Raw genomic sequence first — 288,358 nt, 5'->3', positions numbered from 1 at the left:
TCATGTTTAGGGTCATGTATTAAAATGCCTAGTGGACCATTATGTTGGTTACCGTGGATAGAAGAAGAGACATCAGTGACTTTTAAAGAGGGGTCTGAAAGGATAATAGGGGGTTTAAAGTGTGTGTGTTCAAAGCAAATGTTATTTGTCACATGATTCGTAAACAACAGGCTCACAGTGAAATGCTTATTTACGGGCCCTTCCCAACAATGCAGAGAGAAAAATATATTCAAAAAAAGAATAACACGAGGAATAAATAAACAATGAATAACGATAACTTGGCTATTTACACACAAGATACAAGTACCGAGTCGATGTGCAGGTGTAAGAAGTAATTGAAGGAGATACAGTGCATTCAGAAAGGATTCAGACCACTTGACTTTTTCCACAATTTGTTACACCTTATTGTAAAATTGATTTAATAAAAAAAATCCTCAGCAGTCTACACACAATGACAAAGTGAAAACAGGTTGTTTTTTGTTTGTTTTAAACATAAATACTATTTACATAAGCATTCGGACACTTCTATGAGACTCGAAATTGAGCTTAGGTGCATCCTGTTTCCATTGATCAACCTTGAGATGTTTCTACAACTTCATTGGAGCCCACCTGTGGTAAATTCAATTGATTGGACATGATTTGGAAAGGCACACACTTGGCTTTTCAAGGTCCCACAGTTGACCAAGCCTTGAGGTTGAAGGAATTGTCCGTAGAGCTCAAAGACAGGATTGTGTCGAGGCACAGATCTGGGGAAGGGTACCCAAAATGTTATGCAGCATTGAAGGTCCCCAAGAACACAGTGGCCTCCATCAATATTAAATGGAAGAAGTTGGGATCCACCAAGACTCTTCCTAGAGCTGGCATCCCGGCCAGGTGAGGTGACCAAGAACCTGATGGTTACTCTGACAGAGCTCCAGACTTCCTCTGTGGAGAAGCCAGAATCTACCAGAAGGAAAACCATCTCTGCAGCACTCTACCAATCAGGCCTTTATGGTAGAGTGGCCAAATGGAAGCCACTCCTCAGAAAAAGGAACATGGCGGCCCACTTGGAGTTTTCCAAAAGAAAGCTAAAGGACTGTCGGATCATGAGAAACAAGATTCTCTGGTCTGATGAAACCAAGGTTGAACTCTTTGGATTGAATGCCAAGCGTCATGTCTGGAGGAAACCTTTCTCCATCCCTACTGTGAAGCATGGTGGTGATAGCATCATGCTGTGGGGATATTTTTCAGTGACTGAGAAACTAGTCAGGATAGGGAAAATGAACGGAGCAAAGTACAGAGAAATCCTTTACATATAACATCTTATTAATCATTACCTCTTATCAAATAATTATTGTAACATTCTTGGATTTGCAAATCTCCTTATTTGATCAGCCTTGTGCATTATTCAGTTCTACACAAATTGGTTGAATCATTTATGTACTAGCTAACTAAATAATAACACAGAATACCCACACACACCGACATGAAACAAGGTTTCTAGTTTACTGTCAAGACATGACGGCTTGTTACCACATAGATGGAGGGGGGGGGGGGTAGAGAGAGAGAGAGAATGAAAAAGGGACACTTTCTATAACTATTCTCCCATTAACCATATACTTTGCACATGAACCGCCGCCCGTTTGGAATAAAAAATCAAGAATGTATTTACATGTGTCTTCGTCGTTTATCTCGGGCCTGATTGTCTGAAAGGGGTCTCCCCTTTCCCGCCCTCTACTGTTGTTCACTCTGGAAGATAACCAGCCATGTTGACGGTTCCCATTGGTGATGAGCGTTGTAGGATAGTCTCACTTAGATTCACTTTTCTCGATATCTGACTTAAGACTGCTAATCAGTTGTACCAGTGATTGTCTGAGGTGAGCTTCTCACGCTTCCTCCTCGTGTTGGTATAGATTCTCTTATCCCTCCTAAAATCACATTCATATCTTAACAAAAATATGTCTATAATTGTTCATATTGTTCAGGGTCTTGTTGGTTCCAGACTTTGTGCTTCGGTAATTCTTTCCATGCGGTAGCAGAGAGAACAGTCTGTGACTTGCATGGCTGGAGTTTTTGACAGTTTTTAGGGCCTTCCTCTAACACTGCATGGTACAGAGATCCTTGATGGCAGGGAGCTCAGCCCCAGTGATGTACTGGGCCGTACACACTACCCTTTCTAGCGACCAGTCAATATACTGGTGCAGCCAGTCAATATACTCAATGGTGCAGCCAGTCAATATACTCTCAATGGTGCAGCCAGTCAATATACTCTCAATGGTGCAGCTTTAGAACTGTATTGAGGGTCCTATATTGACACTTTGCCTGTTTTATGGCTCATCAGAGGTTGTAGCGGGATTTCTTCTAAGCGTCTGGATTCGTGTCCCGCTCCTTGAAAGCGTCAATGTTGCCTGTAATCCATGTTTTCTGGTTGAGATATGTTGGATGGTCACTGTGGAGACGAAGTTGTCGATGCATTTATTAATAAAGCTGGTCACTGTTGTGGTAAACTCCTGAATGTTAAATGTTATCTGATTAATCCCGGAATATATTCCAGTCTGTGTTAGGAAGCAGTCCTGTAGTTTAGCATCCACTTCATCTGACCACTTCCATTTTGAGCATGTCACTGGTACTTCCTGTTTGAGTTTTTCTTGTAAGCAGGAATCAGGAGGATATAGTTTTCCCATAACAGTCTAACAGGACTAAGCTATATGGAATTGTTTTAAGAAGGTCATACCAAGGATCATTTTGCTATTTGAGTTGGATTTTTAAGACACCTTGAAGTATCCCAAAAATATAAAAAGTACTTGATGAAAAATACGTGTGGCCTTACTGCTATTAGCCCATATCAAACACATTGAATAACTGATTCACTACACGGAACAACAGATAGTCTCTCAAAAAATCAGAAGGAAGTTTGTTCTGAAGTGTCTGTTCTATATCTGAGAGATATAAGAAAGATCAGGAATTGTTTAGATAAAAAAATATATATATTTCACTTATTTTTGGCACTAAACAGTCTCCATATACTGTATACAGTACCAGTAAAAGGTTTGTACTCATTCAAGGGTTTTTCCTTATTTTTACTATTGTACATTGTAGAATAATTAGTGAAGAGCAAGGAAAAACTTGACTTAGAAAGAAACACACCTGTCTATATAAGGTCCCACATTTGACAGTGAAAGTCAGAGCAGAAACTATACCATTGAGGAAGATCACCGAAATAGAATAGTGAAGGTTATAAAACTATTTCTAGAGTGTTGAATGTTTCCAAGAGCACAGTGGTCTCCATCATTGGGAAATTACAAAAATATGGAACAACCCAGACTCTGCCTAGAGCTGGCCGTCCAACCAAACTGAGAAGCCGAGCAAGAAGGACCTTGGTCAGGGAGGTGACCAAGAACCCAATGATCACTCTGACAGAACTACAGAGTTCATTGGCTGAGATTGGAGAACGTGACAGAAGGACAACAGTTTCTACAGCACTTCACCGATCTGATCTTTTGGGAGAGTGGCCAGACGGAACAAAGCACGTAACAGCACGTTTGGAGTTTGCAAAAAAGCATGTGAAAGACTGAGAGCATAAGGCAAACATATTCTGTGGTCTGTGAGAGAAGCATTTTACTCTTTGGCTTGAATGCATAGCCCTATGTCTGGAGAAAACCAGGCACAGCTCATCACCTGTCTAACACCCTCCCTATCGTGAACCATGGTGTTGGTAGGATCATGCTATGGGGAGGCTTTTCAGTGGCAAGGACTGGGAGACTGGTAAGAATAGAAGGAACAATGAATGGAACCAAATTACAGGCAAATCCTTGATGACAACCTGCTTCAGAGTGCAAACGACCAACAGAACAATGACTCCAAGCATACAGCCAAAGCTATGAAAGAATGGCTTCAGAACAACAATGTGAAAGTCCTTGAGTGGCCCAGGCAAAGCCCGGACTTGAATCAAATTGAAAATCTGTGCAAAGACTGGAAGATTTGAGTTTGAGAAAATATTGGAGAAAATCCACAAATCCAGATGTGCTAAGCTGATACAGACATACCCAAGATGACTCAAAGATGTAATCGCTGCCAAAGGTGATTTTACAAAGTATTGACTCAGGGGTGTGAATACTTATTTAAATTAGATATTTCTGTATTTAATTGATACATTTGAACATTTTTCAAAAAAACATGTTTTCACTTTGTCATTAAGGGGTATTGTTTAGATGGGTGAGATTTTTTAAAATTTTATCCATTTTGAATTGAGACTAACACAACAAAATGTGAAATAAATCACAGGGTATGACTCATTTCTGAAGGCAGTGTATGTCCAGTCAGTTCATGGTTCTGTTTCATATAGGCTCACCTTGAATTCTCATTGGTCACTGATCGTTTAACATATTAGTTACAATGGAAAAGAGGCTAGGATAGGGAAGGTCTTGAGAAAAAGCCCATGGTAAGAATAAAAGTTAGCTTTATTTCATGACATAGTGTCACAGTATCGTGGCAGTTGTTGAGATTGGGAAGAGAAGGGGAGAGAGAGGGGGAGAGTGAGTGAGAGAGGTTTACTGGAGAAAAATTTGATTAAATGAAAGCAGAGCAAGGAATGTACAAAAGACTAGATGCACTCAGAAACTGTTGCTGTCAGAGACAGAATTTAAGAATGGTAGAAGAGGGAGAGAAGGAGAGGGGATAGTCAGCAAAACACAAGAGAGGGGCACCTTCCAAGCTAATAAAAAAATAAAAAATAACCGTGACAGGAAGGAGAAAAGAGAGATTGTGAGAGAGAAAGAGAGAGAGGCTGCACAAGGTAGGGAAGGAGGGGGGGAGCAAGAGAGGGAGAAGTACAAGGGTGTGTACACACCGGCACCACCCTCTTCCCCTTTCTGCCTGTGTGTCACTAAGCTCTGAAACCCTCTCTCTCACACAGAATATAAAAAAAGTTGGCCAAAGTCTGTCTCAGCTCCAATAGCTACCAGACACCCACAACAACCTCTCTCTCTTTTTATCGCTCTCTCTCTCTCTCTCTCTCTCACACACACACACACACACCACCCCTCACTCCTGGCACAGAGAAGACAGGACCACTGGAGAGACCATACACACCTCCGCCTCCTCCTCCAGTCACTCACCCAGCCATCGCCAGACGCTAAGCCCAGGATGTGGACTTTGCTCTTGGGGGTCACCTTAGGATTACTGGCCTCCTCCAGGTCGGAACCGGCTCAAGGTGAGGGCACTGCACCTCTCTCTGCTCAGCGGATGCCTCTTTGTCTGGGGCTTTTTTTCTCTGGTTTCAGCCTGGAAACACTCTCCTTTGTTGGTGGATTTTATGGCGACACAGTTGATGAGCATGTATATTGTGTATATTTGTGTGTAAGGAGTGAGAACGATAGGCTGAGGCAGTGCCAAATGGATGTGTAGACGCTGGTAAAGGAACGTGCGCTAGGCTACACAAGCTTACCTCTGGCAGTCTGAGACTCATGACAGCACAGACACAAAGGAGACAGTCGCTCGTGCTCTCTCACACACGCACACTCAGACACACACTTACCGGAGAGTGTGTTAGGGAAGAAAACGATGAGCCCATTTCGGGCAGCTGCTCTTTTCTCATGCATTCAGGCAGTTATTTTGGTATTGTTTTGCCACTGTAGCCTTCAGAAAGCATCTATCTGCTCTTCAATCAATGTGAGGGTACGAAAGAGCTCTACTCATTGTCTGACCACAGCTTAGGGATATGTTGACGTGCTTTAATGCTAATTTTCTAACACAAAGGAGGAAACTCATCAAATCCTCTGCCTCTCTCTTTAATTTTCTTTGGCTTTCGCTCCCTCATGCTTTCAGTGAGGGATCTTGATTGGATGTATGTCAAAGGGGCATCTTTTTGAGGAGGGTAAGTTGGTGCTGAATCAAACAGGTCTGGCTTAGTCTCCCTCTCTTTGACTTGGCTGGGTGGGGGAGGGGACGGGACGGGTATCACTGTGCCTCCTCTCTGGCTCTGTGCCAAATCACAGCCAACATACAGCTATAAATATGAACGGTTTAAAGGAAAACAAGAGAGGAGGTATAAGGTCTCTTGTGTGTGTGTGTGTTTAAAGGTTTAGAAACAGAGGGGTGTGTGTTCACATTTCCCCCATGTGTTTCTACTGTATATTTGTTTGCCCAATGGTTTAAGCTTAGGGCATGCAGTGTTGTAAGGAGCTGATAGCTGTGTGTACATGTGTGTCTATGTGCGTGTGTGCGTGTGCGCGCACACGCATGTGTGTTAACAGTAATTGGGTGTCTGGCAAATGCAATCCAGGGGTTGTTACAGCTCGTCCTACCCTGGCCTTGTCTTTGAACCCTAAATGTGCTGCAGTCTTTCCTCCTAAAACACATCATTAACAGCAAGACTCATGGACATGTGTTTCATCCAAACATCCATGTAAACCAAGATCCTATTAATGGAATCTTTTGACAATGGCTCTCGCATTACTGTGGATCCAGTCCACATGTGTTTCTGTAATGTCCAAGGCAATAGAAGGTACCTTGAAATTTGACCTTCAGAAAATGTTTTGCTCTCCTACCCATTCTGGTTAATGAAGCCTCCTATTGGATCCACTTCACTCGCAAACACACACATAAAAACATTCATGCAACATCCATGCATGTCCATGTTATAGAAATATTATGATGGCTAGGTTGTCTGCTCAGGGTGACTTGGCTAATGGCCAGCTTTACTCCGCTCCTCAGAGCATGTTAGACAAGGCCTGATTGATCAGATCCTGGCTAAAGGTATGCACAGGGCCAGATCAGTCTGTGTCTGTCCAGGCTGGACACACACACCATCGAGGCCAGCCGGCCCCCAGTCTGTGTACATGTATTTGCTCCCCTAGCGTAACTACCCCTCCCGTACCTGTGGGTATCACATTTCAAGTTGAGGGTCGGTGAGAGGCCCCTGTGGAGCAGGACTAGGGCCTCACAAAGAGGGCTTCTGCTCATGCAAGCTGGGAGTACTGTCACCTGCCATCTGATCTGCATGGACACGTGCTTGACCCTTGTACTACCCTCCTCTAGCTTTCTCTACCAACCAACCACCCGTAGGTGTCACAGCCTGGCCATCACGAAATTGAGCAATCTCTTCCTCTTTCATTGAGTTTCAGCCTCATCCCCCTCTCCAGTGCTTTTGGTGGCCCATTCTCTCAGTCAGAAGCTGCTCTGCATTTAAACTGTATTTCAGCCCTACTGTATCTCCCAGAGCGTTGTTAAACCTATTAATTACGCTGTAAAGCCTCTCTGTGAGTCTCAGGCTCGCCGGTAGCAAGGCTGTATCCCCGGCCCTACCTTATCTTCCCTGATCATATACACTGAAGTCTTTGTAGCCCAGGCAAAGCTGCTCCAAAGGCCTCTCTCTGTAATGTATACAGATCCTTAATGCATGAGGCAAGCCCAGCCATCTCTAACCCCACCCCCCGAAATCACCAACCAGACTACATTTTGTAATTGGGACCAATACATCAGCTGTAGCTAAGTGTATTTTTCTATGGCATTTCTGTGAGCTTTTACTGCAAGTCGGTAATCATGTAATAACTCAAATGTTTTCTCAATTTGGATGTAAGAGGTGGGAGCTGAAAGTCTTTGAAAGACATAATGGTGAAAATGAACGGGTCACTGAGATTTGAGAAGCAGAACCTCTTCATGCCAAGCCTTCAAAAAAGTAAGCGAAGAAGAAAGGTGGAATAAGGGAGTCAGAGGGAGTCAGAGAAAGGTTGAGGAGGGGGAAGAGAAAAAAGAGAGTCCTTCAGGTGACTTTGCTTTGGTGAGTTTTGTGTGAAGGGATCTCATGTTTCTCCTGTACCACTGGTCTATTGGCTCTGTGGATCTTGTGACCAGCAGAGTGAGGGCTAGCCACAACATACATGCTGACAGCACCGTCTTCTACTGAGAGAGAGATTAACAGAAAGAACATGGTACACAAGATCAATGTCACACTGATATTGCCAGAGTCTGTGAGAAATGTACACTCTTAGAAAAAGGGTTCCAACAGGATTCTTTGCGGAAGGAACAATTTTCATTTGTAGAACCCTTTTTGGAAGATGAGGGTTCTTTGTAAGGCAAAGGGTTATACCTAGAACCTTTTTCATCGTAAGAACCGTTTTTTTTTGTTTGTGAGAAAGGGTTCTTTGATATTCTTTGGGAGGCCAGAATGATTCTTTGGAAGGCAAGGAGGGATCTGCATAGAACCCTTCTGAATCTGAATAAGCTTTTTTATTGTAAATATTTTTCTTTCTTTTAAAATAGTGCCTGAGCATTAGTCAGTGTTTAAACTTTACCATCAGGAGTTTGAATAATCTGATCCATTTAAAAAGATAGGTGTGAGAATGGTTTAAACTGTACCTACTATATATGGGAATATCTTTGCATTTATTTGGTATGTCCTTATTAAATTGTATATATACAGTACTGACATAGTTGATATTTGAGAGAGAGAGATGCATCAGAGAAATTCAGACAGGTGGGAAAGAGCTGTTTGGCTTTCAAGTCTGATAAGACAGCTAGGAGAGCACAAACTGCAAATTGACTAATGTGTGTGGTGGTGGTTGCCAGTGTACAGTGTTTACTAGAGTGTGTGGTGTAATATGCTGTGTATAGCTATAGGAGAGAGAGGAGCCTTTCTCTTCCAGTCAAACCACCTGGAGGTTCTGGCATGCGCTAAAAGCTCCCTTTTCTCCTAGCTAGCAGCCTCTGTATATCCAGACCCTCTGTGGTCTCTGGCCCTTTCAACTCCATTAACTGACAATAGAGCTTTTCTAGAGTCACTGCCTTGGAATAGCAGGATCTTGGAGTGACAAAGCAGCACATGGCCACACTCCCGGCATGCTAATGGTAACACCTCTGAATCATGGGTTCCCTCTCTTTTCAGTCGTCCAAACGCTGTGTTCACTTTGATCCACCCTGGGCAGGTCTGTGATGCCAGGTCTGTGATGTTTTTCTCAAGTTTAGACACATTGTGGGGTGTGTGGGTATGTTTGTGTGGTTGGGGAGGGGTTTGTGGTTGTGAGTGTGTGTGTGTTTGGTGTGTGTGCATGTGTCTCTGTGCCCAACCGTCACTAATGGTAAAGTAACTTCCTGTTCAACTTCCTGCCTCTGCTAGGCCTCTAGTGTACACCAAAGGGCTGGGCCAGGCAGTTAAACTGATGCCCTAAACATTTGTTTACTTTCGAAATGTTACACGTCATCAGTTAACGTATGGGGTTAATAAGGGAATTGCTGTGAGTGCATTGACTCTCCACAACTCTGTGCTGTGGGTGGCAAAGCAAACTGCAGTCAGACAGGTAGAAGATCTAAGTCAACTATTATACGCTCACCCATCCATCCACCCCAACCAACCACCCTACTTTAGTTTTTGCCTTAATTAACCATCTGTCTCATGTAACCATACTAAATGTAAGATATAATAATATACTGAACAAAATATAAACGCAACATGTAAATGTTGTTCCCATGTTTGATGAGCTGAATTAAAAGATCCTAGACATTTTCCATACACACAAAATGCTTATTTCTCTCAAATGTTGTGCACAATTTTGTTTACATCCCTGTTAGTGAGCATTTTTCCTTTGCCAACATAATCCATCCAATTGACAGGTGTGGCATATCAAGAAGCTGATTAAACAGCATGATCATTACACAGGCGCACCTTGTTCTGGGGACAATAAAAGACCACTCACAATGCCACAGATGTTTTGAAGGAGGCACCCTGACTGCAGGAATGTCCACAAGAGCTGTTGCCAGAGAATTGAATTCCCTACCATCACCATTACCTCCAATGTCGTTTTGGAGAATTTGACAGTACTTCCAACCAGCCTCACAACCGCAGACCATGTGTAACCATGCCAGCCCAGGACCTCTACATCTGGCTTCTTCACCTGCGGAATTGTCTGAGACCATCCACTCAGACAGCTGATAAAACTGTGGGTTTGCACAAGCTGTCAGAAACCGTCTCAGGGATACTCAACTGCATACTCGTCGCCCTTGACTTGACCTGACTGCAGTTCGACGACGTAACCGACTTCATTGGGCAAATGGTCACCTTGCTCTTCACGGATGAATCCCGGTTTCAACTGTAACGGGCAGATGGCAGACAGCATGTATGGCGTCGTGTGGGCAAGTGGTTGGCTGATGTCAATGTTGTGAAAAGAGTGCCCCAAGGTGGCGGTGGGGTTATGGTATGGGCAGGTATAAGCTACGGACAGTGTACCAATAGTATTTTATCGATGGTAATTTGAATGCACAGAGATAGCATGATGAGATCCTGAGGCCCATTGTTGTGCCATTCATCCACCGCCATCACCTCATGTTTCAACATAATAATAGACGGCCCCATGTCGCAAGGATCTGTACACAATTCCTGGAAGCTGAAAACATCCCAGTTCTTCCATGGCTTGCATGCTCACCAGACACCTCACCCATTGAGCATGTTTGGGATGCTCTCAATCAACGTGTATGACAGCGTGTTTCAGTTCCCGCCAATATCCAGCAACTTCGCACAGCCATTGAAAAGGAGTGGGAGAACATTCCACAGGCCACAATCAACAGCCTGATCAACTCTATGTGAAGGAGATCTGTTGCGCTGCATGAGGCAGCACTGCATGATCCATACATATCTTTGACCAACAGATGCATATCCATATTCCCGGTCATGTGAAATCCATAGATTAGGGCCAAATTTATTTATTTCAATTGACTGATTTCCTGTAACTAAGTAAAAACTTTTTGTAATTTGAGTGTACCGCATTTATGTTTACTATGTTGCGTGTAGTCTATGAGACCAGGCTGAACTGTCAGATACACAAGTCAAATCATTGAGACATCAAAACAGACAGCTGTAAAATAATGCAGACAGCTAGGTTTCCATCCAATTTACGATAGATTTTCAGGCAAATATTTTTTTATCCACTTAAAAACTATATGCAAATCTTGCCAGCATGTTTCCATAAAAATAACTTTTGCTGTTATATTCCCATTTACTGAATAAAACATACAAGTAAAATTGGTTTCCATCGCATTTTTAACTCTTCTGATCATTTTGTCACAAATATTTTGCTTTATATATTTTGAAATTGCCCACTCCGTTCTATTTTATTTTACCTTTATTTAACTAGGCAAGTCAGTTAAGAACAAATTCTTATTTTCAATGACGGCCTAGGAACAGTGGGTTAACTGCCTGTTCAGGGGCAGAACGACAGATTTGTACCTTGTCAGCTCGGGGGTTTGAATTTGCAACCTTCCGGTTACTAGTCCAACGCTCTAACCACTAGGCTACCCTGCCGCTCTTGGCAGGGGTGCTCTAGCCAACAGCTCGCAGATACAGTTTGGGTAGGCTAACTACATGATGAGATTATTATGGTCAAAAGAGCAATATTATTTTCATTTGTGAAAAGGCAGCTAAGCTGTAACGGGTACGATAGGAGTCGAGAAGTAAGTACAGGGAGTGAATTTAATAATAAATTAAACAAGGAAGAAAACAAGAAACGCGAGTAGGGTACATATAACACAGGAACAGAATCAACAACACCTGGAAAAAGAACCAAAGAGTGACAGATATAGGGGAGGTAATCAGAAAGGTGAGCCCAGGTGAGTCTCATGAGGCACAGGTGCACGTAACGATGGTGTCAGGTGTGCATAATAATGAGTAAACTGGCACCAGAGAGGGAGGGCAGGAGTAGACATGACAGTACTCCCTCCCCGACACGTGGATCCAGCCACAGCTGAGGCGCGGGAACCTGTCGAGCCAGCTGAGGCGAGGGAACCTGTTGAGCCAGCTGATGCGGGGGAACCTGTTGAACCAGGTGAGGCATGGGAACCTGTTGAACCAGATGAGGTGTGGGAGCCTGACAAGCCGGCTGAGGCCTGGGAGCCTGATGAGCCAACCGAGGCTTGAGAACCTGTTTAGCGAGCTGAGGCATGGAAGCCTGTCGAGCTAGTTGAGGCATCCCCAGTAGCTTCGGCAATGGAAGCCTGACGAGCCAACCCAGGCTTGAGAACCTATTGAACAAGCTGAGGCATGGAAGCCTGACGAGCCAGCTGTTATTCTGTAACGGGTACGCTAGGAGTCGAGAAGCAAATACAGGGAGTGAATTTAATAATAAATTAAACATGGAACGAAACACAAGTAGCGTACTGACATAAAACACAGAAACAGAATCAATAACACCTGGGGAAAGAACCAAAGGGAGTGACAGATATAGGGGAGGTAATAAGGAAGGTGATGGAGTCCAGGTGAGTCTCATGAGGCACAGGTGCACGTTACGATGGTGGCAGGTGTACGTAATAATGAGTAAACTGGCGACAATTAGCACCAGAGAGGGGGAGCGGGAGTAGACGTGACATAAGCATCAAGCTCATCACCATGCATTTTCATCAATACTTTCTCCTAATAAACTGCATGCTTTCATAGTGGGAGGTACACAAAACAAATAAACGTGTTAATAATACGTTTACTTAAATAAGTTTACTTCTATATGATGGCTATTATATCAACATTTGTTTATAAAGGTGTTTCCACTAGCATTTCTCGCACAATTAATTTGACAGACACAAAAAGATCCCACCTTATCTAGCGTATTATGTAAAGTTTACCAGAAATGTACAGTTTCCATCAGGCCTGTAGTAAAAAAATAAAAATATGGTACAGTAATTTGTCAGTAAATTAACAACATCAACTCAGCTGATGTTTTATTTTTCTGTGTTATCTTGAGTTCATGGACAAATTCTGTGACATTAGTGCTAGTACGAACTCGGACCCAGGCCAAAACAACAAAGCAAGGGCACACGAGAACACTGAACAAAACATGAGACTTCAGCAACTGGCCCTGTCCACAGAGGATCCTAAATAGTCATCCAGCATGTGATCCCAATAAGCCCAATCAGGGTCACCTGGATACTAGAAGTAACCCAGGGGCAACTTCAGGTAGTACACTCAAGGGAGAAAACCTGACCTGTAACAGGATGTGGAGGTGGGATGAACCCTCATGGACCGGGGAAGATGAAGATGATAGGCCACTGGATTGATGCGCCGTAGAACCTTGAATGGCCCAACGCACTGGGGAGCCAACTTCCTAGATTCCACACGTAGCGGCAGATCCCTACCAAAACCTCCAGACCATCTGGCCTGGACGCGGGAGGGGACTCGGGCGGCGAGGACGGTTGGCCTGTTGTTGAACCCAAGCTGAGGACCTCAGGAGCCCTGACCAAGCCCTCTCCCAGATCCGGTGGCAATGAGAGATGAGGCAATGAGTGGAAGGAACTGTCACTTCAATCTCCTGATCTGGCAACAGGGGGGGGGGGGGGGGGGGGCTGGTAACTGTACAACACCTGGAATGGTGAAAGGCCAGTGGAAGAACACTGGAGAGTGTTGTGTGCAAACTGACTGCAAGTAGTGTGCAAACTGACTGCAAGTAATGGGGTTGGCAGACACACAGCACTGTGAGGCGGTCTCCTGAGCCTGGTTCACCTGCTCAGTTTGACCGTTGGACTGAGGGTGATAACCCGAGGACAGACTGGCTGATGACCCCAGAAGAGTACAGAATGCCCTCCAAAATCTGGAGGCAAACTCGGGGCCACGGTCAGAGACAATGTCCCGAGGAAGTCTGTGAAGGCAGAAAACATGCTGAATAACTAGCTGAGCAGTCTCACGGGCAGATGGAAGCTTAGGCAGCTAAATGAAATGTGCGTCTTGGAAAAGTGGTCCACAATGACCAGGATGACAGTATGTCCCTCGGGATGGAAGGCCTGTGATGAAATCCATAGAGAGATGGGACCAGGGTCAAGAAGGTGTTGGCAGCGGATTAAGAAGCCCCAGAGGTTGCTGATGAGGAGTCTTGTTCCGGGCCCACGTCTGACAGGCAGCCACAAAGTTCCGAGCGTCCGCCTCCGCCGAGGGCCACCAAAGCATCCTCCTCAAATACTCTAGTGTTCGCTACCCTCCCGGATGAGAGTGAGACTCGATGAGTGAGCCCACTGAAGTACCTTGGACGGTGCCTCAAGAGGAACAAAAAGTATGTTAGTTGGACGGGTGTCTGGAATCGCCTCCCTACCTTGTGCCTTCCTCACAACAGTCTCTATACCCCAGGAAACCCGCGCAAGGATGAGCGACATGGGGATGATGGATTCAAGCGGCTGATCCTCACTTCAGCTGGGGAACTGGCGGGAAAGGGCATCTGGCTTCACGTTCTTAGAGCCCTGATGGTAAGACAACGTGAATCTGAACCGAGGGAAGAAGAGAGCCCAATGAGCCTGTCGGGGGTTGAGGCGTTTATCCTCCTGGATGTAGTCCAAGTTCTTATGGTCAGTCTAAACCGTAAAGGGATTGTCCGAGCCCTCCAACCAGTGACGCCACACCTCCAAAGCCAGTTTAACCACAAAAAGCTCCCAATTGCCGACATCATAGTTCCTCTCCACTGGAGTGAGACGCCTGGAGAAGAAGGCACAGGGATGAAGCTTTTGGTCTTTCGCCGAGTGCTGAGACAGAACCGCCCCCACGCCAAAGTCACAGGCATCCACCTCTACCACAAAGGGAAGAGAAGGATCCGCATGAACGAGAGTGGGTGCAGAAAAGAAACAACGTTTCAGGTCCTGGAACACCTTCTCAGCAGCAGGGGTCCAGCATACATGCCCAGCCCAGTCCTTGGTGAGCCTTGTCAATGGTGCCGCCACAGCACTAAAGTCTCTCACAAATCTCCGGTAGAAATGAGTGAAACCCAAAAAATGCTGAACTTGCTTGACCGTGCTGGGTCGCGGCCAGTTGACCACCTCTCCTACCTTTTGGGAGTCCATCAGTACACAGCCCTGAGATACGATGTACAGTGCCTTGCGAAAGTATTCGCCCCCTTGAACTTTGCGACCTTTTGCCACATTTCAGGCTTCAAACATAAAGATATAAAACTGTATTTTTTTGTGAAGAATCAACAACAAGTGGGACACAATCATGAAGTGGAACGACATTTATTGGATATTTCAAACTTTTTTAACAAATCAAAAACTGAAAAATTGGGCGTGCAAAATTATTCAGCCCCCTTAAGTTAATACTTTGTAGCGCCACCTTTGCTGCGATTACAGCTGTAAGTCGCTTGGGGTATGTCTCTATCAGTTTTCCACATCGAGAGACTGACATTTTTTCCCATTCCTCCTTGCAAAACAGCTCGAGCTCAGTGAGGTTGGATGGAGAGCATTTGTGAACAGCAGTTTTCAGTTCTTTCCACAGATTCTCGATTGGATTCAGGTCTGGACTTTGACTTGGCCATTCTAACACCTGGATATGTTTATTTTTGAACCATTCCATTGTAGATTTTGCTTTATGTTTTGGATCATTGTCTTGTTGGAAGACAAATCTCCATCCCAGTCTCAGGTCTTTTGAGTCCATCAGGTTTTCTTCCAGAATGGTCCTGTATTTGGCTCCATCCATCTTCCCATCAATTTTAACCATCTTCCCTGTCCCTGCTGAAGAAAAGCAGGCCCAAACCATGATGCTGCCACCACCATGTTTGACAGTGGGGATGGTGTGTTCAGGGTGATGAGCTGTGTTGCTTTTACAAATGTCCAAGAACCAGGGGAAGCTCAGGAGAGTCCACCAGATATAACTGGATAAGCTCCACATGGTCATCCAGAACTCATAGCTGAATAGGCATGGTGAGTTTCTTCACCTTCCCAGATCCTAGGTGTTGACCATCCAGCGCAGTGACCGACAACAGAGTGTCCAGCTAAGTGAGTGGCAGCCTCTGTTGGCGAGCTAATGTGCGATCCAGAAAACGGCCATTAGCCCCAGAGTCTATGAAAGCAGGAATGTCCAACTGTCCATTGTCCCACCGCAGGTTGGCCGGAAGCAAGGTGTGTACCGTATCGGCAACAGGAAACTGTATCTCATTCTCCAGAGAGGAAAGTCTGGTGCCTCCCAATTGCATCAGCTCCTCTGAAGGATATGAAGGAGAACCATAGTTGAACTGAGAACCCTGATGGTGTACAGGACAAGAATCGACTCCCTCAGCGGGGCCCAAAACACTGGAACCAACTCGGGACCCCTCTGTCCGCTTGTCAATCCGGATGGCCAGAACGATAAGCTCCTCCAGACTATCAGGGTTGTCCCGGGAAGCCAGTTCATCATTGAGAACCTCGCTGAGTACGTTCAGAAAGACTGAGTGAAGTGCCTCTGTTTCAACTGCTCTCAGCGGCGAGTGTCCGAATGTCAATGGCGTAATGAGCTACACTCCGGCTGCCCTGCAGAAGCACAATGAGTCTTTGAGCAGCCACTTATGGAGTGATCAAAACCAATCCTCATCTCCTTGGTAAAGCTTTGCCAATTGAAACACATGTCTGATTGCTGCTCCCAGATGGCCTTGGCCCAGGCCAGAGCCGTCATGAGAGCAAGGAGATGACATATGCCACTTTGGAATGCTCGGTGGAAATTATGATGCCTGCAACTCGAAGACCAGCTAATATTGGAGCAGGAACCCACGACACCTCCCAGGATGCTCCTCATAACGGGAGGCTCCCGAGGGGAGGAAGACGATGAGCTGGTAGGAAGTGGAGAGTTAGAAACCGCCACAGGTGCAGCAGCAGTTGCTTCCGTCTGTCCTGTCTGACAGATTCAGGCCTACATTTCAAAACCAACTATCAAAGTGGCCAAGGCTGCAGTTATTTCTACAAACTCAGCCCTCGCGCTAGCCACTTTCCCCAGGAAATCCCTGTCGAAACCGGATGCAGTTTGATTGTCATCTTAAGTGGAGGTCCAATTCACAAACGTTGCCCCCTCGGCCCTCGATTTAGCTCGAGGGAACGAGTGAAGTACTTTGATCAATTCTGGGGTAGATACAGTATGAGCCACAATTCAATGCAAAATGTAGTCACTTGTCAAACTCTGCTTGTTGCGAAGGGTCAAATTCTATCAACAGGTCTGCATTTTGGGCATGTCAGACAAAATTATGATGATAGCCTGCTATAAAATATATATACAATACCATTCCAAAAGTTTGGGGTCATTTAGACATTTCCTTGTTTTTGAAAGAAAATCACATTTTTTGTCCATTAAAATAACATCAAATTGATCAGAAATACAGTGTAGACATTGTTAATGTTGTAAATGAATATTGTAGCTGGAAACTGCACATTTTTTATGGAATATCTACATAGTTATCAGCAACCATCACTCCTGTGTTCCAATGGCACGTTGTAAGATAATCCAAGTTTATAATTTTAAAAGGCTAATTGATGATTAGAAAACCCTTTTGCAATTATGCTAGCACTGATGATCTTCTTGGCCTGCAACAACTGGTGTTGTAGGTGTCTTGGAGGGAAGGCAGTGTGCACCCAATGGTGTGTTCGGCTGAGCGTACCACCCTCTTTAGAGCCTTGCGGTCCGCGGCGGTGGTGTAGCCGTACCAGGGTGTGATGCAGCCCGACAGTATGCTCTCGATGGTGCTCCTGTAGAACACTGTGAGGGCCCTCGGGGACAGACCACATTTCTTCAGCATCCTGAGTTTGAAGAGTCACTGTCATGCCTTCTTCACCATGGTGTCTGTGTGATTTCACAATTTCAGCTCCTCAGAGATGTGCAAGCCAATAAACTTGTTGACCTTCTCCTCAGCGGCCCAGTTGATAAGGATGGAATGCCCGACCTGGTTCCTCTTGAAGATCACAATCAGCTCCTTTGTTTTGCTGACGTTCAGGTTTTTTACCTGACACCACGCCATCAGAGTGCCTACCTCCTCCCTGTAAGGCCATCACATCATTGTTGCCATTTAGGCCTACTACTGTCATCAGCAAACTTGATGATAGAGTTGGAACTGTGTGAGGCCAAACAGTCGTGGGTATACTGGGAGTACAGGAGGGGACTGAGGATGCACCCTTGTGGTGCCCCTGTGTTGAGAATAGGGTGTCTAGGAGTTAATGTTGCTTATCTTCACCACTTGGGAGGGGGCCCGTCAGGAAGTCCAGGACCCAGTTGCATAAGGAGCAGTTCAGTCCCAGGGCTGTGAGCTTTGTGGTGAGCTTAGAGGGCACTGTGGTATTGAAGGCCAAGCTGTAGTCGATGAAGAGCATTCTCACATATGCATTCCTTTTGTCCAGGTGGGTGGGGGAAGTGTGCAGTGCAATAGAGATTGTGTCATCTCTGGATGTGTCAGGGCGGTAGACGAATTGTAGCACCAAACCCATGAGAAGAGAGAGAGATGGAGAGCGACAGGTTTGGACAGAGATAGATGTAGACAGGTATTGAAGTGGGTGGCTCAGCACTAGGGGGACCCATTGCTTTCATGGTCCTTCTTATCCCAATACACTGATCGTCGTGACCTGTTTCTCTGCCAGTGCCCAACAGTCTGGAGACACAACACAATTCTCGCTCGCACCACACCTTTCGCAACTGATGTTTGTGCCTGTTGCCATTGGTAATCCTATATCAACAAGTACCATGGAGATAGAATATCTGGGGTGAGATATCCTGTGTGTGTGTGTGTGTGTGCACATGATGTTCATGCTTTTACAGTCTGTAGACAATAAGGCCTGACACTCTAAGAATATTGATGTTACAGTATGTGGAGGGAGAACAAACTTTAAACTGAATAACTCAATGTCCATTGATGATCAAAGCTGTGTATAGCCAACCCCATGAGAAGAGTGATAGATGGAGGGAGAGAGGGAGAGGTTCAGACAGAGATAGATGAAGACAGGCATTGAAGCGAGCGGCTCAGTCCAACGGACCTCGCTCTTGACGTCCCTCTTGTCCCTATACACTTATCCTCTTGGCCTGCTATTCTGCCAGTGCCCAACACCCTGGAGACAAAAGACAAAACACAATGATCGCTTGAACCACATCTTTCGCAACTGATGTTTGTCTCTGTCGCTATGGTAATCATGTATCAGCAAGCACCATAGGATAGGATATCTGGGGTGAGATTTCCTATGTGAGTGTGTGTGCGTGCTCATGATGTTCATGCTTTTGCAGTCTATAGACGTTTTGATCTAATATTTCTATCCATTTTATTCTGACTATCTTTACAAACTTCCTCAGAAGATGAATATATGTACTATTCCTAGAGCTCTGAAGGCCCTTTTCTGGAGGTGAAATCACAACTGCACTGTGAAATAACTCTGACAGTCGTTTTTTCTGCTAGCACTGACTTTGCTGATTCAAGAAAATGTATAAGAGCATGTGCTAAATGACTCAAATGTAAATGTAAAAAAAGCTTAGAAAATATCCTTGTTTTTTAAATAAAAACACATTAAAATAACATCAAATGGATCAGAAATACAGTGTAGACATTGTTAATGTTGTAAATGACTATTGTTGCTGGAAACGGCAGATTTTCTATGAAACATCTACATAGCCGTACAGAGGGCCATTTTCAGCAACCATCACTCCTGTGTTCCAATGGTACGTTGTGTTAGCTAATCCAAGATTATAATTTTAAAAGGCTAATTGATCATTAGAAAACCCTCTTGCAATTATGTTAGCACAGCTGAAAACTGTTTTCTTGATTAAAGAAGAAATTAAACTGGCCTTCTTTAGAGTAGTTGAGTATCTGGATTATCAGCATTTATGAGATTGATTACAGGCTCAAAATGGAACTCATCAGTCTATTCTTGTTCTGAGAAATGAAGGCTATTCCATGCGAGAAAATGCCAAGAAACTGAAGATCTCGTACAATGCGGTGTACTACTCCCTTCACAGAACAGGGCAAACTGGCTCTAACCAGAATAGAAAGAGGAGTGGGAGGCCCCGGTGCACAACTGAGAAAGAGACGAGGTAGAGACACGGTAATTCCCACTCGGCTGCCCCAATACTGTAGTTCCCATTTCTTATTTCGTTATGTCACAAGACTGTATGATTGTGTCACAGAATAGATTCTCACCCAGATGCAAATGTGCTGTTCACCATTTTAGCAACTGACTGTGGAAAATCCTCATCTCCTTGGTAAAGCTTTGCCAATTGAAACACATGTCTGATTGCTGCTCCCAGATGGCCTTGGCCCAGGACAGAGCCGTCATGAGAGCAAGGAGATGACATATGCCACTTTGGAATGCTCGGTGGAAATGATGATGCCTGCAACTCGAAGACCAGTGAATATTGGAGCAGGAACCCACGACACCTCCCAGGATGCTCCTCATAACGGGAGGCTCCCGAGGGGAGGAAGACGATGAGCTGGTAGGAAGTGGAGAGTTAGAAACCGCCACAGGTGCAGCAGCAGTTGCTTCCGTCTGTCCTGTCTGACAAATTCAGGCCTACATTTCAAAACCAACTATCAAAGTGGCCATGGCTGCAGTCCAAACATGTTATTTCTACAACCTCAGCCCTCGCGCTAGCCACTTGGGAATCCCAGTCGAAACCGGATGCAGTTTGATTGTCATCTTAAGTGGAGGTCCAATTCACAAACGTTGCCCCCTCGGCCCTCGATTTAGCTCGAGGGAACGAGTGAAGAACTTTGATCACTTCTGGGGTAGATACAGTATGAGCCACAATTCAATGCAAAATGTAGTCACTTGTCAAACTCTGCTTGTTGCGAAGGGTCAAATTCTATCAACAGGTCTGCATTTTGGGCATGTCAGACAAAATTATGATGATAGCCTGCTATAAAATATATATACAATACCATTCCAAAAGTTTGGGGTCATTTAGACATTTCCTTGTTTTTGAAAGAAAATCACATTTTTTGTCCATTAAAATAACATCAAATTGATCAGAAATACAGTGTAGACATTGTTAATGTTGTAAATGAATATTGTAGCTGGAAACTGCACATTTCTTTATGGAATATCTACATAGTTATCAGCAACCATCACTCCTGTGTTCCAATGGCACGTTGTTAGCTAATCCAAGTTTATAATTTTAAAATCAAATCAAATCAAATCAAATTTATTTATATAGCCCTTCGTACATCAGCTGATATCTCAACGTGCTGTACAGAAACCCAGCCTAAAACCGCAAACAGCAAGCAATGCAGGTGTAGAAGCACGGTGGCTAGGAAAAACTCCCTAGAAAGGCCAAAACCTAGGAAGAAACCTAGAGAGGAACCAGGCTATGTGGGGTGGCCAGTCCTCTTCTGGCTGTGCCGGGTGGAGATTATAACAGAACATGGCCAAGATGTTCAAATGTTCATAAATGACCAGCATGGTCCAATAATAATAAGGCAGAACAGTTGAAACTGGAGAGCAGCACGGCCAGGTGGACTGGAGACAGCAAGGAGTCATCATGTCAGGTAATCCTGGGGCATGGTCCTAGGGCTCAGGTCCTCCGAGAGAGAGAAGGAGAGAATTAGAGAACGCACGCTTAGATTCACATAGGACACCGAATAGGACAGGAGAAGTACTCCAGATATAACACACTGACCCTAGCCCCCTGACACATAAACTATTGCAGCACAAATACTGGAGGCTGAGAAAAGGCTAATTGATGATTAGAAAACCCTTTTGCAATTATGCTAGCACTGATGATCTTCTTGGCCTGCAACAACTGGTGTTGTAGGTGTCTTGGAGGGAAGGCAGTGTGCACCCAATGGTGTGTTCGGCTGAGCGTACCACCCTCTTTAGAGCCTTGCGGTCCGCGGCGGTGGTGTAGCCGTACCAGGGTGTGATGCAGCCCGACAGTATGCTCTCGATGGTGCTCCTGTAGAACACTGTGAGGGCCCTCGGGGACAGACCACATTTCTTCAGCATCCTGAGTTTGAAGAGTCACTGTCATGCCTTCTTCACCATGGTGTCTGTGTGATTTCACAATTTCAGCTCCTCAGAGATGTGCAAGCCAATAAACTTGTTGACCTTCTCCTCAGCGGCCCAGTTGATAAGGATGGAATGCCCGACCTGGTTCCTCTTGAAGATCACAATCAGCTCCTTTGTTTTGCTGACGTTCAGGTTTTTTACCTGACACCACGCCATCAGAGTGCCTACCTCCTCCCTGTAAGGCCATCACATCATTGTTGCCATTTAGGCCTACTACTGTCATCAGCAAACTTGATGATAGAGTTGGAACTGTGTGAGGCCAAACAGTCGTGGGTATACTGGGAGTACAGGAGGGGACTGAGGATGCCCCCTTGTGGTGCCCCTGTGTTGAGAATAGGGTGTCTAGGAGTTAATGTTGCTTATCTTCACCACTTGGGAGGGGGCCCGTCAGGAAGTCCAGGACCCAGTTGCATAAGGAGCAGTTCAGTCCCAGGGCTGTGAGCTTTGTGGTGAGCTTAGAGGGCACTGTGGTATTGAAGGCCAAGCTGTAGTCGATGAAGAGCATTCTCACATATGCATTCCTTTTGTCCAGGTGGGTGGGGGAAGTGTGCAGTGCAATAGAGATTGTGTCATCTCTGGATGTGTCAGGGCGGTAGACGAATTGTAGCACCAAACCCATGAGAAGAGAGAGAGATGGAGAGCGACAGGTTTGGACAGAGATAGATGTAGACAGGTATTGAAGCGGGTGGCTCAGCACTAGGGGGACCCATTGCTTTCATGGTCCTTCTTATCCCTATACACTGATCGTCGTGACCTGTTGCTCTGCCAGTGCCCAACAGTCTGGAGACACAACACAATTCTCGCTAGCACCACACCTTTCGCAACTGATGTTTGTGCCTGTTGCCATTGGTAATCCTATATCAACAAGTACCATGGAGATAGAATATCTGGGGTGAGATATCCTGTGTGTGTGTGTGTGTGTGTGTGTGTGTGTGTGTGTGTGTGTGTGTGTGTGTGTGTGTGTGTGTGTGTGTGCACATGATGTTCATGCTTTTGCAGTCTGTAGACAATAAGGCCTGACACTCTAAGAATATTGATGTTACAGTATGTGGAGGGAGAACAAACTTTAAACTGGATAACTCAATGTCCATTGATGATCAAAGCTGTGTATAGCCAAACCCATGAGAAGAGTGATAGATGGAGGGAGAGAGGGAGAGGTTCAAACAGAGATAGATGAAGACAGGCATTGAAGCGAGCGGCTCAACCACATCTTTCGCAACTGATGTTTGTCTCTGTCGCTATGGTAATCATGTATCAGCAAGCACCATAATATAGGATATCTGGGGTGAGATTTCCTACGTGAGTGTGTGTGCGTGCTCATGATGTTCATGCTTTTGCAGTCTATAGACATATTGATCTAATATTTCTATCCATTTTATTCTGACTATCTTTACAAACTTCCTCAGAAGATAAATATATGTACTATTCCTAGAGCTCTGAAGGCCCTTTTCTGGAGGTGAAATCCCAACTGCACTGTGAAATAACTCTTACACTCTTACACTCGTTTTTTCTGCTAGCACTGACTTTGCTGATTCAAGAAAATGTATAAGAGCATGTGCTAAATGACTCAAATGTAAATGTAAAAAAAGCTTAGAAAATATCCTTGTTTTTTAAATAAAAACACATTAAAATAACATCAAATGGATCAGAAATACAGTGTAGACATTGTTAATGTTGTAAATGACTATTGTTGCTGGAAACGGCAGATTTTCTATGAAACATCTACATAGCCGTACATAGGGCCATTATTAGCAACCATCACTCCTGTGTTCCAATGGTACGTTGTGTTAGCTAATCCAAGATTATAATTTTAAAAGGCTAATTGATCATTAGAAAACCCTCTTGCAATTATGTTAGCACAGCTGAAAACTGTGTTCCTGATTAAAGAAGAAATTAAACTGGCCTTCTTTAGAGTAGTTGAGTATCTGGAATATCAGCATTTATGAGATTGATTACAGGCTCAAAATGGAACTCATCAGTCTATTCTTGTTCTGAGAAATGAGGCTATTCCATGCGAGAAAATGCCAAGAAACTGAAGATCTCGTACAATGCTGTGTACTACTCCCTTCACAGAACAGGGCAAACTGGCGCTAACCAGAATAGAAAGAGGAGTGGGAGGCCCCGGTGCACAACTGAGAAAGAGACGAGGTAGAGACACGGTAATTCCCACTCGGCTGCCCCAATACTGTAGTTCCCATTTCTTATTTCGGTATGTCACAAGACTGTATGATTGTGTCACAGAATAGATTCTCACCCAGATGCAAATGTGCTGTTCACCATTTTAGCAACTAACTGTGGAAAAGTGATCGGAAGCCTATACGATAGGCTTGATATGATAATGATTCTGTTTGTTGCTGTGTGTGTGTTTCTGTGTGTGTGGTTCTGTGTGTGGGCGCACCACATCCTGTTCATTTGCAGTTCAGCCCGTTATTTTCTGCCAGAAGATAGTTCCGCAGAACTCTCCCTTTTATCCAATGAGATAGTGTTGTTGTACTATAAAATGAGGGGCACATCACAGAGAAATGTTAGCCATATTGTATTTAAACAATAGGTTACATAATGTCATCTAGTTAAGTGTGTTGTTGTATTTGCAGTTTTTATATTGTGTTTAGGGAAGTTTTAACTCTATGTTTGTGAGGTACAGGCCAAAGAACAGGGCATGTTTGCAAAAGGAGTGAAGTTATGTTTAAATCCTTGACCTTTTATTCTCATGGAAATTGGCCTATATGGATAGGTGTAAGGGATTTCCTCCGCTTCTTCCGAAGAGGAGAGGCGAGAAGGATCAGAGGACCAATATGCGGCGTGGTAAGAGTCCATGGTTCTTTTAATAAGAAATACCACACATGAACATGACTGAAATACAAAAATAATAAACGTGGAACGAACGAAACCCAAAACCGTACCGTGTGGTGAAAAACACAGGCACGGAAACAAACACCCACAAACAAACAGTGAAACAAAGGATAAGTATTCTCAATCAGAGACAACTAATTTTTATTTTTTATTTTTTTAATGTTACCTTTATTTTACTAGGCAAGTCAGTTAAGAACAAATTCTTACTTTCAATGACCAGTGGGTTAATTGCCTGTTCAGGGGAAGAACAACAGCTCAGGGATTTGAACTTGCAACCTTTCGGTTACTAGTCCAACGCTCTAACCACTAGGCTACCCTGCCGCCCCAATAATGACACCTGACTCTGATTGAGAACCATACTAGGCCGAAACATAGAAATCCCCAAATCATAGAAAAACAAACATAGACTGCCCACCCCAACTCACGCCATGACCATACTAAATAATGACAAAACAAAGGAAATAAAGGTCAGATCATGACAATAGGGCTAAATTGAAATGTTTCTTAAAGAAGAATATTAAAAGTATATGCATAAGCATAGTAGAAATTTAAAGGGAACATTTTGGAGATTATGGGAAAACTATTACACCAAAGTTGAGGACACGACAGTTCACCTGACACCGGACTGACACCAGACTGAATCCAAACATTACACTGTTCGTCACATTTGTTGTTAATGAAATCTGAAAATACTCTGGATACATTCAGTAACATGATACAAATATTACTGGAAAATCTGGGATAGATTTTAAATCGCAATCTGGGTCAGGTAGTCATCATTTGAAAGCTTGTTCTATTACCAATATGACTACCTAAGTTATAAAATAGGATCTTACAATGTCAGTCATTCACAAGGCAATTCAGAGAAACAGATGGTCATTTTGGTGCACATACCCACTGGGCACACACTGGTTGAATCAAAGCTGTTTCCACATCATTTCAATTAAATTATGTTGAACCAACATGAAATAGACCTTGAACTTATGTCTGTGCCCAGTGGGTATATTCAAGTACATGATATATTCTGTGGCAAATTTTTGTCACAATAGACAAACATAGGTTCAGAACAACCCAGGGTATGACGCAACGTCATCTTGTAACCCTATCAGACCCCAGCAAAAATTGGCTTTTCATTCAGTAATTCTTTCTTCTACTTGTATATCCAGTGCTTATATTTAGCCTCACTTTGAAGTGTTTCGCCATTTTCTTTTCAGGACGGCCAGAGCTACAAGTATAACACAACACAATTTGACATAAACAGTTGCATTCATAAGTTATATTGACAAATGTCGAAATAAAATTGTCAAGGCAAAAAGGCAAAAACCTGATAAAAAAGGAATTTATATGAATGCTGTAAGTACATAAAATGTTGCTTAGTGGAAAATGAATATCCAACTAGTGATAATTGTTTGTAGTTTGTGACAGCAACTATGTGAACTAAAAGACACGATGTCCTGGGATTTCCTGGGATTTTCTAGGCAGAAGAACCCCTCAACCTTCTAACGACTCTAGTGTAGCTTGTGAGCGTCATTGACCAAAAAACTTTACACGTGCGTGCCCGTTAGAGTCTCAGCTTTTCAATATGTTGTAGCTCAAACCATTCTGACTCTACGACATTTTTGTAAAAAGAACCAGCCCCTGGCCTCTTCGGAATCCTCCATTGTCTCACAAACACCGATCTTGGTCAGCCCCCGTTAATCACACAGACAAATTGTACAACCCAGAAGTCTGTAGATCAAACACACAACGTTTAAACAGGGTTAGAAGTCCTAAGTCACACTGGCGTAACAGTGGGACTAATATAACTTATGACATGAAAGCAGTATGCATTGTTTGGCTTGCTTGTTTGACATCAAAGCGATATTTATAATAATCATCAACATCTCATCTTTCAAAACACATTGAGCCCTCTTAATTTACACCATTTCCCTCCCTCAGACAACAAAAAATGTGCTACATTTGCCCAATTAGAGTGTTCTTCAACAAGGTACTGAGCAAAGAGTCTGAATACTTATGTAAATGTCATATTTCCGTTTTTCATTTTTAACAAATTGCAAAACAATTCTTAAAACCTGTTTCTGCTTTGTCATTATGGGGTATTGTGTGCAGATCTATAAGGGGAAAATCTATTTAATCCATTTTAGAAGAAGGCTGTAACCCCCCAAAAAAGTGGAAAAAGTCAAGGGGTTTAAATACATTCCGAAGGCACTGTATACTATAGTAATCACTGTAGTGTTTTTTTTTTACATTACTGTAGTATTCACTGAGGTTTTTTTGCTGTCTGTATATACCTAAGTAATAATGCCCAAGGGGGTGTGGTATATGGCAAATACACTCTGCCATGGCTATGGGCTATTCTTAGGCATGACACAACGTGGAATAGCCATATACCACAAACCCCCGAGGTGCCTTATTGCTATTATAAACCAACATAATTAGTAAAAATAAAAATGTAAAAATGAATGGTTTGTCAAAACCGTGGTATATGGTTTGAAATACCATGGCTGTCAGCCAATCACGGACAAACTGAAATGGTCCAACCACACAGACAGCATGGTGAAGAAGGCGCAACAGTTCCTCTTCAACCTCAGAAGGCTGAAGAAATTTGGCTTGTCACCAAAAACCCAAAAACACCACAAACTTTTACACATGCATAATCGAGAGCATCCTGTCGGGTTGTATCACCGCCTGGTATGGCAACTGCTTCGCCCACAACCGTAAGGCTCTCCAGAGGGTAGTGAGGTCTGCACAACGCATCACAGGAGGCAAACTACCTACCCTCCAGGACACCTACACCACCCGATGTCACAGAAAGGCCAAAAAGATCATCAAGGACATTCCATTCCATTGAAACATTAATAAAGTACAGTATTTCTCACATGTTGGTATTTTGAGTTTATCTCCATAATTATATAGTTTATATTTTTTTAAGTATTGTTTGTGCATTGCCAGTCAGGGGTGCCAGTAATTTTGGAGCCCACTATATATATACTGTATTCTATACCATCTACAGCATCCTGCCTATGCCGGTCGGCCATCGCTCAACCATATGTACAAATTCTTATTCCTTCCTTTACACTTGTGTATAAGGTAGTTGTTGTGAAATTGTTAGATTACTTGTTCGATATTACTGCATGGTCAGAACTAGAAGCACAAGCATTTCACTACACTCACATTAACATCTGCTAACCATGTGTATGTGACCAATAACATTTGATTTGATTTGATTTAAACTGGATTCAGGGTTTGATCCCTCAGTTTATAGTACACTCCAAGCTCATCATTAAGCTGGAGGCCCTGGGTCTCAACCCCACCCTGTGTAAATTGGGTCCTGTACTTCCTGGCGGGCCACCCCCAGGTGGTGAAGGTAGGGAACAACATCTTCACTTCGCTGATCTTCAACACTGGGGCCCCACAAAGGTGCGTGCTCAGCCCCCTCCTGTACTCCTTGTTCACCCCTGACTGTATGGCCATGCACGCCTCCAACTCGATCATCAAGTTTGTAGACGACGGGCCTTCCGAGTGGCGCAGTGGTCTAAGGCACTGCACTGCATCACAGTGCTAGCTGTGCCACTAGAGATTCTGGCTTCGAGTCCAGGCTCGGTCGCAGCCGGCCACGACCTGGAGACCCATGGGGCGGCACACAATTAGCCCAGCGTTGTCCGGTTTAGGGGTGGGTGGCAGGGATGTCCTTGTCCCATAGCACACTCGCGTCTCCTGTGTGGTGTCAGGAAAATAACCTCATACTCAATGTCATCAAAACAAAGGAGATGATCGTGGACTTCAGGAAACAGTAGAGGGAGCACCCCCCATCCACATCGATGGGACAGCAGTGGAGAAGGTGGAAAGTTTTAAGTTCCTCTGCATACATGTCACGGACAAACTGAAATGGTCCACCCACACAGACAGTGTGGCGAAGAAGGCACAAAAGGAACAGAGCCTTTCAAAGTCAGAAATGTGGCTTTTCACCTAAAACCCTCACAAAATTTTACAGGTGCGCAATTGAGAGCATCCTGTCGGGCTGGATCACCGCCTGGTATGGCAACAGCACCACCCACAACAACAGGGCTCTCCAGACGGTGGTGTATGTACAATGCATCACCGGGGTCAAACTATCTGCCCTCCAGGACAGCTACAGCAGGCCAAAAAGGCCAAAAAGATCATCAAGGACAAGAACCAACCGAGTCACTGCCTGTTCACCCCACTACCATCCAGAAGGCGAGGTCAGTACAGGTGCATCAAAGCTGGGACCGAGAGACTGACAAATAGCTTCATTCTCAAGACCATCAGACTGCTAAACAGCCATCACTAAGACAGAGAGGCTGCTGCCTACAGTGGCTTGCGAAAGTATTCACCCCCTTGGCATTTTTCCTATTTTGTTGCCTTACAACCTGAAATTAAGATTCATTTGGGGGGGGTTTGCATCATTTGATTTACAAAACATGCCTACCACTTTGAAGATGCAAAATTTTTTTTTTTGTGAAACAAACAAGAAATAAGACAGAAAACAGAAAACTTGAGAGAGCGCACATTATTATTCACCCCTCAAAGTCAATACTGTGTAGAGCCACCTTTTGCAGCAATTACAGCTGCAAAGTCTCTTGGGGTGTGTCTCTATAAGCTTGGCACATCTAGCCACTGGGATTTCTGCCCATTCTTCAAAGTAAAACTGCTCCAGCTCCTTCAAGTTTGTTGGGTTCCGCTGGTGTACAGCAATCTTTAAGTCGTACCACAGATTCTCAGTTGGATTGAGGTCTGGCCTTTGACTAGGCCATTCCAAGACATTTAAATGTTTCCCCTTAAACCACTCGAGTGTTGCTTTAGCAGTTTGCTCTGTTGAAACTAGAAGCACAAGCATAAAAGTGTACATATTTATATCCAAAAATCTCAGGTTACGTTCAGTAATGTGTTGCTTCCAAAACATCCCGTGATTTTGCAGAGAGCCACATCCATTTCCAGAAATACTCATAATAAACATTGATAAAAGATACATGTGTTATTCACAGAATTAAAGATAGACTTCTCCTTAATGCAACCGCTGTGTCAGATTTTTTTTTTTACTTTATGGAAAAAGCAAACCATTCAATAATCTGAGTACGGCGCTCAGAGACCAAACCAGCAAAATAAATATCCGCCATGTTGAAGTCAACATTAGTCAGAAATAGCATTATAAATATTCACTTACTTTTGATGATCTTCATCAGAATGCACTCCCAGGAAACACAATTCCACAATAAATGTTTGATTTCTTCGATAAAGTTCATAATTTATGTCCAAATTCCTCCTTGTTGTTAGCGCGTTCAACCCAGTAATCCATCTTCATGAGGCGCGAGCACTAGGTCCAGACAAAGTCCAAAGTTCCGTTACAGTCTGTAGAAACATGTCAAACGGTGATGATGAATAGAATCAATCTTTAGGATGTTTTTAACATAAATCTTCTAGATCCAAAAATATCTTCAACCGGTCCGGTCCGTACCCCTCCAACTCCACGAGGTACTGAAGGCCCCCCACCCGATGCCTCGAATCCAGGATGGAGCGAACGATGTATGCCGGGGCCCCCTCGATGTCCAAAGGGGGAGGAGGGACCTCCCGTACCTCAGATTCCTGGAGCGGACCAGCCACCACCGGCCTGAGGAGAGACACATGGAACGAGGGGTTAATACGATAATAAGGGGGATTTTTTCATCTGTAACATATGTCGTTCACCCTCCTCAGGACTTTAAATGGCCCCACAAACCACGGACCCAGGTTCCGGCAGGGCAGGTGGAGGGGCAGGTTAAGGGTCGAGAGCCAGACCCGGTCCCCCGGTGCGAACACAGGGGTCTCACTGTGGTGACGGTCCACCCTTGTTTTCTGACGACGCGCAGCTCGCTGGAGATGGACACAAGCGGCCTCCCATGTCTCCTCCGCGCACCTAAACCAGTCGTCCACTGCAGGAGTATCGGTCTGACCCTGATGCCATGGTGCCAGAACCGGCTGGTACCCCAATACACACTGAAAGGGAGAGAGGTTAGCGGAGGAATGGCGAAGCGAGTTCTGTGCCATCTCGGCCCAGGGCACTAATGCTGCCCACTCCCCCGGCCGGTCCTGGTAATAGGACCGCAGAAACCTGCCCACATCCTGGTTGACTCTCTCTACCTGCCTGTTACTCTCAGGGTGAAAACCTGAGGTATGGCTGATCGAAACCCCCAGACGTTCCATGAATGCCCTCCAAACTCTGGACGTGAACTGGGGACCCCGATCCGACACTATATCCTCAGGCACCCCGTAGTGCTGGAAGAGATGGGTAAAGAGGGCCTCCGCAGTCTATAGGGCCGTAGGGAGACCAGGCAGAGGGAGGAGACGACTGGACTTAGAAAAACAATCCACAACGACCAGGATCATGGTATTTCCCTGTGAGAGAGGAAGATCTGTTAAGAAATCCACTGACATATCCACTGACAGTTTTCCAATCCTCAGGGAAACAAACAGGCACAAACAGTTGATCAACAGAGGACTCTGGATGAGTGTGGTGCAAACTCACCTGGGTTGATGCCAGAGTGCCCTGCCTGTTGCCTCGACTCCCAGAGGAACCAACAAGGCACCGACTGGCCGTGTGTCCTCTGCGGCCACAGATGGCGCACGTGATGGCCCCTCATCCCGTCTCCCTATGCGCTGCACCTCCTAACTCCATGGGCACCGGAGCAGGGTTGCTGGATGATCGAACCAACAGAGCCCCCTCTGGACATTCACGGTGACCAGCAGGTTATCCAACCGGATGGACAAATCCCATGGAGTTAGGAGGTGGAGTTAGGAGTTGGCTGTGTTTTTCTGTGACCAGGCACTCACCTAACATAATCGTTTGGTTTGCTTTCGTCGTAAAGCCTTTTTGAAATCGGACACTGTGGTGCGATTAACAATAAGTGTATCTTTAAAATGGTGTAACATACTTGTATGTTTGAGGAATTTTAATTATGTGATTTCTGTTGTTTTGAATTTGGCGCCCTGCACTTTCACTGGCTGTTGTCATATCAATCCCGTTAGCGGGATCTCAGCCCAAAGAGGTTTTAAGCGTGCACTGTGTCAAGAAGCAGTGCGGCTTGGCCGGGTCATGTTTCGGAGGACACATGGCTCTCGACCTTCGCCTCTCCCGAGGCCGTACGGGAGTTGCAGCAATGGGACATGTCAATTGGATATGTAAAAACAGGGTAAAAAATAAATAAGTAAATACAATATAAAAATTGTGAATGGGTATAATTTGTATGTATAAAATGTGTATTAGTCATATTTAAAATAACTAAATAGGGTAATTTTGTTTACATTTATTTAAAAACACATTGGGCTGCTTCTGGGGGGATTCTGGTAAGATGCCGGCAAAGTCGGCTGAATTCCGATAGACAGAAACTGCGATGTACTTGGGCCGATTCTGGGCAGTCATTCGCTTTGATTTCTGGCTGAGTCCTTCACCCGATTCCGGGCCGATTCAATCAGTTCTGGCTCCCCGGAACTGATTGATTTGCTAGCTGGGAGACGGCAGGCAAGCTCAGGGTCAGGACAGGCAAAACAGGTTGTAACCAGAAATAGGAACAAACACAGAGAAAGACGCTGGCCCCACTTGATGGACAAGACCATTTGGCAACAGACAAACAGAAAATGCAGGTATAAATACACAGGGGACAATGTGTGAAAAATGGGAGATACTTTGTAGGGGGTGGAGACAAGACAGATGAAACATATCAGGGGGTGACAGTTATACTGCATCTAAAATCAATATGGTGACATCAAAATTATTTTAAAAGTTTTCCATACAAATTATTTGACCCCTTTTGAATGGCATTGTAATTCCAAGCCACTGTAACGCACTTTTGATGAAATATTCATAGGCACTCTGTCAGGGTGTGTATGAAGGTGAAATCGGGTGCAGGAGAGCAGAGTATGCTTAAATAAAGAACACTTTATTATAGTTCCAAACCGAGAGCACAACAAAACAAATGCCCTCAAAAAACGGAACAATAAAGTAAAGCGCTTAACGAACATCACTTGACATGAAATCAATTACACACAAAACATGATGGGAAACAGAGGGTTAAATACAAGTAGATTGATTGGGGAAATGAAAACCAGGTGTGTATGAAAACAAGACAAGACAAATGGATATATGAAAAATGGAGCTGCGATGGCTAGAAAGCCGGTGACGTCGATCGCCGAATGCCTCCCGAACAAGGAGAGGAGCCGACTTCGGCGGAAATCGTGATACACTCATTGATGATGCATTGATCAGAATGCTCAGAACAACACAAACGTCCAAAGCAATATTGTGACGAAACATGCAATCCATGAATAGGGGTACTCCGGTAATGTTAGTCCTGGGTAAATACTAGTATGCCAGAGCTGCAGTGAGGTCCCCACTGATCCCATCTTTGTCAGTTACTGTTGAGTTATAGACTAGAAGAAATAGCTACTGGGTTCATAAGTATTTACCAAGACTATTCAACAAAGTGTAACGAAGTATTCAGTTCCATTACTTTACAAGTAGAAATGTAACCTGTTTTATATAAAAGCAGTATAAAGCAACATCTAAAGTTCCCTGTTAAGAGGACCTGTGTGGTTCTGTAAAATCAGCCAGTGACAAAGTACATACCTACAATCCTTACATTGTAGCGCAGCAGGAGAGAGTGATTTCTACAACATTCAGAGATTGATTCATAGAAAGATTAATATGAAATGAAAGGCGAGTTCCTAACAATTTCAGGAAGCCAAGCTCGAGCTCTGTATGACTCACAGTGGTGGGGGCAGATGTTTCGATCAAGAGAGACCTTTAGAAAATGTGCACATTTTCTCTAACACTAAACATACAAATATGTATTGTACAGTTCTAAGGAAGGCAATCTTATAGTTAGCCATTTTATAATTTGATCATATTTATAAATCATGTAAGTAATTTCAAGCCTTATTCATACAGTTCTGTTGACAGGTGTGCGCCATAACGAGCAGCCTGGTGACCTAGAGGCTAGAGAGGGAGCACACATGACACATAGGTTAATGTGATTAGCATGAGGTTGTAAGTAAGAAAAACATTTCCCATGACATAGACATAGCTGATATGGGCAGAAAGCTTAAATTCTTGTTAATCTAACTGCACTGTCCAATTGACAGTAGCTATTATAGTGAAAATATATCATACTATTGTTTGAGGAGAGTGCACAATTATGAACTTGAAAATGTATTATTAAACCAATTAGGCACATTTGTATTGATGCAACATTTTGAACAGAAATGCAATGATTCATTGGATCAATCTAAAACTTTGCACATACACTGCTGCAGTCTAGTGGCCAAAATCAAATGATGATGGTACAAAAAAAAAGAAGAGAAAAACGCATGCTTTTTCTTTGTATTATCTTTTACCAGATCTAATGTGTTATATTCTCCTACATTAATTTCACAATTCCACAAACATCAACGTGTTTCCTTTTAAATGACATCAAGAATATGCATATCCTTGCTTCAGGTCATGAGATACAGGCAGTTAGATTTGTGTGTGTCATTTTAGATGAAAATTTAAAAAAAGGGTCAGATCCTTAAGAGGTTTTAAATCCTACTGGGCACAGACGTCATTCAAAGTCTATTCCACGTTGGTTCAACATAATTTAATTGAAATTATGTGGAAACAACATTGATTCAACCAGTGTATTGTGTCTATTGTTGTGAAATGATTAGATATTACTTGTTAGATATTTCTGCACTGTTGGAGCTAGAAACACAAGCATTTTGCTACACCCGCAATAACATCTGCAAATACGTGTATGTGACCAATACAATTTGATTTGATTTGTGTGCCCTGTGGTGTGTTTCTCATGTCTGTTATACATTTGTTACCCCAAAATTGTGATTACAATTCTAACTTTATTGCAAATACCACTGGGAAATGAATTTGTTTCACCCATCTATTTTATTTGTCACCAGTTGATCGTGTGTCTAGTACGTTGTGTGAACCTGACCACCTGACCTGCCAAGAGCAAAGGGAAAATTGTGATGGAAACTTGATTGTGAATACCAACTTTATTGCAAATGCCAGTGGGAAATGAATTTGTTTGACCCATCTGTTTTGTTTGTCACCAGTTGGTCTTGTGCCTAGTTAGGTGTGAGAAACTGACCACCTAACCTGACAAGAGCAATGCCTAGTATTTTCAGACATATTGAAAAGTAACCTTTCTTCCACCTTGTGCTCTTTCAGTCTTTTGATGAAGTCGACATATGATAGTTTTCAAATTCATAGTAACAAAATGGCCGCCATGCAGTCACAGTGTCTCACAGGCGAATTTCCTCAAAACTAACCTCTCTCCCACCTTCTCCGCCTTCCCTCGGCTACAGTGAAATCTCGTAGCTGCAGCCATGCCGGAGTGTTCCACGTGGAAGGACCAGATCGCTACTCATTGACCTTGGACCTGGCCAAGAAGCTGTGTGAGAGCCTGGGAATCACCATTGCCAGCAGGGAACAGGTCATCGAGGCTCATGCCCATGGCCTAGAGACCTGCAGGTGAGGTCACACACCTGTCTTCATGACAACTGAGCCTCCGCTTAGGAACCCCAGGACGTGCCTTATCAAAGGGTAAACAACAGCTGATTCAAAGGAAAGAGATCAGCTAGATGTTTCCCTGAGACTATTGGTCCTGTTCCAATATTCACACTAGCATACCATTTAGAATCAAGCTACGTATGTATCGCACATGTGTTTGTGGTATACTAGTATGTTCATTGGAAAATACTTGTGAATCCCTTTTGTAAGTGTTTAAAAAAATGTGTAGGCTTATCACTCATTGAATGACGTTCTCTAAATCAAAAACACCCCTGCTGAAAAAAAGCCTAGACCAGCATATGATGGTAACTAGTGCTGGTTTTGCTGGTAATCAGCTTTCGTTGTGATTTAAAAAAAACACATTTCGGCCATACTTAGCAGCTTAAAGCTGAATTGCAGTACACGGCACATACAAGTATCTCAAAACACTTTAAAAACAAAACAAACATCATTAAAATAATATGAAGGATGTGAGTATGCAGAAGATCTGGACTACTAAGTTCTCAGTACGTTACTTCACACCTCCAACAGATAAAGAGACAGTTAATAGCACAAGGTTTGAGCAGAGGGAGGTGCAGGTGGTCAACAGGAGGAGCTGAGCAGTTAGATCAGGTCGTTCAGGGGCAGGCAGGTAGCTCAAAGAGTCTCCACGTCTGTCTTCTCTGTAGTGGTAGGACACTTGTAGAATGAGATGCAGTTTCTATTTTAGCTCCACATGCAGGATTCAGTCAACACATAACTTCGGAGAAATACTCTTGAGCAATGAATTCCTCACTGCCTACTTGTCACTGTATTGTAGACCCACTCTTGGATCGAGACCGTAGAAACATCCCAATGTACTGAAATCAAAACAGCTTGCATTATTTACTTGCCGACTTTCAAAAGCTGGTTTGCAATTAAATCTTGGGAAGGATGTTTTGTTTGTTTATCCAGACTAAATCTATACTAATGTGGTATTCAAAAACAAAAAGAAAGTAAATTGATAAATAAAAAAACTTAAATATTTCCATATTTACAAAATATACAGGGGCTCTCTGCCTAGGCTGCCAATAGAGTGCCATGGCAACTGTACAACTTATGCTGGTGAAGTTGATATGCTGATAACCAGTACTAGCTGGTCACCAGAAAAACCAACACCAGAGTGCCTAATTATTTAAGACAATATATGATATATCAAAAGGCCTGCAAGTCACATTTTGCTGGCTTACAAAGTGATGTTTCATTCCTATCAGTATCCAGACAGAGTTGGGATATCCAACAATTGAAAGTGTTCAGTATGAATGCCAGGGTTAGGATGATGACTAATTGAGACTATCTAAACTGGACAACCATTTCAGTAACGGTGCAATCAATCAAACTAACAGATTGGATTCGTTTAGAAACAAAAATGTAATTTTTATTTGTGTAGCATACAATTGATGAATCAATCAATGTACATGCAAAAACACAGATATTGAATTTAAAGAAATCTAAAAATCTAACTGCAATAGAGGATGCTGGGAAATTTGATAATGATGGGACATGGTTTTACCATGCTTGGGCGTAGTTTTACCATGCTTGTCAGACCAGCTTGACCAACTAGACCATGCTTGACCAGCATGGACCAGTTTGGTCACCAGCATACCAGCATCACCAGCATACCAGCATCACCAGCATACCAGCATCACCAGCAAACCAGCATGAGCTGGTCACCAGCATCACCAGCTAGATCATGCTAGTCAGACTAGCACTGACCAGCATAGACCAACATGGACCTTTCGGTTTCAGGGGGGTTTTGCAGGGAAAACGGTAATGGTCAATAAATTGTATGATTATGGAGCCTTGTATGGTGTTCCTTATCTCAACTTAAACACTGCTAGCAGTATTGATTTATTGTGTCAATACAAATTATTGTTTAACTTAATTTAGAATTTAATCTCCTATTTAGATCATGTACAAGCACCCACCAAACATAAAAAGTATTGTGTTATCTTGCTTCACCTCTACTTTAACTACATACTTTTTTACATATATTTGACATACATCTTGAGTATTGCTGATAATTCTGTGGTGTAAGCTACAAGCTAATGGCTAACATACTATAGCAATTGGATCTTAAATGCTATTTGCCATTTGATTCTAGATATGGTTGGATCAGCAACGGAAACACCACCATCCTCAGACAAAAGGCTCATGTTAACTGTGCCAACAACACGACTGGGGTCTTCTTCCATCAAGTCTCTCCGGAAAAACCCTTTGATGCCTTCTGTTTCAATGCATCAGGTGAGTTTTTCTTTTTTCATAGCTCATATTGACCAGGACCTGGTTTCCTAAAAGTATGTTAATGCTAAGATAATTGTTAGAACCTTTGTAGGAACATCATTAATTCTCAGAGCTGTTTCTCAAAACTATTGTTACTTAAGTGGAACTTGAAAACACTCATTAATTACCAACTGCCTCAGACCACTTATAGAACAGTGCGTTATTAAATGCTTTTTTGCCCTTCGTTTTATTGTCGTATAAAGCTGGTCTTCTTTTTAAACAATCTTTATTGAGAGTTGTCATTATATTGCGAGGAACTGGAGTTTTATCAGAATTTTTGTTCTGTTTTGTCCTCCGTTATTTGAATGATTTATACACAGAAGATCTCCGCGAAACCTGGAATTGAGATGTTTATCTGTCTCGGTGAATGCTGATAACTTCAGAATGACGTTGACTCGGCCTACAAATATAAAGATGCCAATGTTCTTTGCAATTGTTACAAACAAATAAAGGATAAAAATATGCTTCAAATTAAAACCGAGATGACTGCAATCAAAATATATATATATACATTATTGGATACATAGTACATTGGCCTACATATTTAACTCATATTAAAATCTATTTCATGTTCAACCGAGTTCTATTTTGATAATTGTAGGCTATTGTCTGTAATTGTTCAGTATATGTTTCATGATGTGGAAAAACAAATGTGAACAATGATGTCCCAAATCTGTGATTTAGTGCATTATTAAAGGCAAGCATTAGAAAAAGCATCAATATTAGCAGCCATATAGGTGATAATATTTCTCTAGGAGCTGATCCGTCGTCAGTATTGTGGAATAATTCCAATGTTATGCTAAGATTTGAATGGAGAAAGCTCATCCAAGATTAGCGCTGCCTTTCTCCCGATCCTACCAGTATCGACACATGCTCCAACAATGCACTTAGTGAAAGTTCTCCCTATGTGGTGATTTGGGAAATGTATGTGTCTTCCGAAAACCGGGCCTAGTTTTGGCACAATGATCCCTTAAAACACACATAAATCTTAATGACTCTTCCCATCCTCGCCATTCCTAGAACTTGGACTATAACATGTGCTGAAGATAATTACACATTTGTGCTTTGTTCCTCATCCCTGATCCAAACTTCTGTTTTTGACAGAGTTGGCTGAAAAGAACTGTGATGCGGCCATCAACCCTGATTCAACAGGACCAGAGAGTGTTCAGGTGACAGATGCTGCAGGTCAGTCCTGTCTTTTTCACCAGTCACATCATCAAAATCATAACCTTTTCCATCTCCTCTGTATTTCATACAGTATGCCATTCCGCAGCTACACTTTGATTTATTAGGATCCCCATTAGCGACAGCTACTGTCCGACACGTAACGAAATAATCAAAAGACATTACAATCGAACATGTAGTGTGTATGCGCGTATATCAGTTACACATACTGTACATAAACACAACAAGTAGGTCACATGGGGGAGAGGCATTGTGCCATGAGCTGTTGATTTACTTGTTTTTTGAAACCAGGTTTGCTGTTCACGTCTGTATAATACTGTAGGTTTCCTTGAATGTGTTCTGGACCTGGGGTAAGTGGCTAGTGGGGTAAGTGTGTGTATCAGTGCTGTGTATAAGTTGACTATGCAAACAATTTGGAATTTCCAAACACAGTGATCTTTCTTATAAAAACAAGAAGTGACGCAGTCAGTCTTTCCTCAACTCTTAGCCAAGAGCACCTGGCATGCATAGTATTAATATTAGCCCTCTGATTACAATGAAGAGCTTGACGTGTCACTCTGTTCAGGGCGAGCTGCAGCTTAACTAGGTCTTTCTTTGCAGCACTTGACCATATGACTGGACAATAAAACAGATGAGAGAAAATTAGAGCCTGCAGGACTTTGTCGAGTGTGGTGTCAAAAAAGCGCAGCATCTCTTTAGTACAGACATACCTCTCTCCATCTTTACAACCATTGAACCTAAATGTTTTGACCATGACAGTTTACAATCTAAGGTAACACCAAGTCATTTAGTCTGCTCAACTTGTTCAACAGCCACACCATTCATTACCAGATTCAGCTGAGGTATAGAACTTAGGGAATGATTTGTACCAAATATAATGCTCTTAGTTTTAGAGATGTTCAAGACCAGTTTATTTTGGCCACCCATTCCATAACAAACTGCAACTCTTTGTAAAGGTTTTCAGTGACTTCATTGGATGTGGTTGCATTAGCTGTGGTTACTGATGTGTACATGGTTGAATCATCAGCATACATGGACACACATGCATTGTTTATTGCCAGTGGCAGTTCATTGGTAAAAATAGAAAAGAGTAGAGAGCCTAGAGAACTGCCCTGTGGTACACAACACTTTACATGTTTGACATTAGAGACGCTTCCATTAAAGAAAACCCTCTGAGTTCTATTAGATAGATAGCTCTGAATCCACGATATGGCAGAGGTTGAAAAGCCATAACACATACATTTTCTCAACAACAGGTTATGATCAATAATATCAAAGTATGCACTGCAATCTAACTGTACAACTCCCACAATCTTCTTATCATCAATTTCTTTCAACCAATCATTAGTAATTTGTGTCAGTGCAGTACATGTCGAGTGCCCTTCTCTATAAGCATGCTGAATGTCTGCTGTTCATTTGTTTACAGAGAAATAGCATTGTACTTTTAACAGTTTGCTAAGAGCTGTCAGCAAGCCGATAGGCCTGCGGTTAGAACCAGTAAAGGCCGCTTTACCACTCTTTAGTTGCGGAATGACTGTGGCTTCCCTCCAGGTCTGAGGACAAAGACTTTCCTCTAGGCTCAGATAAAAGACATGACAGATAAGAGTGGCTATAGAGTCAGCTACCATCCTCAGTAGCTTTCCATCTAAGTTGTCAATGCCAGTAGGTTTGTCATTACAGATCGATAACAATACTTTTTCCTCCTCTCCCACACTAACTTTACTAAATTCAAACTTACAATGCTTTTGTTGTTGGCATTTCCCACCTAAGTTTGCCCACTTTGCCAATGAAGTAATCATTAAATTAATTGACAACATCAACATCTGATTAGTTGAAAATGGAGTTGAATTTGTATTTTTGCTCACTATCTAGTAGTAAGTAAGCCTTGGACAAGTAAGCATTATCTAAGCCAGAACGGCCCATTCGGGCAGGAGCCTATGTCCTGATTCTGTAGCATATGGCAGCTTGATGTACAAGTATAGCCCCTGGACAGGGCCTACACTATCTTCCTCTGGAATTTTGGCAGAACTGCCAAAACTGTTACAGACCTATATCCATCCTGCCCTGCCTATCTAAGGTCTTCGAAAGCCAAGTCAACAAACAGGTCACTGACCATCTCGAATCCCACCGTACCTTCTCCACTGTGCAATCTGGTTTCCGAGCCGGTCACGGGTGCACTTCAGCCACGCTCAAGGTACTAAACGATATCATAACCGCCATCGATAAAAGACAGTACTGTGCAGCCGTCTTCATCGACCTTGCCAAGGCTTTCGACTCTGTCAATCACCATATTCTTATTGGCAGACTCAGTAGGTTTTTCGGATGACTGCCTTGCCTGGTTCACCAATTACTTTGCAGACAGAGTTCAGTGTGTCAAATCGGAGGGCATGCTGTCCGGTCCTCTGGCAGTCTCTATGGGGGTGCCACAGGGTTCAATCCTCGGGCCGACTCTTTTCTCTGTATATAACAATGATGTTGCTCTTGCTGCGGGCGATTCCCTGATCCACCTCTACGCAGACGACACCATTCTATATACTTCCGGCCCGTCCTTGGACACTGTGCTATCTAACCTCCAAACGAGCTTCAATGCCATACAACACTCCTTCCGTGGCTTCCAACTGCTCTTAAACCCTAGTAAAAGCAAATGCATGCTTTTCAACCGTTCGCTGCCTGCACCCACACACCCGACTAGCATCACCACCATGGATGGTTCCGACCTAGAATATGTGGACATCTATAAGTACCTAGGTGTCTGGCTAGACTGTAAACTCTCCTTCCAGACTCATATCAAACATCTCCAATCGAAAATCAAATCAAGAGTCGGCTTTCTATTCCGCAACAAAGCCTCCTTCACTCACGCCGCCAAACTTACCCTAGTAAAACTGACTATCCTACCGATCCTCGACTTCGGTGATGTCATCTACAAAATAGCTTCCAACACTCTACTCAGCAAACTGGAGTTTATCACAGTGCCATCCGTTTTGTCACTAAAGCACCTTATACCACCCACCACTGCGACTTGTATGCTCTAGTCGGCTGGCCCTCGCTACATATTCGTCGCCAGACCCACTGGCTCCAGGTCATCTACAAGTCCATGCTAGGTAAAGCTCCGCCTTATCTCAGTTCACTGGTCACGATGGCAACACCCATCCGTAGCACACGCTCCAGCAGGTGTATCTCACTGATCATCCCTAAAGCCAACACCTCATTCGGCCGCCTTTCGTTCCAGTTCTCTGCTGCCTGTGACTGGAACGAATTGCAAAAATCGCTGAAGTTGGAGACTTTTATCTCCCTCACCAACTTCAAACATCTGCTATCTGAGCAGCTAACCGATCGCTGCAGCTGTACATAGTCTATCGGTAAATAGCCCAACCATTTTTACCTACCTCATCCCCATACTGTTTTTATTTATTTACTTTTCTGCTCTTTTGCACACCAATATCTCTACCTGTACATGACCATCTGATCATTTATCACTCCAGTGTTAATCTGCAAAATTGTAATTATTCACCTACCTCCTCATGCCTTTTGCACACAATGTATATAGACTCCCCTTTTTTTCTACTGTGTTATTGACTTGTTAATTGTTTACTCCATGTGTAACTCTGTGTTGTCTGTTCACACTGCTATGCTTTATCTTGCCCAGGTCGCAGTTGCAAATGAGAACTTGTTCTCAACTAGCCTACCTGGTTAAATAAAGGTGAAATAAAAAATATTTAAAAAAGAAAGAACGGATTTCCTCAGATATTCACAACTAGGATGTCTGAGAGAATGCCAAGAGTGTGCAAAGCTGTCATCAAGACAAAAAGTGGCTACTTGAAGAATCTAAAATATGAAATATATTTTGATTTGTTTAACACTTTTTTGGTTAGTACATGATTCCATATGTGTTATTTCATATTTTTGATGTCTTCACTATTATTCTGCAATGTAGAAAATAGTACAAATTAAGTAAAACCCTTGAATGAGTCGGTGTGACTGGTACTGAATATCTTTGGTCTGTTTTTCACAAAGGTAAGGCCACAGGCCCTGAGGATGGAGCCCAGCCGGAGACCACCATCAACTCCGAGCCTGACACCCAGGACACCACCTCCGCCCCTGGAGAAAAGGGAGCAGAGAGCACCACTGAGGTAATGGAAGCATTGGACACAGACCAGCCTGCACCCACTGAGGCCAGCCAAGTAAAGTCAACAGCATGGGCTGAGGGTTATGCTTCAGAGGGGGCAGCCACAGAAAGCCGTGGCATAGGAATGACGGTTGAGGGGAATGGGACCCAGAAAGCCAGCCCCACTGAGCACCCTGGGGTGGTGGTCACTGAGATGGAAGAAACAACTGTGTCTGGAATGTTGCCTTCTGGCTCAGATGAGGAGGGGGCCTCTTCTATGGCACCATCTGTTAAAGAGCCAGGAGAACCACAGGGCCGGGCCAGAGAGGAGGATTTACAGGAGAAGGAGGTGGAGGTAGGAGGTAAGGAATGACTGTTTGTAACATACATAATATTACATACAGAATGCTGCTTTTTGCTTCGTCGTTCAGTTTGGTATCTTGAAGAAAATGATTACAATTTATTTCAATAAAATAGCACCCTTTAAAATACAAATACATCTCAAGTAAATAATCTCATGTCAGAACAGTAAAACATAACATTTATAAAACATGTTTGTCATAGGATGTTTGTCATAGGATTGCTGTGACAGGATGACAGCTCACCACCACAAAGCTTCCCCTGAGCCTAAAAATAATCAGTTTCAATACTCAAGTGCAGAATTTTCAAAGGGTAGAATGTCCTTAGGTACATTAATGCATTGCTTCTGGCAAAATGTTGAACCAGCAACCTTTGTCCAGTCAGTGTTATCACCTGTGAGAGAGCAGTGAGTTTGTGTGAATACCTTATGCTATTTTTAGTGCTACGTTGATATTGGTTACTGCATTGTTGGGTTTAGAGCTAGCAAGAAAGGCATTTCACTGTACTTGTGCACGTGACATTAAAACTGAAATATTTCTATACAGTAAGATGTTCTTCTTTAGACACCTGGTGACACCCCAGAGAGAGAAAAGTGGTGGGCTGTGGATAGGAAGCCTAAACTAAAGACACACTCTAAGACAATTTCAAATATCACATTTAGCCTAATATAAATATATTTTGCTGACTTTTATTCCAACAAAAAAACACCAAATCAGACAAATCTCCACGATGAAACCTTTAATACTATGATATTAATCTATATAAGAAAAAAAATATATCCTAAAAGTTGTACAAGACTTTTACAGATGTATCAACTAAATATCTTCAGTTCTACTGGACGGAACAGTTGTGTTATTCATCAACGCCATGTAAGAACTGGTCTAGCCAGAATCACTAAAACACATCACTATAATGTCACTTCTCTTCTCTGTCCGTACTGTACTTCCCTACTGTTTCCAAGGCAACTCAAACATTTAGTGCTTTGAAGGTGATTCATTTAATCATATGAATCTCTAAATATACTGCACATCTGCAAGTTCGTCATTCTCCTCAAAACTTCTGTCAAGATGTATTATCATGCAATCTCTAATACAGTCTTCTCAGCTGAGATGTTAAAAGTTGATATTAAAAAAGTGAAGAGCAGAACTAACACTATATTTACCTTTTGAAACTGAATGACTTTTTGACATTTAGAACTATCCCTAACATTTTCTTGGAAGTGCTGCCTCTGAGAACTTAGAGAAGGATTCTTATAACAGATAGCCGACCACCCACACACAAGTTTGGTCTGACTCTGGAAAGTTAGAGAACTAAGCTCGCCCCCTGGTGTTGGGGTGTGAAAAGGATTGTGGATTAAAACTCAGAACTCTCACTTCAATATCCACTGTTGTTTGTAGCTCACTATGTTTGGGCATTTAGTGTTATATAAGACAAATGGCAATAGTTATAAAGGCTATAACCCACTTTATAGAAAAATGTTCAAGTGCAAGGAATCATTTGTATTTACATAGTCAGCTCTGGTTGCTGAAATAAGAAGCTAAAATCAAAACGGTAGGGCTGTGTTTTGATTACATATTCCATAGAGACTTGAAAGTTTGTTTTTCTGTGCGTGTCCTCTGAGGAGTTGGTTTGAAGAGGGCTCCCCCGGTTGTGACCAGATAAGGGAGAGGGGGAAAGAGAGGAGCACTGCTAAACTACTGACAGTGCCACAGAATGACTCTTCCTCACAACTCTTTGTCTGCACTGTCTCAAATTCTCAATGCTTTATGTGACCTCTCTCTGCATAAATGCATAAATGGTTTAATGTAAACTATTTATGGTACTGCCGTGCACCACTGAGTTATATATTCATCCTGAATAGTGAAATCCAGGTTGGGTTATAAAATAACATCTGCTGCCTCACTAGCTTTCATTATGTATCACATTATGGTTGGATTCTTATTATTGCATTATTTTCTGTATTTTGAGACAGTTTCTAAGTGGTAGAGAGGAAGACAGTAGGAAGGATGGACATGGGGGTTGATCCGGTAGAGGACATAGGCCTATTTCTATGGGGAATAGCTGCCCATTCAACCAAATCATGCACTACCTTTCCACCAGAGCCCTGTGTGAGGAATAAGGTGACATTGATTTACCCTATGAGAGAGAATCTCAGATCAAAAATCACAACCTGTTCTGTGACTGGTTAAAGTTATGGGCAGTTTATTACATTTCTCTCTTTATTACACTTGGCACAATGTCACTTACTCATCAATAATTCATAAATCACGTTATAATATTCCATGAACAGATTCACACAGGTGACCAAATTACTCAAGATTTTACTTCTGGGTTACATAGACAAATCACTTTTCAAATGAAATGTTGGCATTCACTCTCAGGTTCCAACTCTGCCCCAAAGGAACAGTTCTGCGTTCCTTAGTATGTTCTGTGCACTCCACAGCTAATAAATCAGCCCTGTAGTAGCAAATGATTCCTGGTCATCAAATGATTATATTCATCACATGATTCCACAAGTTGGCATCTATGTGTAAACCATGTGTGAGGCGTTAGAGATGTTTGTTTAACACTGTCTCTCCCTGTTATCCCCATAAAGCCTCCACGCAGCCCATTCCTAATGGGAAGATGAATCCAGGTATGGGAGCAGACCCTACTCCAGCTGGGCAGGAGATCAGTAGCACACCCAGTGAGTGGCCCACTACCCCTAATAACGCTACTACATGGATGGGCATGCGGCCCACCGCCCACCTTTCGAAGGTCCTCATATTGTTTTACTCCGTCGGGGTCTCAACTTCCTGTTGCGAGTTTGATTAGTAGACCACACAAGGTGCAATTTTGAAATGTGCGTTGTGCATCAGCAGTTTTCCTCTTGTTATGTCAGTCACTGATAGTCACTTAATTAGCCCATGTCAGCTAACATTAGTTTAGGGGACAGCAATCTAAACGTGTAGTTATCAAGGTCGGATTACTGCCTGGGGGGCCTCCATTGATTTTGTTAGTTATTCTCACTCTGATATCATATTAAAAACAGCTCACTTTCCTCTCCACCCATGGTAAAATGAGTAATGGGGGATTGGCGGCAGCGGCACAACTGCGGCCCCTCATGATGAGGTCAGATCTTTTGTAACCCTCCCTCTATCAAAGTTACCAATCCCTGCTCTACTAGTAGTAATAATACTTTTATTGTACATGATATTAGTGATCCATGTAGTAATGTTAATGTCATTTTAATGGATTATATGGTTTAATGGATTAATAATGGAGAAAATAATGACATTTATATAGCGCTTTTCAAATCACATTGTATAAGGGTACAAATTAAGAGACATTTGCTACACATCATTCAACTTTTATCATTATGTTCCTCTATGCAGATTGGCTGATCATTGTGGGAGTGCTTGTGGCACTGGTTGCTATTCTCCTCACGTGTTTTGTTGTGGTCAAGTATAAGAGGTAGGTCTCACTTCACCGGTCCGAATTCTGGTCGAAAAATCTCTCTCTCTGTTAGATGGTAACAGCAAACTAATGTGTACACTCTTCCCTCTTTCTGTCTGTTAGCTGGTGCGGTCAGCAGAAGACCCTGATGATCACCAACAAGGATGGGAATGAGGGTAACGGTGCGGCGGCGGCGTCAGTGGCTAGCTCCCGCGCCCAGGAGAGAGAGCAGGAGATGGTGACCCTGATGAATAAAGAGAAGATCCAGGAAAACGGAAACAAGGAGGAGTTCACCGCCATCACACTGGAGGAGTCCCCAGAGAAAGAACAGCTAGCGTGAGAGAGTAGAGGAGACAGGGAGACAGGGAGACAGAGAGTGTGTGAGTGAGTGAGTGAGTGAGTGAGTGAGTGAGTGAGTGAGTGAGTGAGTGAGTGAGTGAGTGAGTGAGTGAGTGAGTGAGTGAGTGAGTGAGTGAGTGAGTGAGTGAGAGAGAGAGAGAGAGAGAGAGAGAGCAAGTGAGAAAGAGAGAGAGAGAGAGAGAGAGAGAGAGAGAGAGAGAGAGAGAGAGAGAGAGAGAGAGAGAGAGAGAAGAATAGCTATGGGGGTCATGACACTGGGGCAGGACTAGAGAGAGGCTGGGTGGGATGGAGACGGACACTTTGGCCTGGGACCAACCAGACGGACACGCTGAACATACCAGCTGGGGTTGGGGTGGGTGCTTTGTAAATGGAAGTGGTGGGTAATGCTGTATTGATTCTGTTTGTTGTTTTATTCTGGTGAGTATGGCTGGTTTGCCCCACCTACTTTTTACTAAGGTACAACATCTGAAACTGGACCGACCCTTTCCCTGTCTGTCAGATGAGCTAGATAGTCCCTTAAAACCAAGAGGAGAAAAATTATGCTTTATAGCTTCCTATGTCACGGTGGTTAGAATGGGATAACTTTCAACAGCAGGGGTGTCAACCCAGGCTTCTGGAAAGACACAGAGATACACACCTGTTGATATTCACCCCTGCCTTTCAATCAGGGTCTAATCTAAATCTGAGAAAATCATACTGGCTTCTCTAGCCAATAGGTAACATTAATAAAACATTTGAGTGCCAGGTTGAAATGAACCCTGCAGACCCTGGATAACTGGAGGTTGACAATGACAACCCTGATCTAAAGCCTGATGTATGTTTTGCTCTAAGTGGAGATGTTGAAGGTGTGTGTGTGTGTGTGTGTGTGTGTGTGTGTGTGTGTGTGTGTGTGTGTGTGTGTGTGTGTGTGTGTGTGTGTGTGTGTTTGTGGGGAGAGATAAAGTGGGTTCATAAAGTCACAGGGATATGGTGTGAGTTTTAAAGGTGGGGGATGGGGGAGCTTGGATGCCCTCCAAGTTCAATAGGGGATTCAGGTTTGAAGGACATTGTTGATACTGTGTCACTCAAATCTTTTGAGGCATTGGGTTGGAAAATAGACACACACACTCACAGAAATGTGAAAACTAAACAGACATGGGTGGATAATTTGGCTCAATGTTCATGGGATTCATATTGTTTCTGATGATGGATAAATGTGAGATGTTGTGGCCCACTGATGTCGTTTCTTTTGATATTAACCTTGTGTATATTTCACTTGTTTCCTGTGGATTGCGGTTTTATTTTGTTTTTACAAGAAAACACAATATTACTATTTAAATTTGTGCAGTTTGGATATTATTATTATTTTTTGCTTCTGTAAATAATGTATGCGTGTTTTCCAAATGGCTTAGAAATAGTGGTCAATCATCATTTTGGCATGCACATGCCCTTTAATGATTAAAGAAAATCTGCTATATTTGAGTTATTTAATCAAATGCAGAATTTAAGGAGGTGTTCAGTTGTGATAGAGCATTTGCAGTAGAGTGGATATTGTATGAATCAACTTCATGTACAGTATTCAAGACTGTGCATTTTAAATACCTTTATTATGATGTCAATTAACATGGTCTGTATACATGATTAAGTCATGTTGGATAGCACACAGGATTGTATAGAACATTTGGATGTTGGGGTTCACATGAATTGTACCATATAATTCACTTCATACTATATTGACGGAAGCGTGCAGTCTACAATGACCTAGCATTGTGTAGTAATGCATTAAACTGTGATGAATATCATCCAATGGCACCTAACAGATAGAGTCCTAGGAGTGCTGGAACACCTGCCCTTTTGCCCTCCTATGAAAAATGTGTCCTTTTGGTTGGTGGTGTTTTTAAAAACTAGTTTATTTTTCTCACTTGTAACTTTAAATGCAATGAATTTAGTTTTAAAAGTAGATAATTTCTCATGAACTCATTAATCTTGAAAAAAAGTCCTCTGCCACCGGAACAGTGCGTTGCTGCGCTTGTCCTCGTCACATGCACAAGCTTCCAACCTGTTATAATATTATATTACAATATGTAATATGCATAAATATTTGCAGTGTACAAACTTATTAACATGAGCAACAGGAATTACATGTATGCTAAATGGTGGCCCAAAATATCTATCTGAAAGCCACTCTTCCAATAAGCCATGCCTCCAATCTGATAGGTTGCCACCTCCACAATATATTATTCAAAAGGTTCATAATTGAACCCCCCCCCCCCCCCCCCCATCATAAAAAGGATCTGGCTTGAACCTTTAACACAAGAGTTCCTTGAATACCCTTTTCAACTGGAACGGTTCCGCCGGTGTGGCAACCCAAATGGTTCTTCCAGGCACCTTTACTTCTAAGAGAGTACATTAGCGTTGATCAGCTGATATAGACTACCCACCACAGGAGTGATTCTAGGCACGCAAAGAAGTAGATTCTTTCTAACTCACTTTCTGGGTTTTTTTGTAAAATGAAAAAAACATTTAGTCTGGCTACAGGAGCAGTAGAAATGTATGAATGGAATTAAGGTTGATTTTTTATTTGACTTTGAACACCTGCTCCATCAAAGGTCTGTGCATTGCCCAGGCACCCAATAACAATTGCCAACATAACAACCAATCTACAACCCTGAGGAGTGACTGCCTCCCTCACTGACTAAACTATTACAAATGACCAGGACACACAGATATTACAGAAATGGCAGTACAGTTAAACTCCAAGAACAGCTCTGGATTTGTAACAAAGGAACAGAGGCCATCTTGTTTCTGTGGCTTTCCCTTTTATGTGCACCAGATGGAGGGATCAAATCAAAACAAATGTTATTCGTCACATGCTTTGTAAACCACAAGTGTATATGAACAGTGAAATGATTACTTACAGGCCCTTCCCAACAAAGCAGTGAAAAAATATTAGAAATAATAGAAAAATAGAAAAATAATAACATGAAAATAAATGCACAATTAGTAAAAATAACTTGTATGATTGTATGTGGGATGGAGGGTAATGAATGCATGTGTCTCTGGCCAGGAGCTCTGTTTCTCCATACTAATCCAGTTCCCAAAGTGCCCATTGCTCCACACATCTGAGTGATTACATATTCATCTTCATGCTGAATTTTTCTTTCGTAGGCAAATCACTTCTATGTGTGGTTTTGTGTGGGTATTGTGACAGTACATTTGTCATGCCTTTTCAGTAAGAGGCAACCGATTTGAATCACTCTTTGTGTCCCAAGATCTTTGAGGGCTTTTTGCCTCCATTTTTGTTGTTTTATTTTGTTGCTTTTATGCGATTCACTTTGAGAAAAATGTGCAAATCATTTAGTGTAGGAGTGTATAATGATGAATTAACAAAACTTTGTTAATGATAAAGATTTGTAAAGTCATGGATGAAATAAATGTGTATAGAGGAAATGATTGATTGTGATGTTCATTCAGTGAAAAAGGGTGAGAGAGGGAGAGGGGGGGAGAGAGAAAGAAATAGAGAGGGAACGGAGAGAAAAGGCCTGGAGCGCTGTTCGGGAGCAGGAGGAAGTATGGTTGCCATGACATCCATGTCATGAGGTAAGAGTATGTTTAACCCAGGCAAGATAGAGAGACAACAAGACGAAGACAGCCATTTTGAAAGCTGGAATGGGCATGTTCTTGAACGTGGCTGTGAGTTTGTGATTTAATCGTGAAAGGCTAAACCAGTCTCATATGGCTACACTTAAGATAAGCCATCCAATATTCTAAAATAGGTAGGCTAAGTATTCTTGGTGACAATACAACACAAAAAATTGTGAAAGTCTACACAACCCTTGCACAATTTAAAATTAAATCTTCAAAGGAATTAAAGATGAAATGCAGCCTCAGAATATGAGGTCTCCAGTTTGCACATAGTCCAGTGTATTGTTTTTTATGTGTTATTTAACAACTTACATTGTTACCCCAGGTAATCTTAGGATTTATTACATACAGTCGGGAGGAACTATTGGAAATAAGAGCAACGTCAACACACCAACATTATGACCAGGAATACGACTTTCCCGAAGCGGATCCTCTGTTTTGCCCACCACCCAGGACAATGGATCGGATCCCAGCCATCGATCCAAAACAACGACGCTGTAGAAGGGGCAGACGGAGCGGTCATCTGGTCAGACTCTGATGACGGAAACATCGCACACTGCTCCCGAGCATACTACTCGCCAATGTCCAGTCTCTTGACAACAAAGGTAGACGAAATCCGTGCAAGGGTAGCCTTCCAGAGAGACATCGGAGACTGTAACGTTCTTTGTTTCACGGAAACATGGCTCACTTGAGACACGCTATCGGAGTCGGAACAGGCAGCTGGTTTCTTCACGCATCACGCCGACAGAAACAAGCATATTTCTAGTAAGAAGAAGGGCGGGGGTGTATGCCTTATGATTAACGAGAGGTGGTGTGATCATAACAACATACAGGAACTCAAGTCCTTCTGTTCACCTGACTTAGAATTCCTCACAATCAAATGCCTACAGCATTATCTACCTAGAGAAATCTCTTTGATTATAATCACAGCCGCATATATCCCCCCCAAGTAGACACATCGATGGCCCTGAACGAACTTCATTTAACTCTATGTAAACTGAAAACAACATATCCTGAGGCTGCATTCATCGTAGCTGGGGATTTTAACAAGGCTAATCTGAAAACAAGGCTCCCTAAATTCTATCAGCATATCGATTGCGCAACCAGGGCTGGCAAAACCCTAGATCACTGTAATTTCAAATTCCGTGACGCATATAAGGCCCTCCCCTGCCCTCCTTTCGGAAAAGCTGACAAACAACTCCATTTGGTTGCTTCCAGCCTATAGACATAAACTAAAACCGGAAGCTCCCTCGCTCAGGTCTGTTCAACGCTGGTCCGACCAATCTGATTCCACGCTTCAAGATTGCTTCGATCACGTGGACTGGGATATGTTCCGCATTGCGGCGAACAACAACGATGATGAATACACTGATTCGGTGAGCGGGTTTATTAGCAAGTGCATTGGCGATGTCGTACCCAGAGCATCTATTAAAAAGATTCCCAAACCAGAAACCGTGGATTGATGGCAGCAATCGCGCAAAACTGAACACGCAAACCACTGCTTTTAATCTGGGCAAGGTGACCGGAAACATGACCGAATACAAAGAGTGTAGCTATTCCCTCCGCAAGGCAATCAAACAAGCTAAGCGTCAGTATAGAGACAAAGTAGAGTCACAATTCAACGGCTCAGACACGAGAGGTATGTTGCAGGGTCTACAGTCAATCACGAACTATAAAAGGAAAACCACCCCCGTCGCGGAACAGGATGTCTTACTCCCAGAGAGACTAAACAACTTCTTTGCTCGCTTGAAGGTTCTTTGCCACTGACATGGCCCGCTACCAAAACCTGTGTGCTCTCCTTCACTGCAGCCGACGTGAGCAAAACATTTAAAGGTGTCAACCCTCGCAAGGCTGCAGGCCCAGACGACATCCCCAGCCGCGCCCTCAGAGCATGCGCAGACCAGCTGGCTTGTGTGTTTATGGACATATTCAATCAATCCTTACCCCAGTCTGCTGTCCCCACATGCTTCAAGAGGGCCACCATTGTTCCTGTTCACAAGAAAGCTAAGGTAACTGAGCTAAATGTCTATTGCCCCCTAGCACTCATTTCCGTCATCATGAAGTGTCTTGAGAGACTAGTCAAGGACCTCCATCCAACCTGACACCCTAGGCCCACTCCAATGTGCTTACTGCCCCAATAGGTCCACAGACGATGCAATCACAATCACACCGCACACTGCCCTAACCCATCTGGACAAGAGGAGTACCTATGTGACAATGCTGTTCACCGACTACAGCTCAGTATTTAACACCATAGTACCCTCCAACCTCGTCATCAAGCTCGAGACCCTGGGTCTCGACTCTACCCTGTGCAACTGGGTCCTTGACTTCCTGACGGGCCGCCCGCAGGTGGTGAGGGCAGGTAACAACATCTCCACCCCGCTGATCTTCAATACTGGGGCCCCACGCGTTCTCAGCCCTCTCCTGGACTCCCTGTTCACCCACGACTATGTGGCCATGCACTCCTCCAACTCAATCATCAAGTTTGCAGACGACACTACAGTGGTAAGCTTGATTACCAACAACAACGAGGGAGGAGGTGAGAGCCCTCAGAGTGTGGTGTCAGGAAAATAACCTCACACTCAATGTCAACAAAACAAAGGAGATGATCATGGACTTCAGGAAACAGCAGAGGGAGCACCCCCCCTATCCACATCAACAGGACAGAGAGGGAGAGGGTAGAAAGTTTTAAGTTCCTCAGCGTACGCATCACGGACAAACTGTAATGGTCCACCCACACAGACAGCGTGGTGAAGAAGGCACAGCAGCGCCTCTTCAAACTCAGGAGGCTGAAGAAATTCGTCTTGTCACCAAAAACACTCACAAACTTTTACAGAGGCACAATCAAGAGCATCCAGTCGGGCTGTATCACCGCCTGGTATGGCAACTGCTCTGCCCATAACCGTAAGGCTCTCCAGAGGGTAGTGAGGTCTGCACAACGCATCACCGGTGGAAAACTACCTGCCCTCCAGGACACCTACACCACAATGATGTGACAGGAAGGCCAAAAAGAGCATCAAGGACAACAACCACCCGAGCCACTGCCTGTTCACCCCGCTATCATCCAGAAGGTGAGGTCAGTACAGGTGCATCAAAGCAGGGACCGAGAGACTGAAAAACAGCCATCACTAACATTGAGTGGCTGCTGCCAACATACTGACTCAACTCCAGCCACTTTAATATTGGAAGAATTGATGTAATAAATGTATCACCTGCCACTTTAAACAATGCCATTTCATATAATGTTTACATACCCTACATTACTCATCTGTTCTGAAAGAGCTGCAAAACCTGGACAAATCAGCTGGGCTTGACAATCTGGACCCTCTATTTCTGCAACTATCTGCCGCCATTGTCGCAACACCTATTACCAGCCTGTTCAACCTCTCTTTCATATCGTCTGAGATCCCCAAGGTTTGGAAAGCTGCCGCAGTCATCCCCCTCTTCAAAGGGGGAGACACCCTGGACCCAAACTGTTACAGACCTATATTCATCCTGCCCTGCCTATCTAAGGTCTTCGAAAGCCAAGTCAACAAACAGGTCACTGACCATCTCGAATCCCACCATCCCTTCTCCGCTGTGCAATCTGGTTTCCGAGCCGGTCACGCTCAAGGTACTAAACGATATCATAACCGCGATCGATAAAAGACAGTACTGTGCAGCCGTCTTCATCGACCTTGCCAAGGCTTTCGAATCTGTCAATGACCATATTCTTATCGGCAGACTCAGTAGCTTCGGTTTTTCTGATGACTGCCTTGCCTGGTTCACCAACTACTTTGCAGACAGAGTTCAGTGTGTCAAATCGGAGAGCATGCTGTCCGGTCCTCTGGCAGTCTCTATGGGGGTGCCACAGGGTTCAATTCTCGGGCCGACTCTTTTCTCTGTATATATCAATGATGTTGCTCTTGCTGTGGGCGATTCCCTGATCCACCTCTACGCAGACGACACCATTCTGTATACTTCCGGCCCGTCCTTGGACACTGTGCTATCTAACCTCCAAACGAGCTTCAATGCCATACAACACTCCTTCCGTGGCCTCCAACTGCTCTTAAACGCTAGTAAAACCAAATGCATGCTTTTCAACCGTTCGCTGCCTGCACCCGCATGCCCGACTAGCATCACCACCCTGGATGGTTCCGACCTAGAATATGTGGACATGTATAAGTACCTAGGTGTCTGGCTAGACTGTAAACTCTCCTTCCAGACTCATTTCAAACATCTCCAATCTAAAATCAAATCTAGAGTCGGCTTTCTATTCCGCAACAAAGCCTCCTTCACTCACGCCGCCAAACTTACCCTTGTAAAACTGACTATCCTACCGATCCTCGACTTCTGGGATGTCATCTACAAAATAGCTTCCAACACTCTACTCAGCAAACTGGATGCAGTTTATCACAGTGCCATCCGTTTTGTTACTAAAGCACCTTATACCACCCACCACTGCGACCTGTATGCTCTAGTCGGCTGGCCCTCGCTACATATTCATCGCCAGACCCACTGGCTCCAGGTCATCTACAAGTCCATGCTAGGTAAAGCTCCGCCTTATCTCAGTTCACTGGTCACGATGGCAACACCCACCCTTAGCACGCGCTCCAGCAGGTGTATCTCACTGATCATCCCTAAAGCCAACACCTCATTTGGCTGACTTTTGTTCCAGTTCTCTGCTGCCTGTGACTGGAACGAATTGCAAAAATCGCTGAAGTTGGAGACTTTTATCTCCCTCACCAACTTCAAACATCTGCTATCTGAGCAGCTAACCGATCGCTGCAACTGTACATAGCTCATCTGTAAATAAGCAACCAATGTACCTATCTCATCCCCATATTGTTTTTATTTACTTTTCTGCTCTTTTGCACACCAGTATTTCTACTTGCACATCTATCATTACATTGTCAATTTGCTAAATTGTAATTACTTGCTACTATGGCCTATGTATTGCCTTGCCTCCTCACGCCATTTGCACACACTGTATATAGACGTTCTTTTTTTTATTATTGACTGTACGCGTGTTAATTCCATGTGTAACTCTGTGTTGTTGTTTGTCTCGCACTGCTTTGCTTTATTTTGGCCAGGTCGCAGTTGTAAATGAGAACTTGTTCTCAACTAACCTACCTCGTTAAATAAAGGTGAAATTAAATCTTTTTTAAATACGCAACAGCAGGGATTTTCTCTCTGTAGAGATTTTCTCTATACATCTGTCACACCCTGACCATAGAAACATACAAAGCAAACTATGTTTTGGTTGGTCAGGGTGTGATCTGAGTGGGCATTCTATGTTGGATGTCTTGTTTGTCTATTTCTATGTCTGGCCTGATATGGTTCTCAATCAGAGGCAGGTGTTAGTCATTGTCTCTGATTGGGAACCATATTTAGGTAGCCTGGGTTTCACTGTGTGTTTGTGGGTGATTGTTCCTGTCTCTGTGTTTTGCACCAGATAGGACTGTTTTAGGTTTTCGCACGTTTGTTGTTTTGTTAGTTTATTCGTGTACAGTTTCTTTATTAAAGTACAATGAATAACAACCACGCTGCATTTTGGTTCGCCTCTACTTCACCTAAAGAAAACCGTTACAGCATCACCTACTTTAAACTAAGTATTATGTGCATCATGATGGTGGTTTGTCTTCTGTTTGCACTGTGGTTTTAGGTTTAAACTTTAACCTGGTTTAGGTGTGAGGCAGGTGTATTGAATTATAGAGAAGTGTCATAGAGAAGTGTCAATCAGTTTACACCAAGTGTGCTCGCCTATCATTCAGTTGATATTATTACTCCTGTGTATCCATGTTTTCTGTTTGTCCTCCAGTTGTATGTTTGGCTTGTCTTTAATGGTAGAAATGCAGAGCAATACAGTAAATTAAGTAAATGTGTCCATACTACTTATTCATTTTCATCAATACAATAATAATTCATCACCTTTGTCTAAATGAATCTGTCTGTCTCTTTCTCTGTCTCAGAGGAGATGTGGGGGAAGGACACTCATAATTACTGAGCTTTAATTGGAGAAGCACCACAGAGACAGGAGTCCAGTAGAGCCAGAGCAAAAGGCTGCAGTGAATTATTCATAACTTGTCAGTAAAAAACTTGTGTGTGTGCGTGTCAATCAACTGACAGTCAACCCTCAGAGTACAGTATGCCATGAAAAGTCATGACTTTATAGTTGGGAGAATGTATGAAGGTAGCATATATACAATACGATATTCCATTTTTGTCTCAGTCTTGTAAGTTGTGTTCATCAAAAAATATAAAAGGACAGACCACGTTTAGTTATGAATCAACATTTATTAGTTATCATAATCATATGTACACCAAAGGTACAACACTTATTGATATGAACATACTTTTATACCACAGAGCTGGTAAAGAAAATAATTCATATATGTTTTGCCTTTATTTTTTAATATTCTATTTCCCCCCACATAAGCTCTCCCTTTACATCAATATTACAACAACAACATTTCAAATAGATAGGTTATCAGGATACTCCGGATGATCCTATCAGAAAGACAGAGACTTCTGTAGAATACAGACTTATAGATATAAAGATCTACTGGCTACTCTTAGAAATACTGTGCCAATCAATTTCCATTTTGACATCCTTTACTTAATATATTGGATTTGTTGGTGCATGCAGACAATTGTGATGACAATTAGGAAAAGCAAAAAGGCAAAATGATCAATATGTGTCTGGAGGGTTTATTGAAATGGTGCTGGTGGTTTGAAAGTGCTGGTTCGACAGAGGCTAGTGCATGGATATGACACTTGGGCTCACTACTGTTACAGTTTAACTCTTAGGCAGAATCTAAACATGAACCTTGACTGTTTGGTATAGATATCCATGTCTTGTAATTGCCACAGCATAGTGCATACTGCACAAAACAAGATGGTGGACACTAAAGGTGTGTTTGTGTTCTCTGGTAGAAAGTCTAGAATGAATTTTTGACCAGGATCTGGGCGATCATCTTAGGAGATATATTTTGGCAAACTACACCTGACATTCTGATCAGATTTGCTATTTCAGTCGTAATGAACTAAACTAACAGCTCGGCTGTGCTTGTTTCATTAGTTAATAGTACGTACAGCGTAGCCTAGCCTAGTAGCCTAGTGGTTAGAGCGTTGGACTAGTAACCGGAAGGTTGCAAGTTCAAACCCCCGAGCTGACAAGGTACAAATCTGTCGTTCTGCCCCTGAACAGGCAGTTAACCCACTGTTCCTAGGCCGTCATTGAAAATAAGAATTTGTTCTTAACTGACTTGCCTAGTAAAATAAAGGAAAAATAAAAAAATTGGGATCTTTTTGTCTTCTGCAAACCTGGTCATGATTACATCCACATCTCACCAAATTAGAAAGAGCCCACCACCCCATGTGGACTCCCTTCTTTAATCAGATACTTTCCTTCCTCTTTCGCTTTGTCTTTCCAGTTCAACATGTTTGCTTCAAAATCATTGTATCCTCTGGAACGTTCTGCAGTGCCATTGAACAGAGTAATTATATATATATATATTTATGTACAGTGAAAAGGAATGCACGCGACATATCTCCTTGGAACAAACATTCAAGACGCTTACATTAGATACAAAACAATATATTTATACATTGATGTGTGACAGCTAAGTGAGACAACTAGCTAACAGCAACAATTTCTTGCACATTATTTTCTATACATTTTGACTAATCTATTTTTATTCAGAACATAGATTATATTTTTCTAGAGGATTACAAAAAATGTCACAGCAATTCATTTCTATTTCTACATACCATGTCAACACCCCCCCCAAATAAAACCAAAAAATATCTGTTACCTACAATATATACACAAAGTGCAAGGAGGCACTTCAATATCATGCTTTTAAGATAGTGGTGTATAAAAATTATACTCATCTTTTACTTCATGCAAACAGTGAGTTTGAACATAATAATGGTCCAACACTCAATCCCCATGATGAATCACTGGTCTGCATCCTCTCTCTACTGGAGGACTTATTACTGAAGGTCACATGGTCAAAGGTTAGGCCCTAGGGCCATCGGGGGTTTCAATGCTGTGCTCTTCAGCTCACTCATTGCATGTAAGAATGTGTGTGGTGACCTTCCAGGTTTAAGTGTGTAAGTGTGTGTGCGTGTGTGTGTGTCCGCAAGTGTGCATGCATGTGTGTGTATTTGTGTCTGTGTGTGATGGCAGTTATACAAGCTCAAAAGCAACATGGCGTAGATCTTCTGACTGAGAAAGTGTTTAAGGTAACTAAAGGACTGTGTACTGCACTATGAATGTGAGTGTTCATTTTTCTACTGTTACTTTAATCAGCATTGTCCTGACAGTCAAACTGACTGCACAGTTTAGAGTTAACATCTTCAAGGCAAGGTTGTCATTGAGCAAAATGATCAAAACAAGACAAGAGAGCAGGACACGACACGGATAAAGAAATTACATCCACACCTGCAGAACGCCTCACCTGCACAAAACATCTCTCATACAATCACATACGCGCATTAAATATTAGCAGCCGGTGATCTAACTTTGTGTGTTTCTCTTTTTAGACATTTAGGTTCCATTAGGGGGATAGAATTCTCCTACCTAATAGTTGGGAAGTCTGCAGTGAACATTCCATGCATCCAGATGACTGCTCTACAGTAGTAACCATATGAGACCAATGATACACATAGCTGCAGCATTCAGGGTTTCTGAGAACAGTTGTCAGCATCTGTGGTAAGAGGTTAGAGTTGTTTAATCACTAAGAAGACCCCTCTAAGGGTCTGGAAAAAAAATAGTAAGGATGTAATACCTCCACCTGGACACTAGTTGTGCAGGGAGTTATCAACCTGTTGAAACTTGCACTTTAATGTAAGCTCTGTGGTTGTTCTGTACCATCTTTGATCAAATATGTGTTTGTGCTTTCATGCAAAAAGGGAACCCAAGAAAGTTTGAGTCACTGGAATGTTAATGTTGGAAAATTTGGCAAGTTTTTGTGTGCTGTTCCTAACAAGAATCCCTTAATAAAAGTAGCTTACTTATGAATAGTTGTAAAGGGAAACTTTATCTCTGTCATATAGGTTCAAGTATACAAAACATCTCTTTAAAAAATATCAAGGTGGTAAACAGTCCACGTGTTCAAAGTCAAGCATCCATATCCAACTTGTGCTATACAAGGCAATTGTCAATGGCCTATTTTCTTTAATGAGCAGCTAAACGTGTTGAGGACTTTGTGAAAGTGTCTCTTTCAAATCCAAGGAGTTTGTGCTAAAGCCTGAGTATAGTTTCCCTTATTGGGTTCCTCAAAGTATGAATGATGAATGTGAAAAGACATCAGTGTCAAAAAGGGATTTAAAAAAATCATACATACCTAGTTTATACTCTAAGCTGCAATTGTGCTATATGGACTCAGTATTCAATTTATATTCTGTTTTTGTATTCTGTTTTAAAACAACTTAATTTGTGCTTTATATTTTCGTACTAATCACGGTTCTAGATATATTTCTTGGTACTTCCCAATTAACTCTTGGTTCTCAACATCATGAAATTGATAGCTTCAGAATATCTGGGATGGGTATAATAAATACTTCCTAGTACTTTGAACTAATTCATATGAAATACAGTCCTGAACTGAAGATATTGATATATTTGTATTTGGAGACAAATTTTACCTTTACTTTTGATTTTCATGTGTTGCAGTAATTGCGGGGCAGAGAGCTTCATCAATTTCTTAATAGCTAATTTGGAAGTTTAAATGAGTGAGAAACTTTCTACCTGGAGTTAGCTACAAATGGATTGTGTGCAGAGTAAGAAACCCCAAAAGACGATATCAATGACTGTAAGTGTCATGGAGGCGTTTCGAAGGCTTCTGGCTTGATTTATCATATGCCTGTTTGGTCCTTTCAGTAATGGGGAGATATGTCATGTTCTCACTCCCATCCCACACACACGCACACACACGCACACACACGCACACACACGCACACACACACACACACGCACACACGCACACACACGCACACACACACGCACACACACGCACACACACGCACACACACACACACACACACACACACACACACACACACACACACACACACACACACGCACACACACACGCACACACACGCACACACAGATACAGTAAATAATCTCACACTAGAGGCGACATTGAAAAAGTCCCTCTCCCTTACAGTAGTCAACAAAATGTATAAGAATTAAAAAGGGAGTAGAGGTTCCATGTTTCTTCTGTATTTTGTGCTTTTCAGAGAACATGTGCTTGTGGAGTAAGACTCAGTCTGCAGACCCTGCCTTATCTCTACATTCTACATTATCACCAACGGGGTTCCCCCATGGGATTGTGGGTAATAGCAGGTAGCAAAGACACTCAGAGAGGTTACAGGGGCTCTGTCAGGTATAGGTAAAAGGTTATCTTGTGCGGTAAAAGGGGCCAGGGGTCAAATAACAGCTGTCTACTGTGGTATCATTGATAATAGTAATGATACGCTGCTAAAAATGTAATGTGGAGTTTGATACAGGCATACCTTATGTTTAGCATGATTATGTCCCACACTCCGTCTGTTGTTAGACTTCCAGATTGCCAGTGTCAAACTCACAGCTACCATCACACTCTGAAGGACTGTTGTTCCAGTGTTACTCCCCCACACACTGACCCTCCCCCTGTTTTGAATGCAGTGCTCTCATAGAAACAATTCTAGGAATAATTTAACAGTTTGTTTTGCTCTTCCCACCCTCCCTTCCAAGCCTTGATGTCCGTTGTTCAAGTGTTTTCTATGATGCACACATTAGTGTTCTAACAGGTAAAACATACCTCTGTTATCGTTTCACTGATAAGTTAATTAGTATTATTCATCTGTCAGTCAGATGGTTAGAAACACTGTAAAGGGACTAATACAAATGCAAAATAAAGATACATAAGAAAAACAATTAGTAGTTCTGTTCGCATGACTTTTTTTTTGTTCACATTTTTTTTTCACCAGATAAGAAAGCCTGTGGAGCTGGGGTTCTGTGTGCTGGCTTTATTCACTTTTCCGGGGTTCCTCCTCAACAAGTGTGCGCTCCGCCACAGCTGCCGCAGCAGTAGAGCCGTTAGTGGCCAAGGTTACCTGAAAGCAATCACCATGGAGATCTAAACAGCAGGTTCACACATTTGCGTGAACAGGCACAGTGCATGCTTCATGTTCTGGACTTAATGCTTTTGAGCACAGACACCAGAAGAACTGTAAAACAACTTTGATCTTTTGGTTTGCATTTGATTGCACATGCAAGTATATACTTAAAGCCTTTTACTTTAAAATGGTAAATCATTTGCAATGGTTTTATTTTATAAAAGAAACTATCATTAGAAAAAATAGGTTCTGTGCTCCAATGATAGCATGTAAGATAATATAGAAGACACGTGTATTCTGAAGGTATCAGGAAGCCCTGGACAACCACTGAGGATCATGCTAATGGAAGCATGGAAGTCTTAACAACGAGCACCAACCCTTTCTACTGACCTGAGAACAATCAACATATAATCACAACTTTAGCATGCAGTGACATATATAACATTTCTTAAATACAAAGAAAAAGATACAAAGAAAACAAGGTACAAAATACAACAAAATGAGTGCAATGTTATGTTTTAGTCTGTACACGTTATTTTGCAAAGCGTTCTACAATTGTTTGCGTCTTTGGATAAATGTTATTTGAGGTCATTTATATACAGCCAAGACACACAAGAAAATAAAGAGAGAACATTGGAAGAAAACAGCCTTTGTGCCATGTTTCGCTCGTTTAATGGATGGATACAAAAATGTCAGAATATATTGTCTTGGTCTGACCATTGGAGTGCAAGGGCCTCGGTGTTGCTAAGCAACACCCTTGATCCTGTAATAAATGAATGGGTTCATCAGTAGGCCCTTTGATAGTAAGGCCTGCTGCACTAGAAAACAAGCAGCCCAAATTCCTCCACATTATAATAGCAGCCAACACTTTCCTTGATCTATTCAAACAGTGGATTCAAAGTGTTACTGTTTCAGATTCTGCATGAGCTACTTTGCATCTTCCAATTTTGCAAGACAGATTTCTCACAACGAGCAAGAATAGCTAGTGTGTAAATGCAAAGGCATCTCAACTCTAAAGACTGAGAATCACTCAGTCCCAGTCTGGAGGGTGCCAGGGCTCAGTCAATATATGCAATGATAATGAAGGACTATATCGCATTCTCTGAATATTTATATCCCAACACAAATTACATTCTCTTTAAAATTACACATTTAGACAGATGACTTTAAGTCATTTTAAGGGATATGACAGAGTATGAAGAGAATGCACTGCTACAGCATCTTTCTCATAAACCTCACAAAAGCTAATTTGATCACAAATTGATAAATGATGCCCCGAAGCAGCAGGAGGAATCCAGCACAGACTCTGAAGCAGCCCGGGGAAAGACCTTAAGCCCCATCATTTGACAAGGGATTTGGGGCCAGAGATGTGGGGGTGAAACCTGCATGTGTAGTGAAGGGGGTGGAGGTTTGCTGGGGCTCATCATGTAATGTCCTGAGGTCCTAGCTTAGATTGTTTTTCCTCTCTCTCAGATCCATTAGGGCAGAGCTAAGGGGGGCATTAGGGCAGAGCTAAGGGGGGCATTAGGGCAGAGCTAAGATTGCATTGCTTTTATTTGACATTATGAAAAAAGCATTTACATTTGTTCAGTTTTGGTTAGCACACGGATTTGGATTTGCACTTGTACTTGTGAATGATGCTGTCTCACTTTGTGGGTTGCCTCTTTTCTGTCTTGCAATTTTTCACAAGAGGTGTTTGTGGCATTTACATGAACAGAAATACCTTCTGCAAGTTTGGAATGTATTCTTAGTCAGAAAAATGACACAAAAGCTGCTACTCCAAGCGAATGCACACTGAAATATATACAGTACATTTGTATTTTTTTTGGTCTTTTTCAGATTTTCTTCTTAAAATAACGCTGTGAGTATTTACAGTGGCATCATACAAACATGAAAAATGAAAAAACATGAAAAAAGAGAGAAAAGAAAAGGTGCAGTTCAAGCATGCAGCATGTTAGGCGTCTATATACAAGTATCTATGTGCGTAAGCGTGAATTGTACCTTGCACTCATCTACTACGACTGAATTGTGAGCGGCATACTGGACGCACTGGTTGGAGTTGTTTTCGTGGTGGTTCTTGAGGTCATCATAGTAGGACGAGGTCTTGTTCATCATCTCGATGTCGCCTGACTTGCCATGTGTAGCGTCCAGCTCATCCAGCTCAGCCTTGGACAGGTGGTACACGATACCCGCGCCATACGAGTCTCCCACCACATTCACCGAGGTACGGAACCGGTCCCTGGGATAGGAAATAGGAATGGTTGGGAATACACCAGTGTTGTGTGGAGATAAAAACTAAATGGTTTGGATAGGGGTAGAACAAATGTAAATAACAATCATTGAAAGCATGGTGTACATACACTGACTGTACCAAACATTAAGGACACCTTCCTAGTATTGTGTTGTTCCCCCTCCTCCCTTCAACCCTCCCTCGCCCTCAGAACAGCATACATTTGTCGGGGAATGGGCTCTTCAAGGTGTCGGAAGCGGTCCACAGGGATTCTGGCCCATGTTGACTCCAATGCTTCCCACAGTTGTGTCAAGTTGGCTGAATGTCCTTTGGGTAGTGGAACATTCTTCATACACACGAGAAACTGTGAAAAACCCAGCAGCATTGCAGTTCTTGACACAAATGGGTGTGTCTGGCACCCACTACCATACCCCGTTCAAAGGCACTTAAATATTGTGTCTTGCTTATTCACCCTCTGAATGGCAGACATACGCAATCCATGTCTCAATTGTCTCACAGCTTAAAAATCATTCTTTAACCTGTCTCCTCCCCTTCATCTACACGGATTGAAGAGGATTTAGTGACATCAATAAGTGATCATAACTTTCGCCTGGATTCACCTGGTCATATGTCAGGGAAAGAGCAGATGTCCTTGATGTTTTGTATGCAGTACTCAGTGTATACAATAAGCTCATTTGACCTTGAATGCATATGACTAAATGCACTTGGTTCTGAGTCACTAGCAATGCAGATCAACTTACAGGAGCCAGTCAACAGCAACCAGCAGACTGATGTCCTGAGTTGGCAGGCCGACTGCAGTGAGGATTAGAAGCATAGTCACCAGTCCAGCACTGGGAATACTGGCCGCACCAACACTGGCCAGGGTAGCTGTCAGACTGCATGGGGAGAAAGAGAGACAAGAGAGAAACAACTTAATTGTTTAAAATTGCTCTACAGATTAAGTTCAAAGCCAAGGACTGTCTTAATTAATTACAGAGCTAATGGGTACAGCTACTTCATGAAACACTTTCAGACTGAGTTGGTGTGACTGTAATAATAATATAGTGACTTAGGATATTGGGACTGGCATCACAGATTGTGCGCTCAGTTCCTGCATGATCCATTAACACATAACTATGTATGCTAAATGTACGTGTCTTTGAATAATAGTGTCCGCTAAATGTAATGTCATGTTTATGTCATTACTTACATTAAGAAGGTAGGCAGTGAAACTCCCACCCTGATCAGAAAATATGTTCAATGGCAGTCCCTACCTGACAGTGACGATCTGACCAGCATCCAGGTAGATGTTGTTCATCTGGGCGATAAAGATGGCTGCCACGGCCTCGTAGAGGGCGGTTCCGTCCATGTTGATGGTAGCGCCGACAGGGAGCACGAAACGGGTGACTCTCTTATCGATGCCCAAGTTTTCCTCCAGGCAACGGAAGGTGACAGGCAGTGTACCAGCACTGACAGAGACAAACACAGGTACAGAAGGAGAGAGTAATGCTGTTGCATACAGTATATTCCACAACATTCAGCACAGATATGAAAGATTTGACAGATTTAATACTTTTCTATAGAAGGTTATCTGTACATTTACAGTGACAGCAGTTAGATAGCGTAAATAGTGAGGCATCCATGTTTGTGGCCCTTGCCTGGAGGCTGTCCCCAAGGCAGTGATCCAGGCCTGGAAGATGCCCATGAAGAAGGTGTAGGGGTTTTTCCTGACAATGGCAAAGTAGATGGCAGGCAGGAAGATGGCTCCGTGGATGATCAAGCCCACAATCACGGTCACCATGTACATCCCCAGCTGCCTAGCAACCACCTCCAGGTCATCAATGGAGATTATCTTACCACAGATCAGGCAGCAGATACCGAAGGGAGAGTACCTAGGGGCAGAGGAGAGGTTTAACAATATATACATTCTGATGAGAAAGACGTATCCATCTCAGTCAACGTCTACAATATGTGCCAGATTATCAAATGTAGATGTACAAACACTCCTGAAGTGGACGCACATGTCTATGACTAGCATAAGTTCATACAGAATGTGCTTGAAAGGCTCAAGCTCTTTTACCACATGATCATGATAACCAGGTTCATAACAATCTCGTTGAGGATGTTGAAGAACTCCAGCATGAGCTTGGCCCTCTCTCCCATCTTCCCCATGCAGATGCCGAAGGCAATGAAGAAGCCAATCACTCCTGCATCACACAATCAGGAGAGAGAATCACAGCTGGGAATGAGTAGAGTAAATGGGCTCACAGAGAGATATGGAGAGAGAGGATCCTAGTGAATGGAGAATCTATTTTTATGACGAAGAACAAAAATATGACAGTTAGTGAGGCAGAATGGGCTGCACCCTGGGTTCCATTGAGGTGTGATATGATGCGATGCACTGGGTTTATTCTCAGACAAAGAAGTAAAGACAATTTAAAAGTGCTGTTTCTTTCAGTTGGGCGGTTGTAGAAACAATTGCGACCTGGTCCAAAAGAGAAGCCGCCATACCTAACACGTTCATGCCACTCTTGAACTGGAGGGACTTCTTGATGATGAACTCAGGCTCCTTGGTGGCGTTGGACAGGAGGCCCTCCAAGGTGGTGGTGGCATTGATGTCTTCCTCAATCACCTTCTCCACCTTCTTAGTTACCGTTTGGATCTGAGGTTGGACAAGAGAAGACAGACAAGTCTTTAATATCTTATATCTCAATCCATCTTAACTTTTGGTAACTAGCGTTAAGGAAGCAAAGATAAAATGTGTTCTTCATATAACTGAATCGTTCTGAGAGTGCCTCACCCAGGCCATTATTGACTCGCCTGGTTAAATATTTCTGGGTGTTTTAGTGTACTGTACCTGCTGGAAGCAGGCCTGCACCAGGTTCTCAGGGAACAGGTTCCTGATGAGGTCAAAGAAGGCATCCAGGCTGGACACATCATCGTGCTTTTGGCCATCTCCCAGCTGCTCCTTCATCTTGGGGTTTCCAGGGTGTATGACCAGCACTAGGATGACTCCCAGCACTGCAGCAATCACCGTGGTGGACATGTAGTAGACCATTGCCCTGGTGCCCAGGCGACCGCTAGACTTGGCATCTAGCCCAGCCAGACCTGCAGCCAAAACAAGCATTTTTAGGCCTTGCATTTTTCCTCTATTGTATCTAATATGTGTTGATATAGAAGTGTGAAATAAGTGTACTAAGTTACTTTGAAGTGCTAATAGTGAAAGACGATGATTGATACTGTGGCAATTAATAAATAATAAACTGTATTTTAAAAAATGAATGTTTTATATCGGCAATAAAATATCGGTCTATAGTTACTGTATATATTAGCAGAAACAGCAATTCTCTCTCTTCTGTTGAACACATGACTCTACCATACTGTACCTGTGATTAAGCTGGAGATGATGAGAGGCAGGATCAACATCTTCAGCATCCTCATCAGGATGTCTCCAGGGAACGCAATCACCATGACGATGTCTGGGTGGATGGGAGAGGCATAACGAAGCAGCATCCCAGACACAGCCCCCAGAATCACACCTGGAGAACGAGAGGGGGAAGAGGGGGTCAGTTGCTATGAAGAGGTGTGAAAAAAATGCTGTGTCTGGGAATGAGAGAAACACCATAAGATGAGAGGGGAACCAATGCTAAAGAGAGACCAGAGACAGAGCAGTTCAGAGAGAGAGAGCAGTGTTCATAACAAACATAGAGCAGGGAAGGCAATAGGTCCCTAACTCAGAGGCCAGCCAAGGAGTTGAGAGCAGGTGGGATTGGAAAGTGACCCTAGAGTGGTCTGGTCTGGGATAACATGGGGACTTTCTCCATTTAGAAAACGTTTTGTAATTCTGTGCGGAGAGAGTTTGGAAATAACAAGAATGATTTCCAAATGGGTCTTGCTTATGATAAAAAGCGATCTATAAGAAGATTGACAGTGTCACGACTTCCACCGAAGTCGGCTCCTCTCCTTGTTCGGGCTTTCAAGCCATCGCCGCTCCATTTTTCATATATCCATTTGTCTTGTTTGGTTTTCATGCACACCTGGTTTTCATTTCCCCAATCAATCTAATTGTATTTAACCCTCTGTTTTCCATAATGTTTTATGTGTAATTATTTTCATTTCATACAATGTTCTTTAGCGCTTTACTTTATTGTTCCGTGTTTTTGAGCTCGTTTGTTTTGTTGTGCTCCCATTTTGGAACTTTAATAAAGTGCACTTTATTTATCATACTCTGCTCTCCTGCACCTGACTTCGCCTTTAGACACACCTTGACAGAATTATACACCGTGAATATGGATTCAGCAGGAACAGGTATCGCGGTTAGAGGAGTCCAGGAACGCGTCCAGGAACATTCGGCCATGCTACATCATCTTGGTGCCATGATGGATCGCGTTCACCAGACCATGGACCGCTGGGAGAGACAGGAGGTCTCTCTAGTGCCTCGCCCAGCAAAACCGGGGTTGTCTCCACCCGTTCCATCTGGAGGTAATTCCGGGGGGAAGCGTCTCTCCCTTCCCAGGGAGTATGATGGTACGGCAGCACAGTGCCAGGGATTCTTACTACAACTGGACCTCTACCTGGCCACTCTGCACCCAGCTCCCTTGGGAGGGAGGGGGTGGCCGCTCTCATCTCCTTCCTCACAGGAAGAGCGCTGGAGTGGGCAAACAATGTTTAGAGAGGAGAGACGGCTCCAGACCACTTCGAGGATTTCACCCGTCGCTTCAGAGCCGTCTTCGACCATCCACCTGAGCGCAGAGCTGCGGGGGAGAGGCTCTTTCATTTGAGGCAGGGGACGAGGAGTGCTCAGGGCTTCGTCCTTGAATATTGAACATTGGCTGCCGGAGCGGGCTGCAACGACAGAGCCCTCATCGACCACTATAGATGCAGCCTACGAGAGGACGTCCGACGTGAGCTGGCCTGCAGGGATGCCAACATTACCTTTGACCAACTGGTGGATTTGTCCATCCGGTTGGATAACCTGCTGGTCAACCGCAAACGTCCAGAGGGGGCTCTGTTGGTTCCATCATCCAGCAACCCCGCTCATGGAGTTAGGAGGTGCGGCGCATAGGGAGACGGGAGGAGGAGCCATCACGTGCGCCATCTGTGGTCGCAGATAACACACTGCCGGTCGGTGCTGTGTTGGTTCCTCTGGGAGTTGAGGCAACAGACAGGGCACTCTGGCATCACCCCAGGTGAGTTTGCACCACACTCATCCTGAGTCCTCTGTTGATCAACTGTTTGTGCCTGTTTGTTTCCCTGAGTTTCCCCACATTCCCAGCATAAGGCACATGTCGATTCAGGCACAGCTGGGAATTTTATTGACAGAGCATTAGCCATTCGGTTAGGGATCCCCATTTTTCCTATAGTAAGACCTTTCCCTTTACACACTCTAGATAGTCGACCATTAGGGTCTGAGCTAATCAGGGAGGCCACCATCTCCTTGGCCCTGGTTATGCAGGGCAATCATGAGGAGAGAATCAGTCTCTTTCTCATTGACTCACCTGCATTTCCTGTGGTACTAGGCCTTCCCTGGTTGGCTCTGCATAACCCCACTATTTCCTGGCAACAGAGGGCTCTCACGGGTGGTCGCGGGAGTACTCAGGAAGGCGTGTAGTGGTTTCCGTTGGTGCTACTACGATGGAAAGTCCAGATCAGTGCTGGCCCATCCGGATCCCTCTTTGGCATTTATAGTGGAGGTGGACGCGTCCGAGGCTGGCATAGGAGCTGTGCTCTCACAGTGCTCGGGCACGACACCAAAACTCTGCCCCTGTGCTTTCTTCTCGAAGAAGCTCAGTCCAGCGGACCAGAACTATGATGTGGGGGACCGGGAGTTGTTGGCTATGGTTAAAGCGTTGAAAGCAGGGAGAAATTGGCTTGAGGGGGCTAAACACTCTTTCCTCATCTGGACTGACCACCGCAACCTGGAGTACATCCGGGCAGAGAGGAGACTGAATCCTCGTCAGGCATGTTGGGCCATGGTTTTTTAACTCGTTTTGTGTTTGCCTTTATCCTATAGACCAGGTTCCCAGAATAAGAAGGCATACATACTGTCCAGACTGTATGACACAGAGGAGCGGCCCATGGATCAAAATCCCATACTCACGGCCTTCTCCCTGGTAGCGCCGGTCGTGTGGGCCCTGGATGAGGACATTCAGCAGGCGCTGCGTACGGAGCCCGCTCCCCTTCAGTGTCCCATTGGGCGTAAGTACATTCCGTCTGCTGTCCATGACCAGTTGATCTCTTGGGCCAACACGTCTCCCTCCTCTGGTCATCCGGGGATTGGTCGGACGGTGCGCTGTCTGACTGGGAAGAACTGGTGGCCCACTTTGGCAAAAGAAGTGAGGGTTTATGTTTCCTCCTGCTCGGTGTGTGCCCAGTGTAAGGCTCCGAGACACCTGCCCAGAGGTAAGTTACATCCCTTACCCGTTCCACAACGACCTTGGTCACATTTGTCAGTGGATTCTTAACATACGTTCCTCTCTCACAGGGGAATACTACGATGCTGGTTGTTGTGGATCGTTTTTCTAAGTCCTGTCGTCTCCTCCCTCTACCTGGTCTCCCTACGGCCCTACAGACTGCGGAGGCCCTGTTTACACGTCTTCCGGCACTACGGGGCGCCTGAGGATATAGTGTCGGATCGGGGTCCCCAGTTCAGGTCCAGAGATTGGAGGGCGTTTATGGAACGTCTGGGGGTCTCGATTAGCCTTTCCTCTGGTTTTCACCCTGAATGTAACGGGCAGGTAGAGAGAGTCAACCAGGATGTGGGCAGGTTTCTGGGGTCCTATTGTCAGGACCGGCCGGGGGAGTGGGCAGCATTCATGCCCTGGGCCGAGATGGCACAGAACTCGCTTCGCCACTCCTCCACTAACCTCTCCCCCTTTCAGTGTGTATTGGTGTACCAACCGGCTCTGGCACCATGGCATCAGGGTCAGACCGATACTCCTGTGGAGGACGACTGGTTTAGGCGTGCGGAGGAGACATGGGAGGCCGCTTGTGTCCATCTCCAGCAAGCCGCACGTTGTAAGAAATTCAGCTAGGACCATCATAGCAGTAAGACCCCTGTGTTCACACTGGGGAACCGCATCTGGCTCTCGACCTGTAACCTGCCCCTCCACCTGCCCTGCCTGGAAACTGGGTCCGTGGTTTGTGGGGCCATTTCAAGTCCTGAGGAGGGTGAACGAGGTATGTTACAGATTACAACTTACCCCTCGTTCCAAGTGTCTCTCCTCAGGCCGTTGGTGGCTGGTCCACTCCAGGAATCTGAGGTGTGGGAGGTCCCTCCGCCCCCTTTGGACATCGAGGGGCTCCCGGCGTACATCGTTCATTCCATCCTGGATTCAAGGCGTCGGGTGGGGGGCCTTCAGTATCTCGTGGAGTTGGAGGGGTACGGACCAGAGGAGAGGTGATTGGTTCCGGTTGCAGATATTTTGGATCTACTGCGGGGGATTCACTGTCGCCGGCCGGATCGCCCTGCGCCTCGTCATCTGGGTCATGCTCGAGGCCGGTGTCGGCACGCGGCCGGAGCCGCGCGTCAAGGGGGGGTACTGTCACGACTTCCACCGAAGTCGACTCCTCTCCTTGTTCGGGCGGCGTTCGGCGATCAACGTTACCAGCTTTCTAGCCATCGCCGCTCCATTTTTCATATATCCATTTGTGTTTTTGAGCGCATTTGTTTTGTTGTGCTCCCATTTTGGGATTTAAATAAAGTGTGCTTTATTTATCATACTCTGCTCTCCTGCACCTGACTTTGCCTTTGGACACACCTTGACAGACAGATCATAACAATATTTCATTTCCATAGTTCTGCCTTAAATCACTGCTTCTTGTTGCATATTAATTAATCAGTCTGGAACTGGTTATGAGTGGATGTGGATTATATGCCATGTATAGGGGCCATTGGGTAGTGGTGGATGGGGGACATAAAACAGTCTCAGTGTGAAAGAGGTGGATTTAGTCTGATCAGGGATTAAGAGGAGATCACTTTGAAGGGAGAGGAGCTTCAGACAGAGATAGGTTCCTACAGTGCTTGGAGGAGCATCTATATTCCCTCTGGAGATGGCAGATTCTCTAGGAAACAGTCAGTTAGCATCAGAGTTGGATAGTAACTCTAGGTCTATAACCAAGGGGAATTCTGAGGGAAAAAATGACACTCTCCTCTAATCCTATCCTGGCCCTGACTCGTCTGAGATCCCCAAGGATTGGAAAGCTGCCGCAGTCATCCCCCTCTTCAAAGGGGGAGACACCCTGGACCCAAACTGTTACAGACCTATATCCATCCTGCCCTGCCTATCTAAGGTCTTCGAAAGCCAAGTCAACAAACAGGTCACTGACCATCTCGAATCCCACCGTACCTTCTCCGCTGTGCAATCTGGTTTCCGAGCCGGTCATGGGTGCACCTCAGCCACACTCAAGGTACTAAACGACATCATAACCGCCATCGATAAAAGACAGTACTGTGCAGCCGTCTTCATCGACCTTGCCAAGGCTTTCGACTCTGTCAATCACCATATTCTTATCGGCAGACTCAGTAGCCTCGGTTTTTCGGATGACTGCCTTGCCTGGTTCACCAATTACTTTGCAGACAGAGTTCAGTGTGTCAAATCGGAGGGCATGCTGTCCGGTCCTCTGGCAGTCTCTATGGGGGTGCCACAGGGTTCAATTCTCGGGCCGACTCTTTTCTCTGTGTATATCAATGATGTTGCTCTTGCTGCGGGCGATTCCCTGATCCACCTCTACGCAGACGACACCATTCTATATACTTTCGGCCCGTCTTTGGACACTGTGCTATCTAACCTCCAAACAAGCTTCAATGCCATACAACACTCCTTCCGTGGCCTCCAACTGCTCTTAAACGCTAGTAAAACCAAATGCATGCTTTTCAACCGGTCGCTGCCTGCACCTGCATGCCCGACTAGCATCACCACCCTGGATGGTTCCGACCTAGAATATGTGGACGTCTATAAGTACCTAGGTGTCTGGCTAGACTGCAAACTCTCCTTCCAGACTCATATCAAACATCTCCAATCGAAAATCAAATCAAGAGTCGGCTTTCTATTCCGCAACAAAGCCTCCTTCACTCAAGCCGCCAAGCTTACCCTAGTAAAACTGACTATCCTACCGATCCTCGACTTCGGCGATGTCATCTACAAAATGGCTTCCAACACTCTACTCAGCAAACTGGATGCAGTCTATCACAGTGCCATCCGTTTTGTCACTAAAGCACCTTATACCACCCACCACTGCGACTTGTATGCTCTAGTCGGCTGGCCCTCGCTACATATTCGTCGCCAGACCCACTGGCTCCAGGTCATCTACAAGTCTATGCTAGGTAAAGCTCCGCCTTATCTCAGCTCACTGGTCACGATGGCAACACCCATCCGTAGCACGCGCTCCAGCAGGTGTATCTCACTGATCATCCCTAAAGCCAACACCTCATTTGGCCGCCTTTCGTTCCAGTACTCTGCTGCCTGTGACTGGAACGAATTGCAAAAATCGCTGAAGTTGGAGACTTTTATCTCCCTCACCAACTTCAAACATCAGCTATCTGAGCAGCTAACCGATCGCTGCAGCTGTACATAGTCTATTGGTAAATAGCCCACCCTTTTCACCTACCTCATCCCCATACTGTTTTTATTTATTTACTTTTCTGCTCTTCTGCACACCAATATCTCTACCTGTACATGACCATCTGATCTTTTATCACTCCAGTGTTAATCTGAAAAATTGTAATTATTTGCCTACCTCCTCATGCCTTTTGCACACATTGTATATAGACCCCCCCTTTGTTTTCTACTGTGTTATTGACTTGTTAATTGTTTACTCCATGTGTAACTCTTTGTTGTATGCTCACACTGCTATGCTTTATCTTGGCCAGGTCGCAGTTGCAAATGAGAACTTGTTCTCAACTAGCCTACCTGGTTAAATAAAGGTGAAATAAAAAAAAAAAAAAAAAAAAAAACTATGTGCCCTAAACCCCACCTGACCTCAAATGCTTCCCATAGCTCAACCTTGATTAACATCCCTAACCCACTCTCCAAATCCCATCTACATGTACACCACCGTTCAAAAGATGGGGTCACTTAGAAATGTCCTTGTTTTCCATGAAAACATACATGAAATTGGTTACAAAATGAAAAGGAAATATAGTCAAGACGTTGACAAGGTTATATAATAATGATTTTTAATTGAAATAATATTTGTGTCCTTCAAACTTTGCTTTTGTAACGGCTGTTGGAAGGAGAAGGTGTGGACCAAAGCGCAGCGTGGGAAGTGTTCGTGATTATTTATTTAAAAAACTGAACACTGAGACAAAATAACTAAATGTAACAACACGAAACAGTTCCATTCTGGTGAAGACACAAAAACAGAAAACAACTACCCACAAGACACAGGCTACCTAAGTATGGTTCTCAATCAGAGACAACGAAAGACAGCTGCTTCTGATTGAGAACCACACCTGGCCAAACACACAGAAATAGAAAACATAGAACACAAACATAGAATGCCCACCCCAACTCACACTCTGGCCAAACCAAAATAGAGACATAAAAAGGATCTCTAAGGTCAGGGCGTGACAGCTTTTGTCAAAGAATCGTCCATTTGCAGCAATTACAGCCTTGCAGACCTTTTGCATTCTAGTTGTGAATTTGTTGAGGTAATCAGAAGCACCTCCCACAAGTTGGATTGGCTTGACACTACTTATGTAGCATATGGTCAAGCTGTTCCCACAACAGCTCAATAGGGTTGAGATCCGTTTACTGTGCTGGCCACTCCATTATAGACATATTACCAGCTGACTGCTTCTTCCCTAAATAGTTATTGCATAGTTTGGAGCTGTGCTTTGGGTCATTGTCCTGTTGTAGGAGGAAATTGGCTCCAATTAAGCTCTGTCAACAGGGTATGGCATGGCATTGGAAAATGGAGTGAAAGCTTTCCTTCTTCAAGATCCCTTTTACCCTGTACAAATCTCCCACTTTACCACCACTAAAGCACCCCCAGACCATCACATTGCCTCCACCATGCTTGACAGATGGCGTCAAGCACTCCTCCAGCATCTTTTAATTTGTCTGCGTCTCATGAATGTTCTTCTTTGTGATCCGAACACCTCAAACTTAGATTTGTCTGTCCATAACACTTTTTTCCAATATTCCTCTGTCCAGTGTCTGTGTTCTTTTGTCTATCCTATTCTTTTATTCTTATTGGCCAGTCTGAGATATGGCTTAACCTTTGCAACTCTGCCTAGAAGGCCAGCATCCCGGAGTCGCCTCTTCACTGTTTATTTATTTATTTATTTATTTTTATTTCACCTTTATTTAACCAGGTAGGCAAGTTGAGAACAGGTTCTCATTTACAATTGTGACCTGGCCAACATAAAGCAAAGCATTTCGACACATACAACGACACAGAGTTACACATGGAGTAAAACAAACATACAGTCAATAATACAGTATAAACATGTGAGCAAATGAGGTGAGATAAGGGAGGTAAAGGCAAAAAAAGGCCATGTTGGCAAAGTAAATACAGTTGTAAAACACTGGAATGGTAGATTTGCAGTGGAAGAATGTGCAAAGTAGAAATAATGGGGTGCAAAGGAGCAAAATAAATAAATAAAATAAATACAGTTGGGAAAGAGGTAGTTGTTTGGGCTAAATTATAGGTGGGCTATGTACAGGTGCAGTAATCTGTGAGCTGCTCTGACAGCTGGTGCTTAAAGCTAGTGAGGGAGATAAGTGTTTCCAGTTTCAGAGATTTTTGTAGTTCGTTCCAGTCATTGGCAGCAGAGAACTGGAAGGAGAGGCGGCCAAAGAAAGAATTGGTTTTGGGGGTGACCAGAGAGATATACCTGCTGGAGCGTGTGCTACAGGTGGGTGATGCTATGGTGACCAGCGAGCTGAGATAAGGGGGGACTTTACCTAGCAGGGTCTTGTAGATGACATGGAGCCAGTGGGTTTGGCGACGAGTATGAAGCGAGGGCCAGCCAACGAGAGCGTACAGGTCGCAATGGTGGGTGACAAAACGGATTGCACTGTGATAGACTGCATCCAATTTGTTGAGTAGGGTATTGGAGGCTATTTTGTAAATGACATCGCAGTCAAGGATTGGTAGGATGCAGAACGCCATAGGATGTTTTTGCGTTGGTTAAGGGCAGTCAGGTCTGGGGAGAACCAAGGGCTATATCTGTTCCTGGTTCTAAATTTCTTGAATGGGGCATGCTTATTTAAGATGGTTAGGAAGGCATAAAAAAAACAGGCATCCTCTACTGATGGGATGAGATCAATATCCTTCCAGGATACCACGGCAAGGTTGATTAGAAAGGCCTGCTCGCTGAAGTGTTTCAGGGAGCGTTTGACAGTGATGAGTGGAGGTCGTTTGACCGCTGACCCATTACGGATGCAGGCAATGAGGCAGTGATCGCTGAGATCTTGGTTGAAGACAGCAGAGGTGTATTTAGAGGGCAAGTTGGTTAGGATGATATCTATGAGGATGCCCGTGTTTAAGGCTTTGGGGAGGTACCTGGTAGGTTCATTGATAATTTGTGTGAGATTGAGGGCACCAAGCTTAGATTGTAGGATGGCTGAGGTGTTAAGCATGTTCCAGTTTAGGTCACCTAGCAGCACGAGCTCTGATAGATGGGGGGCAATCAGTTCACATATGGTGTCCAGAGCACAGCTGGGGGCAGAGGGTGGTCTATATCAGGCGGCAACGGTGAGAGACTTGTTTTTAGAGAGGTGGATTTTAAAAGTAGAAGTTCAAATTGTTTGGGTACAGACCTGGATAGTAGGACAGAACTCTGCAGGCTATGTTTGCAGTAGATTGCAACACTGCCCCCTTTGGCAGTTCTATCTTGTCTGAAAATGTTGTAGTTTGGGATGAAAATGTCAGAATTTTTGGTGGTCTTCTTAAGCCAGGATTCACACACAGCTAGAACATCCGGGTTATCAGAGTGTGCTAAAGCAGTGAATAAAACAAACTTAGGGAGGAGGCTTGTAATGTTAACATGCATGAAACCAAGGCTATTACGGTTACAGAAGTCATCAAAAGAGAGCGCCTGGGCAATAGGAGTGGAGCTAGGCACTGCATGGTCTGGATTCACCTCTACATCGCCAGAGGAACAGAGGAGGAGTAGGATAAGGGTACGGCTAAAAGCAATCAGAATTGGTCGTCTAGAACGTCTGGAACAGAGAGTAAAAGGAGGTTTCTGGGGGCGAAAAATAGCTTCAAGGTATAATGTACAGACAAAGGTATGGTAGGATGTGAATACAGTGGCGGTAAACCTAGGTATTAAGTGACGATGAGAGAGATATTGTCTCTAGAAACATCATTGAAACCAGGAGATGTCATCGCATGTGTGGGTGGTGGAACTAATAGGTTGGATAAGGTATAGTGAGCAGGCCTAGAGGCTCTACAGTGAAATAAGCCAATAAACACTAACCAGAACAGCAATGGACAAGGCATATTGACATTAAGGTGAGGCATGCTTAGTCGAGTGAGCAAAAGGGTCAAGTGAGTAGTGAGGTTGGTTGGGGTCACGGCGATTCAGACAGCTAGCCGGGCCATCGGTAGCAAGCTAGCATAGGATGGAAGTCTGTTTTTAGCCACCTCGTGCGTTTCCGTCGGTAGGATTAGTGGGGTTCCGTGTGGTAGAGGGGATCAATCCAATTCGCAAAACAACCCCAATAGAGATAGTTATAGGAGGCCCAAGAAAAAAAAAATAGAATAATATATTTTTTTAAATTGTCCGATAGGTCTATTCAGATAGCAGCCGATAAGACAGCTAACGATTATCGGACCGCAGATGGGCATTCAGGTAACGTCGCTACGGAGGAGCCAGCCGGATAACTCCCTCGGGTAGATAACGTCGGTAGTCCAGTTGTGAAGGCCCAGTGGGGCTCTGCTTTGGCAGTAAAACGGGTCCGTATAGGTGATTATAGCCCAGGAGTGACTGATGGAACTCTTCAGCTGGCTAGCTCCGGAATAATTGATGTTTGCTCCGGAATCGACGTAAGCCGATAGTCACATGGATAGCAGCTAGCTAGCTGCGAGATCCAGGTACAAATGTCCAGAGTTAGCGGTTGAAATCCGGGGACATGGAGAGAAAAATAGGTCCAGTATGTTCCGGTCCGAGCCGCGCCATACAAAACTGGCGATAGATTTTCGAGCTAAAGGATAGCTGATGACCACAAACCGTGGTTAGCTGAATACTAACGATTTTCTCAAACTAGACACTCTAATGTACTTGTCCTCTTGCTCAGTTGTGCACCAGTGTCTCCCATTCCTCTTTCTATTCTGGCTAGAGCCAGTTGCACTGTTCTGTCAAGGGAGTAATACACAGCGTTGTACGAGATCTTCAGTTTCTTGGCAATTTCTCGCATGGAACAGCCTTCATTTCTCAGAACAAGAATAGACTGACGAGTTTCAGAAGAAAGTTATTTGTTTCTGGCCATTTTGAGGCTGTAATCAAACACAGAAATGCTTATGCTCCAGACACTCAACTAGTCTAAACAAATACTTTTTTTTGCTTCTTTAATCAGGACAACAGTTTTCAGCAGTGCTAACATAATTGCAAAAGGGTTTTCTAATGATCAAATAGCCTTTTAAAATTATACATTTGGATTAGCTAACACAATGTGCCATTAGAACACAGGAGTGATGGTTGCTGTACGCATATTTAGATATTCCATAAAAAAAGTGTTTCCAGCTAGAACATTAGCAACCCTCACTGTATTTCTGATCAATGTTATGTTATTTTAATGGACAAAAAATATAGTTTCTTTCAAAAACAAGGACATTTCTAAGTGACCCCAAACCTTTCAACGGTAGTGTATCCTAAACTATCCCCCAAAACCCCAACCTCTCCAGCCATGTCCTTCCACTCCCAACCCCTCCTACCCCTATTCTCCAGAGAGCTGGCATCTGAGTGCTCCTGCCCCCTGTAGCTGTGTCTGCACACTGGCCCTGTGGTCAGTCTCTGTTCCTGTCCCTGGCTCTGTCTCCCTCTGTCCTGCTCAGGCCAGACAAAACTAGGCCCAGACCCCAAACTACCTCTCTAGTAGGCAGCACTTTCTCTGCTACTAGATCCCTGCCAAATATCACAGGCCCTGGGAGGCTGTTTCACAACACAGTCTGCAATACAAACCTTTTAAGCTCACTGATATCTGTAAGCTGTTTTAGATTCAAGCACAGCTTCAGAAACGTAACCTAACCCCGTTGATGCTGTACACCTGCTGGATGAGGAGGGCACTTGTTTTCCTGTGCAGGGAGCATCCTACATCTCTAACCCTCTCTGTGATCGCTAATGATCAATGCCGCTATGGGAGCCGCTATGAGAGTGTTCTGCCAAGTGGTCTGTGATGTACATATTACACATGCTCACACACACAGGAAAGAAGGTTGGGAGAAAGGAAGGAGGGGAAAGAGATAGAGAGAGAGATTGTGATATTGTGCTTGGTAAAACAGCTGATGATTGTACTGACCGAGTACAGTGAGCGTGAGCAGCAGGTTCTTGAAGAGAGAAGAGAAGCAGCTGATACACTTGTTCCTGGGCCTGGCCTCGATGGGCTCCAGGTGACTTTCGTGCATCCTCACCTCCACTTGCTTAGGCATGATGCTGGCACTGTGTCAGAGAGAAAGAGGGAGACAGAGAGATAAAGACGGAGCCAGAGAGAGAGAGAAAGTTATTTAAACATGCATAATCTGCATTTGACAGGCCCCCAGTTTGATACATCAGTCACATGTATGGCGAAACTACAGATGTACATTATATGATCATAACGCATGTCCTTGTGACTATCCTCATATTGTGAGCGTGAAGAAGGAGGTTAGATTGGGTCTTCACAGTAAAATAGATGAACCATCCCCAATCCAACTCAGCCTTTGTTTTGGATGTTCAGGGTTGAATAACCTGCCTATCGATTGGTCCAGCGTGTACCACCTACTGTACATGTGTAACGGATGTGAAACGGCTAGCTTAGTTAGCGGCTCGCGCTAAATAGCGTTTCAATCGGTGACGTCACTTGCTCTGAGACCTTGAAGTAGTGGTTCCCCTTGCTCTGCAAGGGCCGCGGCTTTTGTGGAGTGATGGGTAACGATGCTTCGAGGGTGACTGTTGTTGATGTGTGCAGAGGGTCCCTGGTTCATGCCCGGGTATAGGCGAGGGTGACTGTTGTTGATGTGTGCAGAGGGTCCCTGGTTCGCGCCCGGGTATGGGCGAGGGTGACTGTTGTTGATGTGTGCAGAGGGTCCCTGGTTCGCGCCCGGGTATGGGCGAGGGTGACTGTTGTTGATGTGTGCAGAGGGTCCCTGGTTCGCGCCCGGGTATGGGCGAGGGTGACTGTTGTTGATGTGTGCAGACGGTCCCTGGTTCGTGCCCGGTATGGGCGAGGGGACGCTATGAAGTTATACTGTTACACATGCAACCCTATTTTTACAGCGATAAAATGGACATGTCATAAAATCAAATGCTCTGTATACAAACATCATAGAAACAATGACGGGTTTATATCGTCACTCTTGATGACGGGATCACCCTTCACTCTTCTTCAATAGTCTCTAAGGAGCTATGAAATGAACCCCTACTTTCAGTGTGAAGAAAATGTATCCTAAACATCAACCAGTCAAATGTAGACAAATATTCTAAGACACAGCCAAAATCAGCCAGGGAAACACCAACTTGAGAACTATCTCTCCAGCGTGGTCCCCGCTGAGTTAATGGGAGGGGGACTTTAACCATGAACTGATTTCAGCTGAAGTATCCAGTAGCCCAGAGGACAACACAGGTTCCCCTAGGGGTGGGCCACGGTCCCCCTCTGAGCCTTCACTGAGAGAAGTAGAGGAAGAGAGAGAGTGATGGAGGGAGGAAGGGAAAGAGGGGATGTAGAGAGGTGGAGGAGGCAGTCTATAACAAGGCCTATTGGAGATGATGGGGAATGGTACAAGAGTAACAGACAGACTGACTGACAGTTTGAACTTATCTGGACAATATATCTCTCTTCCTTTCTTTTTCTCACATGTTCCTTCTCTACCTCTTATTTTCTCAATTTCTCCATTATCGTATGTCCGGAGGTTCCACTCAGTATGGCTGGCCTACAGGAACTGAAATGGGGCTTTTGACCAGTAATTATCTGTCTGTAATAATGGTATGGGAACAATAATGCATTTTATTTTGTGAAGTGGTTTCTTGCATCAAACAACACAACATTTTCAGTCACCTCTTTGTCTGAAGCACAAGTGGATAAACAGGTCAATGTCAAGCCCTACATGTTTTTTTTCCAAACATCTCATGGAATATAGGCCTACATTGAGCACCAAACATTGGCTGCTACTGTAGGCTGAATGACACAACAGCTATTTCCAAGTTAAAATGTGAAAAACATTATGATCAAATAGCCACTGTCTGAAACTGTAACTCAAAGTGGATACAACCTCAGTGTTCGCCGTAAACGCACTGGAAGTATTTCACAAAGTTCAAGTTCGTGCTCAGCAGACCTGAAATTTGCTCAGTGCCGGAAAAATGTTGGGCGTCAACTAGACTTTTAAAGTAGCTTTACAAATTGAAGTGTTTGCTCATTAGAGCAGTCTAAATAAGAGACTATTTGTGTTAATTGGAGAAATGAGAGGAGGGACAGCTGTGGCTGTCATACAACACTCACACAAGTGTGAAGGAAGATGACGATGACATGTTGGGAAGGAGAGGGAATGGTTTACTAGAGAGACGGACACATCTTTGTTTCTCAATTCATACATCTCTGTTATGTCATTCACAATCCACTGTCCCAGCAATTTTTTGAAAAACATCTTTAGAATTTCACTTTAAAACATCAGTCAACTATCTCACAGAGATGATTGTTTAATTTGTCAGTCACCATGCGCACACTGACCCTATTCATGAAGCATGACAGTTAATAGATTACAGAGAAGGACGAAGAGGAAATATACTGAATCAGTGATTCTGAACTTTGACCGTACCCCTGGGGTTAGCAGTACCACAGTCACAAATACACAGAGGGTGTCCAGTCTCCTCAATAGACCTCTGTTGCTCACATCCTTACCCTCATGGACACTAATGGCTAAACGGAATTGAGAGACTTCAACCTAGTCATCATTCATCAAGGATTTTTTTTTTTACAGTGGTAGAGCAAAAGACGGCCAGAACACAGTTAGAGAGCAACGTAGCTAAGATTCTGTATTTTGTTTTGGGAAGAAGCCAAAGTATTGACACAGAAGATGTAAGAAAGGGGTTCTCAGCCTCTATAACGATGTGTATAAGCCTTGGCTATAGGATAGAACAGCTGGCCTGTTCCTAGGCACACAGACGGAGCAAAGACTCCCACTTATTCACTTCCTATTTCATACGTGTGAAAAGCAGAAAGGACATGTAAACACCATGCACAGGCACACATCAGTCATCATCACACTATCATCGCAGCTGTTATTATTGCTTTGGGTTGTCGGAGGAGAAGCCATATTAATTTGAAGGAAACGTAATACAAAACAATCAATTCGTAGTATGGAGAGATCTACTGCATGACTGCTGTTAATTGAATCCTTTTCCCTCTCTTTTCATTATAGTTAGACCGAGGGCGAGTGGGGAGGGTTGTGACATTATGATTAACTATGAATGGCACTCGCATTAGTTCTCCTGTCACAGTACTAGCCGATACAAGATCTGTCCAGACAAGAGCCATCCGATTCAACAGAATAACTAGCAAATTAGAGCAAGCACAATAATAGTTACAGGAACTCAGTTCCTTTCTTTCTCCGACATTTACATTTTAGTCATTCGGCAGACACTCCTATGCAGAGAAATTAGGGTTACTTGCCTTGCTCAAGGGCACATCAACAGTTTTTTCACCTAGTCAGCTTGGGGATTCAAACCAGCAACCTTTCAGTCACAGGCCCAACGCTCTTCACCACTAGGCTACCTGCCTGCTACCTCCCATTCATCCCTACTCTATTGTTCACTCCTCCTCTGTCTGATGGGATAGTCAGATAAACCAGATACTGAGCTCGGTCAGAGTAATTGAGTTACAGAACAGTAGCACGCGGCTGCTGGCCCAGGTGTCATGAACGTTTCAGTCACTAAACTAGGGCATGGATTCACTCCCTGTGACCTCAGGTAACATACATTAGGACATGGGGGATGTCTATATAGTAGTGAACCCCTCCCATCACTATCACCCCTATTACCATGACAATCATCTCACCCTGGAGATGTCAGGTTTAATGGCATTTCCATTCTCCTGCATTGTTGGCAATTTCATTTTTCAGCTGAAAACACCCAGTCTATATCACATATCCATATTTTTTGGCACATCTAACTTCAAGTTTGTATCATCAGATCAGATAGGATAAGAAAATGCCATTTCAGTATATGCCACATACGATATGTGTGCATTGTCACACATACTATACATTAGTACTGTATTACATAGTACAGCATATCTTATTGTAATGTTACTACTGTACTTTGTATCAAGCTACAATGTTTATACACACCACATATTTATTTATATACTGGATTCTTGACATAGCTCACTTCAATATATCTACGGCTGCACACATCATTCTTTGTATTTCTTGTGTAAATGATTCCAGTGTACATACGTGTTGATTTCATTTTGATTACTGTTACAGTGCTATTTGAGATTTTAATTGGATTCGTCACAACGTTCTTGATTATTATTCTTGTTTTTATATTTGTATTATTTTACTGCATTGTTAGGAGCTAGTAACATTTTGCTGCACCCGCTGAAACATCTGCTAAACTGTGTATGCAACCAATAAACCTTGATGTGATTTGATGTATTCTTAATCATGGAAAGATCATTGGGTTCCCTAATATCACAAAAGGTAGGTGCACTTCTCACTAGGCCACCAAAGGCTTGATGCACACTAGGTGAGAACTGAGAGGTGACATGGGGATAGTAGAAAACCTGAACATCCATTTTCTGTTTCTGTTTAGTTCCTCTATAATGAAATTGATTTCAAATCACCATGGCCAGACATGCCATCTGTGATCATATCACTTGAACACACCTTCAGGCCTATAGTCTCTTTCTAGGCACAGACGGTACCTTCACATTGTGCATAGTGATTTAAAACACTACGTCACAGGTCTGATCTTCCCATGCAAAAAGATTTCTCTGGGTTTCCTGGCTCGACTTTTTTCCCACTTAGTATCAACTGTTATGACAATAACCCTGTCTGTGAGTATAAGCTGCCTGTAGAAAATGCACTAGACACGTTCAAACATCTCCATGTTCCAAAAGTGCAGGTTTTCTCTGCTCATTAGCGACACCAGCAGACCACAGATGCCCTTCCATCAATCAACAATAGGATCTCTGTGCCAGAGATTAAAAGATATGAGCAGAGTATTGCAGGAATGCACTTACTTCATCTCTGGTGCGGTCGAGATGAGTGCTGTGTACATTGACCAAAGTTAGATAATCTTCAGCCTCAGGCTAGGCTCTATAGAAGGAGTCAGACAGCCAATAGAAAGACAAGGTGGAATCCCGTCTGCTTCATCAGACACTGTCATATGTATGTCAGAAGATATAACACCCCAGCACATTAACCTGAGGGCTACGAATGGATCTTCCCAAAAACTCAGCTACAGTTCACTGTAGGCCAGCAACTCCTCTTTAGCATCCAGCAAGACAAGAGCATCCAGCCACACTGACCAGAGCTGCCCAGTCAGTCCTGATGTCTGTCACTACCATTGAAGTGGACCAGACTAGTGTCCAAAGGATGCACATTCTAACACACAGATTCACACACACCATACAGATGGCTAGAGGGAGGAGTCAACAGCCTAGTTTCAAAGTGAAAATCCCTTAGGGGGTTCCTCAATCCATTCCCTACTGGATCTTCCTAGCCAGAAAGCACTCTCTAATCAGGGCTTAATAACCTCTAGATGGTCCTAGCCAGGAAGCACTCTCTAATCTGGGCTTCATAACCTCTGGATGGTCCTAGCCAGCAAGCACTCTCTAATCTGGGCTTCATAACCTCTGGATGGTCCTAGCCAGGAAGCACTCTCTAATCTGGGCTTCATAACCTCTGGATGGTCCTAGCCAGCAAGCACTCTCTAATCTGGGCTTCATAACCTCTGGATGGGCCAGCGGAAGAGTCTGAGAGACCTTCTGCTGGAGAGATGAGCTAGTTTATGGCACGGGATGGTCAGTGCTTCTGTAAGCCTGTCCCTTTATGGATGGAAACAATGTTTAACATTGTCGTGTAGCAGTGTCCAGCTATGTCATCAGACAATATACTGTATACTTCACCCAGCATCCCCGATACTGGTTCAGGGTGAAATGTTGCATCAGAAAACCTCTGGTTCCTGGTAATGTGGAGGTCACAAGTGGTTAACTTTATGTATGGATATCAGGGTCAATACACAACATAGAGGGATTAAGTCCCATCACCACGGTTCCTGATCAGGAATCCTAATCCTATATATCATGTATTTATGTATATATCATATGTCAGTATGCTTCTAAAATATAATATAATAGTTGCCATGTACAGTACCAGTCAAACATTTTGACACACCTACTCATTCAAGCGTTTTTCTTTATTTGTCATCAAGGCAAAGGGTGGCTACTTTGAAGAATCTCAAATATAAAATGTATTTTGATTTATTTAACTGTAAAGTAGTGCATAACTAACTGCAGGGAAGTCAGGCGGAGGAGAGCAGAAATAGGTAGCAAATGGAGCCCTTTATTGAGGCGAACAAAACACGCCACTCAGAAAACTAAACACACGCGGGTTACAATAATCCGGCGCAAACCAGCCTGGAGTACACATACACATACATTTACACGTAACAATTCCACACACAGACATGGGGGGAAACAGAGGGTTATATGCAAGATGAGTAATGAGGGAATGAAACCAGGTGTGCGGGAAAACAAGACAAAACAAATGGAAAATGAAATGTGGATTGGCGATGGCTAGAAGACCGGTGACGTCGACCGCCGAACGCCGCCCGAACAAGGAGAGGGACCGACCTCGGCGGAAGTCGTGACATTAACACTTTTTGGGTTAGTAAATGATTCCACGTGATATTTCCTAGTTTTGTTGTCTATACTATTATTATACAATGTAGAAAATAATAAAAATAAAGAAAAACCCTTGAATGAGTAGGTGTGTTCAAACTTTTGGCTGGTACTGTATGTGTCAGTAAGTACTGAATAGTAATCCTTTTTTTATTCTAGCACTATATCAAGAACACTATATCCATCCAAGCGGAATCAACATTTTCATACGTGATGAAGTCATAAATACATTTAGGTAACGTTAAGACAATATCTAAAACAATCTCAATCTATGAAAAAACAGATATCACTGCATTCAGACTTAAAGTTGACTTCACAGATGAAGGAGAATACCTCTAGGGTTGTCATCATACTGGTTTGTCCCCTGTCTCCCAGCAGCACTGGATTTCACAACCTACAGTATAGAGTACTATTACATCATTCTAACCTAGGAAATGTGTTGGAAAGCTATTTCCTCTCACAGACAAATGACCATCAGCCCAACAAAAGCCAGAGGAATGGCGTCACTGCCAACAGAGGTTGTGGCATGAGATATCACTCATCCCAAATTCCTTGACTTGTCATACTCTTTCAGACATTTCTAGCTCGGAGAGGAAAGAGACCATTTTGGGGAGGGGGATTCGCAGATACGGGGGTCACACCACCACCACCAAGCCAAAATTGGGGCCTATAAGGGGTAGGGCAGAGGGAGGGAGGCAGCAATCCCTGCTCTTGGCTGGGACCATGTGAAGCTCTCCGCTTCCCCTCTTCTCCCTCTGAGGGGCTTTTGTCTCGCCTGCAAACAGTGGTGTTGGCCCCAAGTCGCCCGGCCAAGCGCTGAGTCCAAGCTGGCAGTGGCGAGAAAGGGAGAGATGGAGGGAGGCGGTATGGAGGGTAAGAGTGGTGGGAGGGGGGCAGTGGGCATGTCAAGAATGCCAGTCCCATTGAGGGCCGTTGATGTCATGCCTATGCCCACCGTGGGAGAGCAGAGAAGAGGAGTGGAGGGGGGTGAGGCCCCCTTTTCTCTCCCCCCCACCCCTCCCTCCACAGTTCTCTTTTTCCGGAATGAATGAATCTTTCAGGAGCGGCAGGCCATTGTGTCCCATAATCGAAGGCGTTTATCCCAATTTTATGCTGCTTTCCCGGGGTGAGGAGGTTCCCCGAGCTCTGGCTTTCAGAGGTCCGTTGTGGTGCAGTCAGCACCCAGAGGAGTTGTCATAGCAACGCACCGCGCACCAGAGAGAAAGGGAAGAGAGGAGGTTCGATGGCTGCTGTGCACACGCAGTCTCTTTCTCTCTGTCTCTCACACACACACACACACACACTTGATAGATTAATGGAGGTAGCAGGCACCTTAGATTGTCATTTCAACTAAAGAAAGTAAGACCTCAAGGAACAGTGTGTAAAAAAAACATCAAATACACCCAGACACTATGGCAACAGCTTTAAAACCACAGCAGCTTAACTAGGCTTTTCCCACACTACCTCGCTCACATACCAAAGAACTATCCCAATTAAAATCAGCACAATACAGTACAACAGTACTCCACACAGGACAATGCACTGACATTTCTGTATAGCACGTAAGGCAAGGCACTGGTGTGAATCTAACTACATTGTGACTCCAGAGTTTTTGCTTTCGAACACTTGTCTTGAAACTCTCCAGTGTGCTGGTTATAATGTGTGTGATGCCAGAGCTGGAGGGCCAGGGAGATGTAAATGACCTGCATTTTCCCAGTGGACTCGGGCATGAGGGGCCCCATGCCCGTTCTCATGACTGTAGCATCACAATGTGGCTGTGAGGTAGAGATAGCTGGAGGTGGGCCAGGCAGGCCCCGGATATCTGTTGACCCCTTTGGGGCCTCCCAGCCACTTCCCATGCAGTGGGAGATGGGATCACACACTAGCCTGGATGGCTGTGAAAGATGATGCTTAAATGAACCTCTTAGCAAACACGTAAGGTTATGCCATGCGTAAAAAGAAGGAGATACATTCTTCAAAGTGAAGGAAAGGCGAAAGTTGTTAGCAAGTCTTCATTACTTATTCCACGAGGATGGATAGGGTGAATGGATTCCAAGACATGTAGATGGTTGGACATGTATAGACACTGTCACTGTTGAGGAAACAACTGAATGGTTGTGTCAGAGGTGCTCAGAGACATCTGATAACTATGTGGTGTAGAGAATATCTGATATTGCCTACATAATGGTCTCCAGTTGCCAATCAGACCAAATTGCACACTCGGCTGCTGAACATTTCTCCCTGTTTGTGCCCCCCGGCCTCTTCATATTAACAGAGCCAGAGCAGGACTGTGTGTGTGTGTGTGTGTGTGTGTGTGTGTGTGTGTGTGTGTGTGTGTGTGTGTGTGTGTGTGTGTGTGTGTGTGTGTGTGTGTGTGTGTGTGTGTGTGTGTGTGTGTGTGTGTGTGTGTGTGTGTGTGTGTGTGTGTCACAACCTGGCTCGGGGTCGATGTTGGTCAAGCTGTTCTACTGCAGTGGACCAAGAGGACTGTCCACTTTAGCCCCTCAGAGGGAGAAGAGGGGAAGCAGTGAGCTTCACAAGATCCTAGCCAAGAACAGGGATAGCTGCTTGCCCCTCTCCCTCCCCCTCTTCTCTCCCCCTTGCAGGCATGGTGTGACCCCTGTACCCATATTCCCCTTTCCCCCTCCCTCCTTCATGCCAAGGCTACACACACACACACACACACACTATTTAGAGAAAACATATCACCCTCATTGTAATTATCCTGGATCTGCACACATGGGATGCCACTTCAACATTGAGTTATTTCAGTCAATATGGCTCTTTCAGGTCATGTGACATGGCCTGTGAAATGTGACACGTCTAAGTCATGTAAAAAAGCTTTGCCATGGCACTTCCATTTTATAACGAGAGAGAGAGAGAGAGCTGGCAGAGCTGGCTGAATCCGATTCGTCTGTGCCATATTAATAGAGTGAGTAAGAAAAACAAAGACAGTGATTAAGGGTGAGTAAGAGTGAATGAGTTAGTGAGTGAATGAGTGAGCGAGAGGGAGAGTAAATAAATTAGTGAATGAATGAATCTCTCAGTTTTTCTCTCTGTCCCTCTCCTCCTCTATTCTTGTATCCCTTTTCCTATTCGCTCCCTCCAACTGCTATTCAGTCTCTCTCCACCTCTTACTCTCTCTCCTATGCTCCCCCCCTGCTTTCTCTCTTTCTCTCTCTTCCATACTCATAGATCGTAATAAACAATACATTCTCTCAATTTCCATCTCTCACGCTTCTCTCCCTTACAGTCTTTTATGGTCTGATGCTGCTGTCAGCTTGTGGTTTTGTTGGCTCTCACAAAGACACCCCAGGGATTTGGTTTCTGGGCTGTCCATCTCCCTCCACCGCTCTCCACCTCTCCCCCAACCACCCCTCACTTCCTCACCTTTCTCCATCTCTTCCCAGACATCCCTCCAACTCTCCACCTCCCTCCACCTCTCTCCATCTCTCCCCAACTTCCTCCCTTGGATGAAAATGCTGCAGAATGAAAGGCCAGCAGCGAATCTAGGAGATTTCCCTCATCGCACATTCCTTTTCTCCCGCTCCATCTATCCCTCGTTCCCTCCGCCTATTCAGAGAGGGGCTATGTTCCTACACTAGAGCGTCTCTCCACCTCTATTCTCGCCTCTCTCTGTCCTCTCGTTTCTCTACTTTTCTCCATCCCTGTGTTCACGCTTGCATGAGGCAGTGCTGCTATCATTAGTGCTGGCGCATCTGTTTAACAGAGCTGGCTGTAGAGCACAGAAGAGAAGAGCGCAGCTTTTGATGGCTTCAGTCCGATCCCCACAGGAGCTCATTAAATCCGGAAGGCAGGCCCACCACACCCCCTCCTACACCGCTACACTGCACTGATCTATTAGAATGACAGGGTGGGAGGGAGGGAGGGAGCGAAGGGGGGTGAAGGAGGGAGCAAAGGAGGGAGGGATAGATAGATGGATGGATGGAGGAAGAGAGGGGGCAGGAGATAGAGATGGGAGGAGGAGGAGAACATGAGGGAAGGTGTGGGTGTTGGAAGAGGGAGGGAGACAAAGAAAGGGGGTGAGAAAGAGAGAAAGTAAGCGATAATGGAAAGAGAGTGAAGGGGAAAATGGGAGTGGATGGTTCAAGTGTAACATAGAGAGGCCAGATTAAAGCAACCAATTGAAGTGGAGATGGAGTATGTACTGTAAGTGTATTTGTATCTGAGAGGGATCCAGTCTGAGGGTTACAGGAGAGGCTGAAATCTGTGTTGGAAGGCTCACCCTGTGAAATTAGATTTTTGCATCTACAAAATCATTTCTGTTTCATACATCACTAGGGCCACACTCTCAAATACATGTGTGCAGATACACATGCATACACACACACATACACACACACACACACACACACACACACACACACACACACACACACACACACACACACACACACACACACACACACACACACACACACACACACACACACACACACACACACACACACAGAAAGTAAGAGGACTAGGGAGGATGAATGTGTTTTTACTAATTAAAAACTCCAGTCTGAGGACAACCCTTCAGACCCAGCATAGCTCTCCTCTCCTCTACTCTCCTCACCCCACGGTATTGTTCTACACTTAGAAAAGAGTGTTCCAAAAGGGTTTTTCAGCTGTTAGGAGAGTCACACTCTTAGAAAACAAGGTGCTATATATAACCTAAAAGGGTTATTTTGCTGTCCCCACAGGAGAACCCTTTGAACAACCCTTTTTGGTTCTAGATAAAACTATTTGGGGTTCCATGTAAAACCCTCTGTAGAAATGGTTCTACATTGAACCCAAAGGGTTCTACCTGGAACCAAAAGGGTTTTACCTGCAACCAAAAAGGGTTCTTCAAAGGGTTCTCCTATGGGGACAGCTGAAGAACCCTCTAAGGTTCTATATACTGTAGCACCTTTGTTTCTAAGAGTGTGACTCTCCTTTCTTGTCTTCACACCACCCCAGACAGCCAGCATTCCTCCACACTGACATACAGACACACGTAAGTGCAGGCACACACATAGACAGGCACATTACACCATATACTGGCAGCCCTATATGCTAATACCTAGTGCACAGTCAATACATCCAGCTCCATGCTGAACTGTTCATATCACAGAAGGTTGGTGGCACCTTAATTGGGGAGGATGGGTTGTAATAATGGCTGGAGGGTATAAGTGGAATGGTTTTAAGTACATCAAACATAGGATTTCCATGCGTTTGATGCCATTCCATTCGCTCCGTTCCAACCATTATTATGAGCCGTCCTCCCCTCAGCAGCCTCCTGAGGTTCATATACAGGCTTGACAATAACCCAGAGACATCCAGAGATATCCACTATACACGCGATGTCTATACAAACCTTATATGGAATGTGCTTCATTAGTGCAGACAGTCTCTGTCATCTACCAGCTGCTCTGTATCCAAAGACTCTATTATAGATTCCTCAAGACACAACATATCATACTGCTACCGTTACTCTAGAGATACATACCTACAGAAGCACTATATGGCATCTATCGACAAGAAAAAATGTAAAGCTCACTAAACAGCAAGTACCACAGTAGTTGTACAACACTATATGGAAAGAGTGCATTGAACATTCATACTGTTCTGTGACATACTTAAATCCTTGGTAAACACGTGTAAACTCTAATAGAACCAGGCTAATAGATGTTGACAGTGAGGGCATCAAGTATTAATTTTGTATTTTGTCTCTAATTGTCTCTAATTGTGACACTGTGTCTGTGTTGGATAATACATTTAAACCAGGATGCAGATCAATACCAGCTAGCACCGTGGGGAGGGAGGGAGAGGAGCAAGTGAGAGGATGGAGGGAGATGAGGGAGGGAGAGGAGCGAGGGAGAGGAGCGAGGGAGAGGAGCGAGGGAGAGGAGGGAGGGAGAGGATGGAGAGGAGGGAGGGAGAGGAGGGAGGGAGAGGAGCGAGGGAGAGGAGGGAGGGAGATGAGGTAGGGAGAGGAGGGAGAGGAGCAAGGGAGAGGATGGAGAGGAGGGAGGGAGGGAGAGGAGGGCTGGTATCAGGGATGCAGCAGAGTGTGACAGAGTTGTCAGTGGAGTAGCAAGATTTTGCTCAGAAGACTCATCTCCTCTCTTTCTTCCTTCCTTTCTCATTCTCTAATCTATACATCTCTTTATACAATGTATTTTATCTGCATCTCTGTAATAAGCACTAGTTATGCTGCTGATCATTGCCTTGCTTGTCCTGATGTGTCTGAACAAATAGCCCTGGGTAAGAAATACATTTCTTAGCCAAGATCCTGTTGCCAAAAAATCTGGATTCTGAGCAAACAAGTGCAGAGCATACTAATAAACCTATTGCATTGATGGGAAAAAGTCTAGCTGGACCAGATCAGCTTTCCTAATGACTAGCCTAGCACTGTGCCTTCCACTCAATTCAAACAAACGTTGGGGACATACAGTACATAACTCAATGACAATTTATATACCAAATGTCTTTTGAAGTAGGACCCTAGGGCTTGCAGGTAAGCACGATTTGCTTGGCATTTAAAAGCCTGTGCATTATGACTACTTTTTTTCAGTGCATACTTTGGCACGCCAAGTTTGCTGTCCTTTCAGAACCACGTTGAGCGGGACGACTGCCTGCTGTTCTTTCAGAACCCCATCCGACTCTGGCTGCACAAAACCTCCAGTGAAAACAGAGGATTTTTACATGAAAAACAATGATGGCAAACACCATACAGGATTTTATAGCGTACAGTAGGCACTAGGCCCGAAGACTCACTGTATAGGAATAGGCATATCATCTACAGTCTACTGGCATATTGAATGTGTTGGAGACTGAGTAGCCTATTGCCGCCTGCTGAACATGTGAAATGCCCTTGGGGGCTGGTCCCTGGTTCATTGTTTTTCTTTCCACGTCATGATTCGCTGCATGTTTTGTCAAACTGTGTAGATATTTCTACAGCCTCACGCAGTTATGGAATGCTGTTGGGAGGGAGGGAGGACTGGGGGTGGACAGCTTTTTCCCTCTCATTTATGTCAACTAGCCTACTACCAGTGGGAGTCCATTATAATTACATTTACCAACATGTATTTCTCCCATCAAGTGTCTGATACTCACACATGTAATCTCCAAATGCACGCCCAGGGAATCCTCTAAGGGTGTGTTATATCCTTGAATCGAGGTCTGAGCCACAAAACTAAAATTCCCCTAAATACCCCAGCCTAAAAATCCCCTTTTGTGTGATTCCCTGCGCTGTTCTCTCAACTGCCAGACTCTCAGTGAGTTAAAGACAGCAACCTTCTATGGAAAGTTTGAGTTGTTCTGCAACAAAACAGTGTGTAATTGATTTCAAACAACATCTATGACATCTGAATCAGAAAGACCCGAGTGATTTCCTGCCGACGAGTTGGTCTTGTCTCTTCATTCACCATCATTACGGGCCTGCTTGTGCGTTCGACACAGCTACACTTATCTCACAGTGTTAGTTCAGTGTTTTTAACACAGACAGATATATTAGTAAAGGCCCAAGCCCAGGGAGGGGAGTTGTTGCCAAATACGATATGATTACAATAGATTAATATCGAAGGACGTCAACGTTATTTGCTTCCCACTAATTACAGAAGCCACAAAACCCAGGCAACAGCAGACCCACACAAGTTTTGAAAGGTCCTTAACTGCGAGAGACATGTCAAGTACAGTAAGGCAAAAAAGTATTTAGTCAGCCACCAATTGTGCAAGTTCTCCCACTTAAAAAGATGAGAGAGGCCTGTAATTTTCATCATAGGTACACTTCAACTATGACAGACAAAATTTGATTTAAAAAAATCTGAAAATCACATTGTAGGATTTTTTATCAATTTATTTGCAAATTATGGTGGAAAATACGCATTTGGTCAATAACAAGTTTATCGCAATACTTTGTTATATACCCTTCGTTGGCATTGACAGAGGACAAACGTTTTCTGTAAGTCTTCACAAGTTTTTCACACACTGTTGCTGGTATTTTGGCCCATTCCTCCATGCAGATCTCCTATAGAGCAGTGATGTTTTGGGGCTGTTGCTGGGCAACACGGACTTTCAACTCCCTCCAAAGATTTTCTATGGGGTTGAGATCTGGAGACTGGCTAGGCCACTCCAGGACCTTGAAATGCTTCTTATGAAGCCACTCCTTCGTTGCCCAGGTGGTGTGTTTGGGATCATTGTCATGCTGAAAGACCCAAACCATTTTTCATCATCAATGCCCTTGCTGATGGAAGGAGGTTTTCATTCAAAATCTCACAATACATGGCCCCATTCATTCTTTCCTTTACACAGATCAGTCGTCCTGGTCGCTTTGCAGAAAAACAGCCCCAAAGCATGATGTTTCCACCCCCATGCTTCACAGTAGGTATGGTGTTCTTTGGATGCAACTCAGCATTCTTTGTCCTCCAAACACGAGTTGAGTTTTTACCAAAAAGTTATATTTTGGTTTCATCTGACATTCTCCCAATCTTCTTCTGGATCATCCAAATGCTTTCTAGCAAACTTCAGATGGGCCTGGACATGTACTGGCTTAAGTAGGGGGACACGTCTGGCACTGCAGAATTTGAGTCCCTGGCGGCGTAGTGTGTTACCGATGGTAGGCTTTGTTACTTTGGTCCCAGCTCTCTGCAGGTAATTCACTAGGTCCCCCCGTGTTGTTCTGGGATTTTTGCTCACCGTTCTTGTGATCATTTTGACCCAACAGGGTGAGATCTTGCGTGGAGCCCCAGATTGAGGGAGATTATCAGTGGTCTTGTATGTCTTCCATTTCCTAATAATTGCTCCCACAGTTGATTTCTTCAAACCAAGCTGCTTACCTATTGCAGATTCAGTCTTCCCAGCCTGGTGCAGGTCTACAATTTTGTTTCTAGTGTCCTTTGACAGCTCTTTGGTGTTGGCCATAGTGGAGTTTGGAGTATGACTGTTTGAGGTTGTGGACAGGTGTCTTTTATACTGATAACAAGTTCAAACAGGTGCCATTAATACAGGTAACGAGTGGAGGACAGACGAGCCTCTTAAAGAGGAAGTTACAGGTCTGTGAGAGCCAGAAATCTTGCTTGTTTGTAGGTGACCAAATACTTATTTTCCACCATAATTTGCAAATAAATTCATAAGAAATCCTACAATGTGATTTTCTGGATTTTTTTTCTCATTTTGTCTGTCATAGTTGAAGTGTACCTATGATGACAATTACAGGCCTCTCTCATCTTTTTAAGTGGGAGAACTTGCACAATTGGTGGCTGACTAAATACTTTTTTGCCCCAATGTATGTGGTTGCCTGGTGGTTGCTACTACACTCCATACATGCTGTTGAAAGGATTGGTAAGAAATCAGTCAATCAATCAATAAAATGACATGGATAGCATCTATTTTTACTGCTGCCATGTCAACTCTCAGAGCTTATAACGGACAGATCAGGAAGATAACCTTTACATCTGCACATTATAGCCGATTCTGAGAGATCCATTCACACCCCAACTACACTCAAACCATCCAACTAACATAAGAAGGCCAATAGCTTATAACGTAGAAAACTGTGCATTCCTCTCATCAAGCACTAACTGCTGTTGTACCAGCATAAGCCAACCGTTCTCACCTCCTGTGGAACACATAAACAAAGGAGAATATACATCACAGAAGGCTAATACTTGTCCTGGAGGGCCCCGCACAACTCAACAGTTGTTGGGAGAAGGGAGACACATTTAACTCCTCCCAGTGCCGCTCCCTACTCTGATGTACAGTAGACGCTATGTGCTCACAGCAGCACACAATGATACACTTGTCAATTCCAAATGTGTCTAATAATCGATTGAATAATGACAGGTGAAATGTGCACGATTTGGGCAGAGAGGGAGTAACGACGCCTACTGAAGGTGGACAGATGGAGAGGTACACAGATAGATGGATAGATAGATACATGAATGCAGGTCCTAATTAACCAGTGCATGGTGTGGTGAGCCAAGAAGCCAGGAACAAAACCCCATCTGTGTTGGTCAGCCATTGAGGCCTGGCGCTCTTGGAACACGCCACCCTTGCTGGAATAATGGGCCACTTTAGAGTCCTCCAAGTTAGTTCACAGGCCCAGGGCTGGGAAACCGCTATATTGCAGGGTTCACAAGAGGTTTGTAATTGTTTCCTCTTTTTTTCATTTTTTTTTCACTCTCTCTCCTCTTTTAGTTCTGAAAGGGGGGCTGACAAACAGGCGATGAAGGGGATTGCTGTGTGTTCCACTGGACAAGCGGTGAGGTAAACAAAACATGGCTGTATGCTCCATCGGCTCGGCTTGAGGATAGGCTGAGGGATGGGGGGCGGGGGGCGGGGAGGGGAGGAGGGGCAGGAGAGGAAGGTTGAGGGCTGAGGGGTAGGGATGATAGGGGAGTATTAGGGGTTCGGGAAGCGAGGTGCGAGGGGAGAGGGGTATGGGTGAAAAGAGGGAAAGGGGGGTCCTCCGGAAGGAGAGGGAAGTGGGCGCAGGTCGTTGAGGTTACTCTTCAGAGTGAGACCATTGTCCTTGGTGCTGAAGTTCTCATGCATGTCCCCCTTTTGGCTCCCGGAGTGTCTGAAAGTGATGGAGCTCTCTGCGATTAAGCAGCGGCAGTTCAGCTCTGCGCTCCCACAGCCCGGGCTATTTACATAGTCAAGAGGGACATTAATGCCCACCGATCCCCCTGGGCTGCACAAAGCAGCACACAAACCTGCCTCACAGGCCCATTAAGGCTCTAAATTGAGGATTTGGGGGGAGAGAAAAGGGAGGAAAGGAAGAGAAATAAGGGGAGAGATGGAGAGGGGGTGATGGAGGAGGAGAAGGGTGTGTATTTTCACTGTCCGTTTGCTACCGACTTGGACCACAGCGGTGGAGAAAAGTCTCAGCGATATTGCTTGGCAGGTTTTTTTACAGCTCCCAAGTGGCTGTGGAGACACCGCCATTGTTCCCTGCGAAGGAGTGGAGTGGATTCACTGGAGAGAGAGAGGATGGCCAAGAGGGACTGGGTTCCTACTGTCTACAATGAAATCCACTCACTCTACTGAACATCACCAGGAGGCCTCATGCAAACATGTAAATGTTGAAAAGTATCCGTTTTTAGACAGATACTTGGCTTTGGATTTATGACATTAAACTCCAACCAATTTTCTGTAATTCCCAACAACATCTGGTACTCACCAACAAAAATGCTGACATGCTTGTTTTGTGAGTGTGTGACTGTATGTTTAGGAGTATGCTGATGTGTAAAAGAGTATGAGTGCCAAAACAATGCACACTCTCAATGTTGTGTACATCTGATGGCTGCTCGGAGCCTGACGTGGTGCATATTGGGACAATTGTTTGGATGAGGTCTTCCATTTGTTTTAATGATTCCTTAATTCTGCTTTAATTATGATTATTATTTTGTTGCCCCACAATGGGGGATTGTTCTCAGTGGCATGGGCATTGGTGCCAAGAGAGGGAACAAAAAGTGTACCCCTCCCCTCCATTACCCCATTCCAGCACCCCTACTTCACCAACCCCTCCGTGGGCCCTTTCGTGACTCTCCCCCCCCCCCCCCCCGCTGACCTGAATTCCGCTGGAGCGGCTGCCAAGGGGATTGTGGGTGGTTTAGGGTTTGGAGAGAGCGCTTGGGAAAGTGGGGGGAATGCTGACCACCATAACACTTCCCTGGCCTGTACTAGCCCCCAGCACACCCCCGCCACCCCTCCATACAAATACTAATCTTGGACTTCCGTCGTTGAGATGATGGTTATCTAAGTCAGACGACAGGATGCCTTTCAAAAGAAGCACACTTGAAATCTTGAAAACATTTAGAGTGCAGTGAGATTCCTCTAAAACAGAAATATTGACCAATACACAGGTACAATACAAAGTTGGGTCTGACGCAAATAATCTATGTGAGGAAAATGTATACATTTTGTCCATCTTGTACAGTTTGATCTGAAAGAGTTTGTTGGAACTCCATAAACAGATTAATTTAGCTAGCTATCTCAGTTTTTGTACGTGACATGACAGACTGACATTGAACTCTTAGTTTGGCTTGGGCCGTTATCAGCTATCCTACAAACTGTAAATAGGAAACCATGTTGGACTGAATTCAAGGGGCAGCCTTTCAATTTGACTAAACATTACTATCATGTTCAGCTAAGGCAGACTACCGTAAAATACACTGAGTGTATAAACATTAATAAGAACACCAGCTCTTTCCATGACATAGACTGACCAGGTGAATCCAGGTGAAAGCTATGATCCCTTATTGATGACACTTGTTAAATCCACTTCAATCAGTGTAGATGAAGGGGAGGAGACAGGTTAAAGAAGCTATTTTAAGCCTTGATGCAATTGCATGGATTGTGTTAGTGTGCCATTCAGAGGGTGAATGGGCAAGACAAAAGATACAAGTGCCTTTGAACGGGTATGGTAGTAGGTTCCAGACGCATCCATTTTGTGTCTGCAACGCTGCCGAGTTTTTCACGCTCAACAGTTTCCAGTGTGTATCAAGCATGGTCCACCACCCAAAGGACATCCAGCCAACTTGACACAACCGCAGTAAGCATTGGAGTCAACATAGGTCAGCATCGTAGTGGAATGCTTGTGGAGTCCATGCCTCGACAAAATGAGGCTGTTCTGAGGGCGGGGGGGGGGGGGGTGCATGCACTCGGTGTACATGCCCAAGGAAAACGTGTGTATTTTTCTGTCGAAGTGAAGGAAATACACCATGTCCATGTAACAGCTGTCCACCTGTGTACTTTGCCCCTCTCCTGAGCACCAAACCAGGGAAGATAAAACCCAAATAGCTTGTTAATGCGATAGATCACGTTATCAGAATATATTTAGAGTTGTGAGCTGTAATGCCATTCATCTTTCCTAGAAGCACAGTTTATAACAATCTAGCAAATACTTGAAAGCAAGCCTAAGGAAATTGATTATTCAAGACAGCCTCCAACTGCCGAGAGAAGGCGAGGAAAAGCAAACAGCAAACAGTCATGAAAACACACCCAGGACTATATTATTTTCCCTTGCAACTGCAACTAACTACACTACACAGGGACCCAAAGGTTATTCTAAATTAGAGGAAAATGTTTTCGCTGTGACCAGCGGAGCTCTATGGGCATGCAGGCAGGCGGGTAGGCAGGCGGGTAGGCAGGCTGGTGAATGCCTGTGTGTCTGTTCTGGTGCAGTCAAACAGAAAGGAAGGGAGCAAGGAAGGAGGCTTTTGTTTGTCCTATCCATGGGAATCGGCTCTCATTCTCTCTCAGCTCACTGATGACTGAAACACTGGAGTTACAGGGAGGACTACAGTGGCGGAGAGAGGAAGTATCCTTTAGAAAAGGGAGTGTCATATGAAGCAGATAGGAATACAGATGTAGGATCTTAATTTGAGTCAGTTTGCTTCTGAAGGAAAATAATCCTGCAGCAACAGGAAATGTGAATTATTATGTGGATTATAATTAATGTACATTTGTGTAGGGGGTGATACATTTTTCGTAAAAGGAAAAACAAGTCTGAAATGTCAAATTTCAGAACCTTTTTAAATCTCAAATACACTACACGTTTTACATTTCCTGCATTGGAAATGTATCTTGCAACAGGGTGGACCAAATTAAGATCCTACATCTGTAGTAGCATAGAGTTCTAGAGATAAGGATAAGTAAAGTGGTAGTGAAGGCAAAAGGAAGAGAGAGTAAAAGGGAGGGAGAAAAAGGAAAAAGCAATTGATTGATGAAATTGAAGGACCAGGGGAAAGAGTGAGACAGACAGGGAAGGAGATGAGAAGAGAGGGAGCGAGAGGAGCATAAACAGATGGGTAGATGAAGCAAAAAGACAGGAGACAAGAGAGTAGAGGAAAAGACAGACCAATAGACAGGGGCTAGAAAAGGGAGAGACAGAGAGTAAGGCAGGGATGAGGATTGGAAGAAACAGAGAAATAGACAGGGGAAAGTAGAGGAAGAGACAGCAAGATAGACAGGGGAGAGGGGTGGAAGAAACAGAGAGCTAGACAGGGGATAGTAGAGGGAGAGACGGATAGAAGAGGGTTGTGAACAGTTTGAGAAGGATCTGGATGGTACTTTGGCAGCTTCTGTATGTTCCCAGGGGGATTACTCAAGTGCTAGATGCTACAGAATGGCAGCGAGCCCACAGTGAAGCCCTATGAATGGAGCCACACAAAGACACACACGCATGCACACACATGCACACACACACAAACACACACACACACACACACACACACACACACACACACACACACACACACACACACACACACACACACACACACACACACACACACACACACACACACACACACACACACACACACACACACACTCTCTCTCATCTTCGCTTTCCGTCCTTCGCTCCTCTGACCCTATTCTGCATATTTAACTGTCTCTTTTTTTTTATTCTTCCCTGCCCCCTGCCCTCTACACCCTCTATCTCTTTTTCTCTGTCTCTCGTCTCCCTTTCTTTCTCAGTAGCAGTCTCCTCCAGTGCTGGCTGGGTCTCAGAGAAGCAGCAGATAGAGGTTGACTACCCCTAGCCTGGCTGCCTGGTGACAAGTAACAGATGCCTGACGTCCAGGAGGCTGGCACTGCCCTGTGACCCCCTCATAGGCTCAGTCTCTCATCCTCTCAGCAGCACACAGTGTCCCACTGTCTATCTACCCACCACCATTACCACTACTATTACCCCTCTACCCATTTCTCTCCTCCAAAGAAAAGACCTGATAGATCACTCTCTGTTCCCTCTCTCCCGGCCTTTCTCTCACTCTCTTTCTCTCTCTCAAATGAAAAGTTATCTCCTCCGCTGCCGGAAAATGAAAGTGTTTCACTTCCCTCCATTCTAACGGAACTCCATTCTCCAGTGAGGATTGTGTTACACTGTAAAGCATCTGGATGACAATATAGAGCAAGGTGTCAGAACAAATCATATTTCAGAACAATGAGCTGTGAGGATCATTTCTCACTCTCAAGCCCTCACACGCATTCATGCACACACACAAACACACACACAATCAAATGTGAGTAATTTTTGCCGTGCAATCAAGCCTGGCTGTTATAATAATATATGAAATACTCTTTGTGGTCTACCCCATGTGGATAACCTATTATTGATGTAAATGTTTACTAGTCTTTCTAGTACAACATCTGCACCAGCGTGAAGGCAGTTTCAATTATTTGATTTGTTTCATGTTTATTTTTTAACTCCAATCCACCATCTGGCCCTTTCCAAGTCTATCAGCCAGTAATATTGCAGTGGAATTCCTCCACCCCTACATCCACACCATCACATGGGAAGACACACTTTTTCAATTAGGGTGGAAAAGCTTTGCAAATAGTCATTGGATGCCTGCTATATTAGATATGAATGTTATTTTTACACAGATGTAGGATCCTCATTTAGTCACCCTGTTGCATGAGATCTTTCTTGTAATGCAGGACATTTACACTTTTAGTGTATGAGGTTTAAAAAAGCATTAGAAGTTTTTAATTTCCACTTTGAAATGTCAGATTTGATTTTCCCTGTATAAATCCTTACAAACACATTTAATATATAACTCACATTTCCTGTTGTAGAAAACTGGCTAAAATTAAGATCCTACAGCTGTACATTAGATGCACTACATGACCAAAAGTATGTGGACATCTGCTCGTCGAACATCTCATTATGGGGATTAATATAGAGTTGGTCCCCCCCCCCCCCCCCCCTTGCTGCTATAACAGCCTCCACACTTCCTGGAAGGCTTTCCCCTAGATGTTGGAACATTTTTGCGGGGACTTGCTCCCATTCAGCCACAAGAGCATTCGGGAGGTTGGGCACTGATGTAGGGCGATTAGGCCTGGCTCACAGTCTGCGTTCCAATTCATACTAAAGGTGTTCGATGGGGAAGAGGTCAGGGCTCTGTGCAGGCCAGTCACAGATCTCGACAAACCATTTCTGTATGGACCTTACTTTGTGCACAGGGCATTGTCATGCTGAGACAGGAAGGGCCTTCCCCAAACTGTTGCCACACAGTTGGAAGCACATAATTGTCTAGAATTTCATTGTATGCTGTAGCATTAAGATTTCCCTTCACTGGAACTAAAGGGACCTAGCTCTAACCATGAAAAACAGCCCCTGACCATTATTCCTCCTCCACTAAACTTTACAGTTGGCACTATGCATTGGGGCAGGTAGTGTTCTCCTGGCATCCACCAAACCCAGATTCGTCTGTCGGACTGCCAGATGGTGAAGTGTGATTCATCACTCCAGAAAACGCGTTTCCACTGCTCCGGAGTCCAATGGCGGCGAGCTTTACACCCCTCCAGCCGACGCCTGGCATTGCGCATGGTGATCTTAGGCTTGTGTTAGCCAGCTCGGCCATGGAAACCCATTTCATGAAGCTCTTGGCGAACAGTTCTTGTGCATACGTTGCTTCCAGAGGCAGTTTGGAACAGAGGGTTTTTACATGCTACATGCTTCAGCACTCAGCGGTCCTGTTCAGTAAATTTGTGTGTCCTACCACTTTGCGGCTGATACGTTGTTGCTTCTAGACGTTTCCGCTTCACAATAGCAGCACTTACAGTTGACCAGGGCAGCTCTAGCAGGGCAGACAAACTAACTTGTTGGAAAGGTGGCATCCTATGACGGTGTCACGTTGAAAGTCACTGAGCTCTTCAGTAAGGCCATTCCACTGACAATGTTTGTCTATAATGATTGAATGGCTGTGTGCTTGATTTTATACACCTGTCAGCAACCGATGTGGCTGAAATAGCCGAATGCACAAATGTGTGTGTCCACATACTTTTGTATATATAGTGTATCTATCAATTAGGGCAAACAAAGCATATAAGATTGTATGTTATGTTTATTTTGAGCAGCTCCTCCCTATTCTGGCCTTGGTTAACACATCTCTACACACACACATACTGTACACACACATACAGTACATACACAGACCTTGTACCTTGAGTGACATGTACCATTATTAAACTAACATGTCTTCGCAGATGTTTCAGATAATAGATTCTGATAAATATGGCTTTAGACATATGTAGATCAGCACCCCTGTGCGTGACACTAGCAACCTGACTTGGGGTCGATGTTGGTCAAGCTGTTCTACTGCACGGAAGTCCCCAATAAAGACAATACTATACAACAAGGATATAAGACATGGATTTTGGAATTCCATCAAATCTATTTCCCATGATGACAATAATGTGAGTCTCTTCTTTTGTCATTCTCACAGAAACACATTCATGTAGATTATTGTAAATAGCTGTTGACAAACCAATCCCTCTCCAGGTACACACATGAAATGACACATTGTGCACTTGAGCAGACAGTACATTAACCTCTCACCAAATGTCTGCTGTGTATTCTTTCATGTAAGGCAGCAGCCAGCGAGTGCTGTAGTATAGGAGAGCAGCCTCCGGGCTCAGGACAGAACATATTAGTTGCATGGACACTTTCTACTTTACAACTCCAAATTCTCCTTCCAATTACACAAGGCCACATTTCACCAGATCCTGGCCTGAGGACATTTATCACATACATCTCCAGACACCCACAGTCCTTACAGACTGACTCCCACTGGAGGATGAAATATTCATTAATCGTCTTCTTATCAAAGCCCCTGTAGTCCTGACAGACACACCCCTTCTGCCGGTTTTGACGATCACCACCATCAATCAAGCAGCGATTGACGTTACATCTGGAAACATGTCCTCAGGTTTTGTTCAAATGACAGGCTGTGAAAATAATGTGAATGCAATCAAGTGCCAAAACAGTGTGTTTCCATGGTGACTTATTGTGTGTGTTTGTGTGTGCGTGCGTGCATGCGTAATTGACGGGAAGTGGGGGCAGGGGAGTATGGGGTGTGAAGTAATTGGTTTAAGGAAGGGGTGGTGAATATATACCACTTCCAACTTCACAAAATGTATACATTTGGCAAATTGCACAAAAGGAAAATGAACATGTTATTCCCACTAAATATGAGGATAAACATTCATGAAGTGTGTAGGTCAAGACAAAAAGTTACTTTATCTTTACATATATTGACAGGGTCAGCTACAGAATGAGCAATCTAACATCATCAGTGAAATAACAAGGCACATGCCTTAACTTATGAAATAAATAAAAATAACCAAAAAAGAGGACATGTAGAAGGAAGAATGCAAATCAATTACACTCTATATACAAAAGTATGTGGACACCTCTTCAAATTTGTGGATTTGGATATTTCATTCACACCCATTGCTGACAGGTGTATAAAATCGAGCACACGGCCATGCAATCTCCATAGACAAACATTGGCAGTAGAAGAGTTCAGTGACTTTCAACGTGGCACTGTCATTTGATGTCACCTTTCCAACAAGTCAGTTCATCAAATTTCTGCCCCGGTCAACTCTAAGTGCTGTTATTGTCAAGTGGAAAAATCTAGGAGCAACAACCACTCAGCTCCGAAGTGGTAGGCCACACACGCTCACAGAACAGGTCTGCCGAGTGCTAAAGCGTGTAGTGTGTAAAAATGATCTGTCCTCGGTTGCAATATTCACTACTGAACTTCAAACTGCCTCTGGAAGCAACTTCAGCACAATAACTGTTTATTTAACCTTTATTTAACTAGGCAAGTAAGTTAAGAACAGATTCTTATTTACACTGATGGCCTACCCCAGCCAAACCCTAATGACACTGGGCCAATTGTGCACCACCCTATGGGTCTCCCAATCACAGCCAGTTGTGATATAGCATGGAATTGAACCAGGGTCTGTAATGACACCTCTAGCACTGAAATGCAGTGCCTTAGACAGCCGCGCCACTTGGGAGCCCCTGAAACTACAGCTGCACACAAGCCTAAGATCCCTGTGCGCAATGCCAAGCATCGGCTGGAGTGGTGGAAAGCTACATTATACAATGACAATGATATTCTAGACGATTCTGTGCTTCCAACTTTGTGGCAAAAGTTTGGGAAAGGCCCTGTCCTGTTTCAGCATGAGACTGCCCCTGTGCACAAAGTAAGGTCCATACAGAAAAGGTTTGTGGAGATTGGTGTGGAAGAACTTGACTGGCCTGCACAGAGCCCTGACCTCAACCCCATCAAACACCTTTGGTCTGAATTGGAACGCCGACCGTGAGCCAGTCCTAATTGCCCAAAATCAGTGCCCGGCCTCAATAATGCTCTTGTGGCTGAATGGGAGCAAGTCCCCTCAGCAATGTTCCAACATCAAGTGGAAAGCCTTCCCAGAAGAGTGGAGGCTGTTATAGCAGCAAATGGGGAACCAACTCCATATTCATGCACATGATTTTGGAATGAGATGTTCGATGAGCAGGTGTCCATATATTTTTTATCATGTACTGTAGTTGATATATATTTTTGCTTGATTAAGTATGGTAAGTACTGATAAGGGTCCTTATCGAAAGTAGATTATCAGTTAAATACAAACCGTGAATTTAGATATCTGGAGAATATCTCCAAAACAAATACTTTAAACTCTCCTAGAGGAAGTTGACAATAGTGAAAACAGTGAACATTTAACTCAAATGATGGTTTGATGAGCATGCACCTGTCTAAAATAAAAACAGACCTGGGACTAGAAAAATGACTTCATCGCTCACAACAAACCACTTTTGATAACACGACACCACAAGATAACTATGTTACCGAACACGTTTCTTTTTACGATTTACGCAACGGATATGGATGGCTGTGTTGATTATTGATAAGATACTGAATGAACAATAGAAGAGCTAACCCCTAAAACACTAAAACAACAATGATCTCTCTTCATCGTAGTCCTCTCTGGCTTGCATTGAGAAGATCTGGCAGGATACCTAGAGTCACGCGTGTGGGAATGCCTTGCGGCAAATCGCGAAAGATGTGCGCTTTGGCACACAGACACGGAGCCGTTTGGTAGAGAAATTATATTAACGGGATTAGAAGCCCAGATGCAAGATATATCGGTATGTAATTACCACACATTGTCTGTTTGCAAACATTGCCTCCTCAGTAGTAGACTAGATAAGTGTTTTATGACAGAAGTACACCTTGAATCGCACCCTTAGGGTAACGTGGGGTAACCAGCTCCCCGTAAAACCAATGTCCAGTTACTGACACAAGCAAAGTTTGGTAAAAATGTGGTATGTGGATGATGGTCATGCATAGGCAAACAAACTATGAAGGGGAATAAGTGGCTAAAGTTTTTGTTCTAATGTTGTTTTTGGAAAAGGGGTGTGTTTCCCAAGTACGGGGTAATGATTTGGACAATGCTAATTTAAGTACTATTGACTTGCACTCACCTTAAATTTGTACTGCTTTATTAAAAATGTAATTCAATGTTTATCGCTAAACAAGTGGGTTCTTTATCTTTAGGCTCCCCTAATGGTATATACTGTATATATATAACATTTATAGATCTAATTTAATTAGATTATACATATAACGTTTTCCTTAGAATTGTTTTGTTAGTGACTTAAATGTTGATGAGACAGAACATTTTTAGTTGTGCAAGAGCAGTGGCTGCAGGGAAAGTGTTCAAATGTAGTTTTGTGACATAATGTGGTTTTTGTGACAATTACAGGTGTGGGGCGGGCTTTGTTACCCTACTGTTCCTTTTACTATTTGCATGTCAACAATTTATGATATAAAACAATATGAAGACAATGTAGCAATTGTGAATTGTTTTTTGGAGTCTATAGGGAGTGCAGATTGCTGTGCTGCCTAAAATTGTGTCCACGTGCACCTGTTTTGCCCATGCCGGTAATGTGAAGCGCAGCCTATTGTTTTCTGGAGGAGCGAGCTCCAACACTTTGATCCTAACCATGCTCTTATAATTGCAGTATATGAACATTTTGACCTTTTGATAGCTAACCACATTGCAACTTTACTTTAAGTTGGTGTAAAGAAGCATGGATAATAATATTAATAATGATGATAGTGACAATAATTGTAAAAATGATAACAATTAGAATTAGAATAATTAGGTTGCCTATAGAATTAATTACTGTGTTCTGATCATCATGATTATAATTTATCATGTAATATTAGGCCTACTGCAATAATTATTCTTATTTTTATTATTATTATCCTCCCCTCTTTTGCCAAAAGCGTATGTCCTGTAAACATGTAATGTGCATACATAATAATAATTGCCTCTCACCTTTGTATTCAATCTTAGAGTTATTGGAAAATAAGTTTCAGCCTCTCTTCTTCTCCCTTCTCCGAGTCTTGTGCATCCGCTTCAGAGATGTTCGACTGCTGAAATGCAAGCCTTCAGTGCGTCCAGGGCATGAGCGAGAGCAGCACCAGAAATCAAACAGACAGATTTCTATCACAGTAATCCGTGGAGCTCTGTGCTCAACAATCCCACTGAATGAGCTCTGCCTTACTTTGCTCCTTTTGCTCCTTTGCGCTTTCACTTCCCCCACCTCCCCTCCTCCTGTTCACCCCTTTTCTTCTCTGAATGCCGATCCTCGTTGGTTGACGGTACAATCTTGATGCCCCCACCCATCTTTATTAATGTTTAAACACTTTTACCTTCTTGAAACACATGCTTTTGCTCCTCTGTGTCTGTGTGTATCTCTGTGTGTGTGTGTGCGTGTGTGTTTGTTCTAGGGGTGTCAGTATGAGGTCAGGTGTAGCGTTGTCAGGTTAACAACAAGTTCACTATTCTCTATTGCAAGCACTAATGGCTATATTGGGGGTATGGAATGAACTGGCAGTTGCACTCTAAAAAAAATGCTGGGTTGTTTGGTTGACTCAACTACTGAGTTGCAGGCGTTGGGTCACTTAGTTAATTTGTTTTCTTTAGAAACAGCTGGGTTATTGATGCTGGGTTATTGGTGCTGGGTTATTGGTGCTGGGTTATTGAGATATGACCCAGCCGTTCAGATCAGAAGACTGGAGGTGTAGTTTAGTAGGGGCGTGGCTTTCAGATAGTTATTTTTGGCCACCCATGAGATTAAATGTCATTCCTGTTTATTTACATTTTTGTACCTTCAATGATGATACAGAAGTATATGAGTTTCCTAAAACCCTGTGTAAATCCCATTGTTGGGATACAATAAGTTGGTATACCTTATTAGGCAATAAGGCGGTGTACATTATTATAATATGTATTTGGGGGTGGTAGGTAGCTTGGTGGTTGAAATCTGCCCTTCTTCTCTTGAGCAAGGCAGTTAACCCCCAACAACAACTGTTCACCGGGCGCAGATGACATTGATTAAGGCAGCCCGCACAACTATCTGATTCAGAGGGGTTGAGTTAAATGCCGAAGACACATTTCGGTTGAATGCATTCAGTTGTGCAACTGACTAGGTAATCTTAATATTATAGAAGAATGTGTCATAAAAAAAATCTGAATTGAAATTTAACATGATGAACAGGGATTACATTTGCTCTCACTGGTGGCCAATAAGATTAACTCTGCAGGCTAATTTGACTGAGCGTTCAAATTCAGCTGGTCACCAATTTCAGTCGGTCACATTGGTGGCTTTATCGGGACTCGGTCAGTTAATGTATTAGCAGCTGTGGTCATTGTGGAGCGATGGAGAAGGTCAAAGCTGACTGCCGTGTAGCAGAGGTGGTTTGGTGAACCACATGCGATGTGTAACCTTGCCTGAAACCTGATGACTCGTGTTAGCTTACCTTGTTACTGCCTGAAAGCTTTAGCTCAGTGGATTCACTGTGTCACACTTGTCATTATCATAGCCATATAGTATGGCTAGTAACCGAAAGGTTGCCAGATTAAATCCCTGAGCTGACAAGGTAAAAATCTGCCGTTCTGCCCCTGAACAAGGCAGTTAACCCACTGATCCTAGGACATCTTTGAAAATAAGAATTTGTTTTCGTAACTGACTAAATAAATAAATAAATAGTACGACAGTTTGGTGGTTCCTCACACAGACATACAGTACTGATTCCTGACAGGTGGATTTCATTGGTACTTTACCATGTGGATTCAATTACAGTAGTAGCACAACAACATCCACATGGTCTATTGCGACATTGTTCTGGCACATCCTCCGTCTCTGACCCATGACCATAGAGGAAAACATAAGTGCAGGAACCACAACATATTTACCAGACACACACAATGTGGCCTCATGTAGATTATGTGATAACTCATAGGTCCTACAAGGACTCTGGGGAGACAGTGATGTTTGGTGGTAATATATATGGACAGAAAGAAGGAAAGGGTTAATGACAGTGGGATAGGCACAGACATGTTGAGTGCAGAAGAAACTTTATCAAAGTCGTTTTAGCTATGTGAAGTATGATGAAGGAAACATGATCAATTGATGTGAGAGTGAGTGCTAGGGGCCCAATGGGGTGTTTGATCGCCCCTAGGTTATAGGTTGGCAGGTAGCCTAGAGGTTAGAGCGTTGGGCAAGTAACCGAAAGGTCGTAGCTGGCAGAAAATAGTAAAAATAAAGAAAAACCCTTGAATAACTAGGTGTGTCCAAACTTTTGACTGGTACTGTATGTTTGGTGCCATTCCATTCGCGCCGTTCCAGCATTATTACAAGTCATCCTCCCCCCAGCAGCCTCCTGTGGCCTACTGATTATTTCTCACTATCTACTTGTGAGCTACTCATTGACAGTCTGCCACCTACGGAGTATGCAGTTTTCTGCTCAGGTGCATCCTTTGGTAGTCTGTAGTCTGCACTACAGCAAAGGGTAATCAGACCCGTGCTTATCATGGTTCTTAAAGACAAAAGACAATTTTCTTTTGCAGGTGCCTTTTCATTTTAAACACCAGTGGTACAACTAGTGCATTCTGACTGCAAGGAACAATAACAGCAGCGCGCAGGAGCAAAGCAAAACCATTCATCTTGATGCAATCTGTTAATTATTATATCATCAATAAAATGGACATATATATTTGAATACAGACTAGCTCAAAACATTACTAACCATTGAAAATGACAGATGACCCAACGGATCATGAGCATTTTCTGGTAAAAAGTGGGGGGTGCAAAAACATATGTTTGCTCCCTTATTTTGAAAGGGGGGGATGCAGCTGCTCCATTTTCTCATTACTCAGGTGCCTATGGACTAAAGGACATGTGCTAAATACAAATGGACAGCAGCCAAAATTGCATACTACAGCGTACCATAAACACCCTTGTGCTATAAGAAGTTTTATGGTCTAACAGTCTACACATGGCTGCAATGGTGCACCTGGAAATACAGTTAGAATATATTATCCTTGCCTAGCATGAAAAGACAGTTATCATAATTAGGTGTGTATTAATTGGACATGAGATTTTTGCATATCCCACTCTCCCTGAGATACCCTTGGAGAATGGGGTCACATTAAGGATCTGCCATTATCAACCACAACCCAGGAGAAATTAGGGTTAACAGCCTTGCTCAAGGGCACATTGACAGATTTTCTTTCTGACAGAGCTTGAGAGGATCTGCAGAGAAGAATGGGAGAAACTCCCCAAATACAGGTGTGCCAAGCTTGTAGCGTCATACTCAAGAAGAGTCAAGGCTGAAATCGCTGCAAAAGATGTTTCAACAAAGTACTGAGTAAAGGGTCTGAATTCTTATGTAAATGTGATATCAGTTTTATTTTTATGTACATTTTTAAAAATGTTTTTAAAAAACTGTTTTTGTTTTGTCATTATGGGGTATTGTGTGTAGATTGATGAAAAAAACGATTTAATCATTCGTTATAAGGATCGGACCAAGGTGCAGCGTGTATGCGTTCATTCTTATTTATTTAAAGAATGAACACTGAACAAACTAACAAAATAACAAAACGAACCGTGAAGCTATACATAGACAAGATCCCACAAACACCAAAGGGAAATGGCTCCCTAAATATGATCCCCAATTAGAGACAACAATAAACAGCTGCCTCTGATTGGCAACCCTATCAGGCCGCCATAGACATACAAATCACCTAGACCTACAAAAACCTAACCCCCCCCAAAGGTGCGGACTTCCGGCCACAAACCTGAACCTATAAGGGAGGGTTCGGGTGGGCATCTACCCTCAGTGGCAGCTCCGGTTCTGGACGCAGCCCCCCCTCTTTACACTGATCACTCCGCCTTTGTAGAACCGGACCATCGCCGGAGGCTCTGGACTGGGAACCGTCGCTGGAGACCCCAGAATGGGGACCGTCGCTGGAGACCCCGGACTGAGGACCGTCGCTGGAGGTTCCGGGACTGTGGACCGTTGTTGGAGGTTCCGGACTGGGAACTGTCGCAGGAAGCTCTGGATTGTGGAGGCGCACTGGATGCCTTATGCGTGGGACCGGTACCGGTGGTACCGGGCTGATGACACGCACCTCAGGGTGAGTGCGGGGAGGAGGCACAGGACGTACTGGACTGCGGAGACGCACTGGAGGTCTGATGCGTGGTGCCGGCACTGGTGGTACCGGGCTGATGACACGCAAATGCAGGGCAAATGTGGGGAGGAGGCATAGGACGTACTGGACTGCGGAGACGCACTGGAGGTCTGATGCGTGGTGCCGGCACTGGCGGTACCGGGCTGATGACACGCACCTCAGGGCGAGTGCGAGGAACAGGAACAGGACGTACTGGCCTGTGGAGGCGCACTAGAGGCCTGATGCGTAGGACCGGTACTGGTGGTGCCGAGCTGATGAAACGCACCTTAGGGCGAGTGCGGAGAGGAGGCACAGGACGTACTGGACTGTGGAGGCGCACTGGAGGTCTGATGCGTGGGACCGGTACAGGTGGTACCGGGCTGATGACACGCACCTTAGGGCGAGTGCGGAGAGGAGGCACAGGATGTACTGGACTGTGGAGACGCACTGGAGGTCTGGAGCGTAGAGCTGGCACAACCCGTCCTGGCTGGATGTTTATTTTCGCCCTGCAAATGCGGGGCGCTGGCACAGGACGCACTGGGCTGTGCAGACGCACCGGAGACACAGTGCATAGAACCGGCGTAGGATATCCTGGTCCAAGGAGGTGTACTGGAGACCAGGAGCCCTGAGCCGGCACCATCCTTCCTGGCTGGATGCCCATTCTAGCCCGGCCAATGCGGGGAGCTGGAATAGAGCGCACCGGGCTATGAATGCGCACTGGAGACACCATGCGCATCACTGCATAACCTCTCAATTGCTAGCACTTCTCTCCGGAATCTTGCGTCGAGCTCCTCACTCGACTCCCTGATTGGCTCTGGTTCAGCCCTCAGCTCCACCGACCACTCCGTGTGCCGCCCCCACACGGGGGGGCTGAATCTCGTGCTTGTCTCGTTGGTACAACTCCTCGTAATATCGCTGTTCTGCTTTCGCTGCCTCTATCTCCTCCTTAGGACGGGGATACTCCCCAGCCTGTGTCCAGGGTCCTGCTCCATCCAGAATCTCCTCCCAGGTCCATTCTTCCTGAACACGCTGCTTGGGCCTTTGTTGGTGGGATCTTCTGTCACATTCGTTATAAGGATCGGACCAAGGCGCAGCGTTGTATGTGTACATTCTTATTTATTTAAAGAATGAACACTGAACAAACAAAATAACAAAACGAAACGTGAAGCTATACAAACAAGTGCTGACAGGCAACTACACATAGACAAGATCCCACAAACACAGGGAAATGGCTAACTAAATATGATCCCCAATCAGAGACAACGATAAACAGCTGCATCTGATTGGGAACCATATCAGGCCACTAGAGACATACAAATCACTTAGACCTACAAAAACCCTAGACATTCAAAGAACTAACGTATCCACCCTAGTCACACCCTGACCTAACCAAAATATAAAGAAAACAGAGATCTCTCAGGTCAGGGCGTGACAAATCAATGTTAGAATAAGGCTGTAACATAACCAAATGTGGAAAAAGTTGAGGGGTCTGAATACTTTCTAAAATCACTGTATTTGCAGTAAAATCACTGTATTTGCAACTGAATTTAAACTGCACTTGCACATCTGAACTTACTTTGTTGCAGGTGCAATGTATCCCTGTTCTTTATTAAGCTTTATGTACTGGCCTCAAGGCTGTTGTCAGATCTTTTCTGGGTATTTTTAATTTGCGCCCTTATGTAGACATTGCTCCACCCACAATCAAGGAAAAATGAACGTGTTACCAACTATAACAATGTGCATTTCATAAATATTCGAATAAAGTGTGTATATAAAACGTATCAAACACGTTTGTAAAACCACAATGAGGACTTCATCCTATCAAATCATTTGGTATAGAGTAGGCTGAAATGATTAATGACAAGACATTAGTTCATGTTCACATTTAGAACAGTACATGCATGGGCATCATCATTAAGACCTTTTGGGAATAATGCCTGGAGGGTGAAAATCCCAAAATAATCTCTTTTGCTCAGTGTACTATTTATATCACCTCCCCTGTCTGATATCTTAACTTTCTCTATGCCACAAAATCTAAAGGTAGAAATGCCATGTTGTAGGTCATTAAAATCTACTGTGACATGGCAATCCCTGTCATTACTCCTAATTTAACTTTTATGTTCACTATTTCTCTGTTTGAGAGAACGAGAGGTTTTTCCTTTATAACACAGCCCACATGAACATTTAATCATGTCGATAACATGGTTGGACATAATACTGCCATTTATTTGGAACTGTTTTCCTGTATGTGGGTGGCAGAAATATTCACACTTCATATTGTTGCACTATGCCTCTGCATTTATAGCTACTGTTCGGAAGAGGGCATACATTTTATTTTGTGGCTGGCGGTTAGCTTGGGCCAACTACGCGTAAATTGCGACCTCTCCTATATACTGTAAATTGTGGGTTCTTAAATTTATCTGGCAAAGCTGCATCAGATGATAAAACAAGCCAGTGATTCTTGACAGCATCTCCCTCCCACTTTGCTCGGGTTATAAAATATATGTGGTGTTGAACATTACGGAATATTCTTTAGCGCTAGTGGGTATCTTTTGTATCAGTTCATCTCGTGTTTTCCCTAGTGCCATATTAAGAGCTTCATCCAGCACTTTGTACGGTAGCCTCTTATTAGAAACCTATTGCGCATCTCCACTGCTTTTTCTAGATAGACCTCTGTCGAGTGGCATAAATGACGCAGCCTGAAAGACTGGCTTCTTTGAAGTCATCTTTTTAATGGCTCTGGGCAAAAGCTGTCCCCCTGTAATATAGTATTTCTCTCCGTTTCTTTTCGGTACAGAGTTTGGGTTCCATTTGATTTCTCAATCCACATAGCGAGGTAGGGAACACGCTTAGTGTCACATTAAGTAGTGAATTTGAGACTAGGGTCAATGTCATTGAGTAATGTAATAAAGTCTGACAGCTCTTCTACCATTCTTCCCCATATGGAAACAATGTGGTCAATATCGATACCACTTCAGGATTTTATTCAAGAATGGATTTCCATTTTCATATTCAGCCAGTTCGAGAATAAAGTTTGTTGGTGGATATTCATTGGCATTTCCGTCTCTAAGCTAGTTGAGCTACGGCTGGTACATATTTTGTCCCAAGCCATTGTGTTTATCAGGAGTCGACTGTTTCACTCTTTCATGCGCAAGTGCTTTATGGGTGAGGTAGGTGTACTGTTCCTTGTGCTGCTTTTTACTAATGTATAATAATTGTTGAATATCCTATATGTTTAATGTACTGTATGTCTAAGGGGAGGGGTGATAAAGGCTACACAGCTATATACACAGAGTATACCAAACATTAGGGACATATTTCTGATATTGAGTTGGATCTTGCCAATTCACCCTCTGAATGGCACACACACAATCCATGCCTCAATTGCCTGAATGCTTAAAACTCCTTTAGCCTGTCTCCTCCCCTTCATCTACACTGATTGAAGTGGATTTAACAAGCGACATCAATAAGGAATCATAGCTTTCACCTGCATTCACCTGGTCAGTCTATGTCATAGAAAGAGCTCTTTATGTATTGTATACTCAGTGTAGATGACTCTGTAATGAAAGGAAAAGTAACCTTAGCCTTAATGGGCTTGGGCCCCCATGGCCTGTGGCCTCTGAGGGGCAATCACGGAAGTGCCTTAGAGAGTAATAAAGCCATTGTTTCCCGGGGAATGCCTCTGGTAGTGGTTAGGGAAGGAAGATATAGATATTGTGTTGTGAGGTGGGTGTAGCTCAAGACTGAACCATAAGCTTAAGCCGCATCTTTGAATGGGTGATTTAAAACCAATAACAACATCAGGAGTACAGAGTGTATTACTGTTAACCAGTAGAAGGGTAGGCTCTAGGCTACCTCTGGTTTGTTGCTGTGTTTATATTCAAGGTATCCAGGGCCTCTCTTGCTCTCTCTCTCTCTATCCCTCTCTGTGAGCAGCAGTTACCTGCTCCAGAATTCCATACATGGCTGTGGTGGAAGCCAAATAAACTAAGGTATCTATTCAATCTGTAAAGCTGAAGCGTTAAAATATTGAAATATGAAGGTAATTTCCTATTGAGCCGACAAACGCAGCATGTACCGTGAATGCAGCCTGTGCTGAAGTGGGAACATTGCCTTTAAATTTCTATCACGATTTAAAGCTGACCTTCTGGGATTTGACTTGAATAGAGCCCTAAGTTACATTGTTGCCTCTGCCTGGGAACCTCCATCAGAGGCCTGCATATGGATGATGGTGAAATCACATCCTGGGCTTAAAACGCACAACAAAACGTGTGCGTGTGTGTGCAGTAATATGTGAATATACAGTACTTGTGCTTGTGTGTGCAAATATATTTGTCTGTGCATGTACAGTATTTGACTGAATAATATACTGCGTACAGTATGTGTTCTGTTTGGTACCTAAAGTCCCTCATTGCCAAGCAGAGGGTGAAGGTGAAGATGGAGAGGGGAGGGAGGGGTAGCAGGCAGGGGGAGTAGATCCGGAGCTAGGGTGGTGGTGGTTGAGTGTGTGTGTGTGTGTGTGTGAGTGTCGTGTGGTAGATATAGCGAGGGGAGATAAACACATCACAGAACACCTGAGAAGAGATTAAATGTAAATGCATGGTCTCCATGGACACAGCAAAACCCTGAGAACATCACAAGACTACTGCCACAGCTCTCCTGTGTTGTCAGGAAAGAGAGCCATCTCTTTGTTGTGTAATTCCCTGTCCCTGGAGCGCCAATGTCTGTGTTGCATGTTTGTATGTGTTGTGTGTGTGTGTTACGTGTGCACGTACACTTAAAAATAAAGGTGCAAATTGGAACCAAATAAGGTTCTTGATAGCAATGCCGTAGGGGAACCATTTTAGGGTCTCTGAAGAACCATAAATGGGATGGTTCTTACAAAAATCCCAAACTAGATCTTTTTCGGCCCTCCAGGACCGGAATTGAATAGCCATGCTGTAGGGTTTTCAGCCTTATTTGCATATTTCCCAGTGCATTTTGAGCTAGACTTAGAGTTACCAGTACCATCCATGACTGTCTTCACTGGTGACTGTCATGCCCTGATCTGTTCCTTGTGCTTGTCTCAACCCCCTCCAGATGTCACCCATCTTCCCCATTATCACCTGTGTACTTATACCTGTGTTTTCTGTTTGTCTGTTGCCAGTTGGTCTTGTTTCTCAAGCTTACCAGCGTTCGTCCTGTCTGCTTCTGTCTTTTCCCTGCCTCTCTTTTTGTCATCCTTCTGCTTCTTTACCCTTGCCTGCCCTGACCTTGTACCCGCCCGCCTGACCACTCTGCCTGTCCCTGAGCCTGCCTGCTGTCATGTACCATTGTCCCACCTCTGGATTATTGACCTCTGCCTGACCCGGAGCCTGCCTGCCATCCGGTACCTTTGCTCCACCTCTGGATTATTGAACTCTGCCTCTAACTGACCCTGAACCTGCCTTCCTTGACCTGTCGTTTGCCTGCCCCTGGCATCACAATAAACATTGTTACTTCACACAGTCCAGACTTGGGTCTTACCTTGATTCCTGATAGTGACAGAGACATGCTTGTTGCATAAGTACATTCATATTCTGTCCTGTGGCCTTCACCAAATGAGATCCTAAGTGAATATATTATAATTCAAATGGTATTATTTTAGTCAATACATATTTCATGCAGCCTTTTTTGCTGGCCTAGTTTACCCTAACACAGTGGCCTGAAACTAATGGTTTCCAAGCCATATCAGGCTTGCAATTCACATTATTGGAATTTGTCCTATTGGAATCCAGCCAGAGTGGAGATATCCAACTTTTGGAATTTTTATTCACCTGCAACTTGCATTCAGAAAGACTGCCAGGGTTGGGAAAACTAACAAATGAGACTACATTTGCGATACATCTACGGTTGCGATAACTCCAAGTAACAGATAGGAATAGTTTAGAAAAATGCATGCTATTTATAATTGAATAGCATGAGATTAATAAAGCAATCAATGCAAAAACATACAGTTTGAAGTCGGAAGTTTACATACACATTTTTCAGGCACTCCACAAATGTCTTGTTAACAAACTATAGTTTTGGCAAGTTGGTTAGGACATCTACTTTGTGCATAACAGAGGTGTACCTGTAGATGTATTTCAAGGCCTACCTTCAAACTCTCTTTGCTTGACATCATGGGAAAATCAAAAGAAATCAGCCAAGACCTCAGAAAAACAATTGTAGACCTCCACAAGTCCGGTTAATCCTTGGGAACAATTTCCAAATGCCTGAAGGTACCACGTTCATCTGTACAAACAATAGTGGGACCATGTACTTTGGTGCAAAAAGTGAAAATCAATCCCAGAACAACAGCAAAGGACCTTGTGAAGATGCTGGAGGAAACAGGTACAAAGGTATCTATATCCACAGTAAAACGAGTCCTATATCAACATAACCTGAAAGGCCGCTCAGCAAGGAAGAAGCCACTGCTCCAAAACTGCCATAGAAAAGCCAGACTATTGCTTGCAACTGCACATGGGGACAAAAATTGTACATTTTGGAGAAATTTCCTCTGGTCTGATGAAACAAAAATAGGACTGTTTGGACATAATGACCATCGTTATGTTTGGAGGGAAAACGGGGATGCTTGCAAGCCGAAGAACACCATCCCAACCCACGAAGCACGGGGGTGGCAGCATCATGTTGTGGGGGTGCTTGGTGGGAGGGACTGGTGCACCTTACAAAATAGATGGCATCATGAGGGAGGAAAATTATATGGAAATATTGAAGCAACATCTCAAGACATCAGTCAGGAAGTTGAAGCTTGGTCGCAAATGGGTCTTCTAAATAGACAATGACCTCAAACATACTTCCAAAGTTGTGGCAAAAAGGTTGATTCTGCTACGACACAACAAAGTCAAGGTATTGGAGTGGCCATCACAAATCGCTGTTCTCAATCCTATAGAACATTTTTGGGCAACTGAAAAAGCATGTGTGAACAAGGAAGCCTAGAAAGCTGACTCAGTTACACTAGCTCTGTCAGGAGGAATGGGCCAAAATTCACCCAACGTATTGTGGCAAGGTTGTGGAAGGCTGCTGAAACGTTTGACCCAAGTTAAACAATTTAAAGGCAATGCTTCCAAATACTAATTGACTGTATGTAAACTTCTGACCCGCTGGGAATGTGATGAAAGAAATCTGAAATAAAATCTGAAAGCTGAAATAAATAATTCTCTCTACTATTATTCAACTGTTCTGCCTGCGACTATGGAATCCTGACCTGTTCACCAGACGTGCTACCTGTCCCAGACCAATTATTTGACCATGCTGGTCATTTATGAACATTTGCACATCTTGGCCATGTTCTGTTATAATCTCCACCCGGCACAGCCAGAAGAGGACTAGCCACCCCTCATAGCCTGGTTCCTCTCTAGGTTTCTTCCTAGGTTTTGGGCTTTCTAGGGAGTTTTTCCTAGCCAACGTGCTTCAACACCTACATAGCTTGCTGTTTGGGGTTTTAGGCTGGGTTTCTGTACAGAACTTTGAGATATCAGCTGATGTACGAAGGGCTATATAAATACATTGAATTTTTTGTTCTGACATTTCACATTCTTAAAATAAAGTGGTGATCCTAACTGACCTAAGACAGGGAATTTTTGCTAGGATTAAATGTCAGGAATTGTGAAAAACTGAGTTTGAATGTATTTGGCTAAGGTGTATGTCAACTTCTGACTTCAACTGTTGATATTAAAAATGACAATTCTACCTGCATCATGCTGGGAAATATGATAGTGATGGGTGTGGTTTTGGTTCAACTCTGGTCATTTACGCAAACATTGGGGTTCTTTAACGCCACTGAATGTTAATTGTTAACTGAAAAATCAACGATTTGCTGTGTGCTTTGAAATGGACACATCTACAGGAATCTTCCATACATTTATTAAAGAACCTTTTAGAATTTTGAAGAACCTTAAGGCTGAGGAAGAACCATTTAAGGACCTTTTTTCTCAGTGTAGCATAAGAGGCTGGTGAGAGGAGCTACAGTATAAGAAGACAGGCTCATTGTAATGGCTGGAATGGAATCAATGGAATGGTACTAAACACATGAATACAATGTGTTTGACTCCGTTCTATTGATACCATTCCAGCCATTACAATGAGCCCATAGTCATATAGCTCACATGCTCTGCTGTGTAGAGCCATCAGCGCTGAGCTCTAAAGAACATGCAGTGCTTGCGGGATCCATACTACAGCTGGGTTTGACTGGGAAACTGGACTGTGAACGGACATTTAGTGTATGTCAGGTGTCAAGCGCCTTGCCCCTCCGCCTCTTAAGTGCAAACACACTATAGAGCCTTCATCGCATCCCTTTTGTTAGTATTGTCAAGTGCTTTCCACTGGTCTTAGGGTCATTCTCTAGTTCCCAGCAGATGAGTCAGGTTATGTTGAAGTGTTGGCCCACTCTACTGATGATGGCCAGTAAGCTAACTGGGGCCTGAGAACGAGTCTGCTTCCAGCCTGGGTAGAATAGATCTCTCCTCAGGGGAATTTGAGGCCTAAATGAGGCCCTTGTCCATTTCCAGTAAACCACCGGAGAAAAGAGACAAAAAAGCTTTCATAAATCTTGTTCCTGTGTACAAGAGAAAGTAAATTGTCTCTAGGTTGCCGTCCATCCGAAGGTTTTATTGAACTTCGATCTCCCTCCAAGTATTCGTTGTACAGGCTGTTCGTGCCAGGGCAGTGAGGGTCCAAGGGAAGGTTATGGCCAGAATGTCATTGTTGCCAACATCAGGTTTTCTACAATATGATGCAGAGGAGGCAGGTGGGAAGAGCTATAGGAGGACAGGGTCATTGTAATGGCTGGAATGGAATCAATGGAATGGAGTCAAACATGTGGTTTTGATATGTTTGATGTGTTTGAGAACTTTCCATTTATTCTATTCCAGCCATTACAATGAGCCCTTCCTCCTATAGCTCCGCCCATCAGCCTTCTCTGATGTGCCGTCTCTCAGCATGCATATGCAATATTGTAGGTGTTGTCGGAGCACCTCCAAAGAGGCTTCCTATCATTTTCCTGTGCAAATCAACGATCTCACTGACATTTCCATTTCACATTGTCATGAGGCCACAATTGTTTTTTAACTCAAACAGTATACGCTACCGATCAAATGTTTTAGAACACCTACTCATTCAAGGGTTTTTCTTTATTTTTACTACTTTCTACATTGTAGAATAATAGTAAAGACATCAAAACTATGAAATAGCATAAATGGAATCATTTAGTAACCAAATAAGTGTTTAACAAATCAAAATGTATTTTATATTTGAGATTCTTGAAATAGCCACCCGTTGCCTTGACAACAGCTTTGCAAACTCTTGGCATTCTCTCAACCAGCTTCACCTGGAATGCTTTTCCAACAGTCTTGAAGGAGTTCCCACATATGCTGAGCACTTGCTGGATGCTTTTCCTTCACTCTGTGGTCAGTCTCATCCCATTCCATCTCAATTTGGTTGAGGTCGGGGGATTATGGAGGTCAGGTCATCTCATGCAGCACTACATCACTCTCCTTCTTAGTAAAATAGCCCTTACACAGCCTGGACGTGTGTTGGGTCATTGTCCTGTAGAAAAACAAAAACAAGTCCCACTAAGCGCAAACCAGATGGGATTGCTTATCTTTGCAGAATGCTGTGGAAGCTATGCTGGTTAAGTGTCAGCAGCAAAGCACCCCCCCACCCTAGCACCTCCTCCTCCATGCTTTACGGTGGAGAAAACACATGCAGAGATCATCTGTTCACCCCCACCTCATCTCACAAAGACACGGCGGTTGGAACCAAAAATCTCAAATCTGGACTCCAGACCTTAGGACAAATTTCCACCGGTCTAATGTCCATTGCTCATGTTTCTTGGCCCAAGCAAGTCTCTTCTTCTTATTAGTGTCCTTTAGTAGTGATTTCTTTGCAGCAATTTGAACATGAAGGCCCGATTCACACAGTCTCCTCTGAACAGTTGATGTTGAGATGTGTCTGTACTTGAACTCTGTGAAGCATTTATTTGGCCTGGTCATTTCTGAGCCTGGTAATTCTAATGAACTTATCCTCTGCAGCAGAGGTAACTCTGGGTCTTCCTTTTCTGTTGCGGTCCTCATGAGAGCCAGTTTCATCATAGAGCTTGATGGTTTTTGCGACGGCACTTGAAGAAACTTTCCAAGTTCTTGAAATGTTCCTTAATGACTGACCTTCATGTCTTAACGTAACGATGGACTGTCGTTTCTCTTTGCTTATTTGAGCTGCTCTTGGACTGCTCACACACACCTTGTCACAACACAACTGATTGGCTCAAAGAAGGAAATAAATTCCACAAATGAACATTTAACAAGGCACACCTGTTAATTGAAATGCATTCCAGGTGACTACGTCATGAATCTGGATGAGAGAATGTCAAGAGTTTGCAAAGCTGTCATCAAGGCAAAGAGTGGCTATTTTAAGAATCTCAAATATAAAATATATTTGGATTTGTTTAACACTTTGTTGGTTACTACATGATTCCATATGTGCTATGTCATAGTTTTGAGGTTTTCACTATTATTCTACATTGTAGAAAATAGTAAAAATAAAGAAAAACTCTTGAATGAGTAGGTGTTCTAAAACTATGCAGCGATGGATTACTTTTCCTAAGCTTTGAAGGGCTATGATACTGATGGCATCCCAGCCTAAGTATCACCAGTAACACTAGCTTATTATCATTCCCAGAATCCTCATGACTCATAACTCATGACTCATGCCTATCAACCAACCACAGACACAGCAGCTCTCCCAACATGATAGAAGTACATCTTCAGACTGTGTGTGTGTGTGTGTGTGTGTGTGTGTGTGTGTGTGTGTGTGTGTGTGTGTGTGTGTGTGTGTGTGTGTGTGTGTGTGTGTGTGTGTGTGTGTGTGTGTGTGTGTGTGTGTGTGTGTGTGTGTGTGTGTGTGTGTGTGTGTGTGTGTGTGTGTGTGTGCAAGAGAGTGAGACAGAGAGTGTGTGAGAGAAAGGGCAGGGTCGGGTAAGGTATATGTAATACAGAGAACAATGGACACACATTATTTCCCTTGGTGTGTGCTTTGATCTATGTGTGTATCTTTCCAGACAGGCTTGATACCTCCGCCCACCTAGGAGGCTGTGGACTCGGTCTGATGTGGCTATGGCTGGTCCTCCTATAGACGACTAGACTGAGGAGTCACTCACTCAACATCTCATGGTTCATCAGTTATTACAGTGCGACAGCTCCTTTGTTTTCAGGAGGAGGAAAGCTCTCCACATGTGAATACTAAATGGCACTCAATTCCTAGAGTGTATTAATTATGAGCAGATCACAATGGGCTCTGCTCAAAAGTAGTGCACTATGTAGGGAATAAGGTGACATTTTGGATGTAAGTTGGAACATATACAGTGCCTTGCGAAAGTATTCGGCCCCCTTGAACATTGCGACCTTTTGCCACATTTCAGGCTTCAAACATAAAGATATAAAACTGTATTTTTTTGTGAAGAATCAACAACAAGTGGGACACAATCATGAAGTGGAACGACATTTATTGGATATTTCAAACTCTTTTAACAAATCAAAAACTGAAAAATTGGGCGTGCAAAATTATTCAGCCCCTTTACTTTCAGTGCAGCAAACTCTCTCCAGAAGTTCAGTGAGGATCTCTGAATGATCCAATGTTGACCTAAATGACTAATGATGATAAATACAATCCACCTGTGTGTAATCAAGTCTCCGTATAAATGCACCTGCACTGTGATAGTCTCAGAGGTCCGTTAAAAGCGCAGAGAGCATCATGAAGAACAAGGAACACACCAGGCAGGTCCGAGATACTGTTGTGAAGAAGTTTAAAGCCGGATTTGGATACAAAATGATTTCCCAAGCTTTAAACATCCCAAGGAGCACTGTGCAAGCGATAATATTGAAATGGAAGGAGTATCAGACCACTGCAAATCTACCAAGACCTGGCCGTCCCTCTAAACTTTCAGCTCATACAAGGAGAAGACTGATCAGAGATGCAGCCAAGAGGCCCATGATCACTCTGGATGAACTGCAGAGATCTACAGCTGAGGTGGGAGACTCTGTCCATACGACAACAGTCAGTCGTATATTGCACAAATCTGGCCTTTATGGAAGAGTGGCAAGAAGAAAGCCATTTCTTAAAGATATCCATAAAAAGTGTCGTTTAAAGTTTGCCACAAGCCACCTGGGAGACACACCAAACATGTGGAAGAAGGTGCTCTGGTCAGATGAAACCAAAATTGAACTTTTTGGCAACAATGCAAAACGTTATGTTTGGCGTAAAAGCAACACAGCTCATCACCCTGAACACACCACCCCCACTGTCAAACATGGTGGTGGCAGCATCATGGTTTGGGCCTGCTTTTCTTCAGCAGGGACTTCCCTGATGGTTAAAATTGATGGGAAGATGGATGGAGCCAAATACAGGACCATTCTGGAAGAAAACCTGATGGAGTCTGCAAAAGACCTGAGACTGGGACAGAGATTTGTCTTCCAACAAGACAATGATCCAAAACATAAAGCAAAATCTACAATGGAATGGTTCAAAAATAAAAATATCCAGGTGTTAGAATGGCCAAGTCAAAGTCCAGACCTGAATCCAATCGAGAATCTGTGGAAAGAACTGAAAACTGCTGTTCACAAATGCTCTCCATCCAACCTCACTGAGCTCGAGCTGTTTTGCAAGGAGGAATGGGAAAAAATTTCAGTCTCTCGATGTGCAAAACTGATAGAGACATACCCCAAGCGACTTACAGCTGTAATCGCAGCAAATGGTGGCGCTACAAAGTATTAACTTAAGGGGGCTGAATAATTTTGCACGCCCAATTTTTCAGTTTTTGATTTGTTAAAAAAGTTTGAAATATCCAATAAATGTCGTTCCACTTCATGATTGTGTCCCACTTGTTGTTGATTCTTCACAAAAAAATACAGTTTTATATCTTTATGTTTGAAGCCTGAAATGTGGCAAAAGGTCGCAAAGTTCAAGGGGGCCGAATACTTTCGCAAGGCACTGTATTTTCTAGTTTCTATAGTGAAATGTGCGGTTAATCGTGATTGGGTAAATGTCCGTTTTAATGATCCAGGAGATTTCTATATCTATGTGTTTATTGTGTCCCATTATATGAAAATATATATTACAGAATCAATCATGAACGTAGTCATGATAGATGAGCATACAACATGTGTGCTGGACTTGTGAGCTTATTCTGTAGTTGTTTTTGTACATCTATTGTAAGTACACGGGTAATAGAGGAAGTGAAGTGAGCATAACTTTGGTGTGTGTGGATCCTCAGTCACTCTGGCCGTGAGCATCCCTCCATAGAAATGGATGTTTTGATGCATCCACCCTGTGGATAAATGTTTCTCCATCAATTACTTCCCTCATTTTCTCTTTAGATACTAGCAGAGGGGTCAACACTTAAGTGATTAACTTCATTATACATACTTTATTAGCTGGGTAGGCATGTAAGAGGGAGCTGTTCTAAAAAAAATATCAGGTTGCTGCTGTTCGATTGAAGCCTTTCATTGTGTATATTTGACCTGGATTAATTCATAGGCTTTCGCTGGAGAATTGGCCCTGGCTGAACGGCTGGCTGATTTGCATAGCAAGCGCCAGGTTCTCTCTTTCATCTCTATTTATTACAATCATATGGGTCTCCTTGAATTAATACTGGATTAAAGCTCACAGATCCACTCTCCGTGATCAACTCCAATCAGACCACTGTGTCTTCACACACACCCACATATCGTTAATTAAAAACATGGCTTTGCTGTCCTTCTATACAATATGTACATCACTTGAGCCATGTGCAGAGCCATAATAATAATAATACATTACATTATATATATATATATATATATATATATATATACATATCAAAGAACACAATGAAAACCAGGTTTTCCCAGAGGCCAGAGGGAACTGGTTTTCAAGTCGTTTTCAAGTCTGTAGCACCAGGTTGAAGGTAAAGCCTGAACACTGAAGTACTGTGTTGAGTGGAGGGTCTACCTGATCAGGCTGTGTTAGGGCACCCTAACATCAGTGCACCGCCCTGTGCAGTCCAGTGTTGCTCTGCTCTTTACTGATCACACTCCCTGCCTTTGTTTGACAAGAAGAGGGACAGTGGGAGAAGAAAGGAGGGAAAGGCAGAATGGAGAAGACATTGGCAAATAAAAGGAACGGGGAATAATGATGAAGAGAGAGATTGGCAAAAAAAGCAGGTGTAGTTGGTTGGAGGGAGGAAAAGAGAGATACAGGGTGGGTCACATCCTGGTGATCTCACTTCATATGGCTCTCTATCCAGTCTTTGAAGTTAGCCACATGTGTGTACACAGTAAACAGGTCTGGGTCACACTCTCCCTGGTCATACCCGAAACTCACCAACCCCAGCAGCCGCCACTCCCCTTTGGACATGTCCCACCCCCCTGGAGAGGCAAGAGAGGGGTCCTGGGTGGAGCCTGTCTGAGCGGGAAGGATCAGGATACCCCCTGTGTCCGCAGGACAGATGTTAGATGGGCCATAGTCGGGTCGCTGGCGGCCGCAGAGCATGTTGTCTGTAACGCTCACAGGCACACCATTACGGGCATACTGCTGCTCGCAGGGCACCACGTCAGCTAGGTGCTGCACACCCACCCTGGCCCTCTCCTCTTCCCCAATCCGGGGGTCCGGCAGGGGGGCCCAGCCCATCACCAGCCCCTTTCTGGAGATCGCCTCTTCCCCCTGGGTGTCAGGCAGACAGAGGGGCAGGACCTTCTCCCCGATACGAGCCTTGTCCAGCAGCTTGATCACGGCCAAGTCTGAGTCCAAGACCAGGGGGTCGTAGTTGTGGTGGACAGAGATAGAGGCCACCTGGAGGAGAAGAGGCGGGATGTTTAGAGAGACATAAAATACATGATCACAAGGTAGACAGATAACATAAACTGGTCAGAGTAAGAAACAAGAAAGGAGGTATGGTCAGTGAGACAAGGGATGGTCAGAATGAAGAGGGAATGATCAGAGAGAGAGTAGGGATGTTTCGAGAAAGAATAGGGGGAGAAAGGAGGTGTTACAAAAAGAAAAGCTGTAGAAAGAAGAGAGAGACTGTGCCAAACGTAACGGCAGGGTGACAGCTTGGCTCTCTGAGGGACGATGTTAGCTGGGCTTGTTACCTGGCAACTCACACTCCTCACTCATATGCTCATACATTAATTGACTGTCCTTTATAAAGTGCAGTATGTACCATAAATCGACAAGTCATGTATCACAACCACATTGGTGTTTCCTTACAGTCAAAGTGGAACCTATTCAATGACTGAACATAAACAGACATGGGGCTGTATGGCTAGATGTGGTACACATGATGTCATGTTTGTAAAATGATGCATTATAATTGGACACAGGTTTAAAACCCCTGCAACCCAGCAATTGGTATTATATAGATCCCATAAGGCTGGTAAATGTAGTACCTCATGTGTGATGAACTGTACACCATAGTTGTATTTCAGTGTGATTAGTGCAGTGTGTGACTAACTGAGTACAGGTGGTCTCCCTAGCCTATATAGTTTAAACCCCTTTCATTCCTTACTTGCCACCCCCACCACCAACCCAGTTAGCCCTCTCCAAACCCTATCTCACTCCCTACTCCCCACCCCCCACCCCCCAACCACCTCAGCCCTATCCAACCACTCTCTTACCCTAAGATGCTGCAGGCCCTTGGTCTCCCGGAGGTCACTGCGGTAGTGTTTTCCCATCACCACCTTGACCTTGGCTGCATCAAGAGGGTACATCTTCCCCAGCTCAGTCACACAGTGGGCTGCCACCACCACACTCCGCTGGTTCACCAGGGCCCCGCTACACACCAGCTGCCAGCCTGAGGCATCGTCCTGCCCCTGGGACCCAGCCCCTGCTTCTGGTACAGCTCCAGGCCCCATATTTAGTGTCTTGTCCAGGCTGGCCTTCTTGTCTAGCTTGGTCCCTGCTATGTTGGTGGAGCGTCGGTAGATGGCGGCTAGCCAGGGCCAGTGGGACTCGGCTGGGCTCTGAGGGTCAAAGGTGTGGTGCTTCCCACATACTGGGAAAAGAAAAGGATGGGGAGACAAGGGTAGAGAACAGGAAAGTGTGGCCAGGGAGGATAAGATAAAAGAAAGGGAAGGAAGATAATAAACATCATACTTTCCAGAGTGATACAACAACACTTGATATCGTAATTTATGAAAAAATAATTCCATATCATACCCAACCTGGAATATTACTTTTTCAGCCCAATTTCCTTGATTGTTTAGTGTCTGGGTGTGGTTTGAACGTGTCATTCTTGCCTAAGTGGCAAGAACAACCTTTCTTTATATGAAGTAATGTGGCTCTGCTGTCCTCACCTGGCGAGCAGGAGACATGACGCCCGCTCCACTTGCCAGTCTTGAGGCAGGTGCGGCGTGCACTGCCTGAGTGGTGATAGAAGGGAGAGGCACACTCGTACGTTACGTGAGTGTAGAGGTGGTGGAAGCCCTGGGGCAGCTGGGATAGCACTGGAGGACCTTTGGTGGGACCGGCGGACTGGAAGAGCCTCCTGAACCCAGAGGAGGAGTAGAGCTTATGCACAGGGGTATACCTGAGAGGGAGAGAGGAGAGGGGTCAGTGGAGATGCCTTTACAGAAACAACTAGTGTATAATTAAGCAATAAGGCCCAAGGAGGTGCAACACGGAGTGCCTGGATATAGCCCTTAGCCGTGGTATATTGGCCTACCTGGTTAAATAAAGGTGAAATAAAAAAATATATACCACAAACCCCCGAGGTGCCTTATTGCTTGTGCCTTGAACTAGTTACAAACATAATTAGAACAGTACAAATAAATGTTTCGGCTTTCCCGTGGTATGATATCCCACGGCATTCAGCCTATCAGCATTCAGGGCTCGACCTACCCAGTTTATAATGTTCTTTAAGAGGCTAGCAGTGTGTATAAGTAGAGTCCTTTAGGTTTTTAAATGGCAAACTTTGATGTGGGCTTCACATGGTAAAGTGCCTCTGTCATTAAAAGATAGATGTCTTCTGCTATGCTGTGTGCATTAATGAGGATCATACATAATATCCTCTTATGGTGTGTGCATTAATGAGGATCATACATAATATCCTCTTATGCTGTGTGCATTAATGAGGATCATACATAATATTCTCTTATGCTGTGTGCATTAATGAGGATCATACATAATATTCTCTTATGCTGTGTGCATTAATGAGGATCATACATAATATCCTCTTATGGTGTGTGTGTGATGTTGATATGTGATTATGCACATGTTTGTGGTTTTTAGATATGATGATCTCTAAGGTAAAGCAGATATCTGTAGTGTTGGAGAATGCTTTTGTCTGTCGTATTTATGTAGACTATATCTTCTGCAAATTTTTGTCTGCTATGTAACATATGTTAATGTAAATCGACATACCTGAATGGAGCCTGTGGAGGCAGAACTCTCTGTCTGACCAGCTCGGAGACCTTGGGCTCTCTGCAGGCTGCAGAAAAACACACACAGGGTTCCCATTAATACCTACTGTCAGGCAGGGAGCTGCTCTCATTCTCAATGTTGGGTTGATTAGAGGCTGCTAAAAGTAGCGCCTAACTTTCAGGTGCAACAGCGTATTCCTAGATGATAATCACAAAGAAGAGGCACACGCATGCACACACGCTTGCCCACAATCACACACAAATACACACATTCCAGTGCATACCTCTCACACAAAGAGGTTGAACGCCCCCCCAGGAGCTGCCAGGCTGGCAGGAACGTCGGGCGTCACCACTAAGAGCGTATGAGTGGTTACAGAAGAACTCCACCGTCTCTGGCACCATCCCTGGCACCACCTGCTGGTACCCATGGTAGAGCTGCGGGAGAGGAGGACAGCTCTTCTCTGGAAGGAGGGAGTAAAGGAAGATAGAGGGGAAAGAGGGCAGGTGGTGAGAGCAGAAGGTGGAAAGGTGTGAGAAAGATGGAAAGGGAGTGAGAGAGTGTGAAATAAAACCTAAGATGTTGAGAGTCATTATAATATCTGTTTTAATGATGCAGTGTATTTTACAACACACACTTAAGATGTCTTACCGTTGATGATTTGGTTCTCTCTCTTCTCATCCTCAGACTCTTTAGTTGGCTTTTCTGAATCTTTTCCTGCATTTTCCTCTTCAGGTTTGCTTGTACTTGCCGCTGTGTCTTTGGCTCCTCTTGAATCTTGAGTTGATCCCATGTCTTTAGTCGATCCTATGTCTTTGCGTGGTTTTCCCACAGGCATTTTGGTTTCCTGACCTCCTGATGAATATGGGGTGAACTGTGTGTTGTTACTTCTAGTTGGAATAATACTCTTCACAACGTCTTTAGACACTGTTGTATTCAGACCCTGCTCTATGTCATTGGTGCCAAACACGTCCGTAACAGTGTAATCTATGGCAAATGTGTCTCCCCGTGGTTTTATCTCAGTGTAATCTATGGCAAATGTGTCTCCCCGTGGTTTTAAGTCGTTAGGATCAACTATGTTTGGACCACTGCTTGTATCTCCCGGTTGCTCTTTCTTCTCCTCTTTCTTCTCCTGTCCTTTATCTTCCACCACCACCACTATCTCAGGAATCTCTGTAGTCTTGCCTATCTCCTGCAGCACGTCTGTGTCTCCCCCCGTATCTGGACTGCCATCTGTGTCCTCGGTGGTTTTCCCCAAGTCATTTTCTCTGTCTCCCTCCACTGTGTTTAACATGTCATCCGTTTCTTTACTGTCCACTTTATCCTTGCTACCTCCAGTAGGTTTCTCTAGCCCTGTTTCTTTTTCTTTGTCACTCGTTTTATCCTTGCTTCCTTCTGGGATATTCACCCGAGTAATGTCTATGTTTTTCTCTTTACCATCTCTAATGTCCACTGTCGTGTTCCTCAGGCCTGTGTCTGGCTCTTTACCAGCCACGTCCTCCTTGATACCCGTAGTATTGTCTATCTCTTTGTCTTTGGGTTTTTCAATGTCTTTATGTGTGTCTGTGTCAGTGTCTTTGTCTTTCTCTGCAACAGTGTCTTTGTTCTTTTCTGTATCTTTGCCTGATTCAGCAAGTGTGTTATTCACTGTAAGAACAAGAATAGAATACAAAGTGAATTACAGGGTTTAAATGGCTGTAAATAAGTGTTGTTATACAGTTGACTGACGATTCTGAATGGTTGTACACATTTTACTCGTGAAATATTGTCAATTTCACGCAGGCTTGGTCACCTAGTACATAGTCATTAATTTACAATAATAATAGGTCAACTATTGATGTCTGTCAAAACCTGTTCCCACTGTCTCCAAACTCTGAATCCTGTCATGCCATGCTCTGACCCTAACCTTTGCCACAGGTGGGAGGTGTTCCGCTCCAGGTGTTGTTGGGAAGACAGGTTCTCTGGTGGGTTCCGCTCAGCTTGTAGGGCTGGTAGCACAGATACTGCAGGGCAAGGATGACGTCATTGGGACCGTACACCTTGAAGTGGTCTCCATGGATGGGCTTGGCTGGGATGGCACAGAACTTCACCATGGGCACTGCAGAGGAACAGAGAGGTCATGTAGGCTCAGTGAGATGGGATTGAGGTGGTCAGACACTATTGCTTTAGTGTTAATATGTCTCAAATGTTATTGTATAAAAAAAAACTACAGCATTAATGTCACTAAGGTCAGTCAGGTTTGATTTTTCACAAAGCACACCAATATACACTGACTGTACCAAACATTAGGAACACCTTCCTATATTGACTTGGACCCCTTCTTCCCCCAGCCTCAGATCAGCGGGCCATCAACTCTACAAGGTATCAAAAGTGTTCCACAGGGATTCTGGCTCATGTTGACTCCAATTCTTCCCATAGTTGTGTCAAGTTAGCTGGATGTCCTTTGGGTGGTGGACCATTCTTGATACACACGGGAAACTGTTGAGTGTGAAAACCCCAGCAGCATTGCAATTTCTTGACCCAGTCAATTTGTTGCGCCTGGCACCTACTACCATACACCATTCAAAGGCACTTAAATATTTTGTCGAGCCCATTCACACTCTGAATGGCACACAGACACGATACAAGTTTCAATGGTCTCAATGCTTAAAAATCCTTCTTTAACCTGTCTCCTCCCCTTCATCTACACTGATTGAAGTGGATTTAACAAGTGACATCAATAAGAGATTATAGCTTTCATCTGGATTCACCTGGTCAGTCTATGTCATGGAAACAGCAGGTGTTCCTAATGTTTTTTACACTCAGCATACATTATGCTTTGCCTCACTCTCTCTGTGCCCCTCTCTCTCATGGGCCTCTTACCACACTGGGGGGCAGGGGTGCTCCAGGTGCCATCCCGGAGGCATACGGCTGTGCGGACCCCCCTCAGCTCGAACCCAGGGTCACAGCTGAATATGACTTGTGCCCCTGAGTTATGGAATACCCCCTCTGTGGTGCCATGGACAGGTACCGGGGGCCTCCGACAACCTACAACTAGAGGGATACACACAAACCCATACACACACATACACAATTACACACAACCCTTCTCATGCTTTCTGAGCACATTGTGTTTTGTCTTCTGATCACTATAATGTCACCAATCTTCTGCCATCCATAAACACCACTTCAGTGTGTTCACTGCTGTGTGATACAGTATTAGCATTGTGTTGTCTGGTATAACCACAACTCTTTCTGAATAGCCACCTACAGCCTAAGGGCTCTCAGAACCCAGTTCATTATTTACAAACCATTTCTTCCTCCTCAGAATTACCTCTTTGACTAGCTAGAAGTTTATAAATACAGCCTCCACATCGTACCGCCTTATTAATAGGTCATTTCAGCAGGCCTGGAAAAGTCTGAACAGCTCACAAGGCGACATACAGAGGAATAAATAGAAAAGTCCTCGTAAAAAGAAGCTTTAGTTTCCACAGCAGTAAAGTGTTTTTATGATGTGGGTTGGTAGCGTAGGGCTTGGGTTGGTAGCGTAGGGCTTGGGTTGGTAGCGTAGGGCTTGGGTTGGTAGTGTGGAATGGAATAGTGGGTGTAATTGTTCAGACAATTGTGGCTCCTTTGCGTTATTATTGCTGCCCTTTGTACTGTTTTCTGTGCCCAATAATGTCTGTACCCTGTTTTGTGCTGCTGTCATGTTGTGTTGCTACCATGCTGTGATGTCATGTGTTGCTGCCATGCTATGTTGTTGTCTTAGGTCTCTCTTTATGTAGTGTTGTGTTGTCTCTCTCTTGTCGTGATGTGTGTTTTGTCTAATATATTTTTATTTAATTTTAATTTTTAATCCCAGCCCCCGTCCCAGCAGGAGCCCTTTTGTCTTTTTAATAGGCTGTCATTGTAAATAGGAATTTGCTATTAACTGACTTGCCTAGTTAAATAAAGGTTAAAAAAAATAAAGACAATGATTGACTTTGAAACAGAGAACTTGATTGACACAAATAGAACACGTCAATTTGTAATTCACTATCGGTTCCCCTCTCTCTGGCCAGGAACAAAGCAAAGTACCAAGCACAAACATATCTGCACAAACACATGTACACCCCCCCCCCCCCATACACACACGTGAACATGGGGTGTGTATATGTAGGGATGTTATTATGTGCATCATATCACTTTGTAATGGTGGATATACAAGCATTTCGCTACACTCGCAATAACATCTACTAAATATGTGCATGAGACCAATAAAATTTGATTTGTTTGATTTTGATTTGATATCCCCTCTTGGGACCATACTGTGTCATAGGATCAGCCTCTCTCCCCCTCTCTGGCCGTGGTCGGACAGCGTTGTGATCTAAAATGAGAGTCTATCATATCCTCTGTGTTTGCCCACACCCCTGTCCTCCCATCACAGTGTCTGTCTGTCTACCCCAGTATAGTCAATCTTCTACTGGGCTGTCTCTACTGGGATGAGTCATAGCCATTATTAAGGAATGCTAACAGAGGATGTTATGATTAATGAAGCCCCATTAATCACCCACTAACTCCTGTCAACGCCTCAGAAACTACTATATAGACTGTTGCATCATCGGAAATATACAGAGAGTCAAGAAAGAGTCTTGAAAGCATGTTATCCTGAAGAAGGTTGTTTGGAATACTGTTTAATGATAGGTAACTTATTGCAGACCCGAAGTGCAGCTGCTGCCAAATCCACCATTTCAGTTTTTTTGTCTAACTAACTGCCTCTGGGATAAACTGGGAGTAATGTACACGTGTTTCCACAACATATACCACATTAGTGTTATCCTAAATCTACCTCAGAAACGAGCAGGCCAGCTCTCCTCATGGGAATACCAGCTGAACAACGTGGACGGAATTCCTTCCCTCCAATTCTCCCATGCGTTTTATGAGCGCCTCTCATCCAACGGAAAAGCTGGCTTAGATTATAGAGGCAGGTTTGTTTCACCATTAGTTTTATAGACTCAACTGTAGCCCTGAAAATAAAACCACCTGAAAAAATGAATAGGGTTCTTGGCCAACCTGTTTTCTCTGGGTCCGGGGGGAGGAAAGGGTAGTGGTGTGGTGGTGGGTATGGAAACCCAGGCCTGTGTCCAGACACCCATAAAGAAGCAGGGTTGTGGTGGAGATGTGAACAGAAGGAGCTCCAGAAATAGAGGGCCCTGTTAGAGGGCCCTGACCTCTATTAGGATGAGGTAGGGGGCTGTCTGGCATTGTGTGGGTGGCAGCCAGGTGACTGCCCCAGATACAGATGGCCATAGGGAAGCCTAGCTAAGTTTAGCCTTGCTTACTCATTCTCTGTCTGCCAATATCTATCATTATCTGTCTCTCATCCTCACTGTCTCTCCCTCTCTCTCGTCATTCTCTCTCAGTCCCTCTTTCTCTCCAAGACGTTTATATAAACTCAGATCGTGAGCTGTAATTTCATGAAGTTCTAATTCCGTCAAGTGGTTATAGCGGTTTATGGTCCATCTGTCGACACGTGACAGTTTTTACAAGCAGCTGATTGGCCTGGGCCAGATGACCAGTAGGGAAGGCAGCTGGTCTGGAAGCTCTCCACACCACAGAGCCCTTGTGATGGTGACTCACTCGCTGTTGTTAGCACTTATGGGACTCTGAGGATATGGTCAGGGGAGAAGTCCAACATAGATACTCTGCATGCTTGTTGTCTGTGGTCTTTGTTTTAACTGTACTACATCTGACGTACATCAGTAACATATGTCACATCACCTTTGTGACTAGGCTAACCCAACGTTTAGTGTACTCACCATTCTCACACCTCTGTCCAGTGTAGCCAGCCAGACAGCCACAGTGGTAGGAGTGGGACGTGTCCAGGATACAGGTTCCATCATGGAGACAGGGGGAGGAGCTGCATGCTGAAAACACACGGAGCAGGAAGGATGCTTAGACACATAAAATGGACTACATAACAGCAGTAATATATATAGACCAGGAGAGGAACCATTGCTGTGTCCTTAGTAATTGCTTTGAACTGGTGCGAAAGTTTGTAGTGGATAGCTTATGTTGGGGATATGGCCAAAAATGTAAAGACGGTATTAAAGTGTGAAAATTCATGCCTACTCTCCAACACCCTTCCCTAAAAATGTACCGTAGCCTACTACAGTATGTATTTTTGGCATGAGTACAGCTGGCTTGCAGTACTGTGTTACAGTGTGTGTTACAGTGATTGGGTATGAATGAGGAACTGAGTGACAGGTTAAATTGGTAATTAATAAGGGGTTTCTCTGTTAGGCTGCCAAGCAAGTATCCCCAGGCAGGAGTTTGATAAGGGTGTGCCCTGCTTAGTTATCATAACAGTTAACATTCAGGTAGCTTTTTCAACTTTCTAAACTCATTTCCATTTAAACCACAATTGTAATAATATTGAATTAGCATACTTTTGCTACAAAATCCACAGTGATCTACTTAAGTCACCATTAGAGTCATAGATTTCCTCTCAGACATGTACTGTTCCTACCTGAGCTCTCCTGGAAGATGGCAAAGAAGCCGTCAAAGTTCTTATAGCCATCGGACACAAACAGGACATGTAGGGAGTTGCCGGAGCTCTGGATTGGAGCAGGCCTGTCGTTCCCACAGAACCGACCAATCACACGAGAGTTGATGCTGTCACCATCACGCACCTCTACATAGTCGTAGCGACAGGAGTGGTCAAACTCAAGGCTCAGCATCATGAACCTGTGGGTGGAGATGGAGGGAGGTGGTTAGAAGTGTCTAGGGAGACTGCTCTAAATGATTGTACTGCACATGTAGCAGAGGTCAGCTGAGTTTATTTAGTGGTATTGACAGTTTACCTCAATGTGATGTACTAATGGGAGTATGAGGTTTGGGGGCTTGGTTTGCTACACAAATTCACATCAAATCAATTTTTTATTGGTCACATACAAGTGATTAGCGAAATGCTTGTACTTCTAGCTCCGAGAGTGCAGTAATATCTAACAAGTAATATCAAACAAATTATTCAACATATACCCAATACACACAAATCTAAGTAGAAATGAATTAAGACTATATACATATGGGCGAGCAATGTCAGAGCGGAGTGACTAAGATACAGTAGAATAGTATAGAATACAGTATATACATATGAGATGAGTAATGCAAGATATGTAAACATAATTAAGTGAATGAGATACCGTAGAATAGTATAGAATACAGTATATACATATGAGATGAGTAATGCCAAATATGTAAACATTAAAGTGACTTGTGCTCCATTGCTTAAAGTGGCCAGTGATTTCTAGTCTATATCTATAGGCAGCAGCCTCTAATGTGCTAGTGATGACTGTATAACAGTCTGATGGCCTTGAGATAGAAGCTGTTTTTCAGTCTCTCGGTCCCAGCTTTGATGCACCTGTACTGACCTCGCCTTCTGAATGATTCAGTCTGTTATCATTCAGAAGGCGAGGTCGGGTGCACCCTCTTCTGTTTCCTGAAGTCCACGATCATCATCTTTGTTTTGTTGAGTGAGGTTTTTTTCCAGGCACCACAATCACAAGCTCTCACCGCCTCCGTGTAGGCTGTCTCGTCATCGTTGATAATCATGCCTACTACTGTTGTGTCGTTTATAAACGTGATGATTGAGTTGGAGGAGTGCTTGGCCATGCAGTCATGGGTGAACAGGGAGTACAGGAGGGGGCTCAGCACACACTCTTGTGGGGCCCCAGTATTGAGGATCAGCAGAGTGGAGAGTGCTGTTTCCTACCTTCACCACCTGGGGGCGGACCATCAGGAAGTCCAGGACCCAGTTGCACAGGGCGGGGTTCAGACCCAGGGCCTCAAGCTTAATGATGAGCTTGGAGGGTACCATGGTGTTGAATGCTGAGCTATAGTCAATAAACAGCATTCTTACATAGGTATTCCTCTTGTCCAGATGGGATAGGGCAGTGTGCAGAGTGATGGCGCTTGCATCATCTGTGGCTCTATTGGGGCAGTAAGCAAATTGAAGTGGGTTTAGGGTGTCAGGTAGGGTAGAGATATGATTCTTGACTAGTCTCTCAAAGCACTTCATGATGACAGAGGTGAGTGCTATAGGGCAAAAGCCATTAAGCTCATTTAACCTTTGCCTTCATGGGTACAGGAACAATGGGGGCCATCTTGAAGCATGTGGGGACAGCAGACTGGGATAGGGATAGAGAGAGATTGAATATGCCTGTAAACATACCAGCTAGCTGGTCTGCGCATGCTCTGAGGACGCGGCTAGGAATGCTGTCTGGGCCGGCAGCCTTGCAAAGCTTAACATGTTTTACTCACGTCAGCCACGGAGAAGGAGAGCCAACAGTCCATGGTAGCGGGCTGTGTCGGCGGCACTGTGTTATCCTCAAAGCGTGCAAGAATGTGTTTAGCCTGTCCGGAAGCAAGACGTCGGTCTCGGCGACGTAGCTGGTTTTCCTTTTGTAGTCAGTGATTGTCTGTAGCCGTTGAGTCGTTGAATTATGACTCACCTTTATCTCTATACTGACGTTTAGCTTGTTTGATTGCCATGCGGAGTGAATAACTACACTTTTTATATTCTGCCATATTACCAGTCACCTTGACATGGTTAAATGCAGTGGTTCGCGCTTTCAGTTTCACGCGAATGCTACCATCTATCCACGGTTTCTGGTTAGGGTAGGTTTAAATAGTTACAGTGGGTATTACATCTCCTATACACTACCTTATAAACTCAGTCACCGTATCCGTGTGTGTGTCTAGATTATTTTCGCAAGCTACCCGAAACATATCCCAGTCCACGATATCAAAACAATCCTGAAGTGTGGATTCCGATTGGTCAGACCAGCGTTGAATAGTTTGAAGCACGGGTCCTTCCTGTTTGAGTTTCTGCCTATAGGACGGGAGGTGCAAGATGGAGTTGTGGTCAGATTTGCCGTAAGGGTGGGGGAGGGCCTGGTAAGCATTCAGGAAGATTGAATGGCAATGGTCGAGAGTCTTAGCAGCGCACGTAGTACAGTCGATATGTTGATAGAACTTCAGTAGCCTGGTCCTCAGATTTGCTTCGTTGAAATCCTCAGCTACAATAAATGCAGCCTCAGGATATGTGGTTTCCATAAATTCCAGTGAAGTCCTTTGAGGGCCATCGAGGTAACTCCTTGAGGTGGGATGTAAACAGCCGTGGCGATGATGGAGGATAATTATCTCGGGAGATAATATAGCTGGCATTTAATTGTGAGGTATTCTACATCGGGTGAACAAAAGGACTTGAGTTCTGGTAGTTTTCTAGAATTACACCATGAGTCGTTAATCATTAAACAAACCCCTTCGCCCTTCTGCTTCCCGGAGAGATATTTATTCCTGTCTGCGCGATGTACTGAGAATCCTGCTGGCTTTACCGACTCTAAGCTCATCAACTTTGTTATCCATGACTGAACATTAGTGAGTAATATACTCGGAAGCGAAGGGTGGTGTGCGCGCCTCCTAAGTCGAACCAGCAGGTCGACTTAGGTGCCGCTGCCGGAGTCTCCTGTCTATTCGGGGCCCGCTGCAAGGGCCCCTAGTCCGAGGTCTGCGGTGAGGGTCGCCGCTCCTATGGCGCCACTTAAGTGGGCCATGACTATGGTGGGGTGGGGTCCACGTCCCGCGCCAGAGCCGCCACCGTGGACAGATGCCCACCCAGACCCTCCCCTGTGGGTTTAGGTTTGCGGCCGGAGTCTGCACCTTTGGGGGAGGGTACTGTCACGTCCTGACCTTAGTTCCTTTTTTATGTCTCTATTTTAGTTTGGTCAGGGCGTGAGTTTGGGTGGACATTCTATGTTTTGTGTTCTATATTTTCCATTTCTATGCTTTTGGCCTGGTATGGTTCCCAATCAGAGGCAGCTGTCAATCGTTGGCTTTGAGAACCGTAGCTTGTGTTCCCACTATGATTTGTGAGTAGTTGTTTTCTCTCTCTGTGTCTGCACCAGACAGAAATGTTTCGTTTTCGTTCATTCTCTTGTTATGTTGTTTTGTGTTCAGTTTAAATAAATATTAACATGGACACGTACCACGCCTCACTATTTTAAAAATGTATTCTTTTTAAGGGGTGGATCAGCTAAATATTGCGGAAATAATATTTGTTCCGTCAATGTAATTGTCTGCATCATTTCCAATCCCCCATATATTTTTGGGGTAAATATATATATCCATACACACATGCATACATATACACATATACAGTGCCTTGCGAAAGTATTCGGCCCCCTTGAACTTTGTGACCTTTTGCCACATTTCAGGCTTCAAACATAAAGATATAAAACTGTATTTTTTTGTGAAGAATCAACAACAAGTGGGACACAATCATGAAGTGGAACAACATTTATTGGATATTTCAATAAATGTATTTCAATAAATTTCAAAATTGGGCGTGCAAAATTATTCAGCCCCCTTAAGTTAATACTTTGTAGCGCCACTTTTTGCTGCGATTACAGCTGTAAGTCGCTTGGGGTATGTCTATCAGTTTTGCACATCGAGAGACTGACATTTTTTCCCATTCCTCCTTGCAAAACAGCTCGAGCTCAGTGAGGTTGGATGGAGAGCATTTGTGAACAGCAGTTTTCAGTTCTTTCCACAGATTCTCGATTGGATTCAGGTCTGGACTTTGACTTGGCCATTCTAACACCTGGATATGTTTATTTTTGAACCATTCCATTGTAGATTTTGCTTTATGTTTTGGATCATTGTCTTGTTGGAAGACAAATCTCCGTCCCAGTCTCAGGTCTTTTGCAGACTCCATCAGGTTTTCTTCCAGAATGGTCCTGTATTTGGCTCCATCCATCTTCCCATCAATTTTAACCATCTTCCCTGTCCCTGCTGAAGAAAAGCAGGCCCAAACCATGATGCTGCCACTACCATGTTTGACAGTGGGGATGGTGTGTTCAGAGTGATGAGCTGTGTTGCTTTTACGCCAAACATAACGTTTAGCATTGTTGCCAAAAAGTTCAATTTGGGTTTCATCTGACCAGAGCACCTTCTTCCACATGTTTTGTGTGTCTCCCAGGTGGCTTGTGGCAAACTTTAAACGACACTTTTTATGGATATCTTTAAGAAATGGCTTTCTTCTTGCCACTCTTCCATAAAGGCCAGATTTGTGCAATATACGACTGATTGTTGTCCTATGGACAGAGTCTCCCACCTCAGCTGTAGATCTCTGCAGTTCATCCAGAGTGATCATGGGCCTCTTGGCTGCATCTCTGATCAGTCTTCTCCTTGTATGAGCTGAAAGTTTAGAGGGACGGCCAGGTCTTGGTAGATTTGCAGTAGTCTGATAGTCCTTCCATTTCAATATTATCGCTTGCACAGTGCTCCTTGGGATGTTTAAAGCTTGGGAAATCTTTTTGTATCCAAATCCGGCTTTAAACTTCTTCACAACAGTATCTCGGACCTGCCTGGTGTGTTCCTTGTTCTTCATGATGGTCTCTGCGCTTTTAACGGATCTCTGAGACTATCACAGTGCAGGTGCATTTATACGGAGACTTGATTACACACAGGTGGATTGTATTTATCATCATTAGTCATTTAGGTCAACATTGGATCATTCAGAGATCCTCACTGAACTTCTGGAGAGAGTTTGCTGCACTGAAAGTAAAGGGGCTGAATAATTTTGCACGCCCAATTTTTCAGTTTTTGATTTGTTAAAAAAGTTTGAAATATCCAATAAATGTCGTTCCACTTCATGATTGTGTCCCACTTGTTGTTGATTCTTCACAAAAAAATACAGTTTTATATCTTTATGTTTGAAGCCTGAAATGTGGCAAAAAGTCGCAAAGTTCAAGGGGACCGAATACTTTCGCAAGGCACTGTATATATAGACATGCATATACACATACCTATATAGACATACATACTTTTTAAAAGAATATACCTGTCATGTTCTTACCATAGTTCTTGTGTGTTTTCCTTGTTTTAGTGTTGGTCAGGACGTGAGCTGGGTGGGCATTCTATGTTGCGTGTCTAGTTTGTCTATTTCTATGTTTGGCCTGATATGGTTCTCAATCTGAGGCAGGTGTTAGTCATTGTCTCTGATTGGGAACCATATTTAGGTAGCCTGTTTTGTGTTGGGATTTGTGGGTGAATGTTTCCTGTCTCTGTGTTCTCTGCAACAGATAGGACTGTTTTCGGGTTTTGTCACATTTATTGTTTTGTTGTGTGTTCATGTTGAGTTTCTGTTATTAAAGAACCATGGACACTTACCACGCTGCACATTGGTCCTCCGATCCTTCTCGCTTCTCCTCCTCAGACGAAGAGGAGGAGGAAAACCCTTTAATACCTTTATTATTATTCCCCGCAAACCCTACCACCGATCCCCCAATTGGAGTAAACTAATAAACACTTCTGCTTTTACCTTCAATTTATACATCTTGTACACATTTTACATTCAGTCTATTTTACAATAGTTATTTTTTTGTTTGTTTTTAGTCCTTCCTCTATTTCTGATGTCCATGATCTATTTGTAACTGTGCTATTTCACAAATGTTCTGAACCTATATACATTTTACAGACCCCGTATGTTCTACATGTTTTACCTTGCTATTAGTCCCACCCTTCAGCTCCATTCAACCTCTCCCATCTATCTCTCAACATCATCCATTTTAGATTTCTATTTGCCATATATTTTTCAACTGTGCTGTGATGCTTCACAAACGACTTGAACCTTTCTATTGTCATAGCTTCTACAGATTGTAAATTAAAAATAAACATTTTTGCTAAAATAATTATTATATTATTGATTGATTGACTATGGCTTTTCAAATCACCCAGTATTGCTTTCTGCAGCGTTAGTTCTAGGCAAATGTTGCAATTCTTCAGCCATTCCTGGACCTGTGACCAAAAATGAGCTACATATGGACAATACCAAAATAAACGATCTAATGACTCTGCCTCCTCACAGCAGAATCTGCAGAACTGGGAAGATTGTATCCCCCATATATATATAACATTATTTTAGTTGCAAGAATTTTGAATAATAATTTAAATTTAAAAATGTGAAGTTTTGCATCCAGCGATGTTTTGTGTATCAATTCATAAACCATGTGCCATGGAATGGGTACATCGAATATCTCTTCCCAACTATTTTGCAATTTATATGGCACAGTTGTCCGTTTTTGGTCCTTAAATGAAATTGGTATATGTTTCTTTTTATCACACTTTTCTGTAACCATTTATGTTCTTTAATGCAGGGCCGACATACAGGTGCCTTACTTTTTTACCCTTATACTTGCCTCTTCCATTTTTGTGGTAATGCTGCATTTAATTGGGTAGAGCAGACCTTTCCATGTGTCTATGTTAGCTGCATGTGTGACATAACTCCACCAGTCCTATTTATGATATCATTCACAAAAAGTATACCTTTTTTTTTTTATCTTTGAAAAATACAGTTTTTTTAATCAATAAGTATATTTGAATTTAACCACAATATTTGTTGTATTATTTGTTCTGTCTTTTCAGGTGGATTAAACTGAAATTGCAACCAACTTTCTAAGGCCTGTTTAAAAAATAAAGATCTTTTGGAGATTATTTCCTTTTCAAACGATCGAAAGTGGGCCGGTGTAATCTGAATAAAGGGTATGTATGACTGATGCCTTTCATGAGAGGTCTAATGCTTTAATATTTCATCATTTCTGCCCCCCGAATTCATATTTGTTATATAAATAGACCCTTTTAATTTTATCTGGCTTGCCGTTCCAAATCAAATTGAATATTTTATGTTCGTATATTGAAAAAGCAGGTCACTAGGTGTAGGCAAAACCATAAGCAAATAGGTAAACTGTGATATGACTAAATAGTTAATCAAGGTGATTTTTTCACAAATAGATAGGGATTTTCCTTTTCATGGTGGCAAGATCTTATCTATTTTTGCTAACTTTCTATAAAAATGTATTGGAGTGAGATAATTTCTTTCTTTTGGGATTTGTATGTCCACATCTCCGCCAGACCATTTTATTGGTAAACTACATGGTAATGTAAAATTAGCATTTTTTTGTGATCCAATATGTAATATAGTACACTTATCATAATTTGGTTTTAATCCAGAGAGAATGGCAAAAGTATCAAGATCCTCTATGAGGCCGTGGAGAGACTCTAATTGGGGTTTTAAAATAAAACATGAATCACCAGCGTACAATGACACCTTAGTTTTTAAGCCACGGATTTCTAATCCCTTAATATTATTGTTTGATCTAATCTTAACAGCTAACATTTCGATGGCAATAATAAATTGATATGCCGATAGTGGACAACCTTGTTTTACTCTAGAGAGTTTAAAACTTTCTGAGATGTAGCCATTATTTACTATTTTACACCTAGGGTTACTATACATAACTTTAACCCATTTTATAAGAGATTCCCCAAAATTGAAATATTCTAGGCATTTATATATAAACTCCAGTCGTACTTTATCAATAGCCTTTTCAAAATCAGCAATGAACACCAGGCCTGGTGTCCCCGATATTTCATAGTATTCTATTGTTTCCAGTACTTGTCTTATAATATCTCCAATGTATCGTCCATGTAAAAAACCTGTCTGATTAGGATGAATAATATCTGACAATACTTTTTTAATTCTATGCGCCAAGCATTTTGCTGGGATTTTTGCATCACAACACTGAAGTGTAAGAAGTCTCCAATTGTTTTAATAGACTGGATCTTTATATATACCACTTGGTTCCTGTTTCAGTAATAATGATATCAGACCTTCTTGTTGCGTGTCTGATAATCTACCATTTATATAGGAGTGGTTAAAACAAGCCAATAATGGTCCTTTGAGTATATCAAATAACGTTTTGTATACTTCCACTGGTATGCCATCCAGCCCTGGAGTTTTCCCATCCTTAAAGGCCCCAATTGCATCAAGCAGTTCCTCCTGTGTAATTTGGCCTTCACATGAGTCTTTCTGTACAGATGTTAATTTTACAATATTATTAGGAAAAAAATCCATACAATTAGTTTCAGTTAGTGGAGATGAAGGAGCCTGAAATGAAAACATATTCTTAAAGTACTGTACTTCCTCTTTCAAAATATCATTTGGTGAATCATGCGTGACTCCATAATTTATAACAAGTTTTAATACATTTTCTTTGGTAGCATTTCTATATTGAAGATTGAAAATAATTTGGTGCATTTTTCCCCATATTCCATCCAGTTCGCTTTATTTTTATAATCTATTACACTGGATCTTTCTTGAATAAGTTCCTCCATTTCTTTTTGTTTTTCCTCTAACTTATTCTGTGCCTCTATGTTACCATTTTTATTGCTATCTAACTGTACTGTTAGTCCTGCAATTTCCTTTGTTAATATGGACTCTTTTGATCTAAATTGCTTTTGTTTTATTGAGGAGTACTGAATTGCATGGCCTCTAAAGGCACACTTAAAAGTGTCCCATACAATAACGGGATCTGCTGTACCTATGTTATGTCTGAAAAAGTCCGTTATAAATTATTCTGTCCTAGATCTAAACAATTTATCATCTAGTAGGCTTTGATTAAATTTCCAATATCCTCGCCCATGTGGAAATTCCGTAAGAGTCATATATATGCCAATTATGTGATGATCCGACCACATTCTGTCCCCTATCAACACTTAAAACGTTTGGTGCCAGAGAGAATGGCATAAGAAAGTAGTCAAGACGACTAGCTTGATTAAGCTTCCGCCATGTATATTTCACTAGTTCAGGGTATTTAAGTCTCCATATATCCACTAATTTCAATATATCCATGACATTCATGATTTCCTTAAGCGTTTGAGGGTGATAGTTTGTAGTGTGATTTCCTTTCCGGTCCATAGAGGTATTTAAGACCATATTAAAATCTCCCACCATAATAATAGAGTCTAGTGTTGCTTGTAGAGTTGATCAATTCTTATATATATTTTCAAAGAAGCTTGGATCATCATTATTCAGACCGTATAGGTTAATAAGCCATACCTGTTTATTGTCCAATAACATATTCAAAATAATCCATCTACCACGCTGCACTTTGGTCCTCCTCTTCTTCCACCAATGGCCGTTACAAGTATTCAGACCCTTTGTTATGAGACTCGAAATTGAGCTCAGGTGCATCCTGTTTCCATTGATCATCCTTGAGATGTTTCGACAACTTGATTGGAGTCCACCTGTGGCAAATTCAACTGATTGGACATGATTTGGAAAGTCACACACCTTTCTAGATAAGGTCCCACAGTTGACCATGAGAAACAAGATTATCTGGTCTGATGAAACAAAGATTGAACTCTTTGGCCTGAATTCCAAGTGCCACGTCTGGAGGAAACCTGGCATCATCCCTACGGTGAAGCATGATGGTGGCAGTATCATGTTGTGAGGATGTTTTTCAGTGGCAGGCACTGGGAGACGAGCCAGGATTGAGGGAAAGATGAACGGAGCAAAGTACAGCGAGATCTTTAACGAAAACCAAGTCTCTGAATGTCCTTAAGTGGCCCAGAGTGGACTTGAACCAGATCTAACATCTCTTGAGAGACCTGAAAATAGAGGTTTCACAACGCTCCCCATCCAACCTGACAGAGCTTGGTAGGATCTGCAGAGAAGAATGGGAGAAACTCCCCAAATACAGGTGTGCCAAGCTTGTAGCGTCATATCCAAGAAGTCTCCAGGCTGGAATCGCTGGCTACAAAGTACTGAGTAAAGGGTCTGAATACTTATGTAAATGTTATGTTTTTTAATACATTTCCAAAAATTTCTACTAACCTGTTTTTGCTTTGTGTGTAGATTGATGTGGGACATTTAAAAAAAAATGTTTTAGAACAAGGCTGTAACATAACAAAATGTGGAAAAAGTCAAGGGGTCTGAATACTTTCTGAATGCACTGTATATTCTGTCGAACTCCACACCTTGAATAAACTTGGGAACAGATGTGTCTACAGCCAAAATATTGCTAGTGAAAAAATGTCTGTTGACAAAGTATCTTTTCACTTGCAATGCCATTTAAAAAGGTGGATATCTTCAGAAGCCAATTGTCACGGTTTGTTTTAGCTAGTCACTTATACCATTCAGTCATCCAGTTTTCTTCTGTTTAGTCCAGCCAGAAAGTTCTCATTGCAGTAGCCAGGCCTGGATTTTCCATATCAAACTAGTCAACAGGTTTCTCACTTGGCTCCACTCAAAAGTAATGGGAAGTAAACATATTGTAAATTGCTCATTACTGCACCACCCCCCTTTACTCTGAGTTTTCCTGCTAGAGCCTTTGTTTTCCTGGAGCAGCCGTGAAAGGGAGTGCCTGCCTGGCTTTCCTGGCTCTGCTACCCTGGTTGGCACCATCTCACACCCCTGACTCTTTCACTACAGCCAGCAGGCGAGCAATGAACAGCAATCAGAGCCATTTTTTATTTTACCATTGAAGATGTTAACGGCGCCAACGAGTGATTCCCTCACTTTGCACGACTCACTTCCTTTTAAATGAAGGTGAGAATTGAATGTTTAGTTTCCTCTGGTTGTGGTGGAGGTGAAATCTGTTATGATGTCTTTTCACCAAGGCAACAGTGATCCGCGCATTTTCATACTGTCACCTTTTTTCTTCTGCTTCCTTGCCCTGCGAAAGAGATCAATGAAAAAAAGTAGACTCAGAGTCGTTATAAAAAATGTATCTGCAATGCTTTCAGCTGAGATCATGACTGAGTCTAATGATGTCCAATTTGAGGCAACAACGCAACAATTGTTACTGCGTGGAACTAATGGGACATTTGAAGGAGCTAAGAGGAAACATGGGAAATATAATGCCACAAGCGTTAGTAACACAGGCTACAAAAACAGAACATATTTTAGCCTTCAATTTCAACAAGGACAGATGTTTGAGTTAACATATGTTGAGCTATAGAAAAACAGATGATATATTAATAGTCAACTATTAGAAATATTTTAAGGATATCTGTTCACCCCAACTTTAAGAGTCAATTTGCACTTAACACTCTCCCATTGCTTTCCATGAAGAAGATAACCAAACAGTACTACCCATCCCGCATGCGGGAGCGTAATCATAGCCTCAAACTAATTAGCATAACGCAGCGGACATAAATCTTCCTAGAAAATGTTCCTATTCATGAAAATCACAAATGAAATATATTGAGACACAGCTTAGCCTTTTGTTAATCACACTGTCATCTCAGATTTTCAAAATATGCTTTACAGCCAACGCTAGACAAGCATTTGTGTAAGTTTATCATGGCATAATGCTATGCTAGGCTCTGCTACCAGCAGGCAACATATTCACGAAAATAAGAAAAGCAATCAAATTAAATCATTTACCTTTGAAGAACTTTGGATGTTTTCACTCCGGAGACTCCCAGTTAGATAGCAAATGTTCCTTTTTTCCAAAAATATTATTTTTGTAGGTGAAATAGCTCCATTTGTTCTTCACGTTTGGCTGAGAAATCGACCGGAAAATACAGTCACTACAACATCGAACTTTTTTCCAAATTAGCTCCATAATATCGACAGAAACATGGCAAACGGTGTTTTTCACATATCTATTCGATAAAACATCCACCGGGACAATTGGTTTCTCATAAGAAGCGATTGGAAAAATGGCTACTTGTGTACTTTACGCAAGATTTTCTGCGGGATCACCTGCTAAATGTGGTCCCTTACGGCTATTCTTCAACATAAATGCGTAAAAAGACGTCACAATGCTGTAGACACCTTGGGGAATACGTAGAAAGCATAAGCTCATTCGTAGCTCATTCACAGCCATATAAGGAGTCATTGGCATGCAGGGCTTTCAAAAAATGGGGCACTTCCTGGTTGGATTTTTATCTGGGTTTCGCCTGTAACATCAGTTCTGTTGCACTCACAGACAATATCTTTGCAGTTTTGGAAACGTCAGAGTGTTTTCTATCCAAAGCTGTCAATTATATGCATAGTCGAGCATCTTGTCGTGACAAAATATCCCGTTTAAAACGGGAACGTTTTTTATCCAAAAATGAAAATACTGCCCCCTAGTTATAAATGGTTATTAAGTACCTCATATATTTTGAACCCAGCGAGAAGTGTATGTATATATGGTACCATACAATATACTTTATACATCTATGTTGTGATGCCCGTAAACATCGCAAACTTCCATGTGTGACTGACTGTATTAAGACTGGTCTGATTGTAAGTGATTCACTGTATGATGTGTCGTTGATGTATGATTACTTATTAACTCAAACAGTCACATTGCCAAGCTAAATAGTATGATTGGTGAATATACTACTGTCAACTCCCAGCGTTCCTTGTGAATTCTCAGTAAATTTAAGGTCGTCCAGAAACCAGAGGTCTGTGGCTTCAGGGCCTCTTTTAATGAGAGTTAAAGTGAATAGCATAATTGGTGAGACACACATTGGTATACAGTGCCTTCGGAAAGTATTCACGCCCCTTGACCTTTTCCACATTTTGTTAGGTTACAGCCTTATTCTAAAATTGGTTAACTATTTTTCCCCCTACACACAATACCCCACAAGGTTTTTAGAAAATTGTGCTAATTTATAAAAATAATACTTTACTCAGTGCTTTGTTGATTCACCTTTGATAGCGATTACAGTCTTGAGTCTTCTTCGGTATGACGTCATACTTGACACACCTGTATTTGGGGAGTATTTCCCATTCTTCTCTGCAGATCCTATCATGCTCTGTCAGGTTGGAAGAGGAATATCGTTGCACAGCTTTTTTCAGTACTCTTCAGAAATGTTCGATCAGGTTTAAGTCTGTGCCACTCAAGGATATTCAGAGACTTGTCCCGAAGCTGCTCCTCATTGTCTTGGCTGTGTGCTTCGGGTTGTTGTCCTGTTGGAAGGTGAACCTTCACCACCAGTCTGAGGTCCTAAGAGCTCTGGAGCAGGTTTTAATCAAGATTCTCTCTGTACTTTGCTCCTTTCATCTTTGCCTCGATTCGTATTAGTCTCCCAGTCTCTGCCGCTGAAAAGAGATGGTGCCAGGTTTCCTCCAGACGTGACGCTTGGCATTCAGGCCAAAGAGTTCAATCTTGGTTTCATCAGACCAGACTATCTTGTTTCTCATGGTCTGAGAGACTTTAGGTGCCTTTTGGCAAACTCGAAGCGAGCTGTCATGTGCCATTTACTGAGGAATGTCTTCTGATGGCCACTCTACCATAAAGGCCTTATTGGTGGAGTTCTGCAGAGATTGTTGTCCTTCTCGAAGGTTCTCCCATCTCCACAGAGGAACTCTAGAGCTCTGTCAGAGTGACCATCGGGTTCTTGGTCACCTTCCTGACCAAGGTCCTTCTCCCTAGATTGCTCAGATCTAGGAAGAGTCTTGGTGGTTCCAAACTTCTTCAAGAATGATGGAGGTCACTGTGTTCTTGGGGACCTTCAATGCTGCAGAAATGTTTTGGTACCCTTCCCCAGATCTGTGCAGACACAATCCTGTCTCGGAGCTCTACGGACAATTCCTTCGACCTCGTGGCTTCGTTTTTGCTCTGACATGCACTGTCAACTGTGGGACCTTACAGTATATAGACAAGTGTGTGCCTTTCCAATAATGTCCAATCAATTTAGTTTACCACAGGTGAACTCCAATCAGGTTGTAGAATCAGCTCAAGGATGATCAATGGAAACATGATGCACCTGGGCTCTATTTCAAGTCTCATAGCAAAGGGTCTGAATACTTATGTATGTAAGGTATTTCTGTTTTTGTGTATTTTTAATTTGCAAACATTTCTAAAAACCTGTCGTTGTGGGGTATTGTGTGTAGATTGTTGAGGAATTTGTTTGATTTAATTCATTTTAAAATAAGGCTGTAATGTCACAAAATGTGGGAAAAGACAAGGAGTTTGAATATTTTCCAAAGGCACTGTATATATCCGTTTAATGAATGAGCTGCTTGATTTAATGGTATGACAGCACTATGATTGACTCCAGCTGGAACCAGGACAGGGAATGACAGAAAACAAGGGTTTCGATGGAGGAGTGTAAGTAACATTCAGCTCTAACAGAACAAGATGGAAAAGAATGGGGAGTATCTCCTGGCTCTTATATTGGTAGATATATTGGTAGATTTAACACTCATACTACCAACATATTTCATACACATGGATTACCATTGAGGTCATTTTGACCCTAAGAAGAAACTTTTGGAAAAAGCAACAATCAAAATATCAACTTGATTCTCATCAAAACATCATTAGACATGTTGTGTTATCAAAACAAAAATATTAAAAAGACCAAAACAGACATATTCTTAACATTCCTTCAAGAATGTGCAGCTTTTTCCTAAAGTACATTCCACATAAGTACTAAAAAGTTGATTTGCAATCATACTAATTGTCATATTTTATGTGGTAAAAATGTCTGCCATTTAAAGGGGCAGTACACCAACATTTGAAATATACTTTATTTTAGTGACAAAAAGTGATTCATCAATTTATCCTGAGAGACAATGGAGAAAAATATGGCTTAGTTGTATTTATTTTCTTACCCCACAACCAGCAGTAGCATCGCTGCTAGTGAAACATTGGTAATGGTAGGGCTTGTATGGCAGGATGTGTAAGGTTCTGCTTTTCTTTTCTTAGTCAACTTTGTGTTCTTTTTCTTTGTGTTCTTGAAGCCCTGTCTTTCATTTTTGTTCATTGATTTCACCCATGTTCGTTTCTCACCTGGTCTCATCAGCTCCCTATTTAGTTCAGTTCTTTCTGTTTGTATGGTTGTGAGGTATTGTTTTGTTTTTGACTGCCTACCTGTGTTTGACCATTGCCTGCGACCACAATTCCTGCCTTCTGCAAAGGCGTAATAAACATCTGCCGCGCTGTGCGCAAGATTCTACACCTTTTTCTCCCTGAGTATTCATTACAGAATACATCACCTAAAAACAGAATGGATTCAGCGGAGCTACAGCAGCGCCCTACCCCAGCAAGAGGAGCTTATGGAGGAAATGTTCCATCTTCTCTGCCAGCCTATCCCTACTCCTCTGATGCCAGCTATCGTAACCCATAGCACTCCTTCGTTCACACCCATGTCTGGAACATATAACGGTTCCTCTTGGGAAATGTCAGCGATTTCTGATCCAACGCAGCAAATACATTGGTCACAACCCCACTAACTTCGCCACCGACAAGAGCAGGGTAGATTTTGTTGTCTCTACCCACAGGCAAAGCCCTGGATTAGGCCACCGCCATATGGCCTGCCAACAGCACAGAACTCGGATCCGAGACCCATTTTCACACTTCAAAGATGTATTCGATCACTCTCCCTCCGGTCGTCCTATAGGAGACCTCATAAAACTTCAACAAGGTCGCAATTCAGCTGCTGAGTATGCCCTCGAGTTCCCCACCATGGCTGCAGGGAGTTGATGGAAAGAGGCTGCTTTACTTACCGTCTACCGAAGAGGGCTCAACAGGGAACTTCAGGCCGTGCTTGCCTGTAGAGGTCACCTTCAGGATTTAAATCAATACATTCATATCTCCATCGACCACCTCACCACCGAAGAACTCTGCCACCCAGGAACACGAAACCTTCTCTTTCCATGATTTCGTCATCCTGTCTGAGTCTTCCAGAGCCCATGCAGTTGAGCCATGCTCCTCTCCCGTGTATCGAACGTCAAAACCGGATCCAATAAGGGCTCTGCCTATACTGTGGCCATTGCCCTGTTCGCCCCCCACAGAGAGATGAGAAAGTTCCCTCTGCTGCCATGCAGGTAGGGGTGTCCTTATTTCTAAATATCTCCCAGAAGCAATTCTCCATCCCAGTATTGATAACCTTGAAGGGGGTTACCAAGTACGTAGAAGGCTTGACAGATTCAGGAGCAGCAAGAAAATGTTATCGATCACCAGCTAGTAAAAGAGCTTGACATTGATCTAACACCTGTCACCCCTTCCTTAAGGATTAACACCCTGGACGGGAAGCCATTGGGCATGCACATGACACAGAGCGTCACCCTCCAGATTGGAGTCTTCCACCCTGAAACCATTCAACTCTCATCCTCAGACACCCTCATTGTCGTCACGACCCTGCAATGTCTTAAGCAAAATCAAGGCCTCCACTCTGCCACCGAATCGCCCAGAAGATTGTGCTATTGACTTACTCCCTGGAGTGTCCCCACAGGCCATGTTTACCCCCTATCTATCCTGGAAAATGAGGTAATGGAGAACTACGTTGATGTTTCATTTGTCCTCCTTCCCCGGCTGCGTCCAGCTTCTTCCTTTTTTGGCAAAAAGGACTGTGGTCTCCGTCCATGTATTGAATGGCGTCACGGTCAAGAACCGTTTCCCTCTTCCTCTGATCCCAGCATCCCTTCAACATCTATACTAAACTCGACCTGTGAACTGTATATAACCTTGTCCATATACATGTAGGCGACGAATGGAAGACGGCCTTCATCACCGCTCGAGGGCACTACGAATACCTGGTCATGCCTTACGAACGCCCCCGCAGTCTTCTAATCCTTATGAAGGAGGTTTTACAGGATATGATCAACCCACTTTCTCATCATCTAGATTGATGACATTTACTCCTACTCCCTGACGGAGCACATACAGCATGTGCAAAAGGTTCTTCAACGGCTCCTTGACCATAACCTTTTATGTGAAGACTGAAGAGCACCTCCATGTAACCTCGGTAAACTTCCTCGGCTTTGTACTGACACCTGGAGGGGTCAGCATAGATGAGAACAAAGTCACCGCCATCAGTAACTGGCCCAAACCCACCACCATTAAGGGACTCCAATGTTTCATTGGGTTCTCCAACTTCTATTGCCAAACTTCAGTTCTATGGCCGCTCCCCTCACTGCCCTTACCAGCCAAAAGACCCTGACCCTTCAATGGACTGATACCGCCCTGACTGTTTTTAACAACTTGAAACGCCTCTTCACCTCAGCTCCTGTCCTTCGCCAACCTGATACGACCCTTCCTTTCACCCTGGAGGTGGATGCCTCCAAAGTAGGAGCCATACTCTCTCAGTGGATAGGAACACCTCCCAAATCACATCCCTGTACCTTCTTTTCCAGGAAGTTATCCCCCGCTGAGAGGAATTATGATGTGGGGAACAGAGAACTCCTCACCATCAAGCTAGCCCTCGAGGAGTGGCGCCACAGGTTGGAGGGCGCACAACATCCCTTTCTCGTCCTAACAGATCATCGTAATCTGGACTATATCAGAGAGGCCACGAGGTTAAACTCCAAACAAGCCAGCTGGGCTCTCTTCACACGCTTCCATTTTCATGTTACTTACATCCCTGGAAATATAAATGTAAACACTTATGCTCTCTCCCGCCAGTTTGACCTTTCGACCAATAACTCAGACCCTACACCCATTCTTCTTTCCTCTTGCATTATGGGACCGGTACAGTGGAAGGTTCACTCTGCCATACAAGAAGCCCTAACTTCAGACCCGGCTTCTCCTGAGACACCAGCCGGGAAGAGTTACATACTGTTAGATCCCAACTGATGCAATGGTGTCACATGTCCTTGGGGTCAGGACATCTGGGCATTACACGAACCACTGAACTTCTAGCCCGGAAGCTCTGGTGGTCCTCACTGGCATCCGATGTTCAGGGATTACGCACTCTCCTGTCCAGTCTGCACCCAAACCAAAATCCCTCGTCATCTCCCTTCCGGAAAGCTTCAACCTTTGCCAATCCCTCACAGACCCTGGTCCCACATAGCTGTTGACTTCTTCACAGACCTTCCTGAATCCTCTAACACCACCATCCTTGACATAGTAGACCGTTTTTCAAAAATGTGTTGTCTGGTTCCTCTTCATCATCTACCTAACGCCATGGAATTGGCAGAGTGTATGTTCCAGCAGGTGTTCCGTCTGTATGGATTCCGGAGGACATCGTCTCTGACCGCAGGCCCCAGTTTGTCTCCCGGGTGTGGTGAGCCTTCTGTGACCGACTGGGGGTCACCCTCAGCCTCTCCTCCGGGTACCACCCCCAGACCAACGGGCAGACGGAACACCTGAACCAAGAAATGGGTTACCTCCGCCAAAAATGTTCTGCCTCTCCACATGGCCTATGTCGAATATGCTCAGAACGCACTCATGCACTCACCCCTCCGCCTTACTCTGTTTCAGTGTGTCCTTGGTTTCCAACCTCCCATGTTTCCCTGGGAGGCAGAGCCTGGTACTGTCCCAGCTGTCGACAACTGGTTTCGGCGTGGTGAGCGGGTATGAGAGACCGCTCACCGGCATCTGCAGGAAGCCTTTATTACCCATAAACGCTTTGCCTACAGATGCCGCCAACCTACGCCACTCTTTCACCCCGGACAGCGTGTTTTTTTGTGTTTATTTACCTTTATTTAACTAGGCAAGACAGTGAAGAACAAATTCTAAATTCTAAATTCTATTCTACACATTTTGTCATGAAGCTGAGAGAAAATGTTGCAGTTTTAAAGTTACTTTCCTGAAATTCTACATCATGTGCAATCTGGGGCCCCCTGACGTGCACTGCATGCCCGGTCGGTAATCTGGCCCTGTGAATAAACCACCTTTGGGTTATTATCCAAAATATGCCTCTGGGGTCAAAATGACCCCAGTCGGGAGATGAGGGTTAAGATATTTGACTTGACATACAAAGGAGAATAGCAAGTTCCCCCATTGTTATTATTGTCTCTTAGGGGCTGAACATCTCATGGCTCTAAAAGTATAGCTGTGCAGCGTGTGTTACTGTGTAACTCGATTGGTGTGTTGTCCATGAGGAGTGTGAAGTGAGAGTCAACATTACTGGTATAAATTAGAGTGGTGTAGCCAAGAGTAGTGAGTAATACATGCAAAATGGCTCTGCCCGTAAGGTTTCGCTGGCTGATGCCAAAGCATATAACTTCAATAGTCCAACTATGAGCACAGCAACATGAAACAGAGAGGACCACTATTTAATGATGGTCTCTGTGGCTTGTATGTCATTATGGACACAAAACACCAGTATAAGGCCCTATTTCTTCACTTTGGGAGATGATTTATGAATCTCTATCTGTCGATAAACCATTGTGCAACTGTTTTTTCTGCCATGCTTGCAGATCCATTTGTCATCAGATCATGGATTTGGCCTAGCTGTCTGAGCTTGTCACAGTTGTGTAGTTTAACATGGAGCTTTATGTGTAAGGGAAAAATGCTATCAATCTTAGAAAAAAGGGTTCCAAAATGGTTCTTCATCTGTCCCCAACCCAAAAAGGTAGAACCCTTTTGGGTTCCATGTAGAACCTTTTGTGAAAAGGAAAAGGGTTCTCCAAAGGATTCTCCTATGGGGACCCTTATAGGTTCTAGAGAGCACCTTTTTTTCTAAGAGTGTATTGATCTGTTTATTTCAACACCCAAAGCTATTGCTGTATGTACTACGTATTGTGCCAACAGACTGATTGCAGCTCAAAGTTCCGTGTTGCTTTTTTTATCGTAAAGGCCCTCAAATAAAATGCTAGAGAATATACAAAGTTATCACATGAGTGAAATGCAATTACTTTTTTTCAAGAATAGGAGTGATTTCCAACCTGTGGTCTAGACTCACATTGGTCCATTACCTACCTCTCAAAGAAATGTGAAAACTGAAATGAAATGGGTCAGGTATTAATAACTATTACAGATGGTCACCAGAGAGGCCAAAGCATAGCCCATTCATGTCAAGGGAAAATATGACAAAGTGAACATTATAACTAGCTGTCATTCAGTTACACCAGGCTTTGGCTCAGTAAACTAACTCTGTCTTGAGGTTAAGAGACAACTCAAGTCAGATACACCGTTGGTCACACCCACCTGAAGTTGATGGTGAATCGTGGGTCCACCTGAACTGTCCATTCACAGCGAGCGTTGGTGGGGTAACTTTCCATGACTATGTGACCCTGATGTTTACGGATCACTCCTCCACACTCTATAAACAGGAACAAAACCATTTAGAGCTCACATTTTACATGATCGTGCAATCAGGGTTTTATTTATTAGTGTAATTATATGTTTCATTCTGATTAAATCATTGTGCTGTTGTGTAGCTCATACATAATATTTACTAAAGTATGTGCACACCCCTTCAAACTAGTGGATTCAGCTATTTCAGCCACATTCGTTACCGACAGGTGTATAAAATCTAGCACACATCCATGCAACCTCCATAGACAAACATTGGCAGTAGAATGGCCTAATGGAAGACCTCAGTGACTTTCAGTGTGACACCGTCATAGGATGCCCCCTTCCCACCAAGTCAGTTCATCAAATGTCTGCTCTGCTGGCGCTTCCCTGGTCAACTGTAAGTGCGGTTATTGTGAAATGAATATGTTTCGGAGCAACGGCTCAGCTGCGAAGTGGTAGACCACACAAGCTCACAGGACGGGACCGCTGAGTGCTGAAGCGTGGAGCGTGTAAAAATCATCTGTCCTCGGTTGCTACACTTACTACCTAGTTCCAAACGGCCTCTGGAAGCAACATCAGCCCAATAACTGTTTGTCAAGAGCTTCATGAAATGGGTTTCCATGGCCAAGCAGCTGCACACACGCCTAAGATTACTGTGCGCAATGCAGGCGTTGGCTGGAGTGTTGTAAAGCTCGCTGCCATTGGACTCTGGAGCAGTGAAACACGTTTTCTGGAATGATGAATCACGCTTCACTATCTGGCAGTCCGACAGACGAATCTGGGTTTGGTGGATGCCAGAAGAACGCTACTTGCCCCAATGCATACTGCCAACTGTAAAGTTTGATGGAGGAGGAATAATAGTCTGGGGCTGTTTTCCATGGTGCGTGCTAGGCCAATTAGTTCCAGTGAATGGAAATCTTAACGCTACAGCATATAATGACATTCTAGACGATTCTGTGCTTCCAGCTTTGTGGCAACAGTTTGGGGAAGGCCTTTCCTGTTTCATCATCACAATGCCCCCGTGCACAAAGTGAGGTCCATACAGAATCTTTTTTTTTTCAAGATCAGTGTGGAAGAACTTGACTAGCCTGCACAGAGACCTGACCTCAACCTCATTGAACACCTTTGGGATTAATTGGAACGCCGACTGTGAGCCAGGCCTAATTGCGCAACATCAGCAAATGGGGGACCAACTCCATATTAATGCCCAAGATTTTGGAATAAGATGTTCGACGAGCAGGTGTCCACTGTCCACATACTTGTGAACATGTAGTGTACAGTCGTGGCCAAACGTTTTTTGAATGACACAAATATAAATTTTCACAAGTTTGCTGCTTCAGTGTGTTTAGATATTTTTGTCAGATGTTACTATGGAATATTGAAGTATAATTACAGGCATTTCATAAGTGTCAAAGGATTTTATTGACAATTACATGAAGTTGATGCAAAGAGTCAATATTTGCAGTGTTGACCCTTCTTTTTCAAGACCTCTAATATCCTCCATGGCATATGCTGTCAATTAACTTCTGGGCCACACTGATAGCAGCCCATTCTTGCATAATCAATGCTTGGAGTTTGTGGGTTTTTGTTTGCCCACCCGCCTCTTGAGGATTGACCACAAGTTCTCAATGGGATTAAGGTCTGGGGAGATTCCTGGCCATGGACACAAAATATCAATGTTTTGTTCCCCGAGCCACTTAGTTATCACTCTTGCCTTATGGCAATGTGCTCCATCATGCTGGAAAAGGCATTATTCATCACCAAACTGTTCCTGGATGGTTGGGAGAAGTTGCTCTCGGAGGATGTGTTGGTACCATTCTTTATTCATGGCTGTGTTCTTAGGCAAAAATGTGAGTGAGCCTACTCCCTTGGCTGAGAAGCAACCCCACACATGAATGGCCTCAGGATGCTTTACTGTTGGCATGACACAGGACTGATGGTAGCGCTCACCTTGTCTTCTCCGGACAAACTTCTTTCCGGATGCCCCAAACAATCGGAAAGGGGATTCATCAGAGAAAATGACTTTACCCCAGTCCTCAGCAGTCCAATCGTTGTAGCTTTTGCAGAATATCAGTCTGTCCCTGATGTTTTTCCTGGAGAGAAGTGGCTTCTTTGCTTCTTTGCTGCCCCTTACTGTGTGTGTAGATGCACTCACACGTGCCTGCTGCCATTCCTGAGCAAGCTCTGTACTGGTGGTGCCCCGATCCCGAAGCTGGATCAACTTTAGGAGACGGTCCTGGCACTTGCTGGACTTTCTTGGGCACCCTGAAGCCTTCTTCACAACAATTGAACCGCTCTCCATGAAGTTCTTGATGATCCGATAAATGGTTGATTTAGGTGCAATCTTACTGGCAGCAGTATCCTTGCCTGTGAAGCCCTTTTTGTGCAAAGCAATGATGAGGGCACTTGTTTCCTTGCAGGTAACCATGATTGACAGAGGAAGAACAATGATTCCAAGCACCACCCTCCTTTTGAAGCTTCCAGTCTGTTATTCGAACTCAATCAGCATGACAGTGATCTCCAGCACTGTCTTCGTCAACACTCACACCTGTGTTAATGAGAGAATCACTGACATGATGTCAGCGGCCCTTTTGTGGCAGGGCTGAAATGCAGTGGAAAATATTTTTGGGGATTCAGTTCATTTGCATGGCAAAGAGGGACTTTGCAATTAATTGCAATTCATCTGATCACTCTTCATAACATTCTGGAGTATATGCAAATTGCCATCATACAATCTGAGGCAGCAGACATTGTGAAATTAATATTTGTGTCATTCTCAAAACTTTTGGCCATGACTGTATATGTAATTGCCATCTAAAGTTGAGTAATAGCATGATATTTACCAGTTACAGAGTTACATGGCATACATTAGGAAAAATACACTTCAAACGGGAGACAAATGAAGAATGCAGGCTGGTAAAAGTAAACTAAATGCACATTAACCACAGGCCTGCAGCCAAGAGCCACAAATACATGCCAAGTTTCTGCGGTTGATGAAAATACATCAGAAACCTATGCTTTCTCTAGAAATTATATTGTGAGATTCCAGGATGTTGACTAACACTATTTTGACTTTTCAGCTCCTTGAATGGAAAATCTATGAGACATTTAGCTCTTATCCATGCAAAATACTGTTGTGCCAGAATTGTCTTCTATAGTAATTGGTATATACTGCACTGTAGGTACAGTACGGTATATGCCTATATAGAGGCATGGAAAGGAAGCGTGTTGAAGTTACTTATAACCCTGGTACAAGGTCAGATATTCTTTCATCCCCATAATGGTTTTGGTTGGAACTGGGGGAATAAAGTAATCTGATCCTAGATCAGTGGTTAAGGGCACATTTTACCCGTAGCGATGGTAGGAGGTAATGTGGGTAGAGGAATATGTGAGAATGAGTGTACTCACTCAAACAGTCACCGCCTGACCAGCCGGGTCGACACTCAGCACAGTACTTCCCCTTGACAAAGAAATCATCTCTGGGGCCCCACGTCCCGTTGTTACACCGCTTACAGTTCTCAAATATGCTGCAACCTAAGAGAGAGAGAGAAGAAGAGAGGGGAAATGGTGGAGTAAGAGAGACAAAGACTGAGAGGTTAGATAGAAAGAAAGATGGAGACGGCACAGCATCAAGTAGAAAGTGCTGACTGAAAACTGAAATGTCTGAAACCTCTTCACCATACAGTACCTTCAGAAGGTATTCATACCCTTGAATTATTCCACATTTTGTTGTGTTACAGCCTGAATGTAAAATATATTAAATATTATATTTCTCACCCATCTACACAAACTACTCCATAATGACAAAGTGAAAACATGTTTTTAGAAATATTTGCTAATTTATTGAAAATGAAATGCAGACATATCTCATTTGCATAAGTATTCACACCGATTTGATATGACACTCCAAATTGAACTCAGATGCATCCAATTTCCTTTGATCGTCCTTGAGATGTCACTATGACTTGGAGTACGCCTGTGGCCAATTCAATTGTTTGGACATGATTTAGAAAGAAACACAGCTATCTATATAAAGTCTCATATGTCAGAGCATAAACTATACCAGAGGAACTGTCCGTAGATCTCTGAGATAGAATTGGTGATGAGACATAATATATATGGGGAAAGGTATAAAACGCTATATTGAATATTGAAAGGTTCCAAGACTAAAGTGGTGTCCATAATTGGGAAATTGAAAAAAATATGGAATTACCCAGAATACCTAGTGCTGGCTGTCCGACCAAACTGAGCAACCGTGCAAGGAGGACCTTGGTCAGGGATGTGACCAAAACCCCAGTGACCACTCTGATGGACCTACAGAGTTCCTTGGCTGAGATGGGATAAACCTGCCAGAAGGACAACAGTCTCTACAGCACTTCATAAATCTGGGCTTCATGGGAGTGGCCAGACGGAAGCCATTCCTGAGATAAAGGCAAATGATAGCACGCCTGGAGTTTGCAAAAAGGCACGTGAAAAACTCTGAGAGCATGTAACTGAAAATGTTATGTTTGTGCTTTTCTAAAAAAACATTTCTGTTTTCATGCAAGTGACTGATTGAACTCATCCTTACTGTCAGTATCTGCAATTTGGCAGTACGCCAAGACCCTTGTTTTGAGAATGAAAGATATCTCAGTTTCAAGGTCTCAGCTTAGAGAGAAGAAGCCTCGTGATGTATTGGTCTGTCACATGCATGAACCAGTATTGGTCGGTCACATAAAGGAAGCGAATGTTAATGATGAATTAATTATGAATGATGGATAAGCTAAACCATGCAAACATAAATTGTCTGCAGTATATAAGAGAACTAACAGGACTGCCCTGGTATAAATCCTGAAAGATGTTTACGATGATGCAAAAATAGAAAACAATAGACTAAAACCAATAAAACTGAACATAAAAAGAGAGGTTACCATAAGTCTTAAATCAAGTAATAGCACAAAGGGAATGTGATTGTGAGTTGCATGAGTGTAGTGAATGTGGATGTGAGAGTTGTGTGAGTGTGGAAATGATTAAGATTATTAAAAGTTCTCTATATATTTTCATTTTTTCTTTTGTTACTTCATCAGATCTCTGGTAACTCATTATACTCTTCTTTACCAATTCCTCCTTCAGACATGTGCTCTATTCATACAGGGGTTTAGATATTTACACTAGTTGTTGTGTTTAACAGCATATTCAGGAATAGTACTTTCTCCTTTCATATCTCTCACATACACAGATTCCCTATATAACGTTACGGATCATAAATGCCTACAGACATCCACACCACTCATGTGCAACGACATCACCATATGTATCTTCAACTGTTCTTTTGCTGCTACTTTTGCACTACTATTGGTAGTGGCTGCAGACACACATAGACACTTCTTAGGTATACGATTATGTGGTCTGAGCACTATGTCTGAAGAAAACCAGGCACATCTCATCACCCGTCTAACACCATTCCTACCATGAAACATGGTGGGGGTAGCATCATGCTATGGGGATGCTTTTCAGCGGCAGGGACTGGGAGACTGGTAAGGATAGAGGAAACAATGAATTGAGCCAAACACAGGCAAATCCCTGATGAGAACCTGCTTCAGAGTGCAAACGACCTTAGACTAGTGGGCAAAGATTTACGTTCCAACAGGACAATGACCCCAGGCATACAGCCAAAGTAACGCTCTAATAGTTTCAGAACAAGAATGTGAAAGTCATTGAGTGGCCCAGCCGAATCCCATTGAAAATATGTGGAAAGACTTGAAGATTGCTGTCCACTGCCACTCCCCATCTAACTCAACAGAGCTTGAGATTCTGCGAGGAAGAATGTGCAATGCTGATACAGACATACCCAAGACGACTCAAAGCTGTAATCGCCGCCAAAGGTGCTTCTACAAAGTATTGACTCAGGGTTGTGAAATCTTATGCAAATTAGATATTTCTGTGATTCGTTTTCAATAAATGTGGGTTATGAATACTTTCTGAAAGTACTGTAAGTGTGATGCATTCAGTCACAGTCTTGGTTTGCCCATTCCCAATTGCTATGGACGGTTTCAATCGGCCCCATACACCTACTGCATTCCCCTTAGTGCCTGTTAGCTCTTTACATCAGACCTGCTAAACTCATCAGGCTCCTCTTGCACTGTAACAGGGTAACAGAACAGAAAAAGCAGCTTCCTGAAATAGACATGTCCAGAAAACCACCAGAAGGACTGAGTTTCAGATAGGATATATTTTCACATTGGAGGTTCTATGGTGCTCTGTGTTGCAGACATCCTGAGGACAGGCAGGGCGTCAGGGAGACGGACATCAGAGACACAGCAGCAGGACATATAAACACCAAGAGGTATCAGTGTAAACATCAAATGACTTTACCATGTCTCCTCCACCATCTACATGCAGTACACTCAGGATAGAGAGGGATGGAAAAGGGTTTACTGTATGAGATTTACAGGAAAAGTCCTTTATAAGTGCATACTTCAGCCTTTTAGTATTTCAGTGAAATCTGGCCAATAGTTCAGGCAGAGGAGTATGTTGTGAAGTTGGAACAGACAAACAACATATTTTCATAAGTGAAAAGATTAGCATATTCTGATAGGTAAACAAGTCTTGCAACAACTTGTGGTGAAATATAATAACTACGCATTGTGCCTTTTGAGCAATGAGTTTTCTCTGAGGTTATATATGCTGCATTGACTTTGTTATTGCCAACACACCTCCCCCTCAGAGTAAATACACATCAGGAGAGCAACATAAAGGGATGCCCTCAATGAAAGCAAATGTAATGAATGGTACAATGTCTCTCAATAGCTTGTGGAAAATAATGAGGGTTAGGCATTTGTCTCTAATGTGGTTGGTCTAAACTTATTGCATTTCACTCTACGTGGCCCAACCTCACTGCTATTGTATGTCGGCTAGGCTTATAAGAGAGCCTTGAAGGCAGATGGCATACAGACTAAAACATCAGTAAAGACATGACACTGGATCTAATGGGTACTGTACAAGGCAGATGTTTCAGAAATGTACTGGTAGAATAGCCTCCTCCACACTGTGTGTACTTGCAAATGAAACATGTATTAACAAATCCAACACTAAGGCATAATGGAACTCCATGTATCTGACCATGTTGTTGTTAATCAAATCGTATACAGAGTGTGCATTCAACCAGTCCTCCACAGGTTTACCAGATAAAATAACCTAAATGGAGAAGTACTCCCCAAGTTTTGAGCCAGAATGGCGATCTTGGACAGGTTTACCTGGGTGGATGATGCAGGGGTCACACTCGTTGATTGCGTTGCGGCAGCAGGGCACAGCGTAGCCAACAGGGGTGCCCTGGAAAGGACACTTACAACGGATGACATCATACTCACAGCAGCCCCGACACATGACGTTCCACTCTGGGCCCGGGCAGTGGTTATACAGGTACCTGTAATCTGGGAACAAACCAGCACACCTGGGTCAAATACATTCTTTAAATCAGGGGAGCCCAATTGAGACCAGGGTCTCATTTTCAATGGTACCCCGAGACCATGAAGATAAATAAAATACAAATATGTAACAAGATACAATAACAAGTACATTACATTAGAACGTCACTAACATTCAGACATCATAAACAAGTTATTACATCAATCAATCAATAAATCAACACAATTGCACACCTCAGTGAACTAATTTATCATCAGAGTTTGAAAATGCCCTAGTGTCACCAGGGAATCCAAATGTAATGAATTTTGTAAGTGATTCCAAAAATGTGGAGCGTGAAAACTAAAAGCCGATTTGCCTAATTCCGTGGAGACCTGAGGAATCTGAAGAGCTAACCAACACTGTGAACGGGTTTGATATCTCATTATTTTATACATTAGCAAAGAGGTTAGATAAGTTGGAAGCTTGTGTAGTAGGGCTTTGTAAACAAAGAGGGAGTAATGAATTGATCTACGGGACTTTAATGAGGACCAGCCAACCTGTTGATACAGGATGCAGTGGTGAGTACTAAAACTGTCACCAATGATAAAACGAATGGAGCTATGGTGGACGGCATCCGAAGGTTTAAGAGTGGTGGCTGCTGCAATCTGGTAAATGGTGTCACCATAATGAACTGTCAGGAAGGTGGACTGTACAATCTGCTTCCTGATATTTAGGGAGAGGCAAGATATATTCCTTTTTTTGCTTTTTTAACCAGGGATAGACATCTATTTCTCAAATGTCTGATGGACTGCCATCAGTTTGTCTTGCAGTCAGACGTAGGATCAGCCCATCGAAATTTCTTTCCTGTCATTTCTTAGACAATTCATGTGTAAAACAAGGATTACGACAGTCTTTTACCCTTAGTTTTTTGTATTTATCTGTAACAGAGTTAACAGGGTAATAACACAATTAAGGGCCTGATCCGAGTCGGTGATAGATGACACAATCCCCCAGTCATTCAAACCCAGCTCAGACAAAAAAAAATGTGCTCATTAAAATTCTAAATAATTATCGTTGTAATAACGCATGAGCAAGATTTGGGTAGTTTAACATCTCTTATACAGGCAACGCGACAATGGTCACTGAACTCATTGGCACATATCCCATTGGCTGTAAACGTATGAAGGGCATTTGTTAGAATAATATCTAATTGAGTAGATTTTTCTGGGCAAACAAGCCCTGGGACACCACTGTGAAATGCCTAGATGTTGAATCCAGCCATATGGATGCAGCCTCTCTATACACATGTTCCACCTCTGCCTCCTCATCTGTGTGTGTTTTGTCATATTGTATTACATCAGACATTCATTTGTTAATGGCAAATACATTAACAATCAAGTGTTGCAAACACATTATTGAATCAAATCATCAATCATAAACTATATTGAATTATGTGGCAGGCTGGCAGCACCAATGTTGACCCTCTCTCCATGTGTTAGGTTGGTACACAATAAATCTGAGGAACATTTAGTCGGATATTGATTTGATCTGAGGTCCTTTTAAACTGAACATATTTCATTATGTAACTGTGGAGAAGTCTGAGCAGAGACAAGTGGAAATTCATCTGAGATGAATGTGGAAAGAGAGAGAGAGGGGGAGAAAGAGGGGAGAGAGAGAGAGAGACAGAAAGACAGAGAGAGGGAGAAAGAGGGGAGACAGACAGAGAGTGGCCTCAGACATGGCACCGTGTCATCATTACGGAACACTCTTCTCTTCGCAGCATTCTACACATTCCCTCCCACCACCAGTCCAATCATAATATCCTTCTTTCCTCTCCCTCCCTCTCTCGTTCTCTCTCTCTCTTTCTCTCTCACTCTCTCTTCCTAACTTCTCTTTCTTCCCTGCATTTAAGACTTCTACATACATGTTCCCAGTTTTCATGAGGTGTAACTGCAGCCAACGAGGCCTGAACTGTTAATCTAAACTCAGAAAAAAAAAAAATGTCCTCTCACTGTAAACTGTGTTAATTTTCAGCAAACTTAACATGTGTAAATATTTGTATGAACATAACAAGATTCAACAACTGAGACATAAACTGAACAAGTTCCACAGACATGTGACTAACAGAAATTGAATAATGTGTCGCTGAACAAAGGGGGGGCCAAAATCAAAAGTAACAGTCAGTATCTGGTGTGGCCACCAGCTGCATTAAGTACTGCAGTGCATCTCCTCCTCATGGACCAGTTCCTGCTGTGAGATGTTACCCCACTCTTCCACCAAGGCACATGCACGTTCCCGGACATTCCTGAGGGGGATTGGCCCTAGCCCTCACCCGCCGATCCAACAGGTCGCAGACGTGCTCAATGGGATTGAGATCCGGGCTCTTCGCTGGCCATGGCAGAACACTGATAATCCTGTCTTGCAGGAAATCACGCACAGAATGAGCAGTATGGCTGGTGGCATTGTCATGCTGGAGGGTCATGTCAGGATTAGTCTGCAGGAAGGGTAGCAGATGAGGGAGGAGGATGTCTTCCCTGTAACTCACAGCGTTGATATTGCCTGCAATGACAACAAGCTCAGTCCGATGATGATGCTGTGATGATGCCCTGACCATGACTGTCCCTCCACCTCCAAATCGATCCCATTCCAGAGTACAAGCCTCGGTGTAACACCCATTCCTTTGACGATAAACCATCCGTCCTGTCTCCCTATAGCACTGTCTTAGGCATCTCCCAGTACGGACATTGCAATTTCTTACCCTGGCCACATCTGCAGTCCTCATGCCTCCTTGCAGCATGCCTAAGGTGCGATCACGCAGATGAACAGGGACCCTGGGCATCTTTCTTTTGATGTTTTTCAGAGTCAGTAGAAAGGCACCCTCGGTGTCCTAAATTTTCATAACTGTGACCTTAATTGCCTACCTTCTGTAAGCTGTTAGTGTCTTAACAACCTTCTACGGGTGCATGTTTATTAATTGTTTATGGTTCATTGAACAAGCATGGGAAACAGTGTTTAAACCCTTTACAATGCAAAGTCATGTGGATGAAGACAGGGTCCTGAAAAAGGAACCGTTCTTTTTTTGCTGAGTTTATTTCGGAGCTCTGTGGCTCTTTCCTCTGACCCAAAGTCCTGTTGCTATGCAGAGCTGATTCTCCATGGTAACAAACTCAATAGTACATACACACAGTACACATACAGTAAATGCACACGCACACGCACACGCACACACACACACGCACGCACGCACACATGCATGCATGCATACACACACAGGGTAGTATGTGAGTTAGTGTTGAGGCTTTGATTAATCTGTGAAAGGTTGTTTGTGGACAGTCAGCTGGACAGGAGATGTACAGGCAATGTCCTGGAATGCGGTTAGATGTCCCTTCCTACAATCCCCCCATCTCTCTGGCCTTGTAACATGAATCAACTCATAAACGATATCCTACTCCAAGGGAGATCTGCGCTTCTCCTTAAGAATCTCAATCTCATCTCTGCCATCCAAGGACAGTTCAGGAATGGCATACTATTTTCATCACTCAGAGAATAGATTGTGAGAGGCCAGGTAAAATGTATTAACAGTGCGGAATTATAAGTGAAGACAGTCAATTCAACTGCACTGCTGTCATACTTTGTTTGGAAAGCTCTATGAGTGATTTCGCAATTCAGGTTGTTTTGGATCGGTTCTTCTTTTGCTGACATATTATTGCTGTGGTAACCCTGAAAAGAAGGGTTATGTTTCATGTAAAACAACAACCTATAGAAAATGTTTTACTCCAGGGACAACAGGGAAGTCTTTACAGGGAATCCATCATTGTCATAATGTGTATAACCTGAGGATTCCAGTATAATTCCAGTGTGATGCCATTGAGCTATTGCTTATGTAACCAGTTGCTCAACAAGCCTGTCCCTCCACTTCAATACCCCCCAGATGGTTTTATGTGTGTCACGCCCTGACCTTAGAGATCCTTTTTATTCTCTATTTTGGTTAGGCCAGGGTGTGACTAGGGTGGGTACTCTAGTTTTTGCATTTCTATGTTGGCCTGGTATGGTTCCAATCAGAGGCAGCTGTCTATCGTTGTGTCTGATTGGGGATCATATTTAGGCAGCCTTTTCCCACCTGTTATTTGTGGGATCTTGTTTTTGTATAGTTGCCTTGAGCACTGCAATACTGCACGTTTGTTATATTCTTTGTTGTTTTGGTTGTAAGTTTCACTATTAAGTATAATGTGGAACTCTACACACGCTGCACCTTGGTCCACTCATTCCAAAAATCGTGACAATGTGTTCAAAGCACATGTGGCCCAGTGCTCTTGTTCTCATCCCTACTCATCTCTTTTGTATTGTATTGTGTCTTCTGCTTTGACTGTGTGTCTGCTTCTTCGGGGGGCACATAGAGAGAAACCGAGAGGGAGATAGAGAGAAACTGAGAGTGAGGGCATAAGAGAGGGAGGTTTGGAGAGTTGTTTACATAGAACATGCAGGGACATGTTTACAAAGCTCTACAATACATTTGGACAGCCTCACCAGCATTGTTACTGGAGTTAATTACACATGCATTCAACCAGACAGCATCAGAGGCACGATCACTGTAAATGACCACAGCCTCCGACCTGTTTATGTCCATTGTTAAAAGCCAACACTTAACAGCTTTACAGCATTACGTTTTAAGAATAAAGAAGCTTCCATTTTTCCTCCAGCAGTGGCTAAATACCTTCCACGTATCCAGTCTGTTTATCTATTCATGCACCTAAGTTGGACTGTGAGGTGGCAACAATAAACGCATACTTTTATAAAACGTAGACAGTCTACTTTGTCCTTGTCTCATATTGTTTGTTCATAGCTCAGCACTAAGTAAACCACCAGCAGCAGTCTGGAGAGGAGCCATAGTGGAGGCGACAGTGACTTAGTGCATCCTGTTATTTGTATGGGATCTGTTAAGTGTCTGGGTAGACTAATCTAGCCCTCGTAGTTATTGGCTTACCCAGACTCACGTCTGCTTACACTCACTGATATACTGTACATCAGTGTACAAACGCTAGGGCGGTATAAACTGTCCAATAGTCATCCTCTTTCCTATAATTAGAGCACAAAGTGGATTGCATAAGAACAAGGCTTGGTGTTATCAAATAAGAGAGACAGTGTGTCATTAAATTGAAATCAATGTTGTCATTATTGCTTAATTGACCGCTGTTGCTGTAGATTCACTACACCATTTGTAAACCAAGTTCTGGTCCATATACAATACTAGACAAAAGTTTGGACACACCTACTCATTCAAGGCTATTCCTTTATTTTTGCTACTTTCTGCTCTGTAGAATAATAGTGAACACATTTATATTTGAGATTGTTCAAATAGCCACCCTTTGCCTTGATAACAGAGTGAACAAATTGAAAAAAAGTGGCTAATCCTGAAGAGGTTTTAACCAGCATGGCTACCAAAGCATTCCAGGTGAAGCTGAATGAGAGAATGACAAGAGTGGTCAAAGCTGTCATCAAGCCAAAGGGTGGCTACTTTGAATAATCCAAAATATAGTTTGATTTGTTTAACACTTTTTTGGTTATGTGATTCCATATGTGTTATTTCATAGTTTTGATGTCTCCACTATTATTCTACATTCTATTATTCTTCTAGTAAAAATAAAGAAAAACCCTTGAATGAGTAGATGTGTCCAAACCTTTGACTGGTACTGTACATCCAGGGTGGGTTACTGACGTGATTACCTCACTGAATTATCAGATTATGAGTGAACTGAGGATCCTCTTGGGATGTTGAGGTGTCGACGGTCTCCTTCTGCTTAGTGACAGTTTAACTGGCCTATAAATTAGGCTCGTATACCAGGCTGATTTGGCATGCTGTGGGAATTGATTTATATTGGCCTACAGGGAAACTACAAGAGAGGGTCAACAGGTTTTTTGGCGCATCTGGCATTCATATCGATTGAAACATCGTCTCCGGCCTCCAGAGATGCTTAAAGTCATGCTTTGTAATGTCCCAAATGGTATTAATGAGCTGCCCCAAGCACATTCCTGTCATATCATACACACTATAGAATATCATAATTGAACTTATTAATGTGATCTAAGGGGTACCAAGTGTGTGCAAAGCTGTCATCAAGGCAAAGCATGGCTACTTTGAAGAATCTCAAATATAAAATAGATTTTGATTTGTGGTTAATACTGTACATGATTCCATATGTGTTATTTCATAGTTTTGATGTATTCGCTATTATTTTCGAATGTAGAAAATAGTCAAACTTTAAAAAAAAACTGGAATGAGTAGGTGTGTCAAAACTTTTGACTGGTACTCTATATCAACCACATTTTGTAATGTTACAGCCTTATTCTAAAATGGATTAAATAGAACTAAACAAAATACCTCACAATGACAAAGAGGAAACAGGTTTTTAGATATGTTTTGCAAATGTCCTAAACTTAAAAAAACAGAAATACCTTATTTACATAAGTATTCAGACCCTTTATGATGAGGCTCGGAGTTGAGCTCAGGTGCATCCTGTTTCCACTTATCACCCTTGAGATATTTCTAAAACTTGGAGTCAATTCTATTGATTGGACATGACTTGGAAAGGCACACACCTGTCTATGTAAGGTCGCATGGTTAACAGTGCATGTCGGGGGGAAAAAATAAGCCATGGGGTTGAAGGAACTTTCCGTATAGCTCCGAGACATGACTGCATAGAGGCGTAGATCTGGGGAAGGGTACCAAAAAACTTGCAACATTGAAGAGCTCCAAGAACACAGTGACTTCCATCATTCTTAAATGGTAGAATGTTGGGACCACCAAGACTCTTCCTAGAGCTGGCCGCCCGGGCCAAACTGAGCAATCAAGGGAGAAGGGCTTTGGTCAGGGAGGTGACCAAGAACCCGATGGTCACTCTGACAGAGCGCCAGAGTTCCTCTGTGGAGATGGGAGAACCTTATAGAAGGACAACCATCTCTGCAGCACTCCACCAATCAGGCCTTTAAAGTATTGTGGACAGATGGAAGCCACTCCTCAGGAAAAGGCAAATGACAGCCTGCTTGGAGTTTGCCAAAAGTCACCTAAAGGACTCTCAGACCATGAGATACAAAATTCTCTGGTCTGATGAAGCCAAGATTGAACTCATTGGCCTGAATGCCAAGTGCCATGTCTAGAGGAAATCTGGTGGTTTCAGCATCATGCTGTGGGGATGTTTTTCAGTGGCAGGAAGACTAGTCAAGATCGAGGGAAAGATGAATGGAGCAAAGTACAAAGAGATTCTTGATGAAAACCTGCTCCAGAGCGCTCAGAGACTCAGACTGGGGCGAAGGTTCACCTTCCAATACTACTACGACTCTAATCATCACAGCCAAGACAATGTAAAAGTGGCTTCGGGTAAAGTCTCTGAATGTCCTTGAGTGGCCCAGCCACGGACTTGAACCCGATCAAACATCTCGATCAAAACCCGATCAAACAACCCGATCAAACATGAACCATGCATGAGAACACCAGCTGTTTTGGATGACTGTGTGTTCACGCTCTCCGTACCAGAATGCATACTCAGAGCATGTGCTGACCAGCTGCCAAGTGTCTTCACTGACATTTTCAACCTTTCCCTGACCCAGTCTGTAATGCCTACAGTACATATTTTCAAGCAGTACACATAGACCCTGTGCCCAAGAACGCCCCGTAGCATTCACATCTGTAGCCATGAAATACTTTGAAAGTCTGGTCATGGGTCACATCAACACCATCATCTGAGACACCATGGATTCGCAAACTGCCCCAACAGATTCACAGATGACGCAAAGTATATAGCACTCCACACCGCCCTTTCCTAACTGGACAAAAGGAACACCTACGTGAGAATGCTGTTCATTGACAACAGCTCAGCATTCAACACCATAGTGCCCTCCAAGTTCATTGCCAAGCTAAGGACCCTGGGACTGAACACCTTCCTCTTCAACTGGATCCTGGACTTCCTGACAGGCTGCCCCCTGGTGGTGAGGGCAGGCAACAACACATCTGCCACGCTGACCCTCAACACTGGGGCCCCTCAGGGGTGCGTGCTTAGTCCCCTCCTGTATTCCCTATTCACCCACGACTGTGTGGCCGTGGACAACTCTCACACCATCATTACATTTGCCAACGACACGACGGTGGTAGGCCTGATCAACGATGACTATTAGACAGTCTATAGGGAGGAGGTCAGAGACCTGGCAATTTGGTGCCAGGACCATAAACACTCCCTTAAAGTCAGCGAAACAAAACAAAGATCTACAGCTGCACAATTGAGAGCATCTTTACTGGCTGCATCACCGCTTGGTATGGAAAACTGCTTGGCATCTGACCATAAGGAGCTACAGAGGGTAGTGTGTACGGCCCATGAATCACTGAGGCTGAGCTCCCTGCCATCCAGAACTGCTATACCAGGCAGTGTCAGAGGAAAGGGCCAGTCATAGACTGTTTTCTCTGCTACCACACGGCAATCGGTACCGGAGAGCCATGACTGGGACCAAAAGACTCCTGAACAGCTTTTAACCTCAAGCTTTGCGTTAAACCCCTTTTTTGTTGTTGGACTGAATCTCTTGAGCTGGCTCTATGCACACTCACTGGACTCTACCCAAACACAGACACATCCTACACTAACACTCCAACACACAAACACTACATACACTCACACAACACACACACACACACACACACACACATAGACATCACACACATACACACACACACACACACACACATTCACACTCTTCACATGCGATGCTGCTACTTTGTTGATAATCTATCCTGATTGCCTGGTCACTTTTACCCCTACCTACAGTTGAAATCGGAAGTTTACATACAACTTATCCAAATTCTTTTGAACTCAGTTTTTCGTTCTTGACATTTAATCCTAGTAAAAACTCCCTGCCTTAGGTCAGTTAGGATCTCCACTTTATTTTAAGAATGTGAAATATCAAAATAATAGTGGAGAGAATGATTTATTTCAGCTTTTATTTTTTTTATCACATTTCCAGTGGGTCAGAAGTTAACATACACTCAATTAGTATTTGGTAGCATTGCCTTGGGTAACCTTTCAGGTTATGTCGATACAGGACACGTTTTACTGTGGATATAGATATTTTTGTACCTGTTTCCTCCAGAATCTTCACAAGGTCCTTTGCTGTTGTTCTGGGATTGATTTGCACTTTTTGCACCAAAGTACGTTCATCTCTAGGAGACAGAACGAGTCTCCTTCCTGAGTGGTATAACTGCTGCGTGGTGCTATAGTGTTTATACTTGCGTACTATTGTTTGTACAGATGAACTTGGTACCTTTAGGCATTTGGAAATTGCTCCCAAGGATTAACCAGATTTGTGGAGGTCTACAATTTACAATTTGTTTTCTGAGGTCTTGGTTGATTTTTTAAAGATTTTCCCATGATGTCAAGCGAAGTGGCACTGAGTTTGAAGGTAGGTCTTGAAATACATGCTAATTACTCAAATTATGTCAATTAGCCTATCGGAAGCTTCTAAAGCCATGACATAATTTCCTTGGAATTTTCCTATCTGTTTAAATGGACAGTCAACTTAGTGTATGTAAACTTCTGACTTACTGGAATTGTGATACAATGATTTATAAGTGAAATAATCTGTCTGTGAACAATTGTTGGAAAAATGACTTGTGTCATGCACAATATAGATGTCCTAACCGACTTGCCAAAACTATAGTTTTCTAACAAGAAATTTGTGGAGTGGTTGAAAATCGAGTTTTAATGACTCCAACCTAAGTGTATGTAAACCTCTGACTTCAACTGTACATATACATATTACCTCAACTATGTACCTCGTACCCCTGCACATTGACTCGGTACCGGTACTCCTTGTATATAGTCTCGTTATTGTAATTTTATTGTGTTACTATTTCCTTTTTTTATTTAGATAATTCTTTGTACTTTTTAACTCTGCAGTGTTTGGAAAGGGCTTGTAAGTAAGCATTTCACGGTCAAATCTACACCTGTTGTATTTGGCGCATGTGACAAATACAATTAGATTCGATTTGACTCTGTTTACTGAGACAAAGCTCTGCTGATAAGTCTATTATGTTTTGATCAGACCGTGACTAAAAGTATTCTCTCTGTCAGTGCTGGACCATGCAGGAATGCTGCTCTATCTCAGAGGGGAGCCCACTCCTCTACCTCTTCGCAGCTAATGACTGTTTAACCAAGCCTCAATGGCAGTACATGTCTTCTGGGTTGTGCTTTGGCAGGTCTTATACAAAGCAAAGAGATATGTCTTACTGCCCTACAAATACACATTCGTGAGGCATACAGCTCAACACCTGAATAGCCCATACATCGCATAGTAACACTTTTGTGGGCAAGAAATTAGAGCTGGTGGGAACTGTGTGTGTGTGTGTATGTGTGTGTGTGTGGGGGGGGGGGGGGTGCATGTTTGCTAAGGTGCAGAGAGTCAGTGCAGTTGGTCGTTCCATTTCAAGTGTTTTGCAGTCTGATGGCTTGTGGATAGTCTGCCTGACAGTAAGGGATTGAAACTTTCTATTTTTTTATGGGCCTAATAGTAAAGACATGTATTTTAACAGTAAACATGTATTACCTTTTATTTTGTCATGAACACAACCAATCATGATGTTTTCATTGTCAAGATGAAAACATCATAATTCCAGCATCCAAACAGTGCACGGCCATGTGATGAAGGGACTGAGACATCTTTTACAAAACACCCAACAGTGTAATAATATTCGGTGATTGTCCTTAAGCCTACATTTTTGTAGCCTGAATTAATTGATGCATCTTGCTGACACATTTTTGGTGCTGAAATACAGCTGTCTGTCCTGAGCTCACCTGCACAGGAAACTGTGAGGGCCCAGTTGATAATGTTGCAAGTTAGCTAGCACAGTCAATACAATGTTGCAAGTGTGCTAGTGAAAGCTCAAGACAGACAGTGAGAGAGGCGGAGTTGAGAGATGAATACAATTATTTTTGTATAATTTATTTAGCTAGGCAAGTCAATTAAGGACAAATTCTTATATACAATGACAGCCTACCCCAGCCAAACCCAGACATCGCTGGTGCAAATGTGTACCACCCTATGGGACTCCCAATCACAGCCAGATGTGATACAGCCTGGATTCAAACCAGGGACTGGATCGACACCTCTTGCACTGAGATGCAGTGCCTTAGACCGCTGAACCACTCGGGAGCCCAAATTGAAAGAACCTGTTCCAATTGTCACTGGTTTAAACCCTGACCCTGTGTGTCGTTTAATTTGGAATAAGCTTTAATTATAATATTTACCACTGTAGCACAACCAATTGCATTTGTTTTTAAATACAGTGACTTGCAAAAGCATTCACCCCCCTTGGAGTCTTTCCTATTTTGTTGCATTACAACCTGTAATTTAAATGGATTTTTATGTGTATTTCAAGTAACGGACATACACAAAATAGTCCAAATTGGTGAAGTGAAATAAAAAAATTACTTCTTTCAAAAAATGTAAAACTGAAAAGTGGTGAGTGCATATGTATGCACCCATTTTGTTATGAAGCTCCTAAATAACATCTGGTGCAATCAATTACCTTCAGAAGTCACATAATGTGTTAAATAAAGACCACTTGTGTGCAATCTAAGTGTCACATGATCTGTCACATGATCTCAGTATATATACACCTGTTCTGAAAGGCCCCAGAGTCTGCAACACCACTAAGCAAAGGGCACCACCAAGCAAGCGACACCATAAAGACCAAGGAGCTCTCCAAACAAGTCTGGGACAAAGTTGTGGAGAAGTACAGATCAGGGTTGGGCTCTAAAAGAATACCAGAAACGTTAAACATCCCACGGAGCACCAATAAATCCATGATTAAAAAATTTAAAGAAAATGCACCACAACAAACCTGCCAAGAGAGGGCCGCCTACCAAAACTCACGGACCAGGCAAGGAGGACATTCATCAGAGAAGCAACAAAGAGACCAAAGACAACCCTGAAAGAGCGGCAAAGCTCCACAGCGGAGATGGAAGTATCTGTCCATAGGACCACAATTAACCTTACATTCCACAGAGCTGGGCATTACGGAAGAGTGTCCAGAAAAAAAGCCCCTGCTTAAAGAAAAAAATAGGAAAACACATTTGGTGTTCTTCAAAGGGCATGTGGGAGACACCCCAAACATATGGTAGAAGGTACTCTGGTCAGATGAGACTAAAATGGAGCTTTTGGCCATCAAGGGAAATGCTATGTCTGGTGCAAACCCAACACCTCTCATCACCCCGAGAATACCATCCTCACAGTGAAGCATGATGGTGGCAGCATCATTCTGTGGGGATGTTTTTCATCGGCAGGGACTGGGAAACTGGTCAGAATTGAAGGAATGATGGATGGCGCTAAATACAGGGTAATTCTTGAGGTAAACCTGTTTCAGTCTTCCAGAGATTTGAGACTGGGATGGAGGTTCACCTTCCAGCATGACAATGACCCTAAGCATATTGCTAAAGCAACACTCAACTGGTTTAAGGAGAAACTTTTAAATGTCTTGGAATGGCATAGTCAAAGCCCTGACCTCAATTCAATTGAGAATATGTGGTATGATTTAAAGATTGCTGTACACCAGTGGAACCCATCCAACTTAAAAGAGCTGGAGCAGTTTTGCCTTGAAGAATGGGCAAAATTCCCAGTGGCTAGATGTGCCAAGATTTTGAGAAATACCCCAATAGACTTGTAGCTGTAATTGCTGCAAAAAGGGGGGGGGGTTGTTTCTCAATACAAAATATTCTGCATCTTCAAAGTGGTAGGCATGTTGTGTACATCAAGTGATACAAACTCCCCAAAAATCTACTTTAATTCCAGGTTGTAAGGCAACAAAATAGGACAAAAGGGGCGGTGAATACTTTCGCAAACCACTGTAGGAGAATGGTTACATTAGAGACCACACAAAAGTTAGACTTCTGTTGCATTTAGGGGACACCCCCCCCCTCCCATCCCACGCAATGGAAATGGCCTCATCCATGGATCTGTTGGAGCGGTAGGCAACTTGGAGTGTGTATGACGTGCTGGCCTTGATGAGGGCCATGACCAGTCTCTCGAAGCACTTCATGATGACTAGGGTGAGTGCGACAGGGCTATCATCATTTAGGCATGTCACATGGTTTTCTTGGGCACTGGGACAATGGTGGTTTCCTTGAAACTACAGCCTGGTGGTCTTCTTGGTCTACAGCCTGGGACAGTAAACTCCCCACGTAAGTAATTTTTCCAAGCTTTTGCCTGGGCATTCGGAGTTCAGTTTGGTTTGTGTGGTTTCTTTGGTACTATGTAATTGGTATCTGGTTTTTCCACCCCTGATGTTATGCTGCCGTGAGATGTGCTCCAACATGAAACTAACGTGTATGGGGTTTAGGCACAAGTTGTATATGCAGCTTTGATGTGGATCCAGAAGCTGACATCATTGTTTTTCAGGGCCGAACAGATCAGTCACGGGAGCTGGGAACTTCTCCTACAGAGGTGCTGGTATGACTATCTCTGACCCCTGTCCTATTGCCCTGCTACCCCATTGCCTTACTGCCCCCTCTATTCGCAGGTCACACACTGTAACAAGACCTTAGAAGAGGTAATACACTACCATTGAAACACAAGGAGCCTGTAAAGGACAAACAATATTGACTGATACACCACATCCAATGTGTGGCTGCTCTGTCTGAAACACACTGGGCTCGGAATGTACTTATTGTGCAGAATATGGTTGGCCAAAAACCAAATATTAGCCATAAACCAGCATGCACGCCTCCCCCATATCAATCCACTGGAGTCTCCCTATAGGTGTCCATTTTGGGTCAATCTCAAGGTTGCTTCGCAGCCTCTTTATTTGTTGTGTTTAAAACATCAATGTTGACAAGTTCCAGGCTCACATCTGTGGAGCCACACTGCCTTCCATTCCTCTCAGCTCTGATTTCACTACCAAATGCTTTCAGTGTGTGTGTGTGTGTGTGTGTGTGTGTGCGTGCGTGCGTGCGTGCGTGCGTGCGTGTGTGTGTGTGTGTGTGTGTGTGTGTGTGGATGTGCTGAACTAGTACTTGTGGGGACCAGAGGTCCGACTGCGTGCGTGTGTGTGTGTGTGAGCTGACTGTCTGCAGCAGCTGTCTGGTATTTTGGGGCCTGAGCAATTTAGGGCCGTGGAACAGGAAACTCCTCTGGGTGTTGTGGTGTATGTAGGGATGGTATGTGTTGGGGGTACTGTAAAAGACAGTGGATGAGTTTCCTGTTCATGTATGGACTGTGATACAGTTGAAGTAGGAAGTTAACATACACCTTAGCCAAATACATTTAAACTCAGTTTTTCACAATACTTGACATTTTATGCCCTGTCTTAGGTCAGTTAGGATTACCACTTCATTTTAAGAATGTGAAATGTCAGAATAATAATAATATAATAATATATATAATAATCCTTCCTGTTTGGCCCTGTCCGGGGGTGTCCTCGGATGGGTCCACAGTGTCTCCTGACCCCTCCTGTCTCAGCCTCCAGTATTTATGCTGCAGTAGTTTGTGTCGGGGGCTAGGGTCAGTTTGTTATATCTGGAGTACTTCTCCTGTCCTATTCGGTGTCCTGTGTGAATCTAAGGATGCGTTCTATAATTCTCTCCTTCTCTCTTTCTTTCTCTCTCTCGGAGGACCTGAGCCCTAGGACCATGCCCCAGGATTACATGACATGATGACTCCTTGCTGTCCACCCCAGTCCACCTGGCCGTGCTGCTTCTCCAGTTTCAACTGTTCTGCCTTATTATTATACGACCATGCTGGTCATTTATGAACATTTGAAAATCTTGGCCATGTTCTGTTATAATCTCCACCCGGCACAGCCAGAAGAGGACTGGCCACCCCACATAGCCTGGTTCCTCTCTAGGTTTCTTCCTAGGTTTTGGCCTTTCTAGGGAGTTTTTCCTAGCCACCGTGCTTCTACACCTGCATTGCTTGCTGTTTGGGGTTTTAGGCTGGGTTTCTGTACAGCACTTTGAGATATCAGCTGATGTACGAAGGGCTATATAAATAAATTTGATTTGAATATTAGAGAGAATTATTTATTTCAGCTTTTATTTCTTTCATCACACTCCCAGTGGGTCAGAGTTTACATATACTCAATAAGTATTTGGTAGCATTGTCTTTAAATTGTTTAACTTGGGGCAAATGTTTCGGGTAGCCTTCCACAAGCTTCCCACAATACGTTGGGTGAATTATGGCCCATTCCTCCACACAGAGCTGGTGTAACACGCTTTTTCAGTTCTGCCCACAAATGTTCTATAGGATTGAGGTAAGGGCTTTGTGATGGCCACTCCAATACCTTGACTTTGTTGTTCTTAAGCCATTTTGCCACAACTTTGGAAGTATGCTTGGGGTCATTGTTCATTTGGAAGACACATTTGCGACCAAGCTTTAAAACCTCTTATGGATCAAATCTCTTTAGCGGGATCCATTTGACAACATCCGGTGAAATGGCAGAGTCAAATTCAAATTAAATTATTAGAAATATTTAACTTTCATACAATCACAAGTGCAATACACCAAATTAAAGCTGAACTTCTTGATAATCCAGCCAAAAAGGCTTTACGGCAAAAGCAAACTATGCGATTATCTGAGGACAGCACCCCATCATACAAACACAATCATATTTCAACCCGGCAGGCTCGACACAAAACTCTGAGATAATGATATAATTCATACCTTGGAAGATCTTCTTCTGTTGGCACTCCAATATGTCCAATAAACATCACAAATGGTCCTTTTGTTCAATAAATTCCGTCGTTATATCTCCTCCACAGAAAAACATTGGTTCCAACTCGCCCGACATGACTACACATTATCTAACAAGTTACCTGTAAACTTTGTCCAAACATTTCAAACAACTTTCCTAATCCAACATTAGGTATTTTAAAACGTAAATAATCGATACAATTTGAGACATGATAAATTGTGTTCAATAGAGGATAAAATGAAAGTGGAGCGAGCTTCAGGTCACGCGCCCCATACAAAAGAGGACACTTGGCTATACACCCAGAAAGGAAAGGGCTACTTCTTCACTACTCAAAGGAAAAACATCAACCAATTTCTAAAGACTGTTGACATCTGGTGGAAGCCATAAGACCTGCAAGCATATTTATATTAAAACGGGCTTGCCATAGAAAACAGATTGACCTCAAAAACAAATTTCCCTGGATGGATTGTGCTCGGGTTTTCACCTGCCAAATGAGTTCTGTTACAGAACTATCCGAGCTTCTGAGTCTGAGTAGCATGCAGTTTACTTTGGGCACGATGTGAAAATACCGCCCCCTATCACAGAGTTGTTTTTAACTTCCTGGCTGATGTCTTGAGATTTTGCTTCAATATATCCACATCATTTTCCTCCCTCATGAAGCCATCTATTTTGTGAAGTGTACCAGTCCCTCCCGCAGCAAAGCACCCCCACAACATGATGCTGCAACCCCTGTGCTTCACGGTTGGGATGGTGTACTTCGGCTTGCAAGCCTTTCCCTTTTTCCTCCAAACATAACGATGGTCATTATGGCCAAACAGTTCTATTTTTGTTTCATGACACCAGAGGATATTTCTCCAAAAAGTATGATTTTTGGCCCCATGCGCAGTTGCAAACCGTTGTCTGCCTTTTTTATGGCGGTTTTGGAGCAGTGGCTTCTTCCTTGCTGAGCGGCCTTTTAGGTTATGGTATGTTATAGGACTTGTTTTCATACCTGTTTCCTCCAGCATCTTTACAAGGTCCTTTGCTGTTGTTCTGGGATTGATTTGCACTTCTCGCACCAAAGTACGTTAATCTCTAGGAAACAGAACGCGTCTCCTTCCTGAGCAGTATGACGGCTGCGTGATACCATGGTGTTTATGCTTGCGCACTATTGTTTGTACAGATGAATGTGGTACCTTCAGGCATTTGGAAATTGCTCCCAAGGATGAACCAGACTTGTTTTTTTCTGAGGTCTTGGCGGATTTCTTTAGATTTTCCCATGGTGTCAAGCAACGAGGCATTGAGTATGAAGGTAGGCCTTGAAATATATCCACAGGTACACCTCCAATTGACTCAAATAATGTCAATTAGCCTATCATTAGCCATCATTTTATGGAATTTTAGAAGCTGTTAAAAGGCACAGTCAACTCAGTTTATGTAAACTTCTGGCCCACTGGAATTATGATACAATGAATTATAATTGAAATAATCTATCTGTAAACAATTGTTGGATAAATTACTTGTGTAATGCACAAAGTAGATGTCCTAACCAACTTGCCAAAACTATAGTTTGTTAACAAGAAATTTGTGGAGTGCTTGAAAAACGAGTTTTAAATACTCCAACCTAAGTGTATGTAAACTTCCGACTTCAACTGTAACAAACATAGATCTCAAAGGACAACCTCTGCCATGCTTTAAATAAACCTCAGTCCGATAGGAAATCACAAGTCCATTTCAATACATTCCCCCGTTTCTCTGTTATCCACTTTAGTTATATGGTGTGTGTAAACGTGTACTGAAATCTTGGTCAAACAGGAGTCTGAAATATGCACATTTGTTTGAGATATTTGGTCCGTCAACTTGAGATTTGGCCTGAACCCTTTCAGACAATATAATATTATATTTTCCAAACTCTCCATTTTTTTGTCAATGGCAAACTCTCCCTATCCTTTCTCCCATCATTCACTCTTCTCCTCTGCCCTCTTGCCTCTCCCACCTCCACTCTGCCCTTTCACCTCATCATCTCCCCTCATCCTTCACCTTTTTCTGCTCTCCCATCTTCACTCTTATTTATCCCTTCTTCTTTCTCCTTTCATCCCTCTCGACTCTCCCTCTCTTCTATCTGCCAGTAACCGTAGTCTCTATTTCTGACTGCTAACTACTCATTAGCCTAAACCAGCCTCCTGGGGATCTTAGCCAAATAAGCTGTGAGGAGACACATCATTGACTGACTGTGTAGGAAGAGCAGAGGTCCTCAGGGAGCACAGTGGAGGGAGAACACCACATTCAACAGAAAATACTGTCCAGACAGCTTGCCTCAGAGTGTAAGGGATTATCTGTCTTTGTTTTTATCTTTGTTTCTCCATATGTATCTCCCTCTCTCTCTCTCCCCCTCTCTCTCTCTCTCCCTCTCTCTCCCCCTCTCTCTCTCTCCCCCTCTGTCTCCCCCCCCTCTCTCTGTCTCTCTCTCCCTCTCCCTCACCCCCTCTCTCCCCCCTCTCTCTCTGTCTCTCTCTCCCTCACCCTCTCTCTCTCCCCCCTCTCCCTCACCCTCTCTCTCTCTATCCCTCTCCCTCACCCTCTCTCTCTCTCCCCCCTCTCTCTCTCTCTCTCTCTCTCCCTCTCTCTGTCTCTCTCTCCCCCCCTCTCTCTCTCTCTCCCCCCACTCTCTCTCTCTCCCCCACTCTCTCTCTCTCTCCCCCTCTCTCTGTCTCTCTCCCCCCTCTCTGTCTCTCTCTCTCCCTCTCTCTCTTCCCCCCCTCTCTGCTCTCTCTCCCCCCTCTCCCCCTCTCTCCCCCCTCTCTCTCTCTCTCCCCCTCTCTGTCTCTCTCTCCCTCACCCTCTCTCCCCCCTCCCCCCCCCTCTCTCTCTCTCTCTCCCCCCTCTCTGTCTCTCTCTCCCCTCTCTCTCTCTCCCCTATCTCTCTCTCTCTCTCCCCCCTCTCTCTCTCTCTTTCCCCCTCTCTGTCTCTCCTCACACCCCCCTCTCTCTCTCTCCCTCTCTCTCTCTCCCTCATCCTTTCTCTCTCTCACTCTCCCTCTTTCTCTCTCTTTCTCCCTCTCTCTTTCTCCCTCTCTCTCTCCCCTCCCTCTCTCTCCCCTCTCTCCCCCCCCCCCCCTCTCTCTCTCTCCCTCTTTCAGGGCAGATCACAAATGGTTTGAACTATGAAAAGCTGAGACACTCACAAACACGTACATGTAATCTGTTTTGCTCTATGATGCTCACAAGAGATAAGAGTTGTTAGAAGGTGAGAGGTTCTTCTACATAGGAGATCATAGGAAATCACAGGACATAGTGTCTATAATACTGTAATAAATTCATATAGTTGCTATCACAAACTACCAAATCCACACAGTTTTCACTGACTAGTTGGATATTCATTTCCCACTAAGCAAACCATTTTTGTACTTACAACCTTCATTTAAATTAATTTTGTATCATGTTTTTACTCATGAATGCAACTGTTTCGGAAAAAACTATTTGTGTTATACTTGTTGCCCTGGTTGTCCCGAAAAGAACATGGTAAAACACTTAATTGTAAGGCTAATTGTAAGGATAATGGCTGGACATGCAGATAAATCAAAATAGTGAAAAAACACATATTTATGCTGGGGTCCTCGGCCCTGATGAGGTTGAGGAAAAGCTCCAAAGCCACACTCTTCACTCTAGGCACAGTTGCATAGTGTTTGCTGTGTTGCTCAACCGAGTTTGTCCTTCATCAACTAATTGTATAACGATTATAAAGTGACTGGTGCATAAATATTCTGAGTCAGCCTCGCTGACGAATTGCGGTTTAAGATCAGGTAAGTAGTCAACTCTGGTACAGCTCTCATTGCCGAAGGGAGGTGTCTTCATTACATTCATTTTAAACAGCTGTAGTCTACCTCATACTTTTTTTTCACCATTATCCTTTCTCTTACTGCTATAACACTTCAAGGTGTTAGTTATATAGTCTGTGTCTGCTACGGGTTCAGGAGGTGAGGATATGTTGTTGGACAGGTCTGGCAGACACTGTATGGTAGACACATCAGCAGAGACTGCACAATTTACTCCCTGCAGCGCTTCAAATGGTCACCGAGGGCCAATGGACAGATGCTTCTGAGCAAACCTCATCAACAAGAATCTGTCAATAGACACCGACTGACAAACTTTTAACAGGATGATTGGCAGGCTCAGAACAGCTCCGTCTATTTTCAAGGAATGTGTGTCTTTGTTTGGGATCCATATCTCAGATAAGAGATGATCAGTTGAAATAAAATAATGTAACGCTCTCAGTAGATGTGAGATCATGTTGCACAACGCGTGAAAAGGGTGGTGAAGAAAGAGAGTGCCAATAACAAGTTGAAAACACAGACAAACTCTCTTTCCTCCGTCTTCAAAACCTCACTCTGAAAGCTGTAAGAGTAGAGAGAGGGAGAGAGCGAGAGGGGGGGGGGGGGGGCAGAGGAAATAAAGACTGGACGGAGAGTGCTGATGCTGGCTTTTTGAGAACAAAGAGCACAGACGGAGAGATTCAGAGAGCAGAAAGATAAAGACAGGGAGAGTGGATAGATAGATGTCTGGTATTCCCGTGGCTCTTACCGTAAGGCCATGCTGTCCCCTGGGGCAGTGAGATGAGGATGAGGAGGGTGTTGAAGAGGAGAGAGCCGGGGGTCCCTGCGGAGTGGTGGGTGCCGGTGTGAGGGAGCATAGGCAGTCCCTGTCCCGCTGAAAGCATGCTGCAGTCTGGAGCTCTGTTTACTTTCTGAGCTCAGCTGGTTTGACATCACCCTCTCTCTACTCCCCCTCCCTTCGTTGATTTCTCTTTCACCCCCCTCTCTTTCACCCTCCTCTCTTTCCTTCTCTCTCTGTCTCTCTCTCCCTCTCTCTCTGTTTCTCTCTCTCTCTCTCTCTGTTTCTCTCTCTCCGTCCCTCCCTCTCCCTTTGGCTTCAGGTTACAGCCCAGCCTGGTAAGGAGATTCCAACAAGCAGACGACGTCACCGCTCTTGAATGAAATCCAGCTCCGTTTTAACCCGTTATTCTCTCGCCCAGCTGTAAAAACACACACACACACACACACACACACACACACACACACACACACACACACACACACACACACACACACACACACACACACACACACACGCAGTCTTTGCAGAAACAAAACTAACTTACTCCAAGAGTTGTAAAAAAAGTTATATTGCAGGTATATTGCTACACAGTATATTGTCATTTTCCATGCAGTTATATTCATGAGTTCTCCTTGGTGTTTAATTGAGACTGAACACAGTCACACATATACATTTGGAATAAATTAAATTAGGACACTTTCCCTGCATGGGACTTCGGACTGCATTCAATAGCTAACAGGCAACGCAGATCAAACGCCTCAAAATGAAGGCATCAAATATCAGTGGCTGGTTCCTAAAAGAACGAGAGAGAGAGTGAGAGAGAGAGCAAGAGAGAGAGCGAGAGCGAGAGAGCGAGAGAGAGAGGGAGAGAGCTTCCCTTCCCTGCACCTTCCACCACCTCCTGACTGTTTGTTCAGATGCCTAATGTTTTATTATGAGTAACCCTAGGCTTTAGGGGCTGGACCAACACACCCCACACAGAGACCACATCTGCACACAGAGCCTACACCCCAGGAGGAGATGATCTACAGTACATCGCCCAGTGACAACAGAGGTTGGATTTAATATTTAGATTGTAGATTATGTTTATACCAGCAGTTTAAAGGGAAAATCCACTCAAAAGCTCTTATGGTATTTTTTCATTAGTCCATGCAGTGTTGATACTGTCAGAGATTTGGAAATAATGACGAGATACCTGTGTCTCCACCATAATGGGATGTGTTGTCCACAGAGTGGAAAAGTGGGCTCTCAAGCTCGAGCCTATTCCTCTCTTTGGATTGGTGGATACATCAAGGGGTGTTGATGTCAACCGCCTGTATTCAATGGAGAGTGAGATGCTATGCTAGCCTCATGAATATGCATAGAGCGTCTCAAATTTCAACAGGGACAACTCTGATATAAAGTGTTTTTTCTCAAAGTTGCCAGGATGTCACGTGCATCACACATATACCAGTACACTACAAAACATATATTAGATTAAATAAGGCTGACATATCAAAATAGCAATTCATGTTTCTCTTGACTAAATTCAACACTCTCCCTTTGCCCCCAGATAAAAACTCCTCACCTGCTTAATATTTAAAGATCTGCTTAACGTGGAAAGAGCTGGTGCAGAGATAGGGCTTTCACTGCAGTTTGAAAACTGCAATCTTTTTTGTAAGGGTAGTCCCCATGATGATGTGGCCAGTGACACTTTGCTTCTTGAAAGTCCAATATCCTTTTTTGGGATAGGGGGCAGCATTTCACTTTTGGATGAATAACGTGCCCAGAGTGAACTGCCTCCTACTCTGTCCCAGATGCTAATATATGAATAGTATTATTAGTATAGGATAGAAAAGACTCTGAAGTTTCTAAAACTGTTTGAATGATGTCTGTGTGTATAACAGAACTCACATGGAAAAGAAATCCAAACAGGAAGTGAGAAATCTGAGGTTGGTCGATTTTCAACCCTGTCCCTATTGAATTCACAGTGAGACATGGATGAAGTTGCACTTCCTGGGGCTTCCACTAGATGTCAACCGTCTTTAGAAACTGGTTTGAGGATTCTACTATAAAGGAGGGGCTCAAGAGAGCTCTTTGAGTCAGTGGTCTGGCAGGGTGTCTCATGCTTGTGACGCGCGCTCCCGACAGAGTTTGCTCTCGTTCCAGTGCTTTTCTTCAGACAATGAAATTCTCAGGTTGGAACATTATTGATGATTTATGTTAAAAACATCCTAAAGATTGATTCCATACATCGTTTGGCTTGTTTCTACGACCTGTAACATAACTTTTTGAGTTTTTGTCTGGACGAAGTGCTCGTTAACAACAAGTGGCTAAATGTTGGACTTTATGGAACTTTATGGAACAAATCAGTCATGTATTGTCGAACTGGGATTCCTGGTGCCTTCTGATGAAGATCATCAAAGGTAAGTGAATATTTAATGTTTTTTCTAACTTTGGTTGACTCCAAAATGACGGATATTTCTCTGGCTGAATTGGGCTCTGAGCGCCGTTCTCAGATTATGCTTTTTCCGTAAAGTTTTCTTGAAATCTGACACAGCGGTTGCATTAAGGAGAAGTCTATCTTTAATTATGTGAATAACACTTGTATCTTTTATCAATGTTTATAATGAGTATTTCTGCAAAATCACCGGATGTTTTGGAATCAAAACATTACTGCACGTAACGCGCCAATGTAAACTGAGATTTTTGGATATAAATATGCACATTATCGAACAAAACATACATGTATTGTGTAACATGATGTCCTATGAGTGTCATCTGATGAAGATCATCAAAGGTTAGTGATTAATTTTATCTATAGTTCTGCTTTTTGTGACTCCTATCTTTGGATGGAAAAATGGCTGTGTTTTTTTGACTTGGCTATGACTTAACATAATCATATGTTGTGCTTTCGCTGTAAAGCATTTTTGAAATCGGACACAATGGGTAGATTAACAAGATGTTTCTTTCATTTGCTGTATTGGACTTGTTAATGTGTGAAAGTTACATATTTAAAAAAATTATTTTTGAATATCGCGTGCTTCCTTTTCACCGGAATGTAGTCGAGGGGTTCCGCTAGTGGAACGCCTGCCCTAGAAAGGATAACTTGAAAATTTGACTGCTGACATGAAAAACATTGTGGGTCTGTATTAATAGTGGACTACACTTATAAAAAAGATTGCAGTTTTCAAACTGCAGTAACTGCAGTCGACTGTGGTATTTTGGACACAGTAATTGCAGAATAACTGCAGTTACACTGCAAAATTACTGCATAAAATAATGGTGTTATTTTGGAGGCAGTATTTGTGCCACGAATACCACCAAAGGTGGCTCCCCTTCCTGCTCGGGTGGTGCTCGGAGGTCGTCGTCGCTGGTCTATTAGCTGCCACCGATCCCTTTTCCTTTTTGTTTGTTTTTGTCTAATTGTTTTCACCTGTTCCTTGTTGGGGTTTTGGGGTGGGTGTTATTTAAGTTTGTTTGGCCCGCTGGTTTTTGTGCGGGCTTGTTGGTTGTTACGTTTGGTGATGTATCGTGTTTTGTTTTGGAATTTCGCTGTCCAGTGTTTGTATCTAGGTTTTGGGTTGGTTTAGCGCCAGTGTTTTGGGCATTCACCCATGTTTTGGACCTGTTACGTTTTGAAGGACATTAAAGCGTTTTCCCGTTCATTTCGCTCTCTGTATCTGACTCCTCACTCATTTCACTCACCCGCCGTTACCAAAGCCCGCACCACCAGATGGAGTCAGCAGGACCAGCGACCACCCCTCTCCCCACGATGGAGGAGAGAGTCCTTCATCATACGTCCATCCTCCATTGCATCGGATCAGCAATAGAACAAATGATGGAGAGGATGAACCGTTGGGAGAGGAGTGGTCTCCCTACTACCCCACCTACCCTCCCACCAGCAACTCTACCATCTCCTCCAGCGGGATCCGGTGCCAGCGCTCTGCGCATCACGCCTCCGAGGGAGTACGATGGAGCGGCGGCGGGGTGCCAGGGATTTCTGCTACAACGGCCTGCTCCCTCGGACAAGGAGAGAGGGAGTGTCCTCGTCTACTACCTGATGGGTAGGGCCCTGGAGTGGGCCAACGCCGTTTGGAACTGGCCCGACTCAGCGAGGGGCCACTACCTGGAGTTCACCCGCCGTTTCCGGGCTGTGTTCGTTCAACCTCCAGAGGGCCGAGAGGTTGTTCCATCTCCGGCAGGGGACGAGGAGCGAGCAGGACTTTGTGTTGGATTTCCGGACTTTGGCCGCTGGAGCTGGGTGGAACGATAGGGCCCTGATATGACCATTACAGGTGTAGCCTAAGAGAGGACTTCCGCAGGGAGCTGGCTTGTCGGGACACTACGCTCAGCTTGGATGAGCTGATTGACATGTCTATCCGGCTAGACCATCTGCTAGCTGCTCGCGGACGTTCTGAAAGGGTCCCCCCGCTCCCATTCCAATGTAACTAGGAGGGGCTGTGTCTAGGGAGACCAGAGGAGGAGGCTCCTCCTGTACCCATTGTGGCCGGAGAGGGCACACTTCCGGTTGGTGCTGGATGAGTCCATCTGGGAGTCGAGAGAGCAGGCGGAACACTCCTCGGTCACCCCAGGTGAGTCAGCACCACACTCTCCCAGAGCTTCCTGCTGGACACATGTTTTTGTTCATCTGTTTCCTTAAGTTTTTCCCCTCTCTCCAGCATAAGGCGCTAGTCGATTCAGGAGCAGTGGGGAATTTTATAGATTGCGGACTCGCTCAGAGGTTGAGGATTCCGTTAGTTAAGGTAGACCCCCCCTTCCCCATGCACTCCTTAGATAGTCGACCGTTAGGGTCAGGGCTGGTCAGGGAGGCCACGATTCCTCTGGAGATGATTACGTAGGGGGATCATAAGGAACGGATTAGTCTGTTCCTTATCGATTCACCTGCGTTTCCAGTGGTACTGGGGATTCCCTGGCTGGCTATTCACAATCCTAAACTTTCGTGGAGACAGGGAGCTCTCCAGGGTTGGTCTGATGAGTGTTCATGCAGGTGTTTAGGAGTTTCCATCGGTGCGACAACGGTAGAGAGTTCACACCAGGTTTCCACTGTGCGCATTCCTGTTGAGTATGCCGATTTGGCTATCGCCTTCAGTAAGAAGAAGGCGACCCTATTACCACCCCATTGACAGGGCGATTGCGTGATAAACCTCCAGGTAAACGCTGCACTCCCCAGGAGCCACGTGTATCCGTTGTCCCAGGAGGAGACGTTGGCTATGGAGACATATGTCACGGAGGCTCTGGGACAGGGGTACATTCGGCCCTCCATGTCACCCGTCTCCTCAAGTTTCTTTTTCGTGAAGAAAAAGGAGGGCCATTTAAAGTCCTGAGGAGAATAAACGAGGTGTGTTATCGATTGTTACTCACTTCGTAGGGTAGCCTAGTGGTTAGAGCGTTGGGCTAGTAACCGGAAGGTTGCAAGTTCAAATCCCTGAGCTGACAAGGTACAAATCGTTCTGCCCCTGAACAGGCAGTTAACCCACTGTTCCTAGGCTGTCATTGAAAATAAGAATTTGTTCTTAACTGACTTGCCTAGTTAAATAAAGGTAAAATAAAAAAATAAAAATATATATTAACCCCTTGTTTCATGTGTCTCTCCTCAGACCGGTGGTAGCTGGTCCCATGCAGGACAGTGAGGTTCTGGAGGTCCCTCTGCCCCCTATGGACACTGGTGTACATGATACGGTCCATTCTGGACTCCAGACGCCGGGTGAGGGGCCTGCAGTACCTCGTGGACTGGGAGGGGTACGGGCCGAAGAAGAGGTGCTGGGTCCCGGTGGGGGATATATTGGATCCCACTATACTAAGGGAGTTCCATCGCCTCCATCCGCATCGCCCTGCGCCTTGCCCCCCCGGGTCGTCCCCGAGGCCGGTGTCGGCGCAGGGACATGATGGACATTATTAAAGTGTTTTCCCGTTCATTTCACTCTCTGCATCTGACTCCTCACTCATTTCACTCACCCGCCATTACAATTTGCTGCATACTGCAGTTATACTGCACTCTAACTGCAGTTATTCTGCATTCTGATTGCAAACTTTTTCCATAAGTGTAATGAAATACTCAAATATGGTTTGAGTAGATTTTCCCTTTAATACTAAAAGTGTTACTTCATATTTTCTAGATCCCTATTCATTGGTAAATGCAAGTTACCCAGTCTCTCGACTTAGTGCACCAGTGCTTTTACAGTTGTATTGTGTTTTGTGTCTAGGTGTCTTTCTTTACGTTGTTTTCCTCACTGGCCAACATTGGGTTTGTGCTCTGTGATTGGCCTCCCTCACACAGGCAGCGGGTGAGAAGCACGGTTAGAGGCTGATGGTAGCTCCAGTCATCAGCCATCCACCATGCTGATTCAGTTCATTACAGTTTTGTGAAGAAAACATTAGAATGGAGTTAGCTGAGGTCACTAGGGCTTGTTGTTATGGTCGTGGTGCTAGCTAGCGCCATAGTGGCTGTGGTCTGCCAAAGGTAAGTGGGATGCCGTAATGCGCCCAATCTCACTATGAAGTCTCATTACCAAGTTAGCAAAGGACTTTACAGCAGGGGTGCAGCAAACTAACAAAGTCATAAAAACTATGTGAGCTGTATAGTGTTTCATATTGTTTGGGATGTCAATTTAAAGTCAGTGATACTGGGGAATATCATGTGTTGAGGAGAGCGCTCCGGAGGCCTCATTAGTTGCTGTAATTTAGTCAGTTGCTTGGTTCAATGACCATCTTTAAGTGAACACAGGCTGAAAGTATAATTCAAACAATGTTTGCACAGTCTTCTTGGTGGCAGTAGTAGGTTTTCAGTACCCCAAGCACATACAGCAATAGCCATTTGATTGAATTAAGCCCATACACACATAAGGAACTATAAGGAAGTTACGTCAAAAACCCATGGAAGCTGGAGAATATTATGGTCTGGGCAGAGAGCTCTTGAGGTTTAATTAGTAGTTGGTTCAATGTCTGGGATTCGTCTAAGGGAGCACAGAATCAGAGGAGGCTAAATCAGGGATATAAGTGCCTGTTAATTGGCCGAAGAGACGCTTGAGAGGTTAAAGGCCCAGCGCAGTTAAAATTATATTTTCTATGTGTTTTATAATATATATCATATTGTACAACATTTGATGAAACTATCACTGTAAAAGTGTGATATTGTTTTCTCAATGTTATTTCCTGATAGTTGCTGGTTGAAAATACAATCTACACAGGACTTTCTAATCAGCAAATTTGCATGGGCGGGAGTTTCGGCTTTCCATGTAGGAAATCAACATGTGGTAAAACAGGTAATAGACCAATAACAAATAGAGTTCCAAACCTCTCTGACAATAACAGTTTTTAGTTTTCCCCTCCTACTCAGACCACTCCCAGACAGTCCTTGCGAAATTCTTGCTTGAGAAATAGTTTTTAGCTAGAAAGCTATTTTTGTCCATTTTAATGTCAGTTTATTACAGTAAGGTACTTAATTGTTACACAAAAATGATTTGATATTGATACAAAGACAGCTGCATCGAGCTTTTAATGTTCAGGATCAAGTGAAACAGGGATGTGGAACCCATGTGATTTTATCAAGGAATCTAATCATAGAGTCATGTGACTGAGGGCTTGTCCTATTTCCATGGTTACAGGGTATACATGAGGATGATGCATGACTCATCTGTGTCATACTGTCTCAAATCAATTCAAACTGTATTTGAAGTGAACTCAAACACCAATCAATATTACAGTGAACTAGACAATAAAATTCATTAAAATGAAGTATTGAAAACAGATTGGCAACAATAGAACATGGCAGGTCACATGTGGCATGGAAACCTAGCGCTCTGCTCCACAGGTGAGATGATGCACCGACTGGGCCAGTCATTAGGCAACCTGGCCACAACTGTTGCCAAGGGGCCTTGTGCCATGACAAGGTGCAGACAGCCTCACAGAGACTAGTAACACTGTCAAAATGGACGCCAAGTCTGCACTCACTTAACCGCTGTGCCTGAAGGCGGAATGTTCCCCTTCTGAAGGCTGCATTAGCTCATTTTATAGATGTTACAGTAACTACTTTCTTTCTTTCTGCCCAGCCACTGTATTTACACATAATCAGCTGTCCCGGGAGAGGGAAGAGAGAAGGGAAGAAGGGGGGTTTGTGTCTGTCTTTTTGTCTAGTTTGTCTATACAGCATTTTCTCTTTCTCACACATCTAGAGAGAGAAAGACAGAGAGGTGAGAGAAGCTGAGATAGAGGTCCTATTTACACAACATGAAGTGAGTCCAAACCTATTAAGAATATTAAGCTCTCACTAGTATGAAATGTTTAATGGACTTGTGTTTTTCAGCATTATCACTGTTGACAGGTCATCCGATACACATTTTGAAACATCACACATGTACACACAATCTAGAGAAATCAAAAAAGGGAAATGAACAACGTTGCCTGCTGACACCACATTTCTATAATACAATGTACAGTGTTATATTTGGCCTGGTTTGAATGTATCCCTGTCAGAGTAACAGGTCAACTATTCCCACAGAGCCTTTGTATGGGGCTTTGTATCGTACGCCTTGCCACTCTACCCAAATCAGCTATGCAGTCATGGCTGAGGGTTGGGGACGACACACAATTCACCTCCCATTTCACAGACGGCAGCCGCAGTAAAGGTCCATGTTTAGTGGATTGGGGCAGTACGGGAAATATTATTATAATACATCCAAGGGCGTCTAAAGATAGGGGTTCTGAGGAATATAGGTACAACATAGCAGACAGACACACACACTACGGAGTGTGCCAAACGAGAACGTCCACCATGTAGTGTGAATTGTTCCATAAGAGGCTAATAGAACAGGCAGTACTGTTCCGTTACAGCCTTGGTCTGTCTCATGGAGACACAGTGGGAGCATGATATGAACAGCCTGAACCATTCCAATCAAGATGCACGATGCACACTTCCTTCTTTACTCCCCATTTGACAGACCATTTGAAAACGATTCGTAATAGCCCAATTTAATGTACTGTAGTCACACGGTGTACAATTCCATTCAACTGAAAATCAAATCAAATGTATTTATATAGCCCTTCGTACATCAGCTGATATCTCAAAGTGCTGTACAGAAACCCAGCCTAAAACCCCAAACATCAAGCAATGCAGGTGTAGAAGTACGGTGGCTAGGAAAAACTCCCTAGAAAGGCCAAAACCTAGGAAGAAACCTAGAGAGGAACCAGGCTATGTGGGGTGGCCAGTCCTCTTCTGGCTGTGCCGGGTGGAGATTATAACAGAACATGGCCAAGATGTTCAAATGTTCATAAATGACCAGCATGGTCAAATAATAATAATCACAGGCAGAACAGTTGAAACTGGAGCAGCAGCATGGCCAGGTGGACTGGGGACAGCAAGGAGTCATCATGTCAGGTAGTCCTGAGGCATGGTCCTAGGGCTCAGGTCCTCCGAGAGAGAGAAAGAAAGAGAGAAAGAGAGAATTAGAGAGAGCATACTTAGATTCACACAGGACACCAGATAGGACAGGAGAAATACTGGAGGCTGAGACAGGAGGGGTCAGGAGACACTGTGGCCCCATCCGATGACACCCCCTGGACAGGGCCAAACAGGAAGGATATAACCCCACCCACTTTGCCAAAGGACAGCCCCCAAACCACTAGAGGGATATCTTCAACCACCAACTTACCATCCTGAGACAAGGCCGAGTATAGCCCACAAAGATCTCTGCCACGGCACAACCCAAGGGGGGGGGGCGCCAATCCAGACAGGAAGATCACATCAGTGACTCAACCCACTCAAGTGAATGGATGAATGGCGACTCTCTTCATGCCGTGTCCGGAAACTCACATTTGCCTTCTAAGCAGCAGGGATTTTGGGTATGCAAAAATAACGTTTTATATCATGTGAAATTTTGAAATGTTCTTTTCATCCTAGTAGTACTCGCTGCACACTGGTGAGGAAGAGAATTGTCTTTCAAGGCCCATGTGTGTTTGACAGCAGTTGATAATCAGGTGATGCACTGTACCAAAATGAACAAATGGAGCGATTCAAAGCAATTGTGCATTAGATGACACATTCTCAGTATGGATGAGCCAAGTATGTTAATATTTGTTGCTTACTGCATCCATTTTTACTAAACAGTGCATTCTAAACAGTATGTAGTTTTAGTAAGTAGTAGGCACAACACCTCTATAGAGCTGAATGGAGCAGTGTGTACAGCACATCTAGATTAAGATCAAGACTGAGTAGGTCAGAACTGACAGAAATACTGATCTTTCCTTCGACATAGTAGGCAGTTAGTAGGTAGTTCTACTGACTTGTACTACAATAAACCTGTTCTGAGGTCAACCCCCAGGGAATACTGTATCTTTCTGGGAGGAGAGAGGAGAACTTGGGAAGAGGCAGAGGGGGGGGGGGGGGGGGGGGGGGGGGGCAGAGGTTACTTTGGGACTTCCTCCAGCCGTAGGTCTACTTCTAAACTTCCAAAGATCCAAACAACCATGGACGAATGATATTATACCTAGCTTCTTGTTGAAAATATGGTGTCAGTTGGGCAAATCAGATGTCAGTGTAACCTATGTAAACCCAAGCTCACTCCGAATGTACTTTCACATGCAGCTTGTGTAAGAAAAGTTAGTTACTTTCAACTCTTCAATGTTTTTTAGGTAGTCTATGCAAATGAGTACGGAAGCTGATCAACATTTAAATGAGTTCATATGATAGCTCAGCTGAATTGAACACAGCTTGTTTCTCAAACTAAGAAGGGTGCGTAAAGGTAGGCAGCAGGATGGTAGACCTGCTCTTACTGAAGTCCATTACCACTCACATACCAGTAGGAGGCACTGTTCAGGCAGAAATTGTTGGACAGGGCTTTACATTTGATTTCAACATACATCTTTATTTAGGTTGATGGCATGATGTTGATGACGTTGATTCAAACATACCATTTGACTATCAACATCGAAACAATGTCAAATAGCATATATCTAAATAAATATGAAATTCAACATAATTTCAACCATCAAATATATGTTGAATATTGGATGAAATATTTCTCCATGGGATTTTCAACACAATTTCAACGTATGCATAGTTCTGATGATTATGTTGAAATTAGATTGATGTAACAACATGTTAGTCAGGTTAAGTTAATGTATAAAAGTTGAAGTTTTACACTCATTTCAATATTTACAATTCTGGTTGAAATGAGTTGAAAACCATATTGGTTGATGACTTTTTTCAAATCCACTGTATTCCACATCGCAATATGTTGACAAATTACATTGAAACAATATTGATTCAACCAGTGTGTGCCCAGTGGGTGCTGACCAAGCCTCTGGCCTGGAAGACAGGAGCACATTGGGATACACTGTTAGTCATGTAATAGAGAGCGCAGAGTAGCGAGGGATCAAGACACAGAGAGAAAGAGGTGGAGAAGGAGAATGGATACTTTCCGTCTGGCCCGGCCAAACGTTCCAACCTGGAGCCACAAGGTCTCTGACACACACCACTGCCTGCTCTGGTCCCTCGGTGCTCGTCAGTTGGGTGGTTTTTCCTGGTCAGTTCACATGGTCAGTGTAAACTCTTGACCTTACTCATCAGTCTCACACCACCCACTGTGCACAGACGTCAATTCATTGTCTGTTCCACATTGGTTCAGCGCGATTTCATTGAAATAACGTGGAAACAACATTGATTCAACCAGTGTGTCCCCGGTGGGCAGGCACTAATACATGCTCTCTGCTGTACACAAAAATGTAGTTTACTTCTTTTCCCTGATCCTTGTTTTGATCTAGATTCCAAGAGGAACCTTGACCGTGTCTGTGTATTTTGAAGGCCTGTACTGGAAAACAGCCAGAGGCAACGGAGCAGACAGACGGTTCACACTCAACAGTTGTTTTTGGTTTGCCATAGCAACAAAGTTTCCATGTTGTCGGTCCCCAAAAAATGTCAGTCTCTGCATCCAGTCGTGTACCAAGCCTGTGCCATTACTATGGAAAATTGGTCAGATCTATGGAAGTGTGGGACTGTGCATGTGCATGTGTGGAGGGTGGAAGTATTGTGGGCGTGTCCATGCATGCGTGTGCGTCTACAGAGAAGTGAGAAAATTGAATTGAATCAAACTGTTCATTTAAAATGTATAATGACGGGAATACCACCCAAACAGACCATTAACAGAAACCCCAAGACGTTACAGCAGAGACATAATTTCTTGTTTCAGTTTAAAGTCTCTTTATTCTGGACTTTTACAGCAAATCTCCAGTCCTGATCTCACCACAGCTTTGTTTTGTTATTGGTTTCTATTGGTAAAAATGTCCTGTGAGTCTATGTAGGCAACGGGCAATGATCTCACCCTGTTGGTGGTGACACGCACAGTCAGTGGTATCTGTGTGGGTGAGGAACTGTTGGCAGGAAGGAACCTCGGTTTCACTGAAACAGTTAACAAGCCTTAACACACTGAACAAACAGAACTAAAACAAAAAGAGGAGGATCAGCCTTGTTGTGCTGGATGTTGGGACAGGGTGTGTGTGTGTGTGTGTGTGTGTGTGTGTGTGTGTGTGTGTGTGTGTGTGTGTGTGTGTGTGTGTGTGTGTGTGTGTGTGTGTGTGTGTGTGTGTGTGTGTGTGTGTATTTCCACATGCTTTAATTTAGGATCTTGTTTCAGGGTGAGTTAGGCTCTAGAGACACCTTCACAATAAGAGTCGGCGTGGTGTCCCTGTAGCCTCATATTGCCAAACTGATTACCGCTGTGCAGAATGTAAGCTTGTGAGACTTCCAGATGGTTGTACGAGGTTAGTATCCCCGTGTAGTTGCCAACTATCAGAGGAAGGTTTACAGTATGCCTCAGTGCATTGCAACGGGCTACGGTTGCATAGAAAAACATAATTCTTATAATTTACCTATGTTCAACGGCTTTATTGTTCACTATGGAATAGATGTGTGTTGTCTTCCATTTCCCAGCCTCAATCAAACATTTCATCACAATAACACAAAGCATACATTATCTAGCATGTACATCAGTATCGCTCTAGTTTTACCTTCTGCATCTCCTTGATTCTCATGGACGAGAAGAAGAAAAAAGCTAATTACCACCGCTCATTCCTCAGCCTGAGCCTCTAGCACCAGAGTTCCCTCTTGTGGCCAATAGTGGGACATCGTGAACTGTTGTTTGTCTCAGTGTGTGAGCCAAGGTCCTGACCACAATGCAAGCTGTAGCCACGCCAGGACCAGCATGGTACGTCCAGTGTAGTCAGTCAGTTTAACACTCACCTGTAGACAGCCAGGATTGGTACACCCAAAACCACTAGGGTCTGGTAACTTGCGTCAATTTGCCTATGGTGGTGCACTAGCAAGATGTGTGTACACTATCTATAATGAGGCATTTGAGACAGCTCTGCATTACTGAATCCCTCTTCACAACCTTTGGGTTTTGAAGGACCTTGGCTAAGCAAATGCCCGCTGTACTTATTCACTCTGTTAATTATGGGCAATGAGTCTCTATAGACTCATTCTGGCCACAGAGCTGTTTTCTGACATGCTGACCAGTATGATATGAATCTTACGTAGACAAATGCTGGTAGGAGGCTTCAGTGTCTCTTTGTCAGACCTAGAGGGAATGAACATTTCCCAAATGAGTCCATAGATGTCAATGTAGACCATTTATACAATGTATTTCATTTTATTGGACACTTGAAATATATAGGGGTATCTGGGGAGTTGGAGAAGACAGAGCAAAATAGTTATTTTGATATTCAATTTCAAATAAATTCAGTTGTTGGAGACATCTTTGGTAATTCTCCGCCAAGGCAATATTACTGTGTGGATATTGAATGTGTAATGTGTAATGGTGGTCACTTGTGAAATCGGAAGGGTGTATATCCTATGTTGGGGTAGGTATTGGACTTCTTTGCTGGGAGGGGACTGGTTAGGTGTCTGCTGTAGCTCATAGCTGAGACAGCAAAGCACTGCTCTGATCATCATCAACCCACAAGGAGTGAGCACATCATTATACTCTCCCCTGAGAGAGAGAGAGAGAGAGAGAGAGAGAGAGAGACTAGACTTCAATTCTTCAATTCTGCTCTGATTCAACCATGTTCAGTGATATATATGGAATTATATGCAATTAGGTTTATGACAATGGATGAGACTAATCCATGTATGACTGGAACTATTTCTAACTGTTGAAGTCAGATAGGAGGAAGATCGAGTTGATGAAAATCCATTGCAACATTGATTAATAAACCACGCTTCACCTTTTCAGAAATCATAAAGGTCAACAGGTCAAAACAAGATAATGCTGAGACACGTAGCAGTTCTTTGCCTAAATTAAAGTGTGTTAGAAAGGCAAGTCATTATCAGTAGAAATGTTCATTGTTATTTATGAGGATGAGTTATCAGTAGTCAGGATTAATGTGCTATTTAAACAAAGGCTGGGAGAGGAGATTAATGTTGGTTCTGTCTGCTACTACTACCATCCTCTAGGGGGCACCATAACCTCAGAGTCTGCAAGGAGCTACACAAGGAAGGCAGGAATGTGAAGGGGCTTCCTCTCCTCTCAGTCATCTCTGCAGAACTTAGATGCCAGGGTTGGATGTAATATAAGTTTGTAAGGTATTTGCTTTCAACCTGTCCATTTCTCTTGCAGCAGTCCGGATGAAGGTTAGAAGAGTGTCTACACACATAGCTTTCTATGTGCTTGAGTTCTTCCAATGTTGCATTTTAATCTACTGTATATTGATTTTCAATTTGCCAGCTAAGAGCAAGATGTCCTCTCCTGAGTAGGGGCAGTAGACTGGAGCAATGTGTGTGTGTGTGTGTGTGTGTGTGTGTGTGTGTGTGTGTGTGTGTGTGTGTGTGTGTGTGTGTGTGTGTGTGTGTGTGTGTGTGTGTGTGTGTGTGTGTGTGTGTGTGTGTGTGTGTGTGTGTGCCCTACCACCACTACCCACCACACTAAATAATTCAATTGGTGCTCCTTTGTTGTTATTTTTGGTGACCATTCTCACTTAAACTGTGTAATGTATGCAATGACAGCCAACAACAGTGATACAAGCCAGTCCCAGGGGACATAAATCTATCAGTGGTGATAGACTATCCACCACTTTAGAGCTCACAGGCACAAGTAAAGCAGGGGGAGGCAAAAGAATGCACCCAACACCAAGGCCATGGAGATGCATGCTATGGCAATGTCAAGGTCGTAAATTATCTGGCCTCCCATTTCATAGCAGACATGGAATGAAATACAGTCAATTATATCAGGCGCTGGTGTTGTGCATCCTCTTAGGCTCAAATAGATGGCTCCACTCTTTCATGTAGCCCTTTGTCATTGAAGTAGGATTTAAAAAAACAGGACTGCATGATTAATGCATAGCACAGTTCATTAAAATGGAAAGAGATTGTGAGACAAGAATAAGAGCTTACTCCCAGTTTGGGAGAAAAAAACTATGTTCAATATGTTTCAAGTTTGGGTGCATTGTGCCAAGCATTAACAATAAACTCAAACAAACAATATTTGTCCAAGCAAGCACTCTGGCTGCACTACATGGGCTGAACGCTAATTTAAGATCAAGCACTAAACATGTAAAAGTTCTTGAAAGCACTTCTCTCAGAACGTAGGGTGTGTGGAGGAAAATAGTAGCATCAAATGCTGTGTGGGGGATCAGCACTCAAAAAGAGATGTAAAGGTGTATTTCTTCTCATGAGAGTCATGACAAAAGCACCAAAAAACAAGAATGATTAAAGCATGAGGCATTGAAAAATGTTTGAATATCTTTTTGAATCCCCCATACAGCATAGCTTTAAGCATAGCATGACATGAATGTATGATTTACACAGATATTCCAGTCACAGGCAATTGAGCATGGACCTCAAGTTAAGAAGTGGCCCTACAGCATGTGTCTGGTTACATGTGGACCATTTGATCAGCCATGTCTGATCCAGTCCTCCATGGCTGTTTGGGTCCCTGCCTAGCTGGTTTGCATGCCTTACTGCCCCTGTGACCAGCATGTTTAACCCTCCCCCACCAAGGCGCTGTCAACAACCATGTCCCAGTACGCAAAGGGGTCAACAGGTCAAGGGTGAGTCTTGTGTCCAGGCCCCTGACCCTTTAGCCTCTCCCCCAGTTCTGTTGTTGCAGTATAGCCAGGAGTCAATCCAGTGACTAGGAACACAGTGGGGCAGAGGTGGAGTTCCATTACTTTTAGAATATTGCCACAACCTTGCGGACCAACCGAGGTGAATAAATCAACACTAGGTGCCGAAACATAAGCTTGTTCAACTTTATTCTTTATTTTTCTAAACAAACATGTTGAAGAGATTTTTAGTCACTCATGGTGGAAAATGGGAATAGGCCTACAAGTGTTATTTTTAATTAAAAAAGGAATGTGTTTTGCATTAAGTAATGGAAATCGTATACACACTGCAAGGCAAGTGAATATAAAACTATCCTTTAAAACTGTGTGGGACGGCTAACCTAGTTCTACAGCCCCCAAAATCTGAATGGACCTTACGAGTGTAGCCAATTGGATAGCAGAGAGAGAGAGAGTATGAGATATGAGCTTGGTGAACCAGTAAAAAGAGGCAATATAAAACTGCCAGAACCCAGGGTCCAGTGGTAAACCCCGGTAAAGTCTGAACACACCGCTCACAGCACAGTTATCCTGGCAGAGGGAGGTGTGGGGGATAGAGAGAGAGAGAGGAGGGAGAGGATAGGATTAGTGAATCTGGAAGGCTTAGCAGATGAGTCTTTGCTCTAGAGAGATGCGATTTTCCCTTTAAAAAGAGCAAGGCCTTTGGAGGCAGGATATGCACAGCTGGACAAACGTCCCCAGTTAGAGACGCAGCTAAGTTCTGTCTGGTCTATGCTCATATGCCTCACAGTGCACATTTTTAATTAGAGGTTGGTTGACTTGGTTTGAAAGATCTGGGTTAGTTGGGTTGGCAGAGGAGGGTTGGAGTGTACATGTATGTATGTGTGTGTGTGTGTGTGAGTGTGTGCGCTGTGTGTGTGTGTGTAAGAGCAGTTACGAAGGGATATGTTAGCCACAGCCCCCTGTAAAACCAATGTGATGTGATGAGAACAAGCATTTCAGGCTGGCAAGCACGTGCCCATTAAACTCAGGCCTTTTATTGCTCTCGTTTAGCAGAGTAAATCTTCATATGAAACATGACGAGCCTACCGTTTGAGCCCCAACTCTAATCCTAACCGACCATGTGACCCATATAAGAGACCCGGACACGATCATAACCCATGGTGCATTTCACCAGAACAATACATTTGATTCTGTGGCTGAGTCTACTAACAACAATCACATGCAGTTAAGCTCCTCTTTAGCCAATTGAACCCCTGTAAAAGTCTAAGCCCTTAGATCTCAATATCTACTAAGCTAACAGGAATAGTTTTAGTTTTAAGATGGTCACAAACTGTATAATTTGGCCATTTGATTTTAGTATCCCTGTAGGTATAACATCTTGTTTTAAGAAAATAATTTTGGGGAATTTACTGCTATAGCCCATAGAAACACATTGAATAACACGTTTGTACATGGCAAAACACAGTCCAAAAATAAATCATAAAGGTTTTGAAGTGTCTGCCATGTTTTTGCCATTTTTGGTACTGGGTTACCTTCAGACAACTCCTCTGAAGCTTGTGTTCATGAGAGTCTCCTCTTTCAATATTATTGACGTATTCGTTTTTAGGTCACAGAGTTCAGGTTTAACATGTGATTTCTTGAAGATTTCCTTGTCCAGATCTTCTCGTGTAGAAAAAGGAAGTTTTCACAAGCCCCATGTTATGGAATAGGCACAAACGTTATATCGGCGAAAAGAGGGGATTGAGCTGCAGCCACTAGGCCAACAAGAAAGGGTAAGTCTCCAGCATAAACACACAGGGAGCTATTTAATATAAAAAATGACATCACCGTGTGACGCACGTGTGCGTCAATGGACTTTACTTAAAGGCCGGGCTTCCCACAATGCACTAAGCAGGCCAGAGTCAATAAGCCAGTTCATGTTTTTCAATTGTTGAATTATTTAATAGGGGATTTGGTGTGGCAGGTCAGTGGGTGCAACATGGGAGATTGGACACTGCTTCCTTAATGTAGTTGCTAGACAGTGCACCAGTCTTCCACCCTCCCTCACATAGTGTAGCATAGCTCTGTATCCCAGTGCTCCTCTGTTTCTGTAAAAGAACAGTGAGGGAGGATCGAACAGCAGAGAACAACCTTTCTCTCTCACTGTGTATATTTTCTTTCTCTCTCCCCTTTTTGTCCTTTTATCTCCTTTCCCCAGATGAAGATGAGTAAAAGTACAGTACGTCAAATGGGCCAGTATTTCCTCCCAGTCTTTCCTTCATGGCTGTCAGAGCAATAACCCAGGGTGAGTAAGGAGGAGAGTAGAGGAGGGAAAGGGGGCCATGGTGCCATGCCAGGACTGAGCTGCATTAATCACCTCTGAAAACCATGGGCCCACTTATCGGCCACCACCAAGGGGGGCTCAGGAGATTGTCAAATGCAAGCTAATAAATTCGTATTGGATATTAAAAAAGTCTGAGCTTTGGGGAGGCTGTGTAGTAGTGTGCGGTGCTGTGAAGGTCCCAGGCCAGCAGCGGATTTCCAGCCTCGGCTTTATCTGCCGCTCGCTTCAGCAAAGGCTGGGTTTTATGCTTCATATACCTACTGGGCCAAGCCTGTGTTTAGACGGCAGAGGAGGAGAAAGGGCTCTCGCCTTTTATGGTGCATCGAGTTTGAATGGAAAATTGGCAAATAAGACCCATGCATGTGAGCTATTTTGTTGAGAGACAAACGCGGCGTTCAAAGCAACTGTGTGATCCTCAGCCAAGATTAAAAGCATATCCTGTGTACCTTTCTGAAGTGAAGCAAGACGTGGCAGTACAGCACATCACCTGCCAGGCAGCCAGCACAATGTGGCGCATACAAGTATCAAATAAAACTGTTTACAATGTCTGCCCTGTGTAATAAATGCATTATTCAAATGTTCAGTGGTGGGGAGATGACACAGTAGTGACAGCCTGTCATTTTTCCTCTCAGCGTCACCCCCCCAAAAAAACACAACAAAAGCTCCGCAGTGCCTTCAGAAAGTATTCATACCCCTTGACTTACTCCACATTTTGTTTTGTTATGGCCTGAATTCAAAATTCCTTAAATAGTGTTTTTTTCCTAACCCATCTAATCACAATAATATCCCATAATGACAAAGTGAAAACATGTTTGTAGAAATACATAAATATCTTATTTACATAAGTATTCACACCCTTGAGTCAATGCTTTATAGAAGCACCTTTGGCAGTGATATTAGCTGTGAGTCGTTCTGGGTAAGTCTGTATGTGCTTTCCACACCTGGATTGTGCCATATTTGCCCATTATTTTTTTTTTTATTCTTCAAGCTCTGTCAAATTGGTTGTTGATCATTGCTAGACAACTATTTTCAGGTCTTGCCATAGATTTTCAAGTAGACTTAAGTCAAAACTGTATCTCGGCCACTCAGGAACATTCACTGTCTTCTTGATAAGCAACTCCAGTGTGGATTGGGACTTGTGTTTTAGGTGAGTGTCCTGCTGAAAGGTGAATTCATCTCCCAGTGTCTGGTGGAAAGCAGACTGAACAAAGTTTTCCTCTAGCATTTTGCCTCTGCTTAGTTTCATTCCGTTTATTTTTTATCCTGAAAAACTCCCATGCCCATAACATGATGCAGCCACGACAATGCTTGAAAATATTGAGAGTGTTGTATTGGATTTGCCCCAAACATAACACTTTGTATTCAGGACAAAAAGTGAACCGCTTTATCATATATTTTGCAGTATTACTTTAGTGCCTTGTTTAAAAACAGGATGCATGTTTTGGAATATTTTTATTCTGTACCAGCTTCCTTCTTTTCACTCTGTCAATTATGTTAGCTTTGTGGAGGAACTACAATGTTGTTGATCCATCCTCAGTTTCGTGTATGACTACAGTTAAACTGTAACTGTTTTAAAGTGGTTTCCTTCCTCCCTGGCAACTGTGTTAGGAAGGATGCCTGTATCTTTGTAGTGATTGGGTGTATTGATTCACAACTAAATGTGGAAAAAGTCAAGGGATGTTAATACTTTCTGAAGGCACTGTACATGTCACTTTAATAATTCCGTCTGTGTAGCTGTTTGAGTGTATTTAAAGATGCATCCATGTCTCTACTGCCAGTAAGTTTGCCTCAGCCTAAATGATTTTATCATTCTCCGTTGAAGAAACAGAACCACTAAAGGAAGCAGGAACAGATGCTAACAGTCTGATTCCCAGAATGCATGGCAGATAGAAACACCTTGGAGAGAGTCTTTATTCACCATTAAAGTACTTAGTCCATCAAACTATGACATGACCCATCCCCCCCATCTGGCTAACATGTTCTAATCTTACTCTGTCCATTATCCTATCTCACATGTATGCAGTCGCACAGACAATCGCGCAGCATGTCATGTCTTGTCTGCATATCCCATGTAGAGTAATGTGTCAGGTAAAATAGTTCCTCTCTCCATGCTCTTAATCAAATTGTTTTGTCTTACTGTATCTGCATAATTTCTCTCAAACACAAAGCCTACACATAAATTCCTCCTTCTCATACACACACCGACACTCACACTTAAACTAGAGGTATCATCACACCAGATACCAGCAGACCGAGCATTGAATTCCTTCCAGAGGATATGAACCCAGCATGTCCCCAACGCCCAGTGAAATGATAGCAATTCTCAGTGGTAATGGAAGGCCTGTCCATATATTTTTCAGCCCTGCAACCAGACTCCTGGGCCATATCAGGGGCAGCACGAGTTATGGCTCAGCATGGGCTAACATTAAACAGGAAATGACAGCAGCCTGGTTGGTGTGCTTTCTCCTGTTCTTGTTTGTTTGTCTCCCTCCCTCAGGCAGGCAGACACCACAGAGAACCTGAGCTCTCACAGCTGTGGTGTGGCCAGACAGGCGGGCAGGCCAGGCAGGGTGTACTGTGTCTCGGGAGTCATGCTGCGGACGGAATGATAGAAAGCATGGTCTCTCTTGTCGCCGCAGCAGCCACCACCAAGGGAGGTGATTGGAGGAGAGTGGCCGAGGCCGGTGTTATACAACACTCTTGGGGTTTGCCGTTTTTTTTACGAGGAAGACTGTAGTCTTATGAGGAAAGAATGAAGAAAGAATGCAGTAGGGAGGCGGGGCCTCAGAGGTACTGTGAACCTGGAGATAACACATGGCAGGAAATGGATAGGCTTGATATCCTAACACGCAGGCCCGCACTTGTGCTTCTGGGAGAAAGGGATACCGCACACTGCTGCGGAATGGAGCAGGGCCAGTCAACACAATAGGGTCAAACCAGACTCTTAAAAGCCTGCACAGCGCACACCCACTAGACGGAATGCCAATACTGCAGTTTAAACCGTCTTCATTTCCTATGTCTGAGCCTTGTTGTCACTGATATGCCAGGGCTGGAGAGGTGAAAGTTATACGGGGCAACTAGCTGTCTGGCCCACACATCCTGTCCTCTCAGTATAACAGAGAGACAATCTCATCTCCATGTTAAAGTGGCCTCATTCTTATGACAGAAGGCCATTTCAGAACACTGTTGTTCATGAACCTCTGGCTATTTTAGTCTTAGTAATTGAGCATTCAGTCTGGAGCTGTGTTATTCTGGATTCAGGAAATGTGGTATGTCAGCATGCTACTGTAAAAATGACCCAATTAATCTGATTAAGAATTTCAATGCAGAGTTGACTGGCTGTGAGGGTCAGGGGCATCAGTTGGGTAAGGCACCCTAGCTCACGACCAAAAATAAAGTAGTCACTTAAAAAAAAAAAGGAAATCACTCCAATCCTGATTAAAATGCAACAGCTGTTTAGCATACTAGAGGCTGGCTTTAGGACCATGTGGAGCATTGCTTGGAGAGCAGCTGCCAGCCTGCACGCCTTTTGTCTCACTTTTAGAAAGCAGAGAGCAGAGACCGTGCCAGTTTTCTTTGCCGGTCTGCCATTTAGGCAGTGCACAGATTACTTTGAATTTGATGTCAGCATTTGAACCCTGCCCTGTAGGCCTTGTTGTAATCTGATATCCAGGGGTTAATTACATTGGGAGTTGGGAGGTGGAAGGAGCCCTCCTTTTTGGTGACCATTCGACACCAAAAGCTATTTCATTACTATTAAAATATTGGTTTTCATAGCTGTATGCCTAATTGATATTTCAAGTAATTCGCCCAGTAAGCTCGTGCAATTTTAGTTTCATCTATCGGTATGAAAATAAACAACTAAACAACTTCTCCTGTTTTTGGCTTCAAAGTCAATAACAATTGTAGGCTATAAGAAATGTGCATTGTCATGCAGTGACAGAATGATAATTGAGATAAGGCAAATAATGAATGATTGCTTAAAAAGGGCAAACTTTTTTTCCCTTCTTGCTGTAAACCTACTTCATCATCATCCTCTACCTGCATCCCTACCTGTAGCCTACCTGCCTCTGATAATGAATTCCCACCTCTCACTCTATCAGTCTTGCTTGTAAATCTTCCTGAATTAAAATAAGATATTCTAACAGATCAATCTGCCTGGTAAAACATCATTAAACATCGCTAAGTTATTTAGCTATAGTGTGGATGTTGGGATGTTTTTTGTTGTTGCATATAATGAGCACCCAGATGCAGTGGAGGCAACACAATACGACAGCGACAAGCTAAAAATGTGCACAAGCCACCTCCTGGTTGGCTACTATGATACAATGAATATTCTCAGAGTAGCCTTGAGATATACAAAATTTATCAACATTCTCCGAGCTGCCTCGTTCATTGATACAATTTTTCAATATTCTCAGAGTCACCTTGTTGATACAATGTGTCAATATTTCGTAGAATGTTTCCCTTCCCTGGCAAATAATGCAGACAGGCAATGCAAAAATAAGCAGGAAGTGCACAGGACCATTTTGATTTGAAGCACACGAGACAATGACACTGTCTACAGTTTATGAGGTACAGTTTATGAGCCGTTCCACAAGGGCATCAGACACCTTTTTCCATGTGGAATGCAAATTTAAAATTGATCCTACCATTTCTAAAGATCTGCGTGCCAGTTATGATTTTCATATACGCATTGTAGGCTACCTAACTGTGCCCAGAAAATATAAAACTGCCCACAAATGAAATAATTCTATACCTGGCTACAAGACAGAGGCGCTGTCCATTCAGCACCACGCCACGGAGCTCCACTATGACTACCAGTATGTAGGCACTGTTCATTCAGCGGTGCTGCCTTTAAAAAGGCATGTGTAGGTTTTCCTGTTTTATTTTGTGATTTTCATCATTCTCTGGTTGAGTTTGTTTGTCTCATGCATCCCTGTCAATTGTAGGCCTAAGTAAGTCCTCTGATGTGTGCATTTTATTTCAAAGCATGTGTCGTATTTATCTGACATACTGTAGTTTTCATTCGCAGTCAGCTGTTTTATGCACGGGTTACTTTCACAGTAATGTCGGTATTTGAAGTCGGCCTTGTTGTGACAAAATAGTGTGTATTATGCATCTATTTCATTTTCTGGACACTGGACAAAGTCAGCCTAAATATTTTGGTTTAATTTTGTTAATAAGACACTCCAAGACTGGACTTGTCCAGAGCAGATTGTGGATAAAACATTGTTTTATCTTTTATCTGTAAAATACTAAAGACATGTAGGCCTAAGTTAAATGTATTTTTGGCACATTTTTCCAAACAAAATGTTATCTAGAATATTTTTTTTTTACAACATATCAACAACTCCCTCTGGGCAAGTCTGGAGAATATATGTAAGGGTAACCACCCACTATTTGGTGAATGCAGATGCCTCTGAAGTGTGCTAAGATGTCATGAAGGCAAAGGGTGGCTACTTTGAAGAATATCAAATATCAAATATATTTTGATTTGTTTAACACTTTTTTGGTTACCACATGATTCCATACGTGTTATGTCATAGTTTTGATGTGTTCACTACTTTTCTACAATGTAGAAAATAGTAAAATAAGGAAAACCCCTTGAATGAGTAGGTGTGTCCAAACTTTTGACTGGTACTGTAGATGAAAACTCTTGATAAATAGTGTGGTCCAGCTGTTATTGACAAATAGACACAGGCCACCACCCCTTGTCTTAGCGGAGGTAGCTGTTCTGTCTTGCAAATACACGGAAAACCCAGGCAACTATATGTTATCCATGTCGTCGATCAGCCAGCAAGGCAACCCGGATCTGTGTCCCGTCTATCGATGAATCCTCTTCATGCGAATGACGGGGATTTGGGACTTGTCCAGTAGCAGCAGTAAATCCTTTGCGTCCAGTTTGAGATGAGTAATCACTGTTCTGATATCCAGAAGCTCTTTTTGGTCAAAAGAGACGGTGGCAGAAACATTGGCAACAAAATAAGTTACAAACAACGTGAAAAATACACAAAATAGCGCAATTGGTTAGGAGCCCATAATACGGCAGGCATCCCCTCCGCGGTCATTACAGCTAGGTAACATTAGCTATGTTACCTCAGTTTTACTTATGAAACGCTCATATTTGATACAGAAATTCAACATTTTTATGAAACATTTCATATGACAATAACATATTAATGGACATATATAGTAAAATAAAGCAGCATTGAAATGTGCCTTTAAACCTAATATTGTGGTAATAATTTAAACAATTCCATATAGCTTAGTAGGGATAAAGGCTGGGGTCATTTGTGTTATTTTTTGCTGTTCTCCAAATACCATTTCAGAGTTTCTAAATTGTGTACAAATGCAGTAAATGAGCTTCTACACACCCTACTTTGCCATACCTTAGGTTTAGCTGAACTGGCACCACTGATATTGGTACAGTATGTTAGAGGATTGTTAATTTCAGCAATAGCCCATGGATTCTAAAAATAAAGCATCGTGGGAACAGGCTCAAAGAGTAGAAATAAATCAAGTCGTTTTCGTTGTGTGGCCCTGTTAATCCTAATTAAGTATGGAAGATAGGCCTGCGCTTCAGTGTTATCCCAGACAAGTAAATTCTTATCCACTCAAATGAGCTGCATTCAGCAGAAGAACTAATCATGCAGACGTAATGAAAATCGTACATGAACCGTATAACCCACAGTCATTGATAAATGATGAAATTAAGTGCAGTAATTATTTTAAATGACTTTAAGAGACTGCACACAGAAGTCAATGTTTATGTAATTATTTGAGTGCAATGATTAGCCAAGGCCTAATACCAATCCACAATGTTGCAAAGCCATATTAGGAAAAAACTGTCTGAGAAGTTAGAGCATGGAGCTTTGGGGCTTGGGGCATGGGGCTTTGGGTGACAGGGTAGCCTAGTGGTTAGAGCGTTGGACTAATAACCGGAAGGTTGCAAGTTCAAACCCCCGAGCTGACAAGGTACACCCTAGATGGAGTTGCACCCCTAAAAACTAAAAGCATTTCTCATAAGAAACTAGCTCCCTGGTATACAGAAAATACCCGAGCTCTGAAGCAAGCTTCCAGAAAATTGGAACGGAAATGGCGCCACACCAAACTGGAAGTCTTCCGACTAGCTTGGAAAGACAGTAACGTGCAGTATCGAAGAGCCCTTACTGCTGCTCGATCTTCCTATTTTTCCAACTTAATTGAGGAAAATAAGAACAATCCGAAATTTATTTTTGATACTGTCGCAAAGCTAACTAAAAAGCAGCATTCCCCAAGTGAGGATGGCTTTCACGTTTTTTTTACGGACTCTTTAACTCTTTAAATCTGCGTATTCCTTCAAAGCTCAGTTGTCCTGAGTCTGCACAACTCTGCCAGGACCAAGGATCAAGAGAGACACTCAAGTGTTTTAGTACTATATCTTTTGACACAATGATGAAAATAATCATGGCCTCTAAACCTTCAAGCTGCATACTGGACCCTATTCCAACTAAACTACTGAAAGAGCTGCTTCCTGTGCTTGGCCCTCCTATGTTGAACATAATAAACGGCTCTCTATCCACCGGATGTGTACCAAACTCACTAAAAGTGGCAGTAATAAAGCCTCTCTTGAAAAAGCCAAACCTTGACTCAGAAAATATCAAAACTATCGGCCTATATCGAATCTTCCATTCCCCTCAACATTTTTAGAAAAGGCTGTTGTGCAGCAACTCACTGCCTTCCTGAAGACAACCAATGTATACGAAATGCTTCAGTCTGGTTTTAGACCCCATCATAGCACTGAGACTGCACTAGTGAAGGTGGTAAATGACCTTTTAACGGCATAAAACCGAGGCTCTGCATCTGTCCCCGTGCTCCTAGACCTTAGTGCTGCTTTTGATACCATCGATCACCACATTCTTTTAGAGAGATTGGAAACCAAAATGGGTCTACACGGACAAGTTCTGGCCTGGTTTAGATCTTATCTGCCGGAAAGATATCAGTTTGTCTCTATGAATGGTTTGTCCTCTGACAAATCAACTGTAAATTTCGGTGTTCCTCAAGGTCACGTTTTAGGACCATTATTGTTTTCACTATATTTTTTACCTCTTGGGGATGTCTTTCGAAAACATAATGTTAACATTCACTGCCCTGCAGCGGATGACACACAGCTGTACATTTCAATGAAACATGGTGAAGCCCCAAAATTGCACAATGCCCTTTCCCACCTGGACAAAAGGAACACCGAAGCGAGAATGCTATTCATTGAATACAGCTCAGCGTTCATCACCATACTGACGAACATATCAAGACTGTTTTAAGGACAGCTTTTTTCCATCTATGCAACATTGCAAAAATCTGAAATGTTCTGTCCAAAGATGATGCATAAAAATGTATCCATGCTTTTGTCACTTCTAGGTTAGACTACTGCAATGCTCTACTTTCCAGCTATCCTTATAAAGCACTAAATAAACTTCAGTTAGTGCTAAATACGGCTGCTAGAATCCTGACTAGAACCAAACAATTTGATCATATTACTCCAGTGCTAGCCTCCCTACACTGGCTTCCTGTCAAGTCAAGGGCTGATTTCAAGGTTTTACTGCTAACCTACAAAGCATAACATGGGCTTGCTCCAACCTATCTCTCTGATTTGGTCCTGCCATACATACCTACACGTACGCTACGGTCACAAGACGGACTCCTAATTGTCCCTAGAACTTCTAAGCAAACAGCTGGAGGCAGGGCTTTCTACTATAGAGCTCCATTTTTATGGAATGGTCTGCCTACCCATGTGAGAGACGCAAACTCGGTCTCAACCTTTAAGTCTTTACTGAAGACTCATCTCTTCAATGGGTCATATGATTGAGTGTAGTCTGGCCCAGGAGTGTGAAGGTGAACGGAAAGGCTCTGGAGCAACGAACCGCCCTTGCTGTCTCTGCCTGGCCGGTTCCCCTCTTTCCACTGGGATTCTCTGCCTCTAACCCTATTACAGGGGCTGAGTCACTGGCTTACTGGTGCTCTTTCATGCCGTCCTTAGGATAGGTGCGTCACTTGAGTGGGTTGAGTCACTGATGTGATCTTCCTGTCTGGGTTGGCGGCGCCACCCCCCCCCCCCCTTGGGTTGTGCCGTGGCGGAGATCTGTGTGGGCTATACTCAGCCTTGTCTCAGGATGGTAAATTGGTGGTTGAAGATGTCCCTCTAGTGGTGTGGGGACTGTGCTTTGGCAAAGTGGGTGGGGTATATCTTTCCTGTTTGGCCCTGTCCGGGAGTATCGTAGGATGGGGCCACAGTGTCTCCTGACCCCTCCTGTCTCAGCCTCCAGTATTTATGCTGCAGTAGTTTTTGTGTCGGGGGGCTAGGGTCAGTTTGTTATATCTGGAGTACTTCTCCTGTCTTATCCGGTGTTCTGTGTGAATTTAAGTATGCTCTCTCTAATTCTCCCTTTCTCTCTTTCTTTCACTTTCTCGAAGGACCTGAGCCCTAGGACCATGCCTCAGGACTCCCTGACATGATGACTCCTTGCTGTCCCCAGTCCACCTGGCCGTGCTGCTGCTCCAGTTTCAACTGTTCTGCCTGTGGCTATGGAATCCTGACCTGTTCACCGGACGTGCTACCTGTCCCAGACCTATTATTTGACCATGCTGGTCATTTATGAACATTTAAACATCTTGGCCATGTTCTGTTATAATCTCCACCCGGCACAGCCAGAAGAGGACTGGCCACCCCTCATAGCCTGGTTCCTCTCTAGGTTTCTTCCTAGGTTTTGGCCTTTCTAGGGAGTTTTTCCTTGCCAACGTGCTTTAACACCTGCATTGCTTGCTGTTTGGGGTTTTAGGCTGTGTTTCTGTACAGCACTTTGAGATATCAGCTGATGTACGAAGGGCTATATAAATACATTTGATTTTATTTGATTTGATATGATGTCAGTTCGGTTGTCATCTGAGACATTCTCCTCGATGACAGGATGACATAAAGTCTACAATGGAAAGTCTACACATCAGAGTTATCGGATTCACATGGAATTGTTGTTAAATTTAAATGTTTGAATATAAAATTATTGGTGGAGAGATGAAATGTAAGTTTAGCTTCCAAAGAGATTTGGGTTTTCATAAGGTAGGTCTCTGCTCAATCAGTGGCCCGCCCCAGTGAAGAGACATGGGTTATAATACTTGTCAGACACACCCTTCTCGCTCCACTATATAAAGCTTTGACGAAAATGTAACCTCCTGTTCTAAGTACATGAGGTCTGCAGCCTCTGCGTTAAAAGGACTAACATGTCAACTACAGAACTAAGCCAACCTCAGCGTGAGCTTTGGTTGCGAATGGTATGAACTTTGAACTCTTATTAACTACAGAAGTGATACCTCCTAGCCATTGAGTTAGCAACAGCAGCTGCAAACGCGGGCTAGGAAAGAACCGACAGAGTATCCCGTCTACCACACAACGACGTTACTACAACGTATCCAATTGACAACCAGAGACATTCTTCAAAGGACAAAGAACTCGGTTTGGCAACACGGCCTTCCATCTACCACCAACCTACCGAAGCGCAGCTCAGAGTAATTATTGCATTTTCCTTTTCCAAATGGGCGGTAATTTAGAATGCAGAAGATACTGATGTTTACAATAGCACAGCTTCTCCCTTTGTCCCTCAGTCTTCCCGCTCTTTCACTCAAACCCAGCCCCTTTTATTTTGTGTAACCAGCTGTCATACATGTTCCGCCCGCTAGGGACGTTTTCCTTTATGACGTCATTTGTAATCAAGGTATGATTCATTCTTTGTATATGTAATTCTGTGTGATTAGTTAGGTATTTAGTAAATAAATAATGAAACCCAATTTTGTATTGCTGATTCAACTTGTTAGCCAGGGTTCGTGAAGATAACCAAGAATTTACAACTTTCAGACGAGACTGAATTAAGGTGACGGATTAATATTGACTGCTATTGATGTAAAATATTACTAAGTCTTTAAGAGTTTATTCGGAAGATAACAGCTCTATAAATATTATTTTGTGGTGCCCCGACTCTCTAGTTAATTACATTTACATGATTAGCTCAATCAGGTAATATTAATTACGGAGAAAGGATTTTACAGAATAACATGTCATATCACTTAATCCGGCATAGCCAAAGACACGACATCAGGGTGTGATGTGGGGTGGGCATTCTATGTTTTGTATTTCTGTGTGTTTGGCCGAGTGTAGTTCCCAATCAGAGGCAGCTGTCTATTGTTGTCTCTGATTGGGAATCATACTTAGGCAGCCTGTTTTGCCACCTTAGTTGTGGGTAGTTGACTTTGTTAGTGGCCTGTATAGCCCAAGTAAGCTTCACGGTCGTTTTTGTTGTTTCTTGTTTTGGTTGGTGACATTGATAATAAAAAGAAATGTAAGCTCGTGATGTTCGTGAAATTTGTTGCCAAGGTCTGTGTGGCAAGCAGCCAGGTTCTTACAAATGTGTGCTGTTGCAAACTAAATGTTAGCTAGAAGCAGGAGGAAATAATGTGTTTAATTAAAGCACACGCTTGCATACTGTCCGATGTGCTAATTAGAGTTGAATATTTATGTACTTCGTGTTTTTGTCTTATTATCTTATTTTATTCGTATTTATTGTTGTTGTTTATACACCTTGTGGATGGGGGCAATGATTTAAAAATGGGAGAAGAGTATTTTGTAGTTGAATTCCTCATTGTACAGTGTATACGAATCTATCACTATGTTGCCAAAAAAGTTTGACTGTAATTGTTTCCCTTCAATAAAATGCATTCAAAACTATTTCTGCACATTTCTGCTACTTTCTTGGCTATACAAGTGCTATCTCTTGCAAAATATTGTTTGTTTACACCTATGCAGTACCTTTAGCAATAATAATAAACCTCTACTTTAGTAAAGAAAACAATTATGACAGGTGTGTTGTAATAAAAACGAGTTGTGTCCACTGATTAAATGCAGTCTTTCTGCATTGTGAAGAGAGAAACCCCAGACATTCACAAAGTTTGTGATGAATGACAGGTTGTTTCTTCATGCAAAATAGATTTGGGGTTTAAAATTCAATTAAGCTGCTTTATTTGAGGGGTTTAGTGAAAGCAGGTCATTTTTACCCTTAGGACAAGGGGAGTATACAGAATGTTAACAATACACAATTCTATTAGCCTTATATTTAGCTAAAGAATGATCAGCTAGAAATAAGCTTCTAATTTATAGCCTTTGTCTCTTGTGCAATACGCACCATGAGCTCTGCTGGTCTCTTTCCTTAAAAAACCCTCATTAGCTCTTGGAGTCCCAGGAAAAGCTAGACTAGAATAGTTTGCAGGAAGAATATATATTTTTTGCATTTCTTATACTAATAGACTGACTATTGGAAGAGGGATGCAAGCTTTTGTTTCCTGAAGGCTAAATACAGCAGCGAATAGAACTCCCAGCCACTGGCCGGGGAGTTTGAAAGAAGAGACAATGCAAGAAGGCGCTAGGCTGTAGCAGTTATTTTTTATTCAATATTCCTGAGAGAAAATTAAGCCATCAGCATCTGATTATAGCATCAATATTATTTGAGCATATCGTTACAATGATGAAGATCAAGACAACAAAAGATTTCATTTAGGTTGAGTTTTGGTTAAGTGGGACACAAGCTTTGTAATGGCCTATTATATTTCAACATTTAAATCAAATTCGCTAGCCTATAATTGTAACTTTGTAGGCTGCATGTCCTGCACCAACATCACATGTTCTCTCCCAGGCTCATGGTTTGAAACAGGTGTGTAATTACAGTTCATATATTACAGCATAATACAATACTGTAATGTAGTTCATGCTCAAACAAAGTTGCTTATTGGAGCTTGTTTCATTGACTTACAAAAGAGAGCATAGCTACGTATATTTGCTTTTAAGTTTTCCTGTTGTGCTTAATGTGCGGTAGCCTGTCATATAGCTATGTATTGGTAAAAAATATAAATAATATTAAGATAATGGCACAATCATTTCAGCTTTGTTGGGCTTGGGCTCATAACATGTCGTTACATGTATCTTTACTTTATTTTAATACTCTATAAATTGACTCCTTCAAATAATTCCCTCTGGCATTTGCCATCGGCACACTGCAGGAGGGAAGTAAAGCTAAGTCGAATCCATCACTTCAATTGTTTGGATGTGCCCATCGTAATGTAAAAAAGGAGGTGGATAGGATAGATACATAAAGTTGAAACAAAAGAAATAGTCATTCATAGAATGGGTGTCTCCCTTCAACTCAATGATGACAAAATGGGTGGACTTAGCTAGTTTAACAGAAAAAGCTAGGCTACTTTGATTTTCTACTTTACAAGCTAGCTAGCTAACTCTTTCAAATAAACATGATTTGTTGTTATGGGATATACCAAATAGAGCTACAGACCCAGCCTGACATTGGTGATTAGCTAATTGTTACTTTTATTTCAGTGTGGAGTCAATTGAGGGGACTATGTTTCATGAAGCCATTTGAAGGCTGCTGCTGACAGAGGTATGTGTACATTATTTATAGTGTAATACATTATGTATAATAAGTCTTGGTGATTCAATAACCTAGTTAATTAATCGTTACATTACTTGTAAGATTATGTTTTGCTCAGTCTGGCAGTAACCAAAACCATCAGCGGCAGAGGATCTCTCTTTCGGCTGCTGCTGATGACAACTGAGAATGGAGCAGAAGAGACATTTTTGTCATGCACTGTAACTAATGGACAAAGTTGTATTGAAAAAAGTCAGCCAGAGTTGACATGGGCTATAATTCAAACAAAGAGATGCCTCCCTGGCCACCAGTGCATAATTCAAAACTATGTTTGCATATAATTACAAATTCTAAAAAACTATGCAGGTATTTTGTACATTATTTATTTGTTTATTAAATTATATTCTTAGCTATTTAATAGTCATAATGAATTTATTACACCATGTAGGATTCTATATGGAACCATTTTGAGGGTTCCATATATGATGCATACATTGAACCATTTTGAGGGTTCCATATATGATGCATACATTGAACCATTTTGAGGGTTCCATATATGATGCATACATTGAACCATTTTGAGGGTTCCATATATGATGCATACATTGAACCATTTTTTAACCCTTTTGACTGGTACTGTATATATATATATACCAGTCAAGTTTGTACACAACTACTCATTCAAGGGTTTTCTTTATTTTACATTGTAGAATAATAGTGAGGACATCAAAACTATGGAATAATCTAGTAGCCCAACAAGGGTTAGACAAATCAATATGTATAGTCCAATGGTGTAAAAATGTATTTTTTACAAAACTGAAAAAATTGAATAAAGTACCGGTTTGATTCAGATAAAAGCGAGTCGCCGTTGCGTGCACTTGCTCTGGATGTGTAGCTCTCCAAAGTACGCTTCCATATGACCCACCACTTCCGACGATAAGCCTACCCAGCTCGCAGCCCGAGTCACGTGCCCCCCCCCCCCCCCCCCCTTGTCTCTGTGGAGCAGAAGCTACTACACAAATCAAACTCAACCACAAATCAAACTCAACCAGCACCCAGTGGAGATCGGAGAGATGGAGACGCGTGGAGCGAGAGAAAAAGCACTTTGCTGTCCGGAACGAGAGACGCTGAAAAAAAAGATGATCCGTTAAAGAAAAGACTGCGTCATGGCTCATATCCTATCGACGGAGAAGGATTTTAGTTCACCCAACGGGAACAGAGATGCGAACCTCGTTGCTTATTAACGGGCGGTTCCGTGATCCAAACAGTACAACTCTGCCCGTGAACGGGGCACGGGACGCAGCGCCTGTGCTAGGCATCGCACTCTGGCTAGGTGTGGTTTCACAACACTTGGATTAGCCTACCTAGTTCTTATTCCACACAGTCGTTCATAATTGAAGCTGAAGCCGTCGGGGATGTGCTAGTCATCTCGTCGCAACAAAGGGAAGGGCGGCTTTCAGTAACCATGAGGGCTATATCGGCGAATTTACTTGCACTTCTCTTTCTCTGCACTTGTGCCAGTGTATTCTACGTCTGGAGCAGATTGGAGAGATACAACACGGGACTACAGTTAACGAGTAGGGGGTCCGCTCACATTGGGCCATCCCCGGACCTCTCTGCTAAAACTTTCCGGGCTTTGCTCGCGGTTCCAGTAGCACAGAGACTGCATTTGGGGGGCATACTGGATGCCCACAATCTCACTGGTGTTGCGGATCAAACTGGCTCTTTAGGAATCAGAGATTACCATATGAATGTAGATAACAAGGGGTCAGCACAGAGGGGGGTCCCGGACAAATTGGGCTCTCCGGTTGAGGGAATTTTTTGGAGTGAATGGCTTGAGGATAGGTTTCCCGTCAGCTTCAGTGAGGAACATGCCCGGGCATGGAGAGGGAGAGCCCGGGGACATCGGATTGTCAGACTGGAGCCGGGCTGTGGGAGAATATCTAATCAACTGGCCACTTTTTCGGACCGATCCAAAGCATGCGTGCGTTATGGAATAAACGCGGACCAGGTGCAGGGGGAAACTTTGACTTATTACCTGGCTAGTTTGCTGGGTATTACAAATCTGCCGCCTCTCATCCTCGCCCAGTTGAACGTTGACAGTGAACAATGGGCTTCTGTGAGAAGAAGAATAGGAGGTTTACAGTGGAGTGAGCGGGCGGTGGTCTCGCTCACCCAGTGGGTCGCCAACCTGACAGGGGTAATCACACCTGCGCCGCTGCGCCAAGAGAGCAAGGGGCTGCGTCCACTACGGGGAGAGCTGGGGAACAAGACGACGGCGGAGCTGCTCGAGCTAATGCAGTGGACAGACCTGATAATATTGGACTACCTGTCTGCTAACTTCGACAGGCTCGTTAGCAACCTCTTTAGCCTGCAGTGGGACTCGCGCGTGATGGAGAGGGAGACCAACAACCTGCTCAGAACACCCCGTGGCGACCTGGTTTTCATCGACAACGAGGCAGGGCTTGTGCACGGTTACCGTGTACTGGATATGTGGGAGAAGTACCACAGCACCGTCTTGGACTCGGTGTGTGTGTTCAGAAAGAGGACAGTACAGCGTGTTATAGAACTGCACCGGCGCAGGGACACCAGGACTCGGCTGCTCGAGCTATACAGAGACAGCGAACCATTGTCTCCGGAATTAGGGTTTCTCTCTGATGAACATGCGGGAGTACTACAGAGTCGAATAAGCAGATTATACAAACACATATTGCATTGCAAGGTGAAGTACCACCAGCTGGGCGTTTAGTTTTGATTCCTCTCATTTTGAGGTTCTGTATCTGGCATCTGCTCCACAGAATGACGTGTGCTGCAAATCAGTAACCACACACCTGTACTAGATTAATGCGCGTCAATTGAAACAGTTTTTTAATATATTGATGAACTACCTCTTGTGAAAACAACGTTTTGCCTACTTTATATGTCTGCATAAATAGTCACATTGACGTTGATTTTTGGCTTCGTGCAGGATGGGTCATAATTTATTTTCAGCCAGCCTCAAAACATAGCTGCAGGAATAATGTGATATGAGCCAATGCATCTTTGTAGCTATTTAGGAGCCAATGCATCTTTGTACCTGTTTAGGAGCCAATGCATCTTTGTAGCTATTTAGGTTTAATGGTCAGCCTTCAACCTCAGGAGTTTGATAGGCTACACAGCTGTGATTATTAATAGGAATAAACTATTGTGGTGTAAGGGGGGATAATGAATAATCACTTCGTATCATCTGTATTCACAAGGTGCAATGTGTTCAATAATCTCCATAGGAAACTGGATTGCTTGATAATGAGAACCAGGCCTTAATAGGTTACTCCTAAAAAGTTTTGTATTTGTTGCCACAAAAATGTATAATGTAGACTTTGTCACCTGTCTCACTCCTTTTATAGAAGCTCTAGCCTACTGTACAATCAATTGTCATTGCAAACACTTTCATGTATCTGGTTGTCTTGTGATTGTATCTTCTGCCTTAATGTCAGTGGTGTAGTGGGGGATATATGCAGGTAGCAGATATATGCCATTTACCCACTTTTTCCCCGTGGGCATTGCGTATACTCACTACTTAATCCCCACTGATGCGTAACAAAGTAGTATAGTGAAGGTATATGCCATATAAATTATGTAGTACAATAGATACGTTATTCACAAAGTAGCCTACACAATCGTAATAAAGCATGTGAAATATATGCACATGCGCGCCGCACACATAGCTACACTGAATATAAACGCAACATGTAAAGTGTTGGTCCCATGTTTCATGAGCTGAAATAAAAGATCCCAGAAATGTTCCATACGCATAACATTTTTTGTGCACAAATTTGTTTACATCCCTGTTTGTGAACATTTCTCATTTTGCCAAGATAATCCATCCACCTGACAGGTGTGGCATATCAAGAAGCTGATTAAACAGCATGATCATTACACATGGCAACATTAAAAAGCAACTCTAAAATGTGCACAACACAATTCCACAGATGTCTCAAGTTTTGAGAGAGCGTGAAATTGGCATGCTGACTGCAGGAATGTCCACCAGAACTGTTGCCAGAGAATTCAATGTTAATTTCTCTACCGTAAGCCACTTCTAACATCATTTTAGGGAATTTGGCAGTGGATCGAACCGGACTCACAACCGCAGACCACATGTAAGGCGTCGTGTGGACTAGCAGTTTGCTGATGTCAATGTTGTGAACCTACTGCCCCATGGTGGTGGTGGGGTTATGGTATGGGCAGGCTACAGACAACCAACACAATTGCATTTTATTGATGGCGATCTGAATGCACAGAAAGACCATAACGAGGTCCTGAGGCCCATTTTTTTAAGGTATCTGTGACCAACAGATGCATATCTGTATTCCCAGACGTGAAATCCGTAGATTAGGGCCTAATAAATTTATTTCAGTTGACTGATTTCCTCAATTGAACAGTAACTTGGTAAAAATCTCTTAAATTGTTTCATGTTGCGTTTATATTTTTGTTCGGTATAGTTTCAGCGGAAAATCAGACAGTCAAAGTGTGCAGCTCTCATGATTGTCGCAGGGAGAGGTTCATAGAATTGAACGGAATCGGTAGTCAGTAGGGTTGGAAGATATTTAAACTTATTGAAAAAGTCTTTGTTGAATCTTTGCGATTCATAATTTAGTGCTATTTGAATGAACATTTTTAAGGCTTAACTTCCCAATTAAATGTTGACTGCAACAACAAAAAAACTCCTAAAAATATTTTGACTGATTTTACACAGGCCTCAAAAATGGTCTCCTGGTGTGGTTTAAAGATGCACTATGCAGAAACCAGTCTGCCATTTCTTGGTTGCTAAAATTCTAATAGTTCCTTAATTTCGGTTTATGTGACAAAACAAGCAAGTATAGTGTAAATAATCAGCGTACCATCTAAACCTAAGAAATATATTTTCCATAGCCAAACATTTTCAGCTGTTTGAACCTGGGTTACAAAACCAAAAGTAAAAGATGCAAAAATAAAACATAAGAACAGGATGCATAGATATAGCGCACAAAGAACAGATCTACCGCCTCTTAGACTTGCTTTCAATGAGAATGACAGATCTATAACTCACCTTTCTATGTGAATTGGTTGGGTCGTCCAAAAAGTTACATATTACAGCTTTAAGCATTGTTGTGGACTTAGAACATCCAATTTTTGTAGTTTTTCTATTAAAAAAGTTAGATTTGAGAGTGAGAACCTGAAAAAACTAGGGAAACCTAGCATTGTTCACACAAGGCGCCTTTCCTTCATTGGGCAGGCCATTTTGAAATATATTTTTGCATCAGAGTATACCCACTTTTCCAAGAACCACTACACCACTGCTTAATGTCATGACCCAGTCATATTTGTTGTACATGCTACACTGTGAATACTGTATATGTTAACCTGTTTTTGACATTCACAATTGCAATCCCCTTTCATCAATTCAATGTGCATTGTAACATTCCAATCTTTCTGTATTTTTTGCTAAGTATATTGTAATTTAAGTTGTCAAGACCACATGTTTGGTATTCAACCCTTCTTTAGCGGAGTACAATGGCAGGTCCAATATTTGCCTGTTCTGTGTGTTCAGTCCTCAGGTTTTCATATAAAGGGCTTTGTCCCATCCTTGTCCACTACAGTGTACCCATTGTGCTGTTGAAATGCAGTGCCCTCAGAGCCTGTTACCCTGGGACTCAGAGTTTTTCTCTCTCTCTCTCTCTCTCTCTCTCTCTCTCTCTCTCTCATATATGGGTATTCGGACACAGCCACTGTCTGAGACAATTACAGGGCTCAGCTCTCTCCTGTCTACTGAGAACACTCTCACATTAACCAAACACAAGAGAGGGTAAAGTAGGGACCATTTCCTGTGGAAAGATACATTTGTTGCTTGCGTTTACACTCCACATAACTCTCACACTTCTACAAAAACTGTTAAAGAAAGGGAAACATGTCAATTGAACACTGTAGGTCCCATTAGCAGGAGAGGGAGGGATTGAAGAGATAGGGTCTCTGTCACTCCCTCTAATTCTCTCTATCAGGCAGGGCCTAAATCAAATCTCTAACCCCCTGCCCCATATCCAAGCTCTTCTTAAAGGCACAATCTGGGACATTTCATGGTTACGTTACAGCCTTTTTTTTTTTATCCTCATCAATCTACACACCCCATAACGACATTGCGAAAACAGGTTTTTAGACATTTTAGCAGTAAGGCTGTAACGTAACAAATTAAATGTGAATGTGTCATAAGCTTATTGTAACTATCTTACCATATCATAACACCATGTACAAATATCAATGGTTTGTGTTTGTGATGCTAATGTAACAGTTCAGTTATTGATGGTAAATCTATTACATTGGAGCAAAACTAATAATAGTCCTGACTTCACAATTTGAATTCAGCCTCATGTAAAAGTTATTAAAAAGGGTTGTTAAAGGCCCAGTGCAGTCAAAAATGTGATTTTTCTGTTTTATATATATGTCCACACTATGAGGTTGGAATAATACTGTGAAATTGTGAAAATTATGATATGCCATTTTAGTGTAAGAGCTGTTTGAAAAGACCACCTGAAATTTCATCCTGGTGGGATGGAGTTTTAGCCTGCCGGGTGACATCACCAGGCGGTAAATTAGTTAATAGACAAAAAAGAAAGAGAGTTCCAAACCTCTCTGCCAATAAGAGCTAGTTTTTAGTTTCCCCCTCCCCATTCAGACCACTCATTCAGACCACTCCCAGAGTGCAAAAATGCAAATTATTTGGCCACACTGTTCACAACCCATCTCTTTCCCTGAGGCCTTTTTGTTATTGTTCCCTAGACCGTTACATCATGGAGTTACAGCATTTATTTGAAAATTAAATAGCCTTCTCATTAATTTATCTGAATAGTTCATTGTATTGTCAGACAAAGTCAAGGCATCGGGCCAAATCCATCTGCTAACCCGAGGCTCCTTTTTCTTATCATTCTATTAACTGTCACATCTTGGAAGCACAGCATTTATTTGATTTCACAAACTAAATAAAGTCTCTTTCTCATTAGTTCCACAGCGACCTTTCCGGTGCCTGTGATCTCCTGTTCCCAGACCTGCTGGAGGCACATTGTAGGGATGTCAGTTATAAACATTTGAAGGCCTAATGGTTTCCAGCCCTTCCTCCATCCTGCTATCCCTCCATCCCCTCCCTCTATCCCTCATCTCATCTGGTTCATTTTACACCTTTTGTTGATAGCTAGCTGCAGGGCACTCCAGTACTCTTAATCCTGTTCCAGGCAGAAGTGGGGTTGGGGAGGGAAGGGGGCCAGAGGAAAGAGCCTCACTTTAACAGTGAGAGGGGTTTAGGCACTATGAGGTGTCTTATCATGACTTCTATGAGAACACAACTCTGTGGTGTCCACTATGCTTGTCAGTGTCATCTATCTGTGATTCTCAGGGAGCGATTAGCGGCCTAAGACTCGGCTGGAGTTTGAGCAGGTGGAGCTAGAAGCTTTAGCAGGGCTAGCAGCCTGCCTGGTTTCTGCCTTTCTGCCTGCTTGTCAGTCCTGTAATAGGGACTTGGGGATCAATACGTGCACTGACTGCTGTGGAGGGGGAAAGGAGGTCATTTTCTAAGTGGTCTGGGGAGGGGGAGGCAGAATGGCAAAAGGGGGGTTAGGGCTGTGTTTGCAGCTGGGCGTCTTGCTCTAAGGCACGTCTGTCGAGGGCCAACCCTCCAAGAGATTTACGACGGCAGGCCACAGACACCAGGGATGCTAAGCCTAGGTCTGTATGCCTTAACCAGACTTGTACCCCTCCCTCCATCCCTCTATCCCCCTCTCCCTTCCTCCAACCACATTCCTGCCCATAGCATCTGTCTGCAGTGGTTAGCTAAATGGAAAACAACATTTTTCTTTTCTTAAGTAGTTGTTTTATGTATTTTTTTGCACAAGAAACCCCTCTTGCTTTTTTACTGGAGCTCATTTCACTTCTGATTACGCTACCGGCGGACATCAAAGCCTTTAGTCACAACCGCTCCTAACAGATTGCAGGTGTTCACCCTCTTACTCTCTGTCTGGCTTATGTCGACTGGCCACAAACCTCACCAAATCTACCGCCCCCTCCCTCCCATCCATCCCACCACCCTCCCACTGTCCACCCTGAGGCAGTAAACTCTCTAAGCCCCCTTATGTGACATGGCCTCCTTATGGCAACTCCTCATTGGCCACTGCTAAGGGCAGTGGTTTTTATTTAGTCCATCTGGACATGTGAGCTAGTTAGCCATGCAGGGTGCAGGGGCCAGGCTTCTATGGCCGTCCTCTGGGCTTATTCATGCTCTGTTTGTTTTCAATGTCACAGGGTGGCCAGGGAGGCAGGCAGCTACAGGCAGCTATGTACTATGTAAGCAGGCAGAGGCTCTCTGCAGGCCTGAGGCTCCATCCAAAAACAACCCCTAGCCCCTACCTCCTACACTTGGATGTCAAAGTGTTGGATTGGTAGCTACCATAAGCAATATGGCAACAATTACTCCTAACCTATCAGAGGGCAAGCTTTTTACACCTACCTATATCTAATATTTTCAGATCTACATGAAGTGCCTTGGGGATAGGTTCTAGGGTTGTATATGGATGGGGTCTGAACCTACAGACCCTATAGGTAAAAACACAGATCCTCTCTCTATCGTCTGCAATCCAGAGGCTCCTACATTGCAGACATTCCTGAGGAGGCAAGGGTGGATCTCCACACACACACACACACACACACACACACACACACACACACACACACACACACACACACACACACACACACACACACACAGCCCAGATTCCTGCGAGCGGGGAGAAAGGCAGCTGTGTATTTAGGCTCAGCTGTCGGCGGTGAAGTTTTCACTTATTTCTTTAATGATCTATTGGTTCAAGGGCACTAGTTCAGATAATGTTCTTTGTTTTTCAACAGGTCAGGTTGTCTTAAGAAAATAAAAAAAACTATGATACTCATTGCTTTGATATGTAATTAGAGTAGAAACTATTTTATATTCACTTAGTACACAAAGCAACTTCTTAAATAAAGAACATTGCCATGTATTAGCTTCAATAAAGATACAGTTGTGAATGTCAACTGCGTGTAAATAGCCTCCACAAAAATCAACAACTCAACAAAACAACACAGAGCAACAACTGGACCTGAGTTGCCAGATCCCACGGGACTATCCAGCCGGACTCATCTTTAAAAAGGTGGCCATGTGCACAGCGTGGGCCAGTGGACGGCCATAACTGGCATTCCTTCGTGGCTGTGCAGTGCAGGGTGTTTCCTGTCCATGTGCATGATTAAGTGACTTCATTATAATGCTGGGTGCATACTAGGGGAGGGGAGAGTCACTCGGTCACAGTTGACTGGATGCAGGGGAGAGGACGCAGGGGTCGTGAGGGGTTGGAGAGCACAGACTGGGGGGCAGGAGGGAGAGGGGACTGGGGTACATCAATGGACTCAAGGGGCTTGGACTGCAGTGCCAGAGGGAGGCGACTGGGATGGAGGACAGGGAATAAGAGCACAGATCAAGGCAGTGCTACTATAGGGGTTGAGGGGATGACACGTTGGAGGCCAGTGGTTGGGGAGCTAGAGAAGGGTAAAAGCTATTAGGGAACTGGTGGTCTAGAGGAGGGTTGAGATTGGACTGGGCAGCATAGCCAAGGCCGGGGGACAAGATAACTGAGGGGCAGGGAGTAGGGGGGTGGAGAGCAGGACCTGGGATGGCGCAGGCTGGCACGGGGGCTGCGTGGCGGCCGGGAAAGTTGCATGGTGGAGGGGAGTGGAGTGGGGGAATTGGTTTGTGCAGGCTCTGTCAGAATAAATCATGCACTGGGGAACACTCATACATCTCTCCAGCTGCTGTCCATCCTCTCACTGCCTGGCCTGCCTGCTGTACTCTGTGATTATGGAAAAGATTACATCCGCCCTCTCCTCTTCCATCACACAGATCTGCTGCTCTCATTATACCCCAGCATGATCTCATTTAATCATTGCTGAAGCTACTAGGCTATATCCTCCTACAATTTAATGCAAGAGCATTCTTTCATTCAATCGTCCTGGACCAAGTGTCTCTTGAAAAAGAGATTGTATCTAATGAGAATAACATATATAGGAAATATGCATTCAAGAGGTACTGATTTTGGTGGTGATATGTATAATGGAAAATGTGTCTACCGTTATTTTCTCACATGGCATATAACATGGGACCTATCCTGTTTTTAAATCAATGTTTTTCGTGTTTTTACTTTATATTGAATATTGTACAGTAAAGAAGAAGAAACACATTACTGTAGGACATATTCCCTGCTGTATATCACTGAGATAATGGGCCTATGTTACACATGAAACATACATCCTTTCACAGGCAGATTCAAGTCTATTTGTTAAGTAATATGCTACAGGGTAATGCATTGCTTTGATGACATTAAGTCTAATACACAGGCCTACAGACAGTAGTACAAGGCTACAGAGAAATGACAAAACAGTAAACAGCCTGCAGAAAATTCTGACCTTTACTTTGACTAATCATTCACAGTTGAATATCATTTGGCTATTATACATGATTTAGGTAATAGGCAATACATTAAGTGGTTTTAATTGGACAGGTAGTGAGCTTTATAATGGTCTGTTGTCTATGTGTGAGAAGTAGTGTATAAAATATAAATATCTTCTGTTCCCCTCTTTTTTATTTTATTTTACCTTTATTTAACCAGGCAAGTCAGTTAAGAACACATTCTTATTTTCAATGACGGCCTGGGAACAGTGGGTTAACTGCCTGTTCAGGGGCAGAACGACAGATTTGTACCTTGTCAGCCCGGGGGTTTGAACTCACAACCTTCCGGTTACTAGTCCAACGCTCTAACCACTAGGCTACCCTGCTGCCCCTGTAGGCTCTGTACGCTCTCTCTTTTTTAAGTGCTGTTGTTCTCTCTCTCTCTCTCTCACTCTCTCGCCCTCTCTCAAATTACCACTGGTTCCAATTGCTGGGTGGCTTTTGTGTACAAACTCCTTTCTAACACTTAAAAGAGAGAGAAAGTTAGAGAAAGGCCACACATTAATTTCACATTCGCAAGTCTTGCAATTACAAATCTCTTGTGTATTAACATCCTGTCCCGTTTATCTGCTTCCCTGAGCTAGCCAAGCATGACATTAGCTCCTCCATGTCAGGACTAGGTGCTGTTCCAGCATTTCCTTGTTTCTTTTCTCTCCTTTTTTCTCTCCTTTTTCTTTGAGTGAAAACCCACCCGGCTCTTGATTGACGTGGCTGACAGATTTGTGTAACCTTCTGGGTGAAGCTTGTTGAAGCCTCCGTGCTGCAGCCTCTACGGAGGCCCGTTTCAAGCACACCGAGTTTGGCTCATTAGCATAAGTCTTCATCTCTATGTAAATGTGAATTAGTATGCTTATGGAAATGACAGTTTGTTGAAAGGGGGAAGAATAACTGATCGCATTCATAGAGATAATCTATCATTTGGCTTTCGAGTGAGGCTCATTCAGACCCACCTGGGCCGTGCTGTGACCATGTGTTCTTAATGAAGATATTTCTATGCTAATGCAGTGCAGTGTGAGTTTAGGATTTGTATGGTTCAAGGCGAGGCAGCATGGGAGATGTGGCCGGTCTAAATGAGCTGGACGGACCTACAGTATGGTTCCGCTTGCGTAACACCGGAGAGGCTGTGACCTTTCTAAATACAGCAGGCAGCGCATCTGCAGCCACAACTCCCCGCTACAAACCTGGACTCTCCTCATCCCTGACGCATTCGAAATACAGAAACACAAGCACATCAGCCACAGTCAGACCATGTATGTGGATGGCACACAGAGTAAATAGCAATCGTTCATGTCAGGGACAATTGAGTATGATTGGAGAGGACTTGCGTTTATGTGTGCCATGACTTTGACATCAGAGCTTTGTCCACATCATCACCAAGCACTGAGATAATCGATACAGAGAAGAGAATATGTGACACTTGATGACAAAATACCATCATATCTCTGATTCAGTTCTTTCACCATCTTCCTTCCATAGCTGACCATGGCCTTTCTGAATGTTAGTGTTAGCTCACGGGTTTTACCGTATTAGAGGTGCATGTGTGGTTACTCTTTTCCAGTCACTTTGAACGATGGTACCATTTGCTAGTGCCTGTGCTTGGTAATTTGGCCATTTCTATGTAAATTGGGCTTTGTGCCGTAGGGGAGAGAATTTTTTAAATATTCAGCATCACTACGTCAAGGGAAATATAGCATTCCTCCTAACAAAGATATCTACATATATTTCAGGATGTTATGTATTCCTGGAAATAATCAGAATTCATGCAAACACAACAGTTTTGAAAACATAGCTTACCCCCCAAAAAAGTGGTCTCTTGGCACAACTTATCCCGGGTATAAGGTAAATTGAGCATAGGGACAGGGTACTGTAAGTTTAGCCGCCTTGGGGTACAGTAAGTAGGTGTTCGGTGCCAGGGGGTGATGGTGCTGGTAGGTCAAAGTTGAATTTGTGGTATTGTATATTTTAAATGAATACTGGCCTATGTTGACTCCAATGCTTCCTCCAGTTGTGTCAAGTTGGCTGGATGTCCTTCGGTCAGTGGACCATTCTAGATGCACACAGGAAACTGTTGAGCATGAAATTACCCAGCAGCATTGCAGTTCTTGACACACTCAAACCAGTGGGCCTAGCATCTACTACCATACCCCATTCAAAGACACTTCAATCTTTTGTCTTGCCCGTTCACCCTCTGAATGGCACTCATGCACAATCCATGTCTCAATTGTTTCCAGGCTTAAAAACCCTTCTTTAACCAGTCTCCTCCCCTTCATCTAGACTGATTGAAGTGGATTTAACAGGTGATATCAATAAGGGAATCATAGCTTTCACCTGGATTCACCTGGTCAGTATATGTCATGGAAAGAGCAGGTGTTCCTAATGTTTTGAACACTCAGTGTTCAATATCACTTAGCCTTCCGTTTCTTGACCAGTTGTCTGGAACATGGATGTTGTTTCGATGTGCCAATTTGTAGGCAAGTTCTCTGCATGCATTTGAGGCTACTAAGCCCATGAAACTGGTCCGTGAGATTCTTGATATGTTTAGCAAACTCAGACTCTATGTCATCAGATAAGAAAGACTCTCTTTCGAACAGGTACATGTTTGTTTTCCCCTTTGTCAGTGTACCTCTTCAGTGTCATTAAGTCCATTTTTTTCATCCATTGCTGCTGCTCAAATGGACATCTTCCCTTCTCTCACTTCCTTGGATGGTCTCTCAAGAACCTCAAGGGGGCTAGACCCCTGCTTGTTTTACGTTTGAATACACTGGGTATAAGGATGTTTGTTCTGTAACAATAAAAATGCACTATCTTGAGTTTAGATGCATGACACACTGCAGAAATACTATGCATATTATGCATAAAACTGACCAAATGCAATCATTGTTTGTTTGGGGTATGGTGGCCATTGGCTCAGCTTACCCCAAGGAAAAGATTTTGACTATATTAGCCCACACAGCTACAAGGATGCACTTTCATGCTAGGTTTAGGACCTCATATTGTAGCTTATGACCCTGACTGATGTAAAAAACTTGTACTTTTTCCATGTGGTTTCTTCCTTCTCAAACTCCATGAAATTATGACCTCTTCCTAAATATGTGGTCACATGATACATTTTTTGTATGGTTTCCTAGAAACAAGGGGTGGTTCAACTAACCATTTTGCTCAACTTACTCCACTCTCCCCTACAGGCTGTTGCAGCCAACACGTGCGCCATCCTGCCTTGGCCAGTAATGTTGCAGTGTTACATCTAAATGATTACAGCTCTGCGTAGCTGGCGTGTCAGTCTGGTTGAGATTCAGGTGCCTTTTGGAAGGGAACCAAGGGGATCAGCTTATTGTAGACAGACAGGAGTGAAGCATAATGGGCTGAGCCTGAATCAGTATAAGTGTCTTAGAGCAGAACAAGTGAGAACATGTCATAGTGAAAAAGAGGTACATACATAAGCAGATATTGAAATAAAGGGAAAGCGCAAACCATAAAGGTGAGGGAAATAGGTTTGTATAGTTCAAGATTATCCAGGAGGAACGATATGTTCTTCCATGTCTCCTAAAACGGGGAATTGCCAGCAGCATACCACCCTGCATACCACTGCTGGCTTGCTTCTGAAGCTAAACAGGGTTGGTCCTGGTCAGTCCCTGGATGGGAGACCAGATGCTGCTGGAAGTGGTCTTGGAGAGCCAGTAGAAAGCACTCTTTCCTCTGGTCTAAATAAAAAAATAAAAAAATAAAATATCTGAGTGATTGGGGACACTGCCCTGTGTAGGGTGCTGTCTTTCGGATGGGACGTTAAACGGGTGTCCTGACTCTCTGAGGTCATTAAAGATCCCATGGCACTTATTGTAAGAGTAGGGGTGTTAACCCTGGTGTCCTGGATAAATTCCCAGTCTGGCACTCAAACCATCACGGTTACCTAATAATCCCCAGTTTACAATTGGCTCATTCATCCTCCTCCTCTCCCCTGTAACTATTCCCCAGGTCGTTGCTGTAAATGAGAATGTGTTCTCAGTCAATTCACCTGGAAAAAATAAACATTCACATATATTTCCATAGCTCTTCCATAATATCATTATTACCTCTTCAACAGAAGATCTCTTTAAATGGCTTTGGCGCTAGTCAAAGTTTGGCCAGGTATGTAAGGTAAACCCCCAACATAATCATGTTTCTCTCTGCATACATTCCAACCCCTGCACACCTGAGATCTACAATTAACCTTGATCCCTGACTCACCTCAAATCACACATCTGACATCCAGGCTGAGCTCTCCCACACCTTGTGTAGAGCCATACCCATTATTGCATCCCAAATAGTAAGCTGCTATGAGTATGCAAATATGATACAGTTTAATAGTATGCAACATTTCGAAAATCGAGTATACACTGCTTGCACAATTATTAGGCTAATTGTATTCCTCAGTATTCATTTTATTGTTGAACAAACACAATGCTCTCAGTCAATCCAAAATGTTATTATTAGGCAAAAACTAAATTACAAAAATAATCTCCCATCTCACAATTTTTAGAGTAAGTATAACAAATAAGTAGCACAAAATGACAATTAAATAACATTTTTGGCCTTCCAAAAATATTCAGTGACCAATGTAGCCACCCTTCTTTTCAATAACTGCCATGAGCCTTCCATCCATGGAGACTGTTAGTTTCTTGATCTGTTCACGATCAACTTTCGCTGAAGCAGCAACCACAGCCTCCCAAATGCTGTTCAAATATGTATATTGTCTTCCCTCACTGTAAATCTCACGTTTCAGAAGGGCCCACAAGTTCTCAATAGGATTTAAAGCTGTGCTTTGGCAAAGTGGGTGGGGTTATATCCTTCCTGTTTGGCCCTGTCCGGGGGTGTCCTCGAATGGGGCCACAGTGTCTCCTGACCCCTCCTGTCTCAGCCTCCAGTATTTATGCTGCAGTAGTTTATGTGTCGGGGGGCTAGGATCAGTTTGTTATATCTGGAGTACCTCTCCTATCCTATTCGGTGTCCTGTGTGAATCTAAGTGTGCGTTCTCTAATTCTCTCTTTCTCTCTCTCTCGGAGGACCTGAGCCCTAGGACCATGCCCCAGGACTACCTGACATGATGACTCCTTGCTGTCCCCAGTCCACCTGACTGTGCTGCTGCTCCAGTTTCAACTGTTCTGCCTTATTATTATACGACCATGCTGGTCATTTATGAACATTTGATCATCTTGGCCATGTTCTGTTATAATCTCCACCCGGCACAGCCAGAAGAGGACTGGCCACCCCACATAGCCTGGTTCCTCTCTAGGTTTCTTCCTAGGTTTTGGCCTTTCTAGGGAGTTTTTCCTAGCCACCGTGCTTCTACACCTGCATTGCTTGCTGTTTGCGGTTTTAGGCTGGGTTTCTGTACAGCACTTTGAGATATCAGCTGATGTACGAAGGGCTATATAAATACATTTGATTTGATTTGATTTGATGTGTAGGGGGGCTAGGGTCAGTTTGTTATATCTGGAGTACTTCTCCTGTCCTATTCGGTGTCCTGTGTGAATTTAAGTGTGCTCTCTCTAATTCTCTCTTTCTCTCTTTCTTTCTCTCTCTCGGAGGACCTGAGCCCTAGGACCATGCCTCAGGACTACCTGACATGATGACTCCTTGCTGTCCCCAGTCCACCTGGCCATGGCGCTGCTCCAGTTTCAACTCTTCTGCCTTATTATTAGCAGTATTCAGAGTATTCAGAGTATTTAACATTTATTTATTTTCCACCATAATTTGCAAATAAATTCATTACAAATCCTACAATGTGATTTTCTGGATTTATTTTCTCATTTTGTCTGTCATAGTTGAAGTGTACCTATGATGAAAATTACAGGCCTCTCTCATCTTTTTATGTGGGAGAACTTGCACAATTGGTGGCTGACTAAATACTTCTTTGCCCCACTGTAAGTGATTTATTATATCGCTATTTCTGACTTTTGTGACACCTCTGCTGGTGTGGAAAATGTTGTTAATGATTTTGTATTGTGGGGCGCTGTCCTCAGATAATCACATGGTATGCTTACACCAGTAAAGCCTTTTTGAAATCTGACAAAGCTGTTGGATTAACAAGAAGTTAAGCTTTTAAACGATGTGAGGGACTTGTATTTTCATGAATTTTTAATATTACGATTTTTGTATGTTGAATTTTGCACTCTGAAATTTCACCGGATGTTGTCGAGGTGGGTCACTAGCGGCACGCCTAGCCTTGATAGCAGCCCATAACAGCACCCCTCCTCCACCTTGCTGGCGCCTGACTCGAAGTGGTGCCCTTTGTCCATTACTGATCCAGCCACTGGCCCATCCATCTGGTCCATCAAGAGTCAATCATTTCATCTGTCCACAAAATCTGTCTTCAGGTATTTCTTTGCCCAATCTTGACTCTTGACGCTCTTATTCAGTGGTGGTCGTGTTTCAGCCTTCTTGACCTTGGCCATGTCTCTGATTACTTGACACCTAGTACTTCTGAACACTCCATGTAGGTTGCAGTTCTGGAACATGGTGGCACTGGGAGATAATGGGTTCCTGGTAGCTTGACGTTTAATTCTCCTCAAGTCTTTTCCAGTTAATTTGCACCTTTTCTTCTCTGTGCGTTTTTTGCGCCCCAATTGACTATTCACAACAAAACGTTTGACTGTCCGGTTGTCACTGCACAATAGTTGAGCTATTCCAAGAGTGTTGCATCCATCTGAAAGGCATTTTAAAATGTGGGACTTTTCAGAGTCAGTTAAATCTCTTTTTTGGCCAATTTTACCTGAGGTAATGAAGCTGCCTAATAATTATGCACAGCTTGATATAAGGTGTTATTCACTTTCACCACACCCTCCCTCATTACACAAATAAATATCACCTGAAAATGATTCAATCCAATTAGCATTGAAGTTTATATGGTTTGGAGTTGGAAAATGTACATAGAAATAATGATAAGATCAGAATACTCACTTGCCTAATAATTGTGCACGCAATGTATTTTAAATGCCCGAATGTCATATTCATTTTGGCTTTGACAATGTGCTTCTACATCTGCATTGCTTGCTCTTTGGGGTTTTAGGCTGAGTTTCTGTATAAGCACTTTGTGACAGCTGCGGGTGTAAAAAGGGCTATATATTGATTGATTGTTTGATTGCTTAGTTATATATGGGGATGCGTTACTGAAATCAACCTATAGCAGGAAACAACGTAATCGCTCATGACGCATTCTCAGAATGCGAAAATGTAATATTTTATAGTATATACATTTTCAAAAATCGTGTATAGTTGAAATACCAGGATGTTATACTCTTTTCAGCTCTTCATGTAGTAGAATTTGATACAAACTTTTCCACAATGCATTGGAAAAGATGGGCTGCTCTCTAGTTCTCTTCAAGTAGCCAAACAACTAAACTAGGCTACTTAATTGGGAAGATGCAGAATAGTGAAGCTTCTGCAGTGGTGTTCAAATGTAGGCTAAGTAGATTTGTTATCTTTAAAATGATCACGAGTATTGGATCATCTTTGAAAACGTGTTTTTTTCTTTCTTTTTTTTACCCAGAGTGGATTTCTGTTTTCTCATTGAAAAGTTTTTCTTGTTCTCTTTGCCATTGCACCCCCCGCAGCAACTTGCCCAAGCCCCCCCTCCCGCTTCTCCTTCACCCAAATCCAGATAGCTGATGTTCTGAAAGAGCTGCAAAATCTGGACCCGTACAAATCAGCTGGGCTAGACAATCTGGACCCTCTCTTCTAAAATGATCAGCCGCAATTGTTGCAACCCCTATTACTAGCCTGTTAACCTCTCTTTCGTATCATCTGAGATCTCCAAAGATTGGAAAGCTGCCACGGTCATCCCCCTCTTCAAAGGGGGAGACACTAGACCCAAACGGTTATAGACCTATGTCCATCCTGCCCTGCCTTTCTAAAGACTTCGAAAGCCAAGTTAATAAACAGATCACTGACCATTTCGAATCCCACCGTACCTCCGCTATGCAATCTGGTTTGCGAGCTGGTCATGGGTGCACCTCAGCCACGCTCAAGGTCCTAAACGATATCATAACCGCCATCGATAAAAGACAGTACTGTGCAGCCGTCTTCATCGACCTGGCCAAGGATTTCGACTCTGTCAATCACCACATTCTTATCGGCAGATTCAACAGCCTTGGTTTCTCAAATGATTGCCTCGCCTGGTTCACCAACTACTTGTCTGATAGAGTTCAGTGTGTCAAATCGGAAGGCCTGTTGTCCGGACCTCTGGCAGTCTCTATGGGGGTGCCACAGGGTTCAATTCTCGGGCCGACTCTTTTATATATATCAATGATGTCGCTCTTGCTGCTGGTGATTCTCTGATCCACCTCTACGCAGACGAGACCATTCTGTATACCTCTGTCCCTTCTTTGGACACTGTGCTAACAAATTTCCAGCCGAGTTTCAATGCCATACAACACTCCTTCCATGGCCTCCAACTGCTCTTAAATGCTAGTAAAACTAAATGCATGCTTTTCAACCGATCACTGCCTGCACCCGCCCGCCCGACTACCATCTGTTAGTATAATTTAATTATGCCGATGTGCTTTCATCAATTGAAAGCCCTTCATCTATTTTATGAGAATTTGTAAGATTTCTTGTTTGCATAAAATAGACGCAGACCAGTCTTTAAATAATAGGTAATATAATTTATTCTCGGAGCGCACTCCCACTCAAACACATGCATCAGTTTAAATACAGATCATGACGTCATTTCACTGCCTTAACCGAACCCCCTGGGACAAAGTAAGGTGAAAAGTTCATTCTAACTTACTATCACACTCCCAGATAACTTTTGACCCCTCAACATTATCGATCACCACTGAACTGACAGGTTTAATTAACAGAAACCCTAGGAATGCACTCACTGCCTAATCTAAAACCCCTAGAGCTAAGTTTCAGGTTGGGTCAACCATAGGCTAACGACCTTATGTGTTTACACAGTCCACAACCCATTTGTTCCTGCCCAGTTGGAATGGTTTTATTACTCCTTTCTCCTGTCACACAATTTCTTCTTATGAACTCATATTGTCTATTAAACATACAGAGTATAAGTTTACCTAGACACAATTCTATTTAAAATGGGGATATTGTTTATTCATTTATCCATAATAAATCCATAATAAATTCAACACATCACTACACTGGACGGTTCTGAAAATATGGACAACTACAAATACCTAGGTGTCTGGTTAGACTGTAAACTCTCCTTCCAGGCTCACATTAAGCATCTCCAATCCAAAAATAAATCTAGATTTGGCTCCTATTTCGCAACAAAGCCTCCTTCACTCATGCTCCTTCAATCATGCTACCCTCATAAAACGGACTATCCTACCGATCCTTGATTTCGGCGATGTCATTTACAAAATAGCCCCCAAGACTCTACTCAGCAAACTAGATGTAGTCTATCACAGTGCCATCCGTTTTGTCACCAAAGCCTCATATATTACCCATCACTGCGACCTGTATGCTCTCGTTAGCTGGACCTCACTACATATCTGTCGCCAAACCCACTGGCTCCAGGTCATCTATAAGTCTTTGCTAGGTAAAGCACTGCCTTATCTCAGCTCACTGGTCACCATAGCAACACCCACCAGTAGCACACGCTCCAGCAGGTATATTGCACTGGTCATCCCCAAAGCCAACACTTCCTTTGGCCACCTTTCCTTCCAGTTCTCTGTTGCCAATGACTGGAACGAATTGCAAAAATCTCTGAAGCTGGGGTCTTATATCTCCCTCTCTAACTTTAAGCATCAGCTGTCAGAGCAGCTTACCTATCGCTGTACCTGTACACAGCCAATCTGTAAATAGCAGACCCAGCTACCTCATCCCCAAATTATTACTTACCCTCTTGCTCTTTTGCACCCCAGTATCTCTACTTGCACATCATCATCTGCACATCTATCACTCCAGTATTAATGCTAAATTGTAATTATTTTCTTCTATGGCCTATTTATTGCCTACCTCCCTATTCTTCTACATTTGCACACACTGTACATCATTTTTCCTATTTTTCTATTATTTTGTGTTATTGACTGTACGTTTGTTTATGTGTAACTCTGTGCTGTTGCTTTTGTCGCACTGCTTTGCTTTATCTTGGCCAGGTCACAGTTGTAAATGAGAACCTGTTCTCAACTGGCCTACCTGGCTAAATAAAGGTGAAATAAAATAAATGATTAAGAAGACAGGGCCAGATTGTCTAGCCCAGCTGATCAGAACATCAGCTGTCTGGATTTGGGTGAAGGAGAAGCGGGGGTGCTAAGATGTTGGCTAAGATGCTAAGATGTAGGGGTAGCCAGGTATAAAGCATGGCCAGCTGTAGAATAATGCTTATTGACATTTTCGATTATCGTAGATGTATCGGTGGTGACAGTGTTTCCTGTCCTCAGTGTAGTGGGCAGCTGGGAGGAGGTGCTCTTATTCTCCATGGACTTTACAGTGTCCCAATTTTGGGGGGAATTAGTGCTACAGGAAGCACATTTCTGATTGAAAAAGCTTGCCTTAGGTTTCCTAACTGACTGAGTATATTGGTTCCTGACCTCCCTGACTTCGCTGGGGTTATTCGATGCTAATGCAGAACGCCACAATATGTTTTTCTGCTGGTCTAGGGCAGTCAAGTATGGGGTAAACCAAGGGCTATATCTGTTCTTAGTTCTACATTTTTTGAATGTGCATGCTTATTTAAGATGGAGAGGAAATCACTTTGTGCTACCAGGCATCCTTTACTGACGGGAAGAGGTCAATATCCTTCCAGGATACCCAGGCCAGGTCGATTAGAAAGGTGTGCTCGCAGAAGTGTTACAGGGAGGATTTGACAGTGATGAGGGGTGGTCGGTTGACCACGGACCCATTACGCACGCAAGCAATGAGGCAGTGATCGCTGAGATCCTGTTTGAAGACAGCAGAGGTGTATTTAGAGGGCAAGTTGGTCAGGATGATATCTAAGAGGGTGCCCATGGTTATGGATTTAGGGTTGTACCTGGTAGGATCCTTGATAATTTGTGTGAGATTGAGGGCATCTAGCTTAGATTGTGGGACGACCAGGGTGTTAAGCATGTCCCAGTTTAGGTCTCCTAACAGTACGAACTCTGAAGATAGATGATGGGCAATCAATTCACATATGGTTTCCAGGGCACAGCCGGGGGCTGAAGGGTGTCTATAACAAGCGGCAATGGTGAGAGACTGGCTTCTGGAAAGGTGGATTTTTAAAAGTAGAAGCTCAAATTGTTTGGGCACAGACCTGGATAGTATGATAGAACTCTGCAGGCTATATCTGTAGTAGATTGCAACTCCGCCCCCTATGGCAGTTTTTTCTTGTTGGAAAATGTTATAGTTAGGGATGGAAATTTCAGGATTTTTGGTGGCCTTCCTAAGCCAGGATTCAGACACCGCTAGGAAATCCGGGTTGGCGGAGTGTGCTAAAGCAGTGAATAAAACACACTTAGGGAGGAGGCTTCTAAAGTTAACATGCATGAAACCAATGCTTTTACGGTTACAGAAGTCAACAAATGAGAGTGCCTGGGGAATGGGAGTGATGCTGGGGGCTGCAGGGCCTGAGTTAACCTCTACATCAACAGAGGAACAGAGGAGGAGTAGGATAAGAGTACGGCTAAAGGCTATCAGAACTGGTTGTCTATAGCGTTCGGAACAGAAATGAAAAGGAGCAGGTTTCTGGGCGGAAAAATAGAATCAAGGCATAATGTACAGACAAGGGTATGGTAGGATATGAGTACATTGGAGGTATGCCTAGGCATTGAGTGACGATGAGAGAGGTTTTGCCTTCAGAAGCACCATTTAAGCCAGGTGAGGTCACCGCATGTGTGCGGGGTGGAACAAAAGGGTTAGCTAAGGCATATTGAGCAGGGCTGGAGGCTCAACAGGGAAATATGACAAACATTACTAACCAGGACTGTAATGGACAAGGCATATTGACATTAGGGAGAGGCATGTGTAGCCGAGTGATCATAGGGTCCAGTGAGTATCTAGGTGAGCTGGAGGCATGGCGATTCAGACAGCTAGTAGGAGGCTAGCAGGCTAGCAGATGGGCCTCTGGGGGACTTTGCAACGGGAGTGCCTGTTGAATCCCCCTCGGAGGGTTACGTCGGTAGACCAGTCGTGATGGATCGGCGGGGCTCCGTGTCAGCAGGAAAGGGTCCAGGCCAATTGGCAAAAGTGGTCATTTAAGCCCAGAAATTGCTTGATGGATCTCTTCGGCTAGCCGGAAGATGGGCCTAGCTCCAGGCTAACTTTTTTTTATTTATCCGTTATTTTACCAGGTAAGTTGACTGAGAACACGTTCTCATTTGCAGCAACGACCTGGGGAATAGTTACAGGGAAGAGGAGGGGGATGAATGAGCCAATTGTAAACTGGTGCTTGCTTTGGGACAGAGACGTTAGCTTTTCAGCGGTTCTGAATTTGTAAAGTCGGCCCTGCCCCACCTACTCAACCAGTCAGGATCTGCTTATACGTTGCGGCCGTGGCATCCTGCATACTTTTTACTAAATGGTACGTGCAACATAGTATGCGATGATGAGTACATAGTATGCAATTTAAGTATTGGGTACGCTTGTATGGGAATTCGGCCACTGTCTGAAACAATTACAGGGCTCAGCTCGATGTCCTATCTACTGAGAACACTCTCACATTAACCAAACACAAGAGAGTGGGAAGTATCGGCCATTTCCTGTAGAAAGATGCATTTGTAGCTTGAGTGTACATTCCACATAACTCCCACACTTCAACAAAAACTGTTAAAGAAAGGGAAATGTGTAGGCTCTGTCACTCCTGCTCATTTTCTCCATCTCTCTCTCTCTCCCTCCCTCTTTGTCCTCTCATTCACTCTTTCGCTTTCTCTCTCTCCCCCCTTTGTCACTCACTCACTGACTCTACCCCATCCTCCCCCACCTCTCTCTCTCCTTCATCTTCCCCATCTCCTCATTCTAATTTCCCATGCTAGTTTGGCCTGTGTAAATATTGCCAGTGATAGATCCTCTGTGGAGCCATTGATTGGGGGGACTAATCATGCAGGCTAGCATGAAAATGAATCTAAATCTGTCTCACCACTCACTCTCTCTCTACGTGTGCGATGGTACTTGCATTCTCTGCTAGAGGGATCAATTCCCTCCATTTTACCTAATTTGGTTTAATTTCATTTTTTCACTTTTTTCTGCTTTGATTTTCAAATTTTCTCCTCTTTCTATCGGAAAGAAAAAATAGATTTAACGGTGCACTGGCGGTGAGAATATATGACCTGGAGATTGGCTATAGGAGACAATTATTTTAATGACAGTATTTATGTTATTTCATCAGGTGGCACACACGTGGCGAGATGCATGTCTGCGTGCCTGGCAGATATCTCAGCTTGGATGTGCGCCCAACCAATGAAGATCAACCTTTACAAGATCGTGCTGCTCTTCCTTCCGGGGAAGGCCTGCCTCTCCAAGACCTCTCCATCATAGTTAACAACTCGACTGAGTCCCCCTCCCAGAGTGCAAAAAAAGGGGTGACAGGTAGCCTAGTGGTTAGAGCATTGGGCCAGTAACTGAAAGGTTGCTGGATCGAATCCCTGAGCTGACAAGGTAAAAAGCTGTTGTTATGCCTCTAAACAAGGCAGATAACCCACTGTTCCCTGGTAGACTGTCATTGTAAATAAGAATTTGTTCTTAACTGACTTGCCTAGTTAAATGAAGAATACATTAAAAAAATAACCTTGGTGTGACCCTGGACAACACCCTGTCCATGTCTGCAAACATCAAAACAGGGACTTGTTACTGCAGGTTCATGCTCTATAACATCTATAACATTTGTAGAGTGTGACCCTCCCTTACACAGGAAGCGGCGCAGGTCCTAATCCAGACACTTGTCTTCCCCAGTCTTGACTATTGCAACTCTCTGTACAATCAACTTATCAAGAACACTGCAGCACACCTGGTGTTCAACCTTCCCAAGTTCTCCCACCCCACTCTGAATGCACACTCCACTGGCTTCCAGTCAAAGTTCGCATCCACTGTGGTACTTGCTTACGGAGCAGCAAGAGCTGGGTGGGAGGGCCAAGAGCAGGCTATGCTCAAACCCTACATCCCAACCCGAGTGCCCCATTCTGCCACATTTGGACTCTTGGCCCTCCCACCCTAAAGCTTCTGCTCAGCCCAGTCCAAGCTCTTCCTGTCTTGGCACCCCAATGGTGGAACCAGGTTCCCCCTGAAGCTAGGACAGCAGAGACCTTGCCCATCTTCCGAAAACATCTGAAACCATACGTCTTAAGATGAATGCACTAACTGTAAGTCGCTCTGGATAAGAGTATTTGCTAAATAACAAAAAATGTAAATGTAAAATGAAAGGATATGGTATATGGTTAGGCAGTGGAATACAGGGAGAAGGAAATCAGATAACCCCTGCAAGGACAAATACAGCCGTAAATGTGATTTATCCATTCACCCATTGATTTATGTCCACTCCACTCTCCTGTCTTAGCAGCTCTGCAGAGCAACAGCGCTCAGTGGCCCTGACATCCTCATGACTTCACTCCAGACTCTACAGTACAAATAGACCCATAATCAAATAAATGTTATTAGTCACGTGCCGAATACAACAGTTGCAGCCTTTACAGTGAAATGCTTAATTACGAGTCCATTCCCAACAAGGCAGAGTTTTAAAAAATCCAACAAATATTTGCTGAATAAAAATGTAATAGTAGCACAATAAAAGCAATAACTTGCCTATATACAAGCAGAACCAGTACCAGCTAGTTCAGGTAATTAAGGTAATAAAGTATGTACATGTGGGTAGGGGTAAAAGTGACTCAGGAATCAGGATATGGTGCATTTAGAAAGTATTCAGACCCCTTGACATTTTCCACATTTTGTTACGTTACAGTCTTATTCTAAAAGGGATTTAATAAAATATTTTCCTCATCAATCTACACACAATACCCCATAATGACAAAGTGAAAACAGTTTTAAATTTATTTTTATTTTTATCTCACAGAAATACCTTACCTCCATGAGCATTCAGACCCTTTGCAATGAGACTTCGAAATTGAGCTCAGGTGCCTCCTGTTTCCATTGATTATGCTTGATGTTTCTTAAACTTGATTGGAGTCCACCTGTGGTAAATTCAATTGATTGGACATGATTTGGAAAGGCACACACCTGTCTATACAAGGTCCCACTGTTGAAAGTGCAAAAACCAAGCCATGAGGTCGAAGGAATTGTCTGTAGAGCTCAGAGACAGCATTGTGTCGAGGCACAGATCTGGGGAAGGGTACCAAAAAATGTATTCAGCATTTAAGGTCCCCAACATCACAGTGGCCTAAATCATTATTAAATGGAAGAAGTTTGGAACCACCAAGACTCTTCCTAGAGCTGGCCGCCCGGCCAAACTGAGCAATCGGGGGAGAAGAACCTTGGTGTCACGTGCGAGAGAACCTGGCATGACAGCAGGGGTGACCGGTCCGCTCCTGATCCCCGGGTTTGTCCCCTTTGACGGCGTCCAGTGGCCTGGGCCGCACGTCGGGGAGGGTGTACTGTCACGTATACTCTCTCTCCGGCCTCTAGGTCATCAGGCTGCTGATTATCCCGCACACCTGTCACCATCGTCTCGCGCACCTGCGCCTCATGACACTCACCTGGACTCCATCACCACCTTGATTATCTTCCCTATCTCTGTCACTCACCTTGGTTTTTTCCTCACGTGTTATTGACTCTGTTTTCATGTCAGTGCGTATATGTTTCGTGTTCATTGTTTATATTATTTATTATAACACTCTCTCCCTAAACTTGCTTCCAGACTCTCAGCGCACACGTTACACTTGTTCAGGAAGTGACCAGGAACACGATGGTCACTCTGACAGAGCTCCAGAGTTCCTCTGTGGAGATGGGTGAACCTTCCAGAAGGCGCCGACAGAGATGGCCGCCTCGCTTCGAGTTCCTAGGAAACTATGCAGTTTTTTTTTTTTTTTACTTGTTATTTCTTACATTAGTACCCCAGGTCTTAGGTTTCATTACATACAGTCGAGAAGAACTACTGAACATAAGAGCAGCGTCAACCCACCATCAGTACGACCAAGAATATGACTTTCGCGAAGCGGATCCTGTGTTCTGCCTTTCACCCAGGACAACGGAATGGATCCCAGCCGGCGACCCCAAAAAACGACTTCGTAAAAGGGGGAAACGGAGCGGTCTTCTGGTCAGACTCCGGAGACGGGCACCACTCCCTAGCATTCTTCTCGCCAATTGCCAGTCTCTTGACTACAAGGTTGATGAAATCCGACCAAGGGTAGCATTCCAGAGGGACATCAGAGACTGTAACGTTCTTTGCTTCACGGAAACATGGCTCACTGGAGAGACGCTATCGGAATCGGTGCAGCCAGCTGGTTTCTCCACGCATCGCGCAAACAGAAACAAACATCTTTCTGGTAAGAAAGAAGAGGGGCGGGGGCGTATAATTCATGGTTAACGTGACGTGGTGTGATCATAACAACATACAGGTACTCAAGTCCTTCTGTTCACCTGATTTAGAATTCCTCACAATCAAATGTCGATAGCATTATCTACCAAGGGAAATCTCTTCGATTATAATCACAGCCGTATATATTCCCCCCCAAGCAGACACATCGATGGCTCTGAACAAACTTTATTTGACTCTTTGCAAACTGGAATCCATTTATCCGGAGGCTGCATTCATTGTAGCTGGGGATTTTAACAAGGCTAATCTGAAAACAAGACTCCCTAAATTTTATCAGCATATCGATTGCGCAACCAGGGCTGGAAAAAACTTGGATCACTGCTATTCTAACTTCCGCGACGCATATAAGGCCCTGTCCCGCCCTCCTTTCGGAAAAGCTGACCACGACTCCATTTTGTTGATCCCTGCCTACAGACAGAAACTAAAACAAGAAGCTCCCGCGCTGAGGTCTGTTCAACGCTGGTCCGACCAATCTGATTCCACACTCCAAGACTGCTTCCATCACGTGGACTGGGATATGTTTCGTATTGCGTCAGACAACAACATTGACGAATACGCTGATTCGGTGAGCGAGTTCATTAGAACGTGCGTTGAAGATGTCGTTCCCATAGCAACGATTAAAACATTCCCAAACCAGAAACCATGGATTGATGGCAGCATTCGCGTGAAACTGAAAGCCCGAACCACTGCTTTTAATCAGGGCAAGGTGACCGGAAACATGACCGAATACAAACAGTGTAACTATTCCCTCCGCAAGGCAATCAAACAAGCTAAGCGTCAGTATAGAGACAAAGTAGAATCTCAATTCAACGGCTCAGACACAAGAGGTATGTGGCAGGGTCTACAGTCAATCACGGATTACAAAAAGAAAACCAGCCCAGTCACGGACCAGGATGTCTTGCTCCCAGGCAGACTAAATAACTTTTTGCCCGCTTTGAGGACAATACAGTGCCACTGACACGGCCCGCAACTAAAACATGCAGACTCTCCTTCACTGCAGCCGATGTGAGGAAAACATTTAAACGTGTCAACCCTCACAAGGCTGCAGGCCCAAACGGCATCCCCAGCCGCGCCCTCAGAGCATGCGCAGACCAGCTGTCTGGTGTGTTTACGGACATATTCAATCAATCCCTATCCCAGTCTGTTGTTCCCACATGCTTCAAGAGGGCCACCATTGTTCCTGTTCCCAAGAAAGCTAAGGTAACTGAGCTAAATGACTACCGCCCCGTAGCACTCACTTCCGTCATCATGAAGTGCTTTGAGAGACTAGTCAAGGACCATATCACCTCCACCCTACCTGACACCCTAGACCCACTCCAATTTGCTTACCGCCCAAATAGGTCCACAGACGATGCATTCTCAACCACACTGCACACTGCCCTAACCCATCTGGACAAGAGGAATACCTATGTGAGAATGCTGTTCATCGACTACAGCTCGGCATTTAACACCATAGTGCCCTCCAAGCTCGTCATCAAGCTCGAGACCCTGGGTCTCGACCCCGCCCTGTGCAACTGGGTACTGGACTTCCTGACGGGCCGCCCCCAGGTGGTGAGGGTAGGCAACAACATTTCCACCCCGCTGATCCTCAACACTGGGGCCCCACAAGGGTGCGTTCTGAGCCCTCTCCTGTACTCCCTGTTCACCCACGACTGCGTGGCCACGCACGCCTCCAACTCAATCATCAAGTTTGCGGACGACACAACAGTGGTAGGCTTGACTACCAACAACGACGACACGGCCTACAGAGAAGAGGTGAGGGCCCTCGGAGTGTGGTGTCAGGAAAATAACCTCACACTCAATGTCAACAAAACTAAGGAGATGATTGTGGACTTCGGGAAACAGCAGAGGGAACAGCCCCTTATCCACATCAAAGGGACAGTAGTGGAGAAGGTGGAAAGTTTTAAGTTCCTCGGCGTACACATCACAGACAAACTGAATTGGTCCACCCACACAGACAGCATCGTGAAGAAGGCGCAGCAGCGCCTCTTCAACCTCAGGAGGCTGAAGAAATTCGGCTTGTCACCAAAAGCACTCACAAACTTCTACAGATGCACAATCGAGAGCATCCTGTCGGGCTGTATCACCGCCTGGTACGGAAACTGCTCCGCCCACAACCGTAAGGCTCTCCAGAGGGTAGTGAGGTCTGCAAAACGCATTACCGGGGGCAAACTACCTACCCTCCAGGACACCTACACCACCCGATGTCACAGGAAGGCCATAAAGATCATCAAGGACAGCAACCACCCGAGCCACTGCCTGTTCACCCCGCTATCATCCAGAAGGCGAGGTCAGTACAGGTGCATCAAAGCTGGGACCGAGAGACTGAAAAACAGCTTCTATCTCAAGGCCATCAGACTGTTAAACAGCCACCACTAACATTGAGTGGCTGCTGCCAACACACTGACTCAACTTCAGCCACTTTAATAATGGGAATTGATGGGAAATGATGTCAAATGTATCACTAGCCACTTTAAACAATGCTACCTAATATAATGTTTACATACCCTACATTATTCATCTCATATGTATACGTATATACTGTACTCTATATCATCTACTGCATCTTTACGTAATACATGTATCACTAGCCACTTTAACTATGCCACTTTGTTTACATACTCATCCCATATGTATATACTGCACTCAATACCATCTACTGTATCTTGCCTATGCCGCTCTGTACCATCCCTCACTCATATATCTTTATGTACATATTCTTTATCCCCTTACACTTGTGTCTATAAGGTAGTAGTTTTGGAATTGTTAGCTAGATTACTTGTTGGTTATTACTGCATTGTCGGAACTAGAAGCACAAGAATTTCGCTACACTCGCATTAACATCTGCTAACCATGTGTATGTGACAAATAAAATTTGATTTGATTTCTGCAGCACTCCACAAATAATGCCTATATGGTAGAGTGCCCAGACGGAAGCCCCCGCTCAGTAAAAGGCACATGACACCATGCTTAAAGTTTGCCAAAAAGGCACCTAATGACTCTCAGACTATGAGAAACAAGTTTCTCTGGTCTGATGAAACGAAGATTGAACTCTTTGGCCTGAATGCCGTCTCGTCTGGAGAAAACCTGGCACCATCCCTAAGGCGGTGGCAGCTTCATGCTGTGGGGAAGTTTTTCAGCGGCAGGGAATGGGGGACTAGTCAAGATTACATCATCTCTACATGATTGGTGTCCCCCCAAGGGACGGTTAGGCTAACGTAGACGTATGTGATTATCATGAGGTTGTAAGTAACAAAACATTGCACATACACTGCTGCCATCTAGTGGCCAAAATCAAAATTGCACCTGGGCTGGAATAATACATTATGGCCTTTCTCTTGCATTTTAAAGATGAAGGTACAAAAAAATACAAAAAGGGTTGGATCAGAGAGTACAGAGAATACAGAACAGAGAGATCCTTGATGAAATTCTGCTCCAGGGCACTTAGACTTCAGACTGGGGTGATGGTTCCAACAGGAAAACGATCCTAAGCACAAGGCCAAGACAATGTAGGAATTGCTTCGGGACAAGACTCTGAATATCCTTTAATGGCCCAGCCAGAGCCCGGTCTTGAACCTGATCGAACATCTCTGGAGAGACCTGGAAAGAGCTGTGCAACGACACTCCCCATCCAACCTGATAGAGCTTCAAAGGATCTGCAGAGAAGAATGGGAGAATCTCCCCAAATACAGGTGTGCCAAGCTTGAGGTGCCATACACAAGAACACTCGAGGCTGTAATCGCTGCCAAAGGTGCTTCAACAAAGTACTGAGTAAAGGGTCTGAATACTTATGTAAATGTAATATTTCAGACATAAATTCACCTGAACAGCTTGTGTGTGTGTGTTGGCGTGTCAGTGTAGTATGTCTGAGTTTGTGGGTAGAGTCTAGTGAGTGTGCATAGAGTCAGGGCAAGGGAGTCAGTGCAAAACAATTCAAATAAAAAACGATTTAATAAAGCAGTAAATAGTCGAGGTAACTATTTGATTAACTGTTCAGCAGTTGTATGGCTTGGAAGCTGTTCAGGTGAATTTAGTTCCCAGACCTGGTGCTCCGGTACCGCTTGGCGTGCGGTAGCAGAGAGAACAGTCTATGCCATCGGTGGCTGGAGTTTTTAACAATTTGTAGGGCCTTCCTTTGACACCGCTTGGTATAGAAATCCTGGATGGCAGGGAGTCGGCCCCAGTCATATACTGGACCGTACACACTACGCTCTGTAGCACCTTGTGGTCAAATGATGAGCAATTGCCATACCAAGCAGTGATGCAGCCAATCAAGATACTCTCAGTGGTGCAGCTGCAGAACTTTTTGAGAATCTGAGGGCCTTTGACAAATCTCTTCAGCCTCTAGAAGGGGAAGTGATGTTGTCGTAACCTCTTCACGACTGTGAACACCAAGATTTGGACGCAGAGGAACCCACTCCACAACAGCCCACTCGATGTGAATGGGGGCGTGTTCAGCCCTCCATTTCCTGTAGTCCACAATAAGCTCATTTGTCTTGCCCACATTGAGGGAGAGGTTGTGGTCCTGGCACCACACTGCCAGGTTCCTGATCTCCTCCCTATAGGCTGTCTCATTGTCGTCGGTGATCAAGCCTACCACCGTTGTGTCGTCGGAAAACTTAATGATGGTTTTGGAGTCATGTGAACAGGGAGTACAGTAGGGGACTGAGCATATATCCCTGAGAGGCCCCTGTGTTGAGGGTCAGCATGGTGAATGTGTTGTTTCCTACCCTCATCAACTGGGGGCGGTGCATCAGGAAGACCAGGATCCAGTTGCAGAGGAAGGTGATCAGTCCCAGGTTTCTTAGCTTAATGATGAGCTTGGAGGGTACTATGGTGTTGAAAGCTGATGTGTACTGAATGATCAGCATTCTCACAATCTGTAGGTATTGCTTTTGACCAGGTGGAAAAGGGAAGTGTAGAGTGCATATAGAGATTGCTTCTTCTGTAGATCTTTTGCGGCAGTATGCGAATTGGAGTGGGTCCATAGTTTCTGGGATGATGGTGTTGAAGTGAGCCATGACCAGCCTTTCAAAGTATTTCATGGCTACAGATGTGAGTGCTACGGGGCAATAGTCATTTAGGCAGGTTAACTTGGCATTCTTGGGCACAGGGACTATGGTGGACTGCTTGAAATATCTAAGTATTACAGACTGGGTCAGGGAGAGGTTGAAAATATCAGTGAAGACCCTTGCTAGCTGGTCAGCACATTCTCTGAGTATGCGTCCTGGTAATCAGTCTGGGCCTGCGGCCTTGTTAATGTTATCTTGTTTAAAGGTCTACGAAGAGTGTGACAATACCGTCATCTGGAACAGCTTTTGCTCTCACGCATGGTTCAGTGTTGCTTGCTTCGAAGTGAGCATAGAAGGCATTTAGTTCGTCTGGTAGGCTTGTGTCACTGGGCAGTTCTTGGATGGGTTTCCCTTTGTAATTCGTCTTAGTGCCAGCATTGGTTGTGGTGGTAAATAGACAGCTAAGAAAAATGCTCTACAGCTTTCATGAGGTATTTTAACTCAAAGCGAGCAGAACCTCGAGACGTCCTTAATATTGGAGTGCACCAGCTGTTGTTAATAAAAGAGACACAACACCCCCTCCCCCACAATCTTACCGGACTCTGCTGTTCTGTTCTGTTCGACCAATGCATAGAAAAACCAGCTAGGTGTACAGTATATGATCCATGTAATTGTTCAGCTATGACTCCGAGAAGCAGTATATCACAGTTCTTAATGTCCATAGATTGGACGAACTCCATTCGAGAAAATCCTGTTTATTAATCAATATGTCCTTCGCCTCTGACTCATTGAAGTAGAAATCCTAGTCCAAAACAAGGTTAGTGATACCTGTTCTGATATCCAGAAAGAATATATTTTTGGTCATATGAAACGATAGCGGAAACATGTACAATGAAAGTTAAGATCGGTGTAAAATACACAAAATAGCACAATTGGTCAGCAGCCTTTAAAACGGGCGCCATTCCCTCCGGCACCATTCAGTGTGATACGGTATAGCACACATACACACTATACAAAAGTATGTGGACACCTCTTCAAATGAGTGGATTCTGCTATTTCAGATACACCCGTTGCTGACAGGTGCATAAAATTGAGCCCACATCCATGCAGTCTCAATAGACAAATACTGGCAGTAGAATAGCCTTACTGAAGAGCTCAGTGACTTTCAACATGGAGAAGCACATAGAGTGTAAAAACCGTCAGTCCTCAGTTACAACACTCACTACCGAGTTCCAAACTGCCTCTGGAAGCAACGTCAGCACACAAACTGGTCGTCGGGAGCATCATGAAATAGGTTTCAATTGCAGAGCAGCCGCACACAAGCCTAAGATCACCATTCGCAAAGCCAAGCATCAGCTGGAGTGGTGTAAAGCTCGCAGCCATTGGACTCTGGAGCAGTGGAAACATGTTCTCTGGAGTAATGACTCACACTTCCCCATTTGGCAGTCTGACGGATGATTCTAGGTTTAACTGATGCCAGGAGAACGCTACCTGCCTGAATGCATAGTTCCAACTGTAATGTTTGGTGGAGGAGGAATAATAGTCTGGGACTGTTTTACAGAGTTCTGGCATGGTCCCTTAGCCCCTTAGTTCCAGATCCCTGTAGCAGGGATCGGACCAAAACGCATCGTGGTAAGTGTCCATATCGTTTATTATAAAACATAAACTGAACACTAACAAATACAAAACAATAAATGTGAACATGAACGAAAACCAAACCGAAACAGTCCTGTGTGGTGACAAACATTGACACGGAAACAAACACCCACCAACCAACAGTGAAACCCAGGCTACCTAAATATGGTTCTCAATCAGGGACAACGATAAACAGCTGCCTCTGATTGAGAACCATATCAGGCCAAACATAGAAATAGAAAAACCTAGAAAAAAACACATAGACTGCCCACCCCAACTCACCCCTGGCCATACTAAATAAAGACAAAACAAAGGAAATAAAGGTCAGAACGTGACAGGTTCCAACTTCATTGCAACAGTTTTGGAAGGCCCTTTACTGTTTCAGCATGACAAATCCCCCATGCACAAAGCAAGGTCCGTACAGAAATGGTTTGTCAAGATCGGTGTGGAAGAACTTAACTGGCATGCACAAAGCCTTGACCCCAACCCCATCGAACACCTTTGGGATGAATTGGAACGCAGACTGCGAGTCAGGCCTAAAAGCCCAACATCAGTGCACAAGCTCACTAATGCTCCTGTGCCTGAATGGAAGCAAGTCCCTGCAACAATGGTCCAACATCTGGTGGAAAGCCTTCCCAGAAGAGTGGAGGCTGTTATGGCAGCGAAAGAGGGATCAACTCCATATTAATGCCCATGATTTTGAAATGAGTTGTTCAACAAGCTGGTGTCCACATACTTTAGGTTGTGTAGTGTACACAGGCACTATCCTACAATGCACAGCTAAGCACAGACACAAGCATTTGCTATAGCACACACCTATCTCTTTTCCTCTGTCAGTAATTGTCATTCTCTCTCTTTCACTCTCTCTTGGTCTCACACACGAACACAAACACATCTGCCTGGTGTGTACTGAGCCTGGCAAGCTGCTGTGGGCTGGATGACTTTAGAGCGTGCAGACTTGAGGAATGCAGGAACGACAGAGCCAGGACAGGGCACGACCTCACCCATGTTCTGTTTTTATAACCTCCACTCCCCTAAAATACGCCCTTCCCGTCAATCAACCTCTCCTCCCTCTGTCTCTGATGTTACCGCCGGACAGGGCCCTATTTCCATGCTCATTCTAGTGTTCAAATGCTCATCACCCAAACTAGATACAGATGACTAGCACAATCAATCCATCAGGCTCCTTCCCTGTCAACAAACTGCCATATTTAGGTGTTAGGATGAGGGGGTAGATCTTAACCCTCCCTCATCCTCCCTCTCTCCCTCTTCTCAATTTCTCTCCCCCCTTCCAGGTGTTCCCATAACTCACAGAGTCTCAGATCCAGGAAAGACATTCCTGAACTTCAGAGGCAAAGGCATCTTGACAAATGAGGAGATGGATTTATGATTCACTGTGGGGTGAGGGGTGTAGAGAGAAGAGGGGGGGTGAAGGAGGAAAGGTGATAGGGGTCTCCAAAACTAGACCTTTAAGCCGGATCATTTAAAAATTGTGGGAGGCAATGCAGATGTCTAGAGAGACTAGGGAGAAGGGGGAGGGGGAGGAGGGGAGGATGGGTAAAGAAGGGAGGGAAGGTGATAGGGGTCAAGTTTTTTTTCTCTCTTTCGCTCTCTCTCTGTTTCTCTCTGTTCATCTCTTTTTCTCTCTCTTTCTGTGTGTCTGACAGCTGGAGTGTTCACAAACATCTTATTCTTCTCCCCGGTCTCAACACGTTTCACCACGGTAAGGTCAAGCACGGACAAGGTGCAGCACTATGTCGCGGGGAAAACATTTCAGACTGAAATTGGTTTGTACTCAAAAGAATCATGGTGGCAGGGTTTAGCAGTTCTCTCAAATGTGAACTTAGCGATTTAAATTGACAGAAGAGGTGACATTTCACCGATTGCATTTCCAGTTTCTTATATTCCACCTGCATAAGGTATTCAACCTGCTCTTAGACAATCGCCTTCTCCAATGGTATTTTCATTTGTTTTGAATGACTTTTCCTGCCACGCTATAGGACACCCACGCCCATGTGCCCTTGCTGGTGAGTAGGGAGTGTTATATTGCAGTGCCCTGTGGTGTGTGAAGTTGATGGATGTGCAGACTGGTGTCATTCCTCTGAGCCTCTGGTGTAATGAACCCTGTTCTGCTCTTGTAACATTTTTGCTGATTGATTACAAACAGAAAGTGTTTAACATGCAGCGGTTGCCCGACTTTTAAGACTGTGACACAGCTTCAGAGATGAATGACAGAAAGAGGAGAGAGGAGAGAGAGCTAGAAAGAGAGAGTGAGATGGAAAAGGGAGAAAATTCCCACAATACTTTTTTTCCACACTGCACAGCTTGTTAAATCAAAGAGCTTTTGTAATAAGGCTTTTGTTCCACCCACATAAGAAGAAGAGTAGTCCAAGTCAAGGCGCCATGCTTTCTTGCTGCCTTGCCGCTTTCTATTACGTACTTATCCCTATAGTATCTGGTGGTGGGAGTCTTAAAATATTATCTCCTACATTCTCTCTCTCTCTCTCTCTCTCTCTCTCTCTCCCCCCCTATCTGCTTTTCTCTCCCCAACTCATTATCAACACCCATTTAGACTTTAATTTCCTTCTTTTATTCCCAGCTCTTGTAGTTGTTTAAGCTAATGGAAGATGGCTGTTATTCTTACTATATGGGGCTCCAAAAGGCACAGCTCACCCCTCCCTTTATGTTCCAACTCTGCTTGTTCACTCCCCACTCTCACAGTCAGTCACTCCTCTCTTGTCTCACAGTCAATCTTCTATCTCTCAAAGGGCGCTGTCTGGCCTGCCAGCCCTGAGACAAGGCAGGTATTTGCTGTGTTTGAGATGGACTGAGAACCCTTTCCCAGCTTGGGACCCCTCCAAGCTTCCCTGGTTTTGTTTGTCACCCCCCACCCCCACCCTATTTGTGATCTTAGCTTTAGTTAACCTTGTGTTTCTGAACCAAACTGTTATGATTTAGTTTGTGAGCCAACCCCACAATCTCACATCTTCCTGAATTTGAATATCAACACTCTCTGCTTACTGATGAACCTAACCTGTCCTTCCTCCCCCTGTCCTTCCTTCCCCCCCATCCTTCCTTCTCTCTCTCTCTCTCTCACTCACTCTTTATCCATCTCTCTTGCTCTCGTTCTTTCCAGCTCTCTCTCTCCTGTAGCGAACGCCAGCAACTTACCTACTGGCAGTGGTGTGACAGAGAGGGAGATATAAATAGAGCAGCCCCACAGATCATTGTGCCAGACAGAATGTTGCATCTGCTGTGCAAAGTGTTGGGTGCCTCTAAACTCCTCATCTTTCATCTCTCTCTCCCTCTGCTTCTTTCTCTCTCCGCACTATGCACTCTCTGCAATCTGCTCACTCTCTCTCCCTCTCTCTCACACGCACACACACGCATGCACACGCACAGTACACACACCCACTCAAACACCCCCATACACCTGCTGCCATATGTTGGGTGTTGAGTGCTCCTAACTATTTCCACGTATAGTACACACAAATACAAATGCACACACACATACATACATGCACACACCAAGTCTGCTGTGCTCGGTTTGCATGTATGTGCATGTATTTGCATGCATGTGTTACTTCCATCCATTTGAAACAGTGTAATGAATCTTCTAATATGATCCTCTGGGTTCACCACCCAGGACAATGGATCGGATCCCAGCAGGCGACCCAAAACAACGGCGCCACAGAATGGGCAGACGGAGCGGTCTTCTGGTCAGGCTCCGTAGACGGTCACAACGCCCACCGCTCCCGAGTATACTACTCGCCAATGTCCAGTCTCTTGACAACAAGGTAGACGAAATCCGAGCAAGGGTTGCCTTCCAGAGAAACATCAGAGATTGTAACATTCTCTGTTTCACTGAAACATGGCTCTTTCGGGATACGTTATCAGACTTGGTACAGCCACCTGGTTTCTTCACGCATCGCACCGACAGAAACCAACATCTCTCTGGTAAGAAGGAGGGCGGGGATATATGCCTTATGATTAACGAGTCATGGTGTAATCACAACAATATACGGGAACTCAAGTCCTTTTGTTCACCTGACCTAGAATTCCTTACAATCAAATGCCGACCGCATTATCTACCAAGAGAATTATCTTCGATTATCATCACAGTCGTGAATATCCTCAACCAAGCAGACACCTCGACGGCCCTGAAAGAACTTCATTGGACTCTATGTAAACTGGAAACCACATATCCTGAGGCTGCATTTATTGTATGTAGCTGGGGATTTTAACAAGGCTAATCTGAAAACAAGGCTCCCTAAATTACATCAGCATATCAAATGCGCGACACGGGCTGTTATAATTCCGTGACGCATACAAAGCCCTCCCTCACCATCCTTTCGGCAAATCTGACCACGACTCCATTTTGTTGATCACAGCCTATAGACAGAAACTAAAACAGGAAACGCCCGTGCTCAGGTCTGTTCAACGCTGGTCCAACCAATCTGATTCCACGCTTCAATATTGCTTAGATCACATGGACTATGATATGTTCCGGATAGCGTCGAACAACAACATTGATGTATACGCTGATTCGGTGAGCGACTTTATTAGCAACTGCATCGGTGATGTTGTACCCACGGCGACTATTAAAACCTTCCCCTACCAGAAACCGTGATTAATGGCAGCATTTGAGCAAAACTGAAAGTGCGAACCACTGCTTTTAATCAGAGCAAGGCGACCGGAAACATGACCGAATACAAACAGTGTAGCTATTCCCTCCGCAAGGCAATAAAACAAGCCAAGCATCAGTATAGAGACAAAGTAGAGTCACAATTCAATGGCTCAGACACAAGTGGTATGTGGCAGGGTCTACAGTCAATCACGTACTACAAAAAGAAAACCAGCCCCGTCGCGGACCCCGATATCAAGCTCCCAGACAAACTAAACAACATCTTTGCTTGCTTTGAGGACTATACAGTGCCACCAACACGGCCCTCTACCAAAACATGCGGGCTCTCCCTCACCGCAGCCAACGTGAGTGAAACATTTAAACGTGTTAACATTCGCAAGGCTGCCGGCCCAGATAGCATCCCTAGCCGCGTACTCAGAGCATGCGCAGACCAGCTGGCTGGTGTGTTTACGGACATATTCAATGAATCCCTATCCCAGTCTGCTGTTCCCACATGCTTCAAGAGGGCCACCAAGAAAGCTAAGGTAACTGAGCTAAACGACTATTGCCCCGTAGCACTCACTTCCTTCATCATCTCTGCTTTGAGAGACGAGTCAAGGATCATATCACCTCCACTCTACTTGACACCCTAGACCCACTTCAATTTGCTTACCGCCCCAATAGGTCCACAGACGACGCAATCACAATTGCAATCACACTGCACACTGCCCTAACCCATCTGGACAAGAGGAATACCTACGTAAGAATGCTTTTCATCGACTACAGCTCAGTATTCACCATAGTGCCCTCCAAACTCATCATTAAGCGCGGGAGCGCGGGTCTATTTTGTTGCAATCTCCAGTTGGCTCCTCTTTCTTATTGATATCATGGTTACTTAATTGAGATTGTAAAGCAGTTGAAATTTGGCCATAGAATCAATGACCAAAAAATACGTATTTTCAATGTCTGTAAATGACATATTTCCGATAAAAACAGATTTTCAACGTACAAGAAAAAAAATATTTTCGATGTCCAGAAATACTTATTTTTCTCTCAGCACCTAAAACGCAACTGATTTCACTGTCCAGAATATATGTATTTTTGACTTCCGTATATAAGACATCTTTCAAACGTCATTATAAGATGGATTTTTGATGTCCGGAAAGGATGTCTTCTAACCTTTCATTCAGCACCAGAAATGCACGTGATGTCAATGTCTGGAAAAGACGTCTAAAATATATATTTTCAGCGTAATTTTGCTTACTGGGATACTTTTATGATTATGTTGATGTTATAAGCAGTTCAGTGTTGCTCTAACATTGTTTGGAGGTCTTAGTAAAATAATAGCGTGGGAGAGTTTACTGTATTATCCCAGATTGGTTTGGCCACTGCCTGGCCATCTAGTCTTAGGCAGGGCCGTTCAGTCAATGCTCAGCTACAGTAGATTAAAAGAAAAGGGAAAAGTAATCGGAGGCAGAGATGCTCTGCAGGTAATTCCCCACCTAGAGGCCATTGCTAAGCTAACAGGCCGTGCACTGATTAAGAGATTCATTTCCCACCTCTCAGAGATGCCATTACAAAATCATCATCTCACTCACTCACACAGGCACACACACTGAAGGGATGCAAATCCACACACATTTCTTTTAGCAAGCTGAAGAGGAATGATTTCCAACCCATTTTGCTAGTACATTAATTTACATGCAGTATTATTATTTACTTATATTTCCTGGTTGCATCACTTAATCTCATAATCTGCTTTTGCCCTGAATAGTTTTGTTTTCATCCAAAGATGCCTGACATACAGCTTAATTAAACACAAACACATACACACACTCATATGTGCACTGTCAGCCTAATCAATGAGGCTTAACTTTCATTAAATCTAAATTTTGATGATGATTATTTCGTTCTCCCTCCTCCTATCCTTTTCCCCTCTTTTCTCTCTTCCCTCTCGCTCTCTGTGACACAAAGCTAACAACAAACGTTCCGACAACTTTAGAGAATGTTCCCTTAAGAGTCTCATTAGGTCATAAATTAACGTTGTAGGAATGTTTCCAAGAGACCATTCGCTTAATGTCAAATTGAACTTACCCAGAACGTGGTTATCATGTTCTCAGAACTTAAGGTAATAATGCTCTAGAAATGTTCAATGGGAACGTTGCAAAAACATTTGTGCCCAATTTTCAGTGGGTTAGGAGAATAGTTCTTCAAACTCACACCACATTCACAGAACATGGTTGACATGTTCTCAGAACATAATATATTGATGTTCTAGAAACGTTTCAAGAGAACGTTGCAAGACAATGAATGTATACAATTACAGATCAAAATACAATGACTACAGCTGATGTGATTCCTAATCAGAGACAGGAGACAAAGGGCTGTGAGACAGGGGTTTAATTCTAGATACATGGAAAGTGGGATGTATACAGAGGGTGCATGGCCACACGAAGGAGAACAGCAAAGGGGCTAAGGACCTTAGAGATGGGGAAATGGCCGATTAAACAGGGGGAAAGTTTGCAGGACTCCACACGGAGGGTCAGATCCCGAGTGGAAAGCCATCTGCCCAAGACGGTAGCGGGGAGCAGGGGTCTGGTGGTGGTCCGCCTGTTGTGGATACCTTTTTGGTGGTCTTGAGAAGACCAGGCTCTCTTCCAGGTACGGCCGACTTCAGATAATGTGCATGGCAAAACAGACTCCAACCCAGTCGATTAGGGGGTTGTGCCTCTGGGGCCATGAAAACCCCAAAACTACAGGTACACGACGAGACTCCAGGAGCAGAAACTGCATAGCCTCACTGTGGTTGCCTGACACTTGCAGGTTGATAGGAACCGTATTGTGGGTGACTCTGCCAATAGAGCGCCCATCCTGCGCTCTGGCGTCCATCGGGATGGAAAGGGGTTGAGTGGAGATACCCAGCTCTGACACCAGGGTAGTGTCCATAAAGCTCTCGTCAGCCCCAGAGTCAATGGACTGGTCTCCCCACAACAGGGTAGCATAGAGGGGGTTAGTGAGAAATTGGAAATTCCCCGTACAGTTCACCAGTGTACTCATTCCTACTGATGAGCCTGGTCTTTTAATGGGCAGCTAGATAAGAATTGTCCTGTAGCTCCACAATACAAAAAGCTGTTGGTGTTCAGTCTGCATAAGCACTCAGCAGGAGACAATCTAGCCCTGCCCAGTTGCACGGGCTCCAGAGGAGGCGAGTCAACAGCCCTCTGTGATCTCAGAGGGAACTCGGGTGACACCGAATTCTTCAACGTAGTTGGAGCAGCTTACGAGCAGCCTCTCTCCCTGACAATGGAGAATCGAACACTTTTCATACCTCCGCCACAAACTCCTCCAGACTGAGGCAAATGGTGGATTGTTGCTCCCACACCGCCGTAGCCCAGGGCCCTCCTGGACATCAGCGTTATCAAGTATGCTATCTTTGAGCGGTTCGAGGGGAACAAAGAAGGCTGCAGCTCGAAGATGAGGGAGCTCTGGGAGATAAATGCCCGGCAGGTTACAGAATCTCCAGTGTAGCACTCCGGAGGAGAGAAGCGGGGTTCTTGGTACACCAGGGTAGGCTGGGAAGAAGCGACGGTGGTGGCGGGGTTGCTGAGAGTCTGGGGATTACTGTTGTGGCTTGCTGCCTAGTTGGTAATCCGTGGAATTGCTCCAGCAACGTATTCAACCCATGGTCATGGCATTCTGCCAGGGTATGGAGTCGCTCCATAAGGCTTTGCAGTAACTCCTCATGTCTTCCAATGGTGACTCATTGGGAGTAGACAGCGTTGCGGAGCTGGTCCAAGCCTGCTGGGTCAGTCATGGCTAGTTCATACTATCACGTCTCAGGCTAAGACCCAGATAAGTCAAGGCAGGCAAAGAGTAGTAATCCAAATCAGAGTCAGGCAGGTACAGGACGGCAGGCAGGATCAGGGTCAGGACAGGCAGAAAGGTCAGAACTGGGATGACTAGAAAAAGCTAAAACTAGAGCACAGGAAACATGGGAACACTTGACGGGGCAAGACGAACTGGCAACAGACAAACAGAAAACGCAGATATAAATACACATAAGGTAATGGGAGACAACTGGTGGGGTTTGGAGACAATCACAAGACAAGTTAAACAGATCAGGGTGTGACAGTTGCCAAATAACAACATTAACATATATTACTAAGAATGTGGTGGTAGTAGATTTTGAGTTCAAATCAGTGTTGAGGACATGTTGAATAATAATTATTGCATAAATGAACATGCATATTGTAATCATGCATGTCAAATGTGTAAGCTGAAAGGACTATGTGACTATTTGTAACTTTGCCAACAGACTAAAAGAGCTGTAAGCAATCAGGCCCTTGGTGGGCTTGGCAACAGTAACAAGGTGTGATGTATTTTTGGGAGAACATTTCGTTGGGGACCATCAGACGACGTCCTAACAACTGATGCTCAGAAATGTTCTTGGAACGTTCCCATGAAATGTGTCTTGAACACGAATATCTTGTATTCTGAGAACATGGCAACCGTGTTCTCTGTTTGTTTGGCCGGATGTTGATGGAACATTCTCCTAACCCCCTGAAAACTGGACACATTAATGTTCTTGCAACGTCCCGTAGAACATTGTAAGCACGTTCTGGATAAGTTCTGTTTGACATTAAGGGAATGTTCTCCTAACTTTAACACCAAAACAAGCTAAAAAAGGTTCTCGTAAGGTTTTTGTTATCATAGATAGAATGTTCCCCTAACTAATGGAACACTGGACACGAATGGGAACATTACAGGTAATATTACAAAACTGTTCTCTGTCCCTAGAATTGTTAGCTGAACAGATACTCTTCCCTGGTCTGTTGGCTGTCGCTGGCTCTACACTCCCTTTGGCACTTCAATAATTGTTTTAGAAGTTGATATTGGACACTGACACAGAGAGATGGAGAGAGAGAGGAAGAGAGAGGGAGAGCACACTCCATCCGTCAGCCAGGCTGAGACAGAGACCAGCGGCAGGTCATAGTTTTATCCTTTTGTTTTGGTGAAGGCAGTGTTCCCGTCTCTGCGAAGATGAAATTCAATCTTCTTCCTTTCACTCACACTTTCTTTTTCTACTCTACCTCTTATTATTTTTCTCTCTACCTCCTATTCATTCTCTTGCTCCCTTTTCTTTATCCTTCACTCAACCTCCCCTTCCCATTACTTCTCTATCTCTCCATCAGCCACATCAGCCTATCCACCCTACACACAAAGCCCTCTCTTCTGTTGTGTTCGCCTCAGGCTTCGTTGGATTGCGTTGTTTGAGGGAACATTATGTAATTCACATTCACCTTCAAATCTGTAATTACCTGAACAATTGTGCCAAATGCTAGCAGCCCCCCCACCTCCCCATGTTACACTTATAGAGAACAGAACAGGTTTTGATGCTGCTGACTTCTGATTGACAGTTTAGATAAGCTACTCTGAGCTTCATACCAAGCTGAAGAGACTGCAGAAATGGGGCCCGGTTAGAAGGTGAGGAGAGAAAAGAAAAGGAGCCGCACTCCAGAAATAAGAGGCTTGTCACTTGATATAATATGATTTTCAGATATTTGTTTTATATCTCTTTTTCGTGGTTATTGTAAGTGAAAGGAACTCTGACTGAAGGCAATGATGACATACAGGTATTTTGGCTGTAATCAGTCTACTTCCCTCCTTAACAACCCATGGAGTTGGGTTGTGTCCAGGCTGGGAGCCAGAAAGTCTGGGGCTCTGAGTGGCAGGCAGGCAGGGGACAGGCCTGGGGGAGAGAGCCCAGTGTTGGCTTTGGCAGGGTCTGGCTCTAGGGCCTTTTGGCTGGACAGTCAATTATGGTAGGGGAGCCACCTAGGGCCACAACAGTGCCAGGATGGCAGTCGCTATACCCAAGCTCAAGACCAACAATTTAGTGTAAGCAACAAAAAACAAAAGGGTACTCTAAAATCATTCCAATCCAGATTAAACTGCAATGTCTGTTTAGTGTATACAATGTCTGGCTTTAGGACTATGTGGAGCATCGCTCAGAGAGCAGCTGCCAGTCTGTGCACCTTTTTTGTCACTTTTAGAAAGAAGAGGGCAGAGACAGTGTCATTTGCTTTGCCAGTCAGTCGTTTAGGCAGTGCACCAATTGCTTTGAATTTGATGTTGACATTTGAACTCGGCCTTGTAAGCCTTGTAATCTGATAGCCATGCATTAATTGAACCAGGCATTGGGAGCCCTCCTTTTTGGTGACTATTAAAATGTAGGTTGTGATAGCTGTAGGCCTAATTGTTATTTTCATTAATTTGACAGTACGATAGTGCAACTTTGGTTTCATGTAGGCTTATTGGTTTGAAAATAAACGCAACTGGGCCTAGTTTCCCAAAAGCATTGTAAGGCTAAATTCATGTTAGAACCATAGGATCTTATAGTTCTAATGATTATGTCACGGTCTGACCATCGTTCGTAAGTGTTTTCCTTGTTTTAGTGTTGGTCAGGACGTGAGCTGGGTGGGCATTCTATGTTTGGCCTGATATGGTTCTCAATCAGAGGCAGGTGTTAGTCATTGTAAGGTTGTTTCGGTTTTCGTTACGTTCATTACGCTCTTTGTTTTGTAGTGTTTATAATTGATTCGGGTTTTATGTTTGTTTATTAAACATGGATCGAAATCTACGCGCTGCATTTTGGTCCGACTCTCCTACACACATAGAAAACCGTAGGCTGTTTCGGTTTTCGTTACGTTCATTCAGTGTTTTATGTTTGTTTATTAAACATGGATCGAAATCTACGCGCTGTATTTTGGTCCGACTCTCCTACACACATAGAAAACCGTTACAGAATCACCCACCACAACAGGACCAAGCAGCGTGTCAACAGGCAGGAGCCACAGGAGAAGCAACAAAGGCAGCAACAGTGGCGCAATGAGGATTGGACATTGGACGATATATTGGATGGCAAGGGTTGCTACACATGGGAGGAGATCCTGGCGGGAAGGGATCGCCTTCCATGGGAACAGGTTGAGGCAGCGAGGAGAGCAGAGGCAGCCGGAGAGAGGAGCCGGCGATATGAGGGAACACGGTTGGCAAGGAAGCCCGAGAGTCAGCCCCAAAAATGTCTTGGGGGGGGGGGCTCACAGGGAGTAGGGCTACGCCAGGTAGGAGACCTGCGCAAACTCCCTGTGCTTACCGGGGGGCTAGAGAGACCGGGCAGGCACCGTGCGGGTGCATAGCCCGGTGCGGTATATTCCAGCTCCTGTATCGGCCGGGCTAGAGTGGGCATCGAGCCAGGTAAGGTTGGGCAGGCTCGGTGCTCAAGAGCTCCAGTGCGCCTGCACGGTCCGGTCTATCCAGTACCACCTTCACTCACCAGCCCTCCGGTGGCAGCTCCCCGCACCAGGCTTCCTGTGCGTGTTCTCGGTCCAGTACCACCAGTGCCAGCACCAGGCACCAGGCCTAGAGTGTGCCTCGCCTCTCCAGCGCTGCCGGAGTCTCCCGCCTATCTAGCGCTGTCAGAGCTTTCCTCATCTCCAGCGCAGCCGGAGTCTCCCGCCTGTTCAGCGCTGCCAGAGCCTTCCTCCTCTACAGCGCTGCTGGAGTCTCCTGCCTGTTCAGCGCTGCCAGAGCTGCTAGCCTGCATGGAGCAGCCAGAGCTGCCAGCCTACATGGAGCAGCCAGAGATGTCAATCTGCATGAAGCAGCCAGAGCTGTCAATCTGCATGAAGCAGCCAGAGCTGCCAGCCTGCATGGAGCAGCCAGAGCTGTCAGTCTGCATGAAGCAGCCAGAGCTGCCAGTCTGCATGAAGCAGCCAGAGCTGCCAGTCTGCATGGATCAGCCAGAGCTGTCAGTCTGCATGAAGCAGCCAGAGCTGTCAGTCTGCATGGAGCTGCCAGTCTGCAAGGAGCTGCCAGTCTGCAAGGAGCTGCCAGTCTGCACGGAGCTGCCAGTCTGCAAGGAGCTGTCAGTCTGTAAGGAGCTACCAGTCTGCAAGGAGCTGCCAGTCTGCACGGAGCCGCCAGAGCTGCCAGGTCTGTAAGAAGCCGTCAGAGCTGTCAGCCTATATGGAGCAGCCAGAGCCGCCAGTCAGCATGGAGCAGCCAGAGCCGCCAGTCAGCATGGAGCAGCCAGATCCGTCAGTCTGCCAGGATCCGCCAGTCAGCCAGACTCTTCCAGATCTGCTAGTCAACCAGACTCTTCCAGATCTGCCAGTCAGCCGGACTCTTCCAGATCCGCCAGTCAGCCGGACTCTTCCAGATCCGCCAGTCAGCCGGACTCTTCCAGATCCGCAAGTCAGCCGGACTCTTCCAGATCCGCAAGTCAGCCGGACTCTTCCAGATCCGCAAGTCAGCCGGACTCTTCCAGATCCGCCAGTCAGCCGGACTCTTCCAGATCCGCCAGTCAGCCGGACTCTTCCAGATCCGCCAGTCAACCGGACTCTTCCAGATCCGCCAGTCAACCGGACTCTTCCAGATCTGCCAGTCAACCAGACTCTTCCAGATCCGCCAGTCAACCAGACTCTTCCAGGGCCGCCAGTCTGCCCAGCGCCGCCAGTGCCGCCAGTCTGCCCAGCGCCGCCAGTGCCGCCAGTCTGCCCAGTGCCGTCAGTGCCGCCAGTCTGCCCAGCGCCGCCAGTCTGCCCAGTGCCGCTAGTCTGCCCAGCGCCGCTAGTCTGCCCAGCGCAGCCAGTGCCGTCTGTCTGCCCAGCGCCGCCAGTGCCGTCAGTCTGCCCAGCGCCGCCAGTGCCGTCAGTCTGCCCAGCACCGCCAGTGCCGTCAGTCTGCCCAGCGCCGCCAGTGCTGCCAGTCTGCCCAGCGCCTCCAGTGCCGGCAGTCTGTCCAGCGCCGCAAGTGCCGCCAGTCTGCCAGGATCAGTTAGATCCACCAGTCAGCCAGGATCCACCAGTCTGCCAGGATCCGCCAGTCAGCCAGGATCTGCCAGAACTGCCAGTCAGCCAGGACCCGCCAGTCAGCCGGGATCCGCCAGTCTGCCGAGATGCGCCAGTCAGCCAGGATCTGCCGGAACCACCAGCCAGCCAGGATCTGCTAGATCCATCAACCTGCCGGAGTTTCCTCTCACTGCTGAGCTTCCTCTCACTCCTGAGCTTCCTCTCACTCCTGAGCTTCCTCTCACTCCTGAGCTTCCCCTCAGTCCCGAGCTTCCCCTCAGTCCCCGAGCTTCCCCTCAGTCCCGAGCTTCCTCTCAGTCCCGAGCTTCCCCTCAGTCCTGAGCTACCTCTCAGTCCCGAGCTACCCCTCAGTCCCGAGCTACCCCAGCTACCCCGGAGCTGCCCCTCAGTCCAGTGGGGTCCGTTGTTAGGTTTCCTAGGCCAAGGTTAGCGGCGAGGGTCGCCACTCAACGGACGCTAAGGAGGTGGACTAAGACAATTATGGAGTGGGGTCCACGTCCAGCGCCAGAGCCGCCACCGCGGACAGATGCCCACCCAGACCCTCCCCTATAGGTTCAGGTTGTGCGTTCGGAGTCTGCACCTTGGGGGGGGGGGGTTCTGTCACGGTCTGACCATCGTTCGTATGTGTTTTCCTTGTTTTAGTGTTGGTCAGGACGTGAGCTGGGTGGGCATTCTATGTTGTGTGTCTGGTTTGTCTATTTCTATGTTTGGCCTGATATGGTTCTCAATCAGAGGCAGGTGTTAGTCATTGTCTCTGATTGGGAACCATATTTAGGTAGCCTGTTTTGTGTTGGGTTTTGTGGGTGATTGTCCTTAGTGTCCTTGTTCCTGTCTCTGTGTTAGTTTACACAAGTATAGGCTGTTTCGGTTTTCGTTACGTTCATTACGTTCTTTGTTTTGTAGTGTTTATAATTGATTCGTGTTTTACGTTTGTTTATTAAACATGGATCGAAATATACACGCTGCATTTTGGTCCGACTCTCCTACACACCTAGAAAACCGTTACAGATTAAGTTAGCCTTATTAAGATGCTTTTGGAAAACCGGGCCCTGAACAACTTGCTATTTAGAGCATTTCCCAAAAATACATGTCTTGTTTTTTCCTTCAAATACAATAACATTTGTGAGCCATAATAACAAATGTGCATTGTCATGCAGTGACAGAATGATAATTGAGATTAAGTAATCATTAATGATTTGCATTGTTGGGCTAGATCTTCAGTTCCTTGGAAATTTCTCGCATGGCATTACCTTCATTTCTCAGAACAAGAATGGACTGATGAGTTTCAGAAGAAAGTGATTTGTTTATGGCAATTTTGAGCCTGTAATCGAACCTACAAATGCTGATGCTCCAGATACTCAACTAGTCTAAAGAAGGCCAGTTTTATTGCTTCTTTAATCAGGACAACAGTTTTCAGCTGTGCTAACATAATTGCAAAAGGGTTTTCGAATAATCAATTAGCCTTTTAAAATTATAAACTTGGATTAGCTAACACAACGTGCCATTGGAACACAGGAGTGATGAATGCTGATAATGGGCCTCTGTACGCCTACGTAAATATTCCATATAAAATCTGTCACTTCCAGCTACAAAGGTCATTTACAACATTAACAATGTCTACACTGTATTTCTGATCAATTTGATGTTATTTTAATGGACAAAAAAATTGCTTTTCTTTCAAAAACAAGGACATTTATAACAAATTTTGTGAGAAGATGCACTCAGATCAGTCTTTGAACTTACTTTAACTACATTACATTAGTTGGCTGCTTTGAGCAAATATTGTATGTAATATAACCTATTCTGGGAGTCGTGTGTGTGTGTGTGTGTGTGTGTGTGTGTGTGTGTGTGTGTGTGTGTGTGTGTGTGTGTGTGTGTGTGTGTGTGTGTGTGTGTGTGTGTGTGTGTGTGCGTGCGTGCATGTGTGTGTGAACCATCTGGAATATATTTGGACAATTGGCTTCCAGAAGGAGAAATTTGACAGAAGGAGAAATTTGAGTCTGTCAGAGGTCATCACGCTGATGGGGATGGTGATGGAGGTGTTTGTTGTGTTGGTGGTCCACACAAGGAAGAAGCAGGTGACCCTTACAGTGATACTTTTTCACATACATTTTATTTTTATTTTCCATCAACTCATCTTCAAAACACTCTCCTGCAACCCGCCTCACCAATGTATATTTATAAAAAAGTATTATTTACCTCAGATCTGTAATCCTCCAAGAAGCTAGCCAGAAACTCCAAGAAGCTAGCCTGAAACTAGCCAGAAGCTAATCCAGAAGCTAGTTCAGAAGCTAGTTAGCTCCTTTACTGGCAAATCGTTTTGTGGTCATCAGCTATCCTTTAGCTCGAAAATCTATCGCCAGTTCTGTACGGCGCAGCGCGGCTCGGAACGGAACATACCGGACCAATTTTTCTCTCCATGTCCCTGGACATTCATACCCGGATCTCACAGCTAGCTAGCTGCTATCCGTGTGACCATCGGAGCTAGCAAGCTCCGTCAATCACTCCTGAGTTCCATCAATCACACCTGGGCTGCAGTCACCTATCCGGACCCGTTTTACTGCCTTCGCGGAGCCCCACCGGGCCTTCACAACTGGACTGCCGACGTTATCTACCCGAAGGAGTTATTCGGCCGGCTCCTCCGTCGCGACGTTACCTGAACGCCCATCTGCGGCCTGCTAACCGTTAGCTGTCTTACCGGCTGCTATCTGAATAGACAATCGGACAATTTTTTTATTATTTTTTTTTTTTAATTATTTTTTAAATTATTATTATTATATTTTCTTCTTGGGCCTCTATAACTATATCTATTGTTTTTATTTTTGTTGTTGTTGTGTGATTTGGATTAATCCCCTCTACCACACGGAACCCCACTAATCTACTGACGGAACGTAAGGGGTGGCTAACAGACCTCCATCCTATGCTAGCTTGCTACCGATGCCCTGGCTAGCTGTCTAAATCACCAACCAACCTCTCCACTCACCGGACCCTTTTGATCACTCGACTAAGCATGCCTATCCTTAATGTCAATATGTCTTGTCCATTTCTGTTCTGGTTAGTGTTTATTGGCTTATTTCACTGTAGAGCCTCTAGTCCTGCTCACTATACCTTATCCAACCTATTAGTTCCACCACCCACACATGCAATGACATCTCCTGGTTTCAACGATGTTTCTAGAGACAATATCTCTCTCTTCATCACTCAATACCTAGGTTTACCTCCACTGTATTCACATCCTGCCATACATTTGTCTGTACATTATACCTTGATGCTATTTTATCGCCCCCAGAAACCTCCTTTTACTCTATGTTCCAGACGTTCTAGACGACCAATTCTCATAGCTTTTAGCCGTACCCTTATTCTACTCCTCCTATGTTCCTCTGGCGATGTAGAGGTGAATCCAGGCCCTGCAGTGCCTAGCTCCACTCCTATTCCCCAGGCGCTCTCTTTTGACGACTTCTGTAACCGTAATAGCCTTGGTTTCATGCATGTTAACATTAGAAGCCTCCTCCCTAAGTTTGTTCTATTCACTGCTTTAGCACACTCTGCCAACCCGGATGTTCTAGCTGTGTCTGAATCCTGGCTTAGGAAGACCACCAAAAATTCTGAAGTTTTAATTCCAAACTACAACATTTTCAGACAAGATAGAACTGCCAAAGGGGGCGGTGTTGCAATCTACTGCAAAGATAGCCTGCAGAGTTCTGTCCTACTATCCAGGTCTGTACCCAAACAATTTGAACTTCTACTTTTAAAAATCCACCTCTCTAAAAACAAGTCTCTCACCGTTGCCGCCTGCTATAGACCACCCTCTGCCCCCAGCTGTGCTCTGGACACCATATGTGAACTGATTGCCCCCCATCTATCTTCAGAGTTCGTGCTGCTAGGCGACCTAAACTGGAACATGCTTAACACCCCAGCCATCCTACAATCTAAACTTGATGCCCTCAATCTCACACAAATAATCAATGAACCTACCAGGTACCTCCCCAAAACCTTAAACACGGGCACCCTCATAGATATCATCCTAACCAACTTCCCCTCTAAATACACCTCTGCTGTCTTCAACCAAGATCTCAGCGATCACTGCCTCATTGCCTGCATCCGTAATGGGTCAGCGGTCAAACGACCTCCACTCATCACTGTAAAACGCTCCCTGAAACACTTCTGCGAGCAGGCCTTTCTAATCGACCTGGCCGGGGTATCCTGGAAGGATATTGATCTCATCCCGTCAGTAGAGGATGCCTGGATATTTTTTAAAAATGCCTTCCTAACCATCTTAAATAAACATGCCCCATTCAAGAAATTTAGAACCAGGAACAGATATAGCCCTTGGTTCTCCCCAGACCTGACTGCCCTTAACCAACACAAAAACATCCTATGGCGTTCTGCATTAGCATCGAACAGCCCCCGTGATATGCAGCTGTTCAGGGAAGCTAGAAATCATTATACACAGGCAGTTAGAAAAGCCAAGGCTAGCTTTTTCAAGCAGAAATTTGCTTCCTGCAACACTAACTCAAAAAAGTTCTGGGACACTGTAAAGTCCATGGAGAATAAGAACACCTCCTCCCAGCTGCCCACTGCACTGAAGATAGGAAACACTGTCACCACTGATAAATCCACCATAATTGAGAATTTCAATAAGCATTTTTCTACGGCTGGCCATGCTTTCCACCTGGCTACTCCTACCCCGGACAACAGCACTGCACCCCCAACAGCAACTCGCCCAAGCCTTCCCCATTTCTCCTTCTCCCAAATCCATTCAGCTGATGTTCTGAAAGAGCTGCAAAATCTGGACCCCTACAAATCAGCCGGGCTAGACAATCTGGACCCTTTCTTTCTAAAATTATCTGCCGAAATTGTTGCCACCCCTATTACTAGCCTGTTCAACCTCTCTTTCGTGTCGTCTGAGATTCCCAAAGATTGGAAAGCAGCTGCGGTCATCCCCCTCTTCAAAGGGGGGGACACTCTTGACCCAAACTGCTACAGACCTATATCTATCCTACCGTGCCTTTCTAAGGTCTTCGAAAGCCAAGTCAACAAACAGATTACCGACCATTTCGAATCTCACCATACCTTCTCTGCTATGCAATCTGGTTTCAGAGCTGGTCATGGGTGCACCTCAGCCACGCTCAAGGTCCTAAACGATATCTTAACCGCCATCGATAAGAAACATTACTGTGCAGCCGTATTCATTGATCTGGCCAAGGCTTTCGACTCTGTCAATCACCATATCCTCATCGGCAGACTCGACAGCCTTGGTTTCTCAAATGATTGCCTCGCCTGGTTCACCAACTACTTCTCTGATAGAGTTCAGTGTGTCAAGTCGGAGGGTCTGCTGTCCGGACCTCTGGCAGTCTCTATGGGGGTGCCACAGGGTTCAATTCTTGGACCGACTCTCTTCTCTGTATACATCAATGAGGTCGCTCTTGCTGCTGGTGAGTCCCTGATCCACCTCTACGCAGACGACACCATTCTGTATACTTCCGGCCCTTCTTTGGACACTGTGTTAACAACCCTCCAGGCAAGCTTCAATGCCATACAACTCTCCTTCCGTGGCCTCCAATTGCTCTTAAATACAAGTAAAACTAAATGCATGCTCTTCAACCGATCGCTACCTGCACCTACCCGCCTGTCCAACATCACTACTCTGGACGGCTCTGACTTAGAATACGTGGACAACTACAAATACTTAGGTGTCTGGTTAGACTGTAAACTCTCCTTCCAGACCCATATCAAACATCTCCAATCCAAAGTTAAATCTAGAATTGGCTTCCTATTTCGCAACAAAGCATCCTTCACTCATGCTGCCAAACATACCCTTGTAAAACTGACCATCCTACCAATCCTCGACTTTGGCGATGTCATTTACAAAATAGCCTCCAATACCCTACTCAACAAATTGGATGCAGTCTATCACAGTGCAATCCGTTTTATCACCAAAGCCCCATATACTACCCACCATTGCGACCTGTACGCTCTCGTTGGCTGGCCCTCGCTTCATACTCGTCGCCAAACCCACTGGCTCCATGTCATCTACAAGACCCTGCTAGGTAAAGTCCCCCCTTATCTCAGCTCGCTGGTCACCATAGCATCTCCCACCTGTAGCACACGCTCCAGCAGGTATATCTCTCTAGTCACCCCCAAGACCAATTCTTTCTTTGGCCGCCTCTCCTTCCAGTTCTCTGCTGCCAATGACTGGAACGAACTACAAAAATCTCTGAAACTGGAAACACTTATCTCCCTCACTAGCTTTAAGCACCAACTGTCAGAGCAGCTCACAGATTACTGCACCTGTACATAGCCCACCTAAAATTTAGCCCAAACAACTACCTCTTTCCCAACTGTATTTAATTTTTATTTATTTATTTATTTTGCTCCTTTGCACCCCATTATTTTTTTATTTCTACTTTGCACATTCTTCCATTGCAAAACTACCATTCCAGTATTTTACTTGCTATATTGTATTTACTTTGCCATCATGGCCTTTTTTTGCCTTTACCTCCCTTCTCACCTCATTTGCTCACATTGTATATAGACTTGTTTATACTGCATTATTGACTGTATGTTTGTTTTTACTCCATGTGTAACTCTGTGTCGTTTTATCTGTCGAACTGCTTTGCTTTATCTTGGCCAGGTCGCAATTGTAAATGAGAACTTGTTCTCAACTTGCCTACCTGGTTAAATAAAGGTAAAATAAAAAAATAAAAAAATATAGAGCTGACCTTGGACTTGGTGCCGGAAAGGATGGTAATCACGGAGGCTGTAAAACCCTCCGTCCTTGATATAGAAATGCTTTGACTTCACTGCCTCTTCAATGGTAAGGTCCCTTGCAGCATAGGGGCACTTGACCTCCATCACTGCTGTGGTGCCAACCAGACCATCCAGCGACCCAGCGACCCAAAGCCCTGACTCCTGCACATCCATTCCTGTAGCCATTTGCCTTGATGCCTCAACAGATGGTCTGGTGCCCTCCTCTTCGTTATCTGTGCCCCACTTTACAGACAACTCCCCATCCAACGACTGTGATCTGAGGGATCTTTTTAGCAGCAACGGAGTAACGCGCTTGGCGGATCTCAGCCTCCCTCTCCTCATGGTGTGCCAGTTGGGGTTTATGCACTGTCCAACTATTGCCTGCCGTACAGCATCCTGCTGCTCCACCAACAGCCAGGATGCTTGCATGCCCCAGGTGTCCTTGTTTTTTAACAATGTCCAGTACAGACAAGGATGACAGGGTGGGTAGCCATTGTTCTGGCTCAGTTTCAAGGAGACATGCCATTCCACTAAACCTGTGCCAGAAACATGTTTTTTAGCCACTGAAGATCCTCCTATTTGGCTCTCGGGACAGATGGTTGTCATCATCAAACGGGTACAGGTCCTCTACTGACTGCACCTGGTTGGGTATGGCTAGCTTACTTCACTCGCATTCCACATCCAAACTGACGATATTGTGAACCACCAAAAAAGGCTGTGCGGCTACATTTATGAGCTCCACCGAGGCATTTACAGGCGGTAGAGAAAATCCTCTGGTCACCTATAGAGACCTGCCAAGAGGAAGAATGAAGTGCCACATGCCTTTCATTGCATGACTTTGAACACCTTGAAATGCATTTGTTGTAAGAAATGTGCTATATAAACAAAGTTTGATGACATTACAGCTGTAGAATATTTAATAAACTGTCATTTTCACATGAGGACAAGTACAGTTTTTTCATAAACTTTTAATTTATCACTTGGGATTTGATCACTTGATATTAATCATATAGTGAGAAGGATCCCATAAATCAAGAATGTGTGAATGCATGTACGGTACCACTTGGTGGTCTTCTCACCTTTTCATTGTACTTCACCGGGGCAAATCGTCCTGCCATCCAGGACCTCTATACCAGGCAGTGTCAGAGGAAAGCCCTAAGCCACCCTAGTCATAAACGGGTCCCTCTGCTACTGCACGGCAAGCGGTCCCGGAGCTCCAAGTCTAGGTCCAAGAGGCTTCTAAACACCTTCTACCCCCAAGCCATAAGACTCCTGAACAGCTAATCAAGTGGCTACCCAAACTATTTGCATTGCCCTACGCTGCTGCTCTACTCTGTTGTTATCTATGCATAGTCACTTTAATAACGCTACATACATGAACATATTACCGCAATTACTCAACACCGGTGCCCCCGCACATTGACTCTGTACCGGTACCCCCTGTATTTAGCCCCGCTATTGTTATTTACTGCTGCTCTTTAATTATTTGTTATTCTTATCGCTTACTTTTTTCTTGAAACTCATTGTTGGTTAACTGCTTGAAAGTAAGCATTTCACTGTAAGGTCTACTACACCTGTTGTATTCGGCGCACATGACAGATAATATTTGATTTGATTTGATATTAATGCTCTTATGCTCATCCTTGAAAAATGCCATAAGATCTGAAATAGACACCAACGTTGACATACTGTACAAACAATTATCTAGGCTAAGTAGAACAAAATAATTGTTTGATATACTGCTCTGCTTACTAGCTAGCTAAAGTGTAGTCAGTGGCTAGCTAAAACAGAGAAAGGGGACACAAGAAGTTAATGGATTGGACACATAAGGTTTCTGCTCGAGCTGGTGAATGGCAGCTGACAGTGTCAGTTGAGATGACATGCTGGAGCTTACTGCAGGAATTTGTAGTCTTGCTGAGGTTTTCTCTGTTGCTAATTAGCATTCAGAAATGTTGAAAATGTAGGTAAATATAATGATAAAACATACCTTGTCCGAGAGATAATTACAGTTATCAAAACAAAACGACAGGGTAAGAGACAATTTATGCTTGATCTGTAAATGTGGTCTGAGACGTCGTATGGATAGTGTGACAACTGCGGCACCTCCAGAAGCAGGCAGAGGCCAAATTGAGCTCTGTTCTGCATTGCTTTACAACTCTCACATTTAATAACAATACGGAGGGCTCCGTAAAGCTCCACATTGACATGATTGGTTGACGGTGGGTGAGGGCGGGAGCTCCTGTATAAAATCAAACTCACTTCCTTGACAACTTCCTTCATAACAGCTCTGCGCTGCTCCACGAAGTGCAATAAGTGTGAATGCCCTGACTTCTGCAGAGGCCATATCACCGCAAATGCTACACGGCCAATGCAGAAGTCGGATTAACCATGCAGTGCCTTTAAGTCTACACAAAACACAGACTTTATATGACAAATATCTAAAATCCCAGACGTAAAATTGGATATGTTTTCTGGGTATTATGACGCCTCCACTGTAGCAGACTATTCACTCCCATTGTAAAAGAGCCAAATTCGTTGTCGATTTTTTGTTATACAGAAATAACCAAAAGAATGCAGAAAAGCTGGTGTGTTGTTCAATGTACATGTAACCAGGTCAAAAATCCCTCTCCAATGTAGGGAAAGGCCTATCCCTTACAAAAATGTACCATGGTACTTTCATTCATACCATGGTACCACTATGGTACTTACACTTATATAGTTTCAATTTCACATGCAGAAGTACAGTCAAACTCAAAACCCAACAATGCAATAATCAATAACAATAATAAATAACAATGTAATACTAGAAAAAAACACATGAGAAATAAGAAGAAATATGAAGAACACAATAAGTAAGTAAGCATATTATTTACAGGACCAGTTCCAATACCATATTTACAATGTGTAGGAATACTGGAATGATGGAGGTAGATATGTATAGGGGTAAGGTGACTAGGCATCAGGATATAAGATGAACAGAGTAACAGCAGCTTGAATGTGAGTGGGTGTGCGTGTGTAAATGTATGTGCATGGTATGTGTGAGTGAGTAGATGATGGAGTAAGTGAGTGTGTAGGGCCCTTTGTGCGTTCATAGAGACAAAAATACAAATTAAAAGGTCTATGAGGATACAAAGTTAACTCAGATAGTCTCTGTAGCTATTTTGTTATCTATTTATCAGTCTTATTGCTTGGTGATAGAAGCTGTTCAAAAGCCTGTTGGTGCCAGACTTAATGCACCGGTACTGCTTTAAGCAGAGAGATCAGTCTATGGCTTGGGTTATTGGAGTCTTGAACGATTTTCCGGACCTTCCTACCACACCGCCTGATATACTGGATGACCTGGATGCGAGGGAGCTCAGCCCCAGTGATGTACTGGGGTGTCCGCACCACTCTCTGTAGCGTAATGCGATTGAGGGCGGTGCTTTTGTCATACCAGGCAAAATGCTCTCAATGGTACAGCTAGGGCTGTTGCAGTGATCATATTACTGCCACACCGGAGGTCATGAGTCATGAAGGCAGTCAAATTCCACGTGACCGTTTAGTCACGGTAATTAGGCTTCTCCAAGCTCTGATGCTGCTCATGGTCATTAGTAGTAGTAGTACTTTATTGTCCCTCTAATAACTCTGACATCAATGCAAATATATTCGAAAATCTAATCACTCACTTCATGAGAGGCCATGAGTTCATGTTGCGCAATATTTCAATAGGCTATGCAATTGCGTGAGAAAAGGGAGTGATGGCCTAAAAATAGGAGGATCAGCTTTTTATAGGCTAGACCTACCTATATTTATTTCTCAACTTTTCTAATATTAAATCCTGCTTATATTTACAACAGGAGTATAGCCTACCTGGCTGGCATGAAAATAAACCACGGAGAAAAGCGTCCTCCATTCACTATTTAAGTGCATAGATGACATATTCTTTTCCCACTGGCCCTGTTTCAATACAGGTACATGATAATGGTCCATTCTAAATTGAAAACAAATTTCACACATATACTAAATAATATATCTAAAGACAAGATTAAACCAAGAATAGTCTGATGGGTGACAATATTAGCTTATCACTTGTGAACTATATATTATCACTTGTGAATTATGCCCAACATAAGAAACAAAGCCCTTTTTTGTGTGACTTTTTCTAATCATAGTCGCACGCCTCAAGTAGCCTGGCCCATAGGCCTATATGTTTTAATAACATTTGATTCACAACTAAAGTGGCCAAATAACTTCTTAAAATGAAGCACATTAATGTGCTTTACAAGGGGTGTAGAGCCTAACTGGCATACATAAACAGCATGTGAGTTTCAAGTTGGGGGAAGATCATTTTCACCATAAAAATGCACCTTTATAATAAAAGCATTACATTCATGATTGCATTTATGGTCACTTTTGATAATGGTGTTTTCTGCTAATGGAATATTTGTATATATAGCTTATTGTCATATGTGCCATGTGTGCATTGCTGTGCTTATAATGTGAAGAAATAGTCAAATACTTTATTAACATTTTAAGCAAATGTTCTGATATGTTGCATCAGCCACATTGCGTTGAAACTTTTTTTGGTGCTAGTGGTTGTCTTAATTTGGGATTTATCGCATACCACAACTGTCCCAGACTATGTTTGGAAAATGTATTTCTCTCACAGAATAGAATAGGTCGACCATTGTACTATGGGGATAGTAGATTGACATAGGCTAGTGCTTTTGCTGTTCTTTAGGCCTACTCATATTGTTGGCTGTTGAAAAGTAAATGTGAAAATTTCTTCCAATATCAATATGCACCTCAGAATTTAATAAGGACGTGCGCAGTTTCATCCCCAATTTGTCTGTCTTCACTTGTAGCCTGTGAGAAAGATCAGATCACGTGATAGAGCGCGCAGCACTCAGAGAGAAGCGAAACAACAGCCACTGGCTGCAAAAGGCATGGATTTATTTAGGATGCATTATGGCCACACAAAGGGGATGCCGTTCGTTAAATTCTAGGCATGATTAAGTGCTTTTAAAATGGTAAATTAGTGACTGCTGTAGTGTGTACAGTCTGCGCAAAAAAAACATAGCAGAGCTCATGCCTTTCAAGCAAGACGCATCATGTATTAAAAATAAAAACATATAGCCCAACGTTCGTAGAACAACTATCTATGCATAGTCACTTTAATAACTCTACATACATGAACATATTACCTCAATTACTCAACAAAAAACATAGCAGAGCTCATGCCTTTCAAGCAAGTCGCATCATGTAGCCATACAATGTATTCAAAATAAAAAATATATAGCCCAACGTTTGTAGAACAACTAAAGTTACATTAATAACTCTAAATTAAGTGTATATGAATACCTATTTCTTTGTTAACCGCTCAACACAGAATAGCCACATGTGCAGACTCCCTTAAATTGTTTGGAGAAAATATCCTTTCTATTTTATTCAGTTTGTCCAATTATATTCTTCATACTATAAAATAATGCCACGGAATTCTAAGCAAATCTTGTCTGCTAAACGAACTAGTGTAGCCCACAGCAATTTGGCATAGCCAGATCAGGACCTAACTTAAGGACAACTCAGAGTATGCTATTCTGTTCTTCTTAAAGAGACTACATTTTCATGCTTCTTTAGACCTGTCTCAAATAAATAATGGATTTATTGTGAAGGTGTCGGCTATATTACATGGATTTATTAAACTTTTTACAGGTGTGGAAGGCAGGAGATGCAAATGTGTTTATGTTAATTAACGGTCAATTACAGTGAGACCGAAGGTTATTTGCTTGACAATCACCACCTGACGAAATGTTGTGACCGCCACAGCCCTAGGTACAGCTGAGGATTTGATGGCCCATGACAAACTTTTTCAGCCTCCTGAGGGGGAAGATGCGCTGTTGTGCCTTCTTCACGACTGTGTGCATGTGTTTGTACCTTTTTAAGTATTTAGTGATTTGGAAGAACTTGAAGCTCTTAACCTGCTCCACTGCGGCCCCGTCTGTGGATGGGACCACGTTTCCTGTAGACCACGTGGATGGGCCCACATTTCCTGTAGTCCACGATCAGCTCCTTGAGCTTACTGATGTTGAGGGAGAGGTCGTTTTTCTGGAACCACACTGGCAGGTCACTGACTTCCTCCCAGTAGGCTGACTCATTGTTGGCAGTGATCAGGCCTACCACCGTCGTGTCGTAAGCAAACTTGGTGATGGTGTTAGATTTGTGCATGGCCACGCGGTCGTGGGTGAACAAGGATTACAGGAAGGGACTAAGCACACAACCCTGTGTGGGGGATCAGCGTGGCAGATGTATTGTTACCTACCCTTACCACCTGGGGGCGGCCCGTCAGGAAGTCCGTGATCCAGTTGCAGATGGAGGTGTTTGGTCCCATGGTCCTTAGCTTAGTGATGAGCTTTGAGGGAACTATGGTGTTGAACGCTGAGCTGTAGTCAATGAATAGCATTCTCATGTAGGTGTTCCTTTGTTCAGGTAGGAAAGGGCAGTGTGGAGTGCAATAGAGATTGCATCATCTGTGGTATGCAAATTGGAGTGGATCTAGGGTTTCTGGGATAATGGTGTTGATGTGATCCATGACCAGCCTTTCAAAGCACTTCATAGCTACAGACGTGAGTGCTATGGGTCGGAAGTCATTTAGGCAGGTTACCTTAGTGTTCTTAGGCACAGGGACTAAGGTGGTCTGCTTGAAACATGTAGGTATTACAGACTCAGTCAGGCATAGGTTGAAAATGTCAGTGAAGAAACTTGTCAGTTGGTCAGTGCATGCTCACAGTACACATCCTGGTAATCCGTCTGTCCCAGCGGCCTTGTGAATGTTCACCTGTTTAAAGGTCTTACTCACATTGGCTGCGGAGAGCGTGATCACACAGTCGTCCAGAACAGCTGATGCTCTCATGCATGTTTCAGTGTTACTTGCCCCGAATGTGAGCATAGAAGTAATTTAGCTCGTCTGGTAGGCTCATGTCAAAGGGCAGCTCGCTTTGCTTCCCTTTGTAGTCTGTAATAGTTTGCAAGCCCTACCACATCCGAAGAGCATTCGGAGCCGGTGTAGTACGATTGAATCTTAATCCTGTATTGATGCTTTGCCCTTTTGATGGTTCGTCGGAGGACATAACTGGATTTCTTGTAAGCGTCCGGGTTAGAGTCCAGCTCCTTTAAAGCGGCAGCTCTACCCTTTAGCTCAGTGCGGATGTTGCCTGTAATCCATGGCGTCTGGTGGGTGTGTGTACGTATGGTCACTACTCCTCAATGCCATCGGAAGAATCTTGGAACATATTCCTATCTGTGCTAACAAAACAGTCCTGTAGTTTAGCATCTGTGTCATCTGACCATTTCTTTATTGGCCGAGTCACTGGTGCTTACTGCTTTAGTTTTTGCTTGTAAGTGGGAATCATAATATAATTATGGTCAGATTTGCCAAATGGAGGGTGAGAGAGAGCTTTGTGTGTGTAGTAAATGTGGTCTAGAGTTTTTTCCCCTCTGGTTGCACATTTGACATGCTGGTAGAAATGAGGTAATACAGGTTGAAGTTTCCCTGCATTAAAGTCCCTGGCCACGCTGCTTCTGGATGAGTGTTTTCCTGTTTGCTTATGACCTTATACAGCTCATTGAGTGCGGTCTTAGTGCCAGCATCGGTTTCTGGTGGTAAATAGACAGCTACGAAAAACATATCTGATAATTCACTTGGTAAATAGTGTGGTCTACAGTTTATCATAAATACTCTACCTCAGGTGAGAAAAACTTCAAGACTTCCTATTAGATTGTGCACCAGCTATTGTTTACAAATATACACAAAACACCACCCCATATCTTACCGGAGGCATCTGTTCTATCTTGCCGATGCAGCGTAAAACATGCCAGCTGTATGTTATCAGAGTCGACGTTCAGCCACAACTCTGTGAAACATTAGATATTACAGTTTTTAATGTCCCGTTGGTAGGATATTTGTGATCGTAGCTCTTCTATTTTGGTTTCCAATGATTGTACGTTGGCTAATAGTACTGATGGTAGAGGCAGATTACTCACTCGCCGTTGGATCCTTACAAGGCACCAAGACCTACATCCCCGATATCTCAGTCGCTTTCTCCTGGGAATGATGGGGATTTGGGCCTTGTTGGGTGTCTGAAGTAAATCCTTTGCGTCCGACTTGTTAAAACCTCTTTGGGATAGGGGGCAGCATTTTCACTTTTGGATAAATAGGGTGCCCAATTTCAACTTACTGCTACTCATGCCAAGAATATAAGATATGCATATTATTTGTAGATTTGGACAGAAAACACTCTGAAGTTTCTAAAACTGTTTGAATCATGTCTGTGAGTATAACAGAACTTATGTAGCAGGTAAAACCCAGAGGACTAACCACTCAGAATTATTTATTTTTGAGGTCACTGTCTGTTCAATGAGTTCTCATGGGGAAATGATATTTATTAGGCACTTGTTTGCAGTTCCTTCCGCTTCCACTGGATGTCACCAGTCTTTGGAATTTGGTTGAGGTTATTCCTTTGTGCAATGAAGAATTACGGCCATCTAGGAACAGGGTAACACTGTTGAGAGTTGGGCAAGACTAGAAAAGTAGCTTTAGTTTCCTCTCGTCCTCTATTGAAAACAGATAGATTGAAAACAATTTGATCGATTATTAACGTTTAAAAATACCTAAAGTTGTATTACAAAAGTATTTTGAAATGTTTGGGGAAAGTTTACACAAAACTTTTGAGATATTTTGTAGTGACTTTGCGCAAATTGGAAGCTGTTTTTTTCTGGATCAAACACGCCAAATAAATGGACATTTTGGATATATATGGACGGAATTAATCGAACAAAAGGACCATTTATGATGTTTATGGGACATATTGGAGTGCCAACAAAAGAAGCTCGTCTAAGTTAAGGCATGATTTATATTTTATTTCTGCGTTTTGTGTAGCGCCTGCAGGGTTGAAATATGCTACTCTCTTTGTTTACTGTTGTGCTATCATCAGATAGTAGCATCTTTCAAATCTGACATGTTGGCTGGATTCACAACGAGTGTAGCTTTAATTTAGTATCTTACATGTGTGATTTAATGAAAGTTAGATTTTTATATAATTTTATTTGAATTTTCCACTCTTCTTTTGGCCAAGTAAGACGTGACTGTCCCCCTATCCTAGAGAGGTTAAAGAAACAATCGTAATCCAGTACGAGGTGAGTAATCGCTGTCCTAATATCCAGAAGCTCTTTTTGGTCTTAATTAGAGACGGTGGCAGAAACATTATGTACAAAATAAGTTACAAATAATGCAAAAGAACACACACAACAGCACAATTGGATAGAAGTCTGTAAAATGACAGCCATCATCTCCAGCGCCATTCTGTCATATCTAAACTAGCCAGCTGCATTCGCTAGTTAAGTAAGTGAAACAGAAAGTTAAAAAATTACAAAATCTCTCTCTCTCGCTTTCTTCTCCTTCACTGTTGAATAAATTAAATCCATTTTTCAATCATCCATTTGTCTTGTCTTGTTTCCATACACCTTTGGTTTTCATTTCCCCAATCAATCTACTTGTATTTAACCCTCTGTTTCCCATCATGTTTTGTGTGTAATTGTTTCATGTTATGTGAAGTTAGTTTACCTGCTTTACTTTTATGTTCCGTTTTTTGAGCGCGGTTGTTTTATGTAGTGCTCTGGTTTTTGGAACTATAATAAAAGTGCACCTGTTCATTATACTCTGCTCTCCTGCACCTGACTTCACCTCCAATACACCATTGACACACAGGTAAGACATTTAACTAGATTTGGTATAATCCGTTTGTAACACTGATTACTTGTAGCTGAATAGTCTGTTTGTGTTCACGTGGCTGCTAGCACCTTCATGAAAAGGGTCATGAGGGAAGCCCTACAATATTACGTTTTTATGAGTACTGAGAACATTCGGGAGCAGGCAATGTTGAAACGTATTCTTAAGACATGTACTTTTCTTAAATGTAGTATCAAGAATATTGTGTTTGAAAAAGTAAACATTTTTGCTGTGAGCCAATGGGGTAACCTAGGTAACCACAGGTTGTTTTCCCCACAGCTGGGCGGGGCCGTGACGTTGTATCTAATAATGACTGGGACTTATAGCAAAGACTTTTATAACTAACCCAGGATAGACCACAGCCTGTCATTTCAAATGGGAACAAATCAGTCATAGAGGACTTTTTATTTATTTATTATTATTTTATTTTTTTTACACTTAGTTTTTTTTAAACTTAGTCCACTCTGTTCATGACAGATTCTAGTTTTAGGAACAGAACTGTATTGAGATCAAATGTTTTATCAATTAGAAGACTTGCAAAATCAATTTTGTTCCATCTTCTCCCAATGCCAGCAACTGGGATTCCTATCACTACCATATTTGGAGAGATAATTGCTTGATGGAAAAGTGTTTTCTCATGTGATCCTTATTTAGTATTTGTCAAGTGCTACAGTTTTTTCCCCTATTGTAAATGTCTTTCAAATGATTTTCTTCTTTCAAATTATTTCCATATTTGGTAGTGAGTGGAAACGGCAAGCGGATGCTTCACATTTATACATCCGGTGAGATATATGTCTCATTGTTCTATCTGTGCTTACTGTCTCCTTGGGAGTCTGTGGTCATAAATGTGATGCCAGTCCCCTTCATTGATTTTAACACATAAAGCAATGTATTAATAGTTTCCTTCCTGTCAAGCAACTGAGTTAGGAAGGACACCTGCATCTTTGTAGTGACTGGGTGTATTGATACACCATCCAAAGTGTAATTAACAACTTCACCATGCTCAAAGGGATTTTTGTTTTTACTCATCTACAAATAGGTGCCCTTCTTTGCGAGGCATTAGAAAACCTCCCTGATCTTTGTGGTTGAATCTGTTTGAAATTCACTGCTCAACTGAAGGAACTTACAGATAATTGTATGTGTGGGGTACAGAGATGAGGTAGTCATTCAAAAATCATGTTAAACACTATTATTACAGAGTGAGTCAATGCAACGTGTTATGTGACTTGTTAAGCAAATGTTAACTCCTGAAGTTATTTTAGCTTGCCATAACAAATATTTATTTACTCAAAATTTTTATTTTTAACTAATTAGTAAGCATTTCTAAAAACATAATTCCAGTGCCACAAAATGTCAATTTAATCCATTTTAAATTCTGACAGTAACACAACAAATGTGGAAAAAGTCAAATGGTGTAAATACTTTGAATACTTTATATGCGTCTATTTCATGTTGCACTGTATGCCCCATTCCACAAGTAAATTAGTCAGTGTATGATGAGGTTGAGTGGTGGTTTTTATTTATTTATTTTACCTTTATTTAACCAGGTAGGCAAGTTGAGAACAAGTTCTCATTTACAATTGCGACCTGGCCAAGATAAAGCATAGCAGTTCGACAGATACAACGACACAGAGTTACACATGGAGTAAAACAAACATACAGTCAATAATACAGTATAAACAAGTCTATATACAATGTGAGCAAATTAGGTGAGAAGGGAGGTAAAGGCAAAAAAGGCCATGGTGGCAAAGTAAATACAATATAGCAAGTAAAATACTGGAATGGTAGTTTTGCAATGGAAGAATGTGCAAAGTAGAAATAAAAATAATGGGGTGCAAAGGAGCTAAATAAATAAATAAATAAAATACAGTTGGGAAAGAGGTAGTTGTTTGGGCTAAATTATAGGTGGGCTATGTACAGGTGCAGTAATCTGTGAGCTTCTCTTTTAGTTGGTGCTTAAAGCTAGTGAGGGAGATAAGTGTTTCCAGTTTCAGAGATTTTTGTAGTTCGTTCCAGTCATTGGCAGCAGAGAACTAGAAGGAGAGGCGGCCAAAGAAATAATTGGTTTTGGGGGTGACTAGAGAGATATACCTGCTGGAGCGTGTGCTACAGGTGGGAGATGCTATGGTGACCAGCGAGCTGAGATAAGGGGGGACTTTACCTAGCAGGGTCTTGTAGATGACATGGAGCCAGTGGGTTTGGCGACGAGTATGAAGCGAGGGCCAGCCAACGAGAGCGTACAGGTCGCAATGGTGGGTAGTATATGGGGCTTTGGTGACAAAACGGATTGCACTGTGATAGACTGCATCCAATTTGTTGAGTAGGGTATTGGAGGCTATTTTGTAAATGACATCGCCAAAGTCGAGGATTGGTAGGATGGTCAGTTTTACAAAGGTATGTTTGGCAGCATGAGTGAAGGATGCTTTGTTGCGAAATAGGAAGCCAATTCTAGATTTAACTTTGGATTGGAGATGTTTGATATGGGTCTGGAAGGAGAGTTTACAGTCTAACCAGACACCTAAGTATTTGTAGTTGTCCACGTATTCTAAGTCAGAGCCGTCCAGAGTAGTGATGTTGGACAGGCGGGTAGGTGCAGGTAGCGATCGGTTGAAGAGCATGCATTTAGTTTGACTTGTATTTAAGAGCAATTGGAGGCCACGGAAGGAGAGTTGTATGGCATTGAAGCTTGCCTGGAGGGTTGTTAACACAGTGTCCAAAGAAGGGCCGGAAGTTTACAGAATGGTGTCGTCTGCGTAGAGGTGGATCAGAGACTCACCAGCAGCAAGAGCGACCTCATTGATGTATACAGAGAAGAGAGTCGGTCCAAGAATTGAACCCTGTGGCACCCCCATAGAGACTGCCAGAGGTCCGTACAGCAGACCCTCCGATTTGACACACTGAACTCTATCAGAGAAGTAGTTGGTGAACCAGGCGAGGCAATCATTTGAGAAACCAAGGCTGTCGAGTCTGCCGATGAGGATGTGGTGATTGACAGAGTCGAAAGCCTTGGCCAGATCAATGAATACGGCTGCACAGTAATGTTTCTTATCGATGGCGGTTAAGATATCGTTTAGGACCTTGAGAGTGGCTGAGGTGCACCCATGACCAGCTCTGAAACCAGATTGCATAGCAGAGAAGGTATGGTGAGATTCGAAATGGTCGGTAATCTGTTTGTTGACTTGGCTTTCGAAGACCTTAGAAAGGCATGGTAGGATAGATATAGGTCTGTAGCAGTTTGGGTCAAGAGTGTCTCCCCCTTTGAAGAGGGGGATGACCGCAGCTGCTTTCCAATCTTTGGGAATCTCAGACGACACGAAACAGAGGTTGAACAGGCTAGTAATAGGGGTGGCAACAATTTCGGCAGATAATTTGAGAAAGAAAGGGTCCAGATTGTCTAGCCCGGCTGATTTGTAGGGGTCCAGCTTGAAAAAGCTAGCCTTGGCTTTTCTAACTGCCTGTGTATAATGGTTTCTAGCTTCCCTGAACAGCTGCATATCACGGGGGCTGTTCGATGCTAATGCAGAACGCCATAGGATGTTTTTGTGTTGGTTAAGGGCAGTCAGGTCTGGGGAGAACCAAGGGCTATATCTGTTCCTGGTTCTACATTTCTTGAATGGGGCATGTTTATTTAAGATGGTTAGGAAGGCATTTAAAAAAAATATCCAGGCATCCTCTACTGACGGGATGAGATCAATATCCTTCCAGGATACCCCGGCCAGGTCGATTAGAAAGGCCTGCTCGCTGAAGTGTTTCAGGGAGCTTTTTACAGTGATGAGTGGAGGTCGTTTGACCGCTGACCCATTACAGATGCAGGCAATGAGGCAGTGATCGCTGAGATCTTGGTTGAAGACAGCAGAGGTGTATTTAGAGGGGAAGTTGGTTAGGATGATATCTATGAGGGTGCCCGTGTTTAAGGCTTTGGGGAGGTACCTGGTAGGTTCATTGATCATTTGTGTGAGATTGAGGGCATCAAGTTTAGATTGTAGGATGGCTGGGGTGTTAAGCATGTTCCAGTTTAGGTCGCCTAGCAGCACGAGCTCTGAAGAGAGATGGGGGGCAATCAGTTCACATATGGTGTCCAGAGCACAGCTGGGGGCAGAGGGTGGTCTCTAGCAGGCGGCAACGGTGAGAGACTTGTTTTTAGAGAGGTGGATTTTTAAAAGTAGAAGTTCAAATTGTTTGGGTACAGACCTGGATAGTAGGACAGAACTCTGCAGGCTATCTTTGCAGTAGATTGCAACACCGCCCCCTTTGGCAGTTCTATCTTGTCTGAAAATGTTGTAGTTTGGAATTAAAATTTCTGAATTTTTGGTGGTCTTCCTAAGCCAGTATTCAGACACAGCTAGAACATCCGGGTTGGCAGAGTGTGCTAAAGCAGTGAATAGAACAAACTTAGGGAGGAGGCTTCTAATGTTAACATGCATGAAACCAAGGCTATTACAGTTACAGAAGTCGTCAAAAGAGAGCGCCTGGGGAATAGGAGTGGAGCTAGGCACTGCAGGGCCTGGATTCACCTCTACATCGCCAGAGGAACATAGGAGGAGTAGAATAAGGGTGCGGCTAAAAGCAATAAGAATTGGTCGTCTAGAACGTCTGGAACAGAGAGTAAAAGGAGGTTGTTGGGGGCGATAAAATAGCATCAAGGTATAATGTACAGACAAAGGTATGGTAGGATGTGAATACAGTGGAGGTAAACCTAGGTATTGAGTGATGAAGAGAGAGATATTATCTCTAGAAACATCATTGAAACCAGGAGATGTCATTGCATGTGTGGGTGGTGGAACTAATAGGTTGGATAAGGTATAGTGAGCAGGACTAGAGGCTCTACAGTGAAATAAGCCAATAAACACTAACCAGAACAGCAATGGACAAGACATATTGACATTAAGGAGAGGCATGCTTAGTCGAGTGATCAAAAGGGTCCAGTGAGTGGAGAGGTTGGTTGGGGGTCACAGCGATTTAGACAGCTAGCCAGGCCATCGGTAGCAAGCTAGCAGAGGATGGAGGTCTGTTGTTAGCCACCTCTTGCGTTCCGTCAGTAGATTAGTGGGGTTCCGTGTGGTAGAGGGGATTAATCCAAATCACACAGCAACAACAAAAATAAAAACAATAGATATAGTTATAGAGGCCCAAGAAGAAAACATAATAATAATAATAAAAAATAAATAAATTGTCCGGTAAGACAGCTAACGGTTAGCAGGCCGCAGATGGGCGTTCAGGTAACGTCGCGATGGAGGAGCCAGCCGGATCTCCTTCGGGTAGATAACGTCGGCAGTCCAGTTGTGAAGGCCCGGTGGGGCTCCGCGTAGGCAGTAAAACAGGTCCGGATAGGTGACTGCAGCCCAGGAGTGATTGATGGAACTCAGGAGTGATTGACGGAGCTCCGGAATAATTGATGTTTGCTCCGGAATCGACGAAAGCCGATAGTCACACGGATAGCAGCTAGCTAGCTGTGAGATCCGGGTATGAATGTCCAGAGAGCAGTTGAAATCCAGGGACATGGAGAGAAAAATTGGTCCGGTATGTTCCGTTCCGAGCCGCGCTGCGCCGTACAAAACTGGCGATAGATTTTCGAGCAAAAGGATAGCTGATGACCACAAACCGTGGTTAGCTGAATACTAACGATTTGCCAGTAAAGAAGCTAACTAGCTTCTGAACTAGCTTCTGATTAGCTTCTGGATTAGCTTCTGGGCTAGCTTCTGGCTAGCTCCTGGCTAGCTTCTGGCTAGTTTCAGGCTAGCTTCTTGGAGTTTCTGGCTAGCTTCTTGGAGCATTACAGATTTGAGGTAAATAATACTTTTTTATAAATATAAATTGGTGAGGAGGGTTGCAGGAGAGTGTTTTGAAGATGAGTTGATGGAAAATAAAAATAAAATGTATGTGAAAAAAGTTGTAAATATATATATATACAGGACACGACAAGACGAGGACAAACCTTGACATTGTACATGCCGTTCTACAGACATTTAAACCTAATATTGAGGTGATAATTAATGTCTGGGGTCAGATTTGTTCATTTTTGCTGTTCCTCAAATAGCATTTTGGAGGTTTTTTTTATTGTGTAGAAATGCATAAAATGAGCTTGAACTTCTACACACCCTACTTTGCCATACCTTAGGTTTAGCTGAACTGACACACAGAGGACAGTTGTGCGCTCACGGTTAGGGCCCTGGTGAAAGGGGAGCACTGGGTTTTATTGTAAGGAGGAGTCCAAGGACATGTTCTGTGTCCTCTGCTATGATGTCACGGCTGTGAGGATTCTAATTGTGGTGGAACAACATGTGAGAATGGAACAGACAGACTGATAATAGTGCCCTAATATGTGCACTGTGAGTGGAGTCATTCAAAGCATAGGCTCTGTGGAGAAGAAAGAGTAAGTATGAGTGATGTGTGTGCATGCATGAGTGTGATGTTGGAATGCCTTTTCTGTATCTTTATAATCCACTCTTCCGTTGAATTGAACCATTATGGTATACTCCGAGAACACTGTTATCTAACAGTGCCTGTTAGAGAGTTCATATCTCTGTGTCTGTGGTGTCCTGAAGTGTCTGGCCCTCTGGAGTGAAGTGAAGTAGAGTAGAGCAGCACCCAGACAAGGAACAGGCAGAGACTTGCCAACCTCCGATGAATCACTGATACGGTATATCAGCGAGCGCATTCAGTGTCGTACCCCATGCCAACACGTGACAGTCTCAGACAAATCCCCATTGTGTTTGATTAGGACTTTTATACCCTGTTTTGCCTGGCAGAGGAGGCAGTCAGTGTTTCTGTCTCTATTTTGCTGATCTGGACAAGATTAAGTGTTGTGTTAGGACATAATTATTCTTGACAACATAGATGACAGTATTTGCTTACTTAGAGCTACTCCTCTTTGCTCCCTGTGGAGCAGAAGGCCTTAACAAGGCCTTAACATACTTAACAAGCCCAGAAGCTACAGTAAAGTAATTGTAACTCCCTTGTAAGGATTCTGTCTGAAAGACTGTTTTGAGCCCCAGATTTTTGGCAAATAAATAAATACATTTTAGAAAATGTTTTTGGCGTTGCCTGTTTTGCATGTTGTTTTGGCATTAATGTGTTACATATCAGTTTGCAAACAATGTAAATAATAATAAAATCTCCATATAAACATTGTCTCTTTTTTGCTTTCTTGAGTAAGGCAGCTCCAAAATGCAGGTGCTTCAGCTCTAGTTGCGCCGTGATTGGCTCAGGGTTCTGTCACTCATGGGGACACTACGTCACTGCCAAATCTAAAGGGGGAGCTCGAAAATTCAAGGCCCTTGGGTGCTGCCATAGAGTTACATTAGAAGTGCCCATCCAAAAAGGCTCAAGGTCATTGACCACAGATAAAATGATGTCAAATCACATTATATCTAGAGTAGCTTTGACTGGACTGATCATTTCAACATCATACTTTCAAAATTTTAGCTAGCGGTCATGAATCAAGTCGACAACCCTACTCACAAATACTTTTTAATCCTTGTCATATGAAGAGAAATTATAGCTAAAACATATCGGTGCTAATCGGCCATTGCACATAAACATTACACAACAAGTTGGAAATCGCAAATTCAAACAATGAGTGGTTTGGAAGGAATCGGTGGCTAATTGCAAGCATTGCAAAGCAATCACTAGCCTGCTATTCTGTAGAGTAGGTGTGTTGTCCCAATTCTTGGATTATGGTTCTCTTTCCCAGTTTAAAATGATAAATATTCAACATTGGCCATGCTGTCAATCCAGCATGATTTCTGCCACGCTCAAAACAACTGTTAAAACTTCTTGGTAGCTTAGATGAATAAGGTGCCCAGAGTAAACTGCCTGCTACTCTGCCCCAGATGCTAATATATGCATATTATTAGTAGTATTGGATAGAAAACAGTTTCTAAAAATAGTTTCTAAAACTGTTTGAATGATGTCTGTGAGTATCACAGAACTCACATGGCTGGTGAAAACCTGAGACATCCAACCAGGAAGTGGGAAATCTGAGGTTTGTAGTTTCATTTAAGTGGTTGCCTATCCAATATGTTGTGTCTTTGGGGCCAGATTGCACTTCCCAAGGCTTCCAGCAGATGTCAACAGTCTTTAGAAAGTTGTTTGAGGCTTCTATTGTGGAAGAGTGTCGAATAAGAACTGTTTCAACAAGTGGACTAGGCTGAGGCCAATCAGTTGTTTAATGCGTGGTCACACGGGCGCGCCCTTCCCTCTTTTTCCTCTGTAATGAATACGCTATTGTCCGGTTGGAATATTATTGAAGATTTATTATAAAAATACCCTAAAGATTGATTGTAAACATAATTTGACATGTTTCTGCAAACTGAAATGGAACTCTTTTGACTTTTCGTCTGGATTTTTCTGCTCGCACATTGTGCCTTTGGAATAGTGAACTAAGCGCGTGAACAAAACTGAGGTATTTGGACATAAATATGGACGTAATCGAACAAAACAAACATTTCCTGTGGGAGTCCGGGGAGTGCATTCCGACGAAGATCAGCAAAGGTAAGTGAAGGTTTATAATGCTATTTATGACTTTTGTTGACTCCACAATTTGGCGGGTAACTGTATGGCTTGCTTTTGTGGCTGAACCTGTTCTCAGATTATTTAATATATTTTTAAAAAATCTGACACAGCGGTTGCATTACGAACAAGTTCATCTTTAATTCTATGTAAAACATGTATCTTTCATCAAAGTTTATGATGAGTTTTCTGTTATTTGATGTGGCTCTCTGCAATTTCTCTGGATGTTTTGGAGGCATTTCTGAACATGGCGCCAATGTAAACTGAGGTTTCTGGATATAAATATTAACTTGATCGAACAAAACATACATGTATTGTATAACATTGAGTCCTGGGCGTGTCATCTGATGAAGATCGTCAAAGGTTAGTGATTAATTGTAGCTATATTTCTGCTTTTTGTGACACGTCTCTTTGGTTGGAAAATGGCTGAATGCTTTCTGTGACTAGTTGCTGACCTAACATAATGATATGTTCTGCTTTCGCCAAAAAGCCTTTTTGAAATTGGACACTATGGTTGGATTAACGACAAGTGTATCTTTAAAATGGTGTAAAAGGAATTTTAATGAAGAGATTTCTGTTTTGAATATGGCGCCCTGCAATTTCACTGGCTGTTGGTGAGGTGGGACGCTAGCGTCCCGAACGATCCCAGAGAGGTTAACTCAGAGCTGGGAAATCTGACTTCGGTGAGTTCAAGACAACTGGGAACTCAAGAAAAAACGAGCTCCGACTGGGAAAATACATTTTGAACGGTCATCCAACTCAGAATTGTAAGTCGGGAACTCGGGCCTCTTTCTAGAGCTACGACCTGAAGATCACTGATGTCATCACGATTCAATCTAGTTTTTTTCAGAGTTCCCAGTTGTTGTGAAAGCACCATAAATCCAGAGAATGACAGACTTTGATGACAAAGTTTGATAACTGTCACGATCTTCCTTTCAGATGAAGAGGAGAGGCGAGAAGGATCAGAGGACCAAAATGCGGCGTGGTATGTGTTCATGATGAATGTTTAATTAAAGAAAGAACTGTACGGTTCTGACTTGGTGTACAGGGAGGACACTGTAAGAACGGCCCATGTTCTGAATTCTGTCGCTGTACATTTCAAAAGTGCTGAGCAAATAGTTATATGGACTAAATCCGTCCTAGCTCGCTTATTGTCTTAATCTTAATAATAATTATGGATTGCCTCTTATCTGCTTGTCTTCTTCTTATGCCATAGTTTGTACATCTCATTTGTCAGTAGGAACTACATTTGTTTAAGCAAGTCAGCCATATCAGCTATGTTTTTTTTAAGACAGTATATGAGGCTGAATGAACTATTTT

The 288,358-nt window shown here is 43.6% G+C and overlaps 4 protein-coding genes across 5 annotated transcripts; 2 read left to right on the top strand and 2 right to left on the bottom strand.

The window, feature by feature from the left end:
- The first annotated feature begins 4,872 nt into the window (after positions 1–4,872).
- LOC109889490 (CD44 antigen-like) lies at positions 4,873–50,297 on the top strand. Its single transcript, XM_020480940.2, has 8 exons — positions 4,873–5,191; positions 34,915–35,080; positions 37,242–37,381; positions 38,525–38,605; positions 42,620–43,072; positions 45,667–45,756; positions 46,445–46,523; positions 46,629–50,297. The coding sequence occupies exons 1-8, from the start codon at positions 5,125–5,127 to the stop codon at positions 46,843–46,845; spliced, it is 1,293 nt and encodes a 430-aa protein (XP_020336529.1). The 5' UTR covers positions 4,873–5,124; the 3' UTR covers positions 46,846–50,297.
- A 6,496-nt stretch (positions 50,298–56,793) lies between these two features.
- Positions 56,794–107,521, bottom strand: LOC109889489 (excitatory amino acid transporter 2-like). 2 transcript variants are annotated; one of them, XM_020480937.2, is made up of 11 exons: positions 106,995–107,290; positions 79,281–79,420; positions 67,197–67,349; positions 66,668–66,918; positions 66,322–66,472; positions 65,891–66,017; positions 65,469–65,702; positions 65,085–65,279; positions 64,572–64,706; positions 63,582–63,819; positions 56,794–61,577 (listed from the first exon to the last, which is right to left on the bottom strand). In XM_020480937.2, the coding sequence occupies exons 2-11, from the start codon at positions 79,408–79,410 to the stop codon at positions 61,491–61,493; spliced, it is 1,701 nt and encodes a 566-aa protein (XP_020336526.1). In that variant the 5' UTR covers positions 79,411–79,420; positions 106,995–107,290; the 3' UTR covers positions 56,794–61,490. The 2 variants fall into 2 exon arrangements, with proteins under 2 accessions (XP_020336526.1, XP_020336528.1); XM_020480939.2 differs by having other exon boundaries at positions 56,935–61,577; positions 63,631–63,819; positions 106,995–107,521.
- A 16,731-nt stretch (positions 107,522–124,252) lies between these two features.
- LOC109889488 (inactive serine protease PAMR1) lies at positions 124,253–183,245 on the bottom strand. Its single transcript, XM_020480936.2, has 14 exons — positions 183,018–183,245; positions 162,583–162,759; positions 158,756–158,881; positions 155,258–155,372; positions 135,067–135,284; positions 134,357–134,464; positions 131,442–131,612; positions 130,486–130,677; positions 129,231–130,226; positions 128,866–129,042; positions 128,583–128,649; positions 127,517–127,749; positions 126,839–127,215; positions 124,253–126,014 (listed from the first exon to the last, which is right to left on the bottom strand). The coding sequence occupies exons 1-14, from the start codon at positions 183,151–183,153 to the stop codon at positions 125,445–125,447; spliced, it is 3,663 nt and encodes a 1,220-aa protein (XP_020336525.2). The 5' UTR covers positions 183,154–183,245; the 3' UTR covers positions 124,253–125,444.
- A 32,663-nt stretch (positions 183,246–215,908) lies between these two features.
- Positions 215,909–218,672, top strand: LOC109888680 (four-jointed box protein 1-like). Its single transcript, XM_020479848.2, has one exon. It carries the CDS (start codon positions 216,352–216,354, stop codon positions 217,633–217,635), a length of 1,284 nt encoding a protein of 427 aa, XP_020335437.1. The 5' UTR covers positions 215,909–216,351; the 3' UTR covers positions 217,636–218,672.
- The last annotated feature ends 69,686 nt before the right edge of the window (positions 218,673–288,358 follow it).

The sequence above is a fragment of the Oncorhynchus kisutch genome, linkage group LG4, assembly GCF_002021735.2.
Source record: "Oncorhynchus kisutch isolate 150728-3 linkage group LG4, Okis_V2, whole genome shotgun sequence".
Lineage (NCBI taxonomy): Eukaryota > Metazoa > Chordata > Actinopteri > Salmoniformes > Salmonidae > Oncorhynchus > Oncorhynchus kisutch.
This window is presented reverse-complemented; position numbering and strand designations above follow the sequence as displayed.

What these genes read in the sequence shown, in the direction of transcription:
- LOC109889490 (XM_020480940.2), top strand. Translation starts at nt 5,125, where the DNA reads ATGTGGACTTTGCTCTTGGGGGTCACCTTAGGATTACTGGCCTCCTCC. An exon ending in CAGGTCGGAACCGGCTCAAG is followed by an intron (nt 5,192 to 34,914) that starts GTGAGGGCACTG and finishes CCTCGGCTACAG; the next exon opens with TGAAATCTCGTAGCTGCAGC. An exon ending in CTTCTGTTTCAATGCATCAG is followed by an intron (nt 37,382 to 38,524) that starts GTGAGTTTTTCT and finishes TGTTTTTGACAG; the next exon opens with AGTTGGCTGAAAAGAACTGT.
- LOC109889489 (XM_020480937.2), bottom strand. Translation starts at nt 79,410, where the DNA reads ATGCCTAAGCAAGTGGAGGTGAGGATGCACGAAAGTCACCTGGAGCCC. An exon ending in CTGGTTATCATGATCATGTG is followed by an intron (nt 65,703 to 65,890) that starts GTAAAAGAGCTT and finishes CTCTGCCCCTAG; the next exon opens with GTACTCTCCCTTCGGTATCT. An exon ending in GTTGCTGTTGACTGGCTCCT is followed by an intron (nt 63,820 to 64,571) that starts GTAAGTTGATCT and finishes TTCCTATCCCAG; the next exon opens with GGACCGGTTCCGTACCTCGG.
- LOC109889488 (XM_020480936.2), bottom strand. Translation starts at nt 183,153, where the DNA reads ATGCTTTCAGCGGGACAGGGACTGCCTATGCTCCCTCACACCGGCACC. An exon ending in CGATTCACCATCAACTTCAG is followed by an intron (nt 135,285 to 155,257) that starts GTGGGTGTGACC and finishes CTCCACCCACAG; the next exon opens with GTTCATGATGCTGAGCCTTG. An exon ending in TCATGTCTCCTGCTCGCCAG is followed by an intron (nt 127,216 to 127,516) that starts GTGAGGACAGCA and finishes TTCTTTTCCCAG; the next exon opens with TATGTGGGAAGCACCACACC.
- LOC109888680 (XM_020479848.2), top strand. Translation starts at nt 216,352, where the DNA reads ATGAGGGCTATATCGGCGAATTTACTTGCACTTCTCTTTCTCTGCACT.